Raw genomic sequence first — 231,602 nt, forward strand, 5'->3', positions numbered from 1 at the left:
TATATTGCTGACCAGATGATATCACTAGTGGAGACAGTGAAAAGTTGTTCTGGAATCCAGCAAGTATCATGTCTTAGGTAAAGGTAAAGGTTTCCCCTGACGTGAAGTCCAGTCATATCTGACTCTGGGGGTTGGTGCTCATCTCCATTTCTAAGCTGAAGAGCCGACGTTGTCCGTAGACACCTCCAAGGTCATGTGGCCAGCATGACTGCATGGAGTGCCGTTACCTTCCCGCCGAAGCGGTACCTATTGATCTACTCACATTTGCATGTTTTCAAACTGCTAGGTTGGCAGGAGCTGGAGCTAACAGCGGGCGCTCAAGCCGCTCTCGGGATTTGAACCTGGCACCTTTCAGTCTGCAAGTGCTTTAATGCACTTCGCCACCAGGGCTCCTATATCATGTCTTAGTGGCCAATAAAACGAACTAGCAGGACCATGAGGATGCATAAAGCATAATGCATAAATGCACAAAATATTACATACTTTAACCTGAGTAAATGGATACTTAATGGTCACTTTGCAAAACAAAAAGATATCAGTCTTGTAGAGCAAAGTTTTCTCTTTCAGATGATACTATCCACATATTAAGGTAGACCTTTTAATAACTGGCTTTGAACTTTGATACATTTTACCATTTGCACTGACAGTGTCAAATTTGAAGAGATCCTACAGGGCAATTATAGATGCTGGATAGTTGCAAATCTGGCATGATGTCCAGCACAAGTATAATGGTTAGTCAAAATTTCAAGTCCGTATCTTCATTTGCATGGAAATTGTTGCAGTCTGCTTATTGGTCAAAATTTGTCACGACACATGTTGATGCACACTTTGAGTTAATTTGTTTGACTAGATTTTGCACCCGTAATGTTAAAATTAATTTCATCAGAATCAGCAGAAAAAACTGTACAGGTTTTCAATTTACTAAGTGTTCTTATACATTTAGTTTCAATTTTATTAGACCCCAAAAATGGCATTTTATTAAATGTCATGCGCATGCTGACTGACTACCCTTCAGATAAGGGGGTCTAGATCATCAAGTATTGCAGTTAAACACCTCAAATTTTGGGAAACTGAGTTTAACACCTGACTGGTTCTACAGCTAGAGTTTGAACAAAATTGGAGACATTATGGTGGGAAGGTTTAGACCACTTGGCATGGAATGACCCACTTGATATAATTTTACTATCTGTTCATCTTTCATCTATAGTAATAGGTTCCAATGACTCTCAGATTCCTGTATAGTTTTTGTATAGTCTAACCGACATCTTTGTTGAAGTTGATAATAAAGAAACCATTTCATTGCTGGAGCTTCTTTCTGCAGATCCTGTAGTGTTTTTAATTTTTGTGGTGCCCTAAATGTAATCATCATTAATAAGTTAAATATTCTCTCCTTGGTATTCTTAACTGTGGAAATGCCTCTTGCGATTTTGTCCATTCTGGTATTTTATTGTAAAAAAGTATTTTATATTTATTCCATATTCTTATCAAATAATTCTTTAGCCAATATTTCTTAAAGTTAAAGTCCAACTTCATATAAAATATACATGCCAACCATATCTTAAATGATCCTCTTCAATTGTTAATAATCTTTTGCTTAAAAAAAAAAATCAATTCTTTAATCCATGGTAATGCAAATTACTCCCTCCCCTCTCTTTTGCATCTTGTAGGTTTTCGTTTTTATTCTAGGTTTTTTTATTTTTACAAATATATTTTGTTGGAACTTTATTTCAAACTTTAATTTAATTCCAAAATTGGAATTGTTTGAAACAGATAGATCATTTTGGGAAGTACATTCATTTTAATTGCCGACATTCTTCCAAGTAGGGACAAGTCCAAATTGTTCTATCTTTGTAAAAGTTTTTGTATCTCTTTCGACATTTTTATAATTTTTTTTGAATAATTCAATACTATTATTTGTTAGTTGATGTTTTCTATTAACTTTGAAGTAAACCTCTTTGATTATCTTGGAGAGAAGGCAGATATTTTTTTAGAAATGTATATGCTTAATGAGAAACATGGTTTACTTTTGTGAAAAATAACTATCTTACTTTATTTGATGTTTTTAATAATGCAAAATAGTTAATCTTAATATAACATAACAGATCATATCATCAACTAGCTTCACAAAACAATTTAGATCTAGAACACTTCCAATTGGAGGACTACCAAATCAGCATGGAGGATGTGCAGCTTTCTAGAAACTGTTGGACTTCAAGTCTCATCAGTCCTAAATAACATTACTAATGATTAGAGGTGATGGGAGTTGTAATGCAACCTCATCTGGAAGGGCACACATTCCCTCTTTCTCCCATTAAACACTAATGAATTTTCACACTGACAAAAGTCTTGGAATTGAGGCAATAAGCACTGCCCAACGGAGATTTCAGGTAGAAGACAGGAATCTAGGAAAGCTTCCAAGAAAATCAGATTTTGTTTCAAGTACACCCTCTTATTTGCAGAACAGCAGGAACCAAGCTTCTCTGCAATTTCCTTTAGTGGTTCAAATATATGAAATTTGCTTCTTCCATGTTCTTGGATAGTTATGGATAAGATGTAAGTATGTGTGATTCTTTTAAAAGGGTAGAGCATCATTATTTCCCCATATACAGTAGAGTCTCACTTATCCAACATAAACGGGCTGGCAGAACGTTAGATAAGCAAATATGTTGGATAATAAGGAGAGATTAAGGAAAAGCCTATTAAACATCAAATTAGGTTATGATTTTACAAATTAAGCACCAATACATCATGTTATACAACAAATTTGACAGAAAAAGTAGTTCAATACGTAGTAATGCTATGTAGTAATTACTGTAGTTACGAATTTAGCACATTTGAAAACATTGACTACAAAAATGTGGTGGATAATCCAGAATGTTGGATAAGCGAGTGTTGGATAAGTGAGACTCTACTGTACTGTCAACAACAACATTCATATCCTGATCCTGCTTTCAGTTCAGTTCAGATACTCCTCAACCATGCTCCTTGCTGATTGCTTTCCTGTTTAAACCACTTACCTCCTGTGGAAGAGGATGGGTAAAATAAAGGAAAGCGGGGTATATTTTGCACTGTTAAGAGAAATATGTGTCCTTCTCTTTCTGACACAGTTAAGCAAAAGGGAGCAGGAAGGGGAGGTAACCAACAGGGTGACTCGAATGCTTTTCAATCCCATTAGCCAGCTGTCAAAGTGACTGGTTAGGTTGGCATATTGCTCAAGGAAATGAATTAAAAATGACCTGACATAACTGCTAGGCCTGGTAAATCTAAATTTAATCCCAACTGCACCAGCAGCCTCCCTCATAAAAACATAGGTACAAGGTTGAAAGGGACATGATTTTATGTCAAAACAAAATAATTTTCCCTACTACTTCAGAACATAGTATTATTTAACCAGGACATTTCTAACACTCTGGATGTTTACATAAGAAACACACAGCAGATAACATCATATTTACAATGTCTATTCAATGCAGATGAGTTAAAATTCTGGATAGATGGTAACAATCTGTTCAGCATGTTTACTATCCATATAATGTTCTTCAAATTTATCCTAATAAAGAAGAAAATTACAGATGCCAACATTTCAACACTTATTTGTAAATCTGTATTCCCTTGCTATATTCCACTGCATAAATAAAATATGTAGACAGCATGATTCAACAATACAATGTATAAAAGATATAAAAAAATAAAAGTAAAGTGAAACACAAAAACTGAGCCCCAAATCAATTTACCATTTAAATTTCCTGGCAGTTTATAATAAGCATACTTTGAATTCATCCATTATAAGCAGTAAAAGAAAAAAAAAACAAGGAACTTACTCTCTTTGTAAAAAAAAAACCCTTTCACTGCATTTTAACATTAACTAAAATATTTCAAGGCTTGGCTTTTGCAAACTATGGGACTGCCTACATGGGCAACAAAAACCATACTCACCTTGTACATGTTCTGATCCTGACATAAAATGTTCATGATTATTCATTTGCGAGACATTTATTTGGGCTTTAATTGTTTTTTTAAAAAAATCTTGCCCTTTACCCTAAAGTTTTACAGAAAATCTGCATTTCTAGACTTGTGGTTAGTCCTTCAGGTGGCATTGCTTCACTGTATTTTTGAGGGTGGAGTTAGTGGTGGGTGGCACTTGTTGGTGGGAGGAGAGCATTCCTATCTGGGAGGATTCTTTCCTAGGTTCAATTTTATTTTATTTTTTAAAAAGAAAATTCATTTCTGCGGATACTTGCTATATTAGCATTGCTGCATCTCTCTTTAACTGAAAATAGGTTTATTCATGATAGAAAAAAACCCTAAAGCACCTATGACTTTGTGGCCAAAAATCATGCAAAAAAAAATTGGGAATGCAGATGGCCTCCAAATACTGAGGCGCATTCTGCCAGGGGAAATGCATGGTCGGTTATGACGACCTCACTCCAATATGTGTGGTGTGTGTGGTGTTAAAAGCATCACTGCAGGATCAGTGTAGACTGGGAAAATGTTGTGACAAACAGATTTGTTTTCATCAGTGTAGACAAGCCCATAGAAAACTAATGTAGTTCTCCAATAATTCACATTTTGTAGGGCTATATTGGCAAACATTAAAGACCTGAATAGTATTTGTGGATTTTTAAAGCATTTTTTTCTTATGGAGTACCAGAATGTTGAAGATAAAAATACCCTGAAAGCTTACAATGTGATAATATATTATCTATTCACAGTATCTACCAATCAAGTATCTTAGTCCCTTTAAGCATTTCTATGGAATAGATCATATGTCTTGTGTGAACACACTGAAATAAGAGGAAACCCTTGTTCTCTTAGCTGATAGAAGACTCTTCAAAGAAGCAAAGGGTCCGTGGTCTTCAGTTTTTCTGTGCTCACTTACAACTTTGGAGATTAGAGCATAAGTTCACATTGGTGAATTTTTCAAAATGCACTTTTGTTCTCCATGATCACCCTGGGAACATAATATCATTTCATTTATGTCACTTAAAGTAGTCTGATCAGTGTCTTCTTTCACTCAAGTGTTTCTTTCTTTGATAAAGCAGTCCATAAAGTTAACTTCATCAAGAAGCAAAGTCGGTACCTATTGCTGTGGATAAACTTTAAATGCATGGAGATTTCTCTTCCTGAAAAATACCAAAAAAGAATCTCACAGAACATGTATTACACACAAAACCAATAGCAATTTGTTTGCTCTATTTTTAGAACTACTGGTAGAACATAACTGTATTTCTCTATGAACAATACTTGGAGAAATTAACTTTAAAAATCCAGTCGCTGGAGCCTATATAACATTCATAGAAAAAGTAAATGTGATATCTTGTACTAACAGTTGTGTTCTGTCAGCAGTTGTAGAAACACTAATGCAACAACACTCACATAACATTTACTACAATGAAGACATCCTGAACATGCACATGGTTTGCACATGATTTGTAAAAACAGGAACTATTTTAATTGATTATGTTTCACAATGATATGACAGAAACATCCCACTAGCACCCTAATACCATTAAATACAATCTTTGGACTTTCTTTAGTAAGTTTAATTTCCATACTATGAAAAAGAAACAAAATATGAACACTCACTTTTTTCCAATTACAAAAATGGGCTTCCAAACTGTTCTTGCAGAAGTTTCTCCATTATTGAAATACTCTGTGTAGGGGAAGATATGTAAATGTTATCATCGTTGATTACAAATAGACCAGTCTTCAAAAAAAGGAATAGCCTTTTTAAAGAGATCATCCAAGAAATTTCAGGCCATCTGCATCACCAGAAAGAGTAATCTTAGTCTTTACTGCTATGTAATTCGTTTTTTTTAATGCCATTGGCCTCCTAGTAACAGATTTAGATACGAGTTTAGGGGGTGTTTTGCATACAGAAATCCCTAGCTTCATTTCCTAGAATATATGTCTAAAAGTTTGGGTTACAGGTAATGAGAAAGACATTGGACAGAACGCTGGAGACCTTCTGCCAATCAGACTTCTAGACTGCCAATTATGGGTTGGAATATGGAATTTTTAAGAGCTGTGCTGATAGTACTACAATTTATGTTAGAATCTGAAATAGAAAAGTACACAAAAGCATAAAGTCACTAGGAAATAATAATGCTAGTAGTAACCAATAATGCTTATGAAAATTCTTAATCTATCAGAAGGGAAATCTCTGAGCATGTCATCTATTACAGAACAGACTAAAAACAGGAAATTGCTGGATTCCACTGGTTGTTACTGTAGTTCAGACATATCCTCAAGAAATTATGATCTATTCTGGAAATAATGCTGTCCTTCTCTTGGTGGTAGGCAGACCTTTATTGTCTACAAACAGCCTCCCAATCTTAACTAGTTATTGATTAACTGGAAGGACACACAACATGGATAAGGAAAAGGGGACCAGATCTTGCCACAAACCAAGCTACCAACTCTGCCCATGCATCTATACAGGAAATGTAATCACTGGCGCTAATCACATCACCCACAATTTTAAAGGGATTTTCTCATCCTCTAATGTAATAAATGACATATTTTATCAACAATGCCTTTCAGCACTCCACCTTGGGCAAACAGGATAGTCTCTGTACCAAGTAATAAACTGACCCAAATCAAACATTAGGAATAGGAATACACAAAAAACAGCTGAAGATCATTTAAAATTTACTGGACATTTCATCTCTGGTCTCAGAACAGCTATCCTCAACCTAAAAGTCTACAAAGAAAAATTGGGAAGAGAAGCAGCTGAATTGGAATATATCCACAAACTACAATCCATTGAGTGGGAGCTGAAGAGAAACAATGATTTCCCAGCACAATACACGTATTATAACAATAGTTGACACCCCCATCCCATGCAGGCTCTCTTGGCCAGTTTATCATATAGCTTTTCTGGTACCCAAACAGAATCATACTACATCCCATTAGCTCCATCCACCATTCATATGGTTATACAGTCCAACAAAAAAATCTTGGTGTCTTGGTTTTTAGGCCTGTTCCTGGGGTAATTTGGGGAGCTAAGTCAGAAAACGACACTCAATAGACGGCATCAGCTCTAGTTTCTTAGCTATGGTTATTATTTTCTATGGGCAAGCAAATGAAGACTGGTAGATGGCATTAGTTCTATAACTCAAAAACTAGAGGTGAAAACTGGTGCCATTTTTGAAATCAGCAAGTCAAATATAACCAGAAACTGGTCTAATGTTTAGGTTCCAAAATGTGTGTTGGCCACTATTATCTACTCAGTTTGGCTTTAGGCAATATCTTTCCTCCTGCCTTTTGCTTGCAATTATCATAATTAAAACTGAAGTGGTCATCTCATTACCATACCCACAGATTTTGCATTTCTATTGCTATTCACACATGCAGCCTACTCATAATGGCATATTGCTAGGAATTCCTCCCTGATGCATCTGATAAGGTAGGCTTATGCTACCAACATCTTCCTCTCAGTCTCAAGATCCCATTTGCGTACTGCTGCAGATGAACATGGCCATGCCTTGAAATTCTGCACATACAGTAAATAAAGCATTTCAGTTTTGAAAACACACACACATATATTGAAAGATTCATGGCACACAATGAAAAATGTGTGTTACTGACAATCTCAAAAACCTGAATAAGCCAATTAGGCTGTCACTGTGTTTGGTCTTGAATTCAGGCATGTCTGGTGAGACTAGGGAAGGGTTGTGTGGCTCCTTCCAGGCTCTGGAACTCATTTCATGGAGAAACTATACTATTTCCCTCCATGATGTTCTTCAGGTAGCAGGCAAAATCTTTGTTTCATTTGGGAGATGTTTGTAGAGGAATCATGTTGTTGTGTCTTCAAATAGTTTCCAATTTATGGTGAGAAAAATTTATCACAGGGTTTTCTAGGCAATATTTGTTTGGGGTGGGGGTGGCCTTGGCCCTCTGACTCAGAGCAAAATGACTCACCCAAGGTCACCCAATGAGATTCCATTGCTAGGTGGAAATCTGGATCTTGATCTGTTGCTTTTTGATAGATTTGTTTTTTTAAAAAAATTCTCATATTTTTAATTTCAGTTATATTTTAGTTACTTCTCTGCTTTTCTGTTAATTTATTGAAGTTGTCTTGAGTCAACTGGGGGAAAGGAGAGAAATATATAAATAGAAAAAGTAAAATTCTTTATTTTTCTTGCACAAATTTGCACAGTGGTTTTCAAAATAACTTGTATGCAAACTTGGGCTAAACACAGCTTTGAAAAATAATGAAAAATTATTCAGGCTAGTACTTTCCTTTTCTGCCTCCTCTATCTCCACAGGAAATGGGAATGGACTAACACACCCATCAGTCTAAATTAAGCTTGCTATTGTTTACTAAGTAGAGCACTAATTGACATGTGAAAACTCTGAGATTTTCCTTGGGCATTTTAAAGTGTTATTTATTGACTCAATTATGTTCACAGTATGACAATTGCTTTTTCTTTCTTCCTCACAGCACAGCTGTCTTAAGGAGTACTGTACTGTTTGACAGAAAGGCTAGGGCAGGAAAGGAGGAAAATTTACAAAATGACTAAGAAAGAAAGGGCAGCTACAAGCCAGCATTTCCATCCTGTTTAATGGCTAAATAAAATACTAAAAATATTCTTTTCAAACAAAATTGTTAATTTGCTGACCTATACATTTTATATTTATTTGAAGATAGGCTCATCTTCATTAATAAATCCTGAATGTTCTTTTTGTATTTAAACATTAGAGATTTACATTACAATTGAACACAATATTAAATATTACAAAACACAGGGAAGAATAGCGATTTACCAGCTGAAAACACAATAATTTCAAATGTATTAAAAGATAGTTGTAATCTGGCACTGAGAAAAATGAAGTGCACATAAAATTGCAGCTGCAATGTGCCATCTGGACAACACTTTAAAATATCTCTAGTGCTCATAATTCAAGAAAACGATCATGAGCTACCCAATAATATTCTCAGATAATTTTCTCCAATGTCTTGAATCATTTTACCATTAAATCTTTCACTTCTTAAATGTCATATTCATCTTCTAAAAGGATTTTTAAAAGAATCATGGCAGAAGACATTAGCTGTCATTAATAGCAAGTTTATTGGATTTCTAAGCTTGATCTATAAAGAAGCGCAAATGAGTTTAATCTAAGAGTACTCAAGCTAAAGCGGATTCAACCCATTTATCTGGGTCATAAGTTCACTAAGGTTGTATCACCGTGTTGTAGTCAATTAAATCCTTATATTCATATAGCCTCTGTCTCTTCCTTCAACTGTCTTTATTTTAAATCAAACTACAGGCTATCTTTTTTACAACAGCTGTCACTGATATCAGTTGGCTCACCTGCACAGTATTCCAGTGGGATATTTAAAGCAAAGAGGCAGAACAGGCATATTGCTGGTATACCGTCCATCCCATAGTCCCAAAGCCTTCCTGCCTGAGGTAGCCTCAAAAGGGCGGAAATATGACAGTGGTTCTTTCTGTCTGTACTTTTTTTTTTTTTAAAGGTCAACCATAGCTATCAGTCTTGTGGGTTTTTAAAAAATGACCCTTAGAACTTCCATGGCTAGGGAACATCCCGGAATTAATTAATGGTCCAAATGTCATAAAAGAACAAAGGTATTATAGCAAGAAGAAACAACAATGGTATCCTTTATATATGACACTAGCTGTGCCCAGCCATGCGTTGCTGTGGCGAAGTATGGTGGTATGGGAAATAAAGTATTGAGGAATTGGTGGTAGTTAAGGTAAAGAATAAAGGTTTTCCCCTGACATGTCATGTCTGACTCTGGGGGTTGGTGCTCATCTCCATTTCTAAGCCGAAGAGCTGGCGTTGTCCGTAGACACCTCCAAGGTCATGTGGCATGACTGCATGGAGCAGCGTTACCTTCCTGCCAAAGCAATACGTATTAATCTACTCACATTTGCATGTTTTTGAACTTCTGGGTTGGCAGAATCTGGGGCTAACAGTGGGGGTTCCCTCCGCTCCACCAATTTGAACCTGCGACCTTTCGGTCCACAAGTTCAGGAGCTCAGCGTTTTAACATGCTGCGCCATCAGGGTATATTTTTTCCTAAAGCTTGTGAATATACAATATTTTTGATTGTTCTTTTTTATTTTGTCTGTTGGAGGCAAGTATGAATGCTGTAATTAGCCAAAATGATTAGCATGTAATGGCCTTGTAGCTTTAAAGCCTGGCTGCTTTCTCCATAAGGGAATTTTTTGTTGGGAGGGGTTAGCTGGCCCTGATTGTTTCCTGCCTGGAATTCCCTTGTTTTCAGAGTGTTGTTCTTTGCGGTATTTTATGTGCTTCTACTGTCTGTGTAAATGAAGAAATACCCAATGCAGTGCTTGAGCACACACATTCCAAAAAAACAAAAAAACAAAAAACAAGGCTATGGCCCTCATAAAACAGAGGATTTGCCAGACTTTGGTAATGGGAATACTTTGTTGGGAGGTGTTAGCTGGGTCTGACTGTTTCCTGTCTGGAATTCCCCTGTTTTCAGAGTGTTCTTTATTTAGAGTTCTGATTTTAGAGATTGTATTGTTCTGTTTTATTATACCACAGTAATTTTTATATATTCTGATTTTAGTGTTTTTGAATACTTGGAGCCAGATTGTGTTCATTTTCACGGTTCACAGCAACATTATTATTATTATTATTATTATTATTATTATTATTATTATTATTATTATTATTACATCACCCTGTAGTGATCACCTTCATGGATTTTGGCTCAAGGCACTTGATGTCCATCTGATTAGTTTACACGGAAATGAGATGCTGCAGAAAGGAAGTATCAGTGAATGGCTAACAACTGGAAGAACATACCTGATACAAAAGGATCCAGCAAAAGGAGCAGCACCAGGAAACTATAGGCCAATAACGTGTCTGCCCACTATGTTAAAACTACTAACTGGCATCATAGCTGACAAAATTCAAGATTATCTTGGAGAAAAAAACATCTTGCCAGATGAACAGAAAGGTAACAAACGGAAAAGCAGGGACACAAAATACCAGTTATTAATTGACAAAATCATTCTGGAGAACTGTAAAAGCCGAAAAGCTAATCTTCACATGAAGTGGATTGACTACAAAAAGGCCCTTGACTCACTCCCACACAGCTAGATCATCAAGTGCCTGGATTCCATCGGGATTTGTAAAAACGTTGGCACCTTTATTGAAAACATGATGGAGCATTGGAAAACTGAACTGTTTGTTGGAAATGAAAGCTATGGACTTGTCAACAACAGAAGAGGAATTCTCCAGGGAGATTCATTGTCCCCTCTGCTTTTCATTATTGCCATGATCCCTCTGTCAACAATCTTACAAAAAACAAATCTCGGCTATCAAACATCTAAGACATCTCACAAAATTTCACATCTGATGTACATGGATGACCTGAAGCTGTATGGGAAAACGGAAACTGAAATCCAGTCTCTGACCAACACTGTCCGAATTTTTAGCACTTATATCAGCATGGAGTTTGGTTTGGACAAATGTTCAACAGTGGCATTGAAGAAGGGGAAAATCATTGAAAGTGAGGGCATAAATGTAATGCCTCATGGGCCTTGTAGTCCTGCTCCCAGTGCCACCGTGGCTGATGAAGATGAAAACATGGGGTTTTCGCCGGCTCAGCAAGAGCCGGAATCTTTCCAGATGCCTGATGTTGATGTTTTTGCCCAAGAACCCATTAAAACAGACCTTGAGCAGTTCTCACCCCCTTTTGTTAGGAGACAATCCTATACTGCGGGCAGGGGAGAGAAGTAGCAGGTTCGGAGGAGTTTGAGACTTGCAGCTAAACAAGACACTGATTAGCCATGTTCCCCTGGGAAAATCTAGGGAGTCTCACATCTGGAGAGAGCTGTGTTTCGTTTCCTGTTCTCTAGGGAAAGAGAATGCTGGACACCTGCTTGGCAGGAAAACGAGACCCAGTTAAATGTGCCTGGCACGGTAGGTTCCGTGCGGAGTCAGAGCAGCTTCAGGAGTGATTTCGTGTTTCCAGCCTTGTGTGGACTTCGCAAAGTCCGCAACCCCAGTCTCCTTGCTTTGCCTAGCCAAGTATTCAAGAATTGCCTTGCCTTGTTCCTAGCCACGGACCTTGTTCATAGAATCAAGTTTTGTTTCCAGCCTTGTTGTGAATTTACCTTGGACCTTGAAAGATTCTGGACATTTCCCCACACTATTGCTTGGCAATAGTGTGTGTTTCGGTTTGTTGGATTCTACTTTGAACTCTAATATCATTTATTGGACAAAACATTTCTGGACTATATTTGACCTCATTTGATAGGTCTGCTTCTGGACTATATTTTCTACTTGTTTTTATTATTCTTATATATTTCCTTAATAAAGATATTAGATAGTTATTGGCCTCTGTGTTCGGTTCTTAGTGCTCTGTTGCCTTGGGCGTGACAATAAATATGCCTAATGGCCAAACAATAAAGTGTCACCAGCCAGAGGCCTATAAATATCTGGGCATATTACAGTTGGACAACATCAAGCATGAACATGTGAAAACTGTGGTCAGCAAAGAATACACACAAAGGGTCAGAAAAATTCTCAAAAGCAAGCTCAATGGAGGCAACACCATCAAGGCCATAAACACCTGGGCCATATCTGTCATAAGATATATTACTGGCATTATAAAGTGGACACAGGCGAAACTGGACAATTTGGACAGAAAAACAAGAAAACTCGTGACCATTCATCATTCACTGCTCCCTCGTAGTGATGTTGACCGGCTATATCTGCCTAGAAGATCAGGTAGCAGAGGACTCTTACAAGTAAAACAAGCAGTCAAAGAAGAAGAGCATGCCCTGGCAGAATATGTAAAGCAAAGTGAAGAACCTGCTTTGATTGAAGTCAAAAATCAGAAACTCCTCAAAGCACAGCAGACAAAAAAACCAGTACAAGAAGACCACACTACAAACTAGAGCTGACAGCTGGCATGGAAACATTGCATGGAAAGTTCCTTGACAAAATTGAAAGAAAAGCTGATAAGGAGAAGACCTGGCTCTGGCTCACAAATGGGACACTGAAGAAGGAGACAGAAGGCCTGATCCTTGCAACCCAGGAGCAAGCCATCAGAACAAATGCAATTAAGGCCAAGATCGAAAAATCAGCTGATGACCCAAAATGCAGACTGTGCAAGGAAACTGAAGAAACCATTGATCATATCCTCAGCTGCTGTAAGAAAATTGCACAGACAGATTACAAACAGAGGCACAACCATGTGGCCCAAATGATCCATTGGAACTTATGCCTCAAGTACCACCTCCCAGCAGTAAAGAACTGATGGGATCACAAACCTGCAAAAGTATTGGAAAATGAGCACGCAAAGATACTGTGGGACTTCCGAATCCAGACTGACAAAGTTCTGGAACACAACACACCAGACATCACAGTTGTGGAAAAGAAAAGGGTTTGGATCATTGATGCTGCCATCCCAGGTGACAGTCACATTGACGAAAAACAACAGGAAAAACAGGACCTCAAGATTGAACTTCAAAGACTCTGGCAGAAACCAGTACAGGTGGTCCCGGTGGTGATCGGCACATTGTGTGCCATGCCAAAAGCTCTCAGCTGGCATTTGGAAACAATAGGTATTGACAAAATTACAATCTGCCAACTGCAAAAGGCCACCCTACTGGGATCTGCACGCATCATCCGAAAATACATCACACAGTCCTAGACACTTGGGAAGTGTTCGATTTGTGATTTTGTAAAACGAAATCCAACATGCCTATCTTGTTTGCTGTGTCATAATAAAATAATAATTTCTGGAAGAAACCTTTCTTAGGAGGTGTTAGCTGGCCCTGATTGTTTACTTTCTGGAATTCCCAATTTGCCTGCATTCAGAGTGTTGCTCTTTATTTACTGTCCTGGTTTTAGAGATTATATTGTTGTTGTCACACTCAAGGCAGCGGAGCTCCAAGAACCATACACGGAGGCCAATAAACTATCTAATATCTTTATTAAGGAAATATATAAGAATAATAAAAGCAAGTAGAAATTATAGTCCAGAAGCAGACCTTTCAAATGAGGTCAAATATAGTCCAGAAATAGTTTGTCCAATAAATGATATTAGAGTCCAAAGATAAAATCCAATAAACCGAAACACACACTATTGCCAAGCAATAGTGTGGGGAATTGTCCAGGGTCTTTCAAGGTCCAAGGTATAATTCACAACAAAGCTGGAACGAAAACTTGATTCTAAGAACAAGGTCCGTGACTAAGAACAAGGCAAGGCAATTCTTGAAATACTTGAATAAGCAAGGCAAGGAAACTGGATTTGCGGACTTTGCGAAGTCCACACAAGGCTGGAACGCGATTTCACTCCTGAAGCTGCTCTGGGACCAACCGTGCCAGGCACCTATATCTGGGTCTCGTTTTCCCGCCAAGTAGGTGTCCAGCGTTCTCTTTCCCTAGAGAACGGGAAACGAAACCCAGCTTTCTCCAGATGTGAGACTCCCTGGATTTTCCCAGGGGAAACATGGCTAATCAGTGTCTTGTTTGGCTGCAATTCTCAAGCTCCTGCGAACCCGCTCTTTCACTCCCCTGTCTGCAGCAAAGGACTGTCTCCTAGCGAAGGGAGGTGAGAGCTGCTCAAGGTCTGTCTTAATTGGTTCTGGGGTGAGAACATCAATATCAGGCATCTGGAAGGATTCCGGCTGTTGTTGATCCGGAGAAAACCCCATGTTTTCATCCTCATCTGCCACAGTGACACTAGGGGCGGGACTACAAGGCCCATGAGACATCACAGTTGTGTACTATTCTACCACAGTAATTATTTCATATTACAGTAGAATCTCACTTATCCAACATTCGCTTATCCAATGTTCTGGATTATCCAACGCAGTCATCGTTTTTGTAGTCAGTGTTTTTGTAATCAATGTTTTAAATTCATTGTGATATTTTGGTGCTAAATTTGTAAATACAGTAATTACTACATAGCATTACTGCACATTGAACTACTTTTTGTGTGAAATTTGTTGTATAACATGATGTTTTGGTGCTTAATTTGTATAATGATTACCTAATTTGATGTTTAATCGGCTTTTCCTGAATCCCTTCTTATTATCCAAAATACTCACTTATCCAACATTCTGCGGGCCTGTTTATGTTGGATAAGTGAGACTCTACTGTATATTTATCATCTTATATTATCTGCTTAGAACTGGATTATATGAGGCCCGTTCTACACAGCCATATAAAATGCACACTGAAGTGAATTATCTGGCAGCGTGGACTCAAGATAATCCAGTTCAAAGCAGATAATATAAGATTATAAACGGGTTATTTAGCTGTGTGGAAGGGCCTTGAGTCTACACTGCCATATAATCCAGTTAAAATCAGATAATCTGTATTTTATAGGCAGTGGGGAAGAAGCCTGGTTGAAGAGGCCCTGGGCTGAGTGGGTTGCTAGGAGACCAAGTGGGCAGAGCTTAGCCTTCTAGCTGGTAGCAATTGGATAAAAACAGTTATTCCTCTCCCTCTAATTAGGACTTTAATTTTCTTTTCTTTTTGTTGTCGGAACCTAGGGGCAAGGACGGCGGGTTGTGTTGCCAAGTTTTGTGATTCTGGGTCGTGTAGTTTCGTTGCCTACTTCTAGGTAAAAAGTCCAGAAGCTTTTTATATATATAGATGGTAGGAGCCACTTTCACAATGATTGCTCGCTATATTACTTTACACACTGAAACTGTGTGGCTGGTACAGATTGCATGAGGTAATTCATAACTTAAAGCTATGGAGAGGTAGCATTGTTTCATCTCCGTGGCCTTGAGAAAACACTTTGGTTTAAGATTCAGAAACCTTTTGCTCCAGAAACTGAACAAGTCTTTGGCTAGCATACATTTGAAAAATGGTTACCTTCTGAATCACCATTTGTTATTATTATTATGTTTATTTATATCCTGCTTTTTTCACCATATGGTGAATCAAAATGGCTCACAACAAAAAGCAGTACAATTATACAACTTAAAATATACAAATATACAAATATTAAAACAGTATTAAACCTCATTAAATTCAGGTTAAAACCATAAAAGCATATAAAATCACAGGAGCCCCTGACAATCTTAAAAACCTTCTTTAAAAGCTTGCCTGAATAAAAAGGTTTTAACCTGCCCTTGGAAGGACAGCAGGGAGGGGGCCAGTGTAGGTTCCCTGGGAAGAAAGGAGTTGCAGATTCAAGGGGCAGCCACTGAAAAGCAAAGCTCACTCTCTTGTTCCCACCAACCGAGCTTGAAACGGAGGTGGGACCAAGAGAAGGGCCTCTCCTGAAGATCTCAGGGCCCGGGTAGGTTTGTACAGGGGGATGCAGTCAGTCAAATATCCTGGACTTGAACTGTTTAGGGCTTTAAAGGTCATAACCAGCACTTTGAATTGTGCCCAAAAACAGACTGGCAGCCAGTGGAGCTGCTTCAACAGGGGGGTTGTCCACTCCCTGTAGCCAGGCCCAGTGAGTAACCTGGCTGCAGCTTTGTGGACCAGCTAAAGTTTCCAAGCACTCTTCAGAGGCAGCCCCATGTAGAGCGCATTATAGTAATCCAGACGGGATGTAACTAAGGCATGTACCACTGTGGCCAGATCTGGCTTTTCAAGGAATGGGCACAGTTGGCACACAAGTTTTAATTGTGCAAAGATCCTCCTGGCCAATGCAGGTACCTGGGCCACCAGATTCAGCACTGAGTCCAGGAGGACCCCCAAACTGCAGACCTGTATCTTCAGGGGGAGTGTAACCCCATCCAGCACAGGCTGGATCCCTATTCTCTGATCTGCCTTCCGACTGACCAAAACTCCGGATTACCTCTCCCAGTGGTTTCATGTATATGTAAGCAGCATGGGGGACAAAACAGAATCCTGAGGAACCCCACAGGACAATGGCCGTGGGTTTGAACAGGAGTCCGCCAGCACCATTTTCTGAGTACAGCCCTCCAGGAAGGTCCAGAGCCACTGTAAAAGAGTGCCTTCCAGTCCCATCTGAGCAAGACAATCCAGAAGGATACCATGGTCAATGTTATTGAAAGCTGCTGAAAGATCCAGGAGAACCAACAGGGGCATACTCCCCCTATCTAGCTCTCTACATAGGTCATCCACCAAGGTGACCAAAGCTGTCTCTGTTCCATAGCCAAGCCTAAAACCAGATTGAAATGGATCTAAATCAATGGTTCTCAACCTATGGGTCCCCAGGTGTTTTGGCCTACAACTCCCAGAAATCCCGGCCAGTTTACCAGTTGTTAGGATTTCTGGGAGTTGAAGACCAAAACATCTGGGGACCCAAAGGTTGTGAACTACTGATCTGGATAATCTGCATCATCCAGAAATCCCTGGAAGGCCCTGGAGTTGGAAGGCCACCACACTCAGAAAAAAGAGGCCAGACACTGGCAACTGTCCATTATTGAGGGGTTCAGGGATGGTTTTTTAGTATAAGCCTCACAACTGCCTCTTTAGGAGAGTTGGAACTCTGTCTTGTTCCAAGGAGGCATTGACCGCCACCTTCACCCACTCTGCCAGTCCCCCTCTATTCTGTCTGATCAGCCAGGACCTGAGTGACTTTATCTGCCCATTCTTTGAGAAGTGAGGAGATGTTTTGGAGCAATTGTGTCCACCGTCCGGGCCATTTCCCCATTCCAGCTAGAGCTTCAAGAGAGGTGACAGAAAAATCCCTAAGAGCCGTCAGGAATCCATCTGGATCCATAAGCCTTCTGGGGTGGACCATCTTAATCAGTCCCCCACCCCTGTGGATGTTTGAAGTCCCATCGAGTCTAAACCTGACCAGGTAGTGATTGGTCCATGACAACGGAATTCTCCACACCACCACCATCATCATCCTATCCCACACAGAAAACAAGTTCCAAAGTGTGCCCAGCAACATGGGTAGGGCAAGACACCACTTGGGACAGACCCATGGTTGTCATAGAGGCCATGGAGACCTGAGCCACTCCCAACAGAGCAGTCTCAGCATAGATGTTGAAGTCTCCCAGCATTATTAGCTGCTGAGACCCCAATGCCAACCTGAAGACCACCTGGCTAGCTCAGGGAGACTGTTGAGAAGCGAGGTGGGCAGTACACCAACAGAATTCCTATTCTGTCTTGGTCATCCATAGATAAATACATTTGAATGCTGTTGACCGTCGGATGGGGATCCTGGTCAGGGGGATGGAATCACAATAGATCACTGAAACTCCACTTCCCACCCCACAGGCCTCGCCTGCTGCTGCACAGAGAATCCTAGTGGGCAGAGCTGAGAGAGATTAACTCCCACAGTCTCATCCAGCCAGGTCTCTGTGACACAGACCAGGTCAGCACGCTCATCAGAAATAAGTCCTGGATGGCAGTTGTTTTTGCATTTACTGAACTAGCATTCAACAGGAGCTTGTTCACTTGTTTCTGTTTACAGAGTATTTATGTGATATTAAAATATGCATTTGAATGTATAGTTTAACTCACTAAAATCTCTATAGACCTATAAAGTAAGGTAGCAATCAAAACATTAAAGAAATAAAAAATACCAACAAATATTAGAGAGAGGCGAGATGAGGGCTTCAAGAGTCCATTACAACATAGTAATGATATGTAAAAAAAAAAAAAAAATTAAAGATTTCAGGTCAGCAGCTTCACATGGGGTGAGCTCATAAAGCTCCCAGGGCTATTTTTGCAATCTCCAAGGTCCCCCCTACTATCACACCCAAACAATTTGGAGGTGTGATAGTAGGGGGGCCCATGGAAATGTTTTTGTTTTCTTTATCAAAATGTCTGTGGGATGCTACTGAGGAATTTGGGGGCCCACCTCATGTTGGGAAGGTTGTGGAGGCCTTCTTTTCAGCTATACAAACCCTCCCCCAAAAAACTCCAGTGAGTGACCAGAGTCACTGCTATTTGCCAGCCCTGTCTTAAAGACTAGTTCATACTTCTAAACTGGCTGTCAAGATCTAGATTTCATCACCAGAATAAATGTACTTGGCCCAGAACAGCTCTGTACAGAAACATTTTTAATAAAAGGTTTATTTCTTTAAATTACTATTACATTTATATTTCTCCTATCTTCAAAAGGACTTAAGAACTTAAGCAGCACAGTATTTTTTCTTCAGTTTTAGGCTCAAACCAATCCTGTGAGGTCAGCTGGATGGCCAAATGAGACACAAGCTCCCTTCTTCACAATTCAAAGGATGAATTATGAATTTAAAGAAAAGATTTGAGTACTGAGTACTGGAGCAGTTAACCCAGGATAGGAGGGAGAAGAATGGGGATGTGAGGAGGCCATCTGAATTAAGTTGTGTCTGTCTCAATTCTGCTCACAGACATTGAAATGCTTTCCAGACATTTGCTTCATCTCCATCAGCATGAAATTTCAAATAAATGAAGTTCAGAGTGAAGCACTTAAGGCTATGAATCTAAATATATACATCATAAGGGCTCTTTTTTACATGGAGCTGCCTTCCACAATCATCAGAAATTGCTGGACAAAAGTTGAAGAGAACAGTCATAAATGGAGATTCATGAAGCGTAACAGACAAGAAGTCAAAAAACTTCAAATATATTTTTTAAATTTATAAAGTTAAAGCACTTACCTTTTTGACCCCTTGATTTAAAAAGGTCTGTGCAAAAACTTCCAAGAAGCAATTCAGCAGCCCTGCTCCTTTTATTGATATTCTCCCTTTCTGTATAAATTCAGTCCTGCAAAACAAAATTCAGCTCTTTCACCTCTTAATATGCAGCTCTATTTACAGTATCATATCTTGTGAAATAATTTTAAATGTATCAATAGATGCCTAACTATACATAATGTAATATGCCAAAATGATATCCTAGGCTCATTTTAAAATTTCCTTTGTATAAGATACAAAATGGCTGAAGTATTATTTCTGGCAAAAGCTTTTGCTTATGGATAAATGTATGGTAGGAAAGGGAAGACATGTTAATTTGGCATGGCATGATTTTACTGATTTCCTTCTGGAGGGGAGAAAATGGCAAACCCCCTCTGAATAAATCTTGCCAAGAAAATCCTGTGATACGTTCATGTTAGGATTGCCATAACCTTTTTTGAGTTCCTTATCAGGTATGTAAGACATGTGCATTTCTAAAAATGTCATTATAGGAGTGCCACATGAAGCAACATTTTCATTTCAGATATTAAAGTGTCTTTAATAATCTCCAACCAATATTCTTCACCAGTTTCTTACTAAATGTCGCATTTCTCACTTATTCATATGTTGAACAGTGTTGCATTTGAGAGAGAAAAAGCATGATTTGATACTTCTGCCTATGAAGTTTGACCTTTGACATCTATTACAGCTATAAATTGACCTCCTCATGTTGAATTGGTCACTGACACTGAAAAGAGATCTGTGAACTCAACCATAGTAGATTGGTGAAAAGTACTTTTATGACTGTACGTTCTTTCAGCAGAAATAAGGCTGGACAGTTCCGATGTAACAAGTGACCCTTACTCTTTATTGGAAAACCCCATCTCTACCCTCTTATTTCTAAACTGACAAGGTAACACCTGTTTGGCAAGGAAAAAAGAGCAGCCTTGCCACAAATTCAGAAAGTGTAGATTCAAACTATCCACACTGGAAAGAATAGCTGAGTTATTAAGTTAACCCTGGGGAAACAGTTGCTATTTAAATTCCTTTATCTCATCTAATCCACAAAGACACATGAAACAGAATGCAAAGACTATACAGCAATGCACACATACATAGGAAAAAGCCAGATTGAATTTAGGCAGGTCATCTGTCGACACTGAAACCCCATGCATTTCATAGGGTTTTCTTAGGCAAGGAATACTCAGAGATCTTTTTGACAGTTTCTAACTCTGAAATATAGCCTTCAGCACCTGGTATTTGTTGGCAGTCTCCCTCCTTCAAGTGCTAATCATGGCTGACCCTGCCTAGCCTTTAAGATCTGACAGGATCTGTGCCTTTAAGCCCTTTTAGCTCTGAATAAATTTGCAAAGGAGGGTGTTTCATATTACAGATTTTTAAACTCAACTGTTTCAAACTTGCAAGGCTGAGAGAAATTTGGTTCTATGTTAACTAACAAAGAATTTTAGATTTGCATATATTTCCACAAATACAAAAACAAACTGGTGATGGAAATATGTGAGAATTAAATTCAAATTCAAACTAGAATAAGATATAAATTTATGCACAGTCACATATCTACAAAGGGGAATGTGGAAGGGCTGGCACTGCAGGACCTAGCTGCTAGAACATCCCAGAAGTAGTCAGTAAAATCTCTCCAAAAGGCATGAAAGGATCATTTTACAGTTGATGCAAGTTTAGGCTTCATAATTTCTTTCTGTTTAGCACTCCAGGAAACAAGGACATGGGAACACCAGAACCTTTATCACACTACCTTAAAATTGAAGTGGGAAAGTGAATCTTCTCTTGGCTGTCTGTCTTTAGCTATTCCCACAATTTCTAGCTAATAGGGATAAATCTGGATTTTATGTAGCTCTTAGCTATTTATGTTCTGGGTCAATGCCCACATTTCAGTCAAAATCTAGAGCACAAGCAGACAACTAGCAGATGAGGTGGCGGTAATTTTCACCTTTGATCCCCCACACCTTTGCAGGTCACATACAGCATCCCGAGTACATCAGAAATTATGTGAAATCATTTCTTATCACTGCATTTTTCAGGAGATTGGCTTGTTTTTCTATATCTTGGAATTCCAAAGTCAGGGTTGTCTGTACTAACGTATTTCCAGCTTACATTGTTAAAGCTGGAAACTGAAGAAAGCAAAGAAAATCAACTAATTTAAAATGTGAAGCTTAAAAGAGTTCTCCAGATTGTGGAGACTGCTAAAAAGATAAATAAATGAGTCCCAGAGTGAATCAAGCCTGAACTCTCGCTAAAAGCAGGGTGGCTGAAGCTATACACGGGGGAAACATTTGCAGGTGGTGCTGAATCCGCTAGGAGGGCCATTGAGGCACCTGGAAGGGGAGGAGGAGGAGCTACCTGAATGACTGGCAGCCCCTGGCTGTCTGTCATTCAGGCATCTCTGCCTTCCCTTCCTGGTTGAGCCCTCTGCAAGGCTATTCAATGAACTGTGGGAGAAGTAGCAGCAGCAGCCTCCTTTCTCTTGCCTGCCTCCCCCGGCCTTCCTCTCCTCCTCCTCCTCCTCCTCCTCCTCCTCCTCCTCTTCCGGCAAGATGCCCCCCAAGGAAGCAGCAAGCGGGTGGGAGGGAGGACGGGAGGGAGGGAGACTGCTTCCTTCTTCACCAACTCCTTCTTGCTTCCTTTCCTTCACTGCAGAAAGGAAGTAAAAAAGAGGCAGAGATACTTTTTATTTTTGAATTCTCCCTTTCCTCTGCATCCAGCTCCCTTCTTCCTCTTCCAACTCTCTTCTTTCCTCCCTCCAATTCTCCCCCATTGAGAGGTGCTTTGATTATGCTTTTGTTGCATGAAGGCAGAAGGGAGAGGAACCCTCTCCGTTCGGCCGCTGCTTGGACCCAGGGAAGCACGAAGCGTGCCGCTTCCCTGGGTCCAAGCGGCCACCAAAGGGAGAGGAAACTTCTCCCTTCGGCGGGCGTTTGGGCCAGCCATTGAGCGGGTGAAGGGGGAGGGCCGCAAAAGCCCTCCCCATTCATCCACCCGCCCGTGCTTCGGCTCCTTCGTCACGCCGGGGGCCGGCAGCACCGGCGCCCGGCGTGGCGAAGGAGCCAGCCGTGTGTGTTGCTAGGTAGATAGCAAGCTACCTAGCAACACGCACGGGGCACTCACCCCTTGGGAGGTGCCCCCGGCGTGTTGCTAGGTAGCTTGCTATCTACCTAGCAACACGCACACCTAGCCAGCCAGCGAGCAGGTGAACGGGGAGGGCCTTTGCGGCCCTCCCCGTTCACCCGCTCGGATTGCACAGAGGCTCGGATGAGCGGGGCTCGGACGAGCGGGGTTTTACTGTACCTATTATCAAACACTCATGGCAAACCAAAAAAACAAACAGATTGGGAATTAATAAAAAATTATTTAAAAAACGAGAAATGCAAAGTTATAATATAAAGAAGCATTAGACGAGTAAGAAGGGCAATATAACTGTCTCAGAATAAAGAACAAAGAACTGATGCATAAACAAAATAGGAGATCTAAGGGTACTGGGAGTACCAAGGGAATATTATAGGAAACACCACACAATAGATGGAAGTCAATTTTAAAGATGTGTGTTATGTTCATGTAACTAGGTAATGTTGTCTGTTGGGTCCAGTTTATGTTTATTTTTAATACATTGTGCATTTTTTTTCTTCCTTCCTTCCTTTCTTTCTCTTTTTCTCTCTTTTTTCTTATTTCTTTCCCTCTCTCTGTTTATGTCCAGTAACTGTTTGGTGTACTGTATGGCTTTTTGTTTTTGCTTTTCATCATTCTCAAATATCACTTCATTGTAATTCACATTGTTAGTAAATATTTGCAATAAAAATTTATTTTAAAAAAAGAGGAAATCGCAATATAAGTGGATAGACCTGGTCAAGAAAGTCATGGCCCTAGAGAAGACTGCCAATGTCAGGGTCATTTGTAGGGATTTCATTCAGAAGGTCACCATAGGTTGACTTGATGGCAGTTAGCCACTAAAACAAAGAGTACTCTGGGAGATGAGTAAGTGAAACTGCTATACTTGTGAGTTACTAGATCATTTTCAGGTGGAAAATTAAAAATCAGATTCATTTTTCTTTTACATGGCAACTGGGATTCAGGAACTGACAAAGTTAAGCTCAGGGTCTATATATGGCATGCAGGCCTTACTTTTCCTACCATTGATCTAGAGCATAAACATGTGATATTGCAGCCTAGAAAAATTGCTAGCTTTTGAAGGGCCCAACTTATAATATTTGAATGCTTTTCTTGCTATGAAACACCTGCTGCATCATAATCCAGTGAAACCCACTCTGTACTTTTAAAAAAAATTGATTACCATATATTTGAAGATAAGCCGAGTTTTTAATCTCTTTTTGGGGGCTGAAAAAGCCTCCCCCGGCTTATAATCGGGTCAAGGTCAAGCCAGCAGCAGAGCCTGGAGGCCACAGTGTGTTTTCTTTTCCAAACCTCCCTTCTTCGCTTCTCCTCCCAGGCTGGAGTTATCTTATTTTTTAAGAGAGAGAGGGACAAGGAGGGAATGTTTTTAAAAGCGAAAGGAGACTGAGTGACAGAACCTCTTGCAAGCCAGGAAGAAGAATGCATGGTGGAAGCGGAAGAAAAAGAGACTCTTGCAAATTTGCAGGATGTATTATTATTACTATTATTGAGTCAAAAGGGAGGGAAAGGAGAGCAACAGAAGGTGTGTATTTCTTTTTATTCCTAAGGAAACAAAAATGGAGTGGGGTTTTTTTGGGAGAGGGAGAGAAGTTTTAAAAAGTCTTTTCTGGCTACTTTTAGAGTTTGAAAGAGGGAGAAATAAAAGAGGTGGGAAAGGGGAGGAGAAAAGAGGCCAAAGTTGTTTTTAGGAGGGCTTTGCTTACATTTCTTCCTTGGGCAAATGCATGCCCCAAAGCTTGTAAATAATATATAGATCTCCCCCTACAAATACATTAATTTAATATATGAATTTTCTCCTCATATGTTTGCAGGTCTTTGCAAATCCTATATACATATAGTTATCTAAAGATTTCCATGTACCTGTATATCTGTACCTATATACATTAATTTTATATATGAATTTCCCCTCACATGTTTGCAAGTCTCTGCAAGTCCTATAAAGATATAATTCTCTATATAGAGAGCAATGTCTAGATAAATAGATATTAATATAGATATAGGCCTTTTAAATATGCACGCACACACACACAGATGTCTAGATAGATGTAAACATAGATAAATGGGACTTACAAATATTGCAGGAGGGAAATGCACATATATAGAGGATTTGCAAACTTTTCAGGGGAGAAATGCAAATGTGAAATTAGTATATATAATTATAGAGCTATATCTAGCCCTGCATTGTTTATATAGGCATTGAATGTTTGCCTGTTACTATGTTGGAAGCCGGTCTGAGTCCCCATGGGGAGATAGATAGAGCAGGATACAAAGGAAGTTGTTGTTATTGTTGTTGATGATGATAATGATGATGATTATTATAAAGTTATTGTTGATACCATATTGTTTTTGTTGACCCGACTTATGCACTTACAGAATCAGCTTACTGTTTTTCTTTGAAATACAGTAAATATTCAAAAAAAAAATTATGCCTCAGTTAATGTAATTTTATTGGTATCTATTTTTATTTTGAAATTTACCAGTAGCTGCTGCATTTTCTACCCTCGACTTATACTCGAGTCAATAAGTTTTCCCAGTTTTTGTGGTAAAATTAGGTGCCTCGGCTTATATTCAGGTCGGCTTATACTCGAGTATATACGGTACCTTTAAATCCATGTTGGTGTGATGGACCTGCTTTCGTTGAATCCACAGTAGTGCCCATCTATGTAGGCAACCAAATTGGTTACAGGGTGTTGTTTAATCCGATAGATGAATCATGAACAGAGCCCCCAAGTTGCTAAGTTTTTTTCCCCCTTTTTCCTTTGAAAAAGTAAAAATGCTTAAAGAAAATATTGATCTTGGATTGATTCTTGCAGCACAGTGCTGAGTGATGCAGCATCATTATAGCAACACAGAAAGAAGGGAAGTCTATTAGTGAGATCCAACTACTGAATTATTGATCAGTTAAAAGCATAGCAAATTTGGCTTAATTGTTTTTGTGACAAGAGTTTAATTAAACCATCTTTACTATAAAATGTCTTGCTGGCCATTTAGTTGAGTTAAATGTTTCTTATTGTCTTAGAAAAATGCTTTGGAACTTCTACCAGTTGAAATACTCTTCACAAAATGGTCAATATGTATTCTGAACACACCTTGACTCCTCAGTCCATCATGAACTGTGAACCACCAATTTAATGTTAAGAAATTATTCTGATACATGTGTAGCAGCCCATTTGTTTTATCTATAAAAGGAGGGAGGAGAAGTTAAAGAAGCTGCCACGGAGATTTCTGTTCAATATAAAGTTTCCATTATACGAATAAGGGTTTTAATTCTCAGTTCATGTGAGTGGACTATTCACACAAGTAAAGACAATTTCTTAATGTACAAAGCAGATGTAAGAGAAATCTGTAGGGAAATAGTGAAGACTGGAATTTAGAAAAATATGTAATAGTTACAACTGTTAAAGGGTTTTTTGCATATAATTATTTTAGAAGGTTTGTGTTAATAGATGACAAGTTACATGAACACAACTATAGCTTGAAGAAAAAGTTATCTCAGCCCAACTAAAAACCATGGCTGATTCAATGAGAATGTAATGAGAACAGGAAACAATTCATGTACATAAGTCACTTTGCCAATGAAGTGTAGCATCCCTACAGACAGAATTATACTTCCCTTTCCTATTTTCTATAATTTATTTTGTCCCTCCTACTCATTCAACTGAAGCTCTGCTCCACAAACACCATAGCAGATCTTGATGCTTCTTGGCTTTTTCCAGATACTGTCGAAAATATTTCCAGCATATAGTATTTCATCGCATAATATTCACACTTATCCCCTTGTTTTGGCTGAAAAAGGTGCAGGGGCAGCGAAGCAATTAAGCCTCATTTGCCTATCCGCCCACCCACCTCCTTTCAGCTACAGTGCTTCCCTCTTCAACCCAGGGCTTTCAGATTCAGTGCCCTAGCTGGCAAGTGAAGTGACACTGGCCCTTCAGCCCACTCTCAGCTATGGCGACAGCCAAGTGAAGCACTATAGCTAGAAGGGGGCAGGTGCACAAGAGGGCAGCCAAAGCAATACATTGGGGTGATGAATCAGGACTGTAACTATTATGAGAAGAAAGCAAAAGTACTGATTTGGGGGAGGGGGCAAAAATGAGGGTGCAACTATTCCACAGTGGCAAGTATTATGCAATGAATACAATAGAGTGTTCCCTCACTTATCGCAGGGGTTACATTCCAGGACCACGCACAAAAAGTGAAAATCCATGAAGTGGGGGCGCTATATTTGTGTTGTTTGCAAGTAGCATCTCTGTCCCCTCCTCGCTTCCCAAGCACGTGCATGTGTGCTCCCGCCGCTGCCACTGCCTTGTGAGGCAAAAACAATGCTGCTTCAGCCTCTTTTTCTCTCCCTTCCTTAGGCTTCTCCTTAGGAAGTAAATAGAGAGATTTATAATACTATTTTATGATTTATACTATTATTTTAGTGTTTGTTTAAAAACAGCAAAACAGTGAATGCGTGAAAAGCAAACTGCGAAGTAATGAAGGAACACTATCTTTGCAATCTTAAGACCTAATAAAATTTCAAGGAGGGGGATAAAGAAAGATAGAGGTTAGCAAGTTGTATTCTGCCTGAAATACCACATATTTTTCTTCTTCTCTGTGAGACTGAAATTAACAAACAAAATTGCTAAAAAATCTAACATTGTAATTAGATGTCACCAAATGTGCAGATACACCAGGAACCTATCTCAAGATCAGTTTAATGATATGAAGATTAAAATGTGAAAACAGAAAAAGGTGTTGATTCATAAATCACACAGTTATGGAATATCCAACTAATTCGGCATAGAATAGCTAGCTGTATAGCTTTTGAAACTATCCCGATAGGTTTTACCAGTGATAGGAAACCAAAAATCAATCCTTTTTCTGAAAAAATATAAATAGCATCTTAATAAAGGTATAGCAATCTAACCGAAGTCATACAACCTTAAGATGCTTTGGAGCTATAATATCATTCAGTTTGATCCTCAAATTGTCTTTTTTAAGCCACAGTTACCAACACTTTAAGATTAGGGTAGGATGTGTTAGAAACTCTTTCTGCTGAGAAGAAGTAGAAGCACATTTGTCTGATTTTCTTATCATATATGTTTCCATTTTTACAATCTGGTACATGGTAAGCTTTTAGTAGCAGAGAGCACACACATTTTGACTTTCCTTGCTCTAGTTTTCCATGACTATTACAATGTGTTACATCATGCAATGCAAATTAGAGATAAGGTTTGGTCAAATTTACTGGCACTGAACAAAGCTTCAACAAGCTGTAATTTTAAAAGGAATAAAGTACTGCCACTATAATTTTAAGGGGTACATTTCAGATACTCTTTCAAAAGTGATGTCAGCATGCTTTTTAAAGACAGGACAGTGAGAAAACAAACTTCATACTGCAGAAAGGCAGTGCTTTTATCAATTTCTCCCCAAATAGATAAATTACTATGCTATCCTTGTTGGTATAAGAAACCTTAAATGTCTGGAAAACATGCATTTCCAACATCTTCAAAGAAACGGGAAAGAACCCTGCAGTTCTTCCCAGAGGCATTGGTGTTGTGTTTTCTTCAAAATTCATCAAGCAAGACATTACTTCCAAGTGCTATCAGATGTTTAAAACTTTTTTTCTAATTCACAAGTAAAGCAAAGTTCCAGGTATTTATTTATTTATTTATTTATTTACATCATTTATTTTCCGCCCTTCTCACCCCGAAGGGGACTCAGGGCGGATCACATTACACATATAGGCAAACATTCAATGTCTTTTTAACATAGAACAAAGACAAGACAAACATGGCTCCGAGCGGGCCTTGAACTCATGACCTCCTGGTCAGAGTGATTCATTGCAGTGATTCATTGCAGCTACTCTCCAGCCTGCGCCACAGCCCTAGCCAGTATCTTTGTGCATGTGTATGACCTTACGTCAAGGGTTCAATCAAAGGTGTAAATATTTTGAGGAAAATAAACATCTGTGGAGCCCAAAAACTTCAATAAATAACCAAGATTTTTTTAACGTCTTAAAGCATTGATGCCAAACAAGCCTCCAAGGGGAAGGCACTCCACAACTGAATGATGTCCCACATTCCTCATGAAGAGGTCAAAGGAATCATAGCACCCCAGAGATTATGCCTAAATTAAGGGAGCCCTTTGCTGTTCTGTGCCTCCAGGTAACTTCAGTGTTAAAAAGATAAAGGTTTCCCCTGACGTTAAGTCCAGTCATGTCTGACTCTGGGGGTTGGTGCTCATCTCCATTTCTAAGCCAAAGAGCCGGCGTTGTCCATAGATGCCTCCAAGGTCATGTGGCTGGCATGACTGCATGGAGCGCTGTTACCTTCCCGCCGGAGCGGTACCTATTGATCTACTCACATTGGCATGTTTTCGAACTGCTAGGTTGGCAGAAGCTGGAGCTAACAGCGGCCGCTCACACTGCTCCCGGGGTTTGAACCTGGGACCTTTCGGTCTGCAAGTTCAGCAGCTCAGTGCTTTAACACACTTCACCACCGGGCCTCCATAACTTCAGTGTTACTACTACAATAAAAAGAACCTATTACAGGGCTTTCTGGAACTGGAATTGTGACTTGCCCTGGTTAAACCAGTGCGTTTTCATAAATGAACAGGGAGTTGAACCCTGGTCTTCAGAGTCCAATTACCAATTCAGTTATGCCACATTAGCTCTCAAGACAGCCCTAGTTATGTTTACATGGGAGTAAGACAGCAAAATAGACCACTATTTGCTTGAGATTCCAAAAAGCTACTGAATGGGGGGGGGGGGGGGTTAGAATATGAGAATGCACATTAACAGTATTGAAATATCTCAAAACATCCTTGTTTTTTATTACAGGTAGTCCCCAAGTTACAAACATGTGACTCCTAGTTACAAACAGGGGTATGACAACAGGAAGTGAAAGGAAATCTATCTCTAGGGAGGGAAATTCACTTATGGAAGAGTTATCATGGGAAAAAAGTGTCTCCATATTTATCATCCATCTTTGTTTCCACAACAACCCAACATTTTCAAAATCCAACTGTCACAGGGACAGAAAGAGAGGTGAAATCTTCTGAACAGGGGCACAGACAGCAAAATAAATGTCACAGGGGTGTTAACCTTTCCAAATGCTTTCCAAAAACTAAAAATTATTTTTGTCTGGAGTTACACTTGAAATGTATCTGTTCCAACTTATATACAAATTCAAATTAAGAACAAACCTACAGAACATATCTTGTTTGTAACCTGAGGGTTGCCTGTGTATCACAATACACATTCATGCACATGGACAAACACACATACACTGTTTTATTGAATTGGGAACAGTTGTTGTTGAAGTCTATTTCTATTTTACAATTTTCTTTTAAAAATACAGTGACTCAGAGTTTATAATGGATCATGTCATCCCAGATGATTTCATATTCTACCATATCTAATTCTTTTACATCAATAATGCCAGGTGCCATTCCTATGCTTATCAAAGGTTCATTACATTTATCACTTCTCACCAGATGAAATGTAATCAATAATATTCCTCCAGAAATAAATAAACTGGTTGAAAACCAGCCACTAAGTTTGAAAAATCTTTATTCTAAAAATAAAACAATTTTAAAAAGTGTGCAATGCAGTTGAATATTTTTTTACTGAATAAGCCAATTGAAACATTACTGAACTACTACTACTACTACTACATATAAAATAAGATTTAAAAATATCTGTGCCAGTCAATTGGGCATCCAAAGGAGAGAAGCGGCGTTACTCCGGTTTGGAGAGTGGGGACGGCCTCCCTTCTCGCAAGGGAGGCCATCCCCACTCTCCAAAGGAGAGAAGCGGCGTTACTCCGGTTTGGAGAGTGGGGACGGCCTCCCTTCTCGCAAGGGAGGCCATCCCCACTCTCCAAAGGAGAGAAGCGGCGTTACTCCGGTTTGGAGAGTGGGGACGGCCTCCCTTCTCGCAAGGGAGGCCATCCCCACTCTCCAAAGGAGAGAAGCGGCGTTACTCCGGTTTGGAGAGTGGGGACGGCCTCCCTTCTCGCAAGGGAGGCCATCCCCAATCTCCAAAGGAGAGAAGCGGCGTTACTCCGGTTTGGAGAGTGGGGACGGCCTCCCTTCTCGCAAGGGAGGCCATCCCCACTCTCCAAAGGAGAGAAGCGGCGTTACTCCGGTTTGGAGAGTGGGGACGGCCTCCCTTCTCGCAAGGGAGGCCATCCCCACTCTCCAAAGGAGAGAAGCGGCGTTACTCCGGTTTGGAGAGTGGGGACGGCCTCCCTTCTCGCAAGGGAGGCCATCCCCACTCTCCAAAGGAGAGAAGCGGCGTTACTCCGGTTTGGAGAGTGGGGACGGCCTCCCTTCTCGCAAGGGAGGCCATCCCCACTCTCCAAAGGAGAGAAGCGGCGTTACTCCGGTTTGGAGAGTGGGGACGGCCTCCCTTCTCGCAAGGGAGGCCATCCCCACTCTCCAAAGGAGAGAAGCGGCGTTACTCCGGTTTGGAGAGTGGGGACGGCCTCCCTTCTCGCAAGGGAGGCCATCCCCACTCTCCAAAGGAGAGAAGCGGCGTTACTCCGGTTTGGAGAGTGGGGACGCCTCCCTTCTCGCAAGGGAGGCCATCCCCACTCTCCAAAGGAGAGAAGCGGCGTTACTCCGCTTTGGAGAGTGGGGACGGCCTCCCTTCTCGCAAGGGAGGCCATCCCCACTCTCCAAAGGAGAGAAGCGGCGTTACTCCGCTTTGGAGAGTGGGGATGGCTTCCCTTCTCGCAAGGGAGGCCATCCCCACTCCCCAAGCAGAGAAGCGGCGTTACTCCGCTTTGGAGAGTGGAGACAGCCTCCCTTCTTGCAAGGGAAGCTGTCCCCACTCTCCAAAGGAAAAACGCGTGGGCGCATGCGCATAGCGCAGATCGCCCATTTCGGCCGGTCTGTGCCTGCGTACAGCACCATCGGCCATTTTGGGCGATGGTGCTGTGCAGTTTAGAGCAGAGCTTCGATTGCTCACGAGGGTGCGAGCGATCGAAGCCCTGCGCCAACAGCGGCGGTGCAGCGGCATTGGCGGCCCTACGGGGCCGCTGTCGACACCTCGACAGCGCCCCTATCAACGTGCGCTCAAAGCAGCCTCTACGTTCAACCGGCCCTGTTGGGCATCTTGCTCATTTTGATCTGTTCTACTTCACTGTATAACTTTCGTCATATTTTTTTTTACTTTATGCTCTGGCATTTTTTTAACTAGAAAAATAATTTACAGTAAGAACAGATTTTGAGAGCAGAAGATTAATGTAACAGGAAAGACACCTAACAGTTACACGTCTTTAGCACTGTCATTGCTAATTGATCATACCATGTTTCAGATGAGTGGGAGGAGAGAAAAACCAAAGATTATGAGCTTTGGTGGGGTCCCTTAGGAATCTCCTGTTTCATTTTTACCATAAGAACTCCCTCCCAAGAAAAATCAGACTAGCCAGCTACTGCACTTTTTTGGTCCATTCAGTAGAGGTTTATAAGATACTAGCTTTGCCTGGCCATGCGTTGCTGTGGGAACCATTTGTTGGCCAGGTGGAATAGCAGTGAATAGCCTTGCAGCCTCCAAGCCTGGCCGTTTTGTGGAGTAGCACCCTTAATCAAAGAGCCGATTTGAAGCCTGGGTCCTCCCTTAGTAGGGGAATCCTTGTTTGGCGAGGTGGAACTGCAGTGAATAGTCTTGCAGCTTAAAAGCCTGACCACTTTCTACATAGGGCATCCTTTGTAGGCCTGGTTGTATGGAACAGAGTAGTCTCGTGGCTTCAGAGCTTGGAGGTTTTCTACCTTGCGGAATCTTTGGTTGGCCAATTTGTATAGCAATTAATAGTTCAGTGTGGCAGGTATGAATGCTGCAATTAGCCACCTTGATTAGCATTTAATGGCCTTGCAGTTTCAAAGTCTGTTTGCTTGTTGCCTGGGAGAATCCTTTGTTGGGAAGTGTTAGCTAGCCCTGATTGTTTCCTTTCTGGAATTCCCAATTTGCCTGGTTTCTGAGTTTTGCTCTTTATTTATTGCCCTGGTTTTAGAGATTATATTGTTCTGTATTATTATACAACAGTAATTATTTCATATTACGGTAGAGTTTCACTTATCCAACATTCGCTTATCCAATGTTCTGGATTATCGAACCTAGTTGGTCTTTTAGTAGTCAATGTTTTTGTAATGAATGTTTTCAATAGATTGTGATGTTTTGGTGCTAAATTCGTAAATACAGTAATTCCTACATAGCATCACCAAGCATTGAACTACTTTTTGTATGAAATTTGTTGTATAACATAATGTAATTAATTTGTAAAATCATAATGTAATTTGATGTTTAATAGACTCTTTCTTAATCCCTTCTTATTATCCAACATATTCATTTATCAAACGTTCTGCCGGAGTGTTTATGTTGGATATGTGAGACTCTACTGTATATTTATAATCTTGTATTATCTGGTTAGAACTGGATTATATTAGGGTTCTTCTACACAGCTGTATAAAATGCACATTGAAGTGGATTATATGGCAGTGTGGACTGAGATAACCCAGTTCAAAGTAGATATTGTGGGTTATTTTGCCTTGATATTCTGGGTTATATGGCTGTGTGCCATATAACCCAGAATATCAAGGCAGATAATTCACATTATCTGCTTTGATGTGGATTATATGGTAGTGTGGACTCAGATAACCCAGTTCAACGCAGATATTGTGGGTGATTCTGCCTTGATATTCTGGGTTATATGGTTGTGTGCCATGTAACCCAGAATATGAAGGTAGATAATCTACATTATCTGCCTTGAACTAGATTATATGGCAGTGTGGACTCAGATAACCCAGTTCAACTCAGATATTGTGGGTTATTCTGCTTTGATATTATGGGTTATAAGAGTACTGAGGGTCCCCATGATCAACTGAACATACTTCAGGCATTTACGGGAATGGATTTTGGTTTTGGTACTTGTAGTTCCCTTGGTGGCGAAAGCAGTGAATCCAACTGAGGTAAGATCTGGAACAAACTTGGCACACACACAGACCCAGGTTAGCCAACTGTGTATACAGGCCTGGTTTGCGGGTGACTGACCTAGGATCTGGGAGTTAGTTTACTCTTATGCAGAGAACCCTGAACCCAGCTGAGGACGGATGTGCAGCAAACTTGGCCCAAAGACCCAACATGGCCAGCTGTGAATACTGGCAGTGTTTGGGGGGTGATTGCCCTGGGAATGTGGGAGGTGTAGCTCACCTTTATCTAGGCAACACTGAACCAAGCACCACAGGGTTCCCAAGATAGTAGTAAATCCAAAAAAGCGCCTTCTTTGGGGCGGGAGCTTTGAAGGTTTTGCTGAGAGAGGGCGCCTTGGCCGCAGAAAAGAGGAGTCGTCACCCTTTCCCGACCTCCCTTCTTCAGCTGAGTGGGGTTCCTTTTGTGTCGGGGAAGGAGAAGCAGCAAAAGTGGCTCTTCCGTCCTCTCGTCCTTCAGTCGAAGGAGGTTGGCTCCCGGAGGAGACCCCACCCTCCACCGCCCCAAAGTTAGAAATACAGCACCTGGCCCTTTAAGAAGCAGCAGCAGCATTGTCAGCGTTGCTGTGAGTTTTTTGGGCTGGATAGCCATGTTCCAAGTAGCATTCCCTCCTGACGTTTCACCTGCTTCTGAAGGAAGCATCCTCAGGGGTCTGTTGGAAGTGAGGCCAGAGGAGAGAGACTCTGGGACTCCATGCCGCCCTCCTCTTTTCCGATCCTTCACCTTCTTTCGCTAGTGTTTTTACCTCAGGAGGGAAGGCACACCAACCTCCATTCCCACCATGAGGGGAAGGTGGGCCCAGCTTAGGAAGCCATTCAGGGGTGGCCTTTCTCCTCTGACGGGGCGGGAGGAGGTGAGGGTGGTGGTGGCGGGGCTCCAGAGGCAAGGTGGGTTTCTCAGAAGCCCCCTTCCTTGGCCTTGGTTGCCCTAGGAGTCCTGGAAGTGGTAGTTCAGGCATGGGCCAAGTTGGGCCCTTCCTCCAGGTGTTATCTATGGCAGTTATGGCGGCGGCGGTGCAGCAGTTTTAAAACTCCCTCATGGCAGCGTGCTTGCAAGGGTGGGCGGCGGTGAGTGGTCCGCGCAAGCGCAGATGTATTTTTGTGTTTTTGGGGTTGTGTGGGCCATGGTTGTGTATTCGAATGTTGGTTTAGTGGTTTAAACCCAGCTGCAATGGAGTTGTGTTGTTAATTTTCGTGGTTGTGGCTGTTGTAGTTTCTTTGTTTACTTTACGGTAAAAACGGTCAGAACACATTTATATATATAGATTGTACAGAGACAACATTTGCCTTGCTCCCAGTGGAATATGTTCACTGCGCCTGACTATTAGCTATTGGTTTTGAGTATGTTTTAATGTATTATATGTTTTATGATTTTATGTTTATATGTTTTAAATCTATTTATGTGATTGAATTTTATTGTTTATTGCTGGGCTTGGTCCCCATGTGAGCCACCCCGAGTCTCTTTGAGGAGATGGGGCGGGATATAAGAAGAAAGTTGTTGTTGTTGTTGTTGTTGTTGTTGTTGTTGTGTTATTACTAGGTTTCTAACTCAGGCACAACCAGTACATATAATGCAAAACATATAAAAAACCAAATGCACAAACATTCTTGATTTGCATACCTGGCATGAAATTTCAAACATGATTTTTTGAAGCTGTATAGGTGCATCCCAGCTTGTATATCTTTGTTCTGTTTCCTACCACATCATAACAGCAGGTTTTAAAAATGTGGAAAGTGCCTTTAGAGAAAGAAGCTTTATCTTTTTCTACCTTTTCTTAATCCTCCTTGCATACAGCTTGTCTGAACCACCAACCTGTAACCTACTGTAGTAGTCATGTGCGCACCAGGTACTAGACCAAGATGCAAAGGCTGTTCTTAAGGGTGAAGGCAGAGAATGAGACCAGGAAGGTTACCAAGCCCTCAGCTATCCATATCCACTTGGCAGGCTTCCATTGACTTGGCGGTCACAAATTATGTAAGCCTAACTTAGCTACCAGATTTGAAGTTATGCTCTGAAGCCAAATGGCTATGTAACAGTTTTTTTGTTTTCTCAAAGTACAAGTATCCCATTTTCTTGATGCAATGGGTAATAAACAGAATATACTGAAATTAAGAAACAAGTCTGTCCCTTACCAATTTGGATTCTCCAAGCTTTCCCGGAAGACTGATTCTTCTTTTAGGGTAGCATACTCTGTCCATGTCAGACAATGCGTTTTCATAGACATAACTCTTTTCTTTACGTTAACCCAAGATTCCTCTTCTAAGTAGACCTCAGATACTTTGAGGACACTAACCTGTCAGACATAATGATTAGACGGGTCAATAATTCAAAGTATTTAGATACTTTTTGGATTTAAGATATGTTCTAATCATATAATAAAGTTAACAGCTATGCTAATGATCATACCCATCAACATCATGTATTCCTTGACAATAATACACAATAGTAGTTAGTGATGAAATCATGCAGATATTAGGAAACCCATTTTCACTGCTCTGTGCCTTGTTAGATTTTGCCAGCTGCAATGTTTTAAGTGAAGCAACAACTTAATTTATGTGACATTTTAGTTTCTTGTATGTCCAATTTCAAGTAATGAATTCAAACTCATCTGCTGACTGTTGCACACAACACATAAACAGCCAAAACATTTAGTTCATTTTACATTCTGTTTGGTACCTGCAAATTTTATGTTTTCCCATCTGGAAGAGGCATGAAAGGGGCAAACAGAAATGTGACAGAGAGACATTATTTAACTTTCAACATGGAATAAAGACTTTCAAATCATCACTTCAGAAAATGGAAAACAGAAGAATGTAAAAATGAAGGGCTGTTAACTTGAAATGTTCAGACGTAAGAAGTTACCACTTATTTATTCCAGAACAAGATTCCTTGAGAGATGCTGCTATTACTTCCTCCTCAAGATCTTATGTTCAAACTTGTGCTGGTTTCTGAAAATGATCTATTTAGACACTAATGCGATGATCTATGATTTGAAATGCAATCCTGTCATGAAATGCAGCTTGCTATCCCATGAGGTGAGGAAATAATTTTATCAAGTGAAAACAAACTTGGAAAGTTTGCCTACCCTGTTAAAAACTAAAAAGGTTCAGTGCTGACTGCAATGAATTACCTTTCTCAAAATGTATGGAATTACATTCTGGCACGTAGCAATCCTTCTTCGGTATACGATTCCTGTAGACAAATCTGACATAAAAGGACAAACTGAGCCTTCATACAAACAGAATAAAGTCAAACAATTCTACTCCATGTGTAAACAGACACACAAGCAAATGTATGTAGCAAAGGGATGTATTTTCTCTTCCAAATTCAATCCCACCTGCTGGATGGACCACAATGAAATACTACAGTTTAAAGGAAGCTTAGTCCAAAAAGGGTGCTATCTTTTTCTCTATCAATACACCAAAAATTCCCCAGCCAGGGAACAGATGGTTGGGATCAAACATTTTATTGGCATCAGTGCCTGTGATAACAAAGCATAACACACAATGCCAGGCTCTCAGAAGTGGCTGGGACTGCACTGAAACACTTAAAATTTGGCATACAGCAGCTGGAGAGTCAATTTCAGAGGCATTTGCATTACCAGCTACATGCTTCAAAAATCTTCATGGATCGGCACTTGAGATCAAAAATGGCTCTTTTTGCTCACTATGCATTTTAAAATACAGCTTTGGAGAACAAAATATCCCTCCTTCACCCACTATTGTCAGTGTTCAAGAAGTGAAGCAATTCCCTGGAACAATGAAGATTTATTTTTCCATTGAGCTTGGCCAGTTTTTTAAAAAACCAAACTCTTTTTTTAAGTGCACATGTACATATACACACAACACGGAACCTGTGAAAAATTGCAGTTATTGGGCTACAATGCAACTTCTACACACTTTTTACATTTTAATATTTAATTATTCTCTTCAAGTCCAGAAGCCTCAAGACGGTGTTAACTGATAATCTGACTGGGCAAACAGCCCAAGTGGAAAAAGAGTTCTTACGCAGTGACAAATCTCTCTCACACTACATTTTATTTGATTTTTTTTCCCCAGCGAAGGCAGCGCTTTGCAGTGGGTTTTAAATAACCATGCTGACAGTATATTTAGCGCACCAATTTGACACATTTATAAGCGGTCATAAGTTGATATTTCACAAGAAAGGAAGGTAGATTCAGCGACCATCTAAAATAATGCACAATGGAAAGTTCTAATTTTGATTTTGGGGAGAGGGGGGGAAATGCCTTGGTCATCCCAGTCAAATGACAAAATGCATGAGGAAAAAGTAGAAAAAAGAAGTGATGGCAGGAGTTCTGCCTGCTTCACACAGTAATGATAATCTCTTAAAGAATGCATGGCTTATAAAACAACTGCACACCTATTCCTCAGCAAGCAGAACTTTCCATTTTATCTGGATTACATTTTGGGTTGGTTTGGTTTTCCCCTCCATTCCTAAAGCGATTCCAAGAACCAGTCGATTCCTAAGGTAAAGGGAAAGGTTTTCCCTGACATTAACTCTAATCATGTCTGACTCTGGGGGTTGGTGCTCATCTCCATTTCAAAGCTGAAGAGCCAGCGTTGTCCGTAGACACCTGCAAGGTCATGTGACTGGCATGACTGCATAGAGGGCTGTTACCTTCCCACTGCAGCAGTACCTATTGATCTACTCACATTTGCATGTTTTCGAACTGCTAGGTTGGCAGAAGCTGGGGCTAGCAGTGGGAGCTCACTCAATTCCCTGGATTCGAACCACCAACCTTTCGGTCAGCAAGTTCAGCAGCTCAGTGGTTTAACCCGCTGCGCCACCAGGAGCTCCCTAAAGTGACCCCAAAAACTGGCACTTCTGTTACCAAGAGACAGAAATAATAGATAGTGAGCCATTCATACATTTAAGACATATCCTTCCAAATCTATCTGTGAACTGGTCATGCAGATTAGCTTTCTTCAACCAGAATCTTCCATATATGGATGACCAAATTTTGGATGTGAATTATATGAACTACAACTCATCTGGGGGCACCCCACTGTGATTGACAAGATATTAAACCAAGAGTCAAACTGTCTTCTAGGATCTCATACTAAGCAGCCTTCAGGAAAATCCCAATCTACTTGTCCGAACGTATCTCCTCCTATGAACCAGTAAGATCACTAAGATCATCTGGAGAGTCCCTGCTCTCGGTCCCACCTGCCTCACAGGCGCAGCTGGTGGGAACGAGGGACAGGGCCTTCTCGGTGGTGGCTCCCCGACTGTGGAACGCCCTCCCTGGAGATATCCGACAGGCTCCTACCCTGCTGGGATTCAGAAGGGCCGTGAAAACATGGTTATGTGCCCAAGCTTTTGATGAGTAAATGACAAAGTTGACATGGCCTGATTTAAGGATGAAGCATGAGGATCTCGGATGAATGGAATTAATTATATATATGTTTTTAAGGTTTTTATAATGTGTTTTAACAATGTTATTAACAGATCTGTTTATATTGTTTTGCTTTTATGATTGCAATTTGAGCATTAAATTTTGCCAATTTTTGTAAGCCGCCCTGAGTCCCCTCGGGTGAGAAGGGCGGGGTATAAATGTTGTAAATAAATAAATAAATAAATAAAAAGACATCCACCAAAACAATGTGCTTTTTGGTGCTGTCCAGGAAATATATCTGAGGAGCTATAATGGCTGATTGGATATGAAGGCAGAGAGAGGTCCCGTAGGACCTAAAGCAGGGTTGGTCAATCTTGGCATGTCCAAAGGCCAATGAGCTCCTCCAAGGATATGCATTCTCCCCTATTTATCTCCTAAGACAGGTCACCCACTATAGTTTGTAAACTTTGTGGCATGCACACTTTAACAGGAAAGTTAGAAAAATAATTCTTAGTTCATTTCAAAATCACAAGTAAATAATAACAAATTGTAAGCAAAAAAGCTTACCTGTTTTCTCTTCTACGGTTTTTACAGCTATAACATGTTTTTCCATTGGACTTGGATACTAGAGAGAGAAAAATGTGGAGTGTACATTTTACAAATTATTATGAAAATAGAAAAAAAACTACCAACTTCTGGTTTACAAGATATATAATCAACCATACTTGCTTCAAGAATACCAGTTGCTTTGAATTTCTCAAAGTACTCTGTTGAGCACATGGTTGATTTGCCCTCTCCTGCTCTGACCCAAAATGAAAAAAGAAGGGTCCACTTATTAATTTATTTTAAATAAAGCAGTTCCCTTCAATGCTGAAGTGTTTAGGCTGAAGTATGGTTTAAGAACAAGCTGGGATTTTTACCAGTTTTTACCAGGGATGAAAGATAGGTGTTGGCACGGTTGTGAACAAAGAGGGGTGTTCAATCATATGATATGGGAGTGTGATCGGGTGCAAGAATACTGGAGAATGATTGAAGGAGAAATCAATAGAATGCTAAATCTACAAATAGTAATAGTTAATAGAAATGTACTACATGCAAGGATAACAGAAGTGAAGAATATACAAAAAGAAAAAAATGATTGACAAATTAATAGCATGTGCACAAATTGTTTTAGTGAGCGGTTGGAAAGATAAAACAAAATGGACTCTGACTAATTGGTATAAGTATATAGTTGATATGTTAAATGTAGAAATCACAAATTGCAAATGGAATAATATAGATAAAATTTAAAATATTGCAATAATTAAGGGGATGTGGGAACCAGTTAAGAACTATTTAGAGAATGTATTAAGATGTGAAGTGGAAAAATTAAGATTGAGATTGATATTTCAAATGTAACTTCTGTAGTTTGTTGTATAAAGTGTATGTACAAGGAGGGGAGGGTGGGAGTGGGATAAAATGACAAAGCAACAATAAAAACAATTTTTTTAAAAAAAGAACAAGCTGGGATCTGAAAAAAACAGTTTGATCTTGGCTTGTTGTCTCTAGTCATGGTTTAAACAAACCAAGTTCCCAGACTCTAGACCTCGGAGGAAATTGCAGATTAAAAACAGTAAAGCTTCCAATTTTATCTTCTAGAATGCAAACCAGATGTAAATACCTGAGGCTCTGCCCAGCCCACAGGTATCGTAAGAAAATACAGCTGACCATTAAATGCAAACCCTATCATTGAATCTCAACATTGTCAGCTATTCCTGTAATCAATGAACAAAAGGGATGTATAAGAGAAGAATAACTTGTAATCAAATGTTTGTTTGCATAGCACATATTCAATTTGCATTTTAAGTTAATATTAAGAAATGTCTGGACATATTGCCTACATTTGTTCAAAAGTCATAAGATCTATTCCTCAGGTGGTAATTGTATCCATGGCAGTCTAAGCTTAATTATAGCATGTCTGTTCATACTTAAAACTTAAAAGTAATAATTTGGGGAAATAATATTCTGTATCCCTGGAAACAGACAAGCTGCTACTCAGTTATTACTGACATAGCATTTGGTCTCTGAAAGGCAAACTCTGATGTCCATGTAAGCAGTGGCATATTAAAATGAGGTTTAATATGAAGAATACAAAGCATTTCATCCATTTTGTTTTACTATTCTGAAGGTAGGATAAATCTTCAAAGGATCTATTATTTCTCTCATAATCCTGTAGCATACTTCTTTGTGTCAATTACTTTGTGATCTAAAAATTCAATGTGAAATTGTTCCTGTCCACATGAATGCATTTTAACATACAAATCAAGTAATAGTACAAAAGTGTGTAAGCACAGGTGTTTGCATAAAAACACATCACAATACAAAATGTATTAAAAAACAAAACAAAAAATAACCAAGTTGATAAAGCTAGAACAAACATAGTAACAGTAAATGGATTGTATAATGATCACAAAATCCAGATGTGTAATAATATGAAAAACCCTGTAAAACTCCAGAACTGCATAACATGTGATTCTATGTTTATTGCAAGACATTTTTTATTAAGTGAGTACAAGACTTCCTATTGGCAGTTAAAACAGGTGCTTCCACATTTCCTGCATTCAAATGGCAAGTAATAGTGCAATTACAGTACCAATGAAACAGTCTATAAGACCCATTCGTGTGAAACTATAAAGCTATTTGCCTAAATCTTCCTCTAAGTAGCAGATTCTGTTGTCCAAGAATGTTAATTATGAAAGACTCAGTTTTGTATATTCTAGTATAGTGGATATGAGAGAGATAGCTTGTGGGCAGGTGGAAATTTTAACAATAAGCAGGACTACAGCTTCCACATAACTCTTAAAAATAGGATCAGGTTTTCCTAAGGTGATTATATAATCAGATTACGGAAAAAGTGACACAGAACAAATGACTTGACAGGTCAACAGAAGTACAGTAAATTCCCCATATCTGTGAAGGATATATTCCTGGATGGATCATGATTACCTGAATTTTCACATACAACTGAACTCAATAGATTAGCTGACTTCTGGTCACAACATTCCATAAAGTTACACTGGAGGACCTAGATTCCTAAAAATATATAATGTCTAAGAATTTGGCAGTATACCATAAAATTGCCTGGAGAACCTAGCCAATTCTTAGAAACCCACAGAAAGTGACAAAACCCATAGAAAGTGACGGATATAGATCCACGGTTACAGGGCCTTACTGTACCACTCTTTGGGATCTACAGAGTTTGCTCCTATATTCCAAATCTGGTTCTATAGAACAAAAATAAACCAAAAGAAAAATAGAGGAAGCCAATTTCAAAAAAAGAAAAGTGTTGTCAGAAATTTTCAAAGGTTTGAAGAATGTGGATCATTTTCTAAGGATTTTCAGTAATTTCAGTAACATCTCCTAACTTTCTTTCTATATTTTTATAAGTTACATTCAACTTAACTTTTCAATAATTTCTACCAGATCATTTTTTAAATATTTGATTTAAGGTTAATTTTTCTAGCAGAAACTATGCAGAGTAGCCACATCCATCTGCACCTGATGGGGGCCGAATTAGGTGGCTGTTGCTGTCCTTTCCATTTCTTAAAATTCTATCTAATCCAGAGGCAATATTGCATACGGGAAGTTCTACTAGAACTGTGAACATTTCAGAAAGATAAGAAACATTCTGGGAATTCGCGGGTCTATGCATTATGTATGTATTTATTTATTTAAATGTTATCCCTTGTCTCTCCCATGGCTTATACAATTAAAACAAGCATATAGTTCACATATAATTAAATACATATATATAAATATATATTAACAAAAACACACAAAATGAATTGTGCACTTGTTTTAATATAAAAGCAAAATATATTAATGTATATATCACTGAAATCAAAACAGGCACTAACAATAAAGATAAAAGAGGCACTAACCATGAATATTAAAAGCAGTAAAGCAGTTTAAAAGCAGCACAACACACTATTAAAAGCCATATTCTTATAGTCATTTCAGAAAAGCCAACTGGAATAAAGAAATCCATATTTTAGACAGATCTTCTATGGAGGTAAGAAGGAGCCCACACTGCCAAGCAGAGCCAAACTGTATTGGGTACCATGTCACCCTCTCTGTCCTTCACCCAGCCCTCTGTATCATGGCACTCTCCGGCTGCGACAGAGGGGTGCTATCTGTCCACCATTGTGTGTAGTGACATCTGACAGGGAGACAGAGCACTGACAGAGAAAGAGGGAAGAAAGGAATCCACCTTCCTCTCCCCTTCCGTCCCAAAGCATCCCACTGCCCCGGCTGACATCACTGCTTGCAATACTGGACAAGTAGAACCAGAAACCACCATGACATGGAGGCCAGGGAGAAAGATAACTGCCCTCCCATGTCCATTAGCCACCCATGCCCGCAAAATATAGGATGGCTATACAGTGGAAATGGCTGCAGCTATTGGAAATGGCTGCAACTGAAAATGGGTACAGTTGCAGCCATTTCCAAACTGCCCAACAGTTTCCACAGGCTCAAAGTTAGGGAGCAGTCCAAATTCTGTGCCAGAATTTAGACTTTCCTTTGACTTTAGGTAACGTGGAGGCAAGGCCATGTTGAGGTGGCCTTGCCCCATGTTACCCTGGATGAGTCCCGTGTGGCATTTGGATGCCATGGGACTGATCCTGCTTGATAACGACCTTATTGGTCAGTGTAGCTTTTGTGAAGAAACAATAGCAACAGTGAGCTGCCCTGTCTTCCCTAAATAGAGAATTCCAAAGCCTAGGAGCAGTCACAGAGAAGGCCTTCATTACATGTCCTTGTGATGGTAGAATGAGAGGGAGGCCTTACCTGAAGAGCACAAATCCATGCACACTTATTTAGGAGGGTAAAGTCCTTCAAATAACCTGGGCTCATGTAGATAGGGCTTAACAAGTGCTTCCTATAGCCAGCTCTAGTAAGCAATTGGGTGACAGCAGCTCTTTGGCCTAGATGATGTTTTTAAATTCAAGGAACCATACACAAAGCCTGTCACTGTGATCAAAATAAGATATTCTTGTATTGCTGATTGTAAATGGGCTATATTAATATTTTTAATGAGACTTTTCCCCGCCTTCCCTGAGCACCCCTATTTTATCCTCAAGCCTCACTCGGAGTCCTGCACAAGATCACCTCTGCACATACTGTTCTTATGCCCAGGTTTTTAAAGTAACTGATATGTTTTTATGGTTTTTTTTTGCTGTTTTATGTTGTTTTATACTATATTTTTATATTGTTTTTAATTTCATGGATTCTTTTAACTTATGTCGATGTTGGGCTCGTGCCCATGTGAGCCGCCCCGAGTCCCTTCGGGGAGATGCAAAAATAAAGTTGTTATTATTATTATTATTATTAACACAAAGACATAGTATGACACAGCAAACGAGATATATATGCTGGATTTCATATCACAAAATCACAAGTCGAACACTTCCCAAGTGTTTAGGACTTTGTGATGTATTTTCGGATGATGCGTGCAGACCCCAGTAAGGTGGTGGTGGTATTATTATTATTAGTATCTCTCCTATACAATGTGCTGGATCATTCAAATTGTTGTGCTGGGCTGTGTGTGCATGCACACATATTTAATTGTGGATGTTTTAACCTGGTTTTCATTTTTAAGTTATTTAATATCTTTTTAATTTTTGTATTTTGTGTATTTTAATTTGTTGTAAGCATCTTTGAGAACCAAATGGGGAAAGGGCAGGATATAATGTATTGACATAGCCCAACAACAAAAAAATACAACCGAGCAGGTAGAATGATAATATATACATTTTTTTTGGTGTCTTCGTTTTTAGGCCTGTTCCTGGGGTTATTTGGGGCCCTGATTCAGAAAATTGCATTGGATAGACGGCATCAACTCTAGTTTCTTAGATATGGTGACCAGGGTTTTCTATAGACAAGCAGATTAAGTGGTATATAGCATATGTTCTGCATCTCAAAAATAGAGCTGATGGGGAAAATTTGTGCCTTTTTTGGAATCATCAGGTCAAATATACCCAGAAACAGGGCTGACATTTGAGGCACCAAAACGTGTGTTGGCTAATGTTATTGTTTGTACTATTACTATAATTCCAACAAGAACCACCCAGGCTGCAGCACAGACTACTGCAGAATCGTCACAGGCTGTACACAAGGCATGTCACACAACTGACAGAAAACTATCCATGCTGAATGAATCAAAAAGAGCAGAAGTCTTATTCCGGTCTCCTTTACCAAAACACTTCGTGCAAATATCCCTATAGCCAATTTTAAATAGCAATCCCTTAGTACTTTTGCACTTCAGAAGATGAAGCATATGTCATTTACGACAATATGGTTTACAGTTAGTTGCATTTGGCTGTCTCATGATCTATTTACAGGAAGACAATTGTCATAAACTGCTGCATCCATCATGGGGTGGTGCAGCATTATCATCTGTCAATCCTAAATTACTTAAGGCAAAGAAAGGAGTGAATCAACAGATCTCCATTACAGAAGAATTTCAGGTTTTACAACAAAATAGCCAAAGGTAACAATGATGTATTATGCGAGAGGAGGTTAAAATGTGAATAAAATTTAAGAGGTATATGGAGTGGTAGAGTACTTCAGTGCATTTTTCTGTATAGATGAGAAGTACAGATCCGTAAGCTTAGTGGAAAGTTTTTTGTTTACTAGTAAGTGCACTAGTAAATCCAACTGTACACTTCTGTAACTCTACTACCACACCTCCAAAATGATTTAATGCCATCTGGTGGTGAAGTGTAGAAGCATATGAAATATGTGAGAACAAGATACAGCCATGAGCAAAGTATACATACATGCAATTGAGTGAGTGAGTGACTGAGCAAGCGAAAGAAAACTAGCAAAATATATACCATGAGTTCAGGACTGAAATTCAGTCGTTATGCTAAAGCTTCTGAAATGATATTCACCAAATTTCTAGGATATATGAGAAAGTCTTTTACTCAGCTACAAATGAATGGCAATACAACCCCCATACGTATGGGAGATACATTACCAGAATTCACGTAGATATATGAAACTGCAGATAATGGTGAATCTATTATAGTCAATGGGAGAAATGATAAAAAAATATTGAGAAGAAGGTGTACTGAAGTACTGAGAAGGTGATGATTTTTTTTAAATCCTGTATTCTATCCTGTATTCCTTGTGAATAGGTGGAACCACGTATATTGGTTCCATGGATATTGGGGGGGGGGGGGGGGAGGCATACTAAATCAACCACAGTCATCTGATATTGTAGTGTCAATTGCATCATGCATTGCAGTATCAACTTTGACTGACATGACATTAGTCAATCTCAACTAGAGTAGATCAATTAACTGCTGAATGGTGAGTCAACACATTGGTAAAACCTGCTGAATCAGGATTAGTTACAGGATTTAGGTCTTTATTTTAAAATATTGCTAAGATATCATGAGGATTTGTTAAAATGATTTGGACAAGGCAGATCAATGTTTGTCACAATACCATTCCATCTCTAAATCAGAACCATACAAAGTAAGTAATTTTTTAAAACCATTCCCATCCATGTACAATTTACTACCTATAGAAAGAAGCTTTTGTGACAGGAGTTAAATTTGCTAAAGAAAGGGGGCAACTTCTATTTATTTTTAACTAAAGTGATTGGCATTGATTAGAATTTCAACATTAAAGTTTCCCTAAAATTAAGTTACTAAGTAATCAACGAGCCAAGGCACTTAAAAGTCAATGCATTTTACATTACCCAGATGGTTCTTTTTGCAAAGCCTGGTCCTGTTCAATTTTTCCAGAGCTATTTCTCATTTACCTTTAATTACCTTAAGCCCTAAAAAAATTGCAAAGTTTAGGACATAATTAGGAAGAGCAGCTTAGGGGGAAGGGATCATTTTTACACCAAGGTAGTCTTTAATATTTTGCAACAGAAACCACACGGAGGCTCTTCATCTGTCCAAAGAAACTAAATTTTCATCATGATCCATGTGAGAATCAGTAAGATTTTAAAAAGGGAGAGGGAATAAGGAAATTAAATTATAAGGAAAGGGAAAGTAAGTACAGTATATGCTATTTCATATGAAATTGGGCTTTCAAAACTATTTCTCTCCTAAACTCAAAAGCAGGACAAGGAGAGACAAATAAAATGGATATAACTCTTTACATTTATTAAGGTAAACCTTTTAATGTAACAGTAAATTTAATCATTTTAAAATTAATTTAATGGTTATAATTAAATTGTTTTAAAATGTATTCCAGCCTAAATGATATGGAACTAGTTTAGTTTAGATTAGTTTTTTTTCAATTTATTAACAGTTTAGTAATAGTAATCTAGCAATATTAATGTGTTAACCTTTACCATTTCCTTCATTATAGCTGAGAAATTGTAGTATATAAATCGACATAGGTTAGTACATTTTTCATTTTTAAAATCATAAGTCATGGTCTCCTATTTAATAGGTCACATGATTAATTTTGCTTGGTGATTTTTTCCTGGTTGTATATACGTAGACACACTCACATATGAACTATTCAGTTTCCCTCTAAATTTTGCAAAAATATTATCCTACGTTTAACAACAATTCAGGTGTGGAGGAGTATTTGGGATTACTTGCCAAAGCTTTACATGTTTTTTTTGTTTGTTTTTTTTGTTTGTTTTTTGGGGGGGGGGGGGGGTTGCCGTCCTTTCTACTGATCTCCACTAAATACCAGATTGCAAACCACTTCTGAAACCCCCTTCCACTATGGTTATAAAGACACTTGCTTATGTTCTTCCAGGAGGTTCAAAATTTAGAGTAGATGTTTATTGCCTTTTATTGCTTTTCCTGTTCCCAACAAGCACAGGGGCAACCCAAGGTGGACATAACATTTGATGAGCTCAGTTTGAGAGACTGCAGATCCTTCCTTGCCATTAGAACATGCAAACATGCCTTTACGTTCATCCTTCATTTCTCCCTGTCTGTTCATAGCAACATCTTCCCTCGGTAAGGGGCCTAGAAGCTTGCACAGATGTATGTGTCTTGCTGGTTAGCTTTGTGCAAACATTATTACAACATGGATTTAGGAACTTGTTACAGCAGGAGAGACTATTTTGTGATGAAAGTACTGCTGTTTCAAGAGCCTGTGGTCTTCTTTTCAAAATCCTGATATGAGATCATGAATTTCCTGTTTTGTTGCCTGTTGAAAAGGATGGAAAACTTGAGATACAGTGCAACTGCTGATTAATATATTTATATCTGCTGCTATTTCTAGAATGTATTTACTTTCATCACTCATTCTCATCCAAAACTTTTTAAAAACTATAAGAAACCATCATCACTTTTAAAGTGAAGCCCCCACTAAGAAAGTTAGAAGATATATTATTATTCCACAGGTGAACTATGTAAACAAAAATGCTTTTAAACAGTCAGCACAGTATTTAATGTTCCCGCTCAAAGAAAATGTTAAAACAAAACAACCTTCTAGTCTTGCTCTAGGATTGTCAGGTTTTCAAAATAGCAATAAGAGACAGCCAACATTCATGATACAGAGTAGCATGGTGCCAGATTAACAATTAGGAAATGATTATATTAATAGAAGAGGCAAAAGCTGGGGAGCATCTAACAGAAACCACGGGGAAAGCTGGAGACACCTCTCATGTATGTACATGAACGTGTGCATGCATGTGGTGTCTCCAAAAATGTATACCCTTTAACAACTATTTCTACCTATGATGATTATTTGAAGATTAAGCAAATTCATTTATATTGAATAAATGTAATAATGATTCAATAAGAGTTGTCGTTATTGATGTTGTTTTGTGCCTTCAAATAATTTCCAATTTATGCTGACTCCCAGGTGAATCTAGTATGGGGCTTCTTTGACAAGATTAAACACATCTTCAGGGGCTTGATTCTGCCTTCCTCTGAGGTTGAGAGAGTGTGACTTGGCAAAGGTCACTACGTGAGTTTCCAACTGAGTGGGTCATAGCCCAACATTCAAACCTCTACAACATGTGGCCTTTTTAGGGGAGCATTTGAAAACTGACTTCAGAAATTTCTGAAGCTGATAATTTCATTCCATTTGCTGACAAAAATAGTACAGCCCCTGAGGAAGGCATATACACACACATATAGAAACGCATTGGGTTTTTGCTATAATAAAGCAGCCATCTATTGAGCATTTTGAGATGTGTTTCCAGTTTTTCCTGAGGGTATTTGTGTTAATACCAAATGAAAGAATGCTATATTATTTTCCCTTCCCCACTGAAACTTACCTACATTTGCAATCCTTAATATACTCCTAAATTAACATGAATTCCCTCCACACACTGGTTAGGCTTTAAGGTGTCTTGAGTAGTCTTTTGTATACATATATTTTTTCTATCCTCTTTGAATTTGGGGAATTAGCATAATGTCTTAATCTGGGTGGTGGATTAACACTTTTGGAGACTAGGGACACATGTATACTGGCCACATAAAGAACTTTCACAGCAAATTATCAGTACAAGATTGGGTATGTTGCAGTGCAAATGTAGATTTGTATAATTCTCCCTCTCTATATTTAAGCAATAAAAGCAATAATATTTTCTCACAGAACCTCTAGCAATGTAAGTACATGTACACTAAAATCTTGCTATGCGAGGAATTATTCTTGTCCTTTTAAATAGTTACCAACTTTTCATCTTGAAGTGATTGTGAAACTACAGTTTCTACAGTCCCAAACTACTGGCCATTCTATTTAGGGATATTAGAGGAATAGTCCATTAACATCTTGGGACAAAAGCTTATTACCATATATCCTATTGCATAAAACAACTACAGAAAAAGACATGTTTGGAAAGAAAAGCACAGGTTTTCAAGCAAGCACATTTACCCTACCATAAAGCAATGAAGGTAGGGTAGAACAATTTGCTGGCACCAGGAAGAGATCATACAACATTGCTGTGTAACTATGGGGTGAGGGGCGTGGCCTTTGTAGATAATTTAAGTCAGCCACTATTTGCAACCTTACCACCTCTGGCTGTGTCATATTTGGCTTTTCATCAAATAGTATATGTACAATCTCAAAGGTAACTGTTGTGACTGCGCCTTCGGGGATTATGGTTGATGGGGATGGAATTCGAAGAGGAAGAAAAAACCCTCGTGATGAGGGTTCACTGGAGGAGTTGCGCAGGAAGCGACTTAGAGAGCTATATGGGGGATCTTCTGAGGAAGATTCAGATGGGGAGATGGATGCTGAGGAACAGGTGGTGGCTGGGGAAGCGGGCACTGAATGGGCACAGCCACCGGAGATGTCTGGGGATTTGGGGCTATGGATACTTCTGAACCTGGGGTTTCTGCAGGAGCTGATCCCAATTGGGATGCTTGGAGAAGGGAGGATGGTTCTTTAAGTGTTCATGGGGCTAAGTGTGGGCAGGATGATTGGGACTCCGACGAATTGCTAGGTACTCCAGATCCACGAGCTCTAGCCGTGTGGAGCTCAGACTCTGAGTAGATTTGGGACACCTGGTGTTTGGGTGTGAGTGTTTGGTCACCCAGGAGGAAGGGGAATAAAATGGGAATGTTTGGCCACTGCACTTTGCGTGTGGCAAGGTGTTGCTGAGGCGCCATTGGGATCTCTGTGTTTCCATGAAGACTGGACTTGGACTATGATTTGAATCTGCTGTTATCACCTAGCTTGGCTCTCGCTGTGTCTTATCGTGGACCTGTTTTGGATGACTGCACCCTCTTCAGACCTTGGATCGGAATTTGACCTTGCTACTGCCTTCGCCCTGTGATTGATGACTACTTTTGGCTTTTGACTCCTGGCTTGCTCTTTGGACACCGCTGTTATCTCCTGACCTGACCTTGGAATCCCGGACAACGTCTTTTCACCATCCTTTTGGAGCCTTCGGCTTTATCCACATTGTGGAAGCAGTCTACTGCATTCTTAGTTTGTTTGTTTGTTTCCTGACCAATTTGGTGTTTTCTTTTGGGAACTGTTCCTTTGAAAACTACAGAGCCGGCTGGCAGGGCTTGGACTCAGAAAGTGCAGTTTGCACTGAGTTTGTTTAGCTTTGTTTTTACCTGCTTGTGTTGCTGAATTATATTTTTGTTTGAACTGCTCTTGAAGCACTGGTAGTGAAGTGTTTCAAGGTTTTTTCTGTGTTAACATTACTTTTTGGCTTATCTGCTGAATAAACTATTTTTGTTCGCTAATTGGCGTCTGACTCTTGACAGTAGCCCTCCCACAATTCAGGAGAACTGTTCCCTTTCAGGACTTTTTTTCAGGAGGGGGAGATAGCTGACATGTTTATCTAAACAAATAGTTGTTTTAAAAATGTATACTTTATTTTATTTTTGAAACAGTGAATTGAGAAAAGGGAAGAGTGTTTTGGGAAACTGATCCAAAAAGCAGCCCAATCAGTGATGTGCACAGGGCCTTGCTAAAAAATTTCCTAGTCACTCGGAGGAGGGAACATTCCAACTAGCTGTGTTTAGATATGACAGTAAGTCAAATTCTTTTGAATTCTGTGTATTTGGGCCAAGCAAAATTTCATGTACATGCCCAATAATTTCTACTGCAAGAGAAAGCAACTATACAAAGCACATACCACCAGTCCCTGGATTGTTTACTTGTGATATCCATACCCAGCACTCTGGGGTGACTCTTCACAACCAGAAGAGAAACAAGCCAATTTGCTGTTTCCAGCTTGCTAGAAAGAAAACTCACCAGAATGTTGGTTTCAGGAACTACAAAAAAACCCACGTACCCTGCATGTTAATGTATGATCCCACTGATCAATGTATGCAGGTGCAACCTCTACATCAGCCCATATTCAGTAGATTAATAATCATCACCACCACCTGTTTATATTCCACCTTTTCCCTAGACCTGGGACCCAAGCTAGTTTACCACATATCTGGACATGCCTTCAGAGTGCTGGAAGAAGGCAGTTCCTTAACTGCCTTCCTACTATTTTATTATATTATGATTTTAAATACAACACTCAATTTTTTGCAACATGAGGCATAGGAGTCCTACACAAAATGACCGAATGGCTCTGATCTTTTCAGCAAAGTACATTTTGCAGCCAGTCTTCTTTCTTCCTTTTCAAATGTATGGGGGATAATATCTTTTTATTGTTTGCTGTTATTTACTGATGGTAGCATTTCTATTGGTAATGTCTCCCAAATAAAACAGGTTGCTGCTGAACAGCTACTGCCAAACAGCTACTGGGCAGCAGCAATAATTGCAGTGGAGTTGTCTCTGGTGAAGGACCCTAAAAGACAACCATGGGGGCACTTTAGCTAACTCATAGTACTGGACAGAAAATGACAATGGGAAATCACTCCAGAATGCCTTTTACCTTGAAAACCCTAACACGAGAAAACAATCTATTCTATTATCAACAATGGCTGGAATCCTGCTGGGGGATATGAATGGGTAAGCACCATGGTTATGGTGCTACACCGTGATCCATCCCAAAGACCTCAAAGTCCAGTCACCATGCAGCAGCTGCTGCAGTCAATGGGGGTCTGTTCCCCTGTCAATTAAGAATCAGCTGATTGATGTTACTATTTCTTCTCACAGTGATTGCTATTGTAACAGGTAGAAATGGGGGCCCTGTTGCAATTCTCCCTCCTGCTGGAGTTTGCTTACATGAATTTGGGGGGGGGGGGGGGGGGGGGAGAGAGAGAGAGAGAGAGACCATTAGCTAGCTGCTTTCTGAACAAGGGAACAGGCCCAGTATCACAGCGGCTGCTGCCCAGTAAATGGGAAATGGGCCCAATTATCATAGGTCAGAATTGATTTGAAGGCACACAACAACAGCTAATGTATTCACTAAGCTAGTGAATATGCTAGGATTGTGAATACGAAACAATTACTGCTGTTGAGATAAAGTATTTGCCAATGCATTCAAATGACAACAGTTGCCCCCACCTCCACACTACTTGAGTATGAAATCTCTTGATAAGTTTAAATTGGATTTTTGAAAATTAAGTACAAGAAAACCATCTCAGCTAATAAGAACAGAGCTAAGCAATGGAAAACCAGCAAGCAGAGAGGCAGATATAAGGAAGGTACACAGGACAAAACTGCATGGAAGAGATATTCATATGACAAGACAAATAAGTACAGTATATTATTACTTGGAGCAGGCGGAGTGGTAAAGATTAGATTACAAAATGACTGTGGTAACAGGATGGTTTGCTGCCATCTTAAACTGATGGACATAAGGGGGGCTCACTCACTGTACCTTCCCATACACTATATAACAAAGAGTAAAAATAAGAAACAGAAGACTGTCCGTGATGTCTAAAATAATATGCAGAGCACTGTAAGACAAAAGTTTTATGTCTAAAAAACTATTCTTTTGTACATTTTGAATAAAGCAGGGATGACATTGAACAAAGTACTCTGAACTCACTGCGCCGAGTGGAAAACAGACAGAGAAACTCTAATTACTTTAAAATCTCACTTCCATTTCTAAGAAGCCACAGCTAGAGGGCAATAAAGTCAGTGTGTTATGAGTACCTATAATTAAATAACAGACACCTCTATTCGGATGAGAACAAAGGAAGAACAGGAAACTATACCTGGGAATTAGAATCTAATGGGCAAACCAGACATCAGATACATGTAAGTGTTTTTAAAAGAATAATCACCAGTCTTGTGAGACTAGAATTAAGAGAATAGCAAGAGGCAAGGAATGCTGAACAAGACTTCTTTAGCAGCTAAACTCGAATGTTTTGTTAGAAGAAAGTCAGAGATATTCATTTATAACATCCATCTTCACTAGTACTTGGAAAAGTTACTTCTCTGGAGCATAACTCTCATAATTATTCAAGGGATTTTGGGTATTATAGTCTAAAGAAAATAACTTTTCAATTTTCTGGGTTTGGGCTTAATAGGTGGTCCCAAGTTTAATGCAGGAATATAAAATATAAAAGCCTCCGGTGGCTCAGTGTGTTAAGGCGCTGAGCTGCTGAACTTGCAGACCGAAAGGTCCCAAGTTCAAACCCGGGGAGCGGAGTGAGCGCCCGCTGTTAGCTCCAGCTTCTGCCAACCTAGCAGTTTGAAAACATGCAAATGTGAGTAGATCAATAGGTACCGCTCCGGTGGGAAGGTAACAGCGTTCCATGCAGTCATGCCGGCCACATGACCTTGGAGGTGTCTACGGACAACGCCGGCTCTTCGGCTTAGAAATGGAGATGAGCACCAACCCCCAGAGTCAGACATGACTGGACTTAACATCAGGGGAAACCTTTACCTTTTATAAAAGCACATACAACTTCTATTAGTACTTGCCACCAATTCTCCACTGTCAAGTGTGGAAAGCTAAAAGAAAACACATAAAACAATTGAGGAACCAAACACCAAAGTCGGACCACCAAAGGCAGTGCCCAAACACGAGTCAAAGAACATGAAAGGCACTGCAGACTAACTCAACCAGAGAAATCAGCCATGGCAGAGCACTTGATGAACCAACCTGGACACAGTATATTATTTGAGAAAACAGAAATGCTTGCCCACTCCAACAACTATCATGTCAATCTACACCGAGAAGCCACTGAAATCCACAAGCATGTGGACAACTTCAACAGAAAGGAGGAAACCATGAAAATGAACAAAATCTGGCTACCAGTATTATAGAACTCAAAAATCAGAACAGTAAATAAGAAGCAACACTCTGAAAACAGAGGAGTTCCAGACATGAATCAATCAGGGGCAGCTAACGACTCTGAAGAATGCCCCCAGACAGGAAGAAGCCAGGAGATCAAGCTATTCAATGCTAGTCAAGGTGATTAACTACAACATTCACAATGGCCTCCAACTAACGAGAGTTCTTCTCTCACCCTGGACTTTCCACAGATATATAAACCTTCCTTGCTTAGTTTCTCCATACCTCACAACCTCTGAGGATGCCTGCCATAGATGTGGGCGAAACGTCAGGAGAGTATACTTCTGGAACATGGCCATACAGCCCGGAAAACATACAACCCTGAGGAACCAATTTCTCTCCAAAATTTTTTGGACCACATCTTCCATCAGCACCGACTACTGGTCATGCTATTTAGGGCTGTTGGAATCTCACATCCAACAATACATGGCAGACTCCAGATTCTCCTACCCTTGACACAGAGACTCCTGCTGTGTGTACTCTGTGTACACACATCTTTTCCAAACATCTGAACAAATAAGATTAGACACACACACCCATACACACACCTCTAATAGCATCTGCTGCATTTGCTACAGTTTCTGTAAGAACATCTATATGCGACCGCTTGCCCGACTTGTGCAGAGCTTTGGGCTTGAGTGCCACCAATACGCTGATGACATTCAGCTCATTCTGAGGATGGAGGGCCGGCCGGACTCCGTACCCGATAGTTTCCATCAGTGCCTTGAGGCCGTTACTGGATGGTTGCATGCCAGCAGGTTGAGGGTGAATCCAGCAAAGACGGAGATCCTTTGGCTGGGCCGTCCGGGTGGGAGATCCAGCTGCCTACCCTGGATGGCGAGACACTACGTCTGTCATCTTCTGTAAAAAGTCTTGATGTCTTATTGGACCCTCTGCTCACAATGGAGGCCCTGGTCTCTGCTGTGAGCAGATCTGCGTTTTTCCATCTACGTCAGGCTAGGCGACTGGCTCCCTACCTATCTAGGAACGACCTGGCTATGGTGATCCGGGCAACGGTCATCTCGAGGCTCGACTACTGTAACGCCCTCTACATTGGCCTTCCTTTCTCAGTGATCCAGAAATTGAAGCTGGTTCAAAATGCGGTGGCTCATCTTCTCGCCGGGGTGCCGGCGAGGTGGCGTATCACCCCAATTCTACAACAGCTGCACTGGCTACCGATTGAGTACCGGATTACTTTCAAGATACTGGTACTAACCTTTAAGACCTTACATGGTTTGGGGCCGGCGTACCTGAAGGCCCGTTTATCCCCCTACCAACCCCAGAGATTACTTCGGTCCGAAGACCAAAATTTGCTTGAAGTCCCTAACATACGGACTTATCATTTGTCTTCTACTAGGCAGAGAGCCTTCTCGATTGTAGCCCCTTATTTATGGAATGCCTTGCCAGTTGAAACTCGAACTATCCGAGACCTACTTGCCTTTCGGAAAGCCTGCAAAACCTTTCTCTTCTGACAAGCTTTCGATGGGTGAAAAACTCGGGGATGTCTGTTCTTATTGTTATTTTAAAGCTAATTGTATTGTTTTAATCTATTTCTGTAAACCGCTCCGAGTCAAATTGCGAGTAGCGGTATACAAGTCTAATAAATAAATAAATAAATATGAAAAGTCTTTCATGAGATGATGCGATTTGAAGAAAAGAAAGAGCAACAGCAACAGCTGTGGCTGGGATGCTGTATTATTCGTTTTTATGGCAATTTGTACTGTGTTTTATTGATTTTTAAACTGGACTTTTTTTGTAATGTGTTGTTTTTCTCTTAACTGATGTTGTCATTGTTTAATATGTGATGTAATATTACCTCTATTTTTATGTGTTATGGCACTTGTATGTGCTTCTGTAAGCAACCCCAAGTCCTTCTGGGAGATGTTGTTGTTGTTGTTGTTATTGTATGACACAGCAAACAAGATAGATATGCTGGATTTTGTTTCACAAAATCACAAGTCGAACACTTCCCAAGTGTCTAGGACTGTGTGATGTATTTTCGGATGATGCGCGCAGATCCCAGTAGGGTGGCCTTTTGCAGTTGGCAGATCGTAATTTTGTCAATGTTTATTGTTTCCAAATGCTGGCCGAGATTTTTTGGCACGGTCCCAGTGTACCCATCACCACCGGGACCACCTGCACTGATTTCTGCCAGAGTCCTTGAAGTTCAATCTTGAGGTCCTGATAGCGGCTGAGTTTTTCCTGTTGTTTTTCGTCAATGTGACTGTCACCTGGGATGGCAACATCAATGACCCAAACCTTTTTCTTTTCCACAACTGTGATGTCTGGTGTGTTGTGTTCCAGAACTTTGTCAGTCTGGATTCGGAAGTCCCACAGTATCTTTGCGTGCTCATATTCCAATACTTTTGCAGGTTTGTGATCCCAGCTGTAAAGAGGTGGTACTTGAGGCATTATTATTATTATTATTATTATTATTATTATTATTATTATTTTCCCCATGTCTCATGTCTTTCATTCCACAGTGACAAATTAGAAAAAAAAACCTGCTTCTTCCATAAAGTGCCTAGGGTGCAAGGTAAAGATGAGAACATGTATCATTTCCTCAGATACTTTAAAGCAGGAGTGGGGTTTTTGGAACCTCCATGTGTGGTTAAATCACCATTCCCACCATTCCAGAATCTATTGTTCATACTGGCAGCACTTGGTGCATGTTCGAAGCCAGCAACATTTGGCAGGTCACAAGTTTATCAAGCCCAAGGAAAATGATGTTTTTTGAAAGAAAGAAAAAAATAGAAGATTTTTTACCTACTTCTAAAATTATTGTTACATTCTGGTATCATTACCTGGACCAAAGAAATGCATTATAAATGTGAGCCAAACACGTTTCTATCCAAAAGGACAACAATATCCATTAATTTTAATAAGCCTTATTCTTATAACATGCAAGGACTACCTTAGGTAACATCACCAGAACACAAATTCTGTCACATTACAAAGGATAATCTCTAGCATTCAGGTTTTAGCACCAAAATCTCAGGGCCTGGGACTGTAACGATCTGCTAATCCTAATTTATACAAAACAGTAATATTGAAATAATAGATACCAGAGTTGGTCATTGGCATGTCTACTCAGAATAAGTTTCAATGAGTACAATGCGACTTATTCCCAGGTGCATGCAGGACTACAGCCTAACCTTATCTGAATGCCATGTTTCAGCAGCAAAAAATAACCTCTTAAGGACCCTCTTTCAACATGAACCACATTAAGAGGGATCAAAGTCAAAAGCTGGGGAAATGTATAGAATGAAAACAAATATCAAAGTTATCATCCCTCTCTTCTGAAAAAATGAGATTGTACTCAATAGTTACTGCATATAACTATGGATAAGTCAAACAATTTTATTCAAAAATGACCTTAAAAATTGAGTTGACTATCCACAGGTCAATGTAAGTACAGGCAGTCCACAAGTTCTAAACAACATAGGTTCTATAGAGTTGGTCCTTAAGTTGAATTTGTTTGTTAGGTCAGGACAGGTATATTTTTAAGTGTACCACCAACCAAAAATATTTTTTTGAGTTTTGGATAACAAAAGGAAGGGTTAACATCTCTGTGGTGTTGGTTCTGCTGTCTGTGCCCCCATTCAAAAGATTTCCCCTCACTTTCTGTCCCTGTGATAACTGGATTTTGAAATATTTGGCTTGTTGTGGAAACAAAGTTTGGTGAGAAAGCTTCAGTGGAGACACCTTTTCCCCACGATAACTCTTTCAGGAGTTAATTTTCCTTCCTAGGGCTAAATTTCTCTCACTTTCTGTTGTCTCACCCCCATTTGTAACTATGAGTCGTTTGTAACTCAGACCTCTGTAACTCAGTGACTGCCTGTACTGTATCTTAACTCTCTTTTTTTAGGAACCATCTCTGAGTAGAGTGACATAAAATGAGAGCTTAATCCATCCTGAGAGAACCTAAAAGAAGTACTGATACACTCTACATTCTCCTCCATGGTAGCATTTTTGGCCTTTACGAACACATGGTAGGAAAATGTCAATGGCCAGGAGTGGCTGGCCCCTGATGTATTCCTCTCTTTGCAGAATGGACCTCAACTTATCTACAAGTCATATAAAAATCCATTTTGGCCTCAAAACCTACCCTTGAATTTACATGACATTAATTTATACATGAGTATATACAGTACATTTCCCTCCCTCTAAAAAACATAATCATTCAATTCTAGTTAAGAAGCAAATGTTCATAGTTACGGATCCTCCATGGTAAACATCCAAAGAAGGCAGAAACAACTCAGAGAATTGTTTATTTGTTTAAAGGGGGTGGAAGCAGGGACCTTGGACACACTAAATGAGTTGCTCATTGGGCTTCAAGCCATAAAGAAATATGATCTGTCTGTAAGAAACACATCATGGAGTAACACTCATGGTCTTGAAGCAGACAGAAACTAGAACTCACAACTTATCCTAAAGATTTCTTTGCAAAATGTCCCATTATTTTCTTACACAAGTCTAAGGAGAGCAATATGATTGCAAAGTAGAATAACTATATTCTTTCAACCTCAACATTCCCTTGCTAAAATGGCTAAAAATGGATGTTTACACAGACATTCCTCACACTTGGAGATCTTCACAGCCATAGTACAGAATACACCACACTGGCTCTCTACTATATAAGTACCAAAAAAAATCCAAAGAGAAGCAGGATTTATTCCACTTTTGTGTTTTGGCCTACAGTTCCCAGCCAGTTTACCAGCTGTTAGGATTTCTGGGAGTTGAAGGCCAAAACATCTGGGGGCCCATAGGTTGAGAACCACTGTGCTATAGAGAAGTGGTCATATCTATTACAACTCCTTTGTTTTTTCTGATCTCAGTCTAAAATGCTGGTTGTGACCAAAAGTGTCCTTCCATGACTTAGGCCCAAGTTTTTTGAAGAGCAAATTGTCCCAAGTGTTTGGAAAAGGACCTTCTCTATGCCCCACTATGAGTAGAGAGACCCTTGGCAGGATCACAGAAAGGGGGCACCTCCAAGACTTTGGAACCCTCTACAAGGAGTTGTTCTTTCACTACCAGGCAAAAGGCATTTGTATGTGTCTCACCTCTTGGTTATTTGGATTGTGCGCTTTTTTTTCAATCTGTGTATTTATAATTATATTTATGCTTATGCACATACATGGTCAGCCCCCATTATATATTGATGATTTGTTCTAGGACTCCCCAGGGACACCAGAATCCATAGATCTTAAACAAATTCAGTACTCCTTGGGCTATCTGATGTGGAGGAGTGGCATCCCCTCCCCAATGTGCAAGAGACTGGTACCATATTTATGTCTGTTGCCTCCAACTGTTTCTTTCATTCTTGGAAACTCATATATGCATCTGATGATTCATGGGCCAACCTTCAGGCCACCACATTAAATACCACTGCTCTAGCTGACTTTGCAGATATTTTAAAACTGCCAAAAGCACTGCGGTTACTCTCAAGCAGCTCATTCATCAATGTTCTGAAACCGTGTGCCCACTGCACAGGAGCTTTCTCTAATGGGTATCCAGATACTGCTGGGATGCAGTTCCCATTAGCTGGCTACCCAGCATAGCCAATGGTGAAAATGCTAGGATCTGATCATATAACATCTAGAAAGCCAGTTTTCCCAACTCCTGCTCTAAAGCAGTTTTTTTAGCAGTTATCACAAGCAGGTGGGGATAGAAGAAACTATAGAATCCACAAACCACAAGGATACCCAGGCACCATTCTTTGACAGTATTTTTTGTATTTGGCAAGGTGGTACCCTGCTGGCCAGGAAACAAGGTCACAAGTAGCCATATCCATTTGGGATCTCAATATATCTCTCCTTAAAGATGCCAGATTGAAGGTGACTGAAGGGACACTCCTCTGAGTTTCACCAGTGGGACTACTACATTGTTAAGGATATGGGAACAGGTTTTCTCTGCTCTGATACCACAAGTATGAACAGACCTCAGAAACCCAATTGGTTTTGGTTTCATTTAAGTGAAAAATTAAAACATGGCATTGGAATCTAGTTTTTTTAAAACTCAGTTTACATGTACATCATTTTATTTTAGTTGTTTTAAGTCATTATCTCCTATTTGAATTGAGTGTATTCTTTACCATCCTTGGATACAGGGCAGAATATAAATATCTGAATCAAATATAAATAAATAATATATGTGTGTATTTTCTAACCCCCACATATCTTTTTTTCATATAGCTTTAGCCCTATCTGGAGTATTCGGGGATTGTCAGCCAGGTTTGACAAAGGTCCTCCCCTATTTGTGGATAGGAGAGCTTTCTTGGAAGAGTGAGCTTGTTCAGAGGCACCCATCTTTAAAGGAGACCCAAAAGGATAGAGGGTTTAAGCACCAACATTACTTGAACTGAACTATCCACAAACTGAGTGCCAAGATCATTTTAAGACACTAATTTTGGATTCTCAAGTATCTCAATCCTAAACTTTGCTGGATACTTTTTCCCAAATGAGCTCACCACCTTGAGATCTGCACGTGAGGCTTGTATGTCTGCACACAGTAGCAATGAAAATAATCTCATGGGAATAGTTTCAGTAGCCAACAGCATGTCTTCTATCCATCAGCTACAATGATGTGAAGATTTTACAATGGGAACTGAAAACACACAGCCTTCCAGCATCTGTCTGCCTTCAAGTCACTTGCTGACCTATGGTGATCCCATTAATTCAACAGGGTTTTCTTAGACAAGGAAAATCTGAGCTGGTTTTGCCAGTTCTTTCCTCTGAAATGTAGCCTACAACATATGGTATTTGTTAATAGTCTTAAATCCAATTACTAACCAGAGCTGATGTGCTTACCTTCCAAAGATCAGACACGATCTTTGGAAGTGCCTGGGGTATTTAAGCTCACCCAGCTTGCTTTCGCATTGGCTGTACTGACTAACCCTCTTGGGACGTGCAACGGAACAACAAGGAAGGTTGTCCCATACAAACCCACTAAGAAAATCCAGCAAACGTTCAGCAAAGGACAAGAGGAATCCTCTCACTTCTGCAGGAGTCTACCATATACCCTGCAGCTGTGGACAAGTCTACATAGGGACTACCAAACACAGCACTGCCCAGATACGAATCAAGGAACTTTTTTTTTTCGTGTTAGGAGCGACTTGCACCAAGTCGCTTCTGGTGTGAGAGAATTGGCCGTCTGCAAGGACGTTGCCCAGGGGATGCCTGGATGTTTTTTGATGTTTTACCATCCTTGTGGGAGGCTTCTCTCATGTCCCTGCATGGAGCTGGAGCTGATAGAGGGAGTTCATCCATGCTGTCCCCGGGTTGGATTCGAACCTGGCAGCCTTCAGGTCAGCAACCCAAACTTTAAGTCACAAGGCTTTAATCCACTGTAACACCGGGGGCTCCATTTCAAGGAACATGAAGACGCTGCAGGCCAGGGCCAGAAAAAAAATTCGAGGGGGGGTTTTGAAAAATTTCAGGGGGGGGGGAAGGTTGAACCCCTAAACCCACCCACACACCCCAGCTACAGGTCTGTCAATATCTGCTTGAGATAGTGCCCAAAGGGACTCTTAATTTTTTGCGTCTCATAGACTTAGCATGGGGATTTGGTTAACCAGTTAAAATTCATGAGTATTTTAACTAGTTACCCCCCCCCCCCCCCCCGGCTACAGGCCTGCTGCAGACTATTTCAACCAGAGAAGTCAACCATAGCAAAGCATGTGATGAATCAACCTGGACACGGTATATTATTTGAGAACACAGAAATGCTGGACCACCCTAACAACCACCATGTCAGACTACACACAGAAGCCATTGAAATACACAAACATGTGGACAATTTCAACAGTAAGAAACCAAGAAAATGAACAAAATCTGGCTACCAATATTAAAAAGCTCTAAAACCAGGACAGTAAATAAAGAACAGCACTCAAAAACAGGGGAAATCCAGACAAGAAACAATCAGAGCCAGCTAATCACCTCCCAACAAAGGATTCCCCAGTCAGGGAGCAGCAAGATTTGAAGCTGCAAAGCTATTCAATTCTAATCAAGGTGATCAATTGCAACATTCACACTTTCCTCAAACAGACAAGAGTTCTATGTATTGTCAAAGGCTTTCATGGCCAGAAACACTGGGTTGCTGTGAGTTTTCTGGGCTGTATGGCCATGTTCCATAAACATTTTCTCTTGATGTAGATGTCAGCGAAGTGTCAGGAGAAATGCTTCTGGAACATGGCCATACAGTCTAGAAAACTCACAGCAACCCAGAGGAGTTCTTTCTCCCACTCTGGACCTTCCACAGATATATAAACCCCACTTGCCTAGTTTCTAACAGACCTCACAATATCTGAGGATGCCTGCCATAAATGTGGGTGTAACGTCAGGAGAGAATGCTTCTGTAACATGGCTATACAGCCCGGAAAACTCACAATAACGCAACATGGATGGTGTTCGCATAATCCCCAACCAAGGTTGTAGCTGTGGGGGAGGGGGAGGTTAGGGGTTCAACCTCCCCTCCCCCCAAAAAAAATTCAGGTTAAAAAAACCTGGTTTACTCATGAATTTTAACAGATTAACCAAATCCCCACCAGTGTCCACTGAAGTTTATCAATGGAGCCTGATTTCTAAATTATTTTGTTATGGAACTTCGAAAAAAAAAGTTTTAACACCCCCCCCCCGAATTTTTTTCCAGCTATGGCCCTGTCCCCAACCCTTCTTTAGATCATATTTGATAAACCTGTGGCTTGTCAGATGGTGCCAGCCTCCACTGTCCACCAATTCCTGCCAGCGTGAAACAGTACAGAATAGCGAGAGCTGCAGTGCAACAGCATATGGCAACCCTGGGCTTCCCACTTCTGGTTTTACAGTATGGGAACGCATTGGGTGCTTCCCACAAGAGGATGAGGAGCAACGCAGAGGGGGAAAGTCATGGAAAAGATGGGGGAGAATCCCAATCCCCACCACCACCCTCAGGTGGATGGGCGCCAAAACACAGAAAGCTGCCATAAGGAGGCGACCAGCGAGGGGGAAAGATGGAGAGAGACAGTTGGAGCAGAGCTGGGTCAGGGGGAAAGAGAGGAAGTACTTCGCAGAGAAGGAGACCCGTGGCCTTTGCCGCGACAACTTCCCTCAGAGCCAGGGAGGGCCCTGGTCCTCTGGGCTACATGGTGTCCCTCTCCTTCGAGCCCCGTTTTACCTTGCGGAGGTAACTGGCCACCACCTGCTCGAAGGGGTAGTGGTAGACCTTGTGCGCCTCCACGGTCACCCCCATGGCCGGCTCAAAAAGCAGGAGGAGGAGGAAGAGGGAAACCCGCGCCCACAGCCTCTCTCCTCCTCCCTGCCGGCGGCACAAACTCCCGCTGCTCCCCGGCCCGTCACGCAAGGAACGCCCCCTGAGGTCACAATGTCCGCACGCGTCCCGAGCTAAACCGGATGAGAGCCATTGGGAGGCCGTTTGTGAGGGATAGGGGGAGGCCTTTCCTCCGAAGAGGGGCTGCTACTTTGGTTCCCCTTGCAGGAGCATCCCTCCCGTGGGAATTCCGCCTCTCTCTGGCGTCCTAGAGCCAGGGAGGGCTTCCTCGTGGGCACGAAAGGGAGAAGCCACCTCCCCGCGCTCTCGCTCCAACTTTCCAGGGCAAAGTTTGCGCGCAGCCCAGCAAGGCATCTGGAGCGACGCCCATCCCCTCCGCCTCCGGGCTGAATGTTTTGGAGCTGCTTTTGTGGCTGTCGCGAACTAAAAGCAGCCGTGGTTCCCTCGTCCCTCCATCCCACCTTCTTGGGGCCAAACCCACTACAAGCCTTCTTTTGTGAGAGAGGAAAGTAAAAGCCTTCGACAGCCATTCTTGACCTCCCTGTAAGCCACGCAGGGCTGTATTTATAGCACTGTAATTCCACTTTAGCTGCCATGGCAACATCTTATAGGCACTTGGGCGTTCTAAATTCCTGTCTTTAAACTGCAAATCCCAGGAGTATATAGGTGTTGCCGAGGCCATGAAAGTAGCACATACAGTTGCACAGCGTGAAAGGAGTCTGAGGCCCATTCCACCCAGCTGCATAAAAGCTACACTGAACATACAGTAGAGCAGGGGTCCCCAAACTAAGGCCCGGGGGCCGGATGCGGCCCATCAAAGCCATTTATCCGGCCCCCACGGCACAAGGGAAGAAAGGGGTTGGGCTAAATGACCCAAGAGGTCTCTTCTTCTCTTAAAACTCTTACTATTATTATTATTATTATTATTATTATTATTATTATTATTATTAGAAACCCAACAAGATGAGTCTATAGCAGACACTCTGCTGGCTGTTGTATTGGATCATATGTCGGACACTTCCCAAGTTAGAAACAAAGAAACAAACACTTAGAAACAAATGCGGTCATTGCTAATAGTCAACACGGATTTACCAAAAACAAGTCATGCCAGACTAATCTGATCTCTTTTTTCGATAGAGTTACGAGTTGGGTCAATACAGGGAATGCTGTGGATGTAGCGTACCTGGATTTCAGTAAGGCCTTCGACAAAGTCCCCCACGACCTTCTGGCAAACAAACTAGTAAAATGTGGGCTAGACAAAACTACGGTTAGGTGGATCTGTAATTGGCTAAGCGAACGAACCCAAAGGGTGCTCACCAATGCGTCGTCTTCATCATGGAAAGAAGTGACAAGTGGAGTGCCGCAGGGCTCCGTCCTGGGCCCGGTTCTGTTCAACATCTTTATTAACGACTTAGACGAAGGGTTAGAAGGCACGATCATCAAGTTTGCAGACGACACAAAACTGGGAGGGATAGCTAACACTCCAGAAGACAGGAGCAGAATTCAAAACGATCTTGACAGACTAGAGAGATGGGCCAAAACTAACAAAATGAAGTTCAACAGGGACAAATGCAAGATACTTCACTTCGGCAGAAAAAATGGAAATCAAAGATACAGAATGGGGGACGCCTGGCTTGACAGCAGTGTGTGCGAAAAAGACCTTGGAGTCCTCGTGGACAACAAGTTAAACATGAGCCAACAATGTGATGCGGCTGCTAAAAAAGCCAACGGGATTCTGGCCTGCATCAATAGGGGAATAGCGTCTAGATCCAGGGAAGTTATGCTCCCCCTCTATTCTGCCTTGGTCAGACCACACCTGGAATACTGTGTCCAATTTTGGGCACCACAGTTGAAGGGAGATGTTGACAAGCTGGAAAGCGTCCAGAGGAGGGCGACTAAAATGATTAAGGGTCTGGAGAACAAGCCCTATGAGGAACGGCTTAAAGAGCTGGGCATGTTTAGCCTGCAGAAGAGAAGGCTGAGAGGAGACATGATAGCCATGTACAAATACGTGAAGGGAAGTCATAGGGAGGAGGGAGCAAGCTTGTTTTCTGCTGCCCTGCAGACTAGGACACGGAACAATGGCTTCAAACTACAGGAAAGGAGATTCCACCTGAACATCAGGAAGAACTTCCTCACTGTGAGAGCTGTTCGACAGTGGAACTCTCTCCCCGGGGCCGTGGTGGAGGCTTCTTCTTTGGAGGCTTTTAAGCAGAGGCTGGATGGCCATCTGTCGGGGGTGCTTTGAATGCGATTTCCTGCTTCATAGCAGGGGGTTGGACTAGATGGCCCATGTGGTCTCTTCCAACTCTACTATTCTATGATTCTATGATTCTATGATTCTAAGTGTCTAGGACTGTGTGATGTATTGGCGAATAATGTGTGCAGATCCCAGTAAGGTGGCCTTCTGCAGCTGACAGATGGTAATTTTGTTAGCACCGATTGTGTTTAAGTGCAGGCCAAGGTCTTTAAGCACTGCACCCAATGTGCATCACCACTGGGACCACCTTGACTGGCTTGTGCCAGAGTCTTTGTAATTCGATCTTTAAATCCTCATATTGTGTCAGCTTTTCCAGATGTTTCTCCTCAATCCTTCTGTCACCTGGGATTGCAACGTCGACAATCCATACTTTGTTTTTTAACACGATTGTGAGGTCAGGAGTATTGTGTTCCAAAATCCTGTATTATTATTATTTATTAACAACATTGAGGCTGGGTGGCCTTTGCTTGTGCTTTTGGTGCACAGAGGCAGAAGGGGGTTGGACTAAATGGCCCAAGGGGTCTCTTCCAACCCTCTTTATTATTATTATTATTAGTAGTATTAGTATTATTATTAACATCGAGGCTGGGTGGCCATCTGTCAGGGGTGCTGTGCTTGAGCTTTCGGTGCACAAAGGCAGAAGGGGATTGGACTCAATGGCCCAAAGGGTCTCTGCCAACTCTCTTTTTTATTATTATTGTTGTTATTATTATTAATTATTGCTCAGTGACCAACTATAGTCCGGCCCTCCAACGGTCCAAAGGATCATGACATGGCCCCCTGTTTAAAAAGTTTGGGGACCCCTGCAGTAGAGTCTCGCTTATCCAACATAAACGGGCTGGTAGAACGTTGGATAAGTGAAAATGTTGGATAATATGGAGGGAGTAAGGAAAAGCCTATTCAACATCAAATTATGTTCAAATTTTACAAATTAATCATGTTTTACAACAAATCGACAGAAAAAGTTCAAAACACGGTAACATTATGTAGTGATTACTCTATTTATGAATTTAGCACCAAAACATCACAATGTATTGAGAAAACATTGACTACAAAAACATTGGCTACTAAATAATTGACTACAAATAATGAAAGAATTGCATAAAATGAACTTGCAGTAACAACATTGTTGGCAGTTAAATCTGTAAAACGCTCAGTTCTTGCTGCCTAGAGAAACGGCTGTGGATCTGGGCGGGAGACAGACTGTGTTGGATAATCCAGAACTTTGGATAAGTGAAGGTTGGACACATGAGACTCTACTGTATATGTCAGTGTGGACTTAGAGCCCTTCCAGACAAGCCCTATATCCCAGGATCAAATCCCAGGTTTTATGCTTTATTTATTTATTTACAGTATTTATATTCTACCCTTCTCACCCTGAAGGGGACTCAGGGCGGATCACGATGTACATATACATGGCAAACATTCAGTGCCATATGACATACAGACGGAGACAAAGACACAGAGGCAATTTAACATTTTCCAGCTTCTGGGGGTATGCTCAATTCCAGCCACAGGGGGAACTGCTGCATCATCGTCCACTGTGACACTGAGTCCTTGATGGAATACTTCCTCAATCTTCCACACGCTGTTGGACGATTTTTATGGTGTCGTAAATTAGTTAAACTGGATTATATGAGTCTGCATTGCCAGGCAATCTGGGATAAACAGAAAACCTGGGATCAGATCCTGGGGTATAGGGCCTGTCTGGAAGGGCCTTCAGGGTCCTTCCACACAGCCATGTAACCCAGAATATCAAGGCAGAAAATCCCAGAGTATCTGCTTTGAACTGGGTTATCCATATCCACACTGCCATATATTCCAGTTCAAAGCAGATAATGTGGGATTTTATTCAGCTGTGTGGAAGGGGCCTAAGATAGTTTTGTTTGCTCACTATCTTTTGGTAGTTGTTTCTAGACCAGAATCTTTCTCACCAGAGTTGATAAAATGAATTAATAGCTTTAGGAATCTTTTTAACTGTTCTGTTAATTGGTCTAAATCTGAAATATAGTTCCTTCTGAATTATTTGCCAGTTGTAGATTCATCTTGATTCTTCAAGAAGAATACTCAAACAATTAAATTGGTCTACATTGCTTGTTGAAATATCTCTGGATTTGGATCTGGGATAACAAATGAAGAATTTTGAGTTCATTTACTGAAATGAAGGTTAATATATTAAGATGAATGTATTAGCTTAGATATAACAGGTTAATAACTGGGGCGGCATACAGGGAGTACACAACCCCCATGTTACGGCTGCCTGGTTGCTACCGAGCACAATTCAAAGTGCTGGCTTTGGCCTATAAAGCCCTAAATGGCCCTGGCTCAGTTTACCTGTCCAAATGCATCTCCCTTTATGAACCACTGCGAAGACTAAGATCATCTGGGGAGGCCATGCTCTTGGTCCCACCACCGTCACAGGTGCATTTGGCAGAGACGAGAGACAGGGCCTTCTCCATGATTGCCCCCTGGCTATGGATCTCCCTTCCATGTGAGATTAGATCTGCCCCCTCCCTCCTGTCCTTCAGAAAGATGGCTGTGGGACCAAGCCTTTGGGACAGTGCAATGAGGCAATAATAGGAAACCTACTCTTATGCCAGCATGGTGTCCTGAGTTGGTTTAAACAGCTGATTTTAAAGTAGATATAACTGATTTTAATGTTTGTGTATATTTATAGTTATTTTCCATCCTGGCATGAATTCTTGGTGTATATATGTTGTGCTCTGCCCTGTGTCCCCTTCAGGGTGAGAAGGGTGGAATATAAATGTTTTAAATAAATATTATATTGTGTCTGAGGTATCTGTGTATTCCTCTTGTTTTCTTTCAAGAAATCAATACTAATTTTTTTGGAAATGTACATGTGGGTCTTTATAATCCCATTTTTCACTCCAGAGGATACAACAGTCATTTTCAGAAAATAGATTCAATTCTCCAGATTTGAGTTTGCATCATAAGGCATATCTCCTGGCTCATACAAATCACTGCAGAACATGACCTCATTCAGATCTTTGGACTATTTTGGAATCTTGATTGGGCTGCTTTACATTCTGTTTAGTTATGGAAGAAAGAGGTGGTGCAATTTCTGCTATCAGATGGCATGCCATACAATACATTGTCAATTACAATTTGATCCATATTTAATCTTTCTATACAAGAAGAAATAATAATAATAATAATAATAATAATAATAATAATAATAATAATAATACACTTTATTTATATCCCACTCTTCTTCCTTAGGAGACTCAGAGCGGATTACTGCATTTGCATACACAGGCAAACGTTCAATGCCTTTACAAACATATACAATGAGACACAAACAAAAGTAGAGGCTTCTCCTTTCTTTTACAGCTTCTGGAAGCGATACTCATCTCTGATTCTCGAGCAGTGCTTTTCTCCTTTTTCAAGCCGAAAAGCCTGTGTTGTCACCTCTTGGTTGTGTGGCCGGCAAGATTGCATGTTTTTCGAACTGCTAGGTTGGCAGGAGCTGGAGCTGACAGGCGGGAGCTCACCCCGTCTCACGGATTTGAACTGACAACCTTCAGGTCAGCAATTCAGCAGCACAAAGGTTTAACCCATTGTGCCACTGCAGCTCCATAAAATGTCTGAATGACCCAGGTTTTGTTCTTGTACAAACTGGTTTTATTTTGGAGAGCCATATGACATTTTCTTCATCCTGAATACATTCTGGGAGCTCCTGACATTACCAAGGATTCTTCTTTCCTTTTTCTCAGGTCAATTTACATTAATACAGAATTGAAATGTATTTTTATTTGGCTGTTTCTTTGAATTATCCCAAAACTAGCTAAGACAGTCAGAAACCAGTAAACATACTTATTGTTTCCAGAATACAATTCAACAAAAATCAACACAGGGAAAGAGGAATGTTTGTATTAAAACAAAATGGTCTTAATGCTTACTATATACGCTCATGTATAATTATAGAAATGTAGTCAAAAATGACTCAAAAACAGGACTGATTTATTCACAGGTCAGTGTAAGTACTGTACTTTTTTTTATTGAAAAGGAACCATCTCTGAGTAGTGAAAGGCAAAAGCTCTCTACTTGTACCCTTCTGTGGTACTGCTTCTAACTTTGTTGAATGCATGTTGCCAGCACCTGAAACATGGAGAGAGGACTCTGTTTTCAGGAGTCAGGTGCTACACAACTCCTAACTGCAGAAAACAAAGGAAAAGGGGAAAGCACAACAAATTACGGGAAACTATGTGGGATAACCAGCCATCTAAGAAGACAAGGAAAGATCATAGAGGATGAAGGAGGAGGGTTCCCTCCACCTTTCCCTGCTTCCCCATTGCTCATCTGATGTGCTTAGACATAAACACATATGGGGAGATATGTTTTGGAACCATGGATATTGAACCCAGGGATAAGGGGGTCATACTGTACACCAAAAACAGCATGCTCAGTGACTATGGGATGCTGAGAATGTGTTGGAGTGCAAGTAGGTAAATGGTCTGGAGGGAGAATGGTGCACTGCTTACATTCAGGTTGCTTGTGATCTTCACCTCCACTTTCTATGCACTGGATAATCCAATGTTCCTCTCTACTTTTGAATTTATCTGTTCAATTCCAACTGGAAAAAAAAGCCTTCTGGTCCTGCCTTCAATTGTCCCTTTCTAACCTCTTGGTATAGGTGTTAGGTGTTTTCAATCACTCAGGCAGAAACTACAAGCAACATATAGTTACATTTTTATTTTCCCTCTTTGCTTTTGAAATCAAAAATAAACATGAAAGGTTGCAGTCTTATTCCAAGTGGGAACTGGTGAAGGGCATCTCTGAACTCAGCATTGCCCTTGTCGTAAACTCTTTTTCCACCCACAGGGAAACAAGGATGTAGGTTGATTTATTGTATAAAAAGCACCTGTATTAATGGGTGTAGTGGCAACCCTGGGCTTTCTGCTTTTTCCAGCACTCAGCACCACCAGCCCTCACAAGATAGCTGCTTAGTCATAGCACTTGGAACAGAACCAATATAACCATCATCACTCCATCCTACATCCACACCATCAAAGTAAACCCTGTAAGCTGTAAGGTACCTCACACCTTTTAGATTTCCCTAATGACTAGATGTACATCACACTTTATTATTCTTGCACAAGTAAGCCAAATGCCCATCATCTTGATGGATGCTGGGCGTATGAAGGCACCACATGTGTGCTATAATACTCTAGGTGGGAGCAACAAACTGAATCCCAAAAGAGCTTTTTACTTTCTGGAAAGAGAGGCTGCTAATGAGAGGAGCAAAAAGAGATGTGATCAAAATGGAAAGATATCTTTGGCATTCATTGCAGCCAATTACAAGTGGTGAGCTGGTATGTATCTAGATAGAGAAAGTAAATTATTTCCTGCAGAGATACCGATGAGGGGATGGCCTAACTTCCTTCTTGTCTTCATTGATACCAGTTATTAAGACTGTTTCCAACCTACATAGCCTCTTCTTTTGCAACCATTCTGAATTCTGTTTCCTGGTCACATTATAGCATTGCCTGCCTGTTGTGTATCTCGATATTGCTCAACTGCATCTCCCTCAGACCTTGGTCTTTGACCATGTTGGTTAGGGTTTTGGAGAGCTGAAATATAACACCATCCAAAAATCCAGGTTTGAAAACAACTACGTAATACTGATAACTGGCTTTTGTTAAGAAGTATATCCATTAGAGATAAATTATCTTCTGGTGCAAATAAGTTTTTATTTTGTTTTTAAAAAGGAAAAAATAACTCAAACTATTTAAAAGAGGGGGGAAAGGGAAAGATAGGAAACATCACAGAATCTAGTATGTATGTAAGTTATGGAGCCATGTTAGTAAAATAGTTCTACACATGAGTCTAGTGTATCATCACAGACATAGAGGGGGAGGGAGTATCGCTATACATGTTCTTTAGTATAGGGAGGAAGGGAAGTAAAAGAAAAAAAGTTCCAACTATGACATCTTCTCTAACAAGAGTAACAGATTATCCTTCAGGGTCCATGTTGATTTCTTTTATCTTCTTTTATTGTCCCTTTTTTTCTTCTCTTCTTTTCTCTTAAGGAACTCTACAGCCAGGGCCGGCCGGAGATATTTTTTGGTGTGAAGCGGGGGTGCTGAAAAGCGCCCCCGCCACCGGCCCCGCCTCCCGCGCCCTGGCCCCGCCCAGCATGCCCTGGCCCCGCCTCCCACGCTGCGTGGGAGGCGGGGCCAGGGCGAATAGTGAGGGGGGCGGGGCCAGAGCTGGCCCCGCCCCGCGCCCAGCGTGCCCTGGCCCCGCCTCCCACGTGATTGCGGCCTGGAGGGACCTCCGCTGAAGTCTGGCCTGCTAGAAAAGGCCAGACGGGCGAGCGGGAGTAGCGTGGGAGGCGGAGCCAGCTCTGACGCCGCTCCCCCCCCTCCCAGCGTGCCCTGGCCCCGCCTCCCACGCTGCGTGGGAGGCAGGGCCAAGGCACGCTGGGCGGGGGGGGGGGCGGCGTCAGAGCTGGCTCCGCCTCCCACTCTACTCCCGCTCGCCCGTCTGGCCTTTTCTAGCAGGCCAGACTGCAGCGGAGGTCCCTGCAGGCCGCGATTGCGGCCTGCAGGGACCTCCGCTGAAGTCTGGCCTACTAGAAAAGACCAGACGGGCCAGGGCGCACTGGGCGGGAGGCGGGGCACCGTCAGGGCGGTGCCCCGCCTCCCGCCCTGCCTGACGGCGCCCCCCCGGGCCTGCGCCCGAGGCGGCGGCGTCAGGTGTCAGGTGCCTCATTAGTGTCTACAGCTTTTCATTTATTAAACAGGACTTTGTAGTGAAGTTTCTATCACATTTAAAATACATTTAGGGTAGGGCAGCTGGATTTGCATTTCAAAAATATTAGGAGAATCTCATGATTCCCATCCTTGAACAAAATCCATTTGTTAGACCCAAACAGACTACACGCAATAAATCTTTGGAGATTTGGTGAGTCAGCACATAATGTAAGCACTATTGAATCAATGGGCCTATTCTATTTGAGATTAAATTGGATTTAGGTTGATATACCTTTCAAATTTTACCAATTTCAAGCTATAGTTTAATGAAATATTGTCACAAATTGGTTCATTTTAATTATATTCATGCACCAAATAACACTCCCCCGCAACAAACACTCTAATCTTAAACACTGAATATATTTTCAAATAATGTGTTAGCATGCAATTTGAACAAAGATTAAGGAAAGGAATATTATCAGTGGCAATTACAAATATAATCCCTCATATGTCTTCATGAACATAGATACAGACAGCTTTCTGTGCTTATTTTTTCAGTATGTGCAGAACTTTCTCCATGTAGACACACCCATACTTTTTGTGAACCTTTTGGATCTTAACTAAACAGCTGGACAATATAGATGTCTCCACAGTTAGCTCAACATGCTCTTTGAGCCCTCTTAGGATATTTCTTTTTCTGAGGCTCAGTTAAGATGCAGTAGCTGTAAATCTGTGCCTTCAAGAGGAGGTATGCTCCAATGACATCTAAAGCTGAGTATGGGGAGGGAGAACTGATTTAAAGGCACAAGTGGAGCCTGTGGTATGTATAATGAATCCATTCTCAGCCCTGTTACTTCTGTCTTTTAATTTTGTTATTTAGACTATCCTGAAGTCCCAGAATATTCCGGAATTTCTATCAAACTCTGAAATATCTTGTGACTTTTTGAAAAGCAAGGCAAAGTCAGCATAAATGGATTAACTGAAGTGATTGTGTCGTGAGATCAGTGGTCCATTTACAGTGAGTACAGTGGTTTTGGTTAATTCTTGAATTATTTCTCTGCTCGATACTGTATGTGGGATGGAGCAGGCTGATCAGATATCCAAACTTCTGCATAGTGCATTAACTGCTTTGCTTGAGAGATCCACTACAATCTCTCACAACCTCTACTAGGGAGAAAATGCCCCAGAGACAGTCCCTACGAAAAGGGAAGAAGCAAGTAAAGGATGGCTCCACGCCCTCCACATAAAATTTGGATATTTTATATCAGTTCCACACAAAGTGATGGTTCATGGATCAGTAGTAGTCCATGAGCCATCAGCTGCCAGTCCTTGAAAGCTTCCAGGAAGGAAGGGAGGGAGGCAGGCAGGCAGGCAGGCAGGCAGGCACATGGGCGGGGCGGGGGGGGGGGGGGAGAGAAACTACTAGTTCACTATATACGACATTACATACACATATACAATTACTTATATACAAGACAGACACATGGTTGAAGAAAACATGGTATTTTTCAACTTCCATTCAGAAAATGATATGGAATTTCCATCTCAAAGTCATAGAACTCAGAGGTGATTCTGCAAATGTAATTCATTCCAACCCACTGCCTCTGTGGGAAATCCGCAGCTAAAACATGTCTATCAGATACCTTCCAAGCTCTCTTTAAAAACCTCTAATGTCAAATATAATTTGTAAAACACAGAGCCATTTTTAAACAAACCCCAAAAGAGCCTGCTTTGGTGATGTATCTATAGTTGTTTGTAACAAAATTATTTTAAAAAGCTTTAACACAGCAGTGGAAATGGGGGAGGATGGCAATATGTTCTAAACAGGAAGTACAGCTGCAGGACCAAAGAGTGATCAATTATCACAGCTGCATCACTATGGAGAGGTACGATAGTGATGCTCGTTATCCCAATAAGTTGCTGGTATTCCTAATCTCATGAATATCATGGGAAGCAACATTGTCCACAGTATGTGAGATGCTACAGAAAAATAAACTTTTGAGTGAAATGGTTTGTCTCAAGATACAATTTTGCACATGGCAATAAAAACACACAACCAGCATGTTGCTTCCTAGTTGGGAGCCAACATTTGCAGTGCTTTTCATCCCCTCTTCTCATCCTGATCCTTGCATAGATCTCACCCTTGCATTTAAGTTCTTTGGGTCATGGGAGCCTGGACCATAGGAATGTACAAGATTCCCCCCTTTTCTAATTGAGAGTAAATTCCCAGACAGGATTTGCAGAGTTCTTGTCTCTTCCATGGTAAACATGGGTCCTTCTGGCTTTCATATTCATGGACCATGCAAATAAAAAGTGCAGTAGTCTTCAGTCTGAGTGAAATGAAACTGACATATAGTATATCAAAACCATTCAAAAGCAAAATACAGCAGGAGCTTTAAGATCTCTGCAGATGAAAAGGCAACCTCTGAAACAGCCCCCGTTTCATGTACTAACCATGCTTCCCATAAAACTCAAAGGATTTTTACACTATGCATTTTTAGAACTAAAAGAAGAGTCTTACTGTAGTCTTACTTCTACAATTATTTCTACTAGACAATTTTCAAAGCAATATTTATATCAAGGGGAAACGAACGCTGGTGAATTCTGACATTAAAGAATCTAGGCAGGACTTAGAAGCACTAATACAGCTGTTTCAGAGAAACCTAACATATTCTCACCCTGAAGTACACACTTGGCCATAAATTACACTGGTTACACTTGCAACCTCAGCAGATAAAATGGGTGAGAAATCTCTTAGCTCATCAGGAACCTCAGAGCTTATATGCAAGCAAAGCCATCATTGACATTAACAGGGTTACAATAAACTAAATCTACAGGTTCTGGGAGAAGTGTTCCCTTTGCCGCCTTATTTGTAACAGTTTTGTTGCTGCAATTGGTAGCATGCTAAATATTCAGCGCTGCTTCTTCATCTAGACTAATTAGAGTTCATGGTTTAGAAATGACAACAGGGGATTCATTTTGAAGAACATGAGCCCCATTTGTTAACAACTGAATCCTGAGAGAGGCAGATCTTTCCCATTAACATCACTGCCAGTGTCGCTCTGAATAAGACCCATAAAACACATTTATGTTCTGCTTCTTTTTTCTTTTTATTTGCACTGATGTTTTTCATTTCCATGCCCTCCCTCATTTCTCTGCAGTATTGTATAGCATTGGGAAATGCTCCCTGAATCATACAACAGAAGAAAACAGTGTTCTCTAATAACAGTACATTTGAAATGAGCCAAATCTGCAGAAAAAAATCATGCACCACTGGAGGGATACAAGTTTGGCTAATTGCAAAATGGTATGCAAATTGAAAATGCTTGTGAATGTTAACATATAAACAGAATGCTTTGCGAGGCAAGAGAAATTGTAATCATGCAGAATCTTAGCATTCATTTCATTTGGGTTGAAGAACACTTTCTTCTGGTATTGTACCAATGTCAGAACTGGTATATTAGAGATAATTACTTTCTGTCCTTCAGTCCTTATATCCCAAGAGATGCAAGTGCAAAGTCTGAGTAAATCTGCTCAATGGGTGTACAATTTTAATAATCTTTAGAGAAATAGCATGGAAGCAAAAATACGAATTCTGCAACAAGGAAAGCCTTTTCACTCTCACTTGCTTTCTTACAGAGTGTTGATGGTAGCATACATAATAAGTATTCAGCACTGTGTCTTCACTGGCACAAATCAACTAGCCTAATTTACAGAAGAAACATTGAATGACAAATCCTAAGTCAGGCAGAAGTCTTTTTATTCAGATATATTTGGAGCCAGGAAGCTTCTATGAAAGGATCTTTTCAGGAGAGGCAGTGCTATACCTTTATCCTATTTTCTTGTGGTTTTAAACTGTTTTAACACCTTACTTCATTATAATATGAGAACTTATTTAATTTATTTAGAAGCCCCCCAATGGTGCAGTGGGCTAAATTTCTGAGCTGCTGAACTTCCTGACCAAAAGGTTGGCAGTTCGAATCCAGGGAGTGGAGGAAGCTCCCGCTGTTAGCCCCAGCTTCTGCCAACCAAGCAGTTAAAAAGCATGCTAATGTGAGTAGACCAATAGGTACTACTCCAGCAGGAAGGTAACGGTGCTCCATGCAGTCATGCCAGCCACATGACCTTGGAGGTGTCTACAGACAATGCCGGCTCTTTGGCTTAGAAATGGAGATGAGCACCAACCCCCCAGAGTCGGACATGACTAGACTTAATGTCAGGAGAATGCCTTTACCTTTACCTTAATTTATTTTAAATTATTTCATTTTATAACCTGTATTTTAGTAGGATTTTATTTTAACCTTACAAGGCACCTTAGGATATTAACTGGGAGAAGGGTTGGGGAAAAAATTAAAACGTGTTTCAACCAAAGTGAACCACAATTTTAAAATTTTATTGATGTCTCCTGGAGAAATATGCCATTATACCCACTACCATCAGTGAGACTGGGGTCATGGCCCAATTTGTCAAAATGTTCATTACACCATTCATGCAAAGAAAGACTCATGCAATTTTAAATTTGCTACCACTTTAAATAAAATCCTCCACCTGATATACGAATCAGAGCTTAGAAGAGTTACTTTTTGGACAATACCTCCTATAGTCTCCAGCCACTATAGTCCAAAATGTAACCTTTCTAAACCCTTAAAATGTAGTCTTAATATACAGTGTCATATTAAATGTAAAAGATCTTGGAAATGCTTTTCCTGCACAAAACCAAAACGGTCAAATCTGCAAGTAGAGTCAGTGAGCACAAGTCTGGCAGGGTTGCCGGCCATTTTCATTGCAAGCAGGACATCGCAGAGCTCTGTAGGACTCTTTAAATCTGTTAGCCAACATTGAAAACTTGCTTCCGTGGCACACAGAGCAGAGGGCAGAGCCCGATCCTTTGCACTGAGAGCAACTGTTCTCATCACCTGCTTCCTGAAACAAAATGAGGTGATCAAATACAGTTTCCTTAATAGCAATTTGCACAATTCTATAGCTAAAGTAAATGCACCTTATCAGGTAAATGTAGTGGAAATTGCATATCTGTCTAAAGCAGAGACCAAGTTCTCCTGTGCTGTTATGATAGGCTGGTATTGTTCTGTTTGTAACCAGTCCTACAATTAGGCGCAACATGTGGCAGAGGCCCAGGGAAAAGCAGGTCTCTCTGTAGCCATTCCTTCTCAGGCCCCTGACCATTCCATTTTGCTCAAGAGAGTTATGTACATCATAGAGCCTAGTCTAGACCCTTCAACCTTGCCTGTTGCCTTGAAGTGTACAAAAGAAAATATGTCATCCCTTTGCCAGTGTAGAAATAAGATTCAGCTATCAGTTTGGCTGCAGTACATAGAACAGAGAGTGGACCATTTACCATTGGCAGCAAAATGTCTTGGTCCAGCTCTAATTGTACTACATCTGAGCAGGACATAGCTCTGCATGTGTGCAATAAAGTTTAGCACATAATCCTGACTGATTTAAGCCTATGACAATATTTGGGGAGTATCTGCACTTGAACATTTACTTTCCCCCCAAGGAATGGGAGTGTCCTCAACTCAGCAAAGCTATCCACAGGAATGATATCTTTAGAAGTCAGGATAACAGAGACTTTTGCAATATGTTTGCAATGGTCTGTTATTGACATTTGTACATTTGTGCTAAAGGTGCAGTCAAGAAGCAAAGGCACAAGCAGGGGTTTAATCAAAGTGCACCTCCACTCTTTTTCTTTCAAACCCCTATTTAGTTCTCTGCCAGCTCAATCCAAAATACTCCCATTTAGCTGCCCATTGTAGTATGCATTGTAGGCACATCAACTTCCGTCCTCTTAGGTGAGCTTGACTTGTGAATTTACAATGAGCTTTGATCACTCATTGTTCATCATCAGCCAGTGTGATTATACTAAAGGCATCTCTCTGCATAAAGGGAGATAGTAGCTGTGAGAACAACTATAGCTGACACTGTGCTGTGGCTCCAGTATTACCTAAAGGGCACATCTAGGCAATTGTCGACAGTGCCACTTGGGCAAAGCAGTTTCACATAGCTGCCTTAATTAGGCTACTAAAACAATTAGTTAATTAATTAGGCTACTTTACAAAATGATTTGTGGCTGCAACTGACACTTCCTTCAGACTTCATACATTGCCATCATATGCAGCCAGGGGCGGTTCAATTGTTAGGCAAAGTACAGCGTTTCTGAAGGCGCTATCCTCTAGGGGGCGCAGTTGAGGTGCTCCCGCATGCGCGCATGCGTGCATACATGCGCGCACCCCCTGCCTCCTTCTCCCAGGGTTGCGCGATCCTCACCTGCTGCAGGTGCCATTGCTGCTGTTGCTGCTTCCTCCCCCAAAGGAGAAGCAAGGCCCCAGCAAAGCCCCAACTGCTCACTCCCTCCTTCCCTTCTTCCTATCTTCACATGGGGTGGTGGGGCCTTGCTGGGGCCTGGCTCCGCCTCTTGCCACGTGGCTCAGGGGATGGCACGGCCCCAGCAAGGCCCCAGCCGCTCCCTCCCTCATTCCCTTCTTCCTACCTTCACCTGGGGTGGTGGGGCCTTGCTGGGGCCTGGCTCCGCCTCTTGCCGGGCGGCTCAGGGGACAGCACAGCGGCAGCAGCGGCTCCCTTGGTCTCAGCACGGCCTGGCCTCAAAGCGGCCAGCATAGTCAGTGACGGCCCCAGTGCACCCATCCCAAGTGGTGAATGTAGGAAGAACGGAAGGAGGGAGGGAGCAGCTGGGGCCTTGCTGGGGCCTGGCAAGGGATCTGGGTTATCTGAGCTCACACTTCAATATAATCCAGTTCAAAGCAGATAATGTGGATTATCTGCCTTGATATTCTGGGTTATATGGCTGTGTGGAAAGTCCCTTAGGGCTCTTCCGCACAGCCATATAACCCAGAATATCAAAGCAGAATAACCCACAATATCTGCTTTGAACTGGGTTATCTGAGTCCACACTGACCTATATCCCTTGTTCAATGTTTGGTGCTAAATTTGCAAATATAGTAATTCCTACATAACATTACCATGTATTGAACTGCTTTTTCTATTTATTTGTTGTATAAACATGATGTTTTGGTGCTTAATTTGTAAAATCATAATGTAATTTGATGTTTAATAGGCTTTTCCTTAATCCCTCCTTATTATCCAGCATTTTCGCTTATCCAATGCTTTTATTTTTCAGTGATTGGTTTTTTCTGGGGGGGGGGGATTCTGTTTGCTTACACTTGAAAATTACCTAGAGATACAGACCTCATTGATGCATTCTGAGCTGTCATCTATGCCTTTTTCGATTTTGATGGTACAAACCTGTAAGTTTGATTTTCAGACAAAGGGTTAAGTCAATTAAAATGTCTTTCTTTATAGTATCAAGCCAACTTCCATTAACATTCCATAAGCCCTGAATTTCAAAAGCCCTTATTACTCTATCTGAGAGAGTAATCTGCTTTAAAAATATTCTTTTCTTTTAGTCTACACATTTCTTTTAACTTAGTTTACTTTTGCCTTTGTAGGGATTCTCTCAAGTACAATACAGCGTCCAATATATTATCAGACTTTGCATAGATATGCAAAACTGCAGATAATTGTGAACCTTATTGAAATAAAGAATGTCTGGCCCAAGAATACTATAGAGTTGTGCTGGTGAACCTAGAAAATGCCTAGAGAGCGCATATTTTTGGCAGACAAGAATAAACTGAACTATGGCTAGTGGCTAGTGGTCCCACAAATATGCGGACTGTACAGCATGTAACAATTGCTACCTCTTTGCTTTTGAGATTTTTCTGCCTCAGGTTTTATTTAGGACTTCATCAGATGGCCGGTGGCGGCCAAAGGCAGCACTGTTTTTCCGCTCATGGGATCGCTGGCTGGCCAGCAAAGCAGAGTGAAATGAGGTGAAGCGAAATGACCGTCTCCATGCCTCGCCATTAAGAATAGCATCACTGCCCACCACCCATCTGACGAGGTCCTATAGATGAAACCAACTAGGTTCTCTGTTAGAGGGAACATTGATGCAATTATAGTTGAGGCTCTGGTCACATCTAGGGTGAGGCTGGAACAACAGAAAAGTAAGGATCTTGTTTTACCTGCTCATGTTGATTGTGGTCAAGATCATTTTCAGCATCTTTCACATTCCTTTCAGTTTGGATGGTACTATTTCCTCTTCCTTCTTCACGATACATAAAAGAGTAGTCATCAATACCTTCATCGTGCATGATTTTTCTCACCAACTCTTTCTTAGTCATTGGTGTTCGGATGATTTTCAGATTACTAGTGTAGATGATGATTTTTCCAAAATCTAAAATGGGGGGAGGCTGATATAACATTGGATACATATGAGTTTTAAAATTGTGAAAAGACCTATAGCTTCCTTAGCAAAATCCATACAGTGCTCAGTTCTGACAAGCTTGCTTGTAATGTAATGTAATGTAAAAGATCCAGTTTTACATTAAATAAATGTACACACACACAAATAAACATAAATGTACTACCATTGTGTTTCTAGCTGAACTCTTGCATATTCATTATATGACACATTACATCCATCTCCACCTTCAATTTCCAAATACAGGTTAAAAAGTCTCAATAAAACAATTAAACTATAACCAAAAGCATTGTCACAGTGGAAAAAGATGTATAAGTTACAAACAAGATAGGTTCTGTAAGTTTGTTCTTAAGTTGAATTTGTATATAAATAGGCACAGGCACATTTTTAAAGTGTAACTAACTTCATATATAGCTTTGCCCGGCCACGTGTTGCTGTGGCTTATGGCCAAGTGGAATAGCAGTGACTAGCCTTACAGCCTCAAAGCCTGGCTGTTTTCTGGAGTAGCTGGAGTAGCACCCTCAATCAAAGAGCCGCTTTGAAGCCTGGCTACTTTCTTTGTAGGGGAATAATTGTTTAGCCAGCTTGAATTGCACTGAATTGTCCTGCAGCTTAAAAGCCTGGCCGCTTTCTATATAGGGCATCCTTGCTAGGCCAGGTTGAATGAGACGGAGTAGCCTCGTGCCTTCAAAGCCTGGGGATTTTTCACCTGAGGGAAATCTTGGTTGGCCAGGTTGAAAAGCACTGAATAGCCTTGCTGCTTGCAAGCCTGGCCACTTTCTACCTTGTGGAATCCTTGGTTGGCCAGGTTGAATAGCAATTAATAGTCTCGGTGTGGCAGCTAAGAATGCTGCAATTGGGCACCTTGATTAGCATTTAATGGCCTTGCAGCTTCAAATCCTGGCTGCTTCCTGCCTGGGGGAATCCTTTGTTGGGAAGTGTTAGCTGGTCCTGATTGTTTCCTTTCTGGAATTTCCAATTTCCCTGCTTTCAGAGTGTTGCTCTTTATTTACTGTCCTGGTTTTAGAGATTATATTGTTCTGTATTATTATACCACAGTAATTATTTCATATTATATTTATAATCTTATATTGTCTGCTTAGATGTGGATTATATGAGGCCCCTTCTACACAGCTGTATAAAATCCACATTGAACTGGATTATATGGCAGTGTGGACTCAAGATAATCCAGTTCAAAGCAGATAATATAAGATTATAAATGGGTAATATGGCTGTGTGGAAGGGCCTTGAGTCTACACTGCCATATAATCCAGTTCAAATCAGATAATCTGTATTTTATAGGCAGTGTGGATGAGGCCTAAGTGCACTGTGCCTCTGCCCTGGGCGCCATTTTGGCTGAGGGAGTTGCTAAGATACAAAGGGGGTGGGGCCTAAAGGCAGCGCAGGTGGGGGGCTAAAGGCAGTAGAGCCTACTTTTCTAACTGGCAGTTAAGGGGAGAAAAGCTCTTCCTCATCCTCTGTAATTTGGACTATTTTTCTAGGTTTTTTTGAAAGACATATTTTGGATGACTATGTCTTTTGTGGCCAAATTTGGTATGATTTGCTTCAGTGGTTTTGTTGTTTACTCCATAGTAAAACGAAGATTACATATATATATATATATATATATATATATATATATATATATATATATGCTGTACCCGGCCACACTTTGCTGTGGCCCGGTCTAGTTTAATGAAAACGAAAGAATAGAAAAAGAGCAGGTTTCAAATATATGTGATTTCACAATGCTTGTGGGTCTACAATATTTTTTTGTTGATACATTTTCTGTGAAGATATAGAGATTGTCTGGTTTTCTATCTGTAGACCACGCAATATATAATTGTCCATGTGAGAAGCAATCCATGTCTTATCCCCAATTTCCCTACCCACCCCACTGCCTGCCCTGCCGCCCTTTTCCTGCTCTTCTTCTCCCAGTTCTGCTCCAAAGGGAGGCAGGCAGGCTGTCGGGGAGGGGGGGGAGGACTAGGTCGCAGTACCCAAATGGCAGCTCTGGCCCTGACAGGGTTTGCTTCACCCGGCGCTGCAGTTGGGCAAGATGGCAGCAATGCTGGGGGGGGGGGGTCTCTTCTCTTGGAAAAAAGGAAAATGGTAAGACAGGTAGCTTGGACCCGAAGACAAGGCCAGGACAGAGAGAACCGGGGATGGAGGCCATGAGGAGGAGAGCCAAGCACTGAGTACAGATGGCTTTAAGGAGAGTCAAGTGCTGAGCACCAGAGATTTAAGTTTTAGAACCTTAACAGTCGTATGTAGTATAGTGTGTGTGGTTTTGACATCCAGCAGATGGCACTGTTTGTGAAGCAAATCATGCTTTTACCTGTCACAGGTGTGACATCTGTATAGTAGTAGGCATGTGAATACATCAAAACACTTGGCAGTTTGAATGCTATGTAGTGTCAAAATTTCAAAGCAATTGGTGAAGTAGTTTCAGAGATATGAGGTCATAAACAAACAGACATTTACTGGTACATTTTTATTTATATAGATATATACACACACACACCCACCATGATAACTCTTTCAGGAGTGAATTTCCCTTCCTGGGGGTAGATTACTCTCACTTCCTGTTGTCTCACCCCTGTTCTTAACTCTGAGTCATTTGTTAGTTGTATCTTTGTAACTTGGGGACTGGCTGTACTGATGCATCCTCTGTCATGCCACAGGAAGGGTGTAAATGTCAGTCAGCAGAGCAGACCCCTGCTGCTCAAAGTAGCTACTGCCTGGTAATTGAGGACTGGGGAGCTTTCATGATCTTTAGGTATTTACTAAACTAGTGAATATATAGGAGTAATGAATATTAACATATAAACCTTAGTGAATTCCAACTATTCATTTTCGCTTAACTCAAATCCAATCCCCCCCCCCTTTTTTCCTTTTTTTTTTTTTTTTTGGAATCAGCAAAACAAAGAAGAAATATGACCTACCATGTGGCTGTCATCTGGCTGGTCGTCATTCAGGAGTGAAGGGCTACTTGTGAGGGTGTATTTGTTCCCCTCTCTGAATACACTTATTCTCTGTGCATTCAGTTTAGCTGATGGATAAAAACTGGATTCTGGGGCTTCTCCAATCCCAAATAAATGGCTTCTAGGTTCAAAGTTCCAGTGCCGGAAACTATGAGGATATTCCACCTGTGGGATTTCAAGTTCCTGACCATCTTCATAGACCTGCTTTAAGACGCGACCGCTGTATGCCGAGGATATTTTGAATCTTACTTTTCGAGATCTTGCATCATGCCTCTGACTCAGTTTTTTCTGAAACTCATCCATAGATCCAAGTTTTTGATGCTGCTTCCCAGAAATTAGTTCAGCAAGGACAGTGTTGGCCTTAGACAACAGTCAGGTAGGCAATGTATAATTCAAAGGTTTTGTTCACTCCTCTCGCATTACAGTATAAAGGGACACCTTGACATTAAACATTGATGGAACCCAAGAAAGGGAAAATGTGTGCTGTAATGAAGTATAAGAAGAAATTTGTTTAGATGAATCAATTGGTTTATCATATATAACAGTATGCTGTGTTTCAAGGACCAATATTTAAAAGCATTTGACAGCTAGTAGCAAGTAGAGGTATGTGCATATTTACCCCAATTTCTTAGTACCAGGAATTATCATTTCAAATAGACAGTATCCACACATTATTTAGCTATTGCATTGTATCATGTCATCTTAAATAAATTAAAACAGCAAGTAACAGAGTATTAAACAATGAATCAGGACTGGGCTAAATAATTTATTTTATCACAAAAGATAGCAAAAGACAATAACTTGAATCCTATTAATTAGTCCCAACTAGGAGACACCCATTCAATAATGAATTATTGAAGTGTAAGTCAACATGTCAAATCCCAAAGACTGAGGATTTCATTGTTGAGAAATGTGAAAGATAGCACTGTATCTCCTAAGCAGAGTAACCAAATAGGCAAAAAATGAACAATAATACCCCCACCCATACCAAGAGTCAAGCAGAGAAAAGAAATAAGATTAGTCTTCTTTGGAAAATATACCAAGTAGCTTTACTTACTAATACTTGAGCACAGTCAAATAAGTGATCTAATGGAGGAGAAAGACAGAAGAAGGAAGAGCAAATGGTATTGTTAGCATGATACAGGAAGAGAGTGGGTGTGCCTGCAGACAAGCAAGCTCTCAATTACCTAGTATAGGTAAGGAATGCAAAGATTCCTAAGACTATCCAAGTTGAAACTAACAATAATATCCAGACTAATCACTGCAATTATTCATCAAAGAAAAAAAAAAAACCTTTCAACTTACTTTCCAACATAGGTTGGAGCCATACTCCATAGAGCGAAGAAATTCAGACCACAGCCTCCACACTGCTAACTCAGAACAAGGGGCTATTGATATATCCCTCTTGTGCATTTAATTCTACCCTCAGTAGAGAATACAGCATATTTGTTACAGCTACCCTACATGCCATCATTCCTAGTGCTGTGGAAGAATTTCAGTGAAACAAAGGCTTTGCCAGTAGATTTGCAATGCAATACTTCTCACAATAAAACATCTTTACTAGTCTGATCCAAATATTCTGCACTTGGGGGAAAGAACGTTCATGGGCTTAATCCAAAATTAGACAGATGTACAGGATTCCACTTGTAAACATGGTATCACTTGAGGATAAGAGTGTACCCTTAGATGTGAAGTTTTTGTTGTACTCTTCATCCCTGCTGTTTCTAATCTAAAACTCCTCTTTAAAAAAGCCCAGTGACACATTCAGCAATATTAGTGAAGTTTGTACTAAATAAAGTATTGTGCCACATCCAGTCACACTCACCATCAGAATGTAAATATCCACTCTGTATATGACAGAGAAGCACCAAGTTGTTGTGGGCCATAATATTTGATACTCAAATATTTACTTGGCAAATTCAGGTAGAAAGAGAGACCTTGTCCCTGAACCTATTGGGGGAACTGTGTTAGCACAAAAATTGAACTAGCATAATTTTCAGTAGTCACTTATGTGCAGATCCTATTGAGCCGCCCTTGTTTTTATTGTTCTCTTGATTTGTATTGTAATGGATATTTTATTTATTGTACTGTTCATTGTGTTCTGAAATGTTGTTTTTTATATGCTGTTTATTTTGTATTGTTTTGGGCATGGCCCCATGTAAGCCGCCCCGAGTCCCCGTTGGGGAGATGGTGGCGGGGTATAAATAAAGTTTTTATTATTATTATTATTATTATTATTATTATTATTATTATTATTATTATTATTGTTATGACTTGGTAGTGGAGAATTGTTACATTGTTGTACATGGGCTCAAAGCCTTGGCATTCACTGCACATTCACTTGTACAACTGTGAAGTCAAGTGGAACAATACTAGCATATAGATACACAAATTAGGGGTATAGCTGTCAGGGTGGGCAAAATGTGGACATTGCTTGCCTCTGTCAAAATTCTGACACACTCATTGAAATTTAATTTCAGTCCCTAAATTTGAAGAATCACAGTAAAACCTCATCTGAGCATTTAGGAAGACCATTTAGGCATATAAAGAAAATAGGCAATTGAAGTTCCCAAGGAACTGCAAACACTGGAAATGTAAGAATTCTAGGTATTTATGATTATCAAGACTGTCTCATTCTCTGCATTGTTAGAAATTTGGAGTTTTCATTGGGGGCATGGCAATACTTTCACTTACGTATGGAAATATGTTATTCTTGCTGGGGGTAGAGGGTGGGAGTAGGTGAAGTCTCGCAACCTCACTTCCAGAATTACCTCATTACAGAATCAGACTTTTCATCTTTTATTGGTTTGGAGCGAATGTTAAAATATGAGAAGTGTCCATCAATATATCCATGTTTTGGGTTATTATGAGTTAGTAATCTGTAATCCAAATTTCCTTGTATTTGGGAGTATGGCTCCAATCATACCTTTTTGCTTTAAAAGGAATGTTTTGTCCTTTTAGGGCAGTGGTTCCCAACCTTTGCTCTTTCCCTGAAACTCCAGCCCAATTGGGCAAATGTTAAGATTTCTGGGAGCTGAACTCCAAAACACTTGTAGGACCAAAGGTTGGGAACTACTGCTACCGGTATAAGGAATATCGCTTTTTGGAAACACAAGAATGCGTAAGAAAGAACGGCATAGTGGCCAGACTAATGGCATGCTCAACAGGAACATAAACACCTAAACTCACTATGGAAAACAGACTAACTTTCCCCAACCAGTTCTAGATTTGTAAGGAAACAATGCTCATTCATAAAAGAAAGGGAGTTGCTACTGCCATTTGTCTGTCCCCTACAAAGATAGGTCCCAAGTAATACAAGATGTTACTCAAAAATCCCTCACCACAACCTCCGCTGCCATGATTGGTTTCCTTTTTAGATTTTTCTGCTAAACTTAGCTGAGAGGATGGTTAGAAAAATCAGTTTTTATTCTGTAATTGCTCCGCTATGTTGTCCACTTCGATAAAACGAACAAGTAAGACACTTCACACTTTCAGAAGGCCCTAGAAACAGCAAGGATAATATCCTTAATAAAAGTATGATTTGGAAGGGACAAAACATTCACTATTTTTTCTATACCACAGATCATACGAAAATCAATCATGAAGCATTAATATGCAAAGGGATGTAATTCTAAGAAAACACACTCAAGCTGATATCCTGTCAGCTTTTGCTGTCTGTTACGCCATCCTTGGTGGGGGAGGGGTGTTATGATTGAGCCTCGTGGCTCTGTTACTGACAGGCGTGGGCGTAAGACTCCTCGAGAGTCAGATACTCTCGAGGAGCGAGAGAGAAAAAGACTGCGAGACATATTTGCAGCACCATCTGATGAAGAGTCTTTCGAGGGGTTTACGGAGAGAATGGAGGAGGGGCAGGTTAGCTCGGAGGAGGATGAGATGGATTGGACTCGGGTAAGGGAGGAATTGGGTGCCACTGGCCATGATGGGGCAGAAGATGAATGGGGACCTTCAGGATCAGATCCATGGCTTGGCTGGAGGGATGGGACGGGATCCACAGCTGGAGATGCTGCTGGGCGTAGTCAGAGGTGTTCCAGCTCTGACGAGGAAAGTGATGAGGAAACGCCCGGGTTAAGGAGGACAGCTGACAGTGATGAAGATTTGTAACTGGCATAAAATGGGGCTTGGGAGCAATTGCAAATTGCGTTGGGCAAGGTAATCTGGGCAAACGCTTGGGATCCGTGTGTGTGTGGGACGCTTCCCTGAAGACTTGTGTGCTTTCCTGTGCTGAGACGTAAGTTGATTGGAATCCAGGGTCAGACGGCGGGAGGGATTGTGTGGGCATTTGTTTGTGCAAACCTGTGCTTACTCTTATTAGCTTGACCTTCCGTCGTCTTCCTGACGGACGCCATCTCCTGCTTTGAACACTCGGACTGAACTGACCACGGCTTGGCTTCTCCCCTTCTTGGACTTGGGAAAACTACAAACGTCTGCTTCTGGCTTTGAACTACGGAACGGAACTGGTCTACTCTACTGTTGCATTCCCTGGCTGATTTGTTCGTGCTGGAAAATCCTGTCTGCTGTGTGTGTGTGGGAGCGACGCAAGTTACTGTAAACACTGTGTTGGCAGCAGAGAGGAATCTGCTGCCAATTAGCTGCATTCTTTGTATCTTTTGTTCTTGGCTCTCGTTTTGTTTATATTCAGGCTGAAGCAAGCAGTTTGTTTTTTACCCGGATTAAACTCCGGTTTAATCCGGTTTATCTTTTGAACATTTATTTTGCCCCTTTTTTGCTCCTAGAGGCAAATACTGCCTGGCCCTTGTGTTTTACGGGCTTGTTTTGAGTTCTGTAACCTAATAAACTCTGTTACTTTGAATCTCGTGGCGTTCTGTCCTTGACAGATTGCCCAACGCCCATAAAAAGTTTATTGCAGCAATAAACCCATCAGGAAGACGATGGATGAATTAAGGGCCAAGTTTGACCAACTGCAAACGGCTTTTACCGTAAGCCAAACAGCTTTTGCTGTGAAAGGACATGTTTTGACTCCTGAACGCTTTGACGGAACCAGGTGCAAGTTGCCAACTTTTTTGGCACAAGTGGAGCTTTATTTTTCTCAGCTCAGCGTTCATGCTTTTCCTACAGACACTAGTAAGGTGGCCTTTATTTTGAGTTTGTTGACCGGTCCCGCAGGACAATGGGCCACTAATTTAATTTTGGGCAATGACCCAGTCAAGGACAATTTGAATGATTTCAAAAAGTTGTTAACTGATACTTTTGGGGATCCTCTCCGCACAGAGAATGCTGGGTGGGCTTTGTATCGGTTAAAACAGGGAAAGGGGACTGTTTTGGATTACTTAAATAAGTTTAACATGTATCGCCACCAGCTGGATTGGGGGGAAAATGCATTCATGCTTTTATTTACTGCTGGGTTAAGTGATATGCTCCAGGATGAATTAGCACGCTTGGAGCCGGCTGAAAGTTGGGACGCCTTAGTTGCCAAGGTGCTGCGCTTAGACGCAAGGTTCGAGGCTCGTAAACACTCAAAAGCAATGTGTGCGCCATCTATGCATGTAACCAGGGCACCTGTGGTGATGGGGGAAGAGCCTATGGAGCTTGGGGTTTTTAAAAAGCTGTCTACCGAGGAAAAGAGCCGTAGGAGGCAGCTGGGCTTGTGTTTGTACTGTGGGAATGCTGGGCATTTTGCCAAAAACTGTAATGTGAAACCTTCACAGCTTTCGGGAAAAGGCCAGCCCTAGTGCGACGTGAGTCCAACGCACTAGGGCTCCTCAAGCAGTCAACTGAGGGGAGGAAGCATGTTTTCGTACCCATTACATTATCTGTTGGGGGAAGGGAACTTGTTTCTACTTTGGCACTGCTGGACTCAGGGGCTACGGTCTCTTATGTAGATATTGAGTTTGCTAAGAAGCATGGCATTCCTAGAGTGCGCAAGGCATGCGACGTGTGGGTGGAAGGAGCAGATGGGAGACTGCTGGAGACTGGGGTGGTTAACCATGAAACCTCAGCAGTAACGTGGGAGGTGCAGGGAGTAACGGGAACGTTTGTGTGGGATATTACAAGCTTGCCTAGATATGATGTGATCCTGGGGATGGATTGGCTAGCTGTAGTAAACCCACAAGTAGATTGGGCTACACGTAAGGTGATCTTAAAGAGGCAGGATTGTTGCACTCTAAATGTTACTCACTCTGATATGGAAGGAGTGCCTGCTGAGTATGGGGAGTTCTCTGATGTATTTTGTAAAAGGGATGCGGACAAATTACCACCGCACAGGCCTTATGATTGCGCCATCAAGTTGGCAGAAGGTGCGAAATTGCCAGCAGGGAGGCTATATGCCTTGACTGTACCGGAAAGGCAAGCTTTGCGGGAGTTTCTAGATGAAAATTTAGCCAAGGGGTTTATTCGCCCATCTAGTTCTCCAACTGCGGCACCAGTATTCTTTGTAGCCAAAAAGACTGGGGAACTTAGGCTGGTCTGCGACTATCGGATCCTAAACAAATACACCATTCGGGATAGGTACCCACTACCCTTAATCTCGGAACTGTTATCAAGGGTGCAAGGGGCTAAGGTCTTTACCAAGCTTGACCTGCGGGGGGCCTATAACTTAATCCGTATACGGGAAGGGGATGAGTGGAAGACGGCATTTAATACGTGCTTCGGATGCCACGAGTTCCGAGTCATGCCTTTTGGGCTTTGTAATGCTCCCGCGGTCTTCCAGAGGTTCATGAACGATGTGTTCAGGGACCTAATTGACCAATTTTTAGTGATTTATTTAGATGATATCTTGATTTTTTCTAAGGACGAGAAAGAACATCGTCAACATGTCAAGCAGGTTCTGCACCGACTGCGGGCTAATGGGCTTTTTGCCAAGGCTTCCAAGTGCGTCTTTCATGTGCCTGAAGTGGAGTTCCTAGGTCATGTAGTGTCAGGTAGGGAACTTAAGATGGACCCACATAAGGTTGACGCCGTCAACTCATGGCAAGAGCTAAAGACTAAGAAGGATGTACAAAGGTTCTTAGGTTTCGCTAATTACTACCGGGAATTTATTCCGAACTTTGCAAAGCTCACGGTACCTTTGACGCAGCTTCTGCGCAAGAAACAGCCATTTGTGTGGGGGCGGGAAGCTCACGAGGCGTTTCTGCGACTTAAGTCTAGTTTTCAATCGGACAACATACTAACCCATCCTGATGTTGACAAACCGTTCGTGGTAGAAGCGGACGCTTCTAGCTACGCGTTGGGGGCTGTATTGTCTCAGAAGGATTCCTCAGGGACCTTGCGTCCCTGTGGATTTTACTCGCGGCAACTAACACCCTTCGAGCAGAACTATACCATATGGGAGAAGGAGTTGTTGGCGATTAAGGTGGCGTTTGAGGTGTGGCGGCACTGGCTTGAAGGGGCACGGCACCAGATCGTGGTCAGGTCTGATCACAAGAACTTAGAGCACTTGCAAACAGCAAAGAAGTTAAACCAGCGTCAAATCCGCTGGGCTTTGTTTTTCTCCAGGTTTAACTTCAAGGTGCAGTTCGTAGAGGGGAAGGCAAACTTGCGGGCCGATGCTTTATCCCGCAAGCCGGAATTTAAGACCAATGAGCAGGTAGTATGTCAGACCATCTTGCCTACTGCCTCTCTGTGTGTTGTAGATAATGAGCTTGGGTTACATGACCAGATCCTTGAGGCTCAGAAGGATGATGTGTGGACTCAGGAGCAACTGATGCTGCTCTCTGCAGGTAACCGTACCATACTGCCGCATCTCCAGGATCAAGACGGGGTATTGGTGCGTAGGGGGCAGGTTTACGTACCAGTGGGGGCCCTCAGGTTGGAGGTGATTAGAGCCCACCATGACGAACCCATGGCTGGGCACTTTGGCAGGTTCAAGACCGTACAGCTTATCACCAGGAGCTACTGGTGGCCAAAGATGCGGCAAGACATTCTGCGCTTTTGTGACAGCTGCGCCGTTTGTCAGCAGAGTAAGACGCCTGTTGGGCGCCCTAGAGGGTTGTTGTCGTCTTTACCTGTTCCGGAGAGGCCATGGCAAATCATTTCCATGGATTTTATTTCAGATTTGCCTAAGTCTGGGGGTTATACTTGTATTTGGGTGGTGGTGGATTTATTTAGTAAACTGGCTCATTTTATTCCTTGTTCAACCATTCCGGCGGCCCCTACGTTGGCCTTACTATTTACAAAGCACATCTATCGTTTGCACGGAGCACCCGAGGTGATTATTTCAGATAGGGCTCCGCAATTTGTGTCACGCTTTTGGAAACACTTCCATGAGTGTTTGGGGACTAAGTTAAACGTGTCTTCAGCCTTCCATCCGCAAACGGATGGACAGTCGGAACGGGTTAATGGGCTCTTAGAGCAGTATTTGCGTTGTTTTTGTTTAGATCAACCCACGGCTTGGGTAAAGTGGTTACCGGTGGCGGAATTCGCTTACAACAATGCGGTGCACACGTCTAGTCAGCATACGCCATTTGAGCTTACTTATGGTTTTCACCCACGGGGAGGTGTGGCGCCGTCGACCAATGTGGTCTCTTCGGACCCTGTGTACCGCTCTACGGAAATGGCTGCATTGCACGATGTTGCCCGTCGCTTACTGTTGGAAGCTAAGGCAACACAGAAGACTCAGGCTGACCGCCACAGGCAGGCAGGGGAGGAGTTGGAAGAAGGGGATTTGGTGTGGTTATCTTCCAAATATATTAAGCAGGCTGGGGGAAAGTTTGCGCCTCGGTTTTTGGGTCCCTTTCCTATCGTTAAAAAGATTTCTTCCGTTGCGTTTCGTTTGCGTTTACCGTCTAGTTTAAAGGTCCATCCAGTCTTTCATCGTTCGCTGTTGAAACTTGATACCTCTAGTCGTCGTGGTGCTATAGCAGAGGGTATCACTGCCACTTCTCCACCATCGGGGGAGGAGGCCTTTGTGAGAGGGGATAGTGTTATGATTGAGCCTCGTGGCTCTGTTACTGACAGGCGTGGGCGTAAGACTCCTCGAGAGTCAGATACTCTCGAGGAGCGAGAGAGAAAAAGACTGCGAGACATATTTGCAGCACCATCTGATGAAGAGTCTTTCGAGGGGTTTACGGAGAGAATGGAGGAGGGGCAGGTTAGCTCGGAGGAGGATGAGATGGATTGGACTCGGGTAAGGGAGGAATTGGGTGCCACTGGCCATGATGGGGCAGAAGATGAATGGGGACCTTCAGGATCAGATCCATGGCTTGGCTGGAGGGATGGGACGGGATCCACAGCTGGAGATGCTGCTGGGCGTAGTCAGAGGTGTTCCAGCTCTGACGAGGAAAGTGATGAGGAAACGCCCGGGTTAAGGAGGACAGCTGACAGTGATGAAGATTTGTAACTGGCATAAAATGGGGCTTGGGAGCAATTGCAAATTGCGTTGGGCAAGGTAATCTGGGCAAACGCTTGGGATCCGTGTGTGTGTGGGACGCTTCCCTGAAGACTTGTGTGCTTTCCTGTGCTGAGACGTAAGTTGATTGGAATCCAGGGTCAGACGGCGGGAGGGATTGTGTGGGCATTTGTTTGTGCAAACCTGTGCTTACTCTTATTAGCTTGACCTTCCGTCGTCTTCCTGACGGACGCCATCTCCTGCTTTGAACACTCGGACTGAACTGACCACGGCTTGGCTTCTCCCCTTCTTGGACTTGGGAAAACTACAAACGTCTGCTTCTGGCTTTGAACTACGGAACGGAACTGGTCTACTCTACTGTTGCATTCCCTGGCTGATTTGTTCGTGCTGGAAAATCCTGTCTGCTGTGTGTGTGTGGGAGCGACGCAAGTTACTGTAAACACTGTGTTGGCAGCAGAGAGGAATCTGCTGCCAATTAGCTGCATTCTTTGTATCTTTTGTTCTTGGCTCTCGTTTTGTTTATATTCAGGCTGAAGCAAGCAGTTTGTTTTTTACCCGGATTAAACTCCGGTTTAATCCGGTTTATCTTTTGAACATTTATTTTGCCCCTTTTTTGCTCCTAGAGGCAAATACTGCCTGGCCCTTGTGTTTTACGGGCTTGTTTTGAGTTCTGTAACCTAATAAACTCTGTTACTTTGAATCTCGTGGCGTTCTGTCCTTGACAGATTGCCCAACGCCCATAAAAAGTTTATTGCAGCAATAAACCCATCAGGAAGACGATGGATGAATTAAGGGCCAAGTTTGACCAACTGCAAACGGCTTTTACCGTAAGCCAAACAGCTTTTGCTGTGAAAGGACATGTTTTGACTCCTGAACGCTTTGACGGAACCAGGTGCAAGTTGCCAACTTTTTTGGCACAAGTGGAGCTTTATTTTTCTCAGCTCAGCGTTCATGCTTTTCCTACAGACACTAGTAAGGTGGCCTTTATTTTGAGTTTGTTGACCGGTCCCGCAGGACAATGGGCCACTAATTTAATTTTGGGCAATGACCCAGTCAAGGACAATTTGAATGATTTCAAAAAGTTGTTAACTGATACTTTTGGGGATCCTCTCCGCACAGAGAATGCTGGGTGGGCTTTGTATCGGTTAAAACAGGGAAAGGGGACTGTTTTGGATTACTTAAATAAGTTTAACATGTATCGCCACCAGCTGGATTGGGGGGAAAATGCATTCATGCTTTTATTTACTGCTGGGTTAAGTGATATGCTCCAGGATGAATTAGCACGCTTGGAGCCGGCTGAAAGTTGGGACGCCTTAGTTGCCAAGGTGCTGCGCTTAGACGCAAGGTTCGAGGCTCGTAAACACTCAAAAGCAATGTGTGCGCCATCTATGCATGTAACCAGGGCACCTGTGGTGATGGGGGAAGAGCCTATGGAGCTTGGGGTTTTTAAAAAGCTGTCTACCGAGGAAAAGAGCCGTAGGAGGCAGCTGGGCTTGTGTTTGTACTGTGGGAATGCTGGGCATTTTGCCAAAAACTGTAATGTGAAACCTTCACAGCTTTCGGGAAAAGGCCAGCCCTAGTGCGACGTGAGTCCAACGCACTAGGGCTCCTCAAGCAGTCAACTGAGGGGAGGAAGCATGTTTTCGTACCCATTACATTATCTGTTGGGGGAAGGGAACTTGTTTCTACTTTGGCACTGCTGGACTCAGGGGCTACGGTCTCTTATGTAGATATTGAGTTTGCTAAGAAGCATGGCATTCCTAGAGTGCGCAAGGCATGCGACGTGTGGGTGGAAGGAGCAGATGGGAGACTGCTGGAGACTGGGGTGGTTAACCATGAAACCTCAGCAGTAACGTGGGAGGTGCAGGGAGTAACGGGAACGTTTGTGTGGGATATTACAAGCTTGCCTAGATATGATGTGATCCTGGGGATGGATTGGCTAGCTGTAGTAAACCCACAAGTAGATTGGGCTACACGTAAGGTGATCTTAAAGAGGCAGGATTGTTGCACTCTAAATGTTACTCACTCTGATATGGAAGGAGTGCCTGCTGAGTATGGGGAGTTCTCTGATGTATTTTGTAAAAGGGATGCGGACAAATTACCACCGCACAGGCCTTATGATTGCGCCATCAAGTTGGCAGAAGGTGCGAAATTGCCAGCAGGGAGGCTATATGCCTTGACTGTACCGGAAAGGCAAGCTTTGCGGGAGTTTCTAGATGAAAATTTAGCCAAGGGGTTTATTCGCCCATCTAGTTCTCCAACTGCGGCACCAGTATTCTTTGTAGCCAAAAAGACTGGGGAACTTAGGCTGGTCTGCGACTATCGGATCCTAAACAAATACACCATTCGGGATAGGTACCCACTACCCTTAATCTCGGAACTGTTATCAAGGGTGCAAGGGGCTAAGGTCTTTACCAAGCTTGACCTGCGGGGGGCCTATAACTTAATCCGTATACGGGAAGGGGATGAGTGGAAGACGGCATTTAATACGTGCTTCGGATGCCACGAGTTCCGAGTCATGCCTTTTGGGCTTTGTAATGCTCCCGCGGTCTTCCAGAGGTTCATGAACGATGTGTTCAGGGACCTAATTGACCAATTTTTAGTGATTTATTTAGATGATATCTTGATTTTTTCTAAGGACGAGAAAGAACATCGTCAACATGTCAAGCAGGTTCTGCACCGACTGCGGGCTAATGGGCTTTTTGCCAAGGCTTCCAAGTGCGTCTTTCATGTGCCTGAAGTGGAGTTCCTAGGTCATGTAGTGTCAGGTAGGGAACTTAAGATGGACCCACATAAGGTTGACGCCGTCAACTCATGGCAAGAGCTAAAGACTAAGAAGGATGTACAAAGGTTCTTAGGTTTCGCTAATTACTACCGGGAATTTATTCCGAACTTTGCAAAGCTCACGGTACCTTTGACGCAGCTTCTGCGCAAGAAACAGCCATTTGTGTGGGGGCGGGAAGCTCACGAGGCGTTTCTGCGACTTAAGTCTAGTTTTCAATCGGACAACATACTAACCCATCCTGATGTTGACAAACCGTTCGTGGTAGAAGCGGACGCTTCTAGCTACGCGTTGGGGGCTGTATTGTCTCAGAAGGATTCCTCAGGGACCTTGCGTCCCTGTGGATTTTACTCGCGGCAACTAACACCCTTCGAGCAGAACTATACCATATGGGAGAAGGAGTTGTTGGCGATTAAGGTGGCGTTTGAGGTGTGGCGGCACTGGCTTGAAGGGGCACGGCACCAGATCGTGGTCAGGTCTGATCACAAGAACTTAGAGCACTTGCAAACAGCAAAGAAGTTAAACCAGCGTCAAATCCGCTGGGCTTTGTTTTTCTCCAGGTTTAACTTCAAGGTGCAGTTCGTAGAGGGGAAGGCAAACTTGCGGGCCGATGCTTTATCCCGCAAGCCGGAATTTAAGACCAATGAGCAGGTAGTATGTCAGACCATCTTGCCTACTGCCTCTCTGTGTGTTGTAGATAATGAGCTTGGGTTACATGACCAGATCCTTGAGGCTCAGAAGGATGATGTGTGGACTCAGGAGCAACTGATGCTGCTCTCTGCAGGTAACCGTACCATACTGCCGCATCTCCAGGATCAAGACGGGGTATTGGTGCGTAGGGGGCAGGTTTACGTACCAGTGGGGGCCCTCAGGTTGGAGGTGATTAGAGCCCACCATGACGAACCCATGGCTGGGCACTTTGGCAGGTTCAAGACCGTACAGCTTATCACCAGGAGCTACTGGTGGCCAAAGATGCGGCAAGACATTCTGCGCTTTTGTGACAGCTGCGCCGTTTGTCAGCAGAGTAAGACGCCTGTTGGGCGCCCTAGAGGGTTGTTGTCGTCTTTACCTGTTCCGGAGAGGCCATGGCAAATCATTTCCATGGATTTTATTTCAGATTTGCCTAAGTCTGGGGGTTATACTTGTATTTGGGTGGTGGTGGATTTATTTAGTAAACTGGCTCATTTTATTCCTTGTTCAACCATTCCGGCGGCCCCTACGTTGGCCTTACTATTTACAAAGCACATCTATCGTTTGCACGGAGCACCCGAGGTGATTATTTCAGATAGGGCTCCGCAATTTGTGTCACGCTTTTGGAAACACTTCCATGAGTGTTTGGGGACTAAGTTAAACGTGTCTTCAGCCTTCCATCCGCAAACGGATGGACAGTCGGAACGGGTTAATGGGCTCTTAGAGCAGTATTTGCGTTGTTTTTGTTTAGATCAACCCACGGCTTGGGTAAAGTGGTTACCGGTGGCGGAATTCGCTTACAACAATGCGGTGCACACGTCTAGTCAGCATACGCCATTTGAGCTTACTTATGGTTTTCACCCACGGGGAGGTGTGGCGCCGTCGACCAATGTGGTCTCTTCGGACCCTGTGTACCGCTCTACGGAAATGGCTGCATTGCACGATGTTGCCCGTCGCTTACTGTTGGAAGCTAAGGCAACACAGAAGACTCAGGCTGACCGCCACAGGCAGGCAGGGGAGGAGTTGGAAGAAGGGGATTTGGTGTGGTTATCTTCCAAATATATTAAGCAGGCTGGGGGAAAGTTTGCGCCTCGGTTTTTGGGTCCCTTTCCTATCGTTAAAAAGATTTCTTCCGTTGCGTTTCGTTTGCGTTTACCGTCTAGTTTAAAGGTCCATCCAGTCTTTCATCGTTCGCTGTTGAAACTTGATACCTCTAGTCGTCGTGGTGCTATAGCAGAGGGTATCACTGCCACTTCTCCACCATCGGGGGAGGAGGCCTTTGTGAGAGGGGATAGTGTTATGATTGAGCCTCGTGGCTCTGTTACTGACAGGCGTGGGCGTAAGACTCCTCGAGAGTCAGATACTCTCGAGGAGCGAGAGAGAAAAAGACTGCGAGACATATTTGCAGCACCATCTGATGAAGAGTCTTTCGAGGGGTTTACGGAGAGAATGGAGGAGGGGCAGGTTAGCTCGGAGGAGGATGAGATGGATTGGACTCGGGTAAGGGAGGAATTGGGTGCCACTGGCCATGATGGGGCAGAAGATGAATGGGGACCTTCAGGATCAGATCCATGGCTTGGCTGGAGGGATGGGACGGGATCCACAGCTGGAGATGCTGCTGGGCGTAGTCAGAGGTGTTCCAGCTCTGACGAGGAAAGTGATGAGGAAACGCCCGGGTTAAGGAGGACAGCTGACAGTGATGAAGATTTGTAACTGGCATAAAATGGGGCTTGGGAGCAATTGCAAATTGCGTTGGGCAAGGTAATCTGGGCAAACGCTTGGGATCCGTGTGTGTGTGGGACGCTTCCCTGAAGACTTGTGTGCTTTCCTGTGCTGAGACGTAAGTTGATTGGAATCCAGGGTCAGACGGCGGGAGGGATTGTGTGGGCATTTGTTTGTGCAAACCTGTGCTTACTCTTATTAGCTTGACCTTCCGTCGTCTTCCTGACGGACGCCATCTCCTGCTTTGAACACTCGGACTGAACTGACCACGGCTTGGCTTCTCCCCTTCTTGGACTTGGGAAAACTACAAACGTCTGCTTCTGGCTTTGAACTACGGAACGGAACTGGTCTACTCTACTGTTGCATTCCCTGGCTGATTTGTTCGTGCTGGAAAATCCTGTCTGCTGTGTGTGTGTGGGAGCGACGCAAGTTACTGTAAACACTGTGTTGGCAGCAGAGAGGAATCTGCTGCCAATTAGCTGCATTCTTTGTATCTTTTGTTCTTGGCTCTCGTTTTGTTTATATTCAGGCTGAAGCAAGCAGTTTGTTTTTTACCCGGATTAAACTCCGGTTTAATCCGGTTTATCTTTTGAACATTTATTTTGCCCCTTTTTTGCTCCTAGAGGCAAATACTGCCTGGCCCTTGTGTTTTACGGGCTTGTTTTGAGTTCTGTAACCTAATAAACTCTGTTACTTTGAATCTCGTGGCGTTCTGTCCTTGACAAGGGGTGATCAAAATAGTGTGCAAGAGCACCAGTGAAAAGTATAGGCTAGTTGCTCTGATACTTTAGAAGGTATTTAAATTGCCTTTGTTCAAAAATGTATCTACTGCAATGAATAGCTTGGAAATAATGAGTTTGGCTTAAAGCTTATTACTTCACCTCAGTACTGTAGTTGCTGTGCAGTATATTGGATTTCTACTGATTGCCCAGAATAAACTGACTATGGAAAGGGGCAGGGGAAACACGTTTTTATGTGCTTATAATTTAAATGCCAATTTATTAACAATTTTGTCACCTGATTGTCAGGTCGGATACACAATTAATATAAATATTGTGGCACTTCAGTAGATTACATTTTGGGATTGTTCAATAGGAATAGCAAATGGTGATATCCACCTAAGTCCTGCTACTGATGGAATGGCTAAAATTGGTGGCATAGGAGGAACATGATCTTCCCCTCCTTACTTATTCTCCAAATCTACTTTGGATAATTGGGCCCCTCTGGAGCAGCTTAATGGGGAAAAGCAAAGGGAGGAAAGTTCAGTTGCATGAGCAGATATTTATACCTCTCTCTATATAAAAGTAAAAAGATGTATGTATGTATGTATGTACCTCAAAGGCTTCTACATAGCTTGATGAATCTAGAATAAATGTGATACACTTATCTGTGGTGATCCAACATAAAATACTGGCATGGTTTTAAATAACCCCCCTTCCACCTTAGGGGGCTAGGACTCCAAAAGTAGATAAATATGTGCAGCACTCAATGCATCCATCAGAGGTCAGTATATAGATACAAAGGCTACCTCAGAGGAAGAGATGACAAATGGAAGAGGGCTACAGCATTAACAGGGATACAATCTATGAATTCCTTTCAGAGGCCATGGCCCCTGTAGTGACAGACAAATTGGCATCTTGAAATAAAAAGCTCAGTATGACGACTACCATACAGCAAAAAGCACAGCCCTGCAGGCCACAGTCAAAACATCCACCACATAGGAAGGAAGCAATTGAATTAAGGCTTATATTTTCGAAAGTGTGTATGTGTGCCTGTGCCATGCTCTGTGGCTGAGAAAGTGGTACTTTCAAGAAAATACCAAAAAGTCACTTGTTTAGAGAATTGTTTAAAGAAGTTTGTTTATAATACCGCAATCAGCAGTAAATGTCTTTTCAAAGCTGAACATTTACATTTATAGTATAGTATTGACTAACCCATGTATTCATCATTGATTAATTAATGTGTTCATCAACTACTTCATCCAGCATTAAAATGAGCAACGGTTGTGCTTCCTGTGGATATTGGAGGTTCTACAATGACTTTCCACAGTTCTGCTTTGCCATCACTTTGGTAAAAGCACTATTAGGTTAAAAATGGGTGCATTCTCTTATTTGTAAATTACATTGAATGATGAGCAAGAATAGACAGTTGTAACAAAGCTTTTCTTCACTTTCACTTCATTCTAATAAATGGGATTAATTTATTACGAATACAGTTACTCTTCTTTGCTAAGATTTGGTTATGGAAACAATTTACAGGTACATATTTATGACTTGATATCCTCTGTCAACCACAACCAGAATCTAACTTCTTAAGTGAAATACTCAAGGCTCAAATGTAAACAGTGCCAACAAAGAAAAAAAAAGTCAAGTGCAAAGAAGCCAGAATGGATGTCCAAAGAACATCCAAAGAACTGGGCTAAGATTCAAAAGAGACATGCACAAGAAGTGGAAAAAGGGGAGAAAACACCAAAGAAGAATTTAAATGAATAACCAACTCCTTTAGGGAAAAGGTTCATAAGGCTAAAGCGCAAAATGAGCTCAGGCTTGCCAGAGACATTAAAAATAATAAAAGGGCTTCTTTGCTTACGTTGGTAGGAAAAGGAAGAACAAGGAGTGATAGGGCCTCTGCGAGAAGAATATGGGGTAATGCTGACAGGGATAGGGAAAAGGCAGAACTACTTAATGCCTCCTTTGCCTCAGTCTTCTCACAAAAAGAAAGCCATCTTCAACCTCAGCAACATGAAATGGACGAAGGATTAGGGGAAATCCAACCCCAAATAGGAAAAGAAGTTGTCCAGGAACACCTGGATGAACACATAAATGAATTCAAGTCCCCAGGGCCAGTTCAGCTACATCCAAGAGTATTGAAGGAACTAGTGGAAGTTATTTTGGAACCACTGGCAATCATATTTGAGAGTTTTTGGAGAATGGGAGAAATCCTAGCAGATTGGAGGAGGGCGAATGTGGTCCCTATCTTCAAGAAGGGAAAAAAGAATGATCCAGCCTCATGTCAATACCAGGCAAGATTCTGGAAAAGACCGTTAAGGAAGTGGTCTGCAAACACTTAGAAACAAATGCTGTCATCGCTAATAGTCAACACGGATTTATTAAAAACAAATCATGCCAGACTAATCTGATCTCTTTTTTCGATAGAGTTACAAGCTGGATAGATGCGGGGAATGCCATGGATATAGTGTATCTGGATTTCAGTAAGGCCTTCGACAAGGTCCCCCATGGCCTTCTGGCAAACAAACTAGTCAAATGTGGGCTAGACAAAATGACAGTTAGGTGGATCTGTAATTAGCTAAGTGAACGAACCCAAAGGGTGCTCACCAATGCGTCACCTTCATCATGGAAAGAAGTGACAAGTGGAGTGCCGCAGGGTTCCGTCCTGGCCCCGGTTCTGTTCAACATCTTCATTAATGACTTAGATGAAGGGTTAGAAGGCATGATCATCAAGTTTGCAGACGACACCAAATTGGGAGGGATAGCTAATACTCCAGAAGACAGGAGCAGAATCCAAAACAATCTTAACAGAGTAGAGAAATGGGTGAAACTAACAAAATGCATTTCAACATGGACAAATGCAGGACACCACTTAGGCAGAAAAAATGGAATGCAAAGATACACAATGGGGGACAATGCCTGGCTCGACAGCAGTTCGTGCGAAAAAGATCTTGGAGTCCTTGTGGACAACAAGTTAAACATGAGCCAACAATGTGATGTGGCGGCAAGAAAAGCCAATGGGATTTTGCCCTGCATCAATAGAAATATAGTGTCTAGATCCAGGGAAGTCATGCTACCCCTATATTCTGCCTTGGTCAGACCACACCTGGAATACTGTGTCCAATTCTGGGCACTGCAGTTGAAGGGAGATGTTGACAAGCTGGAATGTGTCCAGAGGAGGGCGACTAAAATGATCAAGGGTCTGGAGAACAAGCCATATGAGGAGCGGCTTAAAGAACTGGGCATGTTTAGCCTGCAGAAGAGATGGCTGAGTTGAGACATGATAGCCATGTATAAATATGTGAGGGGAAGTCATAGGGAGGAGGGAGGAGGGAGCAAGCTTGTTTTCTGCTGCCCTGCAGACTAGGACGCGGAACAATGGCTTCAAACTGCAGGAAAGGAGATTCCACCTGAACATTAGGAAGAACTTCTTCACTGTGAGAGCTGTTTGGCAGTGGAACTCTCTGCCCCAGGATGTAGTTGAGGCTCCTCCTTTGGAGGCTTTTAAGCAGAGGCTGGATGGCCATCTGTCAGGGGTGCTTTGAATGTCATTTTCCTGCTTCTTGGCAGGGGATTGGACTGGATGACCCATGAGGTCTCTTTCAACTCTATGATTCTATGATTTTATAATTCTAACCAATGGCCAAAATTGATTTTTTTTCCTTTTCTGCAAAGTACAATTCTTTTAATTTTGCTTGCACGCATTTTACTGTTATTGCATAGCACAGTTGTGGGCAAGTTGCAACTGGTATTTTTTAAAAAAATAAAGTGTTGGAGGGTTTTATTTGTTTGTTTTTGTTTGGGTTTTTTTTTGTTTTTTTTGTTTTTTTGCCCCAATGCTCTTTGTGGTGTTTAGGCCATTTTTCCCTCCCCTCCCTGTGCCATTTTAGACTTTAAAAAAAAAAAACCAAGAAGTAAACAGATAGTGACTTCCAGGTATTCCAGTAATTAAAAAAGGGTCTTTACTAGGATCAAAATTCCCCAACATGCCATGGTGAAGATTCTCCCCACACTCCCACAGGGAGGATTGCAATCAAAAACAACAAAATGTTCTAGTTATGTTGTCCCCCAAAAGGACAATGAATTTGTGCCCAATGCACTGTAGCCAGAGGTAGAGGATAAAAAAATGATGCCTTTATTCACAATCCTACATAGAAAGGTGTCCTTGGCAATCATTCGCCAAGCCAGCATACTGTTGATCCATTTACAAGCTTTTTTAAAGCTTCTAACTAACAGCATGTTTTTGTCTGATGGGTTTTTTGCCACCTGCCTTGGCATTTGTTGATTGGTTACAATTTGCTCATGACCTGCAAGAGAAGTTAACGCAGCATGCAATAGCTTACACTTGCTACTAAAACATTCCACTGCTTGACACTAACTCTGAACGACCTTGGCCCAGTATCAAAATTTTCTTAGCATAGGTCCCCTAGGCTTGTTCTCCAAGTAGAGAATGCACCACTGCCAACTCTTTCTAAAAGGCCTTCCATGCTTCCAGGATCCTGGGAGCTAAGTTGCTTGGAAGAGATGGCAAATTCCTCAGTCACCCTTCTGAAATTACCTCTGTTTCCAGGACCCCTAAAAATGAGTTACTGCTGCCATTTCTCTCCCTCCCTCAGCTGGAGGAAAAGGGAGAACAAAAAACTGCCAGTTCCATTGTCCCAACTGGCAATAGCATCTTTTCCTTTGAGTGGGGGCTGGAACATGGGAACAGACTGCTCGGGGCCAGAAGGAAGCAATAATTATTACTATTCGGCTATATCCACCTTCGGTGTATAAAGTTGCACAGTCTTGGGACATAGCTGAAGTCTTGGAATTGCTCTACTTCTCCTGGTTTCCTGATGGACATACGACTCTCATGGTGTATGTGAGAAGAACCTCCATCTCTACACATTCCCAGCTAATTCCTAAGTAGATTGTTTCTCTAAGGATAGTTTCACCTATCCTAAGAACTGGTAAAAGCAAAGCACATAGATAGAAGGTCCATTTTCACGTCTTATCCTACTTCCAGGAGAGTAGATTCACATTATGAGGACTAGGGAAAAACAATTTGCCTTTCATATTTCAATTTGATAGAAATTCTAGTGGGAGGAACTGTGTAGTAAACATTGTGATGAATTGTGCAATGTTGTTCAAAACACCACAGCCACAATAGTTAGACTAGCATAACAGGAAATCATTTGTTTGTATTTATTTCCTGTCCTCCACCCAATTTTAAGAATGATGGTATTATTTCCATCTGTTTGCTTAGAAATTTTGGGAGTTGTAACTCAAAAAGTAATTTGTCCAAGTTCTAGTACTGGACAGGCTCCCTACTACTCATGTTCTGCTTTCTCAACCTGGCCAGTAGCAAAATAAAGGGATTATTGTTTAAGCCTAATCTAAGTACCCAAAAGGCACCAGATCCTGTCTGGCCTTAGAAGTTAAGCAAGATCAGTTCTTGTTTAGTACTTGGGTGGTAGCCCAGCAATGAATACTGGGTTCCCGGGTTATATTTCAGAGAAAAAGAACTGACAAAACCACCTCTGGGGATTCCTTGCCTAAGAAAATTCTATGAAATTCACAGGCTGCCATACATCAACAGGCACCTACAAGCAAAGAGGAATGTTAAAGGCCAGATTACAGTAAAATGTTTTAAATGATGTTAACTTTATTTATAATCCACATTTCCATCTCACAGAAAGCTGGAAGCTCTTTAAACTGCAAGAACAAAAAGCATCTACTCTTTGGTGCATAAAAGGTAATTCACATTTCAGCTTAAAATGGAAGGGAATTAGGTGAGCTGCACAGAATGTCAAGATGTTATATAATATAGAATGCTATCATCAGTGTTACGCTGAAACATTTTCAATGCATTTCGAAGAGAAGCAACTGAATTGAGTAGTATACTATGTTGTTGTTACATGCCTTGAATTTTTGTTTCTGACTTACAGAGACTCTAAGGCAGACCTATTGTTGTGAATAAGTCTTCCGAGGCTGTTAGAATCATAGAATCATAGAATAGTAGAGTTGGAAGAGACCTCATGGGCCATCCAGTCCAACCCCCTGCTAAGAAGCAGGAAATGTTAGTGACAATGGTAGGATCAGGAGGGGAAGGAAGACTCCTCGCGAGGAGGGCTCGTTGGAAGACTTACACAGGAAAAGGGTCGGGAAATACTTGAGGAATCCTCAGATGAGGATTCATTTGGGGATTTGGAATAGGATTCTGAGGTGGAAATGACTGCTGAGGACCCTGTGGTGGCGGAAGGAGTTGGCATAGACTGGGCACGGGCTCCGGAGGATCTTGGGGAGGAGACTGCGCCCATGGATGCTGAGGACGCAGGAGAAGCTTGGGGTTCTTCAGAAGCAGACCCCACATGGTCTGCCTGGAGGAATGAGGTCAATTCTGCAGGTGTGGACAGGGTTGGGCGTGGGCAGGGCGATTCTGGCTCTGATGAGGAACTTGGGACGCCTGATCCTAAGGCGTTGGCTGTTTGGAGCTCGGACTCTGATGAGGAGCTTGGGACACCTGATCCTAAGGCGTTGGTTGTTTGGACGCCCAAGGAAACCTAAATAAATTGGGGATTTTTGGGCATTGTTCTTTGCGTGTGGCAAGGTGTTGTTGGGCGCCATTGGGTTTCCTGTACGTGACTCCGAAGACTGGCTTGGGACTTTGCAACCGATGTAAGTTTGATCCGGGTTATTCTATGACGGAGGGCTGGAACTGTGTGGGTTTTCTTTTTGGACTGCATTGTTATTACTATTTTGCATTAGCTGCCTCCGTCGTTTTGGTTCTTTGTGTTACCCCTTGACGTGGACCTTACTGTGACGACTTCATTCCTTGGACCCTGGACTGAACTACGACCTGGTGTATTTCTTCGCTCCCGAATTAGGCTTAGCTTCATTCCCGTCCCTGTGGCTGCTTCCTGTGCTGACCATTGGCTTTGTCTCCGACCTTGATGTTTCTCTCCTGCCCTGACTCCGGACCGGCTTATGACTACTATGACTACGTTCCATTCCTTTGACCACTGGCCCAGCTTCCGACTCTTCACTTTTGTCTCAGTGTTTTTCGGTTTTGGTTTGTTTACACTGCTTTCAGCGGTTGACTCTAGCCCAGTTTGAGCTTCCTTTCAGTTTTGGGACCTTTTCTGTATATTTTGGGTTTCAGAACATTTTGGAACTTCGGGGAGCTTTGTCCTGTGTTTGTTTTGCTATTTTGACCCTGTGCTGCAATTTTGAGCTGAATTTAAGCAACCTAGTTTTAATCCGGATTATCCGGAGATATAATCCGGATTATATTCCAGTTTGCGTTTTTGGGGTTTCTTTGTTTCAGACTGTTTAATCACACTGAAGTTAAATTGTTGCAAGCTCCCAGGACCTCTTGTTGAGCTTTTTTGAGTTATTATTAAATAAACTGAATTTACCTTACTGGCTGGCGTCTGACTCGTGACACCTATCATGTGGTCAGTTTTACAAGATTTGTTCAGAGTAGGGTTGCTTTCGCCTTCATTTGAGGCTGAGAGAGTGTGACCTCCCCAAGGTCACCCAGAGGATTTCCATGGCTTAGCACAGACTTAACCTCTGATTTCCTGATTCATTCAAACCTTATACCACACAGACACCCAGAAATGTAAACATTCATATATTATTGCTCTGTTTACTCTTGTTTCTACTTACTTTTCAGTTTACTCTTTCCCTTTCTCAGATATTTGGTTTGCAAGCACTTCAGAACTATTTAATTTACTTTGCTGTTAATGACAGCAATTGTGATGCTAATATTATTCTTAATAGTAAATCATTTCTGACTTATGGCAATTCTAAGACAAATCTTGCTTTCCTCTAAGGCTGAATGTTACTTTCCAAAGGTTGTCCACTGGGTTTTCATGTCTCAACAAGGCCTGGTAATCCTGAGAGGTTGTCCAACACTCTAACCGCTACACTATACTGGCCAAGAAAAAAAAATCCAGCAACTGAAATAATCTACCAGTTTGCATGATTTAAGAAACAAGGCTACTTATTACATTGCAATTAGTATTATTTCTGTTCAATTAGAGTTCTCCAGAATCCCAGCTGCTGGAACCTTGTGGTGGATTCCCTGTGGAGAAGCCTGCTGGAAGCTCCTTGAACAGCAACAACAAAAGCAAATTGCCTCCTGTGCTCTTTGGTGTATAAAACAATTTCTGTGTCCATGAGAAGAATTTGGAACCTGATAATAAACCATTTTGTAAAAGCCATAATGACAGAGAAATCAAAAGGGGGAAGAAAGGAGTTCTTGTATTATGGCAAAATTAAACCAGCATTGAAGGAGAAAAAAGGAAAAAAGATTTACAACTTATATTGTTACAGAAGAGGGAGCACCTAATCTTGAAAAGAATAAGGAGGGAATGCAAAATAGCTAAAAGAAGGGCAATAAAAGGACAGCAGATTAGTGTTTAGTTTCATAAGAGTTATCAGAGAAATTAATTATCATTTTCTCAGGGGTTCCAGTATTTATTAATCTGAAACAGGTCTCCCAAAGTAGTTATTCCTACAAGTTTGGGATAACTAGCAATACAGATCTATTATTGTTGATTAAAGTAAAATGAATAAAATTAAAATCTTCAAAATGACCTGAGCTGGACTTGTGAACTTCTGCTACACTAAGGAATGTTAAGAACAGCTGAAAGCAGAGAATGTGTTTGAGAAACTGGAAGAGGAGAGAGAAATAATTACGGTAGTCTGGTCCAGGAATATTGCCATGATGCCAGACCAAATAAATGTTTCCTGAATTGTGCTACCTGAGCCCACTTGCACCATTAGCCAACCCAGACTCAAAGTGTTAATTCAAAAGGAATTCAATCTAGTTCTTCTAGAAACAGCCATGTGTGCCAAAATACATCCCATTTCTTTCTACAATGCATCTCATAGCAAGAAAATAAAATAGCAGCAAGAGTGTAGGAAAGATCCATGTCACAGTGAAGTGGAAGTAACCTATGGGAGAATGGTGTTAATTGGAGGGTTATTTTTAGAGTTCCTCTATTGCTTTTAAACTGAAGTGTATAGTGGTACCATATGTGCCTATTCTTGTGCCTCAGTTTGAGTATCTTTTCTTGTACATTCACTGTTTAATGAATCATACAAGCACTAGTTATAAGATACTTTAATATTTTAAAATGGGCATCAAGCTTACATTGACTCACTTGCATGGTCTTTCCAGTTATCTTCATGGGCATATCTGGGAGTCAGGACAAAATAAGATAGATGCGTCCTAAAATGCTGTATGAGTTTGGACTTGTTTTCAAACAGAAAAATACCAGCCAAATCATAAGCTTCAGCGGTTTGGAACAATTCCTCCCATGGAATGATATGCTTCACTTCTTCTCTGCTACATATCAGCATGAAAGTGTGAAAACTTAGATAAGTAGCGTCTTTTGTTTCCTGTCTGCCAGGCTTGAAAGGCAATAAAAACAAGGTTTGTGGAGAGTGCTTATTTACAGGGGGTAGGAAGGACAAGGAACTAGCTTAGGATCTGTAGTTTGTTGCATCTTCAATCAAGCGCCTTATGCAGGATCTTTCAAACCAAATTCAGCAAGGCTGCTAGGATTTCTCTGAAAACAGAGGATGGTGACATTTTGCAGAACAACTTCTGCCTTCCTATTGTCCTTCCCATTCCACCAGGGCTTTTTCCACAACTGAGGCCCCTTCCACACAGCTGTATAAAATCCATATTGAACTGGATTATATGGCAGTGTGGACTCAAATAATCCAGTTCAAACAGATATTGTGGATTATTCCCCTTTATATTATGAGTTATATGGCTGTGCAGAAGGGCCCTAAGTGGGACTGAAACCAGTGTAATCCTTCCTTAAGGTATATTGATTCATCCAGTGACTTTATGTTGACCATGGCAAATAACTAAATGGCATCCATTCCCTTTTCCATTTACAAAAGATGGATGGAATTGCTGTTACATCTTATGGGTCAGAAAAAGCAAGATATTAATTAGATTTTATTTAAGTGTATAGCACAATGAACAGATTTTAGGGCAACATTTAATAGATTGTCAGTGCAATTTTTCAGGAGAAAATGTGCTAAATTCCAGGTGAGGTGTAGCAAATTCTCTTCTGTTGCCTTTGTGGTACAGAGGAAAGCATCCTACACTGCCGCTGACTTCAGCATCCAAAAGAAGCAGAGATATTTTGCATGACCATGCTTGCCCGACGTTTGACAATTGGACAAAATAAATCTTACTGTAAACACACAGTGTGCTTTGTGGCTAACAACAATCTGAAGGTTTTACATTGTGTATTGATACTTGTAATAACAGTTACCTCCCTGGTGCAGATGTGACAATGAGTTTCTAAAAGGCAGGAGTCGTTTTCTTTTTGGTAGTGACTTTGAGCTTGAGCCTTCACTCTTCTACAGAATAGAACTCTCAAGTGTCAAATTAGTATGCCGTATTGAAAGAGAAGAGACTGCCAAAGGCCATTTGGCACAGAAAAACAGAAGGAAAACCAAACTTGCCACTAAACATGCACTCCACAGGAAGCTGCCTGAACAATGATGGTTCCCTAATGAGCTGACTTGCATTAGACCTATGCAAACAAATGCTTGACAGGACTTCACATTTTTCTCTCATTCCGTGCATACCAGAATCCAACACAGTTCAACTTAGGGCTCTATTTAAGAATCAGACTCCCTTTCTTTGTGTCTTATAGTCTACTCCCCAAGCAAAAGCTGATCATCCATCTGTAGAATTTTGTTTTGTGTCAAAAGCATTGCATAACAAATACATTTTAAAAAATGATGAAAAAAATAGAGGAAATCACAAACAACTAAATAGTTTTAGACCAAAAGTGGGCAACAGCAACTGCATTGTCCGTAGCTTTAAGCAACTCCTCCTCTGTACATGAGGCAGGACATTGTGGGCAAGCATACATATGAGGAGTTGTTTGTTCTGCTCCACAGTCACACAAGGTGGAGGATTCCTCCAGGTAGTGCCACCTCGCCAAGTTGTCTTTAGATCTGCCCACTCCGCTTCTGAGTCTGTTCAGGGACTTCCATGTTGCCCATTCTTGGTTTGCTCCAGGAGGAAGACCCTCGTGGGGGCCATCCAGTTGGAATTGCCAGGTTTAGCTGCCCAGAGGGACACTCTTGCTGCTGCTGGAGGAACATCAAGAGGAGTGGTGGTTCTCATGAAGCCCTTCCTTGATTTGAGTCTGGTGGGAGGAGGCTGATAGTCATGCAGTGGATGGCTTTCACAATGTTCGACCTTATTTCTCTCACAGTTAGCAGCAACTTCCCGTCGCACGTCAGGAACGGCAATGCCAGCTAACTTGTAGAGTTTATCAACAGGTGTAGGTTTAAGGCATCCTGTGATTATTCTGCATGTTTCGTTTGGTGCTATGTCCACTTGCTTCGCATGGGCAGACTTTTGCCAGACAGGACAGGTGTACTCAGCAGTTGAGAAAGACAAAGCCAGGGCTGATGTTCTTATTACTTGTGGGTCTGCACCCCATGCACTGCCAGTCAGTTTCCGCAGGATGTTGTTGCGTGCAGCTACTTTGTGCTTGGTGTTCATGCAGTGTTTCCTATATGTTAGTGTTCGATCTAAGGTGAGACCAAGATATTTAGGATGGAAACAGTGTTCGAGCTCTTGGCCTTCCCAAGTAACTTTCAGTTTCCTGTTGGCTTCGCGGTTACGTAGGTGGAAAGCACACACTTGTGTCTTGGCAGGGTTAGGCTTCAGGTGGTTCTCTTTGTAGTGGCTGGAGAGATCTTTCAAGGCATTAGTGAGTTGGTTTTCAACTGTTTCAAAATCTTTCGCTTGTGTTGTAAGGCCAAGGTCATCAGCATATATAAAGCTCTTTGTGAGTGGTGGTAGTGGTTGATCGTTCATGAAGATGTTAAATAAGGTCGGGGCAAGAACGCTGCCTTGGGGTAAACCATTCTTTTGCCTCCTCCATCTGCTTTTCTGGCCCTGAAACTCCACATAGAAGCTGCGGTTTTCTAAGAGGGTCTGGACAGTTTTTGTAAAGTCAAAGTCCCGGGTGATATGGTAGACTTTATGAAGCATTTTTCTATGTTGCACCGTGTCATAGGCTGCCGTAAGGTCCACAAAAACTGTTCCCGTAATGCAGCCTTTCTCATAGCCTTCCTCGATATGCTCAGATGAAGAATTTGACCTGTACAGTTTTTCCCTTGTCTGAAACCTGCTTGTTGTACAATAAGCTTGGGTTCGATAACAGGTCCTAGTCGATTTAATAGCATCCTCTCATAGACTTTATATAGATAACATAAGAGGGAGATTGGTCGGTAGTTCCTGGCATTGGAGGCATCTTTACCAGGTTTTAAAATGGCAGCTTTCCTCCATGCTCTGGGAATCTGTTTGTGTGCCAAGCATTGATTGTAGAATTTCAAAAGCCAGTTTTCAGCTTTGGGCCCCAAGTGTTTGATTTGCTCCATCATCAGGTCATCTAGGCCAGGTGCTTTACCAGTCTTACATCACTTGATGGCTTCTCTGAGTTATTTCAGGTTTAGAGGAGAAGACAACTAGTGGGTTTCAAGTTCTGGCACCCTGTTGATTTTCATCTTTATTCTGCTGCAGTTGGTTTTCCCATTCTGAATTAGCTGGTGAGCTATCTGGTCTGGTGTCACATTTGCGTGTCCATGGTTGATCAGAGGGTCACTATCCAGGCGTCTCAGCAGTTGCCAAGCTTTTCGGCTACTCTTGGACATGTCAAGGTTCTCAAGCAGCTCTATCCATAGGTCTTTCTTAGCATTAGCTAAGGCTGTAGATAGTTTTTGGCCTGCTGCTATAGTCCCATCACTGTATGGATTATCTTGAAATAGTCTGAGATATTCCTGTAGCTGATTTAGCAATTCTTCGTTTAGGCCTGGTAGGTAGCTTGTGTGACAGCCTCTAGGGATTGAGAACCTTGAGGATATTTTCACAGCTTCTACAAACAGGTCATAATTTTCTGTAGAAGGTTCTATATCAGAAATAGCAGCTTCCATCTGTAGAAAATTCTATAGCAGGGGTCCTCAAACTTTTTAAGTGGAGGGCCAGTTCATAGTCCCTCAGGCTGTTGAGGGGCCGAATTATCATTTGAAAAAAAAATACGAACAAATTCCTATGCACACTGCACATGTCTTATTTGTAGTGCAAAAAAAAACCCCAACAACAACTATTTATTTATTTACTACATTTATACCCCACCCTCTCTTACCCCGAAGGGAACTCAGAGCGACACACAAGTTGTAGGTACATACAATATATTATATTATTGGCATAGCACAATGTTAGCATTATATATTACTATATTGTCCTATACCACTATACCGTAATATTATTAGTAATATTACATTTAATATGTAATATATAATAAATATTATTATATTGTATAATTATTAGTATTATATTGTATTACATTATAATATTAGTATCAATATTATATGTATACACAAAATATTCAATTACCATAGCACTGTATTAGTAAATGAAAGAACAATACAATATTTAAAAATAAAAACAATTTTAACCAACATAAACCTATCAGGATTTCAATGGGAAGTGTGGGCCTGCTTCTGGCCAATGAGATAGTCAAGTTAAGTAGGATTGCTGGTATTGTGTGCCTTCAAGTCATTTCAGACTTTGGGCAAGGCGAAGTCTAAAACTAAGAGCGGGGGCCAGGTAAATGACCTTGGAGGGCCGCATCCGGCCCGCGGGCCTTAGTTTGGGGACCCCTATTCTATAGTAAGACCTTATTGATACGAAAGTTGTCTCCTGGTAGCAAAGAAGTGCTTCAGGGCACATCCAGAAAGCCCCTTTAATGTGGGACTTCCCACAATAAAAAGGGAGCTGTGTAGATGGCATCTGTGAAAAACATGAATTAATTTGTCACAAACCAGGAAAACCCTGGTTTGTGGCAAATTAATTTGATAGTGGGTTTATTCCATGCCTTCTTGGAAGGTGCGGGATAAATCTAGTACTTCCACTGTGTAGACTGCAGTCCAGACAGCAATCCTCAGATTTTCTGGGCTAAATTAGCCCGGAAAACCACAAGGACAACAACCCCCCTCCTCAAAATCCTCCCAACCCCCTTAAAAAACCCTCCATTAGAGTGGTCCTGCAGCTCTTCTGGCATGTAGGAATAATGTGCCAGGAGAGCAGGGGGGGGGGGATAATTCCTACATGCCAGGAGAGCTACAGGACCACTCTAATGGAGGCCCAGTAAATTATTTTACTTTTTAAAGGGGTTTGGGGGACTTTTGGGGAGGACAGTGTCCGGGTGTTCTCCCAGAAGGTTCCGGGAGAACATCTGGACACCCACCCGAGAAAGTACGGGCTTTCTGAGGTGTGTGTGGATAGGAACCCTGGAACATTCATGTTTTTTAAATGCAAATGTTCCCAGGATAAATGCCTGTCTGGATGTGCTCTTAGATGATTTGTCAGAAAAGGAACTTCAGGGAAGATAGAGCTCAAAAACAGCTTTACAACCACATTTGTGGTTTTTAACTTTGAACAGGTTTTTAATGGTTTTTAACTATGAATTTTAATACTGTTTATATTTAATTATGTTTTAATGTTTACATATTTGTATATTTTAAATTGTATGCTTTTATGTTAAGCTGTTTTATTCTCCTTCAGGAGAGATAAAGCAGGATATAAATATAATAATAATAATAATAATAATAATAATAATAATAATAATAATAATATAGGCCACCCCGCTCCAATGGGGGCTCTTACAATGCACAATTATAGCATTATGGTTCCACTTTAACTGCCTTGGCTGCGTTCTGGTGTTTGTAGTTTGGCACCAGATGAGTTCTTTGTCTGAATACTGAAAATGTTCCTTCCTAACCTGTCTATCCTAGAATTACACAAGATGTAGCCATGGCAGTTGAAATGGAATAATAGTGGTACAGTTGTACAGCCCCTACATCACAATGTGAAGTATGATTATAAAAAAGGAGAACAAGACAAAATGGGGATGTAGGTGTGCAGGATACAAACAAGGGCCAGCATTAGAATAACAGACTCATAGGATCCTAGAGTTGGAAGGACCTACCAGCTGTTAGGATTTGAGTTGAAGTCCAAAACACTTGGAGAGCTGAAGTTTGCCCATACCTGCTCTAGCCCACCCCCACCATACAGCAATACACCACCAAAGCACTCCTGAAAGATACTCATCAACATCTGCTTAAGGAAATCCAAAGGAGAGTCTGTTGACCTATGATGCAATCAGTTCTATTGTTGAACCACTCATAGAAAAAGGTCTTCCAAATGTTTCAATACAATTGCTTTTCTTGTAATTGGAATTCATTAGTTTAGTTCTCGTTTTCAGAGAATCAGAAAATACATTTATTCTACATGACATCCTCACATCTCACAATCTTCTTTTCTCCAAGCTAATCATATTTAGCTCCCTAAGTAATTCCTCATCAATACTAGGTTTCCAGCCTTTTCATCACCTTGGTTATCTTTTTGTGGACACATTCCAGCTTGTCAAAATTCTTGAACTGTGATGTCCAGAAGATGCCACAACTGATCAAATTTCCAAATGTTTTCTCAAAATTGACATCTACAACATAAACACTCAAGAATAACCAAAGCAATAAGATCTTCTGACTATTGGACAAAGGCTAGTGAATGTTTACCTTTCAGCTGTTGTTGAATATGCAGAATTCAACAACATTAAAATTCACACCATAGGACTGTAATGTGAAAGAACTTGGGCATTAAACAATATTAAGATTTTTTTAAAAAAAATACAAAATACATTATAAGCATAACCAACCAAAAATGAGTACTTATATACAGTAACTGTCCTGAAGGCAAGCAGAAGATATAAAAGTACATACTGCTTGACTGGCAATCCTGATAAATGACTTCATCCAAATTATGTGATAATAACTGTTGGCTTCACATAATCAGCACAAGTCTGATTAAACTACAGGCTTACTAAAAACCAAACACAATGGCTGTTAATAACAAGCAAAAGCCATATACAGGCAATCTCCGGGTTACAAAAATTAGACTTACAAATGACTCATAGTTAAGAATGGGGGTGAGACATCAGGAAGTGAGAGAAATCTACCCCAGGAAGGGAAATTCACTCCTGAAAGACTTATCATGGGGAAATAGTGTCTCAACTGAAGCTTTCTTTCCAATCCTTGTTTCCACAACAAGCTAAATGGTTCAAAATCTGATTATTGCAGGGACAGAAAGTGAGGTGAAATCTCATGACCAGGGGCACAGACAGCAAAACAAACACCACATATATGGCTGGAGTTACACTGAAAAATGTATCTGTTCTGACATGCATGCAAATTCAACTTAAGAACAAACCTACAGAATCTATGTTGTTTGTAACTTGTGGACTGCCTGTATGCCATTGGTCAGGCCTCTTGATGCTGCATAACAGTTTATAAGGAAGTAATTGTAAGACAAATTAATGACAAATTAATAAACATACAGCCATAAAAACCTGTAATGTATGTTGACAGTTTGACAGAATTTTTAGTGATGAGTGAATATATAAAAAGATGAATTGAGTTCTTGTAGAAAACAAAATACATTTAATTGCAGAAATGCCAAACCCTGTAAGCCTCTTCTGGTTTTTCTCATCTGAAGGTAGCTGTCACTTCTGCAAATGAGGTAGAGAAGAGAATAGGACCATTTGTTACAAGAATTACAAGTTCCTTTCCCTCATACTTCATGTCATCCTGCATCCACCCTGCTGAGAGACATGCCTCCATCCACTGACTCCCAGTTACTTTGTATCCAACTTTTCCTTACTCAAGAGAAAGCTCCTCAATGCAATTCCAATTGATTATTTTACAATCATTATTGTGAGCATGTGTGTGCATATTTCCTATATGTGTACATTTTGTGTAGACACTATGGGCCCCGGGGCTAAATGTATCTCTCCAAGACTGTTATTTTTTCTAACCTTCAGCCCATCCAGACTTCTCAACTGCCCTTTTACTTGTCATTAAAAAGGGAAGATTTTCCTAGAGGCTTCCAGGGTTAGCAATTTATTTTAAAAATAGCTTATACTCCACTCCTCACCTTGAACCATTTAACTTTAATACGTATGTTTAGATCTAAACCAGAAGGCGCTCCAGATTTTTGAGTGAGTGCATTTTTGTTGGTTCACGTGGCCCCAGAGGGCCCTAGGGACAGAAATTGCCCCCTCCTCATAGCATAATCATAATAATAATCTTCATCATCATCATCATCACTTTATTTTTGTACCCCACCTCAATCTCCCTGAAGGGATTTGGAGTGGATTACATAGGACACAAAGTGCCTAAAACTGTCTATATGTCGTATGTGTAATGGCATTGAATGTTTGCCATGTCCCCTTCGGGGTGAGAAAGGTGGAATATAATATTGTAAATAAATAAATAAAACAATGCATACATTCTACATAAACACAGCCATCCCACTAGAAGTCTATTACATCTCATGTTTTGTCTGCCTTGGTACAGTACAAGTCTGTATATATCTATTTAGATGTAAGTCCCATTGAATTTCAGTGGGGCTCACTCCCAGAGAAACCAGTATTGGACTACAGTCTAAATCCCCCACAACTGCATTTCTTGTGCACTTCATGTGTTTCTTTGCCTTTGTGTGCAGGCTCTCCATGGTTTTTGTTTTCTCACCCTTCTATACACCTCCTCCTTGGTTCCTAAAAACAGATCGGCTTCATAAAAAAAGCTGAGCCAATTTATTGATCGAAGTTGCACTGGTACAAAGCCAGATTAGCTCAAGCATTTTTTTTCCTCCAGGAGAAAAATGCACCAGTAGTTTCCTCTTGGTTAATAATTTGCTTCCCTGTTCTCACTTGCCTGAAGTATCTGTAGGAGTCACAGGCTGGAAAGCTATGAGTTAACAAGGCAGCATGTGTTAAGTTGAGCTAAGTGAGTAATGCACCTAGTTAAACTTTTCAATGCGGCTGCAATTTGGAGAGTGAGAAAAGGGGAAAGCGTCACCAGGAGCAGTTATTTCGTGAGCTGAACTCGTTTTGAAGGGGTCACGAACACAAGGTCAGTACTACGGCCCAAAATTAGTAGACTTTCTTTCTTCTTTTTCTTCACAGCTTCCTCCTTCAAATGGAAGCCATAATCAGAGAAAAGGTTTAGCTCTCATAGCTTGTTACTGTTCCCCAATAGTGTGTAACTTGTTCAGTGGCTAATGATTTGAAATTTCATAAAAAGCAGGATTTTTCAAGGTTTAGGGTGTAAAATGACAGGAGCACCATTTGGCAGAACTGATCTGAGTATGTTTTCCTGAGTTTGAATACACAGGCACCTTGGTGTAATATGGGATTGTGCAGGTTTTCACAGGCCGTGACTTGAATTCAGGAGTAAGTATCTGTTTCACTTTGGCTTGGAATACTGTCGGAAAGGTGCTAAACAGGTTGAGTTGCTTTTAGGCAGTGGGAGGGTTTTTTCCTCTTCTTTTGGATGATCAAGGCAAGCTACAATACTGCCAGTCTCCTGAAATCAAGCTGTTTGAACTTCCAGGTATGCCAAAGCAATGTTTGCCATCAAAGTGACTTGCAAATGGGAAAATATAGAAAACTCAGAAATGCTTTTTAAGATAATGTAAAACATTGTGCGTGGTTCTCAGAGAGTATGTGTAAGCAATGCCCTATTTAGAAAAGGAGAGTAGCGAGGGTAGAGTGTGTTCAGCCATGTGTGTTAGTGGAACACCTTCTGTCTTTATCTGGTGAACACATTTACTGTTTTCACTGTATGTTTATTTTGGGGGCTGTATTGTTTTAAGGTAGAATGATCCTTCATCAGTACACACAAAGAGGATTGTATTGCTCTGGTAGAGTGACATCGTGGAAAAAATGATTTTCTCTTATTTTTAATCTGTACCTGTCAATGAAACATGGATCTTTTTTGACACAGTCATTAGGTAATAATTCTGCTCACTGGCATTTATTCACAAATGATTTTTTTTGCTAAATTTGGTTGTGTGGGGTTGTCAGGGAATACATGGTAAAAACTGGATCATGAAACATTGCTACAAAATGTAGGTGGCATACATTTCATAACACTGAAGTTGTCAGGTTCTGCAATTTCCATCTCTCTCTTCTTTTTCTTCCCACAGAATGTTGATTTTCAGATTCAAAAATTACACATATCCACAAGGTTCATGGTGAAACATTCCTGAGCAACTCTCCTTTTCCCCAATAAACATCATGTGGATTTTTCCAGCTGTCATTGAGCCTGACATTTTCCATTAAAATAATAGTAGTAACAACTGCCATAATATGGGCGATTTAGCTTTATTTGACATGTTGGAGTGCCCGTTGTGCTTGGGGAAGCTGGATATTTCAGCCAAGGTGCTCCCCTGCCAACACACTTTCTGCAAGCCTTGCCTCCAGAGAATCCTGAAATTACACAAGGAGTTGAGATGTCCAGAATGCCGAGCTCCTGTCCTCTGCAGAATTGAAGAACTTCCTGCCAACTTGTTTTTGATCCGCTTATTGGATGAAATCAGACTTGGATCAAATGTCATGAAGTATGGCTCACTCCAAAGATATGGGTCTCTCTCCTCTCCCTCTTCCCTCAGGAGAATCCGAGGAGAGCCAAGAGCCTTGCAACTCCATCATTATGGGCCAACTTCTAATCCCAGGATCCCTATGGAAGGGGTAAGAATGGTCCCTTACTCTTATCATTAACTCAATTTGTATATTTTTCATTGTAAGGGGATTGGATAGATTCAGTTAATGCCAAGGTTGGTTGCCTTCCTTCTAAGCTACAGAGCTATCTTAACTGGATCTCTGCAGTGACTTCGTTTTTAGGTGTAAATTTATTCTGACTGAAACAATTTCAAGCTAAGAATCTGGCTCCCATGTTTTCAAGGGATTGCTCTCTCCAGCTGAGCCTGAAATTGTACAGAGGCTTTTCAAAGTGACGTTAGAGTTCCTTCTATTTCCAGTCTTAGATTAAACCAGGGAATGGAAAAATGTTTAGATGTGGGAGAGAAAAACATCTTTCACACCTGTTGAGAATAGAAAAGGTTTGATTTTTCACAGAACCATTTTTAAAGGAATGATTTATTCTGTCTTGTTACAACATGAGTATGGGGGAGGGGGAATCTTTGATCCTTTTAAAGGGATGTGGCAGTGTGGATAAAAAGTAGGCCAGCTGTGCCCTAGATTCTCCTGTTCCTTGTCATACCTGCACTTCTTCTCTCTGGGGTCCTTCACAGAAAGCTCCCAGTGAGTTCCACCCCCTCCACATATATTTGACTTTGCACCTATGTTGGGGCATCAAGTGTGTGGATTTGGCTCTTGGTGAAGGTGGAGGCTTCAGTCTATAAGAGTGAAAGCCTCCAGGGTTTTATACTTTTGACTCTGAATGCTTCTTAATATGGTTTTGCAAAAACATGACTTTGCAGGAAGCTCTTTGAAACTAATTATGCCTTATATAAGTATACTCCTAGGGAAAGCAGATGCATTTTTTAGAGTTCTGATTCAGTTTTCGTTCATCTGTGGCTATTTGTTGTGAAACAAAGTAAAGAAAAAAGACATTTGAAAGAAATCTCACTTGTTGTGAAAATGACACCAGTAAGGGAAGGTTTAGGCAAGCGTGTTCCCTTTTAATTCTGTGTGGCTTCATCTTTGATTGTAATTTATTTGAGCAGCACCCTTAATAAACAGCCACAGCAAGCTGTAATTGATGAAAACAACCCAGTGTCTTCCACACACCCCATACTTGTCAAACTTGAAATTATCTGTAACCTAGATCAATCGCATGCTGAGTGCCTATCACTAGAGTTTCACCCATCTTCTCACTGGAATGATATCTGTAACATTTGTTGTATAATTTTGTTTAATCATGATGAGTGGAATCTACCACATGGTGCTCCTGCACAAGTGCTAGTGATGTAATGTACCAGTGTTTGAAGGACAGGATTTTCAAAAAAAAAAAAAAAAGTAGAGAAAAATGCAATACAACAAGCTTAACCTTCTATGTCAAGGTTTCATTTTAACACACAAATATTTAGAACAGCTAAAGAACGTCATCACATAGTTGTTGTTGTATGACTACTAATCATTTTTTTACTTATAGCAACCCTAAGATGATCCTATCACAAGGTTTTCTTGGTAAAATTAGTTCAAAGAATAATACCATTCTGATTCTCACCTTCATATTATGTGTAGAAACTTTTTAAAAAATCTTCCATTAACAGTTTTATTTGGAGCCAGTTGCCAAAGATTAAATATATCAATACAAAAATGCCAGCCAGCAACAGAGAGCAGGAGTTGGTTTATCAGAACTCATAGTTTGCAAGATTTATTATCTCTGATCAAAAAGATGTGCCTACAAATACAAACAGTACATAAACCAAGATTAAATAAGAGATTATTGTTGCTACAGTTTTTGTTCTGGTGGTAATAGAGGTTTGCATTCAAGTTGGCATCAACCCATGGCTACCCTATAAATGAGAGAAAAGAAAGGAGTGCATACAGCCACTGTGACAAAACGGAAAGCTTCCCGTGTTGCCTTAGGAGCAACGGGGAGAAGCGGTGACACTTCCCCCATGGGATGTGAGTTGGGGTAAATCACACGATGCAGGGCATGGAGCAATGGGTTTTCCACACGCCCCATGGGTACCTCCATGGATTTGCCACGATGTGTGGTGAATCCTCAGTCTAATGTGATAAGGTCGGTAGAGTGAGAAGAGCAAAGTCAAGCATCATGAAATAGTGGACACAAGTTCTGACAGGTTGGGGCTTACTATTAAACAAGAATAACTTTTAAAAAAATATAGAAATGGAATGATTATTTTCAAAATAAGACAAAATTATTTTCAGAGCTTATGAAACTATTTATGGATGAGGCATGATGGTATCGGTGTAAAAAGGTTTTATACTACCACAAGCCCATAATTTTCATAGTTACATCCTTCAACTGTACAAAGGAAGAGGAGGAAGTGGAAAAAGAGGAGATAGTGACAGCATTAGAGGAATGTGGAATGGCTTTCAACTGTCATCATTATTTTTCTCCTGACACAGTGGAAAATGTGTAGCATTCCAGATGCAATTGAACTGCAATCCCCATCAGCTTTAGTGAGGATAGTCAATAATAAGTGATGGGAGCTGCCATCTACCAGCATCTAGATGGCCAGATGTTTTCCATCCTTTCTTTACTCCAGGCCCACACAACCTGAGGCTCTCCAGGGGTTTTGAACTTCAGCTCCCAGAATCCCTGATCATTGGACAAGCTGACCAGGGCTTCTGGGAGATGGAGTTCGAAGGCCACAGGTTACGCAGGCTTGCTTTACTCCCTCATTCAAATGCTCACCAGGGGCAGTTCACCCGCCAGGCAAACTAGGCATTTGCCTGTGGTGCCATCTTGTTGAGGGTGCCATTCAGGCAAATCCTGGCTCTGCCAGGAAGGCGTTCCATGCTTTGCAGACCAGAGAAGCAGCACCCGCTTCTCTGGTCTGCAAAGCGCTGAGGAACGGCTTCCTTCTCACCAGGAAGGTGTTTCTTGGAGCTTTGCAGTCCAGAGAAGCGGCGCCCGCTTCTCTGGTCTGCAAAGCACTGAGGAACGGCTTCCTTCTCTCCAGGAAGGCGTTTCTCAGTGCTTTGCAGACCAGAGAAGCGGCAAGGAACGCTTCCTTCTTGTTCCTCGGTGCTTTGCCGACCCCTCCCCTCCCTGCTGCTCAGCCCCCCCCTCCCCGGTTTGGGTGGGGTGCTAAAATTTGGGGCGGGGGCAAAGTTCTGATTGCTTACTCTTAAAAATTACCTAAGCATGACTCTGATGCTCACTGTGAGCAACGGTTTGAGGAACCCTCCTGCAGTCATTCTATGGATTACATGTTGGGACAGTTAAACAGAGGTACTAAGCTGACAGCTGGGGGTCTTTTGGGTGGGTGGAAGGATACATCCAAGTCAGAATGGAAATTCTGAGAATAAGCTCTTCCTGAATTGTGAGGTACCATGAAGCTGCTGCCTTCAAACTGAAAGCAACAGGAGGCCCAGGTCACTATATGTGGTGGAAGGGAACTGCCAACTCTGAGTACAGCTTATTTTATGTTCCCAAAATGAAATGAAAAGCATTCTGGCTCAAAGCATCTCCCATTTTGAGGGTGTCACCCCATTTGGCAGGATAGGGTGCCCTCCTCAAAATGGAAGATGTTTTGGGACAATTGCTTCACCCATTTTTCTTTTTCCTAAAGATTCCCCAAACATTTCCCTTTACGGGAGAGATATATATGCTACAAACCTGCCTTTCCTTTCCTCCTTAAACATGCCTGTTACCTCTGGTATGATGATGAATGCTGTTTCATTGCCAGTACTGCAGAAAGATCTCAGTATCAAAGGTTATGTGTGTGCGCGCGCACATGCAAACCTTCAAGTTGTATGTTGATTTATGAACTTCATTGGATTTTCTTAGCAATGAGTATTCAGAAGTAGTTTGCCATTGCCTTCCTCTGAAATATAGTGTATAGCTATAGTATTTCCTGGAAGTCTCCCTTCAAGTACTAGCCAGGCTTGACCCTGTGTAGCTTCCCAGATCAAGTAGGAAGGATCTTTAGGCTCATGAAAAGTAATATGCCTTTTTACATCAATTGCTGAGGAAGACAAGATGGAAGGTACAATTACAATCCGGACCAACTAGCAGGCTTTTCATAGGCTACTGATTGGTCTTTTTTTTTTTTTTGTTTGATCTACCATGGCTGTCCTTACATTCTTAGGATTCCAATGCTGGTCTAGCTAGCAGTGACACAAGGAATAGTGAAGGGATGCCCTTTTGTCCTCAGGCAGCAAAATGTCTCAAGCCATCTTGGCCTGGCTTCAGCTCGGGATCATCGTTTCACCTTGTGCTGTTCACTCAAAATTGAACATGACAGTGCCGCATGGCTATTACTAATCCACAGATGCTAGTTATCTAATCCATACTTTGCCCTCTCCCATAATAGACCTGTACAAACAACTTCCAAATGCCAACATTATCTGATGAAACCATGGAGCTCATCAAAGGTGTCCCATATGAAAAACATTTTTAAATCCTTTTTAGCCAATTGGACTTTCTCAGTTTGTTTTAGACCACATCAAAGGTCATTACAGTCATCACTGCAGTTTTCAAGGAAACAGCTGTTAATCTGCTTCAGCATCACAAGTCAAGGAGGAGGAATCTAGCAGTAAATTGAAACTACCAAATATATTTCAGTCCATGTCACCAAATGCAAGAGCTATCAGGGTTGTTTTGTAATTCTAAAAAAAGAACCAAGACTTTGTCTGCTTAGAATGATTGTAGTATGTGTCTGCACTATGTGGCTGAAGAAGGTTGATATTACCTTTAACCATCATAGAGCTATTGCAAGAAATTCTGAGATCTGTTTTTTGGCAAAGTATAGTGAATTCTCAGTGAGAGAGCTCCTGTGTATCTTACCCCACTGAATTAAGCACCCACAAGATTCTCATAATGTCCTTATGTTTAAATGATTAAATTGTAAAAATGATGTTTTTTCAAATTAAAAAATCACTATGAAACAGTAATAATTCAAAGTACAGTAGAGTCTCACTTATCCAATGTTCTGGATTATCCAATGTATTTTTGTAGTCAATGTTTTCAATGCATTGTGATATTTTGGTGCTAAATTCGTAAATACAGTAATTACTACATAGCATTAATCTGTAATGAACTACTTTTTCTGTCAAATTTGTTGTATAACATAAGGTTTTGGTGCTTAATTTGTAAAATCATAACCTATTTTGATGTTTAATAGGCTTTTTCTTAATCTCTCCTTATTATCCAACATATTTGCTTATCCAACGTTCCGCCGGCCCGTTTATGTTGATAAGTGAGACTCTACTGTATATCAATTTTTATGCATTAAAATAATCCAATCCAATAATTATTTTAAAAATAAGGTGTTAGGACTCATAACAAAAGCATAATATTTGTTCCAAGGAAACCACTCACTTCACTGAAGTTCTCTGCATGGTGCAGACTTGCATGGGTGTCTACTACTTTTGCCTCCTTCTCTTAAAGAAAATGTTGTTTGAGGTTGCCACCTTGTTTTCTCTCCTTGACTGATTTCTAATCTTTAAAGGAGTCAGCGTCACCCAGCAAATCCTGCTTCTGTTCTGCCACGCCAAGATATATTTCATTAAGCACTGTCTTGGCACCATGTAGGGCCAACACATTCTTGCATCACTAAAATTGCTGCGCACCCCAATCTGCAGATCCCAGCAGGATCTCGCTTACAGGTTAGCTCTGCAGGAAAGCTTTGCACAGAGCAATGCCAGGAAAATTGACCCTTTCACAGGTTTGGCAAACAGGGGGATAGAGTGAGGAGGGGTTGGGAAGCACATTGGTACTGCATTCAATTTGCACATTCCTGATTTCTCAGAAAGCCACTCTCTGTGTAGAGTTCAGTTTACTCCTGTTTTGTTTCCAATATCAGGAAGTTTCAAAGGTCCAGAATTCACACAGTCTGTACAAGCACCAGGCTATTTGTGGTGAGCTATAAAGCAATTACTCTTATTCAAATCATATTGCTACACAAGTGCATTCTGAAATTCATTGGAAAAATAAAACTACAAAGGACAAGCAATCAAATGGGTGAAGATTTCCTGTTACAGCAAGGTGTGTTCTTTCTTTTGCAAGGAACAATTTTTATGAACTAGAAGAAGCAAAAAATTATGATCTGTTAAACCTAAAATTATCTTATTTTAATTTCTAAATCAAAAGTAGCAACTGTTCTGCAGTGGGTTTTTTCTAGTTATTGTAAACCGTCTTCATTTTTTTTTGGTTTGGTATTAATGCATTCATTTTCATGGGCTGAGAGTGGCACCAATGCTTTCTTCGCCCCTTTCAGAGTTTATTTCTGTTGTCAGTGGGACAGGATAATATTGTTCTTGGTTATATGCAAATAAATGGGGCAGTATTTTGGGAAAGGATACCGAAATATTGTTGCATACAAAGACTTTTGAGGGGTACTAATAATGTTTACTAAAAACAATGTGAATAGTGCTGGCCAGAGAGAAGAGCAAAATGGGATGTGTTTTGCACTTACAGATATAAAGGAGTGACCTTCAAGGTTAGTTATAGATTCATAACCTGTAACTGATTCTTATTCAGTAAGATACCATCCCAATCCACTTAACAGCCAGGAGCTGGATCAGATAAAAATTGTGGTGAAAGAGGCTGCAACAATAGGAAACAGGACCTTTGTGGAGAGTTGGAGTATGGGTGGAAAAGTCATCTTTGCACCTTGATTTACATCTGAACAGACCTCCTTTGCCAGCTTGAGCTCCTGATGTTGCTGAAATCAGCTATCTACCACCAGGGAACAGTATAGTCCATTGCCCAGCACACCTGAAAGCCAGGTTTGAAGGCAATAACAAAGGTTTTATTCACTTGGCCAGATGGATTTCAGAACAGCATAACCACCAAAAGAACTGTCATAACATATAATACAGTGCAAAGCTTTTTACCCCCTTTAGTAGCCACTCAGAAGACCCTACTCATTCCCAGATTGGCTCAGGAATTGTGCCTCCTAGGATCTGCATTCCCATTGCTGAGACTTTTTCCAGATGTCACAGGCTGAGGCAGAGAGGAAAAGAGAACAGCTGGTATTTGTGGGTTCAAAATTAAAGGTATAGTGTTATGCCCACCTCTGAGGGGTGTGGCCTCCATTGTCCACATTGGAAAGAATGGGTATTTAGCACTAATGGTCTTTGGAAGCTTGGAATAATCTTTACACAAAGCTTGGGAAATCAAAAATTCAATCAAGTGGGTAAACAAAGTCCTTGATGAGCCCTGGGGATTGCTGGCAATCAGTTTCTCAGCAGGAAGTCCACTGGAAAAATCTATGTTGTTTCCCAAAGTCACATAAGCACTACATAGTATAAATTGTGATATATGATAAGCCTGGGTCTAATGAGTCTTGTGCTGGTCCACTGTACAGTAGGGCTCAGTTGTAGAAACAGAATTGCAGTTTGATTGTACAAAGTTTTGCAACAGTGAAGAAGTTAGGAAAAAAAGGAAAAAAACACACACACACACACATATATATATACCTGTATGTGTAGGTGTTTCTTGAGGAAACAGGGTTAAGGGAATTTTGTCTTTTTATTTTTATTTATCTTGAGGCCGAGAAGGTAGGAGTGAGGGAGGTGAGGGAAAGGTCAATCCTGAGGTTTTGGGGGTCACAGCCTAATCTTGGCTCCAGGGGTTTCCTCAGAATCAGATTAAGATATTAGGGCCTCCTGGATGTTCAAACCCGCCCCCCCAGTTTTCCCAAGCTCATATATTAGGTTTCTTTGGGTGCCCAGGAATATGTTTATGCAAACCTCTATAAGGGATGTGGGGCCACTGTCTTCTTTGGATGGGCATTGTCTTTGGTCTGAGGGGTTTCTTGACAAACCAGATTTAGGCCTGGTAAACAATAAGATTAATCCTTCCCGTAATGTTTGGGCCCGAGCTTGGCTTAGAACCAGCCAAGCTCCAAAAATATGTTATAAATTTATGGTTATTATTATGAGAGGAGTTGGGTCAATTTTTCGATAACACTGAGAGGGAAGAGAGGATGTTTCCAGATTCTGAAGGATTTGGTTCCAGATATGAAAAATTGTGAATGGTCATAACTTACATTGTTAAATGGTGTCAACATGAACATGCTTCAGTGTGTCTGTGTTCACATCATTGCCATTCAATAATTAGAGATGTGATGGTCTGTGGTCAGTTGAAATTCCAGATCTGAAGGGCCCACTGGACTTAGTTACACATAAATAATTAAGGAGCTGGAGTGGAATATCAGCAACCAATTTAAGAAGGGAATACACTAAGTATTTTTTAATGTCCATTTACTGGATTTGAATGCTCAGGTGATTTTAGTTTAGAAAATTTACCGGTACATTAATATTTTACAATCTAAACAGAGTGCACCTCCACTTTCAGAGTTAATGCATTTTGATAGCACTTTAACTGCCATGACACAATGGAATTCTGGTAATTTATAGTTTGGTGAAGCACCAGAACTCTTTGGCAGAAAAGCCTAAAAACCCTCTAAAACTCCAACTCCCATGAGCTCATATTACTGAGCCATGGCAATCAAACTGCACTCATTCTACAATGTAGATGTTCAAACCCCCCAACAGACTCAAATCAAGGAAAAGCTTCAAGAGAACCACCACTCCTCTTAGGGTTTCCCCAGCAACAGCAAGAGTATCCCTCTGGGCAGCTAAACCAGGAAATTCCAAATGGATCCCCCCCCCCCGGCCCCACGAGGGTCTGCCTCCAGGGGCAAACCAAGAATCAGCAACTTGGAAGTCCCTGAACAGACTCAGAAGTGGAGTGGGTAGATTAAAAGACAACCTGGCAAAATGGCACTACCTAAAACAATCCTCTACCTCGTGCAACTGTGGAGCAGAACAGACAACTCCACATCTGTATGCTTATCCACAATGTCCTGCCTCTTGTACAGAGGAAGAATTGTTTGAGCCTACAGACAATGCAGTCGCTATTGTCCATTTTTGGTCAAAAGATATTTAGCTGCTTGTGCTCCTTCTATTTTGATCAGTTTTATACTAATTTATACAATGCTTTTGATACAAAATAAATAAATGTAGATATGCCCATAGTCAGCATTTGGATTTAATCAAAAGTTTTTTCAGTTAACTACTGTTGCTGTTGCTGCTTCCACTCCCCCCTCCCTCCTCCTTTTTTAGAATGGACCCAAGATTGACCAAAATGTATATGACAGAGGAGAAAAGGTCTTGGAATTCACCTTGCCCGCAGAACAATATTGCAACTTCAAACCTTTTTGTTTTGATTGTTTTACTTGCACCATATGATTATACACAGTCATTTCTAGAGACATAGATTATTTATTAATTTATCATATTTTGCATGGGGACAGAGGGAGTTTTGGTGCACATAAAAATCAGGGCAAGTACCAAATGTTATCAGTCTATTTGTCTTTTACTTAGACAGAGAAACAAAATTATTTAAAATAAGAAATCCTTTGCCTGTTAAATTTTAACGAACTCAGTTTCTTTAACCATGATAATAAGGTTTTTTGAAAGAGCAGAACACAGGAGAATTAAATAATTTTTTAAACAATGATGCTTCCTGACCATTAAATTTATTCTCCCTCTATGCAAAACACTGTAACATTCTAAGGAAGAACAGTGCTCTTGATTCAAAGGAAAGAAGAACACTAACAAAACTACGGTTAGGTGGATCTGTAATTGGCTACACGAATGAACCCAAAGGGTGCTCACCAATGCGTCGTCTTCATCTTGGAAAGAAGTCACGAGTGGAGTGCCACAGGGTTCCGTCCTGGGCCCGGTTCTGTTCAACATCTTTATTAACGACTCAGACGAAGGGTTAGAAGGCACTATCATCAAGTTTGCAGATGACACCAAACTGGGAGAGATAGCTAACACTCCAGAAGACAGGAGCAGAATTCAAAACGATCTTAACAGACCAGAGAGATGGGCCGAAACTAACAAAATGAAGTTCAACAGGGACAAATCCAAGATACTTCACTTCGGCAGAAAAAATGGAATGCAAAGATACAGAATGGGGGACGAGGCCTGGCTCAACAGCAGTACGTGTGAAAAAGATCTTGGAGTCCCCGTGGACAACAAGTTAAACATGAGCCTACAATGTGATGCGGCTGCTAAAAAAAGCCAATGGGATTCTGGCCTGCATAAATAGGGGTATAGCGTCTAGATCCAGGGAAGTCATGCTCCCTCTCTATTCTGCCTTGGTTAGACCACACCTGGAATACTGTGTCCAATTCTGGGCACCGCAATTGAAGGGAGATGGTGACAAGCTGGAAAGCATCCAGAGGAGGGCGACTAAAATGATTAAGGGTCTGGAGAACAAGCCCTATGAGGAGCGGCTTAAAGAACTGGGCATGTTTAGCCTGCAGAAGAGAAGGCTGAGAGGAGACATGATAGCCATGTACAAATATGTGAAGGGAAGTCATAAGGAGGAGGGAGCAAGCTTGTTTTCTGCTGCCCTGCAGACTAGGACGCAGAATAGTGGCTTCAAACTACAGGAAAGGAGATTCCACCTGAACATCAGGAAGACCTTCCTCACTGTGAGAGCTGTTTGACAGTGGAACTCTCTGCCCCGGACTGTGGTGGAGGCTCCTTCTTTGGAGGCTTTTAAGCAGAGGCTGGATGGCCACCTGTCGGGGGTGCTTTGAATGCGATTTCCTGCTTCTTGGCAGGGGGTTGGACTGGATGGCCCATGAGGTCTCTTCCAACTCTACTATTCTATGATTCTATGATTCTATAACACACTGTTTGTAGGCATACATAAATGTGATTAGATATGAATCTAATCACAGAAGGTGCAGTGTTCACTGTTAGTAAGATTTTTTTTTTCTAGCTAAAACCTTACATCAGGAATTCCAAAGAGCTATTTGGGTTATTAAAGAAGTATTACATTGATCAGGAGGTAGTGGATTAAATTGGGACAGTGCAAAAGTTTAATCCCATTGGAATTTTAAAAGGATGTCAAAAAAAATCTTGGAGATACTGAAAATGCAACCTCTGCTGTATCTCCCATGTATGAATAAAGAAACAGCATTCCTCATATGCTATCAGTGAGGTAGGTAACTCAAGATTAAAATACACTCAGTTCTAACATTGCCAAATCCTTGTCTGTAATCTTTCCTCTCTTTGAAGAACAGCTTTTTGTTCTTTAAAAAAAAAATAGGCACCAATGGGATTTGTCAATCTTTTTCTTCCAAAATTAGATTTCAGAACTGGTTGCTACAGATTGTGCTGACATATAACGCAGAGCACCAAGAGCTGTTGTATATGAGAGAGAACATGTTATTCTTGACATGAGAGAGATTATTTGTACACCTGATGCATACTGGACCTAACTAATTTCCCATCAATAAACCATTTTCTGCGACTTGACAAAAGCCAGAATATATTAAGCACCCAGAGTATATGTGCAAGTAGGAAGTTATTTATATTGGTTACTGTTTATGGTATATGATTATATTTCTGTCCCAACCAGTGTTACATTAGTGTTGTTATATTGGGAAGTCTTGATGTTTTATTGGAGTCCTTCCCCGTCACCAGAAATATATCAGTATTAGAAATGTGCATGTATTAAGTAAATCTATCTCCTCATTTTGCTCCATGGTCTTCTTCCTTTTAGTACACTTCCTCCTTCATCCACCTTGTATCAATTCCTGCTCTCCATCCTTCTGTATCCTTTATTTCCTACCTCAAATATTTCACAGATAAAAGCATAAAATGAGTCTTGCTGAGTCTGATCTAAGATCTATCTAGCCCAACATCCTGTTTCCCACAGTGGCAACCCAGATACTAAGAAATGGTCACAAGCAGATAAGAATAGTGATGAACCTTCCAACAACATTCCAATCTGGAAGTTGTGGTCTAAGATACTGAGTGACCAGGTTAGGGAAGGATAAGGCATTAAGGTGTTGCCTGTTTTCAGTTGATTTACAAGCCAAATACATATGCCTTGGATTAAAGATATATCATTGGCTCTCCTCATTTGTGGGTTTAACTTTGGTGAATTTGACTGTATGATCAACTCTTGACAAAGATGTTCTTTCAGATTTTGTTAAAAAGTGGTTTTAAAAAAACAGGTTTTCCAGTTTTGTGGTGGTCTTGTGTCCCTAATCCCTCCAAAAACATAGGGCCTTGATTCATAATGGTTGTACAAAATGCTATTGACAACATGAAATGTATCTCAGTAGTGGGTAGGATACAAAGTGTCCAGGCTTAGGGATTTGGGTAGTTGTCATTGTTTGCAAATGGCATCATCAGGTAATCTCTTCTTTCCTTTTCTCTAAATCTGTAATTAAATGCTGCAGTAGATGTTTCACAATCAATTCCAGCTAATGGATTTCTGCTAGTGAAAGAGTGCTGTTTTCACTGTCAGCCACATGTCAGAGTGATCCCACTCCAAGTCTTCACTTTAGTCTTTGAAGGAGCTACCAAGTTGCTACAGCTAGATAAGGTTCAGTACCTTGGATGGTTCCTTTAATGTCTGCAATTTTGAAGAGTTCAGTACCTCAGATAACTTTGCCTTAGGCAAAGAAAGGATTTAAACAGCCCCTTACTATGCATGTGGATGCACACACAGAGATATAGAACCCACCAGCCACCACTGTTTGCCTGAGGACAACAGATGTATCTGAAGACAACCAAAGCAATTAAAGAAACATGCTTGTCTGTTTCTTTGGCATGCTGTTAGGCATCATAGGCACACAGAGATTTTAAAAAATGGTAGAACATTGCCAGAATGGGGACCAAAAAGGACATGGGTTTGCATAAGATTTGCATGGACAAATTTATTTGTACAGATGTTTATTTAGAACTATTTACTATAATTTAAATAGCAATACAGTAACTAACCTAAGCAACTCAATGGACAAATATACTATTTCCTTCACCAGTTCTTGAAGTAAAGTATGAACAGCTTCTAGATTGTTGTCCTTCCTCTCTTATCTGTTTATGAAACCTAATGCAACATGAATTACTGGGGAAATTCATGGAGAAACAGGGCCTTGATCTCACTCCTCAACAGGCTTTCTATGAAAAAGGCAGATAACCAACCTATATGCATTTGCATGTGTTGTTCCTAATCAGATTGATCTCCACTGAATACATTAATAGATATCAGAAACAAGGCCAGTTCATGAGATGCTATTTCATGATGATCCCTGCATGTTTCATGACACAAACAAGCATCATACTAGTAATAATAATAACAACAACAACAATTTTGTTTCTTTTAACTTTGCTAAAACACACAGTCATCTAAAACATTATGTAAAATATACATATTAACACATATTTCTACAAAATACATATTAAAACAGTGCTCCATGCAGTCATGCCGGCCACATGACCTTGGAGGTGTCTACCAACGCCGGTGCTTGGGCTTAGAAATGGAGATGAGCACCAGCTCCCAGAGTCGGGCATGACTAAACTTAATGTCAGGGAAAACCTTTACTTTTACCTACATATTAACATATGCAGAACAAAGATTGAACATAAGTCACAAGTTTATGATTAAAACTGGCCCAGAGTGAAGAATCTTTTTTCCCCTTTCTGTCAAATGTATTTTTTCTTAAGAACATCCCTATAAAATAGATACTCCTGGTGGGGTAATGTCTCCATCATTTCCTTTGCCCTCCTTTCCATTATTTGCCAACCTTCATTGATCCACTACTGCACATCCAGTGGATAAATCCAATTGATATTTTGCCACATTATTGTATATATATATTGGTGACATGCAACTAACTTGATAAATGCATTTCCCCCATGCTTCAGAATCAAATCAGTTGGTTTGTATTGTGTGTCAATGTGCCCCCTAACATTTGTTTGCTTTTTCTATTCTCTCTGTAGCCAATTTAGCATGTTATTCCTGTGTACTGTAATTAAGCAGCAATTTACTGAAATGTGAAGAGTTTGGCATGTTGAAGAGTAAAAAGTAATTTACTGAGGCGCAATCGTGCCATTAAGGAAGGCAATATCTGGTGCTAAATTGTAGCACCAGCTTTGAACTGCATGTAGGTATCAACGTTAAAAGAAGTTGGAGAGTTTTGTTTTGTTTTTTGAGTGAGGGGAAAAAATATTCTCTTCCTAGATCTCTAGAGAACCCCAGGAGATCCACAGTGCCTTTGTCTTCCAGCTGCTAGCTGCAGGAATGAAGCCAGATGCTTGGCTGGCTCCCCCTCATCATTCTCTCATCCTCCCCTGGCCACTGAATAGCTATGAGGAAAGGCACTCAGACAGGAAAAAGGAAGTAGCTTAGAAAAGGAGACAGCAAATGGAAGTGCTAAATCCTTCCATCCACTATGACTTAAAAAGTTTCATAAACCTTCAGTTATGCCCATCTATACCAGTAACAAGTATAATTTGTTGTGTGATACCTGTAACATCTATTTAACTAACAGCAGTATGTGCATGGCCAGAGGATGTGCCTTACCAAAGCTGAATTATAGGTTTCTGTTTCTTACAATTGAGAACTTCAAGTTGTAGGAAGCCCTGAAAGGTCATCCAGCTCAATGCCTTATCTCATCAAGTATTCAAATAAATAATAAACAGGTAACCAATGTGTCAAAGAGCAGCAAAAATAATAGTCGAAATCTATGAGCAATAATTCCAAGTAATAATTCAATGTCAGCCCTCCACATCCACTGGGGTTAAGGGTGCAGGGCCTGCATAAAAGCGGAAAAACCATAAATAAAATATAGTACTGCTTATTTTTTATTTGAGAGAACACTTCTCTGGGAATCTTTAGATCTTCTCCCATGACTCTATGGTCAACTTCTGCAGGTCAACTTTTGTGGATTTGATTCAATGGGTAGGACCTAATGTTATTTCTAGATTTTCCAGTGTGACTTGATAGTCAATGTGTGACAGACTGTAATAATAGAGTCACACTTAGAACATTTTATCAAATGCACAAATAATCAAATCAGTAAAAGGCAACCCCACAAATGTGGAGGGCCAACTGTAAAGAAAAAGGTTAATGTACTGATTTAGGAGCTATTTATAAAATAATGTATTTTCAGACAATTCTCATCCAAAACCTGAGGCAATAACTGAAATTGTGCCCCTTCCCCATTTCAACAGAATACCGGTAGTTGAACCTGACCTCAACAAAGGTGATAGAATAATATTTTGAAGTGGGTCAACTAGAGTCCAGAGCCGATTTTCTGGATTACACAGCCACATTTCCAATTAGAGAGGAAAGGACAGAGTCTTGGAAGAAATAGTAGCTACTTCTCCCCACCCAGCCCCCAAATATCTGCTGCCCAAAATGTTCACACCATTCAATGATAAAACAGCCCTTCTAGTAGTAGGCATTGACCTACACAGTTGAGTCTCGCTTATCCAACCTTCGCTTATCCAATGTTCTGTACTATCCAACACAGTCTTCCTTTTAGTAGTGAATGTTTTTGTAGTCAATGTTTTTAATGCATTGCAATGTTTTGGTGCTAAATTCGTAAATACAGTAATTCCAACTAATGTTACTGTGTATTGAACTGTTTTTTCTGTCGATTTGTTGTAAAATGTGATGTTTGGTGCTTAATTTGTAAAATCATAATGTAATTTGAAGTTTAATGGGCTTTTCCTTAATCCCTCCTTATTATCCAACATTTTCCCTTATCCAACGTTCTGCCAGCCCATTTATATTGGATAAGCGAGATTCTACTGTAGATCTAGATATAGATATAGATACACGCATAAGCGCGCACACACTTTCCCATGGGCCTAGATTGGGTAACATCCTATTATACACATGGCTGGTATTCCTACAAGGGAATCAAGAAGCAGATTTGTGAAGATGGCACCCCCTTGGCTCTGGCAGGTATTAACTCCATTTCTAGTAGCTTTACTAAATAGAATCCAAACAAACTATTTTTTTTCTCTAACATGTGCAGTAAAGGTGAGGCTCATGTGACTTTCCGGATATTGTTTCAATACAACTCCCAAAACCATAGCCAGTATAAGTAGCAGTGATTAGAGTTTCAGTACAACAACAACTGGAGGGCTGTGTGAAAATATCTCCTGCTACAATCAGCTTTTCAAATGTAGACTTGCTATCTGCATAAGAAAGCCCTTCATTGTAGAATCACATTACAATGTAATGTACCACAGTACACCCACTGTGCAATTGACTACCAGAAAATGGCACCACTTCTCCACCCGAGAGATGTGGGCATTTTGCAAGATGAACACACAAACAATGTAAATAATAACTTTCTTTCCCTGTCATCGGGGATCTGCAATTTATGGGGGGATTTTCACTGATGCTCATGGCATCTCAAAGTGTAACAAATATATTGCTGCATAAGCCATTAGTCCCCTTCACTAGATGCATGAAGTCATATCCTGGTGTAGATGAAGGAGTGTTTATACACCATTGGTAGTAATACAAGCATCCTTGCAAATTAATCAACATGCAATTTAAAAAACAAATAGTCTGTGTTTCAAGTTGCAGGAGACAAACTGGCTATATCTTTTTTGGAAAAAATATTGTTTCCATCTGTGTCAGTTGGTTTCAGGGGAATGCACATTGGTTTCCATGTCAATGCACAAATCTTATGGACTTTGGCACAAAAAACAACCAAAAACTGGAAAAACCATCCAGATCATGTTTTACACACTAGAGAGGGCTGGTAACCCCAACAGTCTTGCAAGCAGCACATTCGTTTTAGACTTTTGTTATTTAAATACAGTTACTGTAAAAGGAGTTATATTTATCTAATTATCTAATAACCATTATGCCTTAGTAATTGAATAAAATAAATTTATTATAATTAATTTTGGATTTGTAATTCCAAGCTCTGATGAAACTAAATGATAATTGATGGAAGAGAATGGAGGACCAAATGAGACACTAGATTCACATGAGTTCTGTTTGAAGAAGGAAATGACTTTACCATAGTGTTTTGCATGCATAAGGTCACAGGTTCAATCCATAGTATTCTGGCCAAAAAGTAACTAGATAAGAGGTCATGGGGACAACGTTTGCATGAAAACCTTCTGAGTTGTTTCTAGTCATACTATTGGACTGGATAGTGACAAATGGTCTAACAGCCCAGAAAACTCACAGCAACCTGGTCTAACCTTAAATTGTATTGAAATTCTGTTAATGTAAGCTGCTTTGAGTCTCCTTTTGGAGAGAAAAAGCAGTGTATAAATAAACATGATAATTATAACAACAACAACAACTTGCCAGAAACCCTTTTTCTGTGTTTCTAATACAGTATAATCACCATAGATAGGAAATGTGTACCCATGATTTCATTTATTCACTTGTGACAAAATATGGCCTCTTTGAGCATATTTTATTTTTATTTTAGATCCTTCAGCTGCCCTCTATGGCATTCTTGAGCAAGAGGTCCTTTATTTGAATAAGATTGGTTATTATTCATGGTTTCGTGTGTCTGCTTGAAATCGGGACTGTACACTTTGTGGATACAGGAATTATATAAATGAGGCAGTACAAACAGAAATAATCTTGGCCATATTGTCCACAGCCTGCCTTAAAATACATTGTATCTACTACCTGTAAGATTCAGTCTGAACTTGGTGTGGGGGTGGGGGTCTTCCCAGTTCAAACAAATCACAGGTCAACCCCTTCTGTAAAGGGGACACGCCTTTTCACTGAAGGTATGGGGCATTCCTACCACACCACCCTCATGGATTTCAGACCACACGTAGTTACCCCAGTTTCTTCATCCTTATGACTTCGTCAGGTGGGCTACTTGGCCCATCCTATGCCACTTGGTCTCCCCTTTTAGGACGGAGCCCATTACATGATGTAGGTGTACTTCTGGTCGGCCTCTGTCCAGAAAAGGGAGAGCAAGCGGCGTATGCCACCACTGCAACATGGAAGCCTTACCAGCAAGGGGAAGGGGGCAGGCAGCAATGCTTTCCCCCATGTGATGGGGTCCCAGGCAAGTCACACAATGTGGGGCATGGAGTGACAGCTTTTCCATGCCCCCCACCGCTATGCACGACAAATCCATGGGCATTTGTGACAAGGTCCCTAGAGCCCTTTCACACTACACAGCTATAGCACTATGCAGGACCATAGCCTGTGGGAGGGGGTTAAGGGTTCAATCCCCCTCCCCTGCCGAAATGTGGCAGGTTTAAAAAAACTGGTTTACTCATGAAGTTTAACTGGTTAACCAATTTATGAGATTTTTTAGCCTGACACATTTCGGGGGGGGGGGGGGGAGTTGGACTTTTAACCCCCCCCCCCTCTAGCTATGGCCCTGGCACTATAAATCCCCTTTAATTGCCATAGCAACATCCTGGATTGTGTGTGGGGGGGGGGGGGTTGAATCCTTACCAAATTGCTCCACTGATGCTTCTGACCAAAATGCAAATTCCAGGATTCCATAGAATGTTGCCATGGCAGTTAAAGGGCAATTATAATGCTGTACTTCTGTAGTGTGAAAATGCCTCAAAGGCCTGCCCAACAATCACCCCAGACTATTTATTGTCCCAAAAGTCTCCACTGTCTTCTACAACAAACATCATGCCAGCTTATCAATTATGTCCACTATGCAAAGTTCAAAGGAAGCACACTTTCCTTCCATCTATGTTCCTTGCATCTTTACTTAAGGAGAAGAGTTTTGACTTTGGTTTTTGTAACAACAACAAAAAAAAATCAGTGGAGCTTCAGATTAACTGCTGCTCTTGGAAGAATTGTCAGTTTTTCTGAGTAACAGACTTAGGGCCAAACAACACATTATGTGAGAGAATTCTGACTGCCCCCTGCAGCATTTTTCTATTACCAAACCATAGAGTGCTACAGATTTGCCCATAGCAGTGTTGCCAATAGAATAGATGTTTTCCTTGTTTAAATCAGACAAAGAAGGGAGCTGCTGTTAGCATGGCAATAAAGGGGAAAATATGTACTACATATACTTATATATAAGTCCATCTCAGGTATAAGCTGAGGGGAGGTTTTGGAGCCAAAATTATAGATATTGATCTGAATAAGCTGAAGGCCACTCTATGGAGAGGGGAAAGCCAGCTGCCTCTGGCTGCCATTAGTATATCCCTTCTAAGACATTCAAAAAGGCCAGAAGCAGTACCATGGTGGAGAGAGTAATTGAGATGATAGCTTTGGTTTAGGTTCTCCAAGGAACTCTCGTCTTTTGTCACTCTATGCCAAGAAAGGGATGATTACTTTTTTTTTCTAAGCGTTAAGGTACAGTATTCAAACCATGGGTTGATTTTTAAATTAATTTTCTAGACTTATATATAAGTCTATAGTAGGTATATGGGGTGCATTACATAAGCCTCTCCACCCTGGGACTAACAAACCTGAGAGCAGAATATTATTTATTTATTTATTTATTTATTTATTTATTTATTTATTTATAGCATTTATATTCCGCCCTTCTCACCCCGAAGGGGACTCAGGGCGGATCACATTACACATATAGGCAAACATTCAATGCCTTTTAACATAGAACTAAGACAAACAAACATAAGCTCCGAGCGGCCTCGAACTCATGACCTCCTGGTCAGAGTGATTCATTGCAGTTAATTGCAGCTGGCTTGCTCTCCCACCTGCGCCACAGCCCAGCAATTTGTAGTGGGCAATGTTAGACCCTCTCCTCTAAAACTACTCTTCCAATGAATCTGGACACCCTCCACCCCACGGAGAAATTCTACTTTATTCTGAAAAAGGCCCATCCTACAATTAGATGAAGGGGGTCTTTTCACTCTATGTGTTGGTTTTATATCCCACCAGGTGGGTCACAACAAGTTAAATAAAACATGCAGCTGTAACTCTTGATTCAAAACTTTAAAAGCAATCAAAGAACAATTCTGGTTAGAAACCATGTTTTAAACATAAGAGACAATATACCTATTAAAAGCTCCATTGGTGCTGTGATTCCACTTTAACATCCATAGCAACATCCTCTAGGATTGGCCATTTAGAGAAAGACCTTCAGAATTCCCAATCAGAGAGCTCCCCTACTGATTCAGGGCTTTACATGAATTATAGTGGAATTACAGCAGAATAAAGGCATCTTTGGACTGAGCTTAAATCACTCAACTATTTGTCAGTAACAGAACCACTGAATACTGAATAGCCCAGCAGACAGTAAACTCTCACTAGATTTAATTTCATATTTCTCTTGGTTCAGCTCGAAAAGATCTTGGTAAATTAACCATCTTTCATTTTCTATTGCTTCCTTATATAAAAAAACTTCTTGCATTGAGAACCATAAAGATAACGGCGGCACAATTTCGGTTTTTGCCTATTCCATATTCTTAACAAGACACATCTCACAAAACAATTATCAAAACCTTCATTTGTTTTAATTCTATTGTATCATAAGAATCCATACCACCCAAACCTCAGGTCATACCCTTCTAATTCCAGTAATCTCTTATTATTCAACCTGATCTAGTCTTTCAACCAAACCAAACAATGTGCAACCCTGCTTCTTGTTGTTATCCTGTAAAATTTGACTCTTGGTTTCTTCTATTTCCATTCTTCTTTGGAAAATCCTTTTGCCATTTCTTAAATGGCATGTCTTTAATCAATCACAGTATTGTCTGGGATAAAAAAAACATTTTAGGGATATTTCTTTAGTTTATCTTCTTTTCTTTTTATCTCATTCAAAATCACTTCCATTTTTTCTTGCCTCTCCTTTTAAATCAGTGTTCTGTTGTATAAAACACTAAAATTTAATCTCTGGCCTGTTTTCTTATAAGTGAGCATTCATTGCACTTGTTCTCTGTCCATTTTTCCATCTTTTCTTTCCAAATTTGCATTTTTCTATTTATTTGCTTTAATTCTGCTGTCATTTGAGTCGGTGATTACTCACATCAGGTCGCTTATGAATTCCTGCTTCAAGTCCTGTTTTCTATCAACTTCCATTGTTGACATGTGCAATTTGATTTCAAATCCTTCGATGTTTTTTGTGATATGCCTGATTTTGAAGGCAGCTTCATTGATCCTTTTCCTCACTCACTCACTTCAGTCTTGAATTTCATCCCAGTGCTCATTATAAAAACAGAGCTAAGCAAATTCGTTGTTCAATGTGTTGTCGAAGGCTTTCATGGCCGGGATCACAGGGTTGTCTTTCGGGCTGTGTGGCCATGTTCGTTGTTGTTGTTGTTGTTGTTGTTGTTGTTGTTGTTGTTGTTAGATAGCAATTATTTTTTACCACCAGATGGCAATCTCATATCATAAATCTCAATGAAGCCTCTGGCTGGATCTACACTGTTATATAATGCAGTTTAACTGCACTTAATTGCATTATATGGGTCTACACTGGCCATATAATGCAGTTCCAAATCCATCCTCTGTTTACAGCACTCAGAATGCAGACAGAAATAATTTGACTGAAAGAGCTTTTCATAGCATAACATTGTTCTTATTGCTAGTGTCCAATGTGTTTTCACCCTGTGCAAAGTAATTGCTCTTGTCCGTTGTGATGAATGCTTGCTTCCTTTTTAATTTTCATTAAAAAGTCCACATCTATTTAATTTTTTGCACTCAGTCTAAGATTCCCTTTTAAAGCTCAAATTCTGCAATTACTCTATTTTAGTCGTACAAAGAACATCTGCTTGAAATATTTATATCACCAATGGTCCAGAAAGTTTCTCTTTTTTAAAATATTCCATTATTTATAATCCATACATCGAATGTCTGTTAAAAGGAAATGGCTGTTAATTATCAACGTTGGGCAGGCTCTTCCCTATGATTTCCCCCTCCCCTTCACTCCACTTGCATCCAATTGCCACCTAAATGACAATATAAATACCAGGTACTGTAGTTTCAGACACTTGTAGATGATCCCTAGGTTTCTCTTTAATGCAGAGAGATATTCCCACCTGTCAGTCTGTTCTGAAAGATGAGGTCTGTATACTAGTGCTGTTCCTGGAAAGTGAGGTTATTGCTGCAATTACATCAAATGCCACTTGAGACCATTCTAGTTACAGCAATGGTTACTGCAAAGCAAATACATAAAGCATATGACAAGACATTTTTGTCAATTACTGAGAGACTAAAGGGAGAGAATGTTGCATATGAAGATATGGAAATACCTCTTGCCCAAGCAGAAGCTCATGAAGTCAGATCATTAGCAAACGTGTGATTAAATATCAGCGAAGAAACAAGCAAAATCGTCAACAAAATCAACAATTAGGCCCAAGGTTAAAATTCCAGGGTTCAGGTAACAATAAGGTCCATGACAAGGTTTCAAGAGCAGTGGAGTCCAAAACAGGACTACAGGAACAATCTTAGGTTCCAGAGTTTAATCGATGGGTAACAACCACAGTCCAAGTCACACGTATCAAAGTACAACAATGTCACAGCTACCAAAAAGCTTCCAGAACCCTTATTTATCCAGAGATTTCAGCTGTTGCTTATTTCATCAAGTCTGTACAGATCATCACAGCAGCCTATGATGCATTCCTCTGGGAAAAAGGTCAGCTTGATCCCTTCCAAGTATCCCAATCAGTTTAACCCTTTCAAAACACCCAGCAGCAGCCAAGCCAAGCCAGACAAACTGCTGGCCATGACTCTACAAGCCCCAGGCTTCCACAGAATAGCACCATATCCAGAAAGTAAAATCATTGATCTGTAACTGTGTAGTGTGAAAGGGATTTAAGGTGTTTTAATTGGAACTTAATTTTTAAAGTTACAACACAATGAGAAATTATTAATTATGTCCTGTTAGATCATGACATTTCACCATGAGAATCAATACATATTTAGCAAGAGATTTTGATCTGGTCTATGGTATCACAGGTGTGTTCTTCTTAAGAAAAGTTTCTGCCTCAAGGATGTTTTGAGGTGTGTTGCAAAGATTGTCTCTTTTGGATCCTCAGGTGACAAGGAATTAGGAGATCAAAGAGCTTCTTCACATTTTAATGGATATGCTTGAAAGTCTGAATTCAACAGCCGGAGAGCCAGGATGGCCTGCTACTGCTTTTTGAGTGTGTAGTTAGTGCGAAATTGAGGGTTGCAAAACATTCTGTACTGGCATAGGACTTGTTTAAAAGTTAAGCAAATTTTGCCTTCTTTATCCATTGGGAGATGTCTAAGTACAGTTGGGGAACAAGCATTTTTAATGTGCATTTGGTTAGGGGATGTATGAAAAGGAGTGGAGCAGAAAATACAATGTTAAAATGGCATCTAAAATGTAGAAAGAAAGACAGGAGACATGTAAACAGCAAGTGAGATGCCTGCAAAATAAAAGGAACAAGAACTAAAGAACAAGTCAGCATAATTAATGCTTGTCTACTTCACTGCCACAACAAGAGAGGATTTGCCCAAATTATAACATGTCACAAGGAGGGAGCATCAATGACAAAGGGATGAGAAAGTCAAATAAACTTGGAATGCAATTTACTTAGTAGGATTCGTGGCCTTGCCTTCCCCAGGGATAAGACGAGGTGGCAGGCTGAAGTTGAACATATGCAAGTTGTAGAAAGGCAAAGAGAAAAGCAAAAGAAGGGGTAGCAAAGTGAAAGAATAATATAGGGTTGGGAAATGTGCTGCCTAAAGATCATATGTGACCATCAAGCCTCCATTTGCAGCCTTCCAGTGCTCCCAAGTCTCCAACAATACACACACACACACACATATATACTTCCATTTCCTTTCATCATAGCTTGCCACCAAATTAAGATAGCAAAACTATAGTGGACAGGATAAACTGAAACCAAACCTCCCTTTTGCAGCCCCTCTCACCTTTTCTCCCTGCATTTTTCTACCTGCCTTACCCGATGTTCTGTTTTCACACCAACATGGTTTCCTGCTGAATTTTTGTGACACTTCAACACTTCTGCAACAGCCAGTTCCAGTGACCCAGTGAACTACTGAAAATGAAAATAAAGTTAATTAGTCATTTTCTACCCCTAAGGCTTCTTCAACCATGACAGCCAAGAAAACACCATCATATATTGCTTTTTTTAACCCACAAGGAGTGTTTGACAGAAAAAAATCAAACCATACTCACTCAACCTCATCCCATTTCTCACCTTAAAGGAGTAACTGCAAGGGATGGGTGAGAATTTCACATGCTTTGTTTTTGGAAAGAGGTTACCAAGTTCCAGAGTTTCTTTATTTCTTGTTAGTAAAGTTAAAGGTTTTTCCCCTGACATTAAGTCCAGTCATGTTCAACTCTGGGGTTGGTGCTCATCTCCATTTCTAAGCCAATGTTGTCCATAGATGCTTCCAACGTCATGTGGCTGGCATGACTGCATGGAGGGCTGTTACCTTCCCACCGGAGTGGTACCTATTTATCTACTCACATTTGCATGTTTTCAAACTGCTAGGTTGACAGAAGCTGGGGCTAACAGCAGGAGCTCACCCTGCTCCCTTGATTCAAACTGCCAACCTTTTGGTTAGCAAGTTCAGCAGTTCAGAAATTTGTTAGGAAGGTATTAATCTCCCACAGAGACCTGCTGTGATGACTCATGGGCCTTGTAGTCCTGTTCCTAGTACTATTGTGGCAGACGAAGAGGAAAACATGGGGTTTTCGCCGGTTCAGCAAGAGCCGGAGTCTCTTCACCTGCAGGATGTTGATGTTTGTCCTCAAGAATTCAGCCAAACAGGCCTTGGGCAGAACTCCCCCCCGTTTCCCAGAAAAGAATCTTATTCCAGAGAAAGGGGAATCAGAGAAGCTCAACAGAGGAGTTTACGCATTGCTGCCAGAAATCAAGCTGATTAGGCTTGCTTCCCTTGGGAAATTCTAAGGAGTCACACATCTGGACAGAGTTGGGTTTCGCTTCTCGTTCTCTAGGGAAAGAGTTCTGTTGGCGGGAAAACGAGACCCAATATAGGTGGTTGACGCGAGGAATTCTTTGCGGAGTCAATTGATCAGCTTCAGGAGAGAGATCGTGTGTGGACTTCGTACCCCAGTTCCTTGCTTCTCGGATCAAGTTTTCAAGCCTTGCCTAGCCTTGCAGTTTTACCACGGACCCTGCTCCACGCTCATGTTTTGCCTTTGTTCCAGTTATGAATCTAGCCAAGAATCAAGTTTAATTCCAGCCTTGTTGTCAAGCTTCATTGAACTCTAGGACTCTGCTAATTCCCCACACTATTGCTTGGCAAAGTGTGTGTTTCGGTCAAGTGGATTAAAACTTTGAACTCTAATATCTTTTATTGGACAATACATTTTTGGACTATATTTGACCTCTTTTGAAAGGTCTGCTTCTGAACTATATTCTTCACTTGTTTTTATTGCTTTTATATATTTCTTTAATAAAGATATTAGATAGAGATTGGCCTCTGCGTATGGTTATTGGTGCTCTGCTGCCAGGGTTCTGACACCTGCTGAGCATGCATTCCTGATAAATCCAGATTTCCTTGTGAGTAATCTATGAACTGGTAGCCTCCAACAAACTGAGCAGCTGACACAGACTATTTTTATATAGGTGACAGCATAGGTTAAATGATCAAACCCTTATTCACAATATTTTTTATGGGACAATATCCAAAAATTCATAAACTGATAGGAGAACACTGCAGTTTCCCTCAACTTGTCTGATGCTGATCTGAAAGGCATGATCATCTCCAAAAAGTCTTCAAAATATTATTCAATCTTTCATTTGCTAAATTCATTGGCTAAAGTTTGGACTTCCCTGCACAACATTTCCTGCTTAGTTGTTTTTGTTTCAAAAAGATAGGAACGTGGCAGGAAATACATGAGATTATTGCTGGTGACAGTAGGACCTCTCCTCAAATTTGTTGAATAAGGCAGGATGATTGCCCAATAAAAACTAATCTGGAAGGTAATTTTTGTTGAGATACTTCTCTACCTCTCATAATGTTAGAAGTTGGAAGAGAGAAGACCCTACCATTTGCAGAGCGAGGTGTTTGTGGTAGAATTAATAGATTTCTGCTTGCTCCTCCTAGACCCCCTGCTAATTCTTCTTTTTTTTTTTGGAGGGCAGGGCTGTGTAGGATACACATCACATTTTCAATCCTCTAAATGGCCAATTGTGTTGGGTTTGTTGGAAGAAACTATTTTATTGCCATAAGTAAGGTAAAGTTGTCCCCTGACGTTAAGTCCAGTCACGATTGGTGCTCATCTCCATTTCTAAGCCGAAGAGCCGACGTTGTCCGTAGACACCTCCAAGGTCATGTGGCCGGCATGACTGCATGGAGTGCCGTTACTTTCCCGCCGGAGCGGTACCTATCGATCTACTCACATTGGCATGTTTTCGAACTGCTAGGTTGGCAGAAGCTGGAGCAAAAGCGGGCGCTCCCGCCGCTCCTTTCGGTCTGCAAGTTCAGCAGCTCAGTGCTTTAACACACTTCGCCACCGGGGCTCTTTATTGCCATACTGAAGCAAAATTCACTTGCCACTCCAACAAATTCATGTACATGGAATAAAGAACAGGGAGACAACTATCTTAGGAGGCATCCAGACAGCACCTAAAATGCGCACCCTCTGTGTTTTCCCCTAGGGTGTCCAAATGACACCTCAGGTAAAAATGAATTCATTAGGTTTCTTTTTTAGTCCGATCTCCCTTTTTAGTCCAATCCCTTCTGTAAAGAGTTTTGTGTTTAAGCCTTCAATATACCTTTGTTTTTATATCCTTTTAGATTTTATGAACATGGTTTTATGAGACTGTACCCCACTTATGCTGGCCTATGACTGTGATAAAGATTTTGATTTGATTTGAATTCATTAGGGACAAAGCAGGAAAACCCTGCTTTGTGCTGAAGTAATTTGATAGCTGGAAAGACCCAGGTCTTTCAGAAGATCTGGGTCTTTCCAGTTGCAGGCGTTGTATGGATGGGTACTGGAGATCGTGTAACACAGCTTCCAGTGCCCATTCACACATTTGTCTTAAGAAAGCCCCCACCCCCTCCCAAAACCCCCAGAAAAGACTTTTTAAAAATAAGTAACTTACCCGGCTGCCATTCCCCCTTCTCCGGAGCTCTCCTGGCACATAGAAATAATGTGACAGGAGAAGGGTGTCAGGAGCCACTTTCCTCCCCGCCCTTCTCCAGAGCTCCAAAGAAGGGAGAATGGTGGCCAGGTAAGTTATTTACTTTTTTAAAGGCTTTTGTGAGGCAGCTTGTTTTGTGTCTGGCTGGAAACCCCCACCCTGCATCCAGGAAAGCACGGATGTTGGGAGGAGGTGTCTGGAATTCAACCTGGGTGCAATCGGGTTTAAGAAACGCGATTGTGCCTGGGTTAAAGCCCTGTGTGGAACCGCCCTTAGAAGAAACTAAAGGAAGTATTATTTCACTCGGCATGGCATGTAGTTAATGTATAGAGTTCAGTCAATGCTCAGGAACTGGTATGGCCACTAATTTAAAATAGCCAGATTCAACAAGTCCTTGGGTAAGCAGCAAGGTAGAATTTCCATGTTCAGAAGCAGTGACATTCTTTGTACTAGATTCAGGGGACATACCATGGGGGAGGTTATAGGATAGGTCCTAGAAGCATCTTGTCTGCATCAAGAAACAAGATGGCAGAAAAGCTGAGTGAAAGATGCTTAACCTCTTCTAGAATAGTTAAAACAGAAATACATTTCACATTGCTTCATATAAGAAATAGACAGTAGCACATTTTGTTATCCTATGAATCCTTTATAAATAAGGGAAGGGTCTCTGAGTTTTGATTAAAAACCCCAGGGTGGCAGATATATAAGCTAACATTCCTTCTGTAGTTGTGAGCTCAAGCTTTTGTCACCTACCACAATGAACACAATCTAAAAACTCAATCTTGCTCAAGGTCTCCACTTACAAATACTTCAGCGTTGTCAACTAATCTCTGTAATGTTTTAGTTACTTTAATCTCCAGATTTGCATGTGCAATGAATTGGTTTGGGGTTTTATATTATGCTTGAGTAGAATTTTAAAGATCTGCCTGTTTTTGTAAAAGAATAACGCAGTTGTCATTTAATCTGTCTCAAACATTATTGACATCATTCCCTTCATTCCTGAAGTTTAGTCTTTGAATGCTATTGCATAAGTAGTAAATTGTTTATGTACCACTCACCACACACAAAGGAAAGGTGTCTGTAGGTTTGGGAAAAGCTCAAAAGTTATAAAATACAAAAATTATTTAGGGAATAAAAACTATTGGAGAAGGAGTAATCCTAGAAAAATCCCTGTTTTTACTTTACATACTTAGCAGGGATTTAAATCTTTGTCTCTTTTTTGCACACGAAACTGAGAAACCACAGATTTTGTTTCTTTGCCTACAAGATGTGTTCGTGAAGTGGTTTGACTGTTACACTAAAACTTTGGAGACCACGGTTTGAATTCTTGCCCAGCCATGGAAACCCAATGTATGGCCTTGTGTAAATCACACCCTTTCAGCTAGAGGAAAGCAAAGGCAAACCTCCTTTGAACAAATCTGGCCAAGAAAAAACCATGTTAGGTTCACCTAAGAGTCCCCATAACTCAGAAATAACTTGAAGGCACAGAACAATAATACATGTTGACAAAAGCAATTTTTGTACAATTTTGTACAAAGCTACAATAGCCACCATAGTTGATTGTGCAAAACAGCAGTCTTTTCACCAGTCAGCCCATTTTTTCTGTACTTGCCATGGTTTTTTATGCTTTGTTTTGGAAAGTGTCAAGGTAGTTGTTTTATGCAGATACATTTTGTGAAGTGATGACAGAAACCTCTAGGAAAGCTTCATTCATACTACATAGTTATAGCACTTTGATCTGACTTTAACAGCCATGACTCCATTTTATGGAATCCTAGGATTTATAGTTTTAGAAAGTTCTTAGAATTGCCTGGCAGAGAATTCTAAATATTCCTGAAATTACAGACTCCAGATTCCATAGAAGCCATGGTAGTTAAATTCATATCAAAGCAATATAATTGCACAATATGAAAAAGACTCTAGCTTGTTCCCATGCTGGTGGCAAGAATTTTTGTGGAGACTGATTCTTTCCCAGCAGGCTCTTGATGGAGGCTGGCAGACTATTGGCAGTGTCTTGCTGTGAATGACAACTTTTGTGAATATTCTTCATGTTCTTTGTGCTCAGTGGTCAGTGCATAGGGGTACTGAGGGAGGTGGAAATGAGTTAAGGGGGAATGGGATAAAGTGGATCCAACCCTGACCAGAAGCACTCCACATCTTGTTTCAGGTCCCTTGTGTTGTCTCATAACCCTTTTAAGCCAGGTCAGAAAATTGCATAGAAGTGACCCAAAGGACTTTTGTTCAGGTTCACCTGACAGTAATCCAGATCAAATGAACTACAGAGAATCCTTTCTTGGTCTTTCAGAATCATCTACATTTCCAGCTTCTTGTTGTGCAAGTGCTGGATCCAATGTTTTAAGGTATTTCTACATCTTCTTTTCTATGGGGAGGAAATTGAAAGTAGTGTTGGAAAAAGTAAGGGAAGTCAGTTAAGACAGAAGCACACACACAGCAATAACCAAGATAAGCCACATAGATAAGACATGCAGAAGCACAAATTGCCCACTGCAATCTTGTAGAGCAAGGATGTTTTTACATGCCATCTAATGAAGTGTAACATTGGTGCCTCTTCTGAATAAATCTTGCAAGGAAACCCCTGTGAAATGTTCATCTTATGATCTCTATAGATCGGAAATGGCTTAGCACACAACAAAAAAACAATAATACTCTACAGGTGGAACAACCAACATTAATGAGATCTTCTCTGTGCTTCCACCTCAGTTGGCGGGGGGAAAACACAATGAAGCTTCAAAGATCCTTGTGCTGACCCTGCTGCAGAGCTTCCTCCACGGGCAACAGCAAGGTGACCACACCTACCGCTGCACCAGCTCTTTCCTGTCATGGAGACTCATTTTCTGCTATTTCTGCTAGTCTTGCCAGGTTTTCCAAACAGAAATATAAAAGCAGTCAAAATTCATGAAGTACAAGTTCGACAATCAGGAAGTTGCTATTAGCAAGTTTGTGTTCTATCTAAATATCAAATCAAAACATTGGTTTTACTTAACCTAACCACCTATTTCTATGTAAAACAATATTGTTCACATTCATAAATTTCAGTCTTAATGAAGGACTCCTATCCCAAAATGCAGGCTTTTTGGCATCCTGTTCAATCTACAAAAAGGAAAAGCCTTCCCATTTCCAGTAAGGCATTCTGGCCCTCAAATAAGAAACTTATCTTTATAAGGGCCTGCTTATTATAAAGTTTCAGACTATAATCATTTTGGGGGGTGGGGGTGGCAAAATGACTATGTAGTGAGATTCTCCCAATGCTTAGATCCACAGGAACATATACAATATATGAAGCAAGTTGGAAAATATGCTATAACACAACTACATAACTGTAGCAGGCTATAAGGGTGCATTGACATTTCCAAGGAATCTTGGAGGGTCATGCATACACCTCCGAAAAAGGCATTGTTTACTCCCAAATTTAGGAAGGCAATTTCTCTATGTTTTTTGGCTTTTATTTGATCTTTTTAGGCTCAGGAGAGCCCCCTTTTTAGGAAATGTGCTATTAGGGAAAGGATCTGCGAAAATTTGGATGCAAAAATATTTCTTGTCCCCCACCACCACCTAATATTTGATTCCAAGGAACTCTGGTGTCCAAAAACAGGTCTGTAGGAGTAACAGATGGCTCTCGGACTGTACCCCCCACCCCAATATATTCTGTACAGCCCATATTAGCTCAGGGATTTGTCACCAGTAACTCTAGTATGAACAAACCATAATATCACAGTGTGATATTAGTCATAAAAGAGTTATTTTATACTTAAAACCCTGGAGCTAGTTCTTATTAAAATATTTACCTGCGCATGGCATTCCAAAACATAAAATGAAACCACAGGTTTGCCTGAGAAGCTAATCATCTAGCCATTAAAAATAAGAACAAGGGAGACAAGGCTTGTTCTTGTTGAATTGTTTGTTTCCTCCATTCACAAAGTTTCTAAAAGAAGGAGCCTAGCAAGCTGTACTTGTGCAATAATGATTTCTTTCCTTACATTTTTTGTGTTCCCCCCAAACTTATGCTAAACCTTTGGGGTCATCTTGTGTTGAAGAGTGTGTGCACACACCCTAAAGTCATGATATACTCTAAGTGTGATCCTTTAATGGGTGGTAATAGCTCAGCACTACCACAGAATAAAGAAATGGGCTTTCTTTTCAATAAGACACTTGCTGAATTCATGAAACAATCTCCTTTTATAACCATAGATTCATATCAGATTAGACAGCCTGGATCTATTTGTGGTGGCCCAGATCTAGTCTTCAGACTAACATGTGTGCACAAGTCGTCTTTCAGATCAGTCTGCAAAATTGCTCTACACATAATTTGAAGACTAGGATGAATACAGATTAACATGCTCCATATTCATTGGGGGTAGGAATGCAGGACCACCGTAAAAATAGAAACATTGTGAATAAAACTGTGCTTTTTACCTAAGAGAACACCCCTCTGGGAATCTCTAAGCCCTCCAGCACAAATCTATGATCACAATGGAGGACCCAAAGATTCATAGAGAGAACATTTTAATCAAATCTGCAAGTAATCAAACCCACAAAAGTCAAATCAACAAATGTGGAAGGCCAACTGTGCACAAATAAACTATACTGAACTGAAGAAACTTCATATAAGACCGTGCCATAAATAGAGTAATTGATATAAAAATCTTATTATGGGCACTGGAGTTTGTAGCATGGGTTGAATGTCTCGTCTGTAAAATGCATGTAGCCAGAAGTGTCCAGAATTCAGATTCTTTCAGATTCAAAATACTTGCATAATGAGATCTCTTGTAGATGGGTTCCAAGTCTAAACACAAAATTTATTCATGTTTCATGTATATCTTATACACATAGTCTGAAGGTAATGTTATACACAATATTTTAATAATTTTGTGCATGAAACAAAAATTGTGTATATTAAACTATTAGAGAGCAAAGGTTTTACTATTTCAGCCACTCACATGGACAATTTTCAATTCTGGATCCAAGACAAGAAATACATGAATAATATAATAATGTCCTCCATTACAGATGAAGCAGAAGGCTAATTTGGGGAGGCTCAAAAGCTGTATGGTGCAGTCCTCCAAGAATATCACCTACATTAGTCACTGCTGCTGCACAACAATTCCCACTTTATTCAATAACCTTTCTTTGCCAAATAGTAGAGCTGGCCCTCAAGCACATCCCATTTCTGAAGCCATTGTTGTGTTTATACTTGTTTGATCTGGATAAATTTCAATAAGCTTATACTTATCAATCCTGAGAGGCACTCAAGAGGATACCAATGCTCGTTGTTAAAAATGACAGTAAATCAGTCTGGTGTGTGTGTGTGTGTGTGTGTGTGTGTGTGTGTGTATTCTTCTTTTTAAATATGTCTAAATTGCTCACATAGTGATTTACTGTTTCTCTCTCACCATCCAGCACCAATATAGCTAGTCAACACAACCCCTTTAAAAAAACTCAATTTCTTGACAAAAGTTGCATTGTACTGAATCAAGCCTTGCACTATTCTTCATTTCTCAAGGCACCTAACAATCCTTGATGTTTCTGCTATAGACACTTAACAATCCTTACTAGACTAGAAATAAAGTCAATATATAGACCCATTGAATCAATGAAAAGAGCAGTGACAGTATTAACTGGCACCTCTGTTCCAGGAGAGTGGGGGAGGGCTAAGCAGAGCACATAGTGTTCCCTGTGAGCCTTTGTGGTGGGGAGGGGATTGCACCAAGGGTCATGTGGGTGTCATTGGTCCATGTGAGGAATAGCACAGTCCATAAAGTCTGGCCCAAAGGGGAAGGAAGCCACAATTCCTTTGTTTTGACAACTAGTAGGATTCAAGCCTTGAAAATAAAGTTCACTGGATCCAGCAGGGCTTAATTCCGCCAAAGCAAGCATGAATTTTAGTTTCTGTCTATCTGAGTTTCTTTTGTTACAAAGCAGAGGCGAGAATCAGCTTCATTGATGGTGAAGGACAATGGGAGAGACAATCCACTGATATCTGCAAGGCTACATGATTGCTGCCACGTGTTCCAGTTTGTTTGTGATGTTTGCGAACCACTGAAAACTGAAAATAGCCTTTCTTCTCATTTGATGTAAAACCAAAAAAGATAGAGGTTGTGTTTCTGGGGTTAAGAGAGTAAAGTTGAACTATAAAAACCACAAGCTACCTGGCTATGGTCTGTAGTACCTGAGCTGGGAAGTAGGAAACTTACATTTAAAAAAGATTACATATTTTTGGATCTCCTTTGGGAGAAAAAAAGCAGGATATAAATTTGACTACTACTGCTACTTATAATAATAGTTGGTTCTGCGTTAGGCAAAGTATGGCCCACGGACTTCATGTGGGTCACCCAGCTGGTTTTTGTGGCCCTAAGGCCCTTAAGGATTATGTGGTTTTGCCCAATCACTACCTGTTGTAAACACATAAATGTGCCAAATCATTTTCATAGCCAACAGGAATGCATACTCAGTAAGTTGTACCTAGCAATGCAACACGTCCAACTTTGTAACTGGCTTACATTTTAGTTTTCCAGGTTACCATCCAAACTTCTTGCTTATGATGACAGTCATATAAATGAAGCTGCTGTGTGCCTATTTAATTTTTATGAGGCACACCAGAAGGACTTGCATGCTGCCTAGTGTTTCCATCTGCCTGTATCGTTCTAGTCCCTTTCTGGCAATATCAACCTTTTTTTTCTGAGTGAATGCAGCACCTTATCATCCCTACTTGGTGCACCAAGGGAGGCCTAGGCATACAGCCTCTGGGTACACAGGAAACAGCTCCTGCTTATCTCAGCTATGCCTCTGCAGGGGGTGGGATGGAAAAGAAAGGAAGGGATGCATGGCTGCTCTCAGATTTCCAATGCAACAGTGAATACAGCAAAGGCTCTCTGTGTTTGCTCCAGCAATCTAAATGCTCTGGTCTATCTGATATTAAATTGAAATTTTTCTAGTGGATAAAATAGGATACAGTTCAGTACAGTAACGTGGCAGTCATTTTACTATGGAAACTGGTAAAAATAGGTTTGAATTCTCCTCCCTCCCCCTACCGAAAGAGACAGATTCCACAACACTCGTGGTTTCAATAATGAGATTCTTCCCACTCTGATTTTACAGTGAGTAACAGCAATGCCCTTGGCAAAGGATAACCATACATAATCTAGACTCTGGAACTGAAAAACAGGGGTGCAGAGCTATACTTCATAGGATGTTGTTAGTAAGCATACAACTCCTTCATATGGTTATGTTATTTGCTACAGCCTCAGTATTATGCAATTAACATAATCATACAAAGACAAAGTCAAGCTCCCATGTCTGGAGGCCCATCCTGGAAGGTAGATCTGGTCATTCTGAAAAATCTGCACTTTTTACAAGGCAACTATGTTGCTTCTAGCACTACTACAAGACACCCCATGAGTTCTGAAGTGTTGGTTTTGGCTGCTCAGAAAGTATTCTTGCTCCAGGTTGTTGTGTGTTTTTTGGGCTGTATGGCCATGTTCCAGAAGTATTATTTCACAACCTCTGAGGGTGCCTGCGGTAGATGTGGGTGAAATGTCAGAGGAGAATACTTCTGGAACATGGCCATACAGCTCAAAAAACACGCAACAACCCTATGATTCCGGCCATGAAAGCCTTTGACAACACATTATTCTTGCTCCATTTTGGACATTGGCAGTTGGTGACATATATTTCAGTGTGATTGCGAATCTGCTTTGGGATTTAGTCTGAAGCTATTCACTATGCTGAACCCTTTCCCTAAGCTGATTTCAACACTTTGGATAACTCCTTTAAGGTTCTGACTTCATTCTGAAGAAGGTTCATCACCTCATGGACATAAAAGCCCTCAGCTCCCACCATTTTCAAAGATATGTTGCAACAAAAGGTCTTGACTTTCCCTCTCATTCCCACAAGAGTTGGCCCATCTATATCAATGAAGAAGAAAACTCTGCAATTAGTGTAAGAGAATCTTCTGCCTGGATAAAAAAGAAAAATGAATGGTATCTCCTTCCAATCAAGTCAATGTGTATAATATTGAGTGCCAACTATGTAACTTTGGTATATGGAGAAGAAAGTCCTACAGTTACTCTTCCTTATCCCTGTCTGTAAAAACACAATAATATCAAAACAAATAATAATGTGTTGCCCTTTCAAGACATCAAAAATCTGCCTAATGAGGGAGCCAAACATACCTATAAGATGAGCAAAGGCATCTGACAAGCACAGTAATTGGGGAAACCTATGTGTATTAGAATGGTGTGGAGATTGTATGCCCCACAAAGATGTTGATGAATTCACTATTTCCCAATATTTAGCCAGCACAGTGAGTGGCAAGTGCACCCCAACCTTACCTGGAGGGCCACAAATTCAGAGTAGCATGCATAGGTTATGAATCAGGAAGTACACAAAACAAGAATGATGTATAGGCTCTAATTAAGGCCCTTGAATTTTTCAGCCTTTAGTATCAGTACAAAACATTTCTAAGTTATGCTAAGTTGGGAGGATGTGACAGAACCCTCTGATACCTGGGGACTGGGGTACAAAGTTGAAGGGACCATGTTTTCTGGGCCTTGCACAATCTGATCCTCCCGTCCTCCCAATAGTTGTCTTAGTTACTCTAGAGGCCTCTACCTATAAACTCACTGCCTTTCTGTTCTTGTCTTTGTCCTTCATCACTTAGGCACTTGTTATCAACCTGATGGGAAATCAAACACTGGAAACAAAAAGATCTATGATCGTAAATCAAAATCTGACATTTCATTTTCTACTGATTTCACAAGACAGAAACAGTCAGCAATGAATTCTGGACCTAAATCCCAGCAGACACCAAAGGTCTAATATCTAATAGTGTCTCTAATATTACATCACAGGGAAACTCAATGGCAAACTACCTCTGAGTACTTTTTATTTAAGTAATTCTTATCAATTTCATGAAGTTGCCATAAATTGAAAGGGAACTTGAAGGCACCTAGACACATTTAAAATTTAAGCAAAGAAATTTTGTAAAACCTGAAACTAGAGACCTCATCACATGCAGGTCCCCATCTCAGGTGATAGTGGGGAGATTAACTATGGATCGTGGAGAACCCATCGCCCCATACCCTGCATCACCCCTACCTCATCCCATGGGGGGAGTGTTGCCACCTGGCTCCCCCCCCCCATTGTTTCCTATGCAACAAAGGAAGTCTGCCATGTTACCGGCACTGCCTCTCACGACAGAGCCCCACCAGAAGAAGATTGACATCATGTGATGGGATCTGGTGGGCTCTGTGCCTCATGTGTGGTTGAAGTTATTGCACCAAATTGCTATGTGTGTGTGTGTAAAGAAATCCTTGCAGAGTTGCTTGCAAGGGATCTCTGCAGAAAGGGAGCTGGGCTTTTTGCAGAGGCAAGCCACACCTCAAACAATGTATCGGTTTGCTGGCAGATGGCTGGGTTTGTCAGTTGGTAATCTGAGCTTGCAGGGAGAGCACAGAAATGGAGAAGCTCTCTAGCTACGGTCAAGTTGGTGCATGCAGATTTGATAGGTCCATTCCATCCTAGCAAAGGAGGGGCATTTTATTGTTTGTGTATTCTTGATGACCATTCTAATTTTGCATGGAGCTTTTTGTTAAAGAATAAGAGTGAAGTTTTTGAAATTTTTAAGAACTCGGTTGCTTACATGAAAAGACAGTTCGGAGTTGATGTAAAGGCCTCGCAGACAGACGGGGGGGGGTGAATTTACATCACACAGTTTGCAAAGATTCTTGCAAAGTCAAGGAATCAAACATAGGAAAACGTGCCCATACCAAAGTGCTGAGAATGGTAAAATAGAGAGGTTTGTGAGGAAAATCCAAACGGTTAAGGACTCTCTTTTAAAAGACTCTGGACTTCCCAGTAATTTGTGGGGCGAGGCAATGATGACAGCCAATTATTTGATAAATAGAATATGGTCTGAACCTATTCAAAATACCCCATATTTTCTGTTGTATGGCAAGAAGCCACCTTTAGGACATCTGAGAGCATTTGAGACACAAGCATGGGTTTTAGTGCCAAAAGCAATTAGGAGAAAAGGGCAGGAGAAATCGAGGAAGCTAGTCATGGTGGGATATGCTCAAGGAGCAAAGGCATGGAGATTCTTAGATAGGGATGGATCTATAGTGATTTCCAGATCTGCAAATTTTGCCTGTCCACAAAGTTGGGACAAAATACATGCTAACCATGAGGTGTTTCTCCCAATGTTAAATGAGGGAACTCTAGGGAAAACACAAGCCTCAGAGGAAAGTGCTAGAGCAGCAACTCCTATTTCTCCTCAACACATAAAGGGTCAAGAAACTAGAGAATTTAAGAAATCCGAGTCAGATGAGGATCAGGTAGAGAATGACCAAGAAGATCCTTGGGAAGGCACAAGTCAAGGCACAGAACTCAGAAGATCCACAAGGGTTAGGAAGATTCCTGAAAGGTTTAAAAAGGAACATGTAAAGGTGTGTCTGGTAACTGACGAACCTCAGACTTATGAAGAGGTTGAAAATTAGCCTCATGGAGAAAAAAGAAAAATGGCTGCAAGCCATGGATGAGGAATTAGAAAGCATGAGGAGGTTAAATGTTTTTAAACCAGTTAAGTTACCAGAGGGTGCAAAGCCAATAGAGACAAAATGGGTTTACAAGCAGAAGGTGAACTCAGAGGGGCAAGTGCGGTACAAAGCACGGTTAGTAGCGCGTGGGTTTACTCAGAGGAAGGACATTGATTATTCGGAAGTATACTCACCTACTCTGAACCCAAATACATTAAGAATTGCCTTGAGTATAGCAGCGAGTTTAAAGTTGAAGGCCAATCACTTTGATGTCAGTACGGCTTACTTGAATGCTCCTTTGAGGGATCAAAGGAATCAAAGGCGATGAGTCAAACTCATATTTTAAGCTAAACAAGGCTCTTTATGGATTGCATCAATCTGGATTAGCGTGGTACGATTGCCTCAGTGAAACATTACTGAAAATGGGTTTTGTTGGGAGCAGAGCTGACCCATGTGTATATACCAGGAATGTTAATAGAAAGTATCAAGTTCTCTTAGTTTATGTAGATGACCTATGTTTTATTGCGAAGACTGATAAAGAGGTCAATCATTTTGCTGATGAGTTAAAGCAAAAGTTCCAGATAAAAGATCTTGGGCCAATTCAGTATTTCCTGGGGTTGCATATCATGAGGACTGAGCAAGGAGGTTTTGTGCTAAGTCAGAAAGGAAAGATATTGCATGTGTTAAAAGCCATGAGAATGGAAGATTGCAAGGGTGTCCAGTCACCAATGATTTTAGGATTTCCAAACGAAGTTGAGAATGCTGAACCACTTCAACAAAAGGATTTATATAGAAGTGTAATTGGTCAGTTACTGTACATAAGTAATTACACACGTGTTGATGTTGCTTTTTGTGTAAATTTCTTAAGCAGGTATGTAAGTAATCCAACCACAGCAGCATGGAATGGTCTCAAACGGTTGTTAAGGTATTTGAAAGAGACCCAAAATTTCTGTTTAGTTTTGAATCCTGGTGATTCTTTAGTTTTAGAAGGCTATGTAGATAGTGATTTTGGAAACAACCCTGATAGAAAATCAACAACAGGAATGTTGTTTAAGCTAAGTGGCGCAGTCATTGACTGGAGATCTAAAAAGCAAAGTTTTGTGGCTCTGAGTTCCAGTGAAGCCGAATTTGGTGCTCTGTCTCAGGCTTATACAGAGTCATGTGTCCTAAAGCAGCTTTTGAAAGACCTGCTGATTCCGGTGGAGGAACCAACTAATATTTTTGAGGACAACCAAACATGTATTTTAATGGCTACTCAGGCAAGGATAAAACAGAGAAGCAAACATGTAGATATCAAGTACAATTGGGTAAGGGATGCAGTAAAGGATGGTAAAATCTCACTGACCTATTGCGAAACAGTTAAGAACTTAGCAGACATTCTAACGAAGCCACTTGGGGCCCAAAAGCATAGTCAGTTCCAGAAAGACCTGGGAATTTTTGAATTTCAGTTATAAAGATTTCTTTACACAAGGAGGGGTATTGCGCCAAATTGCTATGTGTGTGTGTGTGTAAAGAAATCCTTGCAGAGTTGCTTGCAAGGGATCTCTGCAGAAAGGGAGCTGGGCTTTTTGCAGAGGCAAGCCACGCCTCAAACAATGTATCGGTTTGCTGGCAGATGGCTGGGTTTGTCAGTTGGTAATCTGAGCTTGCAGGGAGAGCACAGAAATGGAGAAGCTCTCTAGCTACGGTCAAGTAGCAGTTTGAATATGCTATGCTGTAAATAGAATGCTGATGTTATTGATCTTATGCAACTACATGGACATTGTATGATTGCAGAACTGTTTTATATTTCAACTCAACAAGCAAGAGTAAAGTTCTTTTGTTCTTTCAATTCCTCTGCCTGGTGTGAGTCTTTTGCACATGGTGTTAACTGGACGCTGCTGGATTCCGCTATACTCGCTAACAGAAATGTCATAGGATGAGCAATTTTGTCCATCTGATGAGATCATATTGTTAAACCTGTTTGCAATTTACAACCAGATCACTGGAGAATGATATAAGTTAATGGTTGGTAACAGATAATGAGAAAAATCCAGAGTTACCACTTTAGACTCTGTAATTTTAAAGACAATGAGGTTTTGGTTTTCTACCATAATTCCTTGAAGTCAAGATAAATAGCCCCAAATCACACACAGCGCAACACTGTGCCAGCTGGGCATAAATCAACTCACTTCTCTGTTTCTTTTCTCGAAAGGTTCCCAGGGCTAAAGCCTTATACAGCTTCCGAGGACACAACCCTGGAGAACTAAAGTTCAACAAAGGGGACATCATCATTTTGCACCGTCAGCTGGATGAAAACTGGTATCTGGGAGAGATCAACAGAGTCAGTGGAGTTTTCCCAACGAATTCTGTACAAGTTATCAAACAACTGCCCCAGCCACTTCCCCTTTGTAGAGCACTTTATAACTTTGATCTGAAGTCCAGGAAGACAAATGAAAAATCGGAATGCCTGCCTTTCCATAAGGTAAGTCTAGTTTTGGTCAGTTCAGACAATAATACTCAATGCCTAGGAATATAGAAAACTGCCTAATACAAAGTGAAATCACTATCCCATTTAATGCTGACTTGCTGACACTGAGTAGCAGCAGATCTTTAGCCATTCAAGTAGTATTTTTTTCAGCTCTATCTAGAGATACAAATAATTAAATCTAGGGATCTCTGCATATGAAGCAGGTGCTCTTCTACTGGGCAATAGTCTTTTCTGAATGTATTTATTAGTTCTATGGTCTCAGCATTATAGTGAAAAAATGCAAAATGAAACAGGCTAATTCAACAGACCATTTAAATCATTGCCTTCCAAAACAGTTGCTGCTGCTGCTATTGCTATTACTACTACTATCATCATTGTTTCCTCTGAGATAAAGTCTCAAAAAAAATCCAACAGTCTGCTAAACTATTTACTGTTTGGGATTTATTCTGTTATGTTATTTTCTGTGCATAAAATTACAGTATGTGCATATTCAAGTAAAAATACCATGCACATTTTTTGTGTAGAATAGGGATTTCATCACATAGGTCTTTTGCCCCATTGTAGGACGCTTACAACACGCAGCCAATACCGACCCTGCCGGAACCCATCACATAACACAAGTGTATTTCCGGCAGGGCTACATGCTAGCTCCATGTTGAAAGCATACTGAGAGGAGAAATTCAGAACACAGGTGACTGTCAGTGTTCTGATTCAGTAAGGCAAGGACAGTATGGGGGGAAGTTGAGCAGCAACAGCTTCCCCTGTGTGATGGGGAAGGGGACAATGCAGGTGATGTGAGGTGCAGAGTAACAGTTTCCTCCAATGCCCACAGATTTGCCACACTGCCCCTCAGATTCCCCCACTGTGGCCTGGCTTCAAAACCTCAATGAGATGAGGTCCATAGTCTCAAAACTATGGAGATTCCATCTGTTCAGGATTCTTCTCATTACAGTTTCTTAACCATCTGTGGCTGTAACTCAGGCATTGTCTTGTCCTGTTTTAATGGATTCTTTTCAACATATACAACCTGATGACATGAACAAGATCTTAGGAGAAATGAAGGTGGCCACCTGGTCTCTATATCATTGCCCCTCCTGGTTGATTAAACAAACCAGATAGGACTAGCAGAGTGGGTGAAGGTGCTGGTCAATGCCTCCTTGTCCCAAGTTTCAATGCCTATTAACCTCAAGGAAGGAGCCCCCGGTGGAGTAGTGGGTTAAAGCCTTGTAACTTGAAGGTTGGGTTGCTGACCTGAAGGCTGCCAGGTTCGAATCCCGCCCGGGGAGAGCACGGATGAGCTCCCTCTATCAGCTCCAGCTCCATGCGGGGACATGAGAGAAGCCTCCTACAAGGATGGTAAAAACATCAAAACATCCGGGCGTCCCCTGGGCAACGTCCTTGCAGACGGCCAATTCTCTCACACCAGAAGCGACTCAGGTTGCTCCTGAAACAGAAAAAAAAAAAAACCTCAAGGAGGCTGTAGTAAGAAACCGGCACTGAATCTCACTCAATTGGACAACTACCGGCCAGTTTCAAATCTCCCTTTCTTGGGCAAGGTTCTGGAGAAGGTGGTGGCCTCTCAGCTCCAAAGTTTCTTGGAAGAAACCAATTATCTGGATCCATATCAATCTGGTTTCAGGCCTAGTTATGGAAGAGAGACAGCATTGGTCATCTTGGTAGATGACCTATGAAGACAGCTAGACAGAGGGAGTTTGTCCTTGTTGGTTCTCTTGGACGTCTCAGCAGCGTTCAATACCATTGACTGTGGTATCCTTCTGGTCTGTCTCTCCAGGATGGGGCTAGGAGGCACTGTTCTACAGTGGCTCTGCTCCTTCCTGGAGAAGGTGGTGCTGGGGGACTCCTGTTCAACCTCCTGGCCTGTAGCCTATGGGGTCCCTTGGGGTACTATTCTGTCCCCCATGCTGCTTAATGTCTACATGAAACCACTGGGAGAGATCATCTGGAGTTTTGGAATTCAGTGTCACATATATACAGATGACACCCAACTCTATTACTCCTGTCCACCAAAAGACAAGGATGCCGTTTTGTTCCTGAACCAGTGCCTGTCATCAATAATGGACTGGATGTAGGCTAACAAATTGACACTAAATCCTGACAAGACAGAGGTGCTCCTGATCATCAGTCATAAGGCTGATCAAGGTATAGGGATTCAACATGTTACACTCTCACTGAAGACACAGGTATGCAGCTTGGAGGTGATCCTGACTTCATCACTGACTCTGGAGGACCAGGTGTGGGTGGTGGCCAGGAGTGCCTTTGTACAACTAAAGCTTGTGTGCCAGCTGCACCCACATCTTGAGTCTCCATGGTAAACCAAACCCTAGTTACATCCCTTCTAGATTATTGCAACATGCTCTACATGGAACTGCCCTTGATTCATAAGCTTCAGCTGGTGCAAAGATCAGCAGCCAGATTACTAACTGGGACTCTGTACAGGGAGAGAACCACTCCCATGTTATGGCAGCTCCACTGGCTACCAGTCTGTTTCCGATGAAATTCAAAGTGCTGGTTATTACCTTTAAAACCCTAAACAATTCGGGCCCAGACTATCTGGTTGACTGCATCTCCGCATCCAAGCCTGCCCGGCCGCTGTGATCAGTGGATGAGGCCCTGCTCTCGGTTCCACCCCCATCCCAAGTACAGCGGGTGGGAACAAGAGAAAGGGCCTTCTTCATGGTCATCTCCCACCTCTGGAAAGCCCTCCCTAAGGAAATTAAAGCAGCCCCCTCCTTGCTCTGTTTAAAAAAAACCTAAAGATCTTCTTGTGCTCACTAGCATATAGAGAGGAGGATATATGAAACATGGTGTTTTTTACTGGGATAATTGTTTTATTGCTTTGTTATTGTTATTTGTTTGTTTTATCGGGCTAGGCCCCATGTAAGCCGCCCCGAGTCCCTTTGGGGAGATGGGGCGGGGTATAAAAATAAAGTTATTATTATTATTATTATTATTATTATTATTATTATTATTATTATTATTATTCGGCAAAAACAAAATGAAATGAAATATGGAAATGGCTGTTACGCTGGCTTTTAAATTTTAATGCTTTATAAAACTTTTTATTAATGTCAATTTTTAAGTCTGGTTTTTAACTGGTTTATTAGTTAAAATATAATTTTTAGTTGTGTGATGTCTAACACATACATCCAGGTAGCCAGCATTCTAGGTAGGGGATTCTGGCATTTGTGAGCCAAAAATTAACTTTCCCAAGCTCTGTCTTTGAAATGATTTTGGATTTGATGCACTGACCTGGGAAATAAGTATTTGTGCATCAGAAAGACTAAGTCAAACCAGTTGCTATAGTATTGGTGAACTGTAGATAGCTAGCACTTCTACCACTTGCAAAATTTGTAGTCTTGTTTAGTCAAGTAAGGTTTAGATACATTTTTATATTTGTAATAAATAATTATACATCCTGAACATGAGCATCCATTATTTGTCCTGAAACACTACTGTTTCTAGAATTGCTTTTAACACTCTTTGTTGCCATTGATATAGGTATCTGTTTAAAAGCTTTCATGTAGGGATTTAAGAGAGACAAAGAGGCATGCTAGCTCAGCAGAGGCAACCAGTTCACCCTCTGAAGCACTCTGCAAATATCCCTCTGGATATTTTCCATTTTTTCAATTCTTCATGCAAAGCATAATTAATAGGGCTACCATGTGTTCTTCCCAAGCATATGCCCTTCAGCATCCAAAGGATGACAGAGGCACACTTTGCATGGGAAATGAGCAATGGCTTCCTTGGTTAATAATCAACCAGCCTCATATTGCAGGTATGTGCCGGTGGTGTAGTGTATCCAATTGAACTATCAGGCCAGACTACACTTAGGCAGGCTGTTGCCGCACAGCATTGAGATTAGGTTTTGTTTGGAGGAGGGCTGCAGGCAGACGAGATCTGATATCCAACCACCACTTGTTATCTCAGTCTGGGATGAGGAGTAAAACAGCTGCAAGTGCTAGTTTTCACTGCAACATCTGCTGCTGTTCATTTTGACAGTATCAGCTCTCCTAAAAGTAGCTTTCCACATCGCTGCAAACAAGACAGGAGGTATATGAGAGGGACAATTTTTCTTGGTTGAGGCAGACCTTGCCTTTTTATTTTTTTTCATGCCATCTGCTTTTGTTTTTTTTTTCCTTCTGTTTTATTTGCTTTTTCTTTTTTTAAATTCCCTTTTTCGCATCTGTTTCAGTGGTTACTCATTCTGTTTCTTTGCTGCTGGAGACAGCTCATCTTCAGTTCTGCAGCACAATTAGGATAAGAGAAACAGTAATCATTTCAGTGAGAAGATAGGATTATATTATGATATATTATATTTATAACACAAAATTAGCTCTGTGGGTTTTGAATGGAGAAATCCAACTATTTCCACATAGACTTTCTAGAAAACACAAAACTGAAGAGTCACAAGATGCATCCAACAGAATTCACTAAGGCAGGATCCTTCAATTGTTAGCTTTGTGAGCTGCCTAACCTGCTGAATGGTAGCAATGTATAATTCTGTTCTTCTTTTCCAAATGCTATACATGTGACTAGTCTTCCTACAATTGAGTCCAAGAACAGGTTTGTGAAGATGACAGCTATTTCCTGACTGTGGCTATAAAAGCATTTCCAAACATCTTCACAAAACAAAAACCAAACAAAATGCTGTTTTCCACCCAATATGTACACTATGGGTAGAAATCATGTAGTCCTTCAGAGGTTGTTAAACAGACCAATAGGAAGCCATATAAAACAAACACATATACTATGTAATCCTATTAGGCACCTGCTCCTTCAAGGGAGTGCAAATATATCCAGGGCAAGTAGGTAAAGGTAAAGGTTTTTCCCTGGTATTAAAGCCAGTCGTGTCCGACTCTGGGGGTTGGTGCTCATCTCCATTTCTAAACCGAAGAAAACTTTTAAGAAAATTTACCAGATGGTGCAACGTACCATCTCTACAATAATCTATCCTAGACTCTGCAATACTCTAGACCACTGATTCCCAAAGTGGGCGCTACCGCCCCCTGGTGGGAGCTGCAGCGATCCAGGGGGGCGGTGATGGCACCTATTAGGACATGGGGGCAGGGCCAGGGGAGGGGTGGGGCCTCTTCCCAAGTGCCGGAGACAGGACTGAGCCCCTGAGGCGCCTGTTAGGACACAGGGGGTGGAGCTAGAGGAGTGGGCATGGCATCTTCCCAAGAACCCGAGACAGGGCTGAGCCTCTATACCTCTCCTGAGAAGCCTTTTAGAACTAAAGGGCAGGTCTAGGGGCAAGGCCTCTTCCCAAGAGCCTCTGTATACCTCCCCTGAGGCACTTGTTAGAACACAGGGGTGGGGTATAGGAGCCCCGCCCCCTCTAGTCCCACCCCGTGTCCTGGCAAGTGTCGCAGGACAGGGATGGAAGCTCAGTCCTGCCTCAGAGCTTGTAATCCCGCCCATCCTGGTCCTGACTGCCCATTTGTGGCCCCACCCACCTCCCCCTCCCAGCCCTGCATCTTGGACTAGGGGAGAGGCTCAGCCCCGCCCTCTTGAGCAGGAGCCATGCCCACCCTCTAAGCCATGCCCCCCTTTCCAGGGGGCGCTGAGTAATATTTTTTCTGGAAATGGGATAGTAGGCCAAATAAGTTTGGGAACCACTGCTCTAGACTCTATAATACCTCTACAAGTCTCTGGCAAATTTATCACAACAGGTAGCTCAGCATTTATAATCCTGTCATCTCTGAATCTGACTCCAATAGGATTTTCATATCACAGAAAAGCTCTTTCGGATGGTATTCTGAAGATAGAATAGAGGAGGCATAGTAAGTTCTCTTTGCTTCCTTCACCTCTGAGACCACCTTGACCAGTTCAGGCAAAAAGGATGCTGGACAGCATAGTAAGTGATACGTAAGCAAAAGTCCTTATTCTGTTTCTTTGCCCCACGCAAGATATAAATCCTCACTCAAAGCTAGAATGATGGGCTCCCTTGTAAGAGTGATAGAATCTTTATAGATCAGCCATGGGCAAATTCTGGCCCACCAGGTGTTTTGAACTTCAACTCCCAGAAATCCCCGCCAAATGGGCTCAAGACTAACCTTAAAAACTGTGACATAAACACAAAGAACTGGGAAGCCTTAGCCGTCAAGCATTCTAATTGGAGGCCAGCTGTTACCAACAGTGCTGTGGTATTCAAAGAGGCACAAATAGAGGATGATAAAGGGGAAGGTAAGTGAAACCAAGCCTTGTCGGGACTGCCTTCCATCTGGAAATCGGTGCCCTCACTGTGAAATAACATGCAGATACAGAATAGGTATCTACAGTTACCTATGGACCCACCACCAAGGCCCTACACTTGGTAGGCAATCATATTTGGCCACGAGTGATAGCCTATGATGATGATAGATTATAGTAGCATCTCCCCCCAGTCCCCCAGTCTGGGCTACCCAGGTAGACAAAACTAGAACAAACTGATACCACCAAGCCCATCCATCCTGGCCTCTGTAATACATACCAGATCAACCTGCTTACCCTCAGCTAGGTCTTGGGTGCTGGTTGTTTAATTACAGACTAAACAAAAAATGGAGATTGGGTGTCCATGTGCTCATTGATCGTATACCTTTATTTTTTAAAAAACGTGCAAGCTACCAATACGCACATAGAGACCAGTCTCCTTTTTCTGCTGATTCACAACATATGCTTTTCAGAATCTATTCTTGCTCCTGTATTATTATAGACTGACCTGGTTTAGCAGCACCAGCAGAGCAGAGGGCAGGATGACAAAGCAAACTGGAACTTGAGAGATAGAAGACTGATCAAAACACAGGATAGATTTCAAATATCTATCCCATATTTCTATTACTCAGCCTATCCAATACACATCCCTCTGCCTAAGGTCACATGTACATGTAGGGACAAACAAACTCAACAATATATATATATAAAATGAAGCAAAATGTCAATGCAGCAGGTCAGACACAATACTCAGTTGTCACATGGGTGATCCCAGTTTTTTCTCCAACAATCTCTGTCTTTCACCCAGGGATTTCGAGTTGGACCACACAGAGCCAACCCCACCCTCACTGTGGGAGGCACTATGTTACCAGAGTGGCCTCTCACCCATGGTTTGTTGTCCATTCTTTATCCCAAAAGGGGTGGTGCCCTTGCTTCTGTATCTTCCCAAAGTGTGACCCAATATAGGATCAGTTTTGTGCCTATCAATACAGTGAATGTAATTATAAAACTGCGTTGGGTGCTGGTGATCTGCTGAGAAACTCAACAGCTACTAAGGTAACTTTCCTAGTTCAAAGATTTGCTCCCTATGAAAATGAAGGGGAAATGTAATTAATTAAAAGTGAACAGAAAAAATGAGCTGGTGCCTTATTAGATTTATTAATATCATAGTATACTGCATTCCCTCCTATATTAGTGATGTAAGCATAGTTCATATCTCAAGGTAAGCATAGTTCATTTCTCAGTATAGTACAGAGACAAACTTATCTGTTATCTCTCACGTACAGGCAAGTGAATTGAAAATCCTACATGATTATTATCTTTCAGGGAGACATAATCACTGTAATCAGTCGAGTGGATGAGAACTGGGCAGAGGGCAAAATAGGTGACAGAACTGGAATTTTCCCTATCTTGTTTGTGGAGGTAAGAACAATGCCTTGAATATACTGAAAGGAATGGCTGTCAATATTTAAATATTTGCAATATATGGTCTCGTGGATGATCTTCTTAACCATGGTTCTGCAGCACAAATGCACTGGAAGGAGCAATCCACTCTGCTTATTGACGTTAAGAACACAAAGCATTGAACATGTTACTTTTTGCATAAGAGTATAATTCTTCACAAACTTTCCTCTTGGAGGGAATAGCAAGTATTTTAATCATTTTCTCCCTGCTGCAAGAAAATCTTCAATTTTTTAATGTATTCGCAATTCAGGGCTAGTTTGGTGGAAATTTCACAGGTAACTGTTTTGCAAGGAACACAGGATTCTCTGTGTGGGAAGCAGCCTTTTCAAAGTAATACTTCTGTGTAGAAATTTATGTGCAGACAATGCAGTTTTCTGTGGTAAACAATCACATGAAAGTTTTTCTTAGGGTACTCAGTGAGCTGCTATGATTCTTACTAGTATAGCATTTTTCTCAGTACTTGAAAAGTGCGTTTTTTAACCATTTAATGAATGATTTTTTCCCCATTCTTATTGGACCATACCTACTATACTTCCCTGGCCAAGAAGACCACTTAGAATCCAGCTATTATTACACCAAATGAAAATGAGTTTTCCCTTGCTCTGCTTTGCAACTTTCCACACTGAGTTATAAATACTGCAGGAAATATTAAAGCTGCTGTATTTGTCAAGAGGCAATGAAATAATTCTCTTTTTGGATCAACTAAAAACACTGAATGCACAGAAGCGCGGGGGGGGGGGGAATTGTACAGCATGCCAAAAATTTTAGTCCATTTTTGAGCCAAGGAGAACAAGCAGTGAAAAGGATATTTATGGGGCTGTAAACTGCTTTGATCCAGGTTATCTGAAAGACCATATCTCTTTCTATGAACCGGGTAGACATCTACGATTAACTGGGGAGGGTCTTCTCTCTATCTCATCACCTACTCAAGTGTGTTTGGTGGAAACACAGGAGAGAGCCTTTTTGGTGGCTGCTCCGAGACTGTGGAACTGCATCCCAAGAGAGACCAGGATGGCCCCATCCCTGCTGACCTTTCGCAAGCAGGTCAAGACCTTCTTCTGCCAGCAGGCTTTTGAGGAGGGGAGAGGAAGGGCATGCTGCTGGGGAAGTTGTGGGTGGGATTCTGAGGGGATTGTGAGTTTTTAATATAGTTGTAATAGTACAGTAGAGTCTCGCTTATCCAACATTCTGGATTATCCTACGCATTTTTGTAGTCAATGTTTTCAATACATTGTGATATTTTGGTGCCAAATTCGTAAATACAGTAATTACTACATAACCTTACTGCATATTGAACTACTTTTTCTGTCAAATTTGTTGTATAACATGATGTTTTGGTGATTAATTTGTAAAATCATAACCTATTTTGATTTGTAATAGGCTTTTCCTTAATCCCTCCTTATTATCCAACATATTTGCTTATCCAACATTCTGCCAGCCCATTTATGTTGGATAAGTGAGACTCTACTGTACTTGTAATTTTTAATTTTAGCCTTAAATTCACACGGTGCTATTTTATTTTTATTTTATTTTTTATTTTTTTTGGTATTTGCTTTGTTTTAAACTGTGACCAGATTGTTTGCTAGTTAACTGCCTTGAGTCTTCATGGGGAGAAAGGCAGGACATAAATAAAGTATTTAACAACAACCACAACAAATTTCATTTCTTACCTGCCTCTCCTTACTGCTCGAGGCATGATACAACATGGCAAAAACACATATACAAAAACACATAGCACAAAGATTAAAACATACCAATCAAATGCAAATTTAAAAGCACAGTTTCAAATTGACTAAGTATGCCTGCTGGAAGAGATAGATCTTTGTTTGTGTCTTGAATTTTGACAGTTCAATTAGTTGTTGGATCTCTTTTGGCAGGTCATTCCACAGCATCATATCAGTTGATGAAAGGGTTCTCTGGGGGATTGTGGTCAGTTGGATTCTGACCGGTTGAAGTGAACACCCCCCAAGGACACCAATGTCCAGAGTAGGGGAGCATCAGGGAAGAATCTGGCTATGTCCCTACAGCCAGGCTCAACACTGATCATGGCATCCTCTAGGACAGGGGTCCCCAAACTAAGGCCCGGGGGCCAGATGCGGCCCTCCGAGGTCATTTACCTGGCCCCCGCCCTCAGTTTTATAATATAATATATTGTATATACATATAATATTGATAAGACTATTATAATGTAATACAATATAACACTAATTATAATACCATATAATAATATTAATTATATATTCTATATTACATATAATACTAATAATATTACAGTATAGTGGTATAGTTCAATATAGTAATATATAATGCTAATATTGTGGTATGCTAATAATATAATATATTGTATGTACGTATAATTTGTAAGCCATTCTGAGTCCCCTTTGGGGTGAGAAGGGTGTGATACAAATGTAGTACATAAATGCAGTAAATAAATAATAAATAAATAAATAAATTTTAGACTTAGGCTCGCCCAAAGTCTGAAATGACTTGAAGGCACACAACAACAACAACAACAACAACCCTAATTAACTTGACTATTTCATTGGCCAGAAGCAGAACCACACTTCCCATTGAAATCTTGATAAATGTATGTTGGTAAAATTGTTTTTATTTTTAAATATTGTATTGTTCTTTCGTTGTTGTTGTTGTTGTTGTTGTTTTTGCACTACAAATAAGACATATCCAGTGTGCATCGGAATTTGATTGTGTTTTTTTTTCAAATGATAATCCGGCCCCTCAATAGTCAGAAGGATTGTGGACCGGCCCTCGGCTTAAAAAGTTTGAGGACCCCTGCTCTAGGACAGCTGGAAAAACCACAGGATATTTGGGAATAGCATTCTTCTACATTTGTGCTGCCTTCTCTTCTCCAGCTATTAAAGGCCTGAGGGGTTGTTTGGCAGGAGAGAAGTGAGTACTAGAGGTGGTTAGGTCATTGTGTGAGAGAAATATGACATTCCTCCCTGCACAATGACCAAAAAGTTCCAATAGGCAAGTGCGGCTTTCACTGTATTCCTTCATCAGTCACTAACAGGAAGTCTGGCTTATCAGATGGGCGTCCATCTCCACGTTTGCTTTGTCCCATTTTAGCAATTTGCTTTTAAAAGGCTGAAACAAAATGTGTATTGTTTGTATTCCTTTCCCCTAACACATCAATTCTGCACACTTTTACATGTATGCATTTTTCTATAGTATAGTGATTTTATAAACACTCTGTATTTTTTGAGCACCTCTGCTAAGAGGTCATGCTGAGAATTTCCTAATGTACTGCACCCCAGGGCAACAAATACGATTGCAGAATTAAATGTAATGCCTGGACATTTGGTAGATTTAAAGCATACAATTCTCCATCAAATGTCAACGTACTGAATATCTCAATGATTATTATCAATATAATACTACACAGCAGGTTCCTAGGCCATTTGGATGTTAAGATTAGCAGCTATGATAGAAATGGAGCACTCATTTGAAATGTTAAGATCTGAATCTCTCATTGGTCATAGTCATCTAGTCACACATAACAATTAGTTTATCTTGACTTGGGTGCGCAGCTTCATTTGCATCAAAATATCTGTCAATCGAGGCTCAAAAAGTCCTGGAAAAGGAGGTGGGAGCATACATCGAGATAGTCTCTGTGTTCTCAGTGTATTTGCTTTTACCATATGGGAGTGTTGTCACCCAATTATCTCTATAATATCCAGGTTATTATTTCTACCACTGTATGAACTCTTGCCCTCAGGAATATCATCTCCCTCCCTCACATTCTTGTTTTGGACTATTAAAATCCCATAGCCACTCAGAATGGTAGTCCAAAAACAGCATCAACATGCTCTGGGGAGTCTTGGAAAATCACAATGTAATAGACTTTTTCAATTTACCCAATCAAACTTATGCTACCTACCTCCTCTTTGTGCACCTAAAGACTTGTTAGGATGTTAACTTATAGCCCTTTCACACTATACAATTATAGTACTATGTTCCATTTTAATTGTGATTGTTACATCCTATAGACTTCTGGGGTTCATCTTTAGAGGCATTAAAGGAGCTCTCTGGCTTATGACTGTTTCTCTCTAACCTGAAAATCACAGAATTCCATGGGATTTACCATGGCTGACAAAATGACAATTGAATAATAGTGGTATAACTGTTTATTCTGGAAAAATCCCAGTAAGAACAAATCTGCAATACACCCATAAAACAAAACTTCCTGATGGAACACTTTGGTGCTTTGTAATTATATAGTGTGTTAAAACCCCAAAATATCAAACTCAGCAACCTCTGGAGTTTGTCTGGATTGGAAGGGGACTAGAGTGCTTGAGATACTATGGTAACATAATCTCATCATCCTTTTTAAAAATCTTCCAGCCAAATACAACAGCACGGCAGCTCCTACAGAAGAGTTACCAATCCTCCCAGCTGAAATGTGCCTCTCCTTTACGAAAATCCCTGCCCAGAGCCAAAGGCATGGAATCCGAATCAAGAAGAAAACACGTGAAGCAATTCTCTATCACAAGTGCCTTAAATACACTCAACAGGATGGTCCATTCTCCCACAAGACGACAGAGCCTGGATATCAGCTCTCCCGTGCTGATCAGTTCTAGCAACCCTTCAGTGGCTACCCAGAACTATGAGAAAATAGAATTCCCTTACAGCACGCCTGTTCAGGTAAAACTCACATTCTGTTTTCCCCCCTTTTGGCATTGCTTTTATGGCAGACACTGGGGGCATTGAACAAACAATAAGCTTCAGAGCAGGGCTTTGTATGGATATATTTTTGCTTGGCAGGCAGCAACTTGAAAAGCCAACCTTATCTGCCACAGAACCATTCTTCTAGAAAGGATTATTGCTGATATGTAAACATTTTTCTCTTTTGCAGTTGAAAAATGTTGTGCTGTAAAAGCTGCTGTGGCAAACTTACTGGGATGCCTCAAATCAGGATAAAAATATTTGTTTATCCCTCATAGAATTTTTTTATGCTTGTTTTTATTGATAAAAAGTGCCCTTTCCAACTTAAGCATTTGAAGCAGTGAACCAAAGGGACACCAATTCAGTGTCACACATTAAAACTAAAAGAAAGTCAAGACTGGATATAAAAACATAGCAGATACTAACAGAGGGGGGAAATAAAAGAGCTTCGGCTATTAGTGAAATGTATAGACAGGTATCATTCAGGAGAAGAGTTCCAGAAGACTTTACTAAATAAAAGATATTCTGTAGTCCAAAACTCAGGGCCCTTCCACACAGCTATATAATCCAGAACATCAAGGCAGAAAATCCCACAATATCTGCTTTGAACTGTTATCTGTGTCTACATTGCTATATATTGCAGTTCAAAGCAGAAACTGTAGGATTTTATTCAGCTGTGTGGAAGGGGCCTCAGTCTCACTTGATAATTGAAGAAAGAGGTGGGAATAGGTTGTTACTCTCAAGAAAGCATGGCCAATACTTAAGAATGCTGGAAGCTGCAATCAGTGCAAGATTTAGGACAAATGAGTCACTGTGCTAATTCAATTATGGGGCCCCTTACATACATGAGCCCTGAGAGAGGTTGGCTCAGTAGGCCTACACTGTCTGCTCAGTGGCACAATCCCATAGACTAGTATCACTCACTATCAGCTCTATCATTATGTCTGGAATCACTCTGAAACATAACGCCTTCAAATTTGGAATTGCACTACATAAGCAAAATCCATCGTAAAAAAAAATGGAAGATGGGCCCCTTGGGAAAAGAGGCCCCATACTTAAGCACACCTAAACCCAATAGTAAATCTGACACTGGATGCAGTCCAACAGTAAGAAGGCTGTATGATTTCCATCCTAAATGCACAGGCAAAAACATGTCTATGTTGTATCTGATATGCCAGTGAATAAAGACCTTATCACATTGAGAAATTTCCCAGTTGTAGGACACTTCAGCCTCTTTTCAAGCATGGAAAGCTCATCGCATGAGTTAAACCAGTTCTGACAGTCATGCATAACCCTCCATGGCTGAAAAGAGGCAGAAGTGTCCTGAAAGGAGGGAACTCTGGCAATCAACCTTATCACATTGAGGAATTTCCCCCTGGTAGGACACCTCAGCCTCTTTTCAAGCATGGACAGGCACGGAGCTCATCACATGTTCCAGAGTTGAAAAGAGGTTGAAATGTCCTGAAAGGGGGGAACTGTGAACATGTGCCAGCAATTGTGTTCTGAGCTCCTACCTCTTATCACACTTTACTCACATAATTACAAATGAAAAACAGGTGTGATGGGAACCATCAAAGTTTCCCATCCTTTTTCAATGCCCAACCATCAGCAGTCTCTTGTATCCTCTGGGGTTCAATGCAGGCCAATAGGATATCATGGAAAGCAATGGTTTTAACCTGGATCACTGCCTCTTTTATCCTCTGGGATTTGATGCAAGTCAGCAGGATCCCATGGAAAGGAATGGTTTTAACCTAGATCACTGTCTCTTATACCTTCTGGAGTTTGGTGCAGAACTATTTTTCCCATGGGAAGATGAGGTAAGGGGCTTTGGTCAGGGCAAGGAATCTCTTGGGTTTTGGATATTGTTTTTTCTCCTGATTAAAAACAAAAAAAGTAATGCTGACCTTGTGATGAATGTAAGACGAATGTATTGCCTGCTCTCAAGTTTCCTCGTGTGAGTGTGATGGGGAGGCAGAACTCATAACAGGACTGTTGACGATATAAGAGGGGCGATTGTCTACACTAAAAAGACAGTCAACCATGCTTTCCCCTCTCAATGTGATGAGGTTGTAATAGTATCCAAGTGTGTACATGCTGTCTGTTATACCCTTCAAGATATGTTCCTGAAAGTAGTCACCAGAAGATTCCTCAACTTCTTCTGTACATTGTACCGTTGTCTTGGCTGGAACAATTTGCAAAGTCAGTTTACTAGCGACCAGAACATTATTTTCTTGTCTTGAATCCATTTGGATATTAGGACACCAGAATATCCTTTTTGCTACTTAATTGCCAGTGCCACTATATTAATAATCATCTTTGTACGTAATTCTCAATATATATAAGGGATGGAGTGCTGGCTGTGAAACCCCTAGTCACCTCTTCAGGGAATGATGGTTCCTAGATTCAATTTTCCAAACAACTGATTGGCTCAGTCAGAGTAAACGTCACATATTGGGGAAGGGAACATGTGGACTTCCAGATGTAGTTTGACTGTAACCACATCAGCCCAGAGGTCACAGTGACATAGTAGGAGCTAGAGTCCAACATCATCTCCAGAGTTAAAGATTCCTCATTATTGTACAAGGAGATGCATGACAGGAGCCATCAATGAAAAGACTTAATGCTACATTGATGCCATTGAATATAATGTGCAAGGATAGTATTCAACAAAATTTTTAGCACTTTCTACCTGAAACAGATGCTCAGGAACGACATCTTTTTGTTGAGTTTCCTTTCTTGGACATCTGTAAATAAAATGCTACATAGGTTGCAACAGCCCTCCCCAATCTCATGTCCAAGTTGTAAAAGGGTGAATCATATGGCTTCAAGAGTGTCTAAGTGTTTGTTTTGCCTAAGTGAGCCATTTGAATTTGTTTCAACTCTGCAAGATTTCCATGAACCATTGAAATCAATAATATTTAAGGAGTTGGAGTCCTGTAGAACTTGATCATCCTGTTATCATCCTTCACTTACCTCAGCATGAAGGTTAGCTGACTAAGAGCAGAAGCATTAACCAACACAAGGATCTAGTTTTTCTTCTGTATCAGTGCTGAGTTTGCTTCTTTAAAACACTAGGCAAAGAAATAATAAAGATCAAAGGCTCCACTTAAGACAGATGTGTCAGACAAAGCAGGGGAGGGGCAGGAGATAAAACACTAACTTTAACAATGCTGACAAAGCAACATACCATTTTAAAAGTGAAAGTTTTTTATTTTGCATTTTTCTGCTTGTACTGAAATTGAACTTTTTATTTCATGAGTCACTCAACCCATCAGTGATTTGTGAATGAAGGGCTTAAATTAAGGGCTTCATACATTACGTATCTATTTGTTATTTTGACTAGACTAAGAAAAATAAATGGGGAAAGGTTAAAACTTAGTGAAATTAAGATAGTCTATACAAGAGATCTATTTGCATAGCTTCCAACTATCTCCATTTGACAGGAACAGTCCTTATTCCCCAAAGGAATAAGGAGCATTAATCTAACTTCTAGGCAGAAACTAGTTGCAGAAAGACTGGAGGGTGAGTCCCGATACCATAATGACTGGGAGGAAAGGCACAATTAAAGTAAAATGAAATCTTAGAAACTGTAGCAAGCAACTACTGCTCTAATAGATGAGCTGGAGATTTACACCTGGCCTTTTCTCTTGCTTAAAGCTGAGTCCACCAAAACGGGAAAATTTGCACCTTATCTCCTGCCTGGAACTGGTCTATGCAAACTAGACACTCAATGTTGGGTTCTGAAATCAGGCATCCCTACTCTCTAGTAACTGCAAACATGCAATCATACTTTGGCCTCTGGCAAATCCGATGATGATGGTAATGGTGGCGATGCTTGTTGTTGCAGCTGCTGCTGCTGCTGCTGGCCAAAATCCCATTAGGTATTTATATACATGCACACAAATATCCTAGTTACAGTGGCATGCAGTGAATCCTATCTAATCCCTCCATACTCCACTTTCTGGGCAGCAACCACTATGATCATCAGTGGTCTATACCCTTGCTGCTCAGACTAACAATCCCTTCTCCTCCTAAGTATAATCTCTGTTGCAATAAACAGAAGCAGGACCCATGTCACAATACCACTTTGCAATTGAGATGGCTCTTGCAAGGGCAGTGATACTGTCAGCCAGCTGCTTCCTAATCAATAGGGAAACAGATCCTATCGATCATAGCAGCTGTTGCTAAATAAGGGAACTTTCATGGTCCCTATGTATCTCCTTAACTATGGACTATATAGACATTGTGATTACAAAACAGTGAGTATGTCATTCTAGGTTAGGGGTTCTCAAACCTTTTCAGCCACAGATTTTTTTGAGCCCCAAGAAATGTTATTATATTACATTATATATGATATTATATACGATATATTAGGCATGGGAAAACGTTTTGACACATTGTTTTAAAATTTGACAGATGGGCTGGTTCAGTGGCAGGTTGATGGAGAATGTTTGCGTGAACTAATTGAAAAAAACATGAACTGATTAAAAAACATGAACAAGTTCCTATGCACACTGCATATGTCTCATTTGTAGTGCAAAAAAGGAAGAAAGAGTAATACAATATTAAAAATGAAGAACAATTTTGACTAACATAAATGTAACAGTATTTCAGTGGAAGACCCCAGAGGCTATCTAGTCCAACCCCCTTCTGCCATGCAGGAAAAGTACAATCAAAGCACCTCCAACAGATGGTCACCCAGCCTTATTAATAATAATAATAATAATAATAATAATAATAATAATAATAATAATAACAACAACAACAACAACAACAGGAGCAATACCAGGGGCCACCCAGTCCGAACCCTTTCTGCCATGCAGGAAAAACAATCAAAGCACCCCCAACAGATTACCATCCAGCCTTTGCAGTAATAATAATAGTAATAGGAGCAGCTACAGGATCCATCTGTTGGCAAGGAAAAAAGTCTTTTTGGGGCAACGGAGGTGGGGAGGGGGAGAAGAGCAGGAAAGAGGATGAAAGCTTGGAGGGGGCAGGAACCACGGAGCCCCTTAGAATATTTCACGGAGCCCCAAAGGCTTCACGGAGCACACTTAGAGAACCACTGCTCTAGGTTTAGCATTCATAATTGCCCAGAAGAAATCTGACCATTATTGGCATCATTATCATCATAATCATGTTGTTGTTTATTCACTCAGTTGCTTCCAACTCTTTGTGACCTCATGGACCAGCTCACGCCAGAGCTCTCTGTCAGCTGTTGCCACCCCCAGCTCCTTCAAGGTCAAGTCAGTCACTTCAAGGATACCATCCATCCTTTTTGACCTTGGTCAGCTCCTCTTCATTTTTCCTTCCATTTTCCCCAGCATCATAATCTTCTCCAAGTTTTCCTGTCTTCTCATTATGTGGCCAAAGAACTTCATCTTTGCCTCTAATATCGTTCTCTCCAGTGAGCAGCCTGGCATTATTTCCTGGAGGATGGACTGGCTGGATCTTCTTGCAATCCAAGGCATTCTCAAAAATTTCCTCCCAACACCACAGTTCAGAAATATCTATCTTCCTTCACTCAGCCTTCTTTATGGTCCAGCTCTCGCATCATAGGTTCCTATGGGAAATACCATTGCTTTAACTATGTGGACCTTCGTTGCCAGTGTGATGTCTCTACTCTTCACTATTTTATCGAGGTTGGTCATTGCTCTCCTCCCAAGAGTAAACGTCTTTTTTCCTGGCTGCAGTCTGTGTCTGCAGTGATCTTTGAGCCTTGAAATACAAAGTCTGTCACTGTCTCCACATTTTATCCTTCTATTGGCCAGTTATCAATTGGTCTGGTCAGTCATAGTCATCATTATACTTTATACATAAAATTACATATAATGGTTTGACTTTTAAACATCACAATTAAAAATGCAGAATAAAATATAATATTTGACATAAATGCAATTTAACTGGTACTAAAACTCATATGCTTGTACTTTAGGTGTTGCTTTTATTAAATAAAGAACTAAGAAGTAAGATAATTATTGGGACAGGGTAAACTTTAGATTTTCTTTCTAGTTTTCTGTTTTGGTAGTGGTTTGAACATTGGAATATTGTGCCTCTGGAGATCAGGGTCCCCCCTCATCCATGGAAACTCACTGGGTGACTTTAAACAAGTCACATTCCCTAGGCTCAAAGAGAGGTAAAGTCAAAGCCTCTGAACAAGCCTTACCAAGAAAACTCTGGGGCAGGTTTGCCTCAGGGATATTGTAAATCAGAAATGACCTGAAGGCACATTACAATAACAGGTTTCTGCATTTCTACCTAGACTTATTTCAAATCCATTCCAGAGGCTAAGTGGCTGAAATGTACAGTGCAGAAAGCATGTGTTTTTGCCTCAGAAGTATAACAGGATTGTATTGTGTGGAAATGCATTCTGGTTATGCTTGGAAGAATTTTGGTCATTGTTTTCTTTCACTACTAATATTAGAAGTAGGTCACAGTGGTTAGCCAATTATAGAAAAGCCTCTCTTTTTGTTATGCTACCAGCAGCAAAGCTTCATCTTCTCAAGCAATTCAGATCATTGGGTTGCTGTGAGTTTTCCAGGCTATATGGCCATGTTCTGGAACATGACCATACCGCCCGGAAAACTCACAGCAACCCAGTGTTCTGGCCATGAAAGCCTTCGACAACACAATTTAGATCATGTTCAATTTTTTCGCAAAACTTCACTGGGTTAATAGATGACTAGAGGAAAAATCAACTATTCCCAAAAGAGACATACAAGTTGCAGCAAGTCACAATCTGGTTTACACTTCACTAGTTTGGTTTAGAGCTGAATTTATGTATTATTCCTCACCAGTACAATACAAGTGCTTGCACAGTGGGAGGAAAGAAATTGAGTATTATTTTTAGCTGTTATGGATGATGTTGATGATGATGAAGAGGAGGAGGAATAATTTAAAATATTATAACTCAACAAAGCAAATTATTGAGTCTGGTGAAATAAAACATAAGAAAAGACAGGAGCAGATAAAAATGAATGCATTTGCTCAGATTCCAGCAGTGATTCACATCTCCATGAGGAGGAAGTTCTAAGGTGTGAAATTTCCATAGAAAAAGATCTATCCATAGGACTTGATCATACAAACCTGCTATTCCACTACAGCTATGTTATTGTTGATAGTAGATCCATAACATGTTGAGCACCATCTCTCTTTAGAAGCACAATCATGATAATGGTCTGTGAATCATACATCAGCGCACACACATGATAATACCTTCCTGCATTACTGGTATGATAACCATTTTTAAAATGGGACATATTATTGTTGTTGTTGTTGTTTAACACAATTGCACAATTTTAATATTAAAAATAAAAAAGCCAAAATACATATTTAAAAGAAAACAGCCATCTTCAGGATTGCAAGTTGGAGTGAAGAGATAAAGAGAATCTCATCTCCTGACATCATTTATCGCTGGCATACTTGCACAAAAGTTGAAGTAGATTATGCTCTAAAGTAGATGATGGGAATGTTTCTGGATCAGAAGCTACTGGTGGGTTTTATTCATCAATAGCTAGGGATGGGAGAATCATGGGGGCAAGGCTAAGCAGCATGGGATGCATATGGTGTTGTGTGATACTGTGGTCATGGTGATGGTCCACCTGTAGTGCCATTTTGCCTAACTTGTTTGGAAATGGTTTTAGGATCTTTCAGCCTAAAGCTGATCTTAATGCTTGGGATTTGTTCGCTCATCAATGTGAAGTTATTTCAAACTATTTGGGGGTTTAAGGCCAATGCCATCATCTCAAATTGTGCATGGATATTATCATATTTACCTGAGTCTAAATTGAACCTCTTTTGGCTAAATTACATTGCCAAATTGAGGTATGCATTCATTTGATTCTATGTCAGAATGGTGCATATAAACCCACCTGTGCGAAAAGGCCTGGAGGAACCCAGATAGAGAGTCAGAGGGGAAAGAAGCTGTTCCTGGTAGCAGCTTCAGGGCTCTGTGATGCCTGAAGGAGGAATCCCCAGCTGGCAGCCCAGTCATTCCTGCCACATAGCCCAGACATGGTGCAGGGCTTTCAGGCCTCTCTGGCCCAAGGAGCAGGAAGTGTTGCCCTCGCTGCCTCCCTCTGGCCATGCATATTGCTTCCCATGTGCTTTTGGGGTCTTTTGCCTCCCACATCCCCAGAGGCTCAGTCCTGCACAGTTCATGAGGCTTTCAAAACTGGGGGAAGGGGTTGAAGACTCATGAATGAAGTCAGTTGGGAACCACACAAGGGTGGCAAATTCACCAGCTTTGATGTGACAGAGGAATGTAGCTTCCCAACTGGCCTCATTCATGCTATCTGCCACGTTATACCTGTATCATTGGACCGCAAATCCTTATTTTAAAATATACACCTTCAAAATTGAGTTGCACATACAGTTGATGGCACATTATAAATATAGTAAATACGGTCATAGGCAGCTAATGTAACAAATATGGAAGTGAAGTAATTTTGTCTGCCGAAGCATTCTCTTGTAGTATTGGGACTGTTTTCCAGGAACATAGACCATATCACAACAGTCCAATCTGGGAAACTTTCAAATGGAACAATTATATCTTTAACTGCTTTGGCTGCAACCTGTGGATTCTTGGGTTTTGTAGTTTGGTCAGAGACACCAGAGGAGATTCCTGATTGATAATCAAAAAGCCCCACACAATCATGGACATCCACTGGATGACCTTAGGTGAATCACATATTCTCAGGCCCAGAAACCCCCATGACAGTTTGCCTTGGGGTCACTATAAATTGGAGACAACTTGAAGGCACACAACAACAAGGACAGGAAACTACAAGTCCCAGGGGAAGAGAGGAGTCACAAACCACATGTGCCACTTGACCTACCCTGCAGGTCTCTGCTCCTTTTCCTCTTCCTGCATGTCACATGCATCTGTTTCACCCAGGCACAGAATGGAGGTACTAAGTGAAACAGAAACAGTCAACAAAGAGGAATAGAATATGGAACCAACCTGTCGCATCAGCGACATCACTTACACTGAAGATCTGGCTCCCTTTTCCTCTTCTTGAGTTCCACGTGTTTCTGTTTCCACTGGAACCTCTCTTACTTTTCCTGGGCAAAGCAGACACTCACAGCACACAGAAAGAGGAAGATTAGTCAGATGTGCGGGTATGTAAAATGACACACAGAGACAGGTCCTTCTTTTTCTGCATGCTGTGAGTGTCTGTTTCACACAGGCAAAGGAAGGGAGGTACCATGCTAAGCAGAAACATGCCCAACTCCTAAACAGCTCCCTGTGGACTGGGCTGCCATGTGAATGGTAGCAACTCCATTTTCAGGAGCTGGGTTTGGCACAAGCAATGATCACTTGTCTCCTCACAGTTCCTGAGGAAGGGGCTGCCATTTGAATTTTCACATGGCTACTTGATCTTTGGGAGCCAAACATGGCATGGGCAGCAATCTCTCACTGCCCGAGGAGGGGCTGCCATATGAATGTTCACAGATTAGCCTCAACTTTGGTAGGCAGGGGTGAATAATTAAAACCATGAGGATGAAACCAGCAAAAGTGTTGGAATGACTGGATAATCATAAGATTAAAACTATATATTAGTCCTTTTCTTAAACTGAATCCATGGAAATATAACAGACTAGAATTGACAATTTTACTGCACACAACGCCTATATAGGAAAATCCACAACTGTATCAGACAGAATATAGGAAAGGAATGTTTGGGATAATGAAAAGAAAACATAGCAAAGTGTTAGTAGCCAGACTGTTGATGATGATACTACTGGTCTCTCACAACTGGCATATGCAGCATGAAAATGCATTTCACAAAAGTCAGTAATTATATAGCAAGCCATGCATATTTACTATGTTAGCTGTGGTTAGCATTTTTTGCTCATTTAGATAATTCATCATAATTAAAGATATATTTACTTATTTCAGCAGTTTAGAACATTAGTGAGGAACCTGTATTGCCCTGCAGGTGCTGCTGGACTCCAGTTCTACCAACTTGGAGACCTGGCCAGCACACAGAATAATGGAAGGGTTTATTAATTAACCTTTGAAGAACTCAAGTTCCCCACCTCTTTTGCAGAAGAAAGTGGAAGGGTGGTGGAAGAAGACAATACTTAAGTTACTACAGGGTCACTTCTGGGTATGCAGACAGAAAATGCAGTAATAATCATAGTAGTTCAAGCACATTCATACAATTTTTTTTTAAAAAAAAAAAAAACAGCAGCGGGTCTTTTCTAAAGGCCAGCCTCCTGCAGTACATAGCCATTCTACCTGAATGTGCCTTCTCAGGGATAAAGAAAAAAAATAAATGAATGCAGGTCCTGCCTTTCCACCTACATAATTCTCAGTTGGATACCATTGCCCTTTCCTAGCAGATCCATTTGAAAGGCCTTGTTATTTCTTCTGTGCCTGGATGAAAGAGCTCTAGGCACCAATTAGCCCAGATATAATACAAAGGAAATTAATGGTAGCTGATTCTTTTTAGCAATGCATTTGTGGGTTGGGATAGCGTGAGGCACTAATGTTAAAAAGAAAGCAGATCAAGGAGCAGAGTTCAGATGGTAACTTGAATTTGGAGTGGATTATAAAATTCTGGGTGAGTTGTAAATTAGAACCTCAGACCTAGCAAGGGTTGCCAGTGATTTTCTGGCAGGGCTCTTGAGCTTTTAACATAAATCTGCATAAAGTTCAATAAGCAAGGTCCTATGTAAGAAAGAGCTTCAACTAATAAACATCTGCATTTCCTGTCAATCTTAAATATACAAGAGTTCTGCCAGGAAAAGGCCGTAAGAGGAAGAAGAAACCTCTAATGCTTCTACATCATAGATATGCAACTTGACAGGAAAGCTTGGAAAAGATCACGATGCTGGGAAAAATGGAAGGAAAAAGGAAGAGAGGCCGACCAAGGGCAAGATGGATGGATGGTATCCTTGAAGTGACTGGCTTGACCTTGAAGGAACTGGGGGTGGTGACGGCCGACAGGGAGCCCTGGCGTGGACTGGTCCATGAGGTCACGAAGAGTCGGAGACGACTAAACGACTGAGCAGCAGCAGCAGATCAGTGGTTCTCAACCTATGGATCCCCAGGTGTTTTGGCCCACAACTCCCAGAAATTCCAGCCAGTTTACCATCTGTGATGATTTTTGGGAGTTGAAGGCCAAAACATCTGGGGACCCACTGGTTGAGAACCACTGCTCTAGATATTATTGGACTGAAACTTCCACCAATCCTATTTCGTGAAGTGGTGGTGAGGTATAATGAGCATTGCAATCCAGCAACATCCAGAAACTGCCTGACCCTGTTCTGATTGCTTGCTCATAATTCCAGCTGCCTGAGAGATAAATGAGGAAGCTCACCTCCTGGAGGCACCCAAGAGGTGTTTGGCCTTCAATGCATTCCTAAGATTGGGGTGTGGACCAAGTAAATTGTTTTCTGTCCTTGGATGAACAGGGAACTGCCAGTTTTCCCAACAGCATAGCCTGAGACTGACCATGTTGGTGCCAGCTTCGTGGAATGGGCTCTTTTGAAAGGTTGGTTTTTTACTTTAATAATCAGCTGTTGAGTTGATAAACCAAAACTTTGCTTTTGATTTTTAAAAGGGTGTGGTGATGTAGAAGCTGCTTCTGCCAATGTTTCGGCAGGGGGAGGGATTGTACAGTCAGAAATGGTTTCAAGTTAAAGGAGGAAATCAATTTCAAAGTTTTGGTATAGCTTTGAGTGAAAATGTACCTGGAATCTCTTTAGATAGCACTCTTCATTTCCCCTACTTTTGGTTTTGGATGGTGGAAATAGGGTGAAAACTGGAAAGGAATTTAAGCAGGTATTGCTTGCCATGCAGTCAGTACTGAAATTTCCTCCTCTGTGTGTTTATGCTTTTCAAGTCACTTGTTGACCTTTAGCAACCTCATGAATTTGGTAGGTGTTTCTTAGTCAAGGAAGACTCAGTTGTGGTTTTGCCAGTTCCTTTGTCTGAAATAGAGTCTACTGCACTTGGTATTTATTGGTGGTCTCTCAACTAAGTACTAACCAGGGCTGACCGTGCTTATCCCTCTGAGATAAAATGGAATCTGGTGCTTTTAGGGTATATAGGCTCTTCTGTATACAATCACTAAAAGCAAGGGGTCCCTATCTTCTTATCTTGGAACGAGGCACCAACAGCTACTGCATACATTGAGTTGCAAGAAAGTACAGAGAAGTTCACTGTAAAGAGGCAAGATGGAGCACAACATTGTTTGCCTCATCAAAGTCGTCTTGTTGGTATAAGACCTGCTGAGGACTATGGCAAAGTCTTGCAGAGGTGCCATAACCCAGCAACAGTCTGCTTGCAACTGAAGATCAGGTCATGCAGATAGACAAGTATGTGAGATCAAATCCCAACTTGCTACAGGCAAGTATTTGTGGATCATGCCCAGACTGACCAGTGGGGCTAAAGTGGTTAAGATGTTATTGGAGAACCTGGGAGCTCTCAATATTAATATGTTTTAGCATATGCACATTATCTTACTGTTTTAACCTGTTTAAAATGCTATTTGTGTGCCTCTGCATGATTTCTTGATATATGGCAGGGTATAAATATTTTAACAAAAAAATGGGTCTATACCAAAGTTGTAGATCATATGGCCTTCCAATTGTTGTTAGACATCAAGTCCCAATAGTCCTGGCCAGCATAGTGAATGGTGAGGAATGCTGGGAATTACAGTCCAACATATAGGGGAGTTGCATATGATTCCCAGCTGTTGTCTACTCATTTATCAAGATAGCTTCTGGTTTGGCTTTCAGGATGCATGCACAGTATCCAGGGCAATTTGCAGACCAACCTTTGGGGCAAGGCTCACATAAACAACCACCATTTACTTACACCCTATGATTCCAGAATAATTCAAGAGACAGTGTGTCTTTGCAGTTTCATTTGCCTGTGGTTGACATGCAAACTCGTAAGCATTTGCTGGAATCCTATTTATGCATGTTTGTTTCTAACTTACTATCTTCTAGTTGTATGTTTGGAACTATTTATTCATGTATCAAATAAACATAAATAAAAATGGATAATACTTGAGTGAAAGTTGGGTGTGACTCACTAAAGGAATAGAAGCACATCTTAAGCCTTCTCACTTTTTCACTGGGGTTTCTTTTCACCTATATTGTTGTTGTGTGCCTTTGTTCAAATGGTTTTTCCTTTGCCTTCCTTGGAGACAGAAAGAATACAACCAAAGTTACCCAGTGGGTGTCCATGGCCTAGTGGGGATTCGAACCAGAGTTTCCAGAACTCTAGTCGATACTGAAACCAGTGTGCTCTTTTAAGGCTGAGAGAATATGATTTGCCTAAGATCAACCAGCAGCTATTCGTGGTTGAGTGGGAGACTGAATCCTGGTTTCCTGGAGTCTGAGTTCAGTACTTCAACCAGTAAATTAATGGCCTAATTCAGAGTCATGTGTGTCTCAGCTTTTATTAATGATGTCTTTAACAAGCTGCTCTACTAGCTTAAGGATATAGTCTACATGAAGCCCCCAATTCCTTTGAAACCTCATATACAAAACCCTCTGAACCCTTTTCCCAATTACAAAATTATAAAAATTGTTTCTAAAAGTCTCAAACATTTGTTAGATTGATAAAAATATGTAAAACATCTCAAAACTCTTTGCCTGAACTCAAATCAGCCAAAAACCATGGAAGCATAAACTGAAAACGGGCATTTGGTCACTTCTGGAGCTGATTCTCAGGAGGTACATCCTGCTATAAGAACCCAGATGGGGAAAGCCGTTCCCTATCTTTATTTAAGAGGGATTAGATTCAAGGCTGGTTTGGGAAATAAGAGGCACTAAGGGCCAGGAAATGTATTAGTATTATGCAAGGTCAAGTTTATGTCATCATCTTCAAGGCGCTGATGTAAATATACTGTATGTCTGACAGGCATATTGACTGGGATCTACTGTACTTTCCAGACAGAAAGAGAGGTGTTGTCGAAGGCTTTCATGGTTGGGATCACAGGGTTGTTGTGTGTTTTCTGGGCTGTATGACCATGTTCTAGAAATATTATCTCCTGACGTTTCGTCCGCATCTATGGCAGGAGTCTACCATATACCATGCAGCTGTGGACAAGTCTACATAGGGACCACCAAACGCAGCACCCAAACACGAGTCAAAGAACATGAAAGGCACTGCAGACTAACTCAACCAGAGAAATCGGCTATAGCGGAGCACCTGATGACCCAACCTGGACACAGTATATTATTTGAGAACACAGAAATGCTTGACCACTCCAATAACTATCATGTCAGACTACACAGAGAAGCCATTGAAATTCACAAACATGTGGACAACTTCAACAGAAAGGAGGAAACTATGAAAATGAACAAAATCTGGCTACCAGTATTTTAAAAACTCAAAAATCAGAACAGTAAATAAGAAGCAACACTCTGAGACATGGGAACTAGGGGCAGCTAACAAAGGATGCCCCCAGAAAGAAAGTAGCCAGTAGAATAAGACATTCAATACAAATTAGGGTGATTAACTGTAACATTCACGCTGGCCTCCAACTGACGAGAGTTCTTCCCTCACCCTGGACTTCCCACAGATATATATAAACCTTCCTTGCTGAGTTTCTCCATACCTCACAACCTCTCAGGATGGCTGCCATAGATGTGGGCAAAACGTCAGGAGAGAATATTTCTAGAACATGGCCATACAGCCCGGAAAACACACAACAACCCAGAAAGAGAGGTTTTTAGGAGCATAATGCACATCGCCAGTGCTGGTTACTGTAAAATGATTACTCTATCAAAATACTATTGCTACATTTCAGCTTTTCTTTCAAATTAGAGCTCAGTTTTCTAGTCCTCTCAGTTTCAGAAAAAATGCATGACAAGCCAGTCAGCACGTTTGGTTTAATCTCATCCTTGCTGTCGGAAGCTCCTGCTTTCAAGAGGAAGGGTGATAACTCGTAATTTCTTAATCTTTGGCCTTGGCAGGTCTTGTGTTTAATTAACACCAGCTGTGCCTCCATTATCTCTGCCTTTGGCTCAAGGATCCCAAGGGTGGTCTCTTGAAAACAACCATTTGTTTCCTGATTAAAATTCTTTGTGCCACTCTGCCATCTGTCACATCGCTTCTCCCAGCTGTACTGAGGAAAGGAGACAGATGAAGATGCTGAGAAATGGTGGTTTGATACTCAAGTTGCAAAGCACCAACTGTCTCAAGGGGACTTTCAAGATTTCTCCCATCATCCTGGCAAAGGCCAAGTAGTGTGAGTGTGTATTTTCCATTGCTTAGAGCCAAGATCATCTGTGGAGATCATCTACATAATTTAGATAACTGCAGTAATGCTGCTCCTGGACTGCAGGATACATGATAACAACAAAACACAGAGAATTGTAAGTAATACAACTTTAAAACATATACATTGGGCCACTCCAGATCCATTTCCACCAATCATGGATTGTCATGCCCATGTTATCAAATAGTATCAATGTGAGCACAGACACCCTGAAGCATGCATGTCCTCATTGTTGCAATTTAATAATATGGAACATGACTGTCCAAGTTTTATAGAATCTGCAAAAGGTCACAGAATTAAACCGCTGTGGATACAATGGCCATAACACTCAGATGCCCCCAGATTGTACCTTCTTTGCAGCCATAGCAAACGAAGGGCCACTTTAGGAGACACAAGGAAAACAAGTCTCTTGTATACTGATGTCACTGACTTAAATGAATAAATTGCTAATGATAATGAGGTATAAAAGGTACTCATAAGCACTATGAAGGGCAAGCAGGCAAAACTGGCCTCATTAAAAACCACCACTCCTTTACACATCTCATAGGAAGTAAGATGTACTGGACTAAAGTCTCCTTTAGCAGACATTATGAGCCTCCAGCTGCACATAAATGAGGCCCCAACCTTCTCTATGTAATAGTGTACTGTTGTTACTATGCCCATTATTTCTTCACAGGGGTCCAATATGGTGTGTGTATAGTCATGTGCTTTATCGCATTTATATTCTATTGTTTGTCCAAAAAGGAATGTTCACACGCTGTCTCCCATTCTAGTGCAGATCTGAACTAGACCTGGAGCTCTTTCCCACTACACCACAATGGTGCTATGATGCCAGTTTAACTGCCATGGGAACATTCTATGGAACCTTAAGATTCAAAGTTTAAGGAAGAGCCTTAAAAATCTCATCCAGAGAGTTCCTCTCATACCTCTGATTGAACTATAAATCCCAAGAGTCCATGAGATGCAGCCATGGCAGTTAAAGTGGCATCAGAGTATGAGTGATATGGAAGGACCCTGCTTAGCCTCAGCATGATAGCACATCACGTGTATCTGAAACATGCCTGACTCATCCACAGGGATTTTAAAAGGAAAAAGTCCATAATTTATTTTTTAAGAATTATTTTTTAAAAAATAAAGCAGATGAGATACAAGCATATTTTCTGCTGGTACTCAGACATTAACATAAAACACTTATCTGGCTGCTTTTGGCTAAATTGAAGGCATGCATGCTATAATTACAATGAAAGATGCTAGACTAAAGTGAGGTGAATCCGGAGTGGAGAGAAAGAAGGCATTACTATAATTCATAGTTCTGCCTTCCAGTTCATTCTACAGAGGACTTCAGAATTCTACATTTTATTAATGGGAGATAGATTAAGGAGGAAGTATAAATCATCCTGCATGTTACTCTGAGCAATCTGTATATGGAATATGTCCAAAGCAGCTATGTTCATTCTGTGTGACTGGGAGGGGAGAATTGACAAAGTAGATAGATAAGGCTGTCATTTCACTCCCTGAAAGTCAACCTGTGCTCTCTGCCCCAGTATGCCACACTGCAAAAGATGAAGCTTTGACAGTAACTCCCTGAAATGACAGTAACTCCCTAAAAAAGTGATACCCAAAACTACTTTGCTTCTTCTGGCTTTTCCTGTGGCAGCTGCTCATTCTGCATTGGTGTCAGTCAGTTTGGAAAATATTCTAGACTGGAGTTTCTATGTTTTCACTCTTTTCTTTGAGGCAAAGGTCTTGTTTCATTATTCCATATAATGGCAGAAGAGAAGAAACTAAATTAAACTTTGTGAAAGAAAGTTTGGCTTTAGGTGTTTGAATATAGACGCTCAGAGACACATGTGGGAGAATGACTTAAAAGGAAAGCAGAACCACATGAAAGAAATTATTATAGATATTATGGTGCAACATGTCCCCATGTTCCTTGGGATTGTCGCAATCCGCGACAATTCTGGCAGCATGTATGGCAAGACTGAAAGTGTTGTATGGAGTTTGTGATAGGACTTGCCTTTCCACACCTCATTATTTTGCATTTATAATAATAATAATAATAATAATAATAATAATAATAATAATAAAACTTTATTTATACCCCGCCACCATCTCCCCAACGGGGACTCGGGGCGGCTAACATGGGGCCATGCCCAGAGCAATACAATATAACAAAATATAAAACAACATAACATAGCACCATTAAAAATACAATAAATGCATCAACATCAAGAAATAAAAAAAAACAGTAAAACAAGGGCAGGCCACGTGAACACAAAGATAAAACCTGGGGTGAGAGGGACATAGGGGTACTCCACTGCGGGCAGGGACATATGGAAGTGGGGTAATCTAGAGGATAGATGTTCGGGGTGGGAGTCACACAGAAATAACAGAAGTTACTCACCAAAGGCACAGCGGAAGAGCCATGTTTTCAAGTCTTTCCTAAAAGCTAACAGCGTGGGAGCTTGCCTAATTTCAGTAGGTAGTGAGTTCCACAATCGGGGGGCCACAGCAGAAAAGGCCCTCTCCCTTGTACTCACAAGGCGGGCCTGGGATAAAGACAGTGGTGCTAAAAGGGCCTCCCCGGATGATCGTAAAGATCGGGCAGGTTTATGAAAGGAAATACGGTCACGGAGGTAGGTGGGTCCCAAACTGTTTAGGGCTTTATAGATGATAGTCTGCACCTTGAATTGGGACCGGAAAATGAATGGCAGCCAGTGGAGCTCCTTAAACAGGGGAGTGGATCTCTCCCTGTAACTCGCCCCCGTTATTAATCTGGCTGCCGAGCGTTGGACCAATTGTAATTTCCGGGCCGTCTTCAAGGGAAGCCCCACGTAGAGCGCATTACAGTAGTCCAGTCTAGAGGTAACTAAGGCATGGACCACCGTGGTCAAATCAGACTTCACGAGGTATGGTCGCAGTTGGCGCACAAGTTTGAGTTGTGCGAAAGCCCTCTCGGCCACCGCCGACACCTGTGCTTCAAGCGTCAACGCTGAATCCAGGAGGACCCCCAAACTGCGGACCTGTGGTTTCAGGGGGAGTGCAACCCCATCCAGCACAGGTTGCCACCCAATACCCCAATCCGACGCACGATTGACCAGGAGGGCCTCTGTCTTGTCAGGATTGATCCTCAGCTTGTTCCTCCTCATCCAGTCCGCCACAGCGGCCAGGCACTGGTTCAGCACCCGAGGGGCTTCCTTGGAGTCAGGTGGAAAGGAATAGTGGATTTGCGTGTCATCTGCGTAGAGATGGCAACGCCCTCCAAAACTCCGGATGACCTCTCCCAGCGGTTTCATATAGATGTTAAATAGCATGGGGGATAAAATAGACCCCTGCGGAACCCCACAGGTCAATGGCCAGGGGTCCGAGCAGGTGTCCCCCAGCTTCACCATCTGGGAACGACCCTCCAGGAAGGACTGGAGCCACAGCAGAACCGTGCCCCCGAGCCCCATCCCGGAGAGCCTCCCCAGAAGGATACCATGGTCGATGGTATCGAAAGCCGCAGAGATGTCCAGGAGAACCAGCAGGGTCACACTCCCCCTGTCCAGCTCCCATTTAGCATTCTTTATTTTGTAACTGGTGCATGAAAGGTTAATGCAAAACTATTAGTTGATACACACATCTCTGAAGAAGCCCCATTGTGAAAGACTGATTCTCCTTAATATCTAGTTTGAATCTGAGAGCCAGAAATCAGCACCAACATGCTCAGGGTAACAATACTTTTGTAGAAAAATCTATATAAAAATCCAACTCTAAAACAATAATCCTCACTCCCAACTAAATGATAACTGAATAGAACTTGTCACGTTTATTTTTTGCAATGTCCTAGGATGCTGCAAGGATGGAGCCACCAGAGTCCATCATATGACACAGGGCTACTTCTGACAGGGCTCCATCCTGGCTCTGTTCTGGAAGCATCCTAGGATGGAGCCCAGAAACCTCTTCACACTTGCCTAGTTTTGGCAGTGGCAACAGGTGTTTGTAACTTCAGCCACAGAACCTGCTGGGAGAAGCTGGGTGACAACGCTTTTCCCCGTGTGATGGGACATTGGTGATGCAGGCAATGCAGAGCACAGGGCGACAGTTTCCCCTGTTGCCCAATAGATTTACCACACTGCCTGGTGAAACCCCCTGCTGTTGGGACCTCCATGTTATGAGTTTCTAGTTCAATCACAATATGTAATATCAGTAAGAAAAGGAAAATGGAAAACATTATGGATGGAGTGAAGTTCCCCAATTTTCCTAGGACCTCTTCACATGGAGCTAAAATCGTCCTGTTTTGCCACTTTTGGCCGGGCCTGGACGGGGACTGCCGAGCATCATCAGATGACACTCGGCAGGCCCCGCCTACATTCCTCCCAAAATGGAGGGCAAGCGCCTCCACCACCATAGGGAGAACATTGTGTTTAGGTAGTTCTGACTGAGCTACTCGCACTTTCCTTTCATTTTTCCTGTATAATGGAAAAAAGGGTGATGGGGCAAACTGGGTTGCCCCTGTTGCTGTCCTTTCTCCCATCTGATGGGTGGGGGGTGCGTATGATGGGGGAAGGAGGGAGATCATGTGGAGCGCCACAAGATGGCCCAAAAGGCAAAATGGCACAGTCCAAAAGGGCCATATGAAGAGGTCCTTAAATATTCTTACTAGCAAGCTAGAACCCTAAATGGGAGCACTATTGCTAAGAGCGAAGTTATGATTTTGTTGCATGTTACCCTTATATATAGGTTGCCCTATAATGTTGATTTCTCTTATGGATGAATTAACTCCTTAATGTAACCCCTAAGCCGGACGGAGTCAGGTAGCCCTCTAAATGTTGCAAGACTGCAACCCCCATCATAGCAAATGTTGACATATGCTAGGAGTTGTAGCCCATCGACATCTAGAGAACCACATGATTCCCACACATGTAATGGAGCCTGAAGCAGGGCCAGAAGAAGCTTTGACCATGCAGCTATACTGAGGTATCCCTTCTTACAATAGAGTCCTGGTAGGTTGGGGGGGAAAGAACAGAAAAGTTCCTCCAAGTGATTATCTGATCCATAACAGTCATTCAGGACCTGCTGAAATTCATTGTAAATGCCATCAGCCTTCCATATCCATCGACTGATTCCACCATACGTGGCTTGAAAATATTTTCAAAAAAGCAAACCTTTTTTACGATTTTATGTAAGGGACACCATTTTACTACGTCAGTGTATGTAATGGGGCTTGAGCATCCACCCATTCTGGTATCCATTCTGGTATTCCTCAAACAAAACTCAGGAATACTGTAATGAATTGCCATTAAAAAAGAGAATAAGAGTAGATATGCATTAAATGTTCCAGGTGCTGATGTGCAAATTAATTACTAATATTTACATTACAGAGATGATAAGCCAATTAATTTCCCAAGCTAATAAATTCTTCAATTACATTATACTCCACCTTCAGAGCACCTAAATCAACTCTCGAATTAATTTACTACCAAACTTTTTACCAACCAGATGACTCAGATCCTGCTCCAGAGATACAGTATTTCTCCATCATTTAGTTGCCACATTAATCAACTATCAAATCATTAACCCCCCTAAATTAAATTCAGAAAGAGGTCACAGTTCCTGTCAAATGATGATGGGAAATGTTTATACTATGAGACAAACTGGTTAATGAAGTGGTCTGCCATTCTTTATTTTATAGGTAAGACTAAGCCAAAGGCAAGATGGCTGTTCAGCATTTTCTGCTTGTTCCCTATATTAATTGAAATCTCAGTTGCCATTGAGAAACTATGTAATAATTTCCAAGGATGTGAGGGCGGGGGAGGGGGATAATACCCCTAAATAAGTTTGCCTTTGGCCTAATGAAGCAAAAGAAAAGGTAAGGTAAAACAAGCAAACCGGGGGGGGGGGGGGACCATATGGAACAAAGATTCTATTTTGGATAATTTATGAAATGCTATGTGTCCAGCATGAGTGAAGATATAGTCCCCCTGTCCTATACTTTTTCATATATTTTAAAATATACATATACCACTATTTATACAAAGATCTCAAGGTGGTATATGGCATTAATTTCTAAAAGTTCAAGCAACTCAAAATGTAAAACAATACAGTTTAGAAATATATTAAATTATGTAACAAAAGAAGACATGTACAAATTGGATAAAATCATTAGATTTCCACTAATGTTTCAATAAAAAGCCATGTTATAACTTGGTGCTGAAATAAAACTTCAAAAGAGAAAAAGCATTCAATGGGCCCTTTCACACTACAGAAATACAGTGCTATCATTCCACCTTAACTTTCCTGACTGCCTCCTATGGAATCCTGGGGTTTGTTGTTTGCTCAGAGCCACTTCCAGGATTTTGTAGGACGGGACCATAAAACACTAGAATCCATCCAGCCCAACTCTATTCCGCCATGCAAGAAGACACATTCAAAGCACTCTCAACAGATGCCCACCCTGCCTTTGTTTAAAGACTTCCACAGAAGAAGACACCACTACACTCCTAGGCAGAAAATTCTACTGTTGAACATTCCTTACCATCAGAAAGTTATTTCTAATATTTAGGTGAAATCTCCTCTGGTGGAATCTCTTCTTATGGAAATCAGGGTGCCTAGTTCTAAACTTTTCAGAAAATAAATCTGCTCCATCTTCAATGTGACATCCTTCCTAATTCTTTATTTAAAACATGGCTGTCGTGTCACTCCTTAGCGTTCTCTTCTCCCGGTTAAACATACATCTCCTGAAGATTTTTAACCATTTTGGTTGAACTTCTCTCGACATGTTCCAGCTTATTAATGCTCTAAAGGCATAATGGGGAAAGGACCCATAACCAGGGTGTCATTAGAGAGAACGCCCTTTTGAGCATCCTCACAAAACTATCATCCCCAAGAGTGGGATGCAGAGGATGTTAGTAAATGGGAATAATTGGTCAGTTGTTCTGTGACATGTATGTATTATATTATGTATAGCTTAGCTTTATCCTGAATGGGATCTACAGTGTGTCAACATTAAGATATCTTGATGTAAGGCTATACCTATTTTTCTCAACATTTAGACAATATTTTGTTCCTGAGAAATGCACACACGCATACAATATGGCATTGTATTTAAGGACTATATTAGCTTATAGTGCTGCCCCATAGTGTAGTGGGAGTTCGTTCATTTTCTATCTGGTTTGTTCTTCAACTCCTATAACCCCTTACTATTGGCAGAATATGGCAATCTCTGATGGGATTTGAAACTCATAATATCAGAGAATTAGAGTTTCCCCGCTTCTAGTCTATAATATATTAGTGATCAAAAGAATCATGTAATTCCCTTCCCCACCATTGGTTATGACATTTTTTACTTAGTTGTAGAATTTTGAGATTGTCCTTTTGGCTTTTTGTAAAGAAAATGGCTGTGTGTGTCCCTAATATGTCATTAAGATTCTAGAGTATATTTCCCTTTTTTTTAAAAAAGGCCAATAGACCCCCAGCAAGGTTATCCTTTCTTCTGCACAACAATCTTGCAATTTAGTCCCTAGATGTATTTTTGAAAGAATGGAAGGTATAAACTAAGTAGAAAATGTGGCTGGGGCATTTGTTAATAACGCAAAACACTTCCAAAGCCATTTGCTTTTGATGTCTGGCTCAGACCTTGTTCTTCATGGATACATCGTGCAGGGCAGGCTGGTTGTGCCCCACTCAAAATGTGAAATTAGATTCACCATTTTATGTTTTGCTACTCCATTCAAAAAGCAGGTAGGAAAGTAATAAAATTTGTTACTGAATAATAAGCACTTGCTTCAAATGCCAGCAAGCAATAAATGCACCTGCATGTTAATTAAGGCACTTTTTCAGTGGATGAAGGGCAAAGGGCCAGACTCCAACTGCCTTGGCATTAGAAGAAAGAATGGCAGGAGAGGGAAAGGAGAGAGACCTGTGTGCAAGATATTCATTCTGGCATCCTTGCTAAATTCCACTATAATTGCTTCTTCCACCTCACCACCCTCTTCTTTTTTGCTGATCAGAAATTCCTACATATTTTTCATTGCTGGCTATTCCGCTTCATTCCCTTCACTTCTTTTTTTTTAAAAAACCATCTTCTGCCAGTACAATGTGACTCCTGCATTTTCCTTCATTGTTGCTAGAGATGGTGCCGTAGTAATCAAAATGTAAGGTTAGAGCATACTGCTATGGTCTGCTATGCAGTGGGTTGTAAAATGAATTGAAAATTATTAACTCTGTGAGAGCAAGGAAGGCCTAAGGGTGAAGAAAAGGATGTTGGGAGAAACAAAGATATGATATAGGAAGAAATTGTGTCCCTTATCAAACATGCCTCTTCCAAGTATTGCAGGTTTTCTTCCTGGAAATGTGCCCCAAGCATCTACCAAAATACTGTCAAAAGAAGAACAGTAACCATCTTTTTTCAGATATTCATACAAGTCATTTTCAGGAACATTACAGTTTCCATAATGGGATTGACTTGTATGTGTGAACACTGATGTTAGATGTAACCCATAGATATATTGTGCATAAGAATTACTAAAAGCTCTATGGAATTAATCAATAGGGCAATATCAGAGGCAAAATGACTTTGTATTTTCAGTTGTTGGGGAGTGCAATGTGATGAGCAGAGTTGATGTTTGGTCCTCTTGCAGCCAAAGGCATTTAGCTGTCTAATGAATAAATGCTGGACTAGGTAGGCCTTTAGTCTAAGCCAGCAGTGCTCTCCATATATTTTAATGACAGGTGAGTTCTTGTTGGCACAGATGCTTTGGCATCCATATTCATTCATTAAGTATCCCTTATCTGAAATGATTGGATTCAGAAGTGTTTTGGATTTCAGATTTATTTATTTTTTTTGAGATTTTGGAATACCTATATCTGATTATACTGTATTCAATTCTAAGATTCATTTTTTTCCTAGATAAACATCTCTAAAATGGATTGTGTCTTAGAATCACAGGTGTGTCTTAATGTGTTTTTGTTGGTGGCGGTTGTACTGAAATTAGGTTGTATATTACAAACAATAGTGTCTTACAATTCAAGAAATATGGTATGTATATAATAAGATATTATGTAGATAGGATCCAAGTCTAAGCACACAGTGTATTTATATTTCATAGGCATTTTATACACATAGCCTGAAGATAATTTTAGATAATATTTTAAATAATTCTACATGAAACAAAGATGGTACGTTGAACCATCAGCAAGCAAAGGTGTCACGATTTCACCCATGCATATGGACACTGATTTTGGAATTCTAGGTAAGGGATGCTCACCCTGTATTTTGTATGAAGTTTGCTTTGTCGCTTTAAAAGGTACATAACAGCTCACAAAAATGTAGGATTGTTGACATGGTTAATGTTCACTCTCACATGTTTCCCATTCAATGCACACTCAGTCACAAATGTCACAGGTAGTTATTACAAACAAAGTGCATTTTGTAGAGATCCACTGAGATGTGTCATTCACATACCACTTCCTTACTCATATAGTATTTTCATATGTTCTACCGGCTGGGGAGCACTTTTTCTATGCCTCCAATGCTCTTTCTTGCCAAGCCTTTTAACAACACCATATGTTCCTGAAGACTGATTTGGTACCATTTGAAACACATTTAAAATTATCCGACAACTTGAAATGTGCTTAAACATTCCACAATATCTCAGAAGTTGTATCTACTGGCAAACCACCCAATAGGTCCAATAAAAAGCATTACACAGCCCTGATCTTCCTTTCTGTTTTGTTTATGGCGGGGAGGGGGGGACTTTTTTAAAAAGGAAAAGCAGCTTGGAGATGGTGAGTAAAAAAATGCCAGGGAAATTATTAAGTTAATATTTGCTTGCCTTTCGTGCTTCCAAGGCTTGCTTTCCATCAGGACTTCGTTCCTTTCAGTTGTGTGCAACATATAATTTAGCTCTGAGCCTGTTGTAGGAGTTGTTAATGTAAGTCAGTTAAGCCATAGCACCGAAAGCCAAATTGTTGGGTTGTTGTTACTGAGTTTATCTGGTCTGAAAGATTAGGTGGTAAAATATTGGATTTTTTTGCAAATCTGTTTCCCCCATCATCTACAGATTGTGCTTTCAGATGAAGGAGGATAAGGTTGTAGGTCACTTATTCAGTTGATGACAGTCTGATGCATGAACAACTATAAGTTCTGCTCATGCAGTTGGTAATCCTGTAAAAGATCCTACCCTTCCACTACGGTTAATGTATTATTATTCATTACCTTATATCACTTCTTTCCTTCTAACAAGATACTATGTGCCGAGATACCAAGATCTCTGTTTACCAAGTGCATGAAAATTAATTTGCTATTTACGTTGGCTCTGTTTTGTTATACAGAGGTTATTCAAAGCATACTTTTCCTTGGCAAGGGATTACATAGAAAGTAATGTATAATTGTTGGACTGTTATGTGTTATGTATAGTTATTATGCAAAGTAATTTATGTTTTACCAGTATGTCTCCCCAGCCCTACACTTCCCAGCCTCAGTTAGAGAACCATATTAAAGAATGCATCTACACTGCAGAATGTACGCAGTTTGACACCACTTTAGCTGCCATGGCTCAATGTTATGGGATCACGGGAGTTGTAGCTTTCCAAGACCTTTTGCCTTAATTGCCAACGTATAGTGGTGCCTCTCAAAACTGCAAATTACAGGACTCAATAGCATTGGGCCATGGCAGTTAAAGTGGTGTCAAACTGTATACTTGCAAAGTGTAGATGCACCTTCTGACACTGTTCTCTTATTGGAGTTGGAGAGTTGCGTTGGAAAAGTCATACGGATAAAACATAATTATTGAGGGTCAAAAACAAGGGGTGATGGTCTTAAGGAAACCAGAGGTCCACTGGTGAAGGTTGACGCACATTTTCTTAACAAACTGTACATTTTCTCTGCTGATTCACTTCAGCCTCTATAGAAAATTTGTTGAAACTATCTCACTTTTGAGGAGGTGTTGCTTTTCTTCATCATTTATACAGCTTAGGCTTTCCTAAAACTTATGTTCGCAAAGCAAATATCTGCTGTTTGTGAGTTGAGTAATTGCTGAGGTATCCTGGTTATCTGCTAAAGGGCAACCTAGGTGGTATCCTTTATGATTTTATACAAGTTGTTTTTCAATGGCACTTCCTAGGAAATTTATGTTTTATTCACTTGTCTCAGAGTCCTGAACCTGCCTGTGCATCTTCTGATAAGTTAACTCTACTGTTCAGTGACCATTCTTCAGGCAGCCAACTTCTGTTATCAGCTAAAAGCTAATAAAAGTACAGGCTGGTTTAGCAGACTTTGCTAGCACTGGACTAAAAGCAGATAAGAAAATGAGTTACTTGACCTCTTGGGCTGATGACCCTTATCAGCAGCTTCTGCAGAAATGAAGAGTAGAACAGGACTATCTTTATTCCCCCTCCTTTTCCTCATTTCTCAAAACACATAAGGCAGATACAGACCCATTGCCTCTGTTGAGAACATGAAAATATTGTTGTTTAGTAGTAGCAGCAACATGGGAACAGGTTTGCATATTGGCTGGAATTCAGCATCCCTTCAGCATAAGCTAAACAACCACACATGAAGATAAGCTGCACTAGCAGCATAAAAACCCAATGCAGACTGGCAACATTACATAATATTTGTCAATGGCTGGGGCTGTTGTGAAATGCACTGGGTACAATATTTAGGGCACAGCATTGTGCAACATTGCTGTATTTGCGTCTCAAGTTTCACCACTGTCAGCAGATAACGTCTGTTGCTCCATGGCAAATAGCAAGATTTATGTGTGCATATGTCATTAACAGAATGTCAGCCATTATGTTCAAAATACTTATTTCACTCTTGCGAGTGTTATACATATAAACAGTACAAAGTGGAACCTCACAAATCTTAAGCATGGTAACTTCTGGAATCACAGATAAATACCATGTTGATTATGAGACCAAATATTATTCATTTAACAAAGAGCTGTCTCTCAGGAACCATGATTAGAGTAGCATTCTCCCAAAGACAATTGCTGCTTACTTTTTTCCTATTGAAGTTAGTGTGGCCTATTGAGAACAACTGAATCCTATGAGCATGGGTTTGTTTTTATTATCACACCCTAGAATTTGTCCTTTGTCCATAATGAAGTATGAGAATGACCTGAGAGTCATGAAGGCTTGGTTTTTAAATCTATTATTCTTTTGCAATAGGTTGCTAATCATAACTCCACTGTCTTCCTTTGTGCCTGTTCCCAGAACATTCTTAGAAGGTACAAATGTCCTGTCCAGACATAATTAAAGTGGAAGTGAGGGGAAGTATTTATCCTGAAGGGGAATGTACCAAGATATTTTATAATGAGTTGAACCACTAGCCCCACGTGGCTCAGTATCTTTTTGTTTGACAGCGGCCTATAAGGACTTTTGAGATATGCTTGCTACCTGTAATCCTTTTAACTAGAGATGCCAAGGATTGAAATAATAACCTTCTACCTCCACAGCCCCATATGTTCAACCACTGCATGATGAACCTTGCCAGAGTTTGGCTTTGCAGTTACAGATTTTGGACAGTGTTTCCCTGAGTGAACACAGTAGGAGTACTTCAGCAAAGATTTGAAAAGAGATCATGGCTTCTAAGCACATTACACATATTAGTGTGCTGGTTTTCATTGCTGTTGTGTCTCAACAAATCTCCTGGTTAGTTTTTTTGCCTCTCTTTTTCTGCATCCGGTACCAAAGCAGCATACCTACAAAACAAAGACTTTTATCTACCATATATATAATTACCTGCTTATCTATGTTTTTCAAGATAGTGACCTTTGTCTGTTATTATGTTCCTATCCATTCTTATATGCAAAACCTGTTCAAACATGTTTGTCTTTTTAACTACTCTTTACAGCAGCATTGAGACTATACTTTTCACCTGACCACCATGTCAACAAGTTTTGCATATCTATTATATTTTACACTCCCCTCCCTGGCTTTTTATAATATGTCTGCCTACTGGAACTTCACTCCATGCATCTGAAGAAGTGAACTGGGGTCGATGGAACTTTTATGCAGAAATTAATCAGATATTCTTAAAAGTGCCACAAAACTCCTTCATCTTTTCAATACTTGAATACAAATTTATGCACTTTAATAAAATAGGTTACAGTTTTATTAACCACTTAAAAGATCTACAGAGGACTACAAAATTGTGGTGTTCAAAGAAAACAGAGGTCCTTACAACCCCACCTACCCCTGTGACATAAAGAAGAAACCATAATATTATAATTTGAGACTAGCTTGTTGTTTTGGTGGTAGTAGTGGTTGTCATTTTTGTCTAATGGCAACCCTAAAGTGAAGCTATCACAATTTGTTTCTTGGCAAGATTTGTTCAGAAGAGGTTTGCCATTTCCTTCAACTGGTTATACTTTCTAGGGTGTTTCTGTTTGTGATGCCTTAATTATGCACCCCTTTCCGGAGTCTTCATCCAAACCACAACCCACTACACTGCACTGACTGGCAATCTCGTACTATTGGTGGTTCTCCCAATTCACAGGACTTTAGGAGTATGACCTGGGGTGACCTGCCAGCTGCAAGCCTCAGAAGCAGAAAGGGCCCATTGAGAGAAACTGCCTTTAGGGCCTCATCACAAAGGCCAGGTGAAGCATCCCGCTTCACTTGGCATTGAGGCAGTGGGGTAAATCTGTCACCTCGTGTGCAGCTCCCTCTATGTGACACTTATTCCATCACATGGGGAAAACACCGCCCTCCCAGCGAGGCCCTGTGCGGACACCATTGGAGCCAGCACAACACGGGAATCCTAACGTGCTGTGGGGAAAGCGTCCAGTGACACTTTCACCCCGGTTGAGGGCAGAGCCTCAGCTGAAAGTCACATGGTGTTGTGCTATCCAGCTTGGGGTTCCATCCATTTTTAATACTTGTTGAGGGCAAACAGCACTGAGGTGAGTGAGCAGGCAGATTTCATATCTTGACCATCAGAACCGGCCCTAGATCATTTTTAGTAGTAGGCGAACAGAATTTTGGCACCCCCCCCCCCACACACACACACACAAACCAGTCACTGAAAAATAACCCCCACTTCCCTTGCTGGCAGCGGCGGAAGCGGTGGCACACACCGGCACGCAGGGCGGGCAGGTGCATGCTGGCGTGGGCCCGCCTTCCGGGTGGCAGGTGCACTCTCCAGCCGGTTGAAGGCCCGCCAGCCACCCATCCATGCGGGCAATTGAAGCCCTGCACACACATTTTGGGCAATGGGCCTGGGCTCGCCGCCAGCCTTCAGGCCTTCCTTCAGCCTGGCCTGGCCAATGGACACAGTAGCAACTGCGGCAGCACTGTGCGCACGCGGGGGAGCCTCAACTGCATCCCCGGTAGTTTTGCGCCACAGGTGAGCGCCTAATTGGCCTCGCCGGTGGACCGCCTCTGCTGACCATTATCAATAAGTAAACTCAGGAAGCAGCACAGTTGCTGTGTAGCAAAGATAGGTGAGGAGAATCTGTGACAATGATTACATGGAATACCATAATCTTGACATAGGGATACAACTTCCTCTGCCTCTGTAAATAAGTCCATTATTAACTAGCACTCAAGCAGGATCCTGTCACCATAAAACAGGATTGACTTTTATATGCCTTCAGTGTCTGAACACCTCCTAGCTCTGCACAAGGACTATATTTCATAATGGATTATCTTTCGTGAAGACCATTAATTTCTATTAAAAGGCAGCTGAGCAATGAGGATTGCCTCTTCCTTTTACCAGCCATATAGCTGAATATTATAACATTAGAAGCTGAAGAATTTGATATAAGGATTGCATGGGAATTTTGTTGCCTTAACCCCTGTCACTTTCAAAGTGATTTGCAATGCAAGAAATAGTGGGCTGCTGCCTCTTGGGAGCTGCCTTGCTGAATCCCACCATATGTCAAGAGAGCCTGCATTTCCAAAACAGATGGGATGGAGAGTTGGAAGTCCTTTAAGAATATGGGGGAGGGGAGGCAGGGGGGAACAACAGTAATTTCCCATGGGCTGTTTTGCAACAAACTATCAGTGGCTCCTTAGATGTCTTCTCTGAATTCAACATATAAGAGTAATTTACCATGAGTAAGGTATCTACTATAGATGGAAAGCTGAGTGTGTTGGCCGAGAATATATAGCATGCCCGCTAAATCAAAGTAATAGTCTTCCCTCCATATTCACTAGGGTTAGGGGCACAGGACTCCTGTGAAGGTAGAAAAACAGTTAATAAAAAACTTGTTTTTACCCGAGATAACACCTCTCTAGGAATCTATAAGTGCTCCAGTATGACTCCGGGGTCAACCTCCAATGATATCATTCTGGAAGACCTATAAATGCCTGAAGAAGTGTTCTCTCTAGGAATCTCAGGTCCTCCAGTTCGACTCTATAGTTGACCATAGAGTTGTGCTGGAGGACTTAGAAATGCTTAGAGAAAACATATTAATCAAATAATCAAATCAGCAAAAGTGAAATCTACAAATGTGGTGTATTATTGATTACGCTATGTGACACATTTTCTGTTTGTTTCTGGGTTATAAATGTCAGCTCCTAACTGGTTCTATGATAAAAACATGAAAAAAAAGTTTATTAAACTGCAAAAACTTTATTTTTGCGGTCTGCACAAAAGTCTAAAATGGCACATTGAAAGGTTAAAAATGGCAGCCACAAAAACAAAGTTTCTGAAGTATAACAATTACTTTCAAAGCAAGTACTGCACAATTAAACAGGAAATAACACTTTCAAACCAGGAACATAATTTTTGTCAAATTTTGTTACATTGTGTTAATTATTGATGAAATATTTACATCCTCTTCAGTATCAATATATCTAAGGGCAGCTGACAAGTAACATCAGAATGTTAAACAAGTTAAAGCAGAGTTTGGAATTGTTTGGCCCTCCAGATATTATTAGACTGCAATTCACAGCATTCCTTGACCTTGACTGTGCTAGGTAGGGCTCCTAGGAGCTGCAGTCAAGTAACATCTGATGTTCAGCATGATTCTTAGCCCTGAGCTAAAGGAGCTTTTCTTGAAAATGCCTCTAGGAATTTAGGGAATGTCTTCCTGTCTTTTAAACTAGGCATGGTAATCATCTATCCAGAGGTTGTTGGATTGCATCTCCATTGGCAATGCTGGCTCCTGGGAGCTGCAGTTCAACAACATATGGAACACTTCACAATTCCCACCCGTCTTTAAGTGTTACATTTTTATCTCCCACTGTTCTTCATATTACAAAGGCTTACAATTTACAGTTTAAGGGAATCATACATTATATCTAGAAACTCCTTATCAGCATCATTGTGATTTTGAGAATCCAGCATTTGTCTGTTGATATTTTGTACAGGGAGCATCGAAACCCTTGGTCACAGTAGTTGGATGAACACTGCTAGAGATAAGGAATGGATTGAAGTGCCCATGTCTCTGTGTGTTTCATTTTCCATATTAACAAAAAAGAGTATCTGAATTAGAATACATTTCCTTTTCCTTTAAGTATTTGAAGAATTTTCCTTTTTCTAAGTCTGAAAGAACCAAACTAGACTTTATAAAGGCTTCTCTTTCCTATGAGATATGGCAGAAAGTATAGGTTAGCAACACTTCAAAATGTAGAGTCCTGAGGAAAGGGGCCTGTTTATTGTGTTTGAGTGTTTTATTAATCCAAGAGCCAAGTATTCTGATGATACTGTACATAATTATAGCCCTGTAATAGGAAGACACCTATTAGGAGCAATTGAACCAGAAGAAATAAGCAGACTATGGCAGATAGTCCAAATCTTGCCTATTAGAAAGTTGTGGGGTGGGAATTGTTCTGATGTCTGATACAGCTTAGGGGGCAAGAATTATCTTGTGGAATCCTTGTCCCCAGCCCCCCTCAAACTCCCAAAACAATTAAAATAATTTTCCAACTGAAAACACACAATTTCCAGTGAAAAAACCACATTTTTTAGCTGAAAACATACCTTTTCCAGCCCAAAATAATATTTTGGGGCACAGTAAAATTGCTTTGAACACACCAAAAGAGCAAAAATAATCACATGCAAAATTGGTTACTCAAAACTCCCCTTTCAGTTACAAGCAACCATGCCAAGGCATCCTGTCAAGTGCTGAGTGTGACAAAAATGGTCTCTGAGCCTTGGTGTAGGTCCAAACTTAAAGCCTTACATTAACATATGCTGAATAATCATTTGTACAAACTGTTTTCCAAATTGTATACTGATTGTGTTTGCATGAGTAAGAACAATTAGCTATGTAAATATAAAAAGTAGTCTTTTCAGCAAGGGCTAAATAATATACTGGGGAATTGATTTGAGAAAGAATCCCAACAGTAAAGAATCCCATGACATCAAGGAAGAAGATCACTTCTTATCCAAGTGCACATGCAGGTCAAACTATGCACCATAATGGACATTTATGAATGCATCCCAGTAGCTCACATTATTTTTTTGGAAGTGGCAGTTGAGACAACAATCCAGCTAGGACTGTGAATAGCAGTCAGTGGGATTTTCTCAGTTTTTTTTAAAACCAAAGCTATTATTTGCCAGGATAAGGAGAAGGTAATGAGATCAATAGGTACATATGCCCTCCTACAATTCACCTATGAAAACAAGAGACTTGAGTGAATGTGTCAGACTGTGGTCAAAGAACATAAAGACATGGCCAAGGGGGTATGGTTAAGGATGTGACTAGACAACCCAAAAACATGTCCAAATGCAAAAGGATTTTCTTTTAACAAGGAAGTATAGATAAAGAAAATGTATTGCCCCAAAAAATTCAAGACTCGATCACTCTTTAAAAAATAGACTTCCATCCCCTGCTTTACCTCAGAGGTACAGAAATGGCTTTTTCAACCTTTTTAAAGGCCATCATGGAGATATGCACCTTGAAAAATTCAGAAACAGCCACATTTAATATCTATCATAGTCATAACTAGAGAAGTTCAGTTCAGTTCTCTCTCTGTAAAAATTCAGCAAAACACACAGTAAAAACTAGCCATTTTTAAAAAATCTGTGATCTAGAGAGCCAGCTGAAATTTAAAAGATAATGAATGTCAATATTCCTTTTCTTGCCCTCGTGAAGTTCAACACTCTTGCTGCCCACCTATTGAGATCATTTATTTATTTATGTATTTATTTTGTTTACTCTCTTTATACCCTGCCTTTCTCTCCATGGGGACTCAAGGCAGCTACAATCCCACACTTTGGCCGTAGTTTTAAAAAACGCAATACTATGAAAAAACAATTAAATAATACAGTGTGGGTTAAGGCAAAAACAGATTAAAATAGAATATATACACTTAAAATAGCTTTTAAAACTCACAATACCTAGTCAGGGACTAAAGAGTATCTTTCACTGAAGATGGGAAACCTCATCAGTCCTGGCCATGACAGCTAGTGGTTTTGCCCTTCCGACCCCCTACCAGCATCCCTAGTTTGGTAACAAGTATCACAACGTTTTGATCTACTCAATACAGATCAGTGGAGCAGAGCTTGCCACTGCACCCTGCACAGATATGTTGAAATGAGCCTTGAAAAGTTCTCTTGGCACATATAAATCTAACAAACAACAAGAAAATTGAAAGGTTTGGTTTTAATGGCATTAAGAAGCACTTTGTTTTTGTTGCACTACTTCCTTAGAGTTGCAAGTCATAACAAAATAGCAGGGATCTTGTACATAATAATTACGACATAACTGGTAGATGTACATAGTCTAACCAGTGTGGTTGAGAGGTATAAACCTTGAGTGATACAACATTTCAGGTCCCTCAGAGAGAACCAATAATTGTCCTTGGTCCTTATCACTGACAAGTGAACCAGTCCAGTACTTATCACTGACAAGTAAACCAGTATTGTCCCGATGATTAAAAATGCAAAGCCCATTTCCATATTTGGCCACACATACAGCAGAGTGAATCAGTTCAACTAATGAGGTAAATGTAATATTCATTTAACAGGATATTCTGCTTTGCCTTGATGTCACCTGCTTATATGGGTTCTCATTCAGGCATATTTCCTTTGAAGGTACAATATAATGACACCCATGTGAATTCTTTTCTTCTCACTTCCAGGTCAGCACTGCCTATTACTCTCCACCTGAATCCATGGGGCACTCTACAACCATTTTCACACTTCCCAATTTGCAGAAGCATCTTTCGATGAATATGTACGTAAGCGTAGAATCCAAAGCACAGCCTTGTTAGTTTAGAATAACTATGCAAAATAATTAGGGTATTAACTAATATTATAATATATGTAATGTGCCAAGAAACTGTTGTTGCTGTTCAATCCACTATTGATGGGATGGAGTTTGTGGACCTCCACTTCAATGCCAATGAGTTGAATAAATGGTTTCCTGGTACACTATGCATATTATAACTCTAGTTATTACCACCACCCTCGTGGAGCCCACTTGGGCAGTTTATCATATCCCCCTTCTGTTTCCCAGCCACCATCAACTTACAAGTCAATAATTCCCTCCATCATGCATATGGTTCCCTAGCTGAAAGCGATATCTTTTCTCCTGCCTTTGATTTATCATTAAGAATGACCTTATCAACTCATCTCCATACCCACAGTTTTGTATTTCTATGGCTATACACACTTAAAGATATCTACCTAGGGCTCACCAGCAGCCAGTCTGGAGCAGTTGTGCTCTGTACTGCTCCTGGAGGGGCCGCATACTCCATCCTCAATCCAATGAGGGTGGCTGGGTGGAATCCAACTGGTCTGGCAGAGCCAAGACTGCTTTGGCACCTTACCATCCCTGTTTCCCACAGGACTGCAGGAGAGTTCTAGCCATCATGGGCGCTCCGGTTGACATCAACAGAGGTGCCCTTGTGACTAGGGAGGAGAATGGGGACGGTCCCTCTCACAATGGCCAAGAGCTCTTGCAGAGCTCTGCAGCCACCTGACATTGGTGTCACAAACCTAATCCATCCCCTTTTCTTTGTACTGATGAAGTCAGAAAAAAGGCAGTGGCAGCAATAGGCTGTGGACAACAGACCAATCCACATCAGACCCAGTCCTGCTGCCTACATTGTGCCTCCATTGTGGGGTTGCGCCAAAGTTTCAGTCAACCTCCAGAGCATCCCTCAACTTCCCTTAAGGTAGGGCTTAACCAGATTACCTGGTAGTCCTTGTCCATCATGAAGATAGCCAGAAGTGACTATATGGTGGTGCAGGGTATTAGGCCCATGTAGACAAGCCCCAAATCCATGAAAATTTATTTTACCACCCTTTTCCCCAGTCAGTTTCTAAAGTGTAACAAGATCCCTTTGCATACATAGATACATAAGTGAAATCCTTTTAACTGGAGAGGGCATTTTGCTGGGGCTGGAGGAGCTGTTTCCTAGCAACCATAGACCATGTTGCTATTTTTCTCTAGACTGGAATAAAAATGGGGCAAAAATTCCCAAATGTATATAGAGAAAAGGTGATGAAACCCTTGGTGTTTATATAAATATATGTCTTTTGGTGTTTCACATATTTGTGTTCTGGAATAATCCCTGTTTAGAAATGCTTCATCTAGTTAATTTGCAGTACAACCCGGCTTCAGACATTCCCATATTGAGGGGAGGGGAACAGATTGTGTGATAGGAAAAAAATAGATCCGTTTGTATTCAACAGCAAGATTACTGGACAGAATTATAAATCCAGTAATTTTTACACTGTAAGATCTGTATAAAATTGGTGACATTTTGGAGGGAGTGGTTTGAAGGTAAGGAAAGACCTAGGTATCAAAATTATTAGGGCCAGATCTCGTACCGGTTTTTGAGAGGAATACTAAAATATCAACCAACTATATAAAACTAACATGATCCTGTTTTGTTGTCATTACTATTCTTGATTTAGGTAGGATTTTCCCCTCTCTCATCCCAGAACTTTAAGGCATTTCTGACTTTGAAGTTTCTTTTTAACTGTTGTACACATGAAAGCAGCTCAACTGGGAGTGTCCTTTATATCGTCATCGCCCATTTGTTCGACATTCTTGATGAGTTGTCTGTTTATTAATCTGATTAAATCCCCTGACACTGGAGTATTCACACACTGTGTGACAAATGTGTTATTAGAAGAGCCCTCAGAGACTATTGGTTTAGCAGAAATCACAACAGTTCTGAGAGTGCTTTTAACAATCGTTGTCATAGCCTCATTAGGTTTCATAAATGGAGCTGCCTCTTCAGAGAGCCTCACGTCGCTGTTTCATTCTTTATGATTCATCAGGTATGTGGCTTTGCGCTCCTACACAGCTCATAGTCTGGAGGAACTAGAATTGGAAAAGGGAGACGGCATTCGTGTCTTGGGGAAACACCAGGAAGGCTGGCTGAAAGGGATGTCCTTGGTGACAGGAAAAAGTGGAATCTTCCCAAGCAATTACGTTGCTCCTCTTTTCAGGTTTGATTTACTTACTTTCTTTTTTTTAAAGAGAGAAAGTGAGATGACATATACCTGCAGGTAACGCAAAAAGTTTCCACAACCCAAAGTAGATTTGAATTAGATCAAAATTCTTTAGTTCTTGCCTCTCAATGGAGCTGCATGCCAATATTTTTTCCTCTGGAGTAAGGGAAAGCATTACGTTTCATGGCTTCGCTCTCAACTATTTTCATTCCCCTTTTGAGTTATAGGCTTCCCACAGGTACCAAAAAATTCTAAGCAAAGTTCACTTAGCTAAAATATAAATGAAATAAAATCAAAAATTATGATAGGGGATACCTCTTTCAAGATACCACACTTCAGGCTGTTAGAAGGGCAGGAGAAATATTTCCTGTATAGTTTTGTTTCTCAAGAGAATCAACATTTCCAATAAGTACTGTGATAGTTTAAAAAAAATCTCATTTTCAATAAGTTAGACTACTGTAAAGTTAATTGTGGGTTGTTGTCATGCATAGTACTCATTATAGCTTAGATGGAGGATGAATATGAACCAGTATAGCTTGCATACAATGCCATGAGGAACAGTTAAAGACCTGTGGAGATAACTCTTCAAATCAATTAAACTTGCTTTTCTATATACAGTAGAGTCTCACTTATCCAAGCCTTGCTTATCCAAGTTTCTGGATTATCCAATCCATTTTTGTAGTCAATGTTTTCAATATATCATGATTTTGGTGCTAAATTCGTAAATATAGTAATTACAACATAACATTACTGCGTATTGAACTGCTTTTTCTATCAAATTTGTTGTAAAACATGATGTTTTGGTGCTTAATTTGTAAAATCATAACCTAATTTGATGTTTAATAGGCTTTTCCTTAATCCCTCCTTATTATCTAAGATATTCACTTATCCAAGCTTCTACTGGCCCGTTTAGCTTGGATAAGTGAGACTCTACTGTACCATAATCACCACAAAATTATATCTCTCTATTTTGCCAGACAGAATGGAGAGTGGCAGCAGTTGGGAGTAGCATACCATTTGGCAAGTGTATATCATAGTCAGATGGACAGCCACAGCCAGTATTGATGTGTCTCTTCATATATGTCATATCTTGATTTATTTTGAGGAAATACATAATTTATTTTTCTGCAGAATAATGTAGCTTGGGACAGTTTCACCTGTCTCTACCAAAACAAGAGAACAAGGAAAATTACTTTCAAAAGTTTGTAATTTAATACAAAGCTTTTCTTCAAGGCAGTGTGTTGTGTGGTTTTTTCAAATTAGGGCAATGAAAGTCATTCTTTTGCTTATTCTATTATTTGTCATTCTTTTAAGAACAAGCCTAGGGCAGGTAGAGGCAGATGTAAAATTCTGCTTAAAATGCTGAACATCCCTTTTTAAGTATCATGAAATTATTGTTCCTTACACTTCCCCTTCCGAAATTTGCCATTGTTTCTACTCATTATATTAACTTTTCAATGCAACTACATTATTCCCTCATAATCATTCCTATATATTTATACAAAATATTTATGGGAATACATATGCATTTATGTTTACAGGTAAACATATTCCTCATGATTTATCATTTCCAAGTTTTGCCATAAACATCATGTTGGACATCCTTGAAATGATTGTTATTCTTGATAGCATGGATTGCAGAAAAAGCTGAGTGCAACATGCCAGATATGAAACACTCTAGCAGAAAACCAACTATCCATGTTATTGCTTTTACTGGAGATACACATTTACTCATTTCTTCCCCCGCATATATTTTTCCATGCTAAATCATGCTATTTACATTTTAGGCTTTGAAGCTACTTTCATCCTAGAGTTATTCCTTCTGGTATATATACTAAATTCCCTTGCATTAAGGAGAGTCAGTCATTACTCTTCATTTCTCTATCTCATTTCTTTGCCTGCAGCTCCGTCTCACCAATAAACAAAACCAACAAACAATCAAAGGCAGAGCCCAGAGTCAGAAGTAACTTCTTAAAGTAGCTCAGTCATGAACACCAATTTTTGAAGGTGGATACTTGTGGCTTTCTTCATAGATCATCTCATAATAAATTGATGCCTTGGTGATTTTAAGAAATCTCTGCCCCATTATTAAATCATAAATCATTTTTTTCAAAACAGTCACCAAAAGATAACAAGAAGGAGCCAGAAGTTGTTGTTTCCTCTCCTCTCTTGGAGGAGTCAGTACAGATGCTGCTATTTCTCTGCAGCTCAGGTTCCAAGGAAATTAGGAGCACTTAGAGAAGGTTATTTAAGCATCCTGTTCATCTGGAAGATGGATGGCCTTCTCAGCAGTTTAACGGATTGGGGTGAAAGAGCTACGTGGCCTTGTCAGCCTCATCAGGGAAAGCAGACGAGGAAAGAAATAATCAGATGTGACAGCAACACACTTCAGGGAAGGGGGGAGCCAAGCTGGGGAAATGGACGTAGAAATAAGCAAAAAGTATGAAATCACATTCCTGTTTTTCCTTCAGGATCCTCAACCCCCTCGGAGTCCCATCCAGCAATCTCTTTGAGCCCAAAAGCATCCTTTGCTGCTCTGGAGGCAATTCCAGAAAAATGGAAGGGCACAGCCTTTTGGTTTTGGCTTTTAAGCAGCACAGAATTTGGGGGCGGGTAGGTGTTTTCACTATTGGGACAGGTTAACAGTGAAAGCAAAGAGCAGCAGTGTTGTAAAAGTGATGCAAGAGTGATTTCAGGCTAATTTTATCCTTAGCGGTGTTCCTTCCTTGGATAAAAAAAAACCTTTAGCCCAAATCCAGTCAAAAAGAGCCTATGTTTATGGCACCATTTAAGAAGCAAGTGCCTCCTAAGTGAACTACTATCACATTGATATTGCATATACAACTACATGAACCACATAGGAGCTAGCTAGAATGAGGAGGGAACCTATCCCTCCTCCTTGTACCCAGAGGACTATCTGTGCTCCTCAGGTGCTGTGCTCCTACACTATGTGAGCCTAACTACCTGCAGAGCCTTGACCTATGTGTGACAGCCTTTGAGCAAGTACCATCACTAATTAGCCCTCCAAGTCAGATGCTTGCAGGTCTAAATTAAGACCCTTAGAGGTCCTACGCACTTTAAAAATTGCACCCACATATACATCTACTTCAAAATATGAGCAATAGTAAACTAAGAAATTAAACTTTACTTTCTGAAATGAAACAAAACTTACAGTAAAATGGAAAAAAAATATTTTGTATACTTCCACTTTATAGTTGAAAAGATTTATCCTACTTTTTCTAATAGCAAAGTCTTTGTTGTGGGAGCATCTTTTCATGGAACCTGATTTAGTTGCACCATTTATAGTTTTGCACCATATGGTCTACAGTAAATCCAGCAATGGAAAACCTCTACGGTGCCCCCCTTCCCTTGATGTCCTAGAGATGTCTTATTTAATGTTAATCTAGCCCTGGCTACTTGGTCTTGTTTCATCTACTAATTGAGAAAGAGCTCTTCCTATTGCCAGGATAGGAGTACATTTCCTGCTTTGCAGCTATATTTCTCCCTTTGGCTTACTGTCCCTCATTGGCATAGCAAGTAACAAGTCTGAATGGCTCTTTTCATAGCCTCACCTGCTACAGTCAGAAAAACTGTGATTGCATATGCCAAATGAATTTAAGTAGTCTCAAGTTATGCCAGTCATAAGATTCAATTACACTGATCTTCTTCCTTATTGGTAACTCTTCACTGCTGATGAGGACCACACATGCACACATCCCAAACACACTCTTCCTGCTGGACTGGCGTGCATGATAGTACAAGCTCCAAGGATCAGGTTGTGCAAAAGGAGAAGTAGGTGGTTGTAGCATCCTTGCCAAAAGGAAGAGGTGACACTGTAGAGGCCAGTTGTTGGTGCTTTTGCCTGGAACCAGAGTTCTATATTGGGGCAAGTGATTTTTCTGATCAGCCCTCTCACAACTTAGATTTAGCAATATTTGAAAAGATAATATCAACTGGGCTTGGTGTGACGGCCTGTGTTTTTCATTCAGTGAAGGGGGAAGCAGGGGTGTAACAGCAGTCATCATACTCTTGCCTTACTCTTCCTCCAACAGTGTGAAAGGTGCAGGTGACAACACCACTGCCATCCTCTTCCTGTGGAAGTGGGAGTATGACACCTTCATCTTTGGGGTGCCAAGTCTTGGCTAGCTGTATTGCTGTATTTTGAGTATTTTGGGGCTTGAGATACCCTAAGCCAGGCCTCAGCAACCGGCAGCCCTCCAGGTGTTTTGGACTTCAGCTCCCAAAATTCTTGATCATTGAACAAGCTAGCTAGGGCTTCTGGGAACTGTAGTCACAAACATCTAGGGGACCACAGGTTGAAGAGGCCTGCCCTAGACTGTTTCAATGTCTCTCTTTCCCAAGCCAGATCCCTGCTGAGAACTCTATTGGTGCCTTCTACCTTTACATCAAGGAACAATTTGTTTATTTCATGAAATAGGCATTGAAGACCAACATGTAAGATAAGTGGCTATTATTTGCAGTTTAGTAAGTCAAAACCCCAGGGTTTTAGTCTGAACCTAAATGGGGCTTTGTTAAAATCAGGACTTGATGCACCATTTAGTGTACTTGATACCTTAGCAGTGCAGCCCTTTTGCCAACCAGCTCTTGAACCCTGCTTGCTTTCCTTTCCTAGTAGGAGGACAACTATTAGAAACAAGAAATGCTGCATAGTCTAAGGATGGTTATGACAGCACAGAAATAATAACAGAACAAATACAGATTAGAAAACTTTCTTTGTAATGCTTTAAGGAGTCTGGTTACCTTTTCCCATCCTAACTTGCAGATGTTGCAGTTGGTGACTAGGGAATGTATTTTCCTAGTTCTCTGCTATATTATATTCTGATAGAGAATATCCTGCAGCTCCTCTCTCTGTAAACTAGAAAGCATACAATTAGCTCTAGATATGTTTGCACATACTTATTATCTTCACTGCATTCCCCCTTTTCCTGACTTTTTACTTCCACGTTATTTACTTGGCTTCTGAATCATTTGAACATAAAAATGCCCCTCTATATAATTACTTCTCAGCTACCCACCCCCAGTCCCTTTAATCTAATATTTCTTGTTCTTGGGTAAATACCTGCCAACATTAGAAAAAATGGTAGCAGAGAAAACAAGCTGCACCTGCCTCCTCAACCTAAAATTATCACCCCATAGCTCATACTTGTGAGATAATCACAGATATAAATATGTCAAAAAATAAGGAACATTGCACCTGCTTAGGGGATTATCAGGTGCAAGACCACTCATTTGGAGTGGTAAGACATCAATAATGACCAAATCACTTGCCGACTTATAGCAACCTGATACATTTCATAGGGCTTTCTTAGGTAAAGCATGCTCAGTGATGGTTTTGCAGTTCCTCCCTTTGAAATATAGCCTACAGTGCCTGATATCATTGACAGTCTCCCATCCAACTACTAACCAGGGCTGCCTCTGCTTAGATTCCAAGATCCCATGGGATCTAGTACATTTGGGGAGCTTTTAAGCAACAACATACCCACCAATATTTCACATATGAAAAACAGGACAAGTGTGGCTTTGCAACATCAGAATGTGCTCAAGGTGGCAAAAGTTATTAATGAGCTAAGAAAAGTTGCAGCACTTTTCTTTTGCCTGAGCATGTAAAAAAGGGCAAAATCATAACCCCTCCTCTCTCCCCACTCACTGCTGAGCTGTGTACAAATTGCTTTTGCACTTTAATTTTGATTTTCAGCAATTGAAGCAAGCTAAGAACAAAAAAGAACAGGAGAGGGAGAAGAGAGAAAGTGAGACATTTTAAAGGCAACTGAAAAAAAAATGAGTTACACAGGATTAATTGGGATTGTCCCTGCCAAATTGGATCAATTGGAGAGTTTACAATAATAGACTAAAAGCAGCAGCTGAAAATTACTTTTTAAAATCTCTTTGATTCCTTGAAAATAGAACAGCTACAGTAGAGTCTCACTTATCCAAGCTAAACGGGCCGGCAGAATGTTGGATAAGCAAATAGGTTGGGCAATAAGGAGAGATTAGGCAAAAGCCTATTAAACATCAAATTACATTATGATTGTACAAATTAAGCACCAAAACATCATGTTATACAACAAATTTTACAGAAAAAGTAGTTCAATACACAGTAATGCTATATAGTAATTACTGCATTTACAAATTTAGCACCGAAATATCACGATGTATTGAAGACATTGACTACAAAAATGCGTTGGATAATCCAGAACGTTGGATAAGCAAGTGTTGGATAAGTGAGACTCTACTGTATCTACAATCACTGAATATTTTCATAAACCCACTGCTTTTGTTCAACCTGCAGCAATATTTGGGCTGTTGATTTGAAACAAAGCAATAAGTATTTGTGAAATGCATTCTTGAACACTCACATTCTAATTTATAATACATATAACCACTTATTTTATCCAATAATAACAAGATGGCAATGTTGTATAACCTCCCTATCATTAGAAGAAAATTCAAGCATTCTGTTTCATGAGAAAATAGCTTTTTTATTAATTTGATTACGGTGGCTTTCTGGCATAGCAGTTGTAAAAATAATTCTGAGGTTTGATTACAGACTAAGAAGAAGATTAAAAGGGGTTATTAAAATAAAGGATTTTGAAATCTCAGAAGTTAAAAAATGATTGCATTCCACATTCTGCACTTTTTTCTTGATACATAACAAAATTCCTGGGCCTGAATTGTGCAGCTTTGTTTGTTCTCTTAACAACCTGAAATTGGACTTTCTCTTGTCTCCCTCCCTTTTATTTGTCTCTCTCCTTAACAACCAGGAAGTCTTCGAACTTCCCTGATTCAAAAATGCCTTCCCTCTGTGCGACCTGGACGTTATCCACCGCCTCCCTCTCATCCCAGGGAAGTATCTCCGAGAATGGCTCCAGGCAAAGCAGGCCTTTGAAATTTGCCTTCATGCCCGCACCTTTGGCCTCACCGGTGAGGGATCTCTCAGAGTCGAATGCCTCAGGGCAAACAGCCTTGCAGAGAAGAGGACGTGGCAGCATTCGGAAAAGTAAGTCCTGGTGAGAGAGGGATGTTCCCAAGTGGCAGAGAGATGGCGAGAAGTCTTTAATTAGAGCACTGAAACTCAAGGTTGATGCAATAGACATAAATGCCAGGCTAAGCCTCCTAAAGAGTTGTGATCCGGACTGTATGTGCAGGGCTAGCTTGAAAGGCTGCTCTGCCCAAGGCACGGATGTACTCACTGCAGCCTGAGACAACCCAGAAATGTGTGATGGGATCAATTGTTCATACTCTTACGAGGAGGTACACTTTTTTAAGTGGAGAAATACAAGTTAAAATTCAGTGTCTCCATTGACTTTTCAGCTTCTTTGATTTGTTCCTCATACTTTTTAGTATGAACCTGAGATTGTGGAGATTTAAAACAAAAAGGATAAGAAAGAGGAGTTTTGGCAAGAACATTGTAATTAATGTTATGTGGCGTAGTAATTTGTCTCAACAGAGCAGGCCTGATTGTGGGGAGATCTCCCAACAGTACATATAGAATTGCAACTTAGATGAGTTGATAGCACACAAATGAGCTTAGATGGCATTGATAGCTAAAAAGGAAAAAGAAAAGATGGCATCCATATTGCACAGGTTATTTTACAAATGAATAGAGCTATACATCCATTTAAAATTGGACTACAAGGACTTACTTGGTTTAATCTGCACTCATTCTGAAATAAATGTGCAAATGCTTAGGTGGGTAAAAATGAAAATCCCATTCAGGATTCCTGTTCATAGAATGCAATTGTCATTTTTGTGTGTTGAGTTCAAAGTCTCCACAGGGTTGATGGCAGTGCAAATACCTGCAGAAGCCATCCTTAGGACTCAGTGCCCAAAGTAATGTAACACATAAGGTAGTAACCCTAGAGCCAGAAATATTGAGTGCCTGGGTGGCCAAAGTATAATTAAAGTGGCCAGCATAACTTAATGAAAAGTAGGTGGGGTGCAAAATTGGTAAATATCTTATTAGACATTGCATCCTCCTTGAGGAAATACATGGACACACAGGCAGAGCAAGCAGAATCATAGCTGGCCAGTGTTTTCCTGCTCTGAGAAGAGGCCACAGGCAGGTTTGAAGAGGCTTCATGCTCCCCATCATAGTAGCAATGATGTTGTGAAGCTCTGTTAGCAAATGAAATGGCCACTACTAAGAGCAGCCATGAACTCGAACTTGCTGCAACAAATATAAAACAAAAACAAAAAACATCAGCAGTCATTATAAACACCTACAAATGGGTGTAACATAATGTTTGCAAATGGATAATGAAATGGATATGATTTCTGTGAATGCATAATGAGATAATTTTTGTCCTTAATAACAGGGGGAGGATCATTATGCAGAACAAAACATTGTACATTGTACTTCTTTGGAGGTTTTAAGCAGAGACTGGGGGTTGGAATGGATAGCCCATGAGGTCTCTTCCAACTCTATTATTCTTTAATTCGATGATACACCCCTCGAAAAAGTGTGTACATTTCAACCATGGGAGGCAACATAAAGCACTGGCCATAATGGCTGTGTCTTCTGAAAGTTGACATCCAAAAAATCCAGCAGCATTAAGCTTGCATCATGTAATCAACTGTTTTGTAGCTGTCAGCCAACTTTCTGCTAACTCTCCACAATCCAAATGTATAGATGTGCTGCCAGTAACCATGAGTTAAGTACAGTAGAGTCCCGGTTAACCGAGTCCTGTTTAACCAAGCCTCTGTATTATCCGAGGCGCCACCAAGGGCACCTCTCCCTCTCCTTCTCTCGAGCGAAGGGAGCTCGAGAGAAAGAGAGGAAGAGGGAGAGGGAGGAGGAAGTGCCCCGGAAGCGCCTCGCGATCACTGCTGCAGCAGCGCTCATGGGGTGCTTTCCTGGGCTGAGCCCTCACCGAGGGACATCTCCCAGGATCTCTCTCGGCCAAGCCCTTGCTGGAGGAAAGAGTTTCCTTCAACAATGGCCTGGCCAAGGAAAACCCGTGGCGCACACCTCGTTTACGATTCAGCAATTTTCTCCCATTGTTTAATATGAATTTTCAGCAGTTAGTGGGTTTATTTGCACCTTGACCTGAGTTCTCTCTCCACAGACGGTTCTTTACAGAAGCCATTGCAATCAGGAGCTCTTGTTCCATTTGTCAACTCCATCAGACGAACTCCTGCCACCCAAACACGGGTTCAGCAGTCTCCCATATATCAGCCTATCTCCATGCTTTCCCGAGGAGTTGGCACAATTGACACAGGAGTCAGGCTGAACTCCTTCTCCTATGATTCTTCATTAATGACCATGCCCCGAAATGGAAGCAGCAGAGCTCCTTCGGTGTGTAGCTCGGTAATAGACACCAAAGAACTGCCATCAAAAAATGAGCTAATTCCAAAGCCATCTCCATCTGCTCCACCTTCCATTTTGGTGAAACCAGACACCTCCAGAAACACTGAGAAGGTAACAATACAGTCTCTTCATTAAGCAGACGTAGTTTCATGAGTGCTGAATTTGGAGGTGTACAAACACCTTCTAATCTCATTTGTTTGACTGCAAGTTCAGCCATTTTGCCTTTGAGAAGCCTCTAAGGCAGTGGTTCTCAACCTATGGGTCCCCAGGTGTTTTGACCTACAACTCCCAGAAATCCCAGCCAGTTTACCAGCTGTTAGGCTTTCTGGGAATTGAAGGCCAAAACATCTGGGGATCCACAGGTTGAGAACCACTGTTCTAAGGGCCTTTCCAGACAGGCCCTATATCCCAGGATCTTATCCCAGGATCTTATCCCAGGTTTTCCACTTATCCCAGATTATCTGGCAGTGTGGACTCATATAATCCAGTTTAAAGCAGATAATCTGGGATCAGATCCTGGGATATATGGCCTGTCTAAAAGGGCCAATTCTTTGGTGATATTAGGGACATTGAGGATAGACATGGCGTGCATGTCCTAATAACCCTTCCATGCCATAAAGTACCCTATACAGATATAATGCTCCAACAAGCTGATTATTTGATTGGCTCAGTTGTTATTACAATGAAATCTTGACTTTTTTATTTTCCTATGCAAAGAAATGAAAGCTTTCAGACGTTTCTTTTTCACATTGAGTGAGATTGCAAGAGCTTTTGTTCATTTTTCATATACCAGGACAATTTTGTTCGTAAAAAAACTTTTTGTCCAAAATACAAATAAAAATTTCCCAAATGTCCAAAAATATGAAAAAATGTTGATAATGATCAAAAACTGTGTTGGACTGAAATTCTATTAGCAACATACACACATATGTATCCCTTATCGATGTAGAGTCAGTATTCCTTTCTTCTCTCTGCAGCCACCCACCACCACTACCAATTACAGTAGAGTCTCACTTATCCAACATTCGCTTATCCAACATTCTGGATTATCCAACGCATTTTTGTAGTCAATGTTTTCAATATATCATGATATTTTGGTGCTAAATTCGTAAACACATTAATTACTACACAGCATTTCTGCGTATTGAACTACTTTTCTGTCAAATTTGTTGTATAACATGATGTTTTGGTGCTTAATTTGTAAAATCATAACCTAATTTGATGTTTAATAGGCCATGCTGTGCTTTACAATAAAACAGGATCATAGAAATGTCTGGCTACAACCTCATATCGAGGCACAAAATGATGGCATTAGCACTGAGATCTACCAGGGACCTCCAAGGGTCTCAGCAATGCTATAATCATTGTGCATCTGGCTGTGGGAATATAGATCGATGCTTCTCTGGTCTTGCCTGTTTGCAGTGAAACTCAGATTGGTTATGTAGGGTGATTCCAGGAGCATTTAGTAAGTAAGCATAGCATAAGTCCGCATGCAGATATTTGGAAGAGGATGTTGGACTCTGGTGTTAACATGTCAAAACATCCCATATTTCTTTGGTCAAGGATGAGACAATCTAGGAATATTCTTAACATCTCTAATCAAATGTTCAGGACAACAGAAAGTCTCATTCCCACTACTGATACTTTGAAGCCTGAAATGGAGTGGAGCCGTTAGGGAAAGTGGTTAGGGAAACCCTCTAAAAGTTCTAAACTAAAATGTATGTTACTCTACTTTAGTAGTAAACAGCCTTCTCAAATAAACTCAGTTTTAAATGGGCAGGGAATCTCTTGAAATTGTGAGGATAGCTACATTGACCGAAGACTGTTCTGACCATAAATGCTAAATTTCTTATATAATATATGTTACAGAAATGTATGTTCTATTCAAGTCAATAACATTTTATATATTCATCCAGAAAGAGTGTCCCAATAAATTCCTTTTCAAAGCTTTAGTAAAGTGGTACCCCCTTACTCCACAGTTTTACAGATTATGTTTGATAGGAGGAAAGGAGAAAAGAGGTAGCATATTGCCAAACAAGTTCTAAATTAGGCATGTTTTGTCAGCACATGACAAGGATAGCATTACTGGCAGCCTTCTGGGAATAATGTAACTCCTGGTTTCTGTTCTATTTCAGCAAGTGAAAACAGTGAGATTTCAGAACTACAGCCCACCACCATCCAAGAGACACAACTCTCTGTCATCACTCAGTGGCAAACTGGAGCAAGGAGGAGCTACAGAAGCAATGTCGGCAGATGTAAACAAAGGCCCTGAAACGTTATCTCTCTATTCTCACCGTATCAGCTCCAGTCCACTTCATCAAAGAAGGATGCCACGTCCCAAAACCTCTTCACTGGACCTTTCCAGTCTCGCAGGCCACATGACCTTTCCTACAAAAAAGAATTATAATAGTCTCTCAGAAAACTGAAATGTTTAATCCTGCATAAACTGCAACCTTTTGGACAGTTCCTGTCACTATTTCTTTATAAGCAAACAATAACTACATATTCCCACATCTCGGGTAGAACCTGGTACCGTTTAAAATTCACAGAATTGCTGGGGCTCTTAATGGACTCTATACAACTCTAGCCTGTTAATGGACATTGCTTATTCTATATTCTTAGGAAAAGTCTTATTTTGTGCAGATTTGATCTATGACACAAACTGCAGGTACATACCATGGACATGCATTTACCACCATATGCAAAGACAATCACAGTGACGGTGTGAAATTAATTTGATTGCATAAGCAAATACAAAATACATTATTTTGCTTTGAGAAGGCAGTTCAAATGCCACATTTCTCTGTGTTAAGTTTCAATGCTGTGGAATGGAAATGGAAACACAACTCTGTCAAAAAATGTCCTTTAGTCTTCTCTGTACTGCTCAATTTTATAATAGATAAAATGAAATCTTTGCTTCCCCACTTCTCTGGTTGAGTTATTAGATTCTCTCTATTTACACTTAAAGATTTTTTAGTTGATTTCTGTTAGGATCTGAAATGCATTTTAAAAAAATACGAAGCATCTCCCAGCTTCGAAAACAATGAGAAGGGATTAAAAAAATACAATCTGTTTACCAGGTCCCCCTAGCTATTTAGTTTGAATTCTGCTTCTATGGGATAGGCAATCTATCAAGCATTTCTAGCAGCCCTGTGATTCAAGAGTGACATATCATTGGATGATGAATATATTTTAAGACTTTAGAACAGGCCTGCACAACATACCACCCATGGGTCGCACAAGCCTTGGTGCAGTGGAAAGGAGAAGCAGAATCGGGGCCAAACAAAGATTTACACTTTTTTCTCTCAGTCTGTTGGCCCCTGTTTAGAAACCCAACCCAGATCAGACTAGCACCTGTTATTTATTCTTTTCTTTTCTCTTTTTTCTCTTATTTTCTTTTTTTGAGAAGAGGTGGGGGGAACATATACAGAATTGTTGACTACATGACAGGTGTTATCTTCAGTTTGGCTCAAAGACTGGAAGAGGAACACATCTACATCAATCTCATCTTTATAAATGTATGCACGCGCGTGCGTGCGCACACACACAGAACAAAAAAGCATTTCTGTTCCAAGGATAATCAAGCAGGGATAATCATCTTTACTTCAGTGCCCACAATAGGATCTAATCACACAAGTGAACTCTTCTGAAACCAAATCTTTGTGGTGTGTAAGATGCATGAGTTCTTGTCTATTTATACCTTGCTCATCTACATGTGCACAAACATTCGTAAAAGCCAAAAATATCCCTTGCTCAAAAATAAACTAGGCAGATGGAGTAATTGGCAAATATGATGTTCACTGAAAATAAAAGTGGGCAGATGCCAGCAGAAAAAAAAACAGACCAAAAATGGGTCTGGATCTTTAAAACTGTTGAAACCACTTCTTTCATCCATCTGCATTAGAATGTTTGCTTGGAAAGCCAAAACTGGAAGTCTGGCTACCTGTATGGTGGAAGGGTGAAGATGGTTTTTTTCCAAGCCAGATGGATCATTTTGCTGCATCAGAGATGGCCCATAAGCCGAGGAACTGACAGCCCTGAGGTGAAACCATGACAATCTTAGGATCAGTTACTTTCAAACAGCAAGAGTTTTGGCACTAGAAAGGTCTTCATTTACTGCCTACTACTGTAATTACTCACCAGGAGGAATTCTCTAAAACAAAGAAAATCCTTCCTAGTCCAACAGAAGCAGCTGTTCAGTGCTGGTGCTGTGACAGATATAAAAACAAAATCTCCTGCCTTCCTAAACAGAGTGTTCCCCTGTGGGTTAACAATACATTAACTGAACAAATGAAGGAGCAGTGGAGAACAGCTCAATCTTTGTTATTTGCCATTTGCACAACACTTGTCACTTGTATGGTACTCCCCATCTGTTACTGTGTAACCTCACAGCCAGAGTAGCTGAGGGTGACCTCCCCTGGGCAAAGAGTAGTAATCCATCGATGTTATGGACTCCAGCTCCACAGCAGTCCTCTCTATTCTGATGTGAGTGGAAATCTAACATGTTCTGCCTGCATGAGTCCCATCATCACCCTCGTCATAATATTTTGTATGCAGAGGAAGAGCTAGGCTTAGAAAAGGGGTTTCCTAGGTCCCATGCCCATTTTTAGCAAGTGTACCCACTTGATTTCCATATCTGTGCCCTGGACTTTTCCCCTCTGCTTTCTCAAAATGGTATATCTATTTTTTAAAAAAAGGTAAAACAGTCATAATAGCTCTCTATAAAAATTAAGCTGAATATCACTCTTCTATTGCTCAAAAATGGTAACTTTCAAAATTTCTTTATGTAGGACCAGATTCCAACAAGGTTGGTCTGCTTGTGATATTATTTCTATCAGCAGAATTGGGAGAGAAGATCCATCCCCATAGTCTCCATGGGCTCCTTTAAAATCTGCTCTGCGGAGCTGTGAAAATATCCAAAGCAGATTTCTTATGTGAAAGGTGGATGGAAAAAGAGAAGATAAAAAAGTCTAATTGTACAAATGGTCAGGTGCTAGCACAGCATTAGATATTTATGCTGTGTGTATGATTGAGATTAAAACCCAAATAACTGATTGTAAGTAAGGAATACAACAGGGATGTAGGTATGAGCGGCGTATATGCAGAGGCAGTCCAACAATGAGGTGAATTAGGCGGTCGCCTGTGGTGCAGACCATGCGGGGGCGAGGAGTCCTCAGACACGCACAGGCCCATCGACGGGCGGGCGGTGGACAAGGAGTCCTTGGACAACGAGGGAGAGCAGGATGGTAGCCGCGCGGACGGGTGGCTGGGCCTTCCGCCGCTGCCACCGGTATTTATCAGCAATTTGTTTGGGGGGGCACCAAAATTTGGGAGGGGCGCCAAAATTCCGGTCGCCTACTCCCGAAAATTACCTTGGAACGGCTCTGCGTATATGGCTCTTACCCTCAGTATAGTAATACTGTTCACCGTTTAATTTTCCATTCTCTACATTTTTAGCTTTGTAGAGAGTAAGGTTTTTAAATCCATTCACATGCAGAACTCTTGTTTTGTGTTGTACTCACATTTCCATGGTAACTTTGCTACTCTCTTTTCTTTGGATACCTAAATTATTTTTTCTAAAGATTCAACTGAAGTTTTAAATTATGCAATTCTAGGAATTTGGGAAATAAAGAAATATTTTATAGCAGGCAGTGACAATTCTATTTGGGAAGCATTGCCTTAATTTGCCCCCTAACCAATACCTACACCTCTAGATTTCAAGGTGGTGGAGACAGGCATATCACTAAGCAGACAAAGTTAAAAACATGGTGCTAGTCAATCCCAAACTGTCCCCCATCTCAGATAATCTGGATAGCCTTAGTAGCAATCTTCCTGGGATGAAAATGCTACTGCTTAATGCCAGGTCAGTAAATGGCAAAACAATTTGATCCCAGATGAGCATGCCAACCTGGCATGTATTACAGAGACCTAGCTAAATGAAACTGGGGGAGTCAATCTTTCTCAATTCTACCCACCAGGATTCTCTGTGCAGCATCACACAAGGCCTGGGAGGCGGGAGGTGAAGTTGCAGTGATGTATCAGGAAAATATCCCCCTGACCAGGTGTTTGATAGGTACAAAGCCCTATGTGGCTCCAGTCCAGGTTATCTGAAGAACTGCATCTCTTTCTATGAACCTGGGAGACATCTACGATCTACTGGGGAGGGCCCTCTCTCTGACCCACCACCCATTCAAGCACACTTGGTAGGGACACGGAAGAGGGCCTCACTGACTACTCCCAGGCTGTGGAACTCCCTAGAGAAACTGCAATGGCCCCATCCCTGCTGGCATTCCACAAGCAGGTCAAGACATTCCTCTGCCAACAAACTTGAGGAAGTGTAAGACGATGCTCTGGGGAGGTAGGTAGCTTTGGGGCCAGATGTCTAGGTTACATGTTTTCTGAGTATTTGCCAAAGATGGAAGGCATGTGGACCTCCACATGTTCCCAGACTGCAGTTCTGGCCTGGCAACCCAAAGCATGATGCTATACCACTCTGAGCATTATTTTAACACTGCTCAGTTAGGGATGGCTTCATCATGTTATGATTAATATCATCATTCTCCTTAACATAATTTTTCCAAGATATGAAATAGGTTTCATGTGACGTATAGGAAAAATATCCATTTTCACAAAGATGCTCAACCTGATGTCAAAACGTTGATAAGTTAATTTCAGTCACTGTCAGTCTTAAAATGAAAACATGCTCTCCTTTGTTGCCTTGTGATGACTCGCAGTAGTGGCAGGATTGGGTTGGAAAAGAAATGTGGAGATTGATGGGAGCATAAGCGTAGCAAGAAAAGGAGAAAGTGCTTTTTGTAGAACAGCATAGAGTTATTTTTGAGCCAGGGCAGGATATATCTAAAGCAGGTTGCTTGTGGAGGTTGCTTCAGTGCTCTGATGCCATGGTGATGGGCTCCTTAGAAAGACTGAAATAGAGCTAGATGGATGAGAGCAGTTCAGAGTGGGGGTGGACATGTATTATAGTGATGGATCTTTTTTGAGAGATTGCAAAACACACCCACTTCCCTGTTTAATAATGGCCTTGGTCCTCTAGTGGGGAAGAGGAGAAAAAGGCAAAGTGATGAGCTGCTGGTGCACCTATGGTGGAAATAATCAGAAATATGGTGAAAGATGACTAACCCTTTGGGAGGAACAAATTCTTAAGGAAGACCCCAGCCTCTTCTGCCTTCCTACATGAACCAGTCATAATGCTTCTAAGTGACTAAAGCAGAAACTCAACCAAAACAGATTTGCACAATGTAAGTCCAGTTTTGTCTATTTAGGGAGTGAAAGCAGTAGATTTTAGGAATCAGGGGAAGAAATAAATCATTATTTTTCTGCTTACATTTTCTTACATTTTCCCCCACCAAAGATGGAATACTCATGGGAGTTTCTGCCTCTGGTGCCAGAATAACCTAATGGCTTTGAATATATATACCAACAAGGGTAGGAATATGGATCTGTTGCCTCCAGCAGCAAACTACCTTGGCCTAATGATAGAGGAGATCAAAGATTTGGGGGTCTCACTGGCAAAGGAGACCCGCACTAGACCCAGCAAGGAGGGTTACACAACACTTGGCGAGCTCATGAGAAGCAAATGAAAATTTCCCTATTCCCACTAAAAGGCTCACCAAGTTTGAAGCAGAGGTCACTGAGGTTTATTCTGTCCAGCTGGATCAGGATGATGGCAGCAATAAGTTGCAAGAAGAACGGGCATACCATTACATAGAAAAATGCACTTTTTATACTTTACAATTTTGAATTTACTGCCCAGGCCCAGCCGGCTGGCTCCTTGCTGATTGGCCAGGGGAGTTCCTGATATCAGAAGGCAGGAGAAGCGGTCTGGAGGCTCGCGCGTCTCATCCAATGGGAGCGCAAGCCCTGCCTGTGATGTCTCCCCCTTGCTAGCCAATGAAAGAGATAGAGGCATGGCAACAGGAAGAACAAAAATCAAACATATGTTAATGACAGGATTATGGGTGACTCTATTATGAGTCCTTTGTCAAGCGATCTGGAGAAAGCCTTTGGGCTCTCAAACTGGACCTGGCTATGGATTCATTGATTGATTTAACAAGTCTCATGAATGAGAGTCTGATGCATGCTGGCCAGCCTTATTGTGAAAGAACAGTCATAGCAGAAACCTTGATAGGATTATGAATGATTCAGAGTCTAGAGAGGAGATGTCTTTGTCTGGTCACCAGTGGCTTATTCTTGTCTCCCTCGCAGGAATAATAAGCCCTTTATGATGAGTGATTTAGAATGTCCAAAGGTTTCCTCTTCCTCAGATGGTCTGGCTTTTGCCCTCCAAGATCTGAGTGAGGAGTCAATTGTTCCCTTCTTCAGGAGGTGGTCATGGTAATCCATATTAGTAACACGTAGCCTCAAGACATCCTGATGGTGCCCAGGCCAGATGGTGTGCTGGTCAAAAGTTCATGTTAGGGTCACAATGCCTCATTTATAGCGGGTAAGATATCATAAGAAATAATAAGGATAATAATAATACTAACAAAAAAATAATAAAACTTGATAGGAGACACATGTGGGACCCACTGTGGGAAGAATCAGTAGATCCAGCATCCCATGGGTTGGGGAAACAAACGCAATCAGTCCTAAGGGGCATACAAAAGGACTTCGATCTCCTTTTGTGTTTCTCATAGGGGAAGAAAGTGGGGATCCCAGGGATTCTCCATCAACCCAGGCAGGCAAAAGGCTTACAGGGGTCCCCCCCAAGACTAGGAAATGGTGTGAGGAATACATGGGGTTCATGCAGGGAAGGGAGAAAGGGGTCCCTGATACTTAAAAGTTTATAAAAAAATAGAAAAGTCATTTCAGATCGCATTGCCTGTGCTCATTCATAAAAACGCAAACTCATTCATGGAAAAGAACCAATTCATGTGTGGGGAGGTGAATTGGGGCCACTGCAGCAAAAAGCGAGACGATAGTTTAGTTTAGAAAATGTTCCGGAGTAGAATGAAATTGGTCCCAAGTGAATTGGTTAAGTCGTGGATACAGGGGCCCGATGGGTTTCCATATCTGCGATTGAAAGAACTATATTTCCTTGCTCCCAAGGTGGTCCTGGACCGCCTCAGCCCAGCCGGCTGAGATCTGCGGCTCGGAAAGGGGTTTATTATAGATTTTTTGGTTATAGAAAGCTGCCTGCAAAAGGTCTCCTTTTGCAGGCGAGGAAGTGAAAGCAACATTGGATACAATTTATTACCCTGAGTTAATATGTAACAAAGGATAATAGAGCCCCGCAGGAGATGGAATGGGGTATAAATAAAGTTGCCTTGACTATATTGTGGTACAACATAATACAGTAGTCCATCTGGATTTGGTTCCAGAACCCTCCATGAATACCAGAAACCATGGATGCTCAAGTTTCATTATATAAATGGGATAATGAAATGGTGTCCTTTACATAAAATGTCAAACCACTCAAAAGGGTGCCAAAGAGAGCCAGAGGATCTGTGAAAGGGCAGGAGGCTACAGCAGAGTATGACTACACATATCAGTATAATGCTTGGTGTGAGGAAAAAACAAGGTTTGCCTTTTGGAATTTTTTTCAAATATTTTAAAGCTGCGGTTGCTTGATTCAATAAATGCAGGGAGGACTAACTATTGTTTCATGCAACTCAGGAATACCCAGCTCCCCTTGCAAGAAAATATTAAGATTCCTTGACAGCCCCCAATGGTGCAGTATATTAAAGCGCTGAGCTGCTGAACTTGCAGACCGAAAAGTCACAGGTTCGAATCTGGGGAGCGGAGTGAGTGCCTGCTGTTAGCTCCAGCTTCTGCCAACCTAGCAGTTCGAAAACATACAAATGTGAGTAGATCAATAGGTACTACTCCGGTGGGAAGGTAATGGTACTCCATGCAGTCATGCCGGCCACATGACCTTAGAGGTGTCTACGGACAATACCAGCTCTTCGGCTTAGAAATGGAGATGAGCACCAACCCCCAGAGTCGGATACGATTGGACTTAACATCAAGGGAAACCTTTACCTTTACCTGACAGCTATAGAATCATAGAATAGTAGAGTTGGAAGAGACCTCATGGGCCATCCAGTCCAACCCCTGCCAAGAAGCAGGAAATCGCATTCAAAGCACTCCCAACAGATGGCCATCCAGCCTCTGCTTAAAAGCCTCCAAAAAAGGAGCCTCCACCACAGCCCGGGGCAGAGAGTTCCACTGTCGAACAGCCCTCACTGTGAGGAAGTTCTTCCTAATGTTCAGGTGGAATCTCCTTTCCTGTAGTTTGAAGCCATTGTTCCGCGTCCTAGTCTGCAGGGCAGCAGAAAACAAGCTTGCTCCCTCCTCCCTATGACTTCCCCTCACATATTTATACATGGCTATCATGTCTCCTCTATAATTAGTTCCCTTTTCAAATAACAAAGGCATGACTGCATATGAAAATTGGACCTTTACTAAAGTCTTTTTGAGGCATAATTGTAACTCAAACAATTACAAAGTGTGGTATCAGATGGCTGCAAGTGATGGCTTGTGTTTGGGGGGTAGGTTGAGGTGACAATAAGCAAGAATGTATTTTGTAACATAAGGCAGCAGTTATTTTGTTGCAATCAAAAAATGGGGAAATAAAGGTATTTTAAAAAACTGTAACTATGACAACGTTACAGTAGTAACTATCTACCTTTGGGGATTTAAACTATAATTGCTTTTAGAAAATGCTTTTCAGGCTTTGACCTACAAAATAACAGGCTGCACAATTTAGTAGTTGCAGAATTCACACTTATTCATGCAGGAAAGGAGGGGAAAGAAAATGTTTATTTTGGAAGATCCCCAAATCATCTAGTCAACAGTAGCCATGGAGGGGAAGAAATAACTTTCTCAAACTCACAAGGAATAAAAGATTTTTACAGAAAATGCAGAGAAATTGATAAATAATGAGGGATTTCTAGGTACTGTTTTACATGAATCCATTTTCAATCAAAAGTAGGAAACATTAGAGTGTCACAGAAACCTAGATTAGGATAACAAAATAACCCAATTGATATAACATGGCTGGAGAACATCCCAATGCAGATTATTTGCTCGCCTCTTTTAGAACCTTGTCCAGTCATAAAATATGAATAACATCATAATGAAAAAGAAAAACAAGATTGAAGCCACACACACAAACCAGCAAGCCACCATCTTCCTTCAAGCAAACTACTTCAGTTTTCATTATGATATGAAATGTTATTTATCAGGCAATTAATTATTCTGAATTATCACTTTACTATATTTTAAATTTTACTTTATAATAAAAAGAGACCAAAAGATCAAAAGGGGCATTATTACATTTGGTTGGTCACAAAGAATAAGCTATTCTTTTCAAATTAATTTGCCATTTCGTTATGAATTTTAGTTATAAATCAGGGATTGCTTGGCCTGTAATTAGTATCAACATAAAATTTCTTCCAGAGTCAAACACCTGGGAATTTTCTGCTTTTATCACGGCCATGGTATAGTATGGCCTCTGTATCTGTGGGAAATACACTCCTGGACTTTGGGTGAGTATATGAAGCCATGGATAACAGTGATCCCTACTGAAATTAAGAACTGTTGGCCCAAGAATACCACAAAGTTATACTGGAGAACTGAGGACAGATTTTGTGGGATCTGGATAAATAAAACCATGAATACTGGTCCTGAGGATATAGAAGTTGTACTGTAATAAGAGGGAAAGGGTACACTCATCATTGCCCTCCCCCACATTGCTTGTGTGGCTCTGTTCAAGTCATTTCTGATGTATGACAACCCACGGTGAACCTTTCATGGGACTTTCTTGCCAAAATTTGTGTAGAAGGGGTTTGCTGTTGTCTTCCACTGAGGCTTGAGAGGGTGGGATTTGATCAAGGTCACCCAGTGGGTTTCCATGGTCAAGCAGGTATTCTAACCCTGGTCTCCAGAATCGTAGTCAAACACTCACGTTGCTTACGTTCTAGCAATCCTAGGGAAAGGGTACTTGAAATACTATACCACACATAATTTTACATTGACAATTTGTAGGCCTGTGCATGAGGTTTCCAGGTCCAAAATACCTGGAAAAACCAAAGGTCCTCTACTCCTAGTTTAGAATTTAGAATTCCACTTATTTAGTGGAGATGCTGATGGCAGGAAAGAAGCCTTTTCCATTGTCATTGCGTCTACTCAGTATTGGACAGCAAAGCTGATGTTCCATTTAGTAAACCTGTTACATTTTTGCCTGAGAAAGAAATAGAAAATTGCTCAGAAGCCAGCTCTGATTTCTTTGTGATCATCTGAAGACACAGTTACTTGGGTCTGCTCTGACACTGAAATGCACATGCTCAGTTGTCACCTCATACTGACAATCTATTTCTCACACATTTTTCTCTTCATGAGCACCTGCTCAATTTTTTTTATGTGAAAGGGCTTTCTAGGTACAAAACACAAAGCGAAACTGAATTGTTTTTTAGAAGTAATGAGGGACTGAGGGGGAAGGGACGTCTTGCAGAAGTGCACCAAATGCAGCAAATTACATCAAATGGCCCAATACAATGAGCAGTAAACATGAGTTCATGATGAGCAGAGTTTAAACTCATCTTATAGGATGAGATAATGAATTGCCACAGAGCTAGAGAATTTGAATCACATCATTTGTCAGGGGTAATGGCTTGTATAACAGCTGAAAGACCTAGGAATCCTTATGTAGTTTAACCCTGTGAGCTTTAAACCATAGTTATGCTTCCTAGTTTTTATTAAATAAGGGGGAAAGAGAAAACAAATAGCTCATTTCCTCTGAAAATTGCTGTGGTTTTTCTAGAAACACAATATCAAAACCACCCATTTGTGTAAGGAGAGCATAAGAGAAAGTGTGTGGTGTAGTGGTTTGCATATTTCACTATAATTCCAGAGACCGGGATTCAATTCCCTGCTCAGCCATGGAAACCCACTGGGAGGCCTTGGTCAAGTCACACATTCTCAGCCCCAGAAAATCCATTTGTCACTTTAGTAAATGTTCCACGTGACTTGGAGAAGGGAAGGGGGAAGAAGGAGTGATCCCTCTCCTTTCTCCTGTCTCCTCTCCAAGTCCCACAATTTCTTTGCTAACATCAGCAAAGGCAATGAGCAATGGCTAGGAACTCTCTGCAACTGGCAACAGAGGCAAGTGCCACGCTCCTGTCCCCATGTTGGAAAGCAGGATGACCATGTGAACAGCAGGACCAATTCCAATTCAGAACTGACCCTAATATTCACACAGACCCTGAAGTGAAAGCTTCAGAGCATTCTCTGGCAAGATGTTGTAATGTGTCATGTGGACACCATAAAGCAATTATCATTCATTCCTATGGTATTTTCCCAATGTAAATGTGTCCAATGTCTTTGAAAATCTATGGCATCAACTTTTCTCACTACACCTCATCACATTGAGAGGGAAAAGCATGGCTGACCATCCCTTTAAGTATAAAGAATCGGCCCTCTTATATCGTCAGTAGTCCCATTTTTGAGTTCTGCCTCCCCATCACACTCACATGTGGAAACTTCAGAGCAATACATTCATCTTACATTCATCACACGGTCAGCATTACCTTTTTTAAAAAATCAGGGGAAGCAACAATATCCAAAAACCAAGAGATCCCCTTCCCTGTCCAAAGCCCCTTACATTAAAGGAGACTGACACCAGTTTAAAACCACTTCTTTCCATGGGATTCTATGGTTCAGCCCCAAACCCCATAAGATACAAGAGACAGTGATCCAGGTTAAAACCATTGATTTCCATAGGATCCTACTTTTCTGCATTAAACCCCATAGGATACAAGAGACTGCTGATGGCATCACACATGTTTTTCAATTCTAAAGATGTGAGTAAAGTGTGATGAGAGCTAGGAGCCTTTCCATGCTAGAAAGAGGCTGAAGTGTCCTAGGAGGAAACATTTCTTAATGTGATGAGGTCGATTGCCAGAGTCCCCTCCTTTCAGGAAACTTCTGCATCTTTTCAACCATGGAGGGCTATGCATGACAGCCGGAGCAGTTTAACTCATGTGATGAGATCGGTTCCTCTCCATGCTTGAAAAGAGGCTGAAGTGTCTTACGACTGAGAAATTTCTCAATGTGATATGGTGGTAAAGGTCTCCAAGAAGTTACAAAGTCCCTTTGCATACTGTAGGCTAATATGTTTACCCTCTAATGATTACAGATGAAATGTGAGGCTGGAATAAAGAGTATTGCCTAATTAACTTATAGTTGAGCTGAGGCTTCTGGGGTTACAGTTCCTTCCTAGCTGATGTGCTGTACAAGCTCTTCAATAAATCAATTTGCTATCTGAAATTCAGGGGGGAAAAACTCCATTGGGCATCTATCCCTAGTCTATGTCAGCTTCTATAGGTTCATGTCAGAATGCATTCCACCCTATTTCTATATAGTTATCTTATTTCTTAAAAGTAGCATGA

General features: G+C 41.0%; 3 protein-coding genes and 1 long non-coding RNA gene across 8 annotated transcripts; 1 reads left to right on the top strand and 3 right to left on the bottom strand.

The window, feature by feature from the left end:
- Positions 1 to 3,253: 3,253 nt before the first annotated feature.
- prelid2 (PRELI domain containing 2) lies at positions 3,254 to 64,197 on the bottom strand. Its single transcript, XM_003224101.4, has 7 exons — positions 63,855 to 64,197; positions 39,629 to 39,686; positions 36,836 to 36,909; positions 35,838 to 35,998; positions 19,548 to 19,653; positions 5,587 to 5,653; positions 3,254 to 5,123 (listed from the first exon to the last, which is right to left on the bottom strand). The coding sequence occupies exons 1-6, from the start codon at positions 63,927 to 63,929 to the stop codon at positions 5,597 to 5,599; spliced, it is 531 nt and encodes a 176-aa protein (XP_003224149.1). The 5' UTR covers positions 63,930 to 64,197; the 3' UTR covers positions 3,254 to 5,123; positions 5,587 to 5,596.
- A 13,119-nt stretch (positions 64,198 to 77,316) lies between these two features.
- Positions 77,317 to 142,806, bottom strand: grxcr2 (glutaredoxin and cysteine rich domain containing 2). 3 transcript variants are annotated; one of them, XM_062970404.1, is made up of 5 exons: positions 142,713 to 142,806; positions 84,186 to 84,707; positions 81,002 to 81,229; positions 80,169 to 80,225; positions 77,317 to 77,867 (listed from the first exon to the last, which is right to left on the bottom strand). In XM_062970404.1, the coding sequence occupies exons 2-5, from the start codon at positions 84,525 to 84,527 to the stop codon at positions 77,688 to 77,690; spliced, it is 807 nt and encodes a 268-aa protein (XP_062826474.1). In that variant the 5' UTR covers positions 84,528 to 84,707; positions 142,713 to 142,806; the 3' UTR covers positions 77,317 to 77,687. The 3 variants fall into 3 exon arrangements, with proteins under 3 accessions (XP_062826474.1, XP_062826473.1, XP_003224148.1); XM_062970403.1 differs by having other exon boundaries at positions 142,681 to 142,806; XM_003224100.4 differs by lacking the exon at positions 142,713 to 142,806 and adding an exon at positions 85,282 to 86,477.
- Positions 117,312 to 220,115, top strand: sh3rf2 (SH3 domain containing ring finger 2). 2 transcript variants are annotated; one of them, XM_008115817.3, is made up of 10 exons: positions 117,312 to 117,483; positions 118,559 to 119,102; positions 158,637 to 158,906; positions 166,452 to 166,547; positions 170,952 to 171,251; positions 205,538 to 205,632; positions 207,690 to 207,860; positions 214,646 to 214,881; positions 216,950 to 217,302; positions 219,327 to 220,115. In XM_008115817.3, exons 2-10 carry the CDS (start codon positions 118,722 to 118,724, stop codon positions 219,615 to 219,617), a joined length of 2,193 nt encoding a protein of 730 aa, XP_008114024.1. In that variant the 5' UTR covers positions 117,312 to 117,483; positions 118,559 to 118,721; the 3' UTR covers positions 219,618 to 220,115. The 2 variants fall into 2 exon arrangements, with proteins under 2 accessions (XP_008114024.1, XP_008114025.1); XM_008115818.3 differs by lacking the exon at positions 117,312 to 117,483 and adding an exon at positions 117,771 to 117,963.
- On the bottom strand, positions 162,942 to 227,118 carry LOC134296187 (uncharacterized). 2 transcript variants are annotated; one of them, XR_010002767.1, is made up of 6 exons: positions 224,823 to 227,118; positions 219,486 to 219,579; positions 212,625 to 212,739; positions 174,246 to 174,343; positions 165,634 to 165,686; positions 162,942 to 163,174 (listed from the first exon to the last, which is right to left on the bottom strand). It is a non-coding gene; the product is annotated as an uncharacterized LOC134296187 (long non-coding RNA). The 2 variants fall into 2 exon arrangements; XR_010002768.1 differs by lacking the exon at positions 165,634 to 165,686.
- Positions 227,119 to 231,602: the final 4,484 nt, after the last annotated feature.

The sequence above is a fragment of the Anolis carolinensis genome, chromosome 2 (genome assembly GCF_035594765.1).
Source record: "Anolis carolinensis isolate JA03-04 chromosome 2, rAnoCar3.1.pri, whole genome shotgun sequence".
In the NCBI taxonomy this organism is placed as follows: Eukaryota; Metazoa; Chordata; class Lepidosauria; order Squamata; family Dactyloidae; genus Anolis; species Anolis carolinensis.

Coding starts and splice junctions, on each gene's coding strand:
- prelid2 (XM_003224101.4), bottom strand. CDS start 63,929: ATGGGGGTGACCGTGGAGGCGCACAAGGTCTACCACTACCCCTTCGAG. Junction 36,910..39,628: donor AACCGTAGAAGAGAAAACAG/GTAAGCTTTTTT, acceptor CTTTTATGTCAG/ATTTGTCTACAGGAATCGTA. Junction 5,654..19,547: donor TAAATCAAGGGGTCAAAAAG/GTAAGTGCTTTA, acceptor TCCCCTACACAG/AGTATTTCAATAATGGAGAA.
- sh3rf2 (XM_008115817.3), top strand. CDS start 118,722: ATGGGCGATTTAGCTTTATTTGACATGTTGGAGTGCCCGTTGTGCTTG. Junction 207,861..214,645: donor TACGTTGCTCCTCTTTTCAG/GTTTGATTTACT, acceptor CTTAACAACCAG/GAAGTCTTCGAACTTCCCTG. Junction 217,303..219,326: donor CCTCCAGAAACACTGAGAAG/GTAACAATACAG, acceptor GTTCTATTTCAG/CAAGTGAAAACAGTGAGATT.
- grxcr2 (XM_062970404.1), bottom strand. CDS start 84,527: ATGGATGAGTTTCAGAAAAAACTGAGTCAGAGGCATGATGCAAGATCT. Junction 80,226..81,001: donor ACCACAATCAACATGAGCAG/GTAAAACAAGAT, acceptor TCAAACTTACAG/GTTTGTACCATCAAAATCGA. Junction 77,868..80,168: donor GCTCAGAATGCATCAATGAG/GTCTGTATCTCT, acceptor ATTTTGTTTCAG/GAAGCAGGTGATGAGAACAG.